The sequence below is a fragment of the Lingula anatina genome, chromosome 6, assembly GCF_051362555.1.
Source record: "Lingula anatina isolate TDL-2025a chromosome 6, LinAna3.0, whole genome shotgun sequence".
Lineage (NCBI taxonomy): Eukaryota > Metazoa > Brachiopoda > Lingulata > Lingulida > Lingulidae > Lingula > Lingula anatina.
Genome location: NC_141772.1, coordinates 17,349,954 through 17,638,311, shown reverse-complemented (window position 1 = coordinate 17,638,311; position 288,358 = coordinate 17,349,954). Strand labels below are relative to the sequence as shown.

Below are 288,358 nucleotides of genomic sequence, written 5' to 3'. Positions count from 1 at the left end.
CCACGGCCTTTTCTACGTCCCTGCCCCTCTCCACGACCTTATTCACGTCCCTGCCCCTCCCCACGGCCTTCTCTACGTCTGTACCCCTCCCCACGGCCTTCTCCACATCCCTGCCCCTCCCCACGGCCTTTTCTACGTCCCTGCCCCTCTCCACGACCTTCTCCACGTCCCTGCCCCTCCCCACGGCCTTCTCTACGTCCCTGCCCCTCTCCACGGCCTTCTGCACGTCCCTGCCCCTCTCCACGGCCTTCTCCACGTCCCTGCCCCTCCCCACGGCCTTCTCTACGTCTGTACCCCTCCCCACGGCCTTCTCCACATCCCTGCCCCTCCCCACGGCCTTTTCCACGTCCCTGCCCCTCCCCACGGCCTTTTCCACGTCCCTGCCCCTCCCCACGGCCTTCGTTGTTATTGATCTTTGTCCGCAGACAACGGAAACTAATGAGCGCCGATTGATCTCGTCTGCTGAACGTTATTACCTCCGCCAAGGAGGTTATGTTTTCACCCGTCTGTCTGTCTGTTTGTTTGTTTGTCATCAACATAACTCAAAAAGTTATGGACCGAATTTGATGAAATTTTCAGGTTAGGTCAGAAATGGGTTAACTTAGAAGTAGTTTTTGGTGGTGATCCGAATCAATAATCAATTTATAATTAAAAATCAATCATCAACATAACTCGAAAAGTTATGGACCGATTTTGATGAAATTTTCAGGGTAGGTCACTTAGAAGTGATTAGTTTTTGGTGGTGATCCAGATCAATAACCAATCAATAATCAATACAAATCAAAAATTGCAGCCATGGCGGAGGTCTGCGCTCTCAGAGTGCTTTTCTAGTTGATATTTGATTGCTTTGTTATAGCTCTCCAGGCTCCGCGCATAGTTCAGAAATGACCTAGAACATTGAGGGCCACATTCTGTCTTCCTTTTCTTATCTAACCAAATTTAATCAAGACAATATCTGAATGACAGGTAGAATGGGGTTTAATAATTCTGTAAAACTGCCGGTTGTGTGGGACAGTAGGTTTATTTCATTAAATATACCCTTAACAAAATAAGGCTGTTCCATCCCTTGCCCACGCATTAACGAGTTACGTAGAGAGGACAGTGCTGTTGCTATCAAAACTCAAACAAGACAGATAGGGCCTACATATAGGCCTACCGTCTGAGAAAATTGAAATAAAAAAGGAGTGTAAAAATAACTTCCTTCCTTTTAAATAATGAATAACAATGCTTATAAAATCAAATTCTTTTCAACCAATATATTATCAATTTATATTTGAACTAAAAATCAAAAGATCTAGACTCTTGGCCGAAATAGCTTGAACTGGGATGCGCTTGATGTGCCCCGATTCTCCTCCGATATAGTGTGTTAGTTGTGACAGATATGTTGATTGCGTTTTCACTGCGGGTCTTTTTTTTTTTCATCAACAGACTTGTTCTTTCGGATCGGAATACTATTTTCAAACATTACGCACGTTATGGAATATATCTAGGATTATTTACTACGTAACAAAATGCCGTCTTTCCCATTCAATTGCCACTGGCACCTCGCCTTACATATTCAAAGATTCAGTGAAGATTTTTCGGGATTGGAAAGCGCGGAATACATGTTAACACAATCGAAAAGGAGTGCATTTTAGTTTATTGGGTAAGTATAAAGACTATTTGCTTCCCTTCTGATAAATGCTCTAAGACTTATAGTTTTTGATAACAGATAAATCTTATCTACATTCGTGTCTTTCATTCTGTTTCTACAAAATCATAGATCTAATCAACACAGAACGGTGTTCATTCATCTAAGTTTTCTTGAAATCAAAGTCGTCTGGGAGACATTCATTTGGGCTTGTTGTATACATGTCGACTCTCCCAGATAATCTGGGAGTCTCCTGAATACAGAAGGAATCTCCCCGTCACCCGTACAGGTAACCAAATCTCCCGGATAAAAGCGACTTTGAAATTTTGCACCACTGCCAGCTAACGCCCTGTCGATTTATTTTCAGAATTGTTGGGTGATCTCTTGAAAACTTCTCTTCTAATTGTTTGAGATAGGGGTCCCCCCCCCCCCCCCCCGACTTTTACAAATTTTCACCACTGTCGGCAAACACCCTGTCGATTTATTTTCAGAATAGTTGGGTGATCTCTTGAAAACTTCTCTTCTAATTGTTTAAGATAGGGGCCGGTCCCCCCCCCCCGACTTTTACAAATTTTCACCACTGTCAGCTAATGCCGTGTCGATTTATTTTCAGAATTGTTGGGTGATCTTTTGAAAACTTCTCTTCTAATTGTTTGAGATAGGGGTTCCCCCCCCCCCCCCCCCACCCCCCCCCCCCCCCCACTGAGCACCTGAGCACAACCCCCCCTGGACACCTGGCGGGATCAGGTATACAATATATACATGTGTATATATATATGTGAGTGGAAAAGTAGGAAATCACGTGCCTAGAAAACTTTAATTATATCTTTCTTAGAATGTGTTTCCATAGTAACAAAACTTCCATACCCATCTGTTGCAGCATGATTGTCAAATATGGCCTTATGGGCTATTTTAAAATTTTTGAATGAAATTTTAAACATTTTGTAAAAATTGCTGCAATGTAAAACTTATAACACTGTTTTATCTCCCCAGGTGACTTTTGATCTAATTTTTTATTCAATATAACTGTTATATGATGATTCTAAAAAAAATGTGACAAAATCCGTGTCTTGTTATTACAAATAGTAATGCAATAGGTGAAAATGTGTAGTCTATTCAAAAATTTACTTGGACCTCAGTGAATCCAGTAGATTTCAGGAAACTGGTGGTGCAATTGGCCAGAAAGCTAAAAAGTTTATGGCAAAGATTGCAATAATAAAGGACCCTTTTTTCAAATTTAATGATCAATACAAAATTTACAAAAATGTAGCTTGGGCTATTTCTCTTTATGGTGTTTCATATACATGTATAAGATTTTCTTAAATACCTTTACCATCAGTTAAATTTACCTTTTTCATGTCACATAACATCTACATCGTGCCTTTAGGTGAAAAAAGGGGGATAAATGCTGCCCCTTCGTATTGTGGCCTTAATGTCAAATATATACTGACAGTCAATGAAAATGCATCAGAAAACTTTCTTGTACATGTGTACTCTTGTTCTTTTACAGAGAATCGATTCCGTACAAATGCACTTGTTTGGTCATAACAGAGTGGGCTGACCACTCAGATATTTAAAATTTCGACTTCAGTGATTTTGTGATCAGCTATTACAAAATCTTGTTTTTCCTGATTGGTGTGAATTAATCAGGTTCAATATATGGTGATTAATTAAGCCTATTTAAATCCTACTATATCAGTGACATCATATAAAATGTGGTGATTGAGTTGGAAAAAGCTAACCTCTTGGCCTGCAAAGAAAACCTAGAAAACATACAAGAAAATTACAATATACTGTACCTAGTCAAAAAAAGTTAAAATATACTGTACTGACAAATGAAGTGTCAACTGTAGCTTTAAGGGGCACCAAGCTATAGAAAAAGAGCTTTATTTATTTTTTATTTATTTATTTATTTATTTATTTATTTATTTTTTTGATTAGGAACACCAACTACACAAGCCCCAGTCACTTTCATCCCAGGGGTTCAGCCGCCAGGAGGTCCTGTTACTTTTATTCCCAGTGTACAGACACCTGTGACACCAGCACCCACAGGTAAATATCAGTACCACTATATATACAGTGTATGATGTCACTGATATATTAGAAGGTATTTATGTACAGACACCTGTGACACCAGCACCCACAGGTAAATATCAGTACCACTATATATACAGTGTATGATGTCACTGATATATTAGAAGGTATTTATGTACAGACACCTGTGACACCAGCACCCACAGGTAAATATCAGTACCACTATATATACAGTGTATGATGTCACTGATATAGTAAAAGATGTTTATGTACAGATACCTGTGACACCAGCACCCACAGGTAAATATATCTGGATCACTATATATACAGTTTATGATGTCACTGATATAGTAGAACATGTCTGTTTTATCTCAGTGTATAAAACAAACATCTCTCTTTGCACATGTAAGTTTTTTTAAGTGTAGTTGCATTTTATGTATGTAATCAAGTTGTCACTTTGAACTCCCATTAGGGACCTGAAGCACTATGCTACTGACACATTATGAATGTCCACATTAAATTGAACATATTAGTATACCATGTGTGTCCACCATTGGTCTCACACAGAGCAGTATACCAACAGCCCATGGACATGATCATGTCATTGTGACCTGAGGTAACAGTTGTTCTATTTCTCCTGGACTGACACAAGCAGTTAGTGAATGTTTTATGGAACTGAAACTCCTTGTCAATCACTGTGATTGGTAACATCCCTAATGTTGGACACACATGGAACTGACCTCTTTGAACTCAGAATTTGACATCCCTCTCTCTGCTCTTGATGCTATTACTCGGGCAAATAAATGCTTTGTTGTTTAGAAATATATGTTGTTATTGCTAGTCATACGTAATGCAGGTAAATACAAAATACTAATCACCTTTTTCTTCATTCAATAACTATATATTTTGATACAGTACATTACTAAAAAGTATTACTGATTATACTGCAGTGCCTTATATGTATTTTTTTGTTCACTGCCATTGTTTACTACTTCAAGTCTGTATATTTATCAGCTTTGCTGTCTCGTTTAACTGAATTGTCACATTTCAGTCCTCAACATGGATCCCTGTTATATTTATTAGGTTAGACAACTGTCAGTACATCATATTTTTTTTCCTTACACCTTGATTTGGTTGAGTTTCAGGCTTCTGTCTTTTATAAAATGATGTGACAATGTCCCTTCACAAATCCGTCCTTCTGTCTCCTTTTCCAGGTGACCCTTTCCATACAGCATGGTGGCTTGGTGAACTGACTCTACCTTTCTGCACGTTTAATTCCTATAGAAAAATAGATAGCATCTTTTATTGGTAGTAAGAAGTCTTGAATGGGTATATATTATTTTCCAAATGACAATAACATTTATAGGTAATTTGCCATCTCCTACATGAACAGAAAAAAAAAACACATCACCACATCACATCACATTTGATATTTTATTTTAGACTGAATAATTTATCACGATATTGAAATGATATCTGTTTTTGGTAATGCTCACTCTAGACATTAGAAAAGTGATAAGCTTATTTCTGATTTTTACAGCTGTTAAGCTTCATTTTTACGTATGTCATATATATTCTGATTGATCTGTCTGCATAGGTAGTTGCTGTCATCATGGCTGTTGCTGTCCGACACAAGACGTTCATCCCATAACTGGCAAACATTTTTTTGTTTTACTTTAAATTTACTGAGTGGCTTTGTTTGGTAAAGAAGCACATTGCTTTTAAAAATTGGCAAGATCAGTTTACATTAATGGTAATATTATTCTGGTTCTTTTCACGATTTTGATGACATTAGCCTCATAATAGCCAAACTGAATTTTTTTTTGTTTTACTTTAAATTTACTGAGTGGTTTTGTTTGGTTAAGAGGCAGTTTGCTTTTGAAGATCAGCAGAATTATTATTTTATGTCCTTTTTTGTGATGTTCACCCCATTTATAACAGCCATATTTTTGTTTTACTTTAAATTTATTAAGTGGCTTTGTTTTGTACTGAGGCAGATCAGTGCATATTTATGATAATTATACTACCAACATGGTGCTGTTGGTACAAATGGTTTTAGTTACGACCCAATCCGTCCGTCAGATCTGCCCGTCCACCAGGTCTGCTACCACGTCATAAGTGGAGATTTCAAAATATGCCATTGGATTTGACCTTTGTCTTAATTAGTGCCACCAGCGTATATGCTGGCGTTACTCATGGTGTTAGTCCTGACCCATCTTGTACGGCTCTGTTGGCTCCGCAGGGTGTCTTGGGATACAAGTCGCCACTACCGCTTCTCCTCCTATACTGCAAGGAGCTGCATGTGTCCACATCTCTTGGATTTAGATCACATATAATCTCAACTTGAACCCCCTGGTATTTTTTGTCTCAGTCGGTGCATTGGCCTGGGCGTGGTGCTCGTTGAAATGCACCCTTGTCAAATTTTTTGAAAATTCAATGCTAAATATCTCCCAAACCGAAGGAATATTTGGAAAAATTACTACAGAAGTCTGACCAAAAGTTATTTGTGGAAATTCCATATTTGCCCCTGGATTTGTCTTTCGACCTTCATTTCAAGGTCAAACAGGCCAAAATTTTCTAACGATGGGGATTTTCTGAAAAAAAAAATTGTTTGTACCAATTTTCAGAAACTACACAGACCTAATCTCTCATATTATGGTGAGGGGTTACAATCAGGGACTGGTTACAATCCTTTCATCTTTGGGAGTTTGGGGTCAATCAGTACATCTTCATGGGAGAAGCGGCCATTAGATACAGAAACTGAAAACTCTAATTCTGGAACCGTAAATGCTAGAGACCTTTTGTTTTTGCATTTGGTGGAACATGTCAAGTGCAATACTGGAGGTGGTGTCCTTTTTTTTTTTTTTTGTTTTTGACGTGTTTTTTTCATTGCGCTATATGAAAAAATATAATGTTGCAATATTCAGTGGTAAAAATAAAATGTGAATTACTCCAAAATTAGCAGAGATACGCCCATAGTTACTATTGAACTTGAATAGGAAGTCATATACTGGTAATCTAACTGTGACCTTAAAATTTACCTTTGACCTACTTTTCATTATGAACTGCACTTTGCAAGTTTTCCGATCTTCATATCTTCAAAACTGGCAAAGATACACCCATAATTAATACCTTTTGCATTATGCGCAATTGGCCTTATTTTTCAAGTGTGTTGCATTATTTGAGCCCAATATTCTGCGTGAAATGTGATTCAGGAACTTCTTTGTTCCACGTTTTTGGTATAAATTCATCAACATGATTCATGATTTACCCTTCCAAATCTACATGATTTGTGAAAACGTTTAGCATTACAGGAATTTGTTCTAGAAAGTCCCAAACTTTGTATCATGATTGTAGGGCGATCATTCACAGAGATAAATTCAACAAACTCTTCAAACAAGGCAGTTAGAAAAGTGGCAATGAGAGTAGTTCGCTAGGTTCTGGTTCTATTTGTATCACCTTAGTCTCTGTCACGGGAATCCTGACCAATGAGAATGGCTGAATAACTCGAGATCTAAGCAGACGATTCCTGTCATTCAACACACAAAATAAATTATTCTGGGAATGTTATGAATTCTTTGCATTCCTGCAAGTATAGCAATTTTCTATCTTGATGAATGGCGATAGCTTTTAATTCCTCGTGATTGGTGATTGACCTGAATATATCTTCGTGATTGGTGATTGACCTGTTTTAATTCTTCATGATTGGTGATTAAGGGGGAGTATTTCTTACCCTCATTGAACTTGAATAGGATGTCATATACTGCCAATCTAACTGTGATCCTGAAATTGACCTTTGACCTAATTTTCACCATGAACTAAGCTTTGCAAATTTTCTATCCCTTATATCTTGAAAACTGGCGATATTTTCACTTTTTTTCAAACTTACTGTTCTTTTTCCAGATGAGCCTTTCCATTAGACACAATCAACTTTTAAATCCAACTTTATCAAAATAAATAATGTTTAGCTATTTTAGTCTGATAAATTTATCACTTTTTAAAATTTAATTTCCATTTTATTTTTTTTTAAATACATTGTACATTTCTCTTCCAGGTGACCTTTTCCATACAGCGTGGGGGCTTTTTTGGTGAACTGATACTTCCTGTCTGGTCATGGCCAATTCCTATAGAAAAAACAGGCAGCAAAAGACAATAGCAAGAGCAATGGATTGTGTCATCCATGTTTACAATAGATGGTATATGGCAAGCTTTGGCACATTGTCAAATGGTGTGCTAAACCCCAATTCCAAAAACAAATTGTAAGGAGGAATCTGCATCTGGTATTGGTAGTAAGGAGAAGTCTTGAATGGGTATATATTGTTTTCCAGAGGACAATTATGGGTAATTTGTCACCTCTTACACAAACAAACTCAAATCATAACATTTGATGTTTAATATGAAGCTAATTAGATGTTGTGAAATTGAAAAAAAAAATGTTTTCGATAATTCTCAGTCTTCTCATACAAATTGTCAATAAGCTACACTTCTATTACACACAGTCAGCTGATAAGCTTATCACAGATTTTTATCATTGTAAATTATCATTTCTCCAAATTCCACAAATAATGGACAAGATTTGTCAAAATTATTAACGTTTAACTATTTTGTACCTTGGAATTTAGCAGTCTTTTCAGTGATATTTTCAGTTTTCTCAAATATATTGTCCAAAAAAAAAAATCTTTTTCATTGAACCCAGTCAACTGATGAGCTTATCACAGATTTTTATTGATCTAAGGAATTATTTGTACAAATTTCACAAATATTGGACTAGATTTGTGAAAATATTAACGTTTAACTATTTTAATCCATGGAATTTGGCAGTCTTTTCAATGTCATTTTCAGTTTTCTCACATTTATATGCTCTGAAAAAATCTTTTTCATTGGACATTGTCAACTGTTGTGCTTTTTACAGATTTTTATTGATGTTAAGCATGATATATACAAATTACACAAATATTGGACAAGATTTGTCAAAATTGTTAATATTTAACTATTTTATGCCATGGAATTTGCCGGTCTTTTTAATGTAAATTTTAGTTTTCTCCAAATTATATGCTCTGAAAAAATCTTTTCCATGAGACACAGTCAACTGATGAGCTTATCACAGATTTTTATTGCTGCAATGCATCATCTGTCCAAATTTCACAAATATTGGACTAGGTTTGTGAAAATTATTAACGTTTAACTATTTTAAGCCATGGAATTTGGCAGTCTTTTCAATGTAATTTTCAGTTTTCTCCAATTCATATGCTCTGAAAAATCTTTTTCATGAGACACAGTCAACTGATGAGCTTATCACAGATTTTTATTGCTGTTATGCATGACTTGTACAAATTTCACAAACATTGGACGAGGTTTGTTAAAATTATTAACGTTTAACTATTTTAAGCCATGGAATATGGAAGTCTTATTAATGTAATTTTCAGTTCTCTCAAATTTATATGTACCGAAAATATCCTTTTATTAGACAGTCAACTGTTAAGGTTAACTTTATAAAAATTCTTAATGTTTAACTATTTCAGTCTGTGAAATTTGTCAATTTTTAAAATTTTCACTTTTTTCAAATATATTGTTTTTTTTCCAGGTGACCTTTTTTGGTGAACTGATTCTTCCTGTCTAGTCATGGCTAATTCCTATAGAAAAAACAGGCAGCAAAAGACAACAGCAAGAGCAATGCTATGTCTCATGATGGTATGTGGGAAGCTTTAGGACATTGTCAAATGGTGTGCTAAACTCCGATTCCAGCAACTGATTGTAAGGAGGAATCCGCATCTGGTATTGGTTGTAAGGAGAAGTCTTGAATGGGTATATATTGTTTTCCAGAGGACAATTATGGGTAATTTGTCGTCTCTTACACAAACAAACTCAAATCATAACATTTGATGTTAAATAAGAGGCTAATTAGATGTTGTGAAATTGAAAAAAAAAATGTTTTTGATAATTCTCACTCTTCTCATACAAATTGTTAATGAGCTACACTTCTATTACACACAGTCAGCTGATAAGCTTAGAACAGATTTTTATTGATTTTAAGCATCATTTGTACAAATTTCACAAGTATTGGACTGGGTTTGTCAAAATCATTAATATTTAACTATTTTATGCCATGGAATTTGCAGGTCTTTTCAATGTAATTTTCAGTTTTCTCCAAATTATATACTCTGAAAAAATCTTTTCCATGAGACACAGTCAGCTGATAAGCTTATCACAGATTTTTATTGCTGTTATGCATTATCTGTCCCAATTTCACAAATATTGGACATGATTTGTGAAAATTATTAACGTTTAACTATTTTAAGGCATTGCATTTTGCAGTCTTTTCATTGTCATTTTCAGTTTTCTCAATTTTATTGTCCAAAAAAATCTTTTTTTTTGAGACACAGTCAACTGATGAGCTTATCACAGATTTTTGTTATTGTTATGCATCATCTTTCCAGATTTCACAATTATTAGACAAGATTTGTGAAAATTATTAACGTTTAACTATTTTTAGCCATGGAATTTGGCAGTCTTTTCAATGTCATTTTCAGTTTTCTCACATTTATTTGCTCTGAAAAATCTTTTTCATGAGACACAGTTAACTGATGAGCTTATCACAGATTTTTATTGTTGTTATGCATCATCTATCCAAATTTCACAAGTATTAGACAAGATTTGTGAAAGTTATTAACGTTTAACTATTTTAAGCCATGGAATTTTGCAGTCGTTTCAGTGTTATTTTCAGTTTTCTCAAATGTATTGTCCAAAAAAAATCTTTTTCATGAGACACAGTCAACTGATGAGCTTATCACAGATTTTAATTGTTGTTATGCATCATCTGTCCAAATTTCACAAATATTAGACAAGATTTGTGAAAATTATTAACGTTTAACTATTTTAAGCCATGGAATTTGGCAGTCTTTTCAATGTCATTTTCAGTTTTCTCACATTTATATGCTCTCAAAAATGTTTTTCATGGGACACAGTAAACTGATGAGCTTATCACAGATTTTTATTATTGTTAAGCATCATCTGTCCAAATTTCACAAATATTGGACAACATTTGTGAAAAATATTAACGTTTAAATAATTTAAGCCATGGAATTTGGCAGTCTTTTCAATGTCATTTTCAGTATTTCTCAAATTTATATGTTCTGAAAATATCATTTTTATTAGACATAGTCAACTGTTTAGGTTAAGTTTATCAAAATTATTGTTCAACTGTTTTAGTGTTGGAAATTTGTCCATTTTTAGAATTTAATTTTCACTTTTATCAAACATCTTGTTCTTTTTCCAGGTGACCTTTTCCATACAGCGTGATGGCTTTTTTGGTGAACTGATTCTTCCTCTCTGGTCAGGGCTAATTCCTATAGAAAAAACCAGACAGCAAAAGACAACAGCAAGAGCAATGCTATGTCTCATCCATGTGTACAATAGATGGTATATGGCAAGCTTTAGGACATTGTCAAATGGTGTGCTAAACCCTATTCCAGAAACCGATTGTAAGGAGGAATCTGCATCTGGTATTGGTAGTAAGGAGATGTCTTAAATGGGTATATATTCTTTTCCAGAGGAAAATTATGGGTAATTTGTCACCTCTTACACAAACAAACTCAAAACATAATATTTGATGTTTAATGTGAGTCTAATTAGATGTTGTGAAATTGAAAAAAAAATATTGTAGATAATTCTCACTCTTCGCATACAAAATGTCAAACAACTACAATTCTATCACACACTGTCAACTGTTAAGCTTATCACAGATTTTTGTTATTGTTAAGCATCATCTGTCCAAATTTCACAAATATTAGACAAGATTTGTGAAAATTATTAACGTTTAACTATTTTAAGGCACCGCAACTTGCAGTCTTTTCAATGTCTTTTTCAGTTTTCTCAATGTTATTGTCCAAAAAAATCTTTTTTATGAGACACAGTCAAGTGTTGAGCTTATCACAGATTTTTATTGTTGTTATGCATCATCTGTCCAAATTTCACAAATATTGAACAAGATTTGTGAAAATAATTAACGGTTAACTATTTTAAGCCATGGAATTTGGCAGTCGTTTCAGTGTTATTTTCAGTTTTCTCAAATTTATTGTCCAAAAAAAAATCTTTTTCATGAGACACAGTCAACTGATGAGCTTATCTCAGATTTTTATTGTTGTTATGCATCATCTATCCAAATTTGACAAATATTAGACAAGATTTGTGAAAATTATTAACGTTTAACTATTTTAAGCCATGAGATTTGGCAGTCTTTTCCATGTCATTTTCAGTTTTCTCACATTTATTTGCTCTGAAAAATGTTTTTCATGAGACACAGTCAACTGATGAGCTTATCACAGATTTTTATTGTTGTTATGCATCATCTCTCCAAATTTCACAAATATTAGACAAAATGTGTGAAAATTATTAACGTTTAACTATTTTAAGCTATGGAATTTGGTAGTCTTTTCAATGTCATTTTCAGTTTTCTCACATTTATATGCTCTGAAAAATGTTTTTCATGGGACACAGTCAACTGATGAGCTTATCACAGATTTTTATGTACAGACACAGATGTGTCTGTACATATTGCCATCACCTGCGTCTGTCGTCGCCGATGGCGATGCCGATGCCGTCGCCGTGCACTTTCCTTGTAAACACGATAAGTGGAAGGCAGTTTTACTTTTTGGCTTTATATTTACAGAGCTGATGAATATTCATAAAACGCAGGTCAAGTTCGAAAATCAGCATGATCGGGCCATTATTGTAGAAGATATGCTGTTTTTTCACTTTTCAGCATATATGCAACCTTGTAAACACATTTTAAGGAAAACCAGTAGGCCTGTTGTCATGAAACTCACAGGAGTAATCAATCTTACTAAAACGCAGGTCAAGTTCGAAAATCAGCATGATCGGGCCACTATTTTAGTAGTTATGCGGTTTTTTCATTGTTCAGCATATATGCAACACTGTAAACACAATATAAGAAAAACAGATAGGCCAATTGTCATTAAACTCACAGGAGTGGTCATTCCTGCTAAAACGCAGGTTGAGTTAAAAAATCAGCATAATCGGGCCATTATTTTAAAGAAATGCAGTTTTTTCACATTTCCTCAGATTTAATTCTTAGGCATGTAAACAGTTTCATTATTGAACTAATAAGATACGTAAAAGTGTTTGTTTGGCATTTCCTGCAATTTTACAACATTATTAGTTGATTATGTGAAAATGATGGTAAACTTGTTATCGTGTATTGTGTAATAAAGTTTCAAAAATGGAAATAAACTCATATCATTGCAGTTTGTCAGATTCAATCATTCACTATGTTCAGAATCTCAGAATGGAAGAGATTGGACATTTAACACTGCTCTGTTGATATTTTTCCCATCTCATCAATTTTCTTAGTTGATCATATAAAAACGGCAGAAAACTGTTAATTTTGTTTTATGTTAAAAATTGTTAAAAATGAAAAAGAACATTTCAGAACAGTGCTGTCTCGTTTACATTTTGGCATTTTCAAGTTGTGACTTTGAAGTTCCATGGGCCTGAAGACCCATGCTAGTCACATTTTCTGAAAATCCATGATACGTATATTTTATTATTAAAAATTGACGGTCATTATGCTGTTAACCATTATGTAATATTGCATCAGAATAGAAGAAAACACAATTTTGGGTGCTGCCGCCATGATGACCATTATGGGAAAACCATGTTACTTATGATTGCCAAACTTTCAAAAAAGAAATACAGGACTAAAATGCAGTCTGAGTTGGAAAAGCAGACTAAGTGACTTCTTTTTCTGGAAGTTATACATTTTCAAAGTGTAAACTTGTCACATATTTTAATTACATTGGTATTACCTGTTGAGGATAATTAAAATTTGATGTTGAATTTGCAGTTTAACATAATGTATTTTTGCATCAGAATTGACAGTAGCCTATTTTGATCATAGTTATTTCCTGTTTTTTGTCTGTACATTTGACAGCTTTGCTGCCTTGTTATTATTGTTATGCATCATCTTTCCAAATTTCACAAATATTGGACAAGATTTGTGAAAAATATTAACGTTTAACTATTTTAAAGCACCGCATTTGGCAGTCTTTTCAATGTCATTTTCAGTATTTCTCAAATTTATATGTTCTGAAAATATCCTTTTTATTATACATAGTCAATTGTTTAAGTTAAGTTTATCAAAATTATTGTTCAACTATTTTAGTGTGGGACATTTGTCAATTTTTAGAATTTAATTTTCACTTGTATCAAACATATTGTTCTTTTTCCAGGTGAACTTTTCCATACAGCGTGATGGCTTTTTTGGTGAACTGATTCTTCCTGTCTGGTCAGGGCTAATTCCTATAGAAAAACAGCAAAAGACAACAGCAAGAGCAATGCTATGTCTCATCCATGTGTACAATAGATGGTATATGGCAAGCTTTAGGACATTGTAAAATGGTGTGCTAAACCCTATTCCAGAAACCGATTGTAAGGAGGAATCTTTATCTGGTATTGGTAGAAAGGAGATGTCTTTAATGGGTATATGTTCTTTTCCAGAGGACAATTATGGGTAATTTGTCACCTCTTACACAAACAAACTCAAATCATAATATTTGATGTTTAATGTGAGTCTAATTAGATGTTGTGAAATTGAAAAAAAAATATTGTAGATAATTCTCACTCTTCGCATACAAAATGTCAAACAACTACAATTCTATCACACACTGTCAACTGTTGAGCTTATCACAGATTTTTGTTATTGTTAAGCATCATCTGTCCAAATTTCACAAATATTAGACAAGATTTGTGAAAATTATTAACGTTTAACTATTTTAAGGCACCGCAACTTGCAGTCTTTTCAATGTCTTTTTCAGTTTTCTCAATTTTATTGTCCAAAAAAATCTTTTTTATGAGACACAGTCAAGTGTTGAGCTTATCACAGATTTTTATTGTTGTTATGCATCATCTGTCCAAATTTCACAAATATTGAACAAGATTTGTGAAAATAATTAACGGTTAACTATTTTAAGCCATGGAATTTGGCAGTCGTTTCAGTGTTATTTTCAGTTTTCTCAAATTTATTGTCCAAAAAAAAATCTTTTTCATGAGACACAGTCAACTGATGAGCTTATCTCAGATTTTTATTGTTGTTATGCATCATCTATCCAAATTTCACAAATATTAGACAAGATTTGTGAAAATTATTAACGTTTAACTATTTTAAGCCATGAGATTTGGCAGTCTTTTCCATGTCATTTTCAGTTTTCTCACATTTATTTGCTCTGAAAAATGTTTTTCATGAGACACAGTCAACTGATGAGCTTATCACAGATTTTTATTGTTGTTATGCATCATCTCTCCAAATTTCACAAATATTAGACAAAATGTGTGAAAATTATTAACGTTTAACTATTTTAAGCTATGGAATTTGGCAGTCTTTTCAATGTCATTTTCAGTTTTCTCACATTTATATGCTCTGAAAAATGTTTTTCATGGGACACAGTCAACTGATGAGCTTATCACAGATTTTTATTATTGTTATGCATCATCTTTCCAAATTTCACAAATATTGGACAAGATTTGTGAAAAATATTAACGTTTAACTATTTTAAAGCACCGCATTTGGCAGTCTTTTCAATGTCATTTTCAGTATTTCTCAAATTTATATGTTCTGAAAATATCCTTTTTATTATACATAGTCAATTGTTTAAGTTAAGTTTATCAAAATTATTGTTCAACTATTTTAGTGTGGGACATTTGTCAATTTTTAGAATTTAATTTTCACTTTTATCAAACATATTGTTCTTTTTCCAGGTGAACTTTTCCATACAGCGTGATGGCTTTTTTGGTGAACTGATTCTTCCTGTCTGGTCAGGGCTAATTCCTATAGAAAAAACAGCAAAAGACAACAGCAAGAGCAATGCTATGTCTCATCCATGTGTACAATAGATGGTATATGGCAAGCTTTAGGACATTGTAAAATGGTGTGCTAAACCCTATTCCAGAAACCGATTGTAAGGAGGAATCTTTATCTGGTATTGGTAGAAAGGAGATGTCTTTAATGGGTATATGTTCTTTTCCAGAGGACAATTATGGGTAATTTGTCACCTCTTACACAAACAAACTCAAATCATAATATTTGATGTTTAATGTGAGTCTAATTAGATGTTGTGAAATTGAAAAAAAAATATTGTAGATAATTCTCACTCTTCGCATACAAAATGTCAATCAACTACAATTCTATCACACACTGTCAACTGTTAAGCTTATCACAGATTTTTGTTATTGTTAAGCATCATCTCTCCAACTTTCACAAATATTGAAAAAGTTTTGTGAAAATTATTAACGTTTAACTATTTTAAGGCACCGCATTTTGCAGTCTTCTCAGTGTCATTTTCAATTTTCTCAAATTTATTGTCCAAAAAAATCTTTTAAATGAGACACAGTCAACTGATGAGCTTATCACAGATTTTTATTGTTGTTATGCATCATCTCTCCAAATTTCACAAATATTAGAAAAGATTTGTAAAAATTTTTAACATTTAACTATTTTAAGGCACCGCATTTGGCAGTCTTTTCAATGTCATTTTCAGTTTTTTCACATTTATATGCTCTGAAAATATCCTTTTTATTAGACATAGTCAACTGTTTAGGTTAAGTTTATCAAAATTATTGTTCAACTATTTTAGTGTGGGAAATTTGTCAATTTTTAGAATTTAATTTTCACTTTTATCAAACATATTGTTCTTTTTCCAGGTGACCTTTTCCGTACAGCGTGATGGCTTTTTTAGTGAACTGATTCTTCCTGTCTGGTCAGGGCTAATTCCTATAGAAAAAACAGACAGCAAAAGAAAACAGCAAGAGCTATGCTATGTCTCATCCATGTGTACAATAGATGATATATGGCAAGCTTTAGGACATTGTAAAATGGTGTGCTAAACCCTATTCCAGAAACCGATTGTAAGGAGGAATCTGCATCTGGTATTGGTAGAAAGGAGATGTCTTAAATGGGTATATGTTCTTTTCCAGAGGAAAATTATGGGTAATTTGTCACCTCTTACACAAACAAACTCAAATCATAATATTTGATGTTTATTGTGAGTCTAATTAGATGTAGTGAAATTGGAAAAAAAATATTGTAGATAATTCTCACTCTTCGCATACAAAATGTCAATCAACTACAATTCTATCACACACTGTCAACTGTTAAGCTTATCACAAATTTTTGTTATTGTTAAGCATTATCTCTCCAAATTTCACAAATATTGAACAAGTTTTGTGAAAATTATTAACATTTAACTATTTTAAGGCACCGCATTTTGCAGTCTTCTCAGTGTCATTTTCAATTTTCTCAATTTTATTGTCCAAAAGAAATCTTTTTCATGAGACACAGTCAACTGATGAACTTATCACAGATTTTTAATATTGTTAACCATCATCTCTCCAAATTTCACAAATATTGAACAAGATTTGTGAAAATTATTAACGTTTAACTATTTTAAGCCATGGAATTTGGCAGTCTTTTCAATGTCATTTTCAGTTTTCTCACATTTATATGCTCTGAAAAATGTTTTTCATGGGACACAGTCAACTGATGACCTTATCACAGATTTTTATTATTGTTATGCATCATCTGTCCAAATTTCACAAATATTGGACAAGAATTGTGAAAATTTTTAACATTTAACTATTTTAAGGCGCCGCATTTGGCAGTCTTTTCAATGTCATTTTCAGTATTTCTCAAATTTATATGTTCTGAAAATATCCTTTTTATTAGACATAGTCAACTATTTAGGTTAAGTTTATCAAAATTATTGTTCAACTATTTTAGTGTGGGAAATTTGTCAATTTTTAGAATTTAATTTTCACTTTTATCAAACATATTGTTCTTTTTCCAGGTGACCTTTTCCATACAGCGTGATGGCTTTTTTGGTGAACTGATTCTTCCTGTCTGGTCAGGGCTAATTCCTATAGAAAAAACAGACAGCAAAAGAAAACAGCAAGAGCAATGCTATGTCTCATCCATGTGTACAATAGATGATATATGGCAAGCTTTAGGACATTGTAAAATGGTGTGCTAAACCCTATTCCAGAAACCGATTATAAGGAGGAATCTGCATCTGGTATTGGTAGAAAGGAGATGTCTTAAATGGGTATATGTTCTTTTCCAGAGGAAAATTATGGGTAATTTGTCACCTCTTACACAAACAAACTCAAATCATAATATTTGATGTTTAATGTGAGTCTAATTAGATGTTGTGAAATTGAAAAAAAATATTGTAGATAATTCTCACTCTTTGCATACAAAATGTCAATCAACTACAATTCTATCACACACTGTCAACTGTTAAGCTTATCACAGATTTTTGTTTTTGTTAAGCATCATCTCTCCAAATTTCACAAATATTGAACAAGTCTTTTGAAAATTATTAATGTTTAACTTTTTTAAGGCACCGCATTTTGCAGTCTTCTCAGTGTCATTTTCAATTTTCTTAATTTTATTGTCCAAAAAAATCTTTTTCATGTGACACAGTCAACTGATGAGCTTATCACAGATTTTTATTGTTGTTATGCATCATCTATCCAAATTTCACAAATATTAGACAAAATTTGTGAAAATAATTAACGGTTAACTATTTTAAGCCATGGAATTTGGCAGTCTTTTCAATGTCATTTTCAGTTTTCACACATTTATATGCTCTGAAAAATGTTTTTCATGAGTCACATTCAACTGATGAGCTTATCACAGATTTTTATTATTGTTATGTATCATCTGTCCAAATTTCACAAATATTGAACAAGTTTTGTGAAAATTATTAACGTTTAACTATTTTAAGGCACTGCATTTTGCAGTCTTTTCAGTGTCATTTTCAATTTTCTCAATTTTATTGTCCAAAAAAATCTTTTTTATGAGACACAGTCAACTGATGAGCTTATCACAGATTTTTGTTCTTGTTATGCATCATCTATCGAAATTTCACAAATATTAGACAAGATTTGTGAAAATTATTAACCTTTAACTATTTTAAGTCATGGAATTTGGCAGTGTTTTCAATGTCATTTTCAGTTTTCTCACAATTATATGCTTTGAAAAATGTTTTTCTGAGACACAGTCAACTGATGAGCTTATCACAGATTTTTATTATTGTTATGCATCATCTGTCCAAATTTCACAAATATTGGACAAGATTTGTAAAAATTATTAACATTTAACTATTTAAAGGCACTGCATTTGGCAGTCTTTTCAATGTCATTTTCAGTATTTCTCAAATTTATATGTTCTGAAAATATCCTTTTTATTAGACATAGTCAACTGTTTAGGTTAAGTTTATTAAAATTATTGTTCAACTATTTTAGTGTGGGAAATTTGTCAATTTTTAGAATTTAATTTTCACTTTTATCAAACACATTGTTCTTTTTCCAGGTGACCTTTTCCATACAGTGTGATGGCTTTTTTGGTGAACTGATTCTTCCTGTCTGGTCAGGGCTAATTCCTATAGAAAAAACAGACAGCAAAAGAAAACAGCAAGAGCTATGCTATGTCTCATCCATGTGTACAATAGATGATATATGGCAAGCTTTAGGACATTGTAAAATGGTGTGCTAAACCCTATTCCAGAAACCGATTATAAGGAGGAATCTGCATCTGGTATTGGTAGAAAGGAGATGTCTTAAATGGGTATATGTTCTTTTCCAGAGGAAAATTATGGGTAATTTGTCACCTCTTACACAAACAAACTCAAATCATAATATTTGATGTATAATGTGAGTCTAATTAGATGTTGTGAAATTGAAAAAAAAATATTGTAGATAATTCTCACTCTTCGCATACAAAATGTCAATCAACTACAATTCTATCACACACTGTCAACTGTTAAGCTTATCACAGATTTTTGTTATTGTTAAGCATCATCTCTCCAAATTTCACAAATATTGAACAAGTCTTTTGAAAATTATTAATGTTTAACTTTTTTAAGGCACCGCATTTTGCAGTCTTCTCAGTGTCATTTTCAATTTTCTTAATTTTATTGTCCAAAAAAATCTTTTTCATGAGACACAGTCAACTGATGAGCTTATCACAGATTTTTATTTTTGTTATGCATCATCTGTCCAAATTTCACAAATATTAGACAAGATTTGTGAAAATTATTAACGTTTAACTATTTTAAGCCATGGAATTTGGCAGTCTTTTCAATGTCATTTTCAGTTTTCTCACATTTACATGCTCTGAAAAATCTTTTTCATGAGTCACATTCAACTGATGAGCTTATCACAGATTTTTATTATTGTTATGTATCATCTGTCCAAATTTCACAAATATTGAACAAGTTTTGTGAAAATTATTAACGTTTAACTATTTTAAGGCACTGCATTTTGCAGTCTTTTCAGTGTCATTTTCAATTTTCTCAATTTTATTGTCCAAAAAAATCTTTTTTATGAGACACAGTCAACTGATGAGCTTATCACAGATTTTTGTTCTTGTTATGCATCATCTATCGAAATTTCACAAATATTAGACAAGATTTGTGAAAATTATTAACCTTTAACTATTTTAAGTCATGGAATTTGGCAGTGTTTTCAATGTCATTTTCAGTTTTCTCACAATTATATGCTTTGAAAAATGTTTTTCTGAGACACAGTCAACTGATGAGCTTATCACAGATTTTTATTATTGTTATGCATCATCTGTCCAAATTTCACAAATATTGGACAAGATTTGTAAAAATTTTTAACATTTAACTATTTTAAGGCGCTGCATTTGGCAGTCTTTTCAATGTCATTTTCAGTATTTCTCAAATTTATATGTTCTGAAAATATCCTTTTTATAAGACATAGTCAACTATTTAGGTTAAGTTTATCAAAATTATTGTTCAACTATTTTAGTGTGGGAAATTTGTCAATTTTTAGAATTTAATTTTCACTTTTATCAAACATATTGTTCTTTTTCCAGGTGACCTTTTCCATACAGCGTGATGGCTTTTTTGGTGAACTGATTCTTCCTGTCTGGTCAGGGCTAATTCCTATAGAAAAAACAGACAGCAAAAGAAAACAGCAAGAGCAATGCTATGTCTCATCTATGTGTACAATAGATGATATATGGCAAGCTTTAGGACATTGTAAAATGGTGTGCTAAACCCTATTCCAGAAACCGATTATAAGGAGGAATCTGCATCTGGTATTGGTAGAAAGGAGATGTCTTAAATGGGTATATGTTCTTTTCCAGAGGAAAATTATGGGTAATTTGTCACCTCTTACACAAACAAACTCAAATCATAATATTTGATGTATAATGTGAGTCTAATTAGATGTTGTGAAATTGAAAAAAAAATATTGTAGATAATTCTCACTCTTCGCATACAAAATGTCAATCAACTACAATTCTATCACACACTGTCAACTGTTAAGCTTATCACAGATTTTTGTTATTGTTAAGCATCATCTCTCCAAATTTCACAAATATTGAACAAGTCTTGTGAAAATTATTAATGTTTAACTATTTTAAGGCACCGCATTTTGCAGTCTTCTCAGTGTCATTTTCAATTTTCTTAATTTTATTGTCCAAAAAAATCTTTTTCATGAGACACAGTCAACTGATGAGCTTATCACAGATTTTTATTTTTGTTATGCATCATCTGTCCAAATTTCACAAATATTAGACAAGATTTGTGAAAATTATTAACGTTTAACTATTTTAAGCCATGGAATTTGGCAGTCTTTTCAATGTCATTTTCAGTTTTCTCACATTTATATGCTCTGAAAAATCTTTTTCATGAGTCACATTCAACTGATGAGCTTATCACAGATTTTTATTATTGTTATGTATCATCTGTCCAAATTTCACAAATATTGAACAAGTTTTGTGAAAATTATTAACGTTTAACTATTTTAAGGCACTGCATTTTGCAGTCTTTTCAGTGTCATTTTCAATTTTCTCAATTTTATTGTCCAAAAAAAATATTTTTCATGAGACACAGTCAACTGATGAGCTTATCACAGATTTTTAATATTGTTAAGCATCATCTCTCCAAATTTCACAAATATTGAACAAGATTTGTGAAAATTATTAACGTTTAACTATTTTAAGCCATGGAATTTGGCAGTCTTTTCAATGTCATTTTCAGTTTTCTCACATTTATATGCTCTGAAAAATGTTTTTCATGGGACACAGTGAACTGATGACCTTATCACAGATTTTTATTATTGTTATGCATCATCTGTCCAAATTTCACAAATATTGGACAAGAATTGTGAAAATTTTTAACATTTAACTATTTTAAGGCGCTGCATTTGGCAGTCTTTTCAATGTCATTTTCAGTATTTCTCAAATTTATATGTTCTGAAAATATCCTTTTTATAAGACATAGTCAACTATTTAGGTTAAGTTTATCAAAATTATTGTTCAACTATTTTAGTGTGGGAAATTTGTCAATTTTTAGAATTAAATTTTCACTTTTATCAAACATATTGTTCTTTTTCCAGGTGACCTTTTCCATACAGCGTGATGGCTTTTTTGGTGAACTGATTCTTCCTGTCTGGTCAGGGCTAATTCCTATAGAAAAAACAGACAGCAAAAGAAAACAGCAAGAGCAATGCTATGTCTCATCCATGTGTACAATAGATGATATATGGCAAGCTTTAGGACATTGTAAAATGGTGTGCTAAACCCTATTCCAGAAACCGATTATAAGGAGGAATCTGCATCTGGTATTGGTAGAAAGGAGATGTCTTAAATGGGTATACATGGTTTCGGTCCTGTCCGGATCGTTCCGCCGGCTACCGTTACCGCTTCTCCTCCTAGACGGGTAAGGGCCCCCTTACCCATCTCATGGATTTAGGTCATTTATAATCTCAACTCGTTCCACGTAAAATTTGGGCTTTGTCGGTATTGGGGTCTGGGTGTGGCACTCATTGCAATGCACCCTTGTCACAAAATGGCAAAATTAAATGCTTATTATCTACCCTACGGAAGGAGTTATGGGAAAAATTTCTTTTTCCAAAAGTCATATGTGTAGATTTCAAATATACCCTTGGATTTGACCTTTGACCTTTACTTCAAGGTCAAATGGGCCAAAATTTTCAAAAAAAAGGAAATTTTTTACGAAAAAAATTTTTTTTGCCCTGTTATTCAGACACCACACAGACTTAACCAATAATATTATTGGAAAGTGTTACCCTTCAGGTCATCTTTCATCTCCGTGAATTTGGGGTCAATCGGTGCATTTTCACGGGAGTAGCGGCCTTAAGATGCCGAAACTGAAAACTGTCTCTAATTCGGGAACCGTTAATGCTAGAGACCCATTCTTTTTTGCATTTTGTAGAGCATGTAAAGCCCAACACTGATAGTGGTCTCCGTTTTTTTGTATTCCATACAGTTTTCGAGTTACGCTGTATCAAAAAGTACATATTGGTGGTGAAAGCAAAATGTACAGTACGGTAATGGATAATAAATTTTGAACTTCGGAAAAATAAAACATAAGGCTTGGCAAAGCAGACAACTTGTGGTCAAAAATGACATTATTTCATAAAATTTGAACTTCTGAAACTTCAGAGCACCTCCTATTTCAAGAATTTTGACCAAACTGACCTTGTCTTTATTTTAATTAATTTTTTCTGTAGGAAATTTATGGCACATTATGGTTACTCCAAAATTATAACATTTAGTCCCTTATATCTCCAAAACTGGCAGAGATAGGTCCAGAGAAGTTGAATAGGAAGTCATATACTGGCAATCTTACTATGACCTTGAAATTGACCTTTGACCTACTTTTCACCATGAACTGAACTTTGCAAATTTTGATTCCCTTTTAGCTTTAAAACTGGCAGAGATAGGTCCATAGTTACTATTGAACTTGAATAGGAAGTCATGTACTGGCAATCTAAATGTGATCTTAAAATTGACCTTTGACCTACTTTTCACCATGAACTGAACTTTGCAAATTTTGCTTCCCTTTTATCTCCAAAAGTGGCAGAGATAAGACCAATATTGAACTTGAATAGGAAGTCATATACTGGCAATCTTAATGTGATCTTAAAATTAATCTTTGACCTACTTTTCACCATGAATTGAACTTTGTAAATTTTGCTTCCCTTTTATCTCCAAAACTGGCAGAGATAGGTCCATAGTTACTATTGAACTTGAATAGGAAGTCATATACTGGCAATGTAAATGTGACCTTGAAATTGACCTTTGACCTACTTTTCACCATGAACTGAACTTTGCAAATTTTGCTTCCCTTTTATCTCCAAAACTGGCAGAGATAGGTCTATAGTTTCTATTGAACTTGAATAGGAAGTCATATACTGGCAATCTAAATGTGACCTTAAAATTGACCTTTGACCTAATTTTCACCATGGACTGAACTTTGCAAATTTTGCTTCCCTTTTATCTCCAAAACTGGCAGAGATAGGTCCATAGTTACTATTGAACTTGAATAGGAAGTCATATACTGGCAATCTAAATGTGACCTTGAAATTGACTTTTGACCTACTTTTCACCATGAACTAAACTTTGCAAATTTTGCTTCCCTTTTATCTCCAAAACTGGCAGAGATAGGTCCATAGTTACTATTGAACTTGAATGGAAGTTATATACTGGCAATCTAAATGTGACCTTGAAATTGACCTTTGACCTACTATTCACCTTGAACTGAACTTTGCAAATTCTGCTTCCCTTTTATCTCCAAAACTGGCAGAGATAGGTCTATAGTTTCTACTGAACTTGAATAGGAAGTCATATACTGGCAATCCAAATGTGACCTTGAAATTGACCTTTGACCTACTTTTCACCATGAACTGAACTTTGCAAATTTTGCTTCCCTTTTATCTCGAAAGTTACGCTGTATCAAAAAGTACATATTGGTGGTGAAAGCAAAATGTGTAGTACGGTAATGGATAATAAATTTTGAACTCCAGAAAAATAAAACATAAAGCTTGGCAAAGCAGACAACTTGTGGTCAAAAATGACATTATTTCATAAAATTTGAACATCTGGAACTTCAGAGCACCTCCCATCTCAAGAATTTTGACCAAACTGACCTTGTCTTTATTTTAATTAATTTTTTCTGTAGGAAATTTATGGCACATTATGGTAACTCCAAAATTATAACATTTAGTCCCTTATATCTCCAAAACTGGCAGAGATAGGTTCATAGTTACTATTGAAGTTGAATAGGAAGTCATATACTTGCAATCTTACTATGACCTTGAAATTGACCTTTGACCTACTTTTCACCATGAACTGAACTTTGCAAATTTTGCTTCCCTTTTATCTCCAAAACTGGCAGAGATAGGTCCATAGTTACTTTTGAACTTGAATAGGAAGTCATACACTGACAATCTAAATGTGACCTTGAAATTGACCTTTGACCTACTTTTCACCATGAATTGAACTTTGCAAATTTTGCTTCCCTTTTATCTCCAAAACTGGCAGAGATAGGTCCATAGTTACTATTGAACTTGAATAGGAAGTCATATCCTGACTTGACCTTTGACCTACTGAACTCTGCTTATTTCTTTCTCTTTTAACTCCAAACCTGGCAGAGATAGGTCCATAGTTACTATTGAAGTTGAATAGGAAGTCATATACTGGCAATTTACTGTGACCTTGAAATTGACCTTTGACCTACCTTACGATGAACTAAACTTTGATTGTACCATTTTTAGTTATATATATTTTTTGCATATTTTGAAAATTCTTGTTGATTGCATTTTTACAGCTTGTCAAGCACAAGACTGGTGGCTGTGTCCCTTATTTTGTGTATGTGGGGGTCTATACGAATGCGCTTACTCCAGCTGGTGGTACAATATTCGGAGGCGGTATCGCCTCTCTGATCCTCTAGTTATTGTTATGCATCATCTGTCCAAATTTTTAACGTTTAACTATTTTTAGGCACCGCATTTTGCAGTCTTTTCAATGTCATTTTCTGTTTTCTCAATTTTATCGTCCCCAAAAAAATCTTTTTTATGAGACACAGTCAACTGATGAGCTTATCACAGATTTTTATTGTTGTTATGCATCATCTATCCAAATTTCACAAATATTAGACAAGATTTGTGAAAATTATTAACGTTTAACTATTTTAAGCCATGGAATTTGGCAGTCGTTTCAGTGTTATTTTCAGTTTTCTCAAATTTATTGTCCAAAAAAAATATTTTTCATGAGACACAGTCAACTGATGAGCTTATCACAGATTTTTATTGTTGTTATGCATCATCTATCCAAATTTCACAAATATTAGACAAGATTTGTGAAAATTATTAACATTTAACTATTTTAAGCCATGGAATTTGGCAGTCGTTTCAATGTCATTTTCAGTTTTCTCACATTTATATGCTCTGAAAAATGTTTTTCATGAGACGCAGTCAACTGATGAGCTTATCTCAAATTTTTATTGTTGTTATGCATCACCTATCCAAATTTCACAAATATTAGACAAGATTTGTGAAAATTATTAACGTTTAACTATTTTAAGCCATGGAATTTGGCAGTCTTTTCAATGTCATTTTCAGTTTTCTCAATTTTATCGTCCAAAAAAATCTTTTTTATGAGACACAGTCAACTGATGAGCTTATCCCAGATTTTAATTATTGTTATGCATCATCTAACCAAATTTCACAAATATTGTACAAGATTTGTGAAAATTATTAACGTTTTACTATTTTAAGCCATGGAATTTGGCAGTCGTTTCAGTGTTATTTTCAGTTTTCACAAATTAATTGTCCAAAAAAAAAATCTTTTTCATGAGACACAGTCAACTGATGAGCTTATCACAGATTTTGATTGTTGTTATGCATCATCTGTCCGAATTTCACAAATATTGGACAAGATTTGTGAAAATTATTAACGTTTAACTATTTCAAGCCATGGAATTTTGCAGTCTTTTCAATGTAATTTTCAGTTTTCTCACATTTATATGCTCTGAAAAATGTTTTTCATGAGACATAGTCAACTGATGAGCTTATTACAGATTTTTATTATTGTTATGCATCATCTGTCCAAATTTCACAAATCTTGAACAAGATTTGTGAAAAATTATTTACGTTTAACTATTTTAAGGCACGGCATTTTGCAGTCTTTTCAATGTCATTTTCTGTTTTCTCAATTTTATTGTCCAAAATAAAACAAACCATGGAATTTTGCAGTCTTTTCAATGTCATTTTCAGTTTTCTCACATTTATATGCTTTAAAAATGTTTTTCATTAGACGCAGTCAACTGATGAGCTTATCACAGATTTTTATTATTGTTATGCATCATCTGTCCGAATTTCACAAATATTGGACAAGATTTGTGAAAATTATTAACGTTTTACTATTTCAAGCCATGGAATTTGGCAGTCTTTTCAATGTCATTTTCAGTATTTCTCAAATTAATATGTTCTGAAAATGTCCTTTTTATTAGACATAGTCAACTGTTTAGGTTAAGTTTATCAAAATTATTGTTCAAATATTTAATTGTGGGAAAGTTGTCAATTTTTAGAATTTAATTTTCACTTTTATCAAACATATTGCTCTTTTTCCAGGTGACCTTTTCCATACAGCGTGATGGCTTTTTTGGTGATCTGATTCTTCCTGTCTGGTCAGGGCTAATTCCTATAGAAAAAACAGACAGCAAAAGACAACAGCAAGAGCAATGCTATGTCTCATCCATGTGTACAATAGATGGTATATGGCAAGCTTTAGGACATTGTCAAATGGTGTGCTAAACCCTATTCCAGAAACCGATTGTAAGGAGGAATCTGCATCTGGTATTGGTAGTAAGATGTCTTAAATGGGTATATATTCTTTTCCAGAGGACAATTATGGGTAATTTGTCACCTCTTACACAAACAAACTCAAATCATAATATTTGATGTTTAATGTGAGTCTAATTAGATGTTGTGAAATTGAAAAAAAAATATTGTAGATAATTCTCACTCTTCGCATACAAAATGTCAATCAACTACAATTCTATCACACACTGTCAACTGTTAAGCTTATCACAGATTTTTGTTATTGTTAAGCATCATCTCTCCAACTTTCACAAATATTGAAAAAGTTTTGTGAAAATTATTAACGTTTAACTATTTTAAGGCACCGCATTTTGCAGTCTTCTCAGTGTCATTTTCAATTTTCTCAAATTTATTGTCCAAAAAAATCTTTTAAATGAGACACAGTCAACTGATGAGCTTATCACAGATTTGTATTGTTGTTATACATCATCTATCCAAATTTCACAAAAATTAGACAAGATTTGTGAAAATTATTAACGTTTAACTATTTTAAGCCATGGAATTTGGCAGTCTTTTCAATGTCATTTTCAGTTTTCTCACATTTATATGCTCTGAAAAATGTTTTTCATGAGACATAGTCAACTGATGAGCTTATTACAGATTTTTATTATTGTTATGCATCATCTGTCCAAATTTCACAAATCTTGAACAAGATTTGTGAAAATTATTAACGTTTAACTATTTTAAGGCACCGCATTTTGCAGTCTTTTCAATGTCATTTTCTGTTTTCTCAATTTTATTGTCCAAAAAATATTTTTTATGAGACACAGTCATTTGATGAGCTTATCACAGATTTTTATTGTTGTTATGCATCATCTATCCAAATTTCACAAAAATTAGACAAGATTTGTGAAAATTATTAACGTTTAACTATTTTAAGGCACCGCATTTTGCAGTCTTTTCAATGTCATTTTCTGTTTTCTCAATTTTATTGTCCAAAAAAATATTTTTTTATGAGACACAGTCATTTGATGAGCTTATCACAGATTTTTATTGTTGTTATGCATCATCTATCCAAATTTCACAAATATAAGACAAGATTTGTGAAAATTATTAACGTTTAACTATTTTAAGGCACATTTTGCAGTCTTTTCAATGTCATTTTCTGTTTTCTCAATTTTATTGTCCAAAAAAATATTTTTTATGAGACACAGTCATTTGATGAGCTTATCACAGATTTTTATTGTTGTTATGCATCATCTATCCAAATTTCACAAATATAAGACAAGATTTGTGAAAATTATTAACGTTTAACTACTTTAAGCCATGGAATTTGGCAGTCGTTTCAGTGTTATTTTCAGTTTTCTCAAATTAATTGTCCATTAAAATCTTTTTCATGAGACACAGTCAACTGATGAGCTTATCACAGATTTTTATTGTTGTTATGCATCATCTATCAAAATTTCACAAATATTAGACAAGATTTGTGAAAATTATTAACGTTTAACTATTTTAAGCCATGGAATTTGGCAGTCGTTTCAGTGTTATTTTCAGTTTTCTCAAATTAATTGTCCATTAAAATCTTTTTCATGAGACACAGTCAACTGATGAGCTTATCACAGATTTTTATTATTGTTATGTATCATCAGTCCAAATTTCACAAATATTGGACAAGATTTGTGAAAATTATTAACGTTTAACTGTTTTAAGCCATGGAATTTTGCAGTCTTTTCAATGTCATTTTCAGTTTTCTCACATTTATATGCTTTAAAATAAAAATGTTTTTCATGAGACGCAGTCAACTGATGAGCTTATCACAGATTTTTATTATTGTTATGCATCATCTGTCCAAATTTCACAAATATTGGACAAGATTTGTGAAAATTATTAACGTTTAACTATTTCAAGCCATGGAATTTGGCAGTCTTTTCAATGTCATTTTCAGTATTTCTCAAATTAATATGTTCTGAAAATGTCTTTTTTATTAGACATAGTCAACTGTTTAGGTTAAGTTTATCAAAATTATTTTTCAAATATTTTAGTGTGGGAAAGTTGTCAATTTTTAGAATTTAATTTTCACTTTTATCAAACATATTGTTCTTTTTCCAGGTGACCTTTTCCATACAGCGTGATGGCTTTTTTGGTGAACTGATTCTTCCTGTCTGGTCAGGGCTAATTCCTATAGAAAAAACAGACAGCAAAAGACAACAGCAAGAGCAATGCTATGTCTCATCCATGTGTACAATAGATGGTATATGGCAAGCTTTAGGACATTGTCAAATGGTGTGCTAAACCCTATTCCAGAAACCGATTGTAAGGAGGAATCTGCATCTGGTATTGGTAGTAAGGAGATGTCTTAAATGGGTATATATTCTTTTCCAGAGGACAATTGTGGGTAATTTGTCACCTCTTACACAAACAAACTCAAATCATAATATTTGATGTTTAATGTGAGTCTAATTAGATGTTGTGAAATTGAAAAAAAAAAATTGTAGATAATTCTCACTCTTCGCATACAAAATGTCAATCAACTACAATTCTATCACACACTGTCAACTGTTAAGCTTATCACAGATTTTTGTTATTGTTAAGCATCATCTCTCCAACTTTCACAAATATTGAAAAAGTTTTGTGAAAATTATTAACGTTTAACTATTTTAAGGCACCGCATTTTGCAGTCTTCTCAGTGTCATTTTCAATTTTCTCAAATTTATTGTCCAAAAAAATCTTTTAAATGAGACACAGTCAACTGATGAGCTTATCACAGATTTGTATTGTTGTTATACATCATTTGTCCAAATTTCACAAAAATTAGACAAGATTTGTGAAAATTATTAACGTTTAACTATTTTAAGCCATGGAATTTGGCAGTCTTTTCAATGTCATTTTCAGTTTTCTCACATTTATATGCTCTGAAAAATGTTTTTCATGAGACATAGTCAACTGATGAGCTTATTACAGATTTTTATTATTGTTATGCATCATCTGTCCAAATTTCACAAATCTTGAACAAGATTTGTGAAAATTATTAACGTTTAACTATTTTAAGGCAGCGCATTTTGCAGTCTTTTCAATGTCATTTTCTGTTTTCTCAATTTTATTGTCCAAAAAAATATTTTTTATGAGACACAGTCATTTGACGAGCTTATCTCAGATTTTTATTGTTGTTATGCATCATCTATCCAAATTTCACAAATATAAGACAAGATTTGTGAAAATTATTAACGTTTAACTATTTTAAGCCATGGAATTTGGCAGTCGTTTCAGTGTTATTTTCAGTTTTCTCAAATTAATTGTCCAAAAAAAATCTTTTTCATGAGACACAGTCAACTGATGAGCTTATCACAGATTTTTATTGTTGTTATGCATCATCTATCCAAATTTCACAAAAATTAGACAAGATTTGTTAAAATTATTAACGTTTAACTATTTTAAGCCATGGAATTTGGCAGTCTTTTCAATGTCATTTTCAGTTTTCTCACATTTATATGCTTTAAAAAATGTTTTTCATGAGACACAGTCAACTGATGAGCTTATCACAGATTTTTATTATTGTTATGCATCATCTATCCAAATTTCACAAAAATTAGACAAGATTTGTGAAAATTATTAACGTTTAACTATTTTAAGGCACCGCATTTTGCAGTCTTTTCAATGTCATTTTCTGTTTTCTCAATTTTATTGTCCAAAAAAATATTTTTTATGAGACACAGTCATTTGACGAGCTTATCACAGATTTTTATTGTTGTTATGCATCATCTATCCAAATTTTACAAATATAAGACAAGATTTGTGAAAATTATTAACGTTTAACTATTTTAAGCCATGGAATTTGGCAGTCGTTTCAGTGTTATTTTCAGTTTTCTCAAAATAATTGTCCAAAAAAAAATCTTTTTCATGAGACACAGTCAACTGATGAGCTTATCACAGGTTTTTATTGTTGTTATGCATCATCTGTCCAAATTTCACAAATATTAGACAAGATTTGTGAAAATTATTAACGTTTAACTATTTTAAGCCATGGAATTTTGCAGGCTTTTCAATGTCATTTTCAGTTTTCTCACATTTATATGCTTTAAAAAATGTTTTTCATGAGACGCAGTCAACTGATGAGCTTATCACAGATTTTTATTATTGTTATGCATCATCTATCCAAATTTCACAAATATTAGACAAGATTTGTGAAAATTATTAACGTTTAACTATTTTAAGCCATGGAATTTGGCAGTCGTTTCAGTGTTATTTTCAGTTTTCTCAAATTAATTGTCCAAAAAAATCTTTTTCATGAGACACAGTCAACTGATGAGCTTATCACAGATTTTTATTGTTGTTATGCATCATCTGTCCAAATTTCACAAATATTAGACAAGATTTGTGAAAATTATTAACGTTTAACTATTTCAAGCCATGGAATTTGGCAGTCTTTTCAATGTCATTTTCAGTTTTCTCACATTTATATGCTTTAAAAAATGTTTTTCACGAGACGCAGTCAACTGATGAGCTTATCACAGATTTTTATTATTGTTATGTATCATCTGTCCAAATTTCACAAATATTGGACAAGATTTGTGAAAATTATTAACGTTTAACTATTTCAAGCCATGGAATTTGGCAGTCTTTTCAATGTCATTTTCAGTATTTCTCAAATTAATATGTTCTGAAAATGCCCTTTTTATTAGACATAGTCAACTGTTTAGGTTAAGTTTATCAAAATTATTGTTCAAATATTTAAGTGTGGGAAATTTGTCAATTTTTAGAATTTAATTTTCACTTTTATCAAACATATTGTTCTTTTTCCAGGTGACCTTTTCCATACAGCGTGATGGCTTTTTTGGTGAACTGATTCTTCCTGTCTGATCAGGGCTAATTCCTATAGAAAAAACAGACAGCAAAAGACAACAGCAAGAGCAATGCTATGTCTCATCCATGTGTACAATAGATGGTATATGGCAAGCTTTAGGACATTGTCAAATGGTGTGCTAAACCCTATTCCAGAAACCGATTGTAAGGAGGAATCTGCATCTGGTATCGGTATTAAGGAGATGTCTTAAATGGGTATATATTCTTTTCCAGAGGACAATTATGGGTAATTTGTCACCTCTTACACAAACAAACTCAAATCATAATATTTGATGTTTAATGTGAGTCTAATTAGATGTTGTGAAATTGAAAAAAAAATATTGTAGATAATTCTCACTCTTCGCATACAAAATGTCAATCAACTACAATTCTATCACACACTGTCAACTGTTAAGCTTATCACAGATTTTTGTTATTGTTAAGCATCATCTCTCCAACTTTCACAAATATTGAAAAAGTTTTGTTAAAATTATTAACGTTTAACTATTTTAAGGCACCGCATTTTGCGGTCTTCTCAGTGTCATTTTCAATTTTCTCAAATTTATTGTCCAAAAAATTCTTTTAAATGAGACACAGTCAACTGATGAGCTTATCACAGATTTGTATTGTTGTTATGCATCATCTGTCCAAATTTCACAAATATTGGACAAGATTTGTGAAAATTATTAACGTTTAACTATTTCAAGCCATGGAATTTGGCAGTCTTTTCAATGTCATTTTCAGTATTTCTCAAATTAATATGTTCTGAAAATGTCTTTTTTATTAGACATAGTCAACTGTTTAGGTTAAGTTTATCAAAATTATTGTTCGAATATTTAAGTGTGGGAAAGTTGTCAATTTTTAGAATTTAATTTTCACTTTTATCAAACATATTGCTCTTTTTCCAGGTGACCTTTTCCATACAGCGTGATGGCTTTTTTGGTGATCTGATTCTTCCTGTCTGGTCAGGGCTAATTCCTATAGAAAAAACAGACAGCAAAAGACAACAGCAAGAGAAATGCTATGTCTCATCCATGTGTACAATAGATGGTATATGGCAAGCTTTAGGACATTGTCAAATGGTGTGCTAAACCCTATTCCAGAAACCGATTGTAAGGAGGAATCTGCATCTGGTATTGGTAGTAAGGAGATGTCTTAAATGGGTATATATTCTTTTCCAGAGGACAATTATGGGTAATTTGTCACCTCTTACACAAACAAACTCAAATCATAATATTTGATGTTTAATGTGAGTCTAATTAGATGTTGTGAAATTGAAAAAAAAATATTGTAGATAATTCTCACTCTTCGTATACAAAATGTCAATCAACTACAATTCTATCACACACTGTCAACTGTTAAGCTTATCACAGATTTTTGTTATTGTTAAGCATCATCTCTCCAACTTTCACAAATATTGAAAAAGATCTGTGAAAATTATTAACGTTTAACTATTTTAAGGCACCGCATTTTGCAGTTTTCTCAGTGTCATTTTCAATTTTCTCAAATTTATTGTCCAAAAAAATCTTTTAAATGAGACACAGTCAACTGATGAGCTTATCACAGATTTGTATTGTAGTTATACATCATCTATCCAAATTTCACAAAAATTAGACAAGATTTGTGAAAATTATTAACGTTTAACTATTTTAAGGCACCGCATTTTGCAGTCTTTTCAATGTCATTTTCAGTTTTCTCACATTTATATGCTCTGAAAAATGTTTTTCATGAGACATAGTCAACTGATGAGCTTATTACAGATTTTTAACGTTGTTATGCATCATCTGTCCAAATTTCACAAATCTTGAACAAGATTTGTGAAAATTATTAACGTTTAACTATTTTAAGCCATGGAATTTGGCAGTCTTTTCAATGTCATTTTCTGTTTTCTCAATTTTATTGTCCAAAAAAATATTTTTTATGAGACACAGTCATTTGATGAGCTTATCACAGATTTTTATTGTTGTTATGCATCATCTATCCAAATTTCACAAATATAAGACAAGATTTGTGAAAATTATTAACGTTTAACTACTTTAAGCCATGGAATTTGGCAGTCGTTTCAGTGTTATTTTCAGTTTTCTCAAATTAATTGTCCAAAAAAATCTTTTTCATGAGACGCAGTCAACTGATGAGCTTATCACAGATTTTTATCGTTGTTATGCATCATCTGTCCAAATTTCACAAATATTGGACAAGATTTGTGAAAATTATTAACGTTTAACTATTTCAAGCCATGGAATTTGGCAGTCTTTTCAATGTCATTTTCAGTATTTCTCAAATTAATATGTTCTGAAAATGTCCTTTTTATTAGACATAGTCAACTGTTTAGGTTAAGTTAATCAAAATTATTGTTCAAATATTTAATTGTGGGAAATTTGTCAATTTTTAGAATTTAATTTTCACTTTTATCAAACATATTGTTCTTTTTCCAGGTGACCTTTTCCATACAGCGTGATGGCTTTTTTGGTGAACTGATTCTTCCTGTCTGATCAGGGCTAATTCCTATAGAAAAAACAGACAGCAAAAGACAACAGCAAGAGCAATGCTATGTCTCATCCATGTGTACAATAGATGGTATATGGCAAGCTTTAGGACATTGTCAAATGGTGTGCTAAACCCTATTCCAGAAACCGATTGTAAGGAGGAATCTGCATCTGGTATTGGTAGTAAGGAGATGTCTTAAATGGGTATATATTCTTTTCCAGAGGACAATTATGGGTAATTTGTCACCTCTTACACAAACAAACTCAAATCATAATATTTGATGTTTAATGTGAGTCTAATTAGATGTTGTGAAATTGAAAAAAAAATATTGTAGATAATTCTCACTCTTCGCATACAAAATGTCAATCAACTACAATTCTATCACACACTGTCAACTGTTAAGCTTATCACAGATTTTTGTTATTGTTAAGCATCATCTCTCCAACTTTCACAAATATTGAAAAAGTTTTGTGAAAATTATTAACGTTTAACTATTTTAAGGCACCGCATTTTGCGGTCTTCTCAGTGTCATTTTCAATTTTCTCAAATTTATTGTCGAAAAAAATCTTTTAAATGAGACACAGTCAACTGATGAGCTTATCACAGATTTGTATTGTTGTTATACATCATCTATCCAAATTTCACAAATATTAGACAAGATTTGTGAAAATTATTAACGTTTAACTATTTTAAGCCATGGAATTTGGCAGTCTTTTCAATGTCATTTTCAGTTTTCTCACATTTATATGCTCTGAAAAATGTTTTTCATGAGACATAGTCAACTGATGAGCTTATTACAGATTTTTATTATTGTTATGCATCATCTGTCCAAATTTCACAAATCTTGAACAAGATTTGTGAAAATTATTAACGTTTAACTATTTTAAGGCACCGCATTTTGCAGTCTTTTCAATGTCATTTTCTGTTTTCTCAATTTTATTGTCCAAAAAAATATTTTTTATGAGACACAGTCATTTGATGAGCTTATCACAGATTTTTATTGTTGTTATGCATCATCTATCCAAATTTCACAAATATAAGACAAGATTTGTGAAAATTATTAACGTTTAACTATTTTAAGCCATGGAATTTGGCAGTCGTTTCAGTGTTATTTTCAGTTTTCTCAAATTAATTGTCCAAAAAAAATCTTTTTCATGAGACACAGTCAACTGATGAGCTTATCACAGATTTTTATTGTTGTTATGCATCATCTATCCAAATTTCACAAATATTAGACAAGATTTGTGAAAATTATTAACGTTTAACTATTTTAAGCCATGGAATTTTGCAGTCTTTTCAATGTCATTTTCAGTTTTCTCACATTTATATGCTTTAAAAAATGTTTTTCATGAGACGCAGTCAACTGATGAGCTTATCACAGATTTTTATTATTGTTATGCATCATCTATCCAAATTTCACAAATATTAGACAAGATTTGTGAAAATTATTAACGTTTAACTATTTTAAGCCATGGAATTTGGCAGTCGTTTCAGTGTTATTTTCAGTTTTCTCAAATTAATTGTCCAAAAAAATCTTTTTCATGAGACACAGTCAACTGATGAGCTTATCACAGATTCTTATTGTTGTTATGCATCATCTGTCCAAATTTCACAAATATTAGACAAGATTTGTGAAAATTATTAACGTTTAACTATTTCAAGCCATGGAATTTGGCAGTCTTTTCAATGTCATTTTCAGTATTTCTCAAATTAATATGTTCTGAAAATGTCCTTTTTATTAGACATAGTCAACTGTTTAGGTTAAGTTTATCAAAAATATTGTTCGAATATTTAAGTGTGGGAAAGTTGTCAATTTTTAGAATTTAATTTTCACTTTTATCAAACATATTGCTCTTTTTCCAGGTGACCTTTTCCATACAGCGTGATGGCTTTTTTGGTGATCTGATTCTTCCTGTCTGGTCAGGGCTAATTCCTATAGAAAAAACAGACAGCAAAAGACAACAGCAAGAGAAATGCTATGTCTCATCCATGTGTACAATAGATGGTATATGGCAAGCTTTAGGACATTGTCAAATGGTGTGCTAAACCCTATTCCAGAAACCGATTGTAAGGAGGAATCTGCATCTGGTATTGGTAGTAAGGAGATGTCTTAAATGGGTATATATTCTTTTCCAGAGGACAATTATGGGTAATTTGTCACCTCTTACACAAACAAACTCAAATCATAATATTTGATGCGTTTAACTGTTTTAAGCCATGGAATTTTGCAGTCTTTTCAATGTCATTTTCAGTTTTCTCACATTTATATGCTTTAAAATAAAAATGTTTTTCATGAGACGCAGTCAACTGATGAGCTTATCACAGATTTTTATTATTGTTATGCATCATCTGTCCAAATTTCACAAATATTGGACAAGATTTGTGAAAATTATTAACGTTTAACTATTTCAAGCCATGGAATTTGGCAGTCTTTTCAATGTCATTTTCAGTATTTCTCAAATTAATATGTTCTGAAAATGTCTTTTTTATTAGACATAGTCAACTGTTTAGGTTAAGTTTATCAAAATTATTTTTCAAATATTTTAGTGTGGGAAAGTTGTCAATTTTTAGAATTTAATTTTCACTTTTATCAAACATATTGTTCTTTTTCCAGGTGACCTTTTCCATACAGCGTGATGGCTTTTTTGGTGAACTGATTCTTCCTGTCTGGTCAGGGCTAATTCCTATAGAAAAAACAGACAGCAAAAGACAACAGCAAGAGCAATGCTATGTCTCATCCATGTGTACAATAGATGGTATATGGCAAGCTTTAGGACATTGTCAAATGGTGTGCTAAACCCTATTCCAGAAACCGATTGTAAGGAGGAATCTGCATCTGGTATTGGTAGTAAGGAGATGTCTTAAATGGGTATATATTCTTTTCCAGAGGACAATTGTGGGTAATTTGTCACCTCTTACACAAACAAACTCAAATCATAATATTTGATGTTTAATGTGAGTCTAATTAGATGTTGTGAAATTGAAAAAAAAAAATTGTAGATAATTCTCACTCTTCGCATACAAAATGTCAATCAACTACAATTCTATCACACACTGTCAACTGTTAAGCTTATCACAGATTTTTGTTATTGTTAAGCATCATCTCTCCAACTTTCACAAATATTGAAAAAGTTTTGTGAAAATTATTAACGTTTAACTATTTTAAGGCACCGCATTTTGCAGTCTTCTCAGTGTCATTTTCAATTTTCTCAAATTTATTGTCCAAAAAAATCTTTTAAATGAGACACAGTCAACTGATGAGCTTATCACAGATTTGTATTGTTGTTATACATCATTTGTCCAAATTTCACAAAAATTAGACAAGATTTGTGAAAATTATTAACGTTTAACTATTTTAAGCCATGGAATTTGGCAGTCTTTTCAATGTCATTTTCAGTTTTCTCACATTTATATGCTCTGAAAAATGTTTTTCATGAGACATAGTCAACTGATGAGCTTATTACAGATTTTTATTATTGTTATGCATCATCTGTCCAAATTTCACAAATCTTGAACAAGATTTGTGAAAATTATTAACGTTTAACTATTTTAAGGCAGCGCATTTTGCAGTCTTTTCAATGTCATTTTCTGTTTTCTCAATTTTATTGTCCAAAAAAATATTTTTTATGAGACACAGTCATTTGACGAGCTTATCTCAGATTTTTATTGTTGTTATGCATCATCTATCCAAATTTCACAAATATAAGACAAGATTTGTGAAAATTATTAACGTTTAACTATTTTAAGCCATGGAATTTGGCAGTCGTTTCAGTGTTATTTTCAGTTTTCTCAAATTAATTGTCCAAAAAAAATCTTTTTCATGAGACACAGTCAACTGATGAGCTTATCACAGATTTTTATTGTTGTTATGCATCATCTATCCAAATTTCACAAAAATTAGACAAGATTTGTTAAAATTATTAACGTTTAACTATTTTAAGCCATGGAATTTGGCAGTCTTTTCAATGTCATTTTCAGTTTTCTCACATTTATATGCTTTAAAAAATGTTTTTCATGAGACACAGTCAACTGATGAGCTTATCACAGATTTTTATTATTGTTATGCATCATCTATCCAAATTTCACAAAAATTAGACAAGATTTGTGAAAATTATTAACGTTTAACTATTTTAAGGCACCGCATTTTGCAGTCTTTTCAATGTCATTTTCTGTTTTCTCAATTTTATTGTCCAAAAAAATATTTTTTATGAGACACAGTCATTTGACGAGCTTATCACAGATTTTTATTGTTGTTATGCATCATCTATCCAAATTTTACAAATATAAGACAAGATTTGTGAAAATTATTAACGTTTAACTATTTTAAGCCATGGAATTTGGCAGTCGTTTCAGTGTTATTTTCAGTTTTCTCAAAATAATTGTCCAAAAAAAAATCTTTTTCATGAGACACAGTCAACTGATGAGCTTATCACAGGTTTTTATTGTTGTTATGCATCATCTGTCCAAATTTCACAAATATTAGACAAGATTTGTGAAAATTATTAACGTTTAACTATTTTAAGCCATGGAATTTTGCAGGCTTTTCAATGTCATTTTCAGTTTTCTCACATTTATATGCTTTAAAAAATGTTTTTCATGAGACGCAGTCAACTGATGAGCTTATCACAGATTTTTATTATTGTTATGCATCATCTATCCAAATTTCACAAATATTAGACAAGATTTGTGAAAATTATTAACGTTTAACTATTTTAAGCCATGGAATTTGGCAGTCGTTTCAGTGTTATTTTCAGTTTTCTCAAATTAATTGTCCAAAAAAATCTTTTTCATGAGACACAGTCAACTGATGAGCTTATCACAGATTTTTATTGTTGTTATGCATCATCTGTCCAAATTTCACAAATATTAGACAAGATTTGTGAAAATTATTAACGTTTAACTATTTCAAGCCATGGAATTTGGCAGTCTTTTCAATGTCATTTTCAGTTTTCTCACATTTATATGCTTTAAAAAATGTTTTTCACGAGACGCAGTCAACTGATGAGCTTATCACAGATTTTTATTATTGTTATGTATCATCTGTCCAAATTTCACAAATATTGGACAAGATTTGTGAAAATTATTAACGTTTAACTATTTCAAGCCATGGAATTTGGCAGTCTTTTCAATGTCATTTTCAGTATTTCTCAAATTAATATGTTCTGAAAATGCCCTTTTTATTAGACATAGTCAACTGTTTAGGTTAAGTTTATCAAAATTATTGTTCAAATATTTAAGTGTGGGAAATTTGTCAATTTTTAGAATTTAATTTTCACTTTTATCAAACATATTGTTCTTTTTCCAGGTGACCTTTTCCATACAGCGTGATGGCTTTTTTGGTGAACTGATTCTTCCTGTCTGATCAGGGCTAATTCCTATAGAAAAAACAGACAGCAAAAGACAACAGCAAGAGCAATGCTATGTCTCATCCATGTGTACAATAGATGGTATATGGCAAGCTTTAGGACATTGTCAAATGGTGTGCTAAACCCTATTCCAGAAACCGATTGTAAGGAGGAATCTGCATCTGGTATCGGTATTAAGGAGATGTCTTAAATGGGTATATATTCTTTTCCAGAGGACAATTATGGGTAATTTGTCACCTCTTACACAAACAAACTCAAATCATAATATTTGATGTTTAATGTGAGTCTAATTAGATGTTGTGAAATTGAAAAAAAAATATTGTAGATAATTCTCACTCTTCGCATACAAAATGTCAATCAACTACAATTCTATCACACACTGTCAACTGTTAAGCTTATCACAGATTTTTGTTATTGTTAAGCATCATCTCTCCAACTTTCACAAATATTGAAAAAGTTTTGTTAAAATTATTAACGTTTAACTATTTTAAGGCACCGCATTTTGCGGTCTTCTCAGTGTCATTTTCAATTTTCTCAAATTTATTGTCCAAAAAATTCTTTTAAATGAGACACAGTCAACTGATGAGCTTATCACAGATTTGTATTGTTGTTATGCATCATCTGTCCAAATTTCACAAATATTGGACAAGATTTGTGAAAATTATTAACGTTTAACTATTTCAAGCCATGGAATTTGGCAGTCTTTTCAATGTCATTTTCAGTATTTCTCAAATTAATATGTTCTGAAAATGTCTTTTTTATTAGACATAGTCAACTGTTTAGGTTAAGTTTATCAAAATTATTGTTCGAATATTTAAGTGTGGGAAAGTTGTCAATTTTTAGAATTTAATTTTCACTTTTATCAAACATATTGCTCTTTTTCCAGGTGACCTTTTCCATACAGCGTGATGGCTTTTTTGGTGATCTGATTCTTCCTGTCTGGTCAGGGCTAATTCCTATAGAAAAAACAGACAGCAAAAGACAACAGCAAGAGAAATGCTATGTCTCATCCATGTGTACAATAGATGGTATATGGCAAGCTTTAGGACATTGTCAAATGGTGTGCTAAACCCTATTCCAGAAACCGATTGTAAGGAGGAATCTGCATCTGGTATTGGTAGTAAGGAGATGTCTTAAATGGGTATATATTCTTTTCCAGAGGACAATTATGGGTAATTTGTCACCTCTTACACAAACAAACTCAAATCATAATATTTGATGTTTAATGTGAGTCTAATTAGATGTTGTGAAATTGAAAAAAAAATATTGTAGATAATTCTCACTCTTCGTATACAAAATGTCAATCAACTACAATTCTATCACACACTGTCAACTGTTAAGCTTATCACAGATTTTTGTTATTGTTAAGCATCATCTCTCCAACTTTCACAAATATTGAAAAAGATCTGTGAAAATTATTAACGTTTAACTATTTTAAGGCACCGCATTTTGCAGTTTTCTCAGTGTCATTTTCAATTTTCTCAAATTTATTGTCCAAAAAAATCTTTTAAATGAGACACAGTCAACTGATGAGCTTATCACAGATTTGTATTGTAGTTATACATCATCTATCCAAATTTCACAAAAATTAGACAAGATTTGTGAAAATTATTAACGTTTAACTATTTTAAGGCACCGCATTTTGCAGTCTTTTCAATGTCATTTTCAGTTTTCTCACATTTATATGCTCTGAAAAATGTTTTTCATGAGACATAGTCAACTGATGAGCTTATTACAGATTTTTATCGTTGTTATGCATCATCTGTCCAAATTTCACAAATCTTGAACAAGATTTGTGAAAATTATTAACGTTTAACTATTTTAAGCCATGGAATTTGGCAGTCTTTTCAATGTCATTTTCTGTTTTCTCAATTTTATTGTCCAAAAAAATATTTTTTATGAGACACAGTCATTTGATGAGCTTATCACAGATTTTTATTGTTGTTATGCATCATCTATCCAAATTTCACAAATATAAGACAAGATTTGTGAAAATTATTAACGTTTAACTACTTTAAGCCATGGAATTTGGCAGTCGTTTCAGTGTTATTTTCAGTTTTCTCAAATTAATTGTCCAAAAAAATCTTTTTCATGAGACGCAGTCAACTGATGAGCTTATCACAGATTTTTATCGTTGTTATGCATCATCTGTCCAAATTTCACAAATATTGGACAAGATTTGTGAAAATTATTAACGTTTAACTATTTCAAGCCATGGAATTTGGCAGTCTTTTCAATGTCATTTTCAGTATTTCTCAAATTAATATGTTCTGAAAATGTCCTTTTTATTAGACATAGTCAACTGTTTAGGTTAAGTTAATCAAAATTATTGTTCAAATATTTAATTGTGGGAAATTTGTCAATTTTTAGAATTTAATTTTCACTTTTATCAAACATATTGTTCTTTTTCCAGGTGACCTTTTCCATACAGCGTGATGGCTTTTTTGGTGAACTGATTCTTCCTGTCTGATCAGGGCTAATTCCTATAGAAAAAACAGACAGCAAAAGACAACAGCAAGAGCAATGCTATGTCTCATCCATGTGTACAATAGATGGTATATGGCAAGCTTTAGGACATTGTCAAATGGTGTGCTAAACCCTATTCCAGAAACCGATTGTAAGGAGGAATCTGCATCTGGTATTGGTAGTAAGGAGATGTCTTAAATGGGTATATATTCTTTTCCAGAGGACAATTATGGGTAATTTGTCACCTCTTACACAAACAAACTCAAATCATAATATTTGATGTTTAATGTGAGTCTAATTAGATGTTGTGAAATTGAAAAAAAAATATTGTAGATAATTCTCACTCTTCGCATACAAAATGTCAATCAACTACAATTCTATCACACACTGTCAACTGTTAAGCTTATCACAGATTTTTGTTATTGTTAAGCATCATCTCTCCAACTTTCACAAATATTGAAAAAGTTTTGTGAAAATTATTAACGTTTAACTATTTTAAGGCACCGCATTTTGCGGTCTTCTCAGTGTCATTTTCAATTTTCTCAAATTTATTGTCGAAAAAAATCTTTTAAATTAGACACAGTCAACTGATGAGCTTATCACAGATTTGTATTGTTGTTATACATCATCTATCCAAATTTCACAAATATTAGACAAGATTTGTGAAAATTATTAACGTTTAACTATTTTAAGCCATGGAATTTGGCAGTCTTTTCAATGTCATTTTCAGTTTTCTCACATTTATATGCTCTGAAAAATGTTTTTCATGAGACATAGTCAACTGATGAGCTTATTACAGATTTTTATTATTGTTATGCATCATCTGTCCAAATTTCACAAATCTTGAACAAGATTTGTGAAAATTATTAACGTTTAACTATTTTAAGGCACCGCATTTTGCAGTCTTTTCAATGTCATTTTCTGTTTTCTCAATTTTATTGTCCAAAAAAATATTTTTTATGAGACACAGTCATTTGATGAGCTTATCACAGATTTTTATTGTTGTTATGCATCATCTATCCAAATTTCACAAATATAAGACAAGATTTGTGAAAATTATTAACGTTTAACTATTTTAAGCCATGGAATTTGGCAGTCGTTTCAGTGTTATTTTCAGTTTTCTCAAATTAATTGTCCAAAAAAAATCTTTTTCATGAGACACAGTCAACTGATGAGCTTATCACAGATTTTTATTGTTGTTATGCATCATCTATCCAAATTTCACAAATATTAGACAAGATTTGTGAAAATTATTAACGTTTAACTATTTTAAGCCATGGAATTTTGCAGTCTTTTCAATGTCATTTTCAGTTTTCTCACATTTATATGCTTTAAAAAATGTTTTTCATGAGACGCAGTCAACTGATGAGCTTATCACAGATTTTTATTATTGTTATGCATCATCTATCCAAATTTCACAAATATTAGACAAGATTTGTGAAAATTATTAACGTTTAACTATTTTAAGCCATGGAATTTGGCAGTCGTTTCAGTGTTATTTTCAGTTTTCTCAAATTAATTGTCCAAAAAAATCTTTTTCATGAGACACAGTCAACTGATGAGCTTATCACAGATTCTTATTGTTGTTATGCATCATCTGTCCAAATTTCACAAATATTAGACAAGATTTGTGAAAATTATTAACGTTTAACTATTTCAAGCCATGGAATTTGGCAGTCTTTTCAATGTCATTTTCAGTATTTCTCAAATTAATATGTTCTGAAAATGTCCTTTTTATTAGACATAGTCAACTGTTTAGGTTAAGTTTATCAAAAATATTGTTCGAATATTTAAGTGTGGGAAAGTTGTCAATTTTTAGAATTTAATTTTCACTTTTATCAAACATATTGCTCTTTTTCCAGGTGACCTTTTCCATACAGCGTGATGGCTTTTTTGGTGATCTGATTCTTCCTGTCTGGTCAGGGCTAATTCCTATAGAAAAAACAGACAGCAAAAGACAACAGCAAGAGAAATGCTATGTCTCATCCATGTGTACAATAGATGGTATATGGCAAGCTTTAGGACATTGTCAAATGGTGTGCTAAACCCTATTCCAGAAACCGATTGTAAGGAGGAATCTGCATCTGGTATTGGTAGTAAGGAGATGTCTTAAATGGGTATATATTCTTTTCCAGAGGACAATTGTGGGTAATTTGTCACCTCTTACACAAACAAACTCAAATCATAATATTTGATGTTTAATGTGAGTCTAATTAGATGTTGTGAAATTGAAAAAAAAAAATTGTAGATAATTCTCACTCTTCGCATACAAAATGTCAATCAACTACAATTCTATCACACACTGTCAACTGTTAAGCTTATCACAGATTTTTATTATTGTTATGCATCATCTGTCCAAATTTCACAAATCTTGAACAAGATTTGTGAAAATTATTAACGTTTAACTATTTTAAGGCACCGCATTTTGCAGTCTTTTCAATGTCATTTTCTGTTTTCTCAATTTTATTGTCCAAAAAAATATTTTTTTATGAGACACAGTCATTTGATGAGCTTATCACAGATTTTTATTGTTGTTATGCATCATCTATCCAAATTTCACAAATATAAGACAAGATTTGTGAAAATTATTAACGTTTAACTATTTTAAGGCACCGCATTTTGCAGTCTTTTCAATGTCATTTTCTGTTTTCTCAATTTTATTGTCCAAAAAAATATTTTTTATGAGACACAGTCATTTGATGAGCTTATCACAGATTTTTATTGTTGTTATGCATCATCTATCCAAATTTCACAAAAATTAGACAAGATTTGTGAAAATTATTAACGTTTAACTATTTTAAGCCATGGAATTTGGCAGTCTTTTCAATGTCATTTTCAGTTTTCTCACATTTATATGCTCTGAAAATGTTTTTCATGAGACACAGTCAACTGATGAGCTTATCACAGATTTTTATTGTTGTTATGCATCATCTGTCCAAATTTCACAAATATTGGACAAGATTTGTGAAAATTATTAACGTTTAACTATTTCAAGCCATGGAATTTGGCAGTCTTTTCAATGTCATTTTCAGTATTTCTCAAATTAATATGTTCTGAAAATGTCTTTTTTATTAGACATAGTCAACTGTTTAGGTTAAGTTTATCAAAATTATTTTTCAAATATTTTAGTGTGGGAAAGTTGTCAATTTTTAGAATTTAATTTTCACTTTTATCAAACATATTGTTCTTTTTCCAGGTGACCTTTTCCATACAGCGTGATGGCTTTTTTGGTGAACTGATTCTTCCTGTCTGGTCAGGGCTAATTCCTATAGAAAAAACAGACAGCAAAAGACAACAGCAAGAGCAATGCTATGTCTCATCCATGTGTACAATAGATGGTATATGGCAAGCTTTAGGACATTGTCAAATGGTGTGCTAAACCCTATTCCAGAAACCGATTGTAAGGAGGAATCTGCATCTGGTATTGGTAGTAAGGAGATGTCTTAAATGGGTATATATTCTTTTCCAGAGGACAATTATGGGTAATTTGTCACCTCTTACACAAACAAACTCAAATCATAATATTTGATGTTTAATGTGAGTCTAATTAGATGTTGTGAAATTGAAAAAAAAAAATTGTAGATAATTCTCACTCTTCGCATACAAAATGTCAATCAACTACAATTCTATCACACACTGTCAACTGTTAAGCTTATCACAGATTTTTATTATTGTTATGCATCATCTGTCCAAATTTCACAAATCTTGAACAAGATTTGTGAAAATTATTAACGTTTAACTATTTTAAGGCACCGCATTTTGCAGTCTTTTCAATGTCATTTTCTGTTTTCTCAATTTTATTGTCCAAAAAAATATTTTTTTATGAGACACAGTCATTTGATGAGCTTATCACAGATTTTTATTGTTGTTATGCATCATCTATCCAAATTTCACAAATATAAGACAAGATTTGTGAAAATTATTAACGTTTAACTATTTTAAGGCACCGCATTTTGCAGTCTTTTCAATGTCATTTTCTGTTTTCTCAATTTTATTGTCCAAAAAAATATTTTTTATGAGACACAGTCATTTGATGAGCTTATCACAGATTTTTATTGTTGTTATGCATCATCTATCCAAATTTCACAAAAATTAGACAAGATTTGTGAAAATTATTAACGTTTAACTATTTTAAGCCATGGAATTTGGCAGTCTTTTCAATGTCATTTTCAGTTTTCTCACATTTATATGCTCTGAAAAATGTTTTTCATGAGACACAGTCAACTGATGAGCTTATCACAGATTTTGATTGTTGTTATGCATCATCTGTCCAAATTTCACAAATATTAGACAAGATTTGTGAAAATTATTAACGTTTAACTATTTTAAGCCATGGAATTTGGTAGTCGTTTCAGTGTTATTTTCAGTTTTCTCAAATTAATTGTCCAAAAAAATCTTTTTCATGAGACACAGTCAACTGATGGGCTTATGACAGATTCTTATTGTTGTTATGCATCATCTGTCCAAATTTCACAAATATTGGACAAGATTTGTGAAAATTATTAACATTTAACTATTTCAAGCCATGGAATTAGGCAGTCTTTTCAATGTCATTTTCAGTATTTCTCAAATTAATATGTTCTGAAAATGTCTTTTTTATTAGACATAGTCAACTGTTTAGGTTAAGTTTATCAAAATTATTGTTCAAATATTTTAGTGTGGGAAAGTTGTCAATTTTTAGAATTTAATTTTCACTTTTATCAAACATATTGTTCTTTTTCCAGGTGACCTTTTCCATACAGCGTGATGGCTTTTTTGGTGAACTGATTCTTCCTGTCTGGTCAGGGCTAATTCCTATAGAAAAAACAGACAGCAAAAGACAACAGCAAGAGCAATGCTATGTCTCATCCATGTGTACAATAGATGGTATATGGCAAGCTTTAGGACATTGTCAAATGGTGTGCTAAACCCTATTCCAGAAACCGATTGTAAGGAGGAATCTGCATCTGGTATTGGTAGTAAGGAGATGTCTTAAATGGGTATATATTCTTTTCCAGAGGACAATTGTGGGTAATTTGTCACCTCTTACACAAACAAACTCAAATCATAATATTTGATGTTTAATGTGAGTCTAATTAGATGTTGTGAAATTGAAAAAAAAAAATTGTAGATAATTCTCACTCTTCGCATACAAAATGTCAATCAACTACAATTCTATCACACACTGTCAACTGTTAAGCTTATCACAGATTTTTATTATTGTTATGCATCATCTGTCCAAATTTCACAAATCTTGAACAAGATTTGTGAAAATTATTAACGTTTAACTATTTTAAGGCACCGCATTTTGCAGTCTTTTCAATGTCATTTTCTGTTTTCTCAATTTTATTGTCCAAAAAAATATTTTTTTATGAGACACAGTCATTTGATGAGCTTATCACAGATTTTTATTGTTGTTATGCATCATCTATCCAAATTTCACAAATATAAGACAAGATTTGTGAAAATTATTAACGTTTAACTATTTTAAGGCACCGCATTTTGCAGTCTTTTCAATGTCATTTTCTGTTTTCTCAATTTTATTGTCCAAAAAAATATTTTTTATGAGACACAGTCATTTGATGAGCTTATCACAGATTTTTATTGTTGTTATGCATCATCTATCCAAATTTCACAAAAATTAGACAAGATTTGTGAAAATTATTAACGTTTAACTATTTTAAGCCATGGAATTTGGCAGTCTTTTCAATGTCATTTTCAGTTTTCTCACATTTATATGCTCTGAAAAATGTTTTTCATGAGACACAGTCAACTGATGAGCTTATCACAGATTTTGATTGTTGTTATGCATCATCTGTCCAAATTTCACAAATATTAGACAAGATTTGTGAAAATTATTAACGTTTAACTATTTTAAGCCATGGAATTTGGTAGTCGTTTCAGTGTTATTTTCAGTTTTCTCAAATTAATTGTCCAAAAAAATCTTTTTCATGAGACACAGTCAACTGATGGGCTTATGACAGATTCTTATTGTTGTTATGCATCATCTGTCCAAATTTCACAAATATTGGACAAGATTTGTGAAAATTATTAACATTTAACTATTTCAAGCCATGGAATTTGGCAGTCTTTTCAATGTCATTTTCAGTATTTCTCAAATTAATATGTTCTGAAAATGTCTTTTTTATTAGACATAGTCAACTGTTTAGGTTAAGTTTATCAAAATTATTGTTCAAATATTTTAGTGTGGGAAAGTTGTCAATTTTTAGAATTTAATTTTCACTTTTATCAAACATATTGCTCTTTTTCCAGGTGACCTTTTCCATACAGCGTGATGGCTTTTTTGGTGAACTGATTCTTCCTGTCTGGTCAGGGCTAATTCCTATAGAAAAAACAGACAGCAAAAGACAACAGCAAGAGCAATGCTATGTCTCATCCATGTGTACAATAGATGGTATATGGCAAGCTTTAGGACATTGTCAAATGGTGTGCTAAACCCTATTCCAGAAACCGATTGTAAGGAGGAATCTGCATCTGGTATTGGTAGTAAGGAGATGTCTTAAATGGGTATATATTCTTTTCCAGAGGACAATTATGGGTAATTTGTCACCTCTTACACAAACAAACTCAAATCATAATATTTGATGTTTAATGTGAGTCTAATTAGATGTTGTGAAATTGAAAAAAAAATATTGTAGATAATTCTCACTCTTCACATACAAAATGTCAATCAACTACAATTCTATCACACACTGTCAACTGTTAAGCTTATCACAGATTTTTGTTATTGTTAAGCATCATCTCTCCAACTTTCACAAATATTGAAAAAGATCTGTGAAAATTATTAACGTTTAACTATTTTAAGGCACCGCATTTTGCAGTTTTCTCAGTGTCATTTTCAATTTTCTCAAATTTATTGTCCAAAAAAATCTTTTAAATGAGACACAGTCAACTGATGAGCTTATCACAGATTTGTATTGTTGTTATACATCATCTATCCAAATTCCACAAAAATTAGACAAGATTTGTGAAAATTATTAACGTTTAACTATTTTAAGGCACCGCATTTTGCAGTCTTTTCAATGTCATTTTCAGTTTTCTCACATTTATATGCTCTGAAAAATGTTTTTCATGAGACATAGTCAACTGATGAGCTTATTACAGATTTTTATTATTGTTATGCATCATCTGTCCAAATTTCACAAATCTTGAACAAGATTTGTGAAAATTATTAACGTTTAACTATTTTAAGGCACCGCATTTTGCAGTCTTTTCAATGTCATTTTCTGTTTTCTCAATTTTATTGTCCAAAAAAATATTTTTTATGAGACACAGTCATTTGATGAGCTTATCACAGATTTTTATTGTTGTTATGCATCATCTATCCAAATTTCACAAATATAAGACAAGATTTGTGAAAATTATTAACGTTTAACTATTTTAAGCCATGGAATTTTGCAGGCTTTTCAATGTCATTTTCAGTTTTCTCACATTTATATGCTTTAAAAAATGTTTTTCATGAGACGCAGTCAACTGATGAGCTTATCACAGATTTTTATTATTGTTATGCATCATCTATCCAAATTTCACAAATATTAGACAAGATTTGTGAAAATTATTAACGTTTAACTATTTTCAGCCATGGAATTTGGCAGTCGTTTCAGTGTTATTTTCAGTTTTCTCAAATTAATTGTCCAAAAAAATCTTTTTCATGAAACACAGTCAACTGATGAGCTTATCACAGATTTTTATTGTTGTTATGCATCATCTGTCCAAATTTCACAAATATTAGATAAGATTTGTGAAAATTATTAACGTTTAACTATTTCAAGCCATGGAATTTGGCAGTCTTTTCAATGTCATTTTCAGTTTTCTCACATTTATATGCTTTAAAAAATGTTTTTCATGAGACGCAGTCAACTGATGAGCTTATCACAGATTTTTATTATTGTTATGTATCATCTGTCCAAATTTCACAAATATTGGACAAGATTTGTGAAAATTATTAACGTTTAACTATTTCAAGCCATGGAATTTGGCAGTCTTTTCAATGTCATTTTCAGTATTTCTCAAATTAATATGTTCTGAAAATGTCCTTTTTATTAGACATAGTCAACTGTTTAGGTTAAGTTAATCAAAATTATTGTTCAAATATTTAAGTGTGGGAAATTTGTCAATTTTTAGAATTTAATTTTCACTTTTATCAAACATATTGTTCTTTTTCCAGGTGACCTTTTCCATACAGCGTGATGGCTTTTTTGGTGAACTGATTCTTCCTGTCTGATCAGGGCTAATTCCTATAGAAAAAACAGACAGCAAAAGACAACAGCAAGAGCAATGCTATGTCTCATCCATGTGTACAATAGATGGTATATGGCAAGCTTTAGGACATTGTCAAATGGTGTGCTAAACCCTATTCCAGAAACCGATTGTAAGGAGGAATCTGCATCTGGTATTGGTAGTAAGGAGATGTCTTAAATGGGTATATATTCTTTTCCAGAGGACAATTATGGGTAATTTGTCACCTCTTACACAAACAAACTCAAATCATAATATTTGATGTTTAATGTGAGTCTAATTAGATGTTGTGAAATTGAAAAAAAAATATTGTAGATAATTCTCACTCTTCGCATACAAAATGTCAATCAACTACAATTCTATCACACACTGTCAACTGTTAAGCTTATCACAGATTTTTGTTATTGTTAAGCATCATCTCTCCAACTTTCACAAATATTGAAAAAGTTTTGTGAAAATTATTAACGTTTAACTATTTTAAGGCACCGCATTTTGCAGTCTTCTCAGTGTCATTTTCAATTTTCTCAAATTTATTGTCCAAAAAAATCTTTTAAATGAGACACAGTCAACTGATGAGCTTATCACAGATTTGTATTGTTGTTATACATCATTTGTCCAAATTTCACAAAAATTAGACAAGATTTGTGAAAATTATTAATGTTTAACTATTTTAAGCCATGGAATTTGGCAGTCTTTTCAATGTCATTTTCAGTTTTCTCACATTTATATGCTCTGAAAAATGTTTTTCATGAGACATAGTCAACTGATGAGCTTATTACAGATTTTTATTATTGTTATGCATCATCTGTCCAAATTTCACAAATCTTGAACAAGATTTGTGAAAATTATTAACGTTTAACTATTTTAAGGCACCGCATTTTGCAGTCTTTTCAATGTCATTTTCTGTTTTCTCAATTTTATTGTCCAAAAAAATATTTTTTATGAGACACAGTCATTTGATGAGCTTATCACAGATTTTTATTGTTGTTATGCATCATCTATCCAAATTTTACAAATATAAGACAAGATTTGTGAAAATTATTAATGTTTAACTATTTTAAGCCATGGAATTTGGCAGTCGTTTCAGTGTTATTTTCAGTTTTCTCAAAATAATTGTCCAAAAAAAAATCTTTTTCATGAGACACAGTCAACTGATGAGCTTATCACAGATTTTTATTGTTGTTATGCATCATCTATCCAAATTTCACAAATATTAGACAAGATTTGTGAAAATTATTAACATTTAACTATTTTAAGCCATGGAATTTTGCAGGCTTTTCAATGTCATTTTCAGTTTTCTCACATTTATATGCTTTAAAAAATGTTTTTCATGAGACGCAGTCAACTGATGAGCTTATCACAGATTTTTATTATTGTTATGCATCATCTATCCAAATTTCACAAATATTAGACAAGATTTGTGAAAATTATTAACGTTTAACTATTTTCAGCCATGGAATTTGGCAGTCGTTTCAGTGTTATTTTCAGTTTTCTCAAATTAATTGTCCAAAAAAATCTTTTTCATGAGACACAGTCAACTGATGAGCTTATCACAGATTTTTATTGTTGTTATGCATCATCTGTCCAAATTTCACAAATATTAGACAAGATTTGTGAAAATTATTAACGTTTAACTATTTCAAGCCATGGAATTTGGCAGTCTTTTCAATGTCATTTTCAGTTTTCTCACATTTATATGCTTTAAAAAATGTTTTTCATGAGACGCAGTCAACTGATGAGCTTATCACAGATTTTTATTATTGTTATGTATCATCTGTCCAAATTTCACAAATATTGGACAAGATTTGTGAAAATTATTAACGTTTAACTATTTCAAGCCATGGAATTTGGCAGTCTTTTCAATGTCATTTTCAGTATTTCTCAAATTAATATGTTCTGAAAATGTCCTTTTTATTAGACATAGTCAACTGTTTAGGTTAAGTTAATCAAAATTATTGTTCAAATATTTAAGTGTGGGAAATTTGTCAATTTTTAGAATTTAATTTTCACTTTTATCAAACATATTGTTCTTTTTCCAGGTGACCTTTTCCATACAGCGTGATGGCTTTTTTGGTGAACTGATTCTTCCTGTCTGATCAGGGCTAATTCCTATAGAAAAAACAGACAGCAAAAGACAACAGCAAGAGCAATGCTATGTCTCATCCATGTGTACAATAGATGGTATATGGCAAGCTTTAGGACATTGTCAAATGGTGTGCTAAACCCTATTCCAGAAACCGATTGTAAGGAGGAATCTGCATCTGGTATTGGTAGTAAGGAGATGTCTTAAATGGGTATATATTCTTTTCCAGAGGACAATTATGGGTAATTTGTCACCTCTTACACAAACAAACTCAAATCATAATATTTGATGTTTAATGTGAGTCTAATTAGATGTTGTGAAATTGAAAAAAAAATATTGTAGATAATTCTCACTCTTCACATACAAAATGTCAATCAACTACAATTCTATCACACACTGTCAACTGTTAAGCTTATCACAGATTTTTGTTATTGTTAAGCATCATCTCTCCAACTTTCACAAATATTGAAAAAGATCTGTGAAAATTATTAACGTTTAACTATTTTAAGGCACCGCATTTTGCAGTTTTCTCAGTGTCATTTTCAATTTTCTCAAATTTATTGTCCAAAAAAATCTTTTAAATGAGACACAGTCAACTGATGAGCTTATCACAGATTTGTATTGTTGTTATACATCATCTATCCAAATTTCACAAAAATTAGACAAGATTTGTGAAAATTATTAACGTTTAACTATTTTAAGGCACCGCATTTTGCAGTCTTATCACAGTCAACTGATGAGCTTATCACAGATTTTTATCGTTGTTATGCATCATCTGTCCAAATTTCACAAATATTAGACAAGATTTGTGAAAATTATTAACGTTTAACTATTTCAAGCCATGGAATTTGGAAGTCTTTTCAATGTCATTTTCAGTTTTCTCACATTTATATGCTTTAAAAAATGTTTTTCATGAGACGCAGTCAACTGATGAGCTTATCACAGATTTTTATTGTTGTTATGCATCATCTATCCAAATTTCACAAATATAAGACAAGATTTGTGAAAATTATTAACGTTTAACTACTTTAAGCCATGGAATTTGGCAGTCGTTTCAGTGTTATTTTCAGTTTTCTCAAATTAATTGTCCAAAAAAATCTTTTTCATGAGACACAGTCAACTGATGAGCTTATCACAGATTTTTATCGTTGTTATGCATCATCTGTCCAAATTTCACAAATATTAGACTATTAGCTTATCACAGATTTTTATTGTTGTTATGCATCATCTATCCAAATTTCACAAAAATTAGACAAGATTTGTGAAAATTATTAACGTTTAACTATTTTAAGCCATGGAATTTGGCAGTCTTTTCAATGTCATTTTCAGTTTTCTCACATTTATATGCTCTGAAAAATGTTTTTCATGAGACACAGTCAACTGATGAGCTTATCACAGATTTTTATTATTGTTATGCATCATCTGTCCAAATTTCACAAATATTGGACAAGATTTGTGAAAATTATTAACGTTTAACTATTTCAAGCCATGGAATTTGGCAGTCTTTTCAATGTCATTTTCAGTATTTCTCAAATTAATATGTTCTGAAAATGTCTTTTTTATTAGACATAGTCAACTGTTTAGGTTAAGTTTATCAAAATTATTGTTCAAATATTTTAGTGTGGGAAAGTTGTCAATTTTTAGAATTTAATTTTCACTTTTATCAAACATATTGTTCTTTTTCCAGGTGACCTTTTCCATACAGCGTGATGGCTTTTTTGGTGAACTGATTCTTCCTGTCTGGTCAGGGCTAATTCCTATAGAAAAAACAGACAGCAAAAGACAACAGCAAGAGCAATGCTATGTCTCATCCATGTGTACAATAGATGGTATATGGCAAGCTTTAGGACATTGTCAAATGGTGTGCTAAACCCTATTCCAGAAACCGATTGTAAGGAGGAATCTGCATCTGGTATTGGTAGTAAGGAGATGTCTTAAATGGGTATATATTCTTTTCCAGAGGACAATTGTGGGTAATTTGTCACCTCTTACACAAACAAACTCAAATCATAATATTTGATGTTTAATGGGAGTCTAATTAGATGTTGTGAAATTGAAAAAAAAAATTGTAGATAATTCTCACTCTTCGCATACAAAATGTCAATCAACTACAATTCTATCACACACTGTCAACTGTTAAGCTTATCACAGATTTTTGTTATTGTTAAGCATCATCTCTCCAACTTTCACAAATATTGAAAAAGTTTTGTGAAAATTATTAACGTTTAACTATTTTAAGGCACCGCATTTTGCAGTCTTCTCAGTGTCATTTTCAATTTTCTCAAATTTATTGTCCAAAAAAATCTTTTAAATGAGACAGTCAACTGATGAGCTTATCACAGATTTGTATTGTTGTTATACATCATTTGTCCAATTTTCACAAAAATTAGACAAGTTTTGTGAAAATTATTAACGTTTAACTATTTTAAGGCACCGCATTTTGCAGTCTTCTCAGTGTCATTTTCAATTTTCTCAAATTTATTGTCCAAAAAAAACTTTTAAATGAGACACAGTCAACTGATGAGCTTATCACAGATTTGTATTGTTGTTATACATCATTTGTCCAAATTTCACAAAAATTAGACAAGATTTGTGAAAATTATTAACGTTTAACTATTTTAAGCCATGGAATTTGGCAGTCTTTTCAATGTCATTTTCAGTTTTCTCACATTTATATGCTCTGAAAAATGTTTTTCATGAGACATAGTCAACTGATGAGCTTATTACAGATTTTTATTATTGTTATGCATCATCTGTCCAAATTTCACAAATCTTGAACAAGATTTGTGAAAATTATTAACGTTTAACTATTTTAAGGCACCGCATTTTGCAGTCTTTTCAATGTCATTTTCTGTTTTCTCAATTTTATTGTCCAAAAAAATATTTTTTATGAGACACAGTCATTTGATGAGCTTATCACAGATTTTTATTGTTGTTATGCATCATCTATCCAAATTTCACAAATATAAGACAAGATTTGTGAAAATTATTAACGTTTAACTATTTTAAGCCATGGAATTTGGCAGTCGTTTCAGTGTTATTTTCAGTTTTCTCAAATTAATTGTCCAAAAAAAAATCTTTTTCATGAGACACAGTCAACTGATGAGCTTATCACAGATTTTTATTGTTGTTATGCATCATCTATCCAAATTTCACAAAAATTAGACAAGATTTGTGAAAATTATTAACGTTTAACTATTTTAAGCCATGGAATTTTGCAGTCTTTTCAATGTCATTTTCAGTTTTCTCACATTTATATGCTTTATAAAATGTTTTTCATGAGACGCAGTCAACTGATGAGCTTATCACAGATTTTTATTATTGTTATGCATCATCTATCAAAATTTCACAAATATTAGACAAGATTTGTGAAAATTATTAACGTTTAACTATTTTAAGCCATGGAATTTGGCAGTCGTTTCAGTGTTATTTTCAGTTTTCTCAAATTAATTGTCCAAAAAAAATCTTTTTCATGAGACACAGTCAACTGATGAGCTTATCACAGATTTTTATTGTTGTTATGCATCATCTGTCCAAATTTCACAAATATTAGACAAGATTTGTGAAAATTATTAACGTTTAACTATTTCAAGCCATGGAATTTGGCAGTCTTTTCAATGTCATTTTCAGTATTTCTCAAATTAATATGTTCTGAAAATGTCCTTTTTATTAGACATAGTCAACTGTTTAGGTTAAGGCCGGTGATAGGGTTAACTACGCTTAAAATCATGTTTTTGAGTTTTTTGTGTGTTTATATTAATCAAAAAAGTATCTAACTTTGGATGTAATAATTTTTATTAAATTGCATCGCAAAATGTGTCTTTTGATGAGTTTTTCAACCGGCACGCGCCCCAATCAGGCTGACAACTAAGCCACGCCTCTGTTACTAAGGGCCGTTGCCATGAGGGGGTTGGAGCACAGTTAATGAGTTATAAGCCGATTACGTGTGCGGTAATAGGTCATAAGTCTTACATCAGCTTAGCAGCGAAGAAGTCTAGCTAGTACACTATGGGGAAGAGAAAAGTTCGTGTTAAAAGTCCATTTCCAGAGGAAAGAAAGAAAATTTTGAAAGAGAGTAGGACCTATGCGTGGCGGTTGGGGAAACCGGCCCTATTTGTTCAGTCGGATGACTGATTTCTGTATACCTAATAAATGGGTGAAAGAGTTAATCGAATCGGCTAAATTAATTGACAAATGAAAGAAAAATCGATTAATAAAAAAAACGCTAAAAAGGATACTTTTAGCCTAGCTCTTAATTTTTGCGATGTATATCGGCGAGCGCATCTGCGACACGTTACGAAACCGGAAATGATTGTTGGTCGCCGTTTGCAAAAGGTAAATCTAATATTGACAAAATAAAATTTTATTCTCCAAGATATGATATCATGGAGCTTGAGAGACACGCGAAAAACTGTGATGTGAATGGCCAAACGAGAGAAATCCAAGCAAGGGTTGACAGCATGATTAAAACAATAAAAATAAAAACGCATGTTAGCGGCTTTGCATTTTGCGATGTTTGTAGAAAAACAATTTCAAAATCACTGATCAAGCGTGAAGAAAGAGTTCAAAATGTATCCAAAAATGAAAATCACAAAAAGACCCCGAGAATAGTCAAGACTAGCAGGTAAAACGCAAATATGATCTAAGTGTCGTGTGTAAAAATAAAATATTTATTCAAAAGCCTTCTCTCAGCCACTTTTACCGCTGAATCTTGTGCAGCTGAGTGTCTCCCCTTTATCTTAGCTGGCATTTTGAGAGATACCGCTCTGAAGTAATCACTGGATTTTTCCGTTGATCTGACGATTACCAAGTGCCGTGCAAAATAATCCTGCAGCGTTACCCGTCAAAAAACTCGTATTAACACAAGTGACGGCCACTTGCTCTCGACAGTTTTATCTGATCACTTTGCCGATAACAGAAAAGGAATCTCTCAGGTAAAATTACTCGATTGCCGAGGAAAAGCCATTAAAACGTTCAAATGCAACTTCACACCTCTTAATTGTGGTTAAACGTAATCGCCTTTGTTAGCACTTCCTACTACATATCCTTGACACCCTACTGGGCATCACTAGGCTAGGGCCGTCTCCAGAGCTGTCAATCAAAATGGCGGCACGCTTACAGGCCTAACGAGTGGTCGGAAAATGTAACAAAAGCACGATTTTCTGCCCTTTCAAAGCACCCAAACAAAATATTTTTAGATGACAATGAGCAATGGTTCCACCTGATCGTATAACCGATAACAGGTAAATTTGCCAGCTAAGCATTTGACTAATAAGCTCTGTTGACCAACCTGTGAACGTTTTTGGCTGTTTTAACAGCTTTCTATATTGACGAGATAAGTGAATCGCTGTCAAGTATATCTCACTATCTGAGCAACCGATCGTTACAAAAGTTGCACCTATTGTTGTTGGGAATGTGGACTACAGCATGATGTCAGGGGTTTAAGAGGAAATTGTTAGTTTGAAAGTTATCGTCTTTTGAAGTGAATAACCCATTGAAATATGGGGTAATTTAACGTAAAAGATGATAAAATCAAAAGTAAATAGTTTAAGACAATTCCCTGGTACCGCGCTGAAGTGCTTTCATCCAGCTTTATGAGGCCTTTTGAATCACTTGAATAGCTGTCTTGGTTATAGAGAAAATCCCAATTCCGAAAACGGCATTTTTCCCCTAAAATTGGCGCTATAGCGTCATCCTTTGGACACTGTACTTAATCCCCGTCTTTAATTGGCCTTTTGGGAAGTTTGTTTTAATTTTTTATAAAAACTTATAAGCCCAGGGCTTTGTTTCTATGACTTTGGTCCTTTTACTATTAGTCCCCTTAAGTTTATCAAAATTATTGTTCAAATATTTAAGTGTGGGAAATTTGTCAATTTTTAGAATTTAATTTTCACTTTTATCAAACATATTGTTCTTTTTCCAGCTGACCTTTTCCATACAGCGTGATGGCTTTTTTGGTGAACTGATTCTTCCTGTCTGGTCAGGGCTAATTCCTATAGAAAAAACAGACAGCAAAAGACAACAGCAAGAGCAATGCTATGTCTCATCCATGTGTACAATAGATGGTATATGGCAAGCTTTAGGACATTGTCAAATGGTGTGCTAAACCCTATTCCAGAAACCGATTGTAAGGAGGAATCTGCATCTGGTATTGGTAGTAAGGAGATGTCTTAAGTGGGTATATATTCTTTTCCAGAGGACAATTGTGGGTAATTTGTCACCTCTTACACAAACAAACTCAAATCATAATATTTGATGTTTAATGTGAGTCTAATTAGATGTTGTGAAATTGAAAAAAAAATATTGTAGATAATTCTCACTCTTCGCATACAAAATGTCAATCAACTACAATTCTATCACACACTGTCAACTGTTAAGCTTATCACAGATTTTTGTTATTGTTAAGCATCATCTCTCCAACTTTCACAAATATTAGACAAGATTTGTGAAAATTATTAACGTTTAACTATTTTAAGCCATGGAATTTTGCAGGCTTTTCAATGTCATTTTCAGTTTTCTCACATTTATATGCTTTAAAAAATGTTTTTCATGAGACGCAGTCAACTGATGAGCTTATCACAGATTTTTATTATTGTTATGCATCATCTATCCAAATTTCACAAATATTAGACAAGATTTGTGAAAATTATTAACGTTTAACTATTTTCAGCCATGGAATTTGGCAGTCGTTTCAGTGTTATTTTCAGTTTTCTCAAATTAATTGTCCAAAAAAATCTTTTTCATGAAACACAGTCAACTGATGAGCTTATCACAGATTTTTATTGTTGTTATGCATCATCTGTCCAAATTTCACAAATATTAGACAAGATTTGTGAAAATTATTAACGTTTAACTATTTCAAGCCATGGAATTTGGCAGTCTTTTCAATGTCATTTTCAGTTTTCTCACATTTATATGCTTTAAAAAATGTTTTTCATGAGACGCAGTCAACTGATGAGCTTATCACAGATTTTTATTATTGTTATGTATCATCTGTCCAAATTTCACAAATATTGGACAAGATTTGTGAAAATTATTAACGTTTAACTATTTCAAGCCATGGAATTTGGCAGTCTTTTCAATGTCATTTTCAGTATTTCTCAAATTTATATGTTCTGAAAATGTCCTTTTTATTAGACATAGTCAACTGTTTAGGTTAAGTTAATCAAAATTATTGTTCAAATATTTAAGTGTGGGAAATTTGTCAATTTTTAGAATTTAATTTTCACTTTTATCAAACATATTGTTCTTTTTCCAGGTGACCTTTTCCATACAGCGTGATGGCTTTTTTGGTGAACTGATTCTTCCTGTCTGATCAGGGCTAATTCCTATAGAAAAAACAGACAGCAAAAGACAACAGCAAGAGCAATGCTATGTCTCATCCATGTGTACAATAGATGGTATATGGCAAGCTTTAGGACATTGTCAAATGGTGTGCTAAACCCTATTCCAGAAACCGATTGTAAGGAGGAATCTGCATCTGGTATTGGTAGTAAGGAGATGTCTTAAATGGGTATATATTCTTTTCCAGAGGACAATTATGGGTAATTTGTCACCTCTTACACAAACAAACTCAAATCATAATATTTGATGTTTAATGTGAGTCTAATTAGATGTTGTGAAATTGAAAAAAAAATATTGTAGATAATTCTCACTCTTCGCATACAAAATGTCAATCAACTACAATTCTATCACACACTGTCAACTGTTAAGCTTATCACAGATTTTTGTTATTGTTAAGCATCATCTCTCCAACTTTCACAAATATTGAAAAAGTTTTGTGAAAATTATTAACGTTTAACTATTTTAAGGCACCGCATTTTGCGGTCTTCTCAGTGTCATTTTCAATTTTCTCAAATTTATTGTCCAAAAAAATCTTTTAAATGAGACACAGTCAACTGATGAGCTTATCACAGATTTGTATTGTTGTTATACATCATCTATCCAAATTTCACAAATATTAGACAAGATTTGTGAAAATTATTAACGTTTAACTATTTTAAGCCATGGAATTTGGCAGTCTTTTCAATGTCATTTTCAGTTTTCTCACATTTATATGCTCTGAAAAATGTTTTTCATGAGACATAGTCAACTGATGAGCTTATTACAGATTTTTATTATTGTTATGCATCATCTGTCCAAATTTCACAAATCTTGAACAAGATTTGTGAAAATTATTAACGTTTAACTATTTTAAGGCACCGCATTTTGCAGTCTTTTCAATGTCATTTTCTGTTTTCTCAATTTTATTGTCCAAAAAAATATTTTTTATGAGACACAGTCATTTGATGAGCTTATCACAGATTTTTATTGTTGTTATGCATCATCTATCCAAATTTTACAAATATAAGACAAGATTTGTGAAAATTATTAATGTTTAACTATTTTAAGCCATGGAATTTGGCAGTCGTTTCAGTGTTATTTTCAGTTTTCTCAAAATAATTGTCCAAAAAAAAATCTTTTTCATGAGACACAGTCAACTGATGAGCTTATCACAGATTTTTATTGTTGTTATGCATCATCTATCCAAATTTCACAAATATTAGACAAGATTTGTGAAAATTATTAACGTTTAACTATTTTAAGCCATGGAATTTTGCAGGCTTTTCAATGTCATTTTCAGTTTTCTCACATTTATATGCTTTAAAAAATGTTTTTCATGAGACGCAGTCAACTGATGAGCTTATCACAGATTTTTATTATTGTTATGCATCATCTATCCAAATTTCACAAATATTAGACAAGATTTGTGAAAATTATTAACGTTTAACTATTTTCAGCCATGGAATTTGGCAGTCGTTTCAGTGTTATTTTCAGTTTTCTCAAATTAATTGTCCAAAAAAATCTTTTTCATGAAACACAGTCAACTGATGAGCTTATCACAGATTTTTATTGTTGTTATGCATCATCTGTCCAAATTTCACAAATATTAGACAAGATTTGTGAAAATTATTAACGTTTAACTATTTCAAGCCATGGAATTTGGCAGTCTTTTCAATGTCATTTTCAGTTTTCTCACATTTATATGCTTTAAAAAATGTTTTTCATGAGACGCAGTCAACTGATGAGCTTATCACAGATTTTTATTATTGTTATGTATCATCTGTCCAAATTTCACAAATATTGGACAAGATTTGTGAAAATTATTAACGTTTAACTATTTCAAGCCATGGAATTTGGCAGTCTTTTCAATGTCATTTTCAGTATTTCTCAAATTAATATGTTCTGAAAATGTCCTTTTTATTAGACATAGTCAACTGTTTAGGTTAAGTTAATCAAAATTATTGTTCAAATATTTAAGTGTGGGAAATTTGTCAATTTTTAGAATTTAATTTTCACTTTTATCAAACATATTGTTCTTTTTCCAGGTGACCTTTTCCATACAGCGTGATGGCTTTTTTGGTGAACTGATTCTTCCTGTCTGATCAGGGCTAATTCCTATAGAAAAAACAGACAGCAAAAGACAACAGCAAGAGCAATGCTATGTCTCATCCATGTGTACAATAGATGGTATATGGCAAGCTTTAGGACATTGTCAAATGGTGTGCTAAACCCTATTCCAGAAACCGATTGTAAGGAGGAATCTGCATCTGGTATTGGTAGTAAGGAGATGTCTTAAATGGGTATATATTCTTTTCCAGAGGACAATTATGGGTAATTTGTCACCTCTTACACAAACAAACTCAAATCATAATATTTGATGTTTAATGTGAGTCTAATTAGATGTTGTGAAATTGAAAAAAAAATATTGTAGATAATTCTCACTCTTCGCATACAAAATGTCAATCAACTACAATTCTATCACACACTGTCAACTGTTAAGCTTATCACAGATTTTTGTTATTGTTAAGCATCATCTCTCCAACTTTCACAAATATTGAAAAAGTTTTGTGAAAATTATTAACGTTTAACTATTTTAAGGCACCGCATTTTGCAGTCTTCTCAGTGTCATTTTCAATTTTCTCAAATTTATTGTCCAAAAAAATCTTTTAAATGAGACACAGTCAACTGATGAGCTTATCACAGATTTGTATTGTTGTTATACATCATTTGTCCAAATTTCACAAAAATTAGACAAGATTTGTGAAAATTATTAATGTTTAACTATTTTAAGCCATGGAATTTGGCAGTCTTTTCAATGTCATTTTCAGTTTTCTCACATTTATATGCTCTGAAAAATGTTTTTCATGAGACATAGTCAACTGATGAGCTTATTACAGATTTTTATTATTGTTATGCATCATCTGTCCAAATTTCACAAATCTTGAACAAGATTTGTGAAAATTATTAACGTTTAACTATTTTAAGGCACCGCATTTTGCAGTCTTTTCAATGTCATTTTCTGTTTTCTCAATTTTATTGTCCAAAAAAATATTTTTTATGAGACACAGTCATTTGATGAGCTTATCACAGATTTTTATTGTTGTTATGCATCATCTATCCAAATTTTACAAATATAAGACAAGATTTGTGAAAATTATTAATGTTTAACTATTTTAAGCCATGGAATTTGGCAGTCGTTTCAGTGTTATTTTCAGTTTTCTCAAAATAATTGTCCAAAAAAAAATCTTTTTCATGAGACACAGTCAACTGATGAGCTTATCACAGATTTTTATTGTTGTTATGCATCATCTATCCAAATTTCACAAATATTAGACAAGATTTGTGAAAATTATTAACATTTAACTATTTTAAGCCATGGAATTTTGCAGGCTTTTCAATGTCATTTTCAGTTTTCTCACTTTTATATGCTTTAAAAAATGTTTTTCATGAGACGCAGTCAACTGATGAGCTTATCACAGATTTTTATTATTGTTATGCATCATCTATCCAAATTTCACAAATATTAGACAAGATTTGTGAAAATTATTAACGTTTAACTATTTTCAGCCATGGAATTTGGCAGTCGTTTCAGTGTTATTTTCAGTTTTCTCAAATTAATTGTCCAAAAAAATCTTTTTCATGAGACACAGTCAACTGATGAGCTTATCACAGATTTTTATTGTTGTTATGCATCATCTGTCCAAATTTCACAAATATTAGACAAGATTTGTGAAAATTATTAACGTTTAACTATTTCAAGCCATGGAATTTGGCAGTCTTTTCAATGTCATTTTCAGTTTTCTCACATTTATATGCTTTAAAAAATGTTTTTCATGAGACGCAGTCAACTGATGAGCTTATCACAGATTTTTATTATTGTTATGTATCATCTGTCCAAATTTCACAAATATTGGACAAGATTTGTGAAAATTATTAACGTTTAACTATTTCAAGCCATGGAATTTGGCAGTCTTTTCAATGTCATTTTCAGTATTTCTCAAATTAATATGTTCTGAAAATGTCCTTTTTATTAGACATAGTCAACTGTTTAGGTTAAGTTAATCAAAATTATTGTTCAAATATTTAAGTGTGGGAAATTTGTCAATTTTTAGAATTTAATTTTCACTTTTATCAAACATATTGTTCTTTTTCCAGGTGACCTTTTCCATACAGCGTGATGGCTTTTTTGGTGAACTGATTCTTCCTGTCTGATCAGGGCTAATTCCTATAGAAAAAACAGACAGCAAAAGACAACAGCAAGAGCAATGCTATGTCTCATCCATGTGTACAATAGATGGTATATGGCAAGCTTTAGGACATTGTCAAATGGTGTGCTAAACCCTATTCCAGAAACCGATTGTAAGGAGGAATCTGCATCTGGTATTGGTAGTAAGGAGATGTCTTAAATGGGTATATATTCTTTTCCAGAGGACAATTATGGGTAATTTGTCACCTCTTACACAAACAAACTCAAATCATAATATTTGATGTTTAATGTGAGTCTAATTAGATGTTGTGAAATTGAAAAAAAAATATTGTAGATAATTCTCACTCTTCGCATACAAAATGTCAATCAACTACAATTCTATCACACACTGTCAACTGTTAAGCTTATCACAGATTTTTGTTATTGTTAAGCATCATCTCTCCAACTTTCACAAATATTGAAAAAGATCTGTGAAAATTATTAACGTTTAACTATTTTAAGGCACCGCATTTTGCAGTTTTCTCAGTGTCATTTTCAATTTTCTCAAATTTATTGTCCAAAAAAATCTTTTAAATGAGACACAGTCAACTGATGAGCTTATCACAGATTTGTATTGTTGTTATACATCATTTGTCCAAATTTCACAAAAATTAGACAAGATTTGTGAAAATTATTAACGTTTAACTATTTTAAGCCATGGAATTTGGCAGTCTTTTCAATGTCATTTTCAGTTTTCTCACATTTATATGCTCTGAAAAATGTTTTTCATGAGACATAGTCAACTGATTAGCTTATTACAGATTTTTATTATTGTTATGCATCATCTGTCCAAATTTCACAAATCTTGAACAAGATTTGTGAAAATTATTAACGTTTAACTATTTTAAGGCACCGCATTTTGCAGTCTTTTCAATGTCATTTTCTGTTTTCTCAATTTTATTGTCCAAAAAAATATTTTTTATGAGACACAGTCATTTGATGAGCTTATCACAGATTTTTATTGTTGTTATGCATCATCTATCCAAATTTCACAAATATAAGACAAGATTTGTGAAAATTATTAACGTTTAACTACTTTAAGCCATGGAATTTGGCAGTCGTTTCAGTGTTATTTTCAGTTTTCTCAAATTAATTGTCCAAAAAAATCTTTTTCATGAGACACAGTCAACTGATGAGCTTATCACAGATTTTTATCGTTGTTATGCATCATCTGTCCAAATTTCACAAATATTAGACAAGATTTGTGAAAATTATTAACGTTTAACTATTTCAAGCCATGGAATTTGGCAGTCTTTTCAATGTCATTTTCAGTATTTCTCAAATTAATATGTTCTGAAAATGTCCTTTTGATTAGACATAGTCAACTGTTTAGGTTAAGTTTATCAAAATTATTGTTCAAATATTTAAGTATGGGAAATTTGTCAATTTTCAGAATTTAATTTTCACTTTTATCAAACATATTGTTCTTTTTCCAGGTGACCTTTTCCATACAGCGTGATGGCTTTTTTGGTGAACTGATTCTTCCTGTCTGGTCAGGGCTAATTCCTATAGAAAAAACAGACAGCAAAAGACAACAGCAAGAGCAATGCTATGTCTCATCCATGTGTACAATAGATGGTATATGGCAAGCTTTAGGACATTGTCAAATGGTGTGCTAAACCCTATTCCAGAAACCGATTGTAAGGAGGAATCTGCATCTGGTATTGGTAGTAAGGAGATGTCTTAAATGGGTATATATTCTTTTCCAGAGGACAATTATGGGTAATTTGTCACCTCTTACACAAACAAACTCAAATCATAATATTTGATGTTTAATGTGAGTCTAATTAGATGTTGTGAAATTGAAAAAAAAATATTGTAGATAATTCTCACTCTTCGCATACAAAATGTCAATCAACTACAATTCTATCACACACTGTCAACTGTTAAGCTTATCACAGATTTTTGTTATTGTTAAGCATCATCTCTCCAACTTTCACAAATATTGAAAAAGTTTTGTGAAAATTATTAACGTTTAACTATTTTAAGGCACCGCATTTTGCAGTCTTCTCAGTGTCATTTTCAATTTTCTCAAATTTATTGTCCAAAAAAATCTTTTAAATGAGACACAGTCAACTGATGAGCTTATCACAGATTTGTATTGTTGTTATACATCATCTATCCAAATTTTACAAAAATTAGACAAGATTTGTGAAAATTATTAACATTTAACTATTTTAAGCCATGGAATTGGCAGTCTTTTCAATGTCATTTTCAGTTTTCTCACATTTATATGCTCTGAAAAATGTTTTTCATGAGACATAGTCAACTGATGAGCTTATTACAGATTTTTATTATTGTTATGCATCATCTGTCCAAATTTCACAAATCTTGAACAAGATTTGTGAAAATTATTAACGTTTAACTATTTTAAGGCACCGCATTTTGCAGTCTTTTCAATGTCATTTTCTGTTTTCTCAATTTTATTGTCCAAAAAAATATTTTTTTATGAGACACAGTCATTTGATGAGCTTATCACAGATTTTTATTGTTGTTATGCATCATCTATCCAAATTTCACAAATATAAGACAAGATTTGTGAAAATTATTAACGTTTAACTATTTTAAGGCACCGCATTTTGCAGTCTTTTAAATGTCATTTTCTGTTTTCTCAATTTTATTGTCCAAAAAAATATTTTTTATGAGACACAGTCATTTGATGAGCTTATCACAGATTTTAATTGTTGTTATGCATCATCTATCCAAATTTCACAAAAATTAGACAAGATTTGTGAAAATTATTAACGTTTAACTATTTTAAGCCATGGAATTTGGCAGTCTTTTCAATGTCATTTTCAGTTTTCTCACATTTATATGCTCTGAAAAATGTTTTTCATGAGACGCAGTCAACTGATGAGCTTATCACAGATTTTTATTGTTGTTATGCATCATCTGTCCAAATTTCACAAATATTAGACAAGATTTGTGAAAATTATTAACGTTTAACTATTTTAAGCCATGGAATTTTGCAGTCTTTTCAATGTCATTTTCAGTTTTCTCACATTTATATGCTTTAAAATAAAAATGTTTTTCATGAGACGCAGTCAACTGATGAGCTTATCACAGATTTTTATTATTGTTATCCATCATCTGTCCAAATTTCACAAATATTGGACAAGATTTGTGAAAATTATTAACGTTTAACTATTTCAAGCCATGGAATTTGGCAGTCTTTTCAATGTCATTTTCAGTATTTCTCAAATTAATATGTTCTGAAAATGTCTTTTTTATTAGACATAGTCAACTGTTTAGGTTAAGTTTATCAAAATTATTGTTCAAATATTTTAGTGTGGGAAAGTTGTCAATTTTTAGAATTTAATTTTCACTTTTATCAAACATATTGTTCTTTTTCCAGGTGACCTTTTCCATACAGCGTGATGGCTTTTTTGGTGAACTGATTCTTCCTGTCTGGTCAGGGCTAATTCCTATAGAAAAAACAGACAGCAAAAGACAACAGCAAGAGCAATGCTATGTCTCATCCATGTGTACAATAGATGGTATATGGGAAGCTTTAGGACATTGTCAAATGGTGTGCTAAACCCTATTCCAGAAACCGATTGTAAGGAGGAATCTGCATCTGGAATTGGTAGTAAGGAGATGTCTTAAATGGGTATATATTCTTTTCCAGAGGACAATTGTGGGTAATTTGTCACCTCTTACACAAACAAACTCAAATCATAATATTTGATGTTTAATGTGAGTCTAATTAGATGTTGTGAAATTGAAAAAAAAATATTGTAGATAATTCTCACTCTTCGCATACAAAATGTCAATCAACTACAATTCTATCACACACTGTCAACTGTTAAGCTTATCACAGATTTTTGTTATTGTTAAGCATCATCTCTCCAACTTTCACAAATATTGAAAAAGTTTTGTGAAAATTATTAACGTTTAACTATTTTAAGGCACCGCATTTTGCAGTCTTCTCAGTGTCATTTTCAATTTTCTCAAATTTATTGTCCAAAAAAATCTTTTAAATGAGACAGTCAACTGATGAGCTTATCACAGATTTGTATTGTTGTTATATATCATTTGTCCAAATTTCACAAAAATTAGACAAGTTTTGTGAAAATTATTAACGTTTAACTATTTTAAGCCATGGAATTTGGCAGTCTTTTCAATGTCATTTTCAGTTTTCTCACATTTATATGCTCTGAAAAATGTTTTTCATGAGACATAGTCAACTGATGAGCTTATTACAGATTTTTATTATTGTTATGCATCATCTGTCCAAATTTCACAAATCTTGAACAAGATTTGTGAAAATTATTAACGTTTAACTATTTTAAGGCACCGCATTTTGCAGTCTTTTCAATGTCATTTTCTGTTTTCTCAATTTTATTGTCCAAAAAAATATTTTTTATGAGACACAGTCATTTGATGAGCTTATCACAGATTTTTATTGTTGTTATGCATCATCTATCCAAATTTCACAAATATAAGACAAGATTTGTGAAAATTATTAACGTTTAACTATTTTAAGCCATGGAATTTGGCAGTCGTTTCAGTGTTATTTTCAGTTTTCTCAAATTAATTGTCCAAAAAAAATCTTTTTCATGAGACACAGTCAACTGATGAGCTTATCACTGATTTTTATTGTTGTTATGCATCATCTGTCCAAATTTCACAAAAATTAGACAAGATTTGTGAAAATTATTAACGTTTAACTATTTTAAGCCATGGAATTTTGCAGTCTTTTCAATGTCATTTTCGGTTTTCTCACATTTATATGCTTTATAAAATGTTTTTCATGAGACGCAGTCAACTGATGAGCTTATCACAGATTTTTATTATTGTTATGCATCATCTATCAAAATTTCACAAATATTAGACAAGATTTGTGAAAATTATTAACGTTTAACTATTTTAAGCCATTGAATTTGGCAGTCGTTTCAGTGTTATTTTCAGTTTTCTCAAATTAATTGTCCAAAAAAAATCTTTTTCATGAGACACAGTCAACTGATGAGCTTATCACAGATTTTTATTGTTGTTATGCATCATCTGTCCAAATTTCACAAATATTAGACAAGATTTGTGAAAATTATTAACGTTTAACTATTTCAAGCCATGGAATTTGGCAGTCTTTTCAATGTCATTTTCAGTATTTCTCAAATTAATATGTTCTGAAAATGTCCTTTTTATTAGACATAGTCAACTGTTTAGGTTAAGGCCGGTGATAGGGTTAACTACGCTTAAAATCATGTTTTTGAGTTTTTTGTGTGTTTATATTAATCAAAAAAGTATCTAACGTTGGATGTAATAATTTTTATTAAATTGCATCGCAAAATGTGTCTTTTGATGAGTTTTTCAACCGGCACGCGCCCCAGTCAGGCTGACAACTAAGCCACGCCTCTGTTACTAAGGGCCGTTGCCATGAGGGGGTTGGAGCACAGTTAATGAGTTATAAGCCGATTACGTGTGCGGTAATAGGTCATAAGTCTTACATCAGCTTAGCAGCGAAGAAGTCTAGCTAGTACACTATGGGGAAGAGAAAAGTTCGTGTTAAAAGTCCATTTCCAGAGGAAAGAAAGAAAATTTTGAAAGAGAGTAGGACCTATGCGTGGCGGTTGGGGAAACCGGCCCTATTTGTTCAGTCGGATGACTGATTTCTGTATACCTAATAAATGGGTGAAAGAGTTAATCGAATCGGCTAAATTAATTGACAAATGAAAGAAAAATCGATTAATAAAAAAAACGCTAAAAAGGATACTTTTAGCCTAGCTCTTAATTTTTGCGATGTATATCGGCGAGCGCATCTGCGACACGTTACGAAACCGGAAATGATTGTTGGTCGCCGTTTGCAAAAGGTAAATCTAATATTGACAAAATAAAATTTTATTCTCCATGATATGATATCATGGAGCTTGAGAGACACGCGAAAAACTGTGATGTGAATGGCCAAACGAGAGAAATCCAAGCAAGGGTTGACAGCATGATTAAAACAATAAAAATAAAAACGCATGTTAGCGGCTTTGCATTTTGCGATGTTTGTAGAAAAACAATTTCAAAATCACTGATCAAGCGTGAAGAAAGAGTTCAAAATGTATCCAAAAATGAAAATCACAAAAAGACCCCGAGAATAGTCAAGACTAGCAGGTAAAACGCAAATATGATCTAAGTGTCGTGTGTAAAAATAAAATATTTATTCAAAAGCCTTCTCTCAGCCACTTTTACCGCTGAATCTTGTGCAGCTGAGTGTCTCCCCTTTATCTTAGCTGGCATTTTGAGAGATACCGCTCTGAAGTAATCACTGGATTTTTCCGTTGATCTGACGATTACCAAGTGCCGTGCAAAATAATCCTGCAGCGTTACCCGTCAAAAAACTCGTATTAACACAAGTGACGGCCACTTGCTCTCGACAGTTTTATCTGATCACTTTGCCGATAACAGAAAAGGAATCTCTCAGGTAAAATTACTCGATTGCCGAGGAAAAGCCATTAAAACGTTCAAATGCAACTTCACACCTCTTAATTGTGGTTAAACGTAATCGCCTTTGTTAGCACTTCCTACTACATATCCTTGACACCCTACTGGGCATCACTAGGCTAGGGCCGTCTCCAGAGCTGTCAATCAAAATGGCGGCACGCTTACAGGCCTAACGAGTGGTCGGAAAATGTAACAAAAGCACGATTTTCTGCCCTTTCAAAGCACCCAAACAAAATATTTTTAGATGACAATGAGCAATGGTTCCACCTGATCGTATAACCGATAACAGGTAAATTTGCCAGCTAAGCATTTGACTAATAAGCTCTGTTGACCAACCTGTGAACGTTTTTGGCTGTTTTAACAGCTTTCTATATTGACGAGATAAGTGAATCGCTGTCAAGTATATCTCACTATCTGAGCAACCGATCGTTACAAAAGTTGCACCTATTGTTGTTGGGAATGTGGACTACAGCATGATGTCAGGGGTTTAAGAGGAAATTGTTAGTTTGAAAGTTATCGTCTTTTGAAGTGAATAACCCATTGAAATATGGGGTAATTTAACGTAAAAGATGATAAAATCAAAAGTAAATAGTTTAAGACAATTCCCTGGTACCGCGCTGAAGTGCTTTCATCCAGCTTTATGAGGCCTTTTGAATCACTTGAATAGCTGTCTTGGTTATAGAGAAAATCCCAATTCCGAAAACGGCATTTTTCCCCTAAAATTGGCGCTATAGCGTCATCCTTTGGACACTGTACTTAATCCCCGTCTTTAATTGGCCTTTTGGGAAGTTTGTTTTAATTTTTTATAAAAACTTATAAGCCCAGGGCTTTGTTTCTATGACTTTGGTCCTTTTACTATTAGTCCCCTTAAGTTTATCAAAATTATTGTTCAAATATTTAAGTGTGGGAAATTTGTCAATTTTTATGTACAGACACAGATGTGTCTGTACATATTGCCATCACCTGCGTCTGTCGTCGCCGATGGCGATGGCGATGGCGATGGCGATGGCGATGCCGATGCCGATGCCGGCGCCGTGCACTTTCCTTGTAAACACGATAAGTGGAGGGCAGTTTTACTTTTTGGTTTTATATTTACAGAGCTGATGAATATTCATAAAATGCAGGTCAAGTTCGAAAATCAGCATGATCGGGCCATTATTGTAGAAGTAATGCTGTTTTTTCACTTTTCAGCATATTTTTCACATTTCCTCAGATTCAATTCTTAGGCATGTTAACAGTCTCATTATTAAATTAATAAGATACGTAAAAGTTTTTGTTTGACATTTCCTGCATCTTTACAACATTGTTAGTTGATTTTGTAAAAATGATGGTTAATTTGTTATCATGTATTGTGTAATAAAGTTTCAAAAATGGAAATAAACTCATATCATTGCAGTTTGTCAGATTCAATCATTCACTATGTTCAGAATCTCAGAATGGAAGAAATTGGACATTTAACACTGCTCTATTGATATTTTTCCCATCTCATCCATTTTCTTAGTTGATCATATAAAAACGGCAGTAAACTGTTAATTTTGTTTTATGTTAAAAATTATTAAAAATGGGAAAAAAACATTTCAGAACAGTGCTGTCTTGTTTACATTTTGGCATTTTCAAGTTGTGACTTTGAAGTTCCATGGGCCTGAAGACCTTTGCTAGTCACATTTTCTGAATATCCATGATACTAATATTTTATTCTTAAAAATTGATGGTCATTATGCTGTTAAACATTATGTAATATTGCATCAAAATTTGAGAAAAACCTATTTTGGGCACTGCTCCCATGATGACCATTTAAGAAAAACCATGTCACTTACTGTTCTCAAACAGTACAGTAAATATGCACAGATGTGTGTGTACATATTGCCATCACCTGCATCTGTCGTCGCCGGCATTGCCGTCACTGTCGCTGTCTCCGGCGCCGTGCACTTTCATTGTAAACACGATAAGTGGAAGGCAGTTTTACTTTTTGGCTGTATATTTACAGAGCTGATGAATATTCATAAAACGCAGGTCAAGTTCGAAAATCAGCATGATGGGGCCATTATTGTAGAAGTTATGCTGTTTTTTCACTTTTCAGCATATATGCAACACTGTAAACACATTTCAAGGAAAACCGATAGGCCTGATGTTATGAAATTCACAGGAGTAATTGATCTTACTATAACGCAGGTCAAGTTCGAAAATCGGCATGATCAGGCCACTATTTAAGTAGTTATGCTTTTTTTTCACTTTTCAGCATATATGCAACACTGTAAACACAAAATAAGAAAAACAGATAGGCCAATTGTCTTTAAACTCACAAGAGTGGTCATTCCTGCTAAAACGCAGGTTGAGTTCAAAAATCAGCATAATCGGGGCCATTATTTTGAAGAAATGCTGTTTTTTCACATTTCCTCAGATTCAATTCTTAGGCATGTTAACAGTCTCATTATTTAATTAATAAGATACGTAAAAGTGTTTGGTTGACATTTCCTGCATCTTTACAATATTATTAGTTGATTATGTAAAAATGATGGTAAACTTGTTATTGTGTATTGTGTAATAAAGTTTCAAAAATGGAAATAAACTCATATCATTGCAGTTTGTCAGATTCAATCATTCACTATGTTCAGAATCTCAGAATGGAGGAAATTGGACATTTAACACTGCTCTATTGATATTTTTCCCCATCTCATCAATTTTCTTAGTTGATCATATAAAAACGGCAGTAAACTGTTAATTTTGTTTTATGTTAAAAATTATTAAAAATGGGAAAAAAAACATTTCAGAACAGTGCTGTCTTGTTTACATTTTGGCATTTTCAAGTTGTGACTTTGAAGTTCCATGGGCCTGAAGACCTTTGCTAGTCACATTTTCTGAATATCCATGAAACTAATATTTTATTATCAAAAATTGATGGTCATTATGCTGTTAAACATTATGTAATATTGCATCAAAATTTGAAAAAAAAACAAAAAAAAAAAAAAATTAAGAAAAACCATGTCACTTACTGTTCTCAAACTTACAGGAAAGAAACATGGGACTAAAATATAGCTTCAGTAGGCAATGCAATCTGCCAGTTAAACAGTTTTTGTGTGGAATTTTAATTTTTCACATATAGGCTTTTTTAAGGTGTGACTTTGAAGTTCCACAGGCTTGAAGACCCGTGCTTGTCACATTTTCTGAAAATCCATGATACGTATATTTTATTATTAAAAATTGATTGTCATTATGCTGGTAACCATTATGTAATATTGCATCAGAATTGAAGAAAACACAATTTTGGGTGCTGCTGCCATGATGACCATTATGGGAAAACCATGTTACTTATGATTGCCAAACTTTCAAAAAAGAAATACAGGACTAAAATGCAGCCTGAGTTGGAAAAGCAGTGTAATTGACTACTTTTTCTGGAAGTTTAACATTTTGAAAGGGTGAACTTGAACTGCCATGGGCCTGAAGCCTTATGTTTGTTACACATTTTACTTACATTGGTATTACCTGTTGAGCATAATTAGAATTTCATGTTGAATTTGCAGTTAAACATAATGTACTTTTGCATCAGAATTAACAGTAGCCTATTTTGTTATTTCCTGCTTTTTGTCTGTACATTTGACAGCTTTGCTGCCTTGTTAGAATTTAATTTTCACTTTTATCAAACATATTGTTCTTTTTCCAGCTGACCTTTTCCATACAGCGTGATGGCTTTTTTGGTGAACTGATTCTTCCTGTCTGGTCAGGGCTAATTCCTATAGAAAAAACAGACAGCAAAAGACAACAGCAAGAGCAATGCTATGTCTCATCCATGTGTACAATAGATGGTATATGGCAAGCTTTAGGACATTGTCAAATGGTGTGCTAAACCCTATTCCAGAAACCGATTGTAAGGAGGAATCTGCATCTGGTATTGGTAGTAAGGAGATGTCTTAAGTGGGTATATATTCTTTTCCAGAGGACAGTTGTGGGTAATTTGTCACCTCTTACACAAACAAACTCAAATCATAATATTTGATGTTTAATGTGAGTCTAATTAGATGTTGTGAAATTGAAAAAAAAATATTGTAGATAATTCTCACTCTTCACATACAAAATGTCAATCAACTACAATTCTATCACACACTGTCAACTGTTAAGCTTATCACAGATTTTTGTTATTGTTAAGCATCATCTCTCCAACTTTCACAAATATTGAAAAAGTTTTTTGAAAATTATTAACGTTTAACTATTTTAAGGCACCGCATTTTGCAGTCTTCTCAGTGTCATTTTCAATTTTCTCAAATTTATTGTCCAAAAAAATCTTTTAAATGAGACACAGTCAACTGATGAGCTTATCACAGATTTGTATTGTTGTTATACATGATTTGTCCAAATTTCACAAAAATTAGACAAGATTTGTGAAAATTATTAACGTTTAACTATTTTAAGCCATGGAATTTGGCAGTCTTTTCAATGTCATTTTCAGTTTTCTCACATTTATATGCTCTGAAAAATGTTTTTCATGAGACATAGTCAACTGATGAGCTTATTACAGATTTTTATTATTGTTATGCATCATCTGTCCAAATTTCACAAATCTTGAACAAGATTTGTGAAAATTATTAACGTTTAACTATTTTAAGGCACCGCATTTTGCAGTCTTTTCAATGTCATTTTCTGTTTTCTCAATTTTATTGTCCAAAAAAATATTTTTTATGAGACACAGTCATTTGATGAGCTTATCACAGATTTTTATTGTTGTTATGCATCATCTATCCAAATTTTACAAATATAAGACAAGATTTGTGAAAATTATTAACGTTTAACTATTTTAAGCCATGGAATTTGGCAGTCGTTTCAGTGTTATTTTCAGTTTTCTCAAAATAATTGTCCAAAAAAAAATCTTTTTCATGAGACACAGTCAACTGATGAGCTTTTCACAGATTTTTATTGTTGTTATGCATCATCTATCCAAATTTCACAAATATTAGACAAGATTTGTGAAAATTATTAACGTTTAACTATTTTAAGCCATGGAATTTTGCAGGCTTTTCAATGTCATTTTCAGTTTTCTCACATTTATATGCTTTAAAAAATGTTTTTCATGAGACGCAGTCAACTGATGAGCTTATCACAGATTTTTATTATTGTTATGCATCATCTATCCAAATTTCACAAATATTAGACAAGATTTGTGAAAATTATTAACGTTTAACTATTTTCAGCCATGGAATTTGGCAGTCGTTTCAGTGTTATTTTCAGTTTTCTCAAATTAATTGTCCAAAAAAATCTTTTTCATGAGACACAGTCAACTGATGAGCTTATCACAGATTTTTATTGTTGTTATGCATCATCTGTCCAAATTTCACAAATATTAGACAAGATTTGTGAAAATTATTAACGTTTAACTATTTCAAGCCATGGAATTTGGCAGTCTTTTCAATGTCATTTTCAGTTTTCTCACATTTATATGCTTTAAAAAATGTTTTTCATGAGACGCAGTCAACTGATGAGCTTATCACAGATTTTTATTATTGTTATGTATCATCTGTCCAAATTTCACAAATATTGGACAAGATTTGTGAAAATTATTAACGTTTAACTATTTCAAGCCATGGAATTTGGCAGTCTTTTCAATGTCATTTTCAGTATTTCTCAAATTAATATGTTCTGAAAATGTCCTTTTTATTAGACATAGTCAACTGTTTAGGTTAAGTTAATCAAAATTATTGTTCAAATATTTAAGTGTGGGAAATTTGTCAATTTTTAGAATTTAATTTTCACTTTTATCAAACATATTGTTCTTTTTCCAGGTGACCTTTTCCATACAGCGTGATGGCTTTTTTGGTGAACTGATTCTTCCTGTCTGATCAGGGCTAATTCCTATAGAAAAAACAGACAGCAAAAGACAACAGCAAGAGCAATGCTATGTCTCATCCATGTGTACAATAGATGGTATATGGCAAGCTTTAGGACATTGTCAAATGGTGTGCTAAACCCTATTCCAGAAACCGATTGTAAGGAGGAATCTGCATCTGGTATTGGTAGTAAGGAGATGTCTTAAATGGGTATATATTCTTTTCCAGAGGACAATTATGGGTAATTTGTCACCTCTTACACAAACAAACTCAAATCATAATATTTGATGTTTAATGTGAGTCTAATTAGATGTTGTGAAATTGAAAAAAAAATATTGTAGATAATTCTCACTCTTCGCATACAAAATGTCAATCAACTACAATTCTATCACACACTGTCAACTGTTAAGCTTATCACAGATTTTTGTTATTGTTAAGCATCATCTCTCCAACTTTCACAAATATTGAAAAAGTTTTTTGAAAATTATTAACGTTTAACTATTTTAAGGCACCGCATTTTGCAGTCTTCTCAGTGTCATTTTCAATTTTCTCAAATTTATTGTCCAAAAAAAACTTTTAAATGAGACACAGTCAACTGATGAGCTTATCACAGATTTGTATTGTTGTTATACATCATTTGTCCAAATTTCACAAAAATTAGACAAGATTTGTGAAAATTATTAACGTTTAACTATTTTAAGCCATGGAATTTGGCAGTCTTTTCAATGTCATTTTCAGTTTTCTCACATTTATATGCTCTGAAAAATGTTTTTCATGAGACATAGTCAACTGATGAGCTTATTACAGATTTTTATTATTGTTATGCATCATCTGTCCAAATTTCACAAATCTTGAACAAGATTTGTGAAAATTATTAACGTTTAACTATTTTAAGGCACCGCATTTTGCAGTCTTTTCAATGTCATTTTCTGTTTTCTCAATTTTATTGTCCAAAAAAATATTTTTTATGAGACACAGTCATTTGATGAGCTTATCACAGATTTTTATTGTTGTTATGCATCATCTATCCAAATTTCACAAATATAAGACAAGATTTGTGAAAATTATTAACGTTTAACTATTTTAAGCCATGGAATTTGGCAGTCTTTTCAATGTCATTTTCAGTATTTCTCAAATTAATATGTTCTGAAAATGTCCTTTTTATTAGACATAGTCAACTGTTTAGGTTAAGGCCGGTGATAGGGTTAACTACGCTTAAAATCATGTTTTTGAGTTTTTTGTGTGTTTATATTAATCAAAAAAGTATCTAACGTTGGATGTAATAATTTTTATTAAATTGCATCGCAAAATGTGTCTTTTGATGAGTTTTTCAACCGGCACGCGCCCCAGTCAGGCTGACAACTAAGCCACGCCTCTGTTACTAAGGGCCGTTGCCATGAGGGGGTTGGAGCACAGTTAATGAGTTATAAGCCGATTACGTGTGCGGTAATAGGTCATAAGTCTTACATCAGCTTAGCAGCGAAGAAGTCTAGCTAGTACACTATGGGGAAGAGAAAAGTTCGTGTTAAAAGTCCATTTCCAGAGGAAAGAAAGAAAATTTTGAAAGAGAGTAGGACCTATGCGTGGCGGTTGGGGAAACCGGCCCTATTTGTTCAGTCGGATGACTGATTTCTGTATACCTAATAAATGGGTGAAAGAGTTAATCGAATCGGCTAAATTAATTGACAAATGAAAGAAAAATCGATTAATAAAAAAAACGCTAAAAAGGATACTTTTAGCCTAGCTCTTAATTTTTGCGATGTATATCGGCGAGCGCATCTGCGACACGTTACGAAACCGGAAATGATTTTTGGTCGCCGTTTGCAAAAGGTAAATCTAATATTGACAAAATAAAATTTTATTCTCCATGATATGATATCATGGAGCTTGAGAGACACGCGAAAAACTGTGATGTGAATGGCCAAACGAGAGAAATCCAAGCAAGGGTTGACAGCATGATTAAAACAATAAAAATAAAAACGCATGTTAGCGGCTTTGCATTTTGCGATGTTTGTAGAAAAACAATTTCAAAATCACTGATCAAGCGTGAAGAAAGAGTTCAAAATGTATCCAAAAATGAAAATCACAAAAAGACCCCGAGAATAGTCAAGACTAGCAGGTAAAACGCAAATATGATCTAAGTGTCGTGTGTAAAAATAAAATATTTATTCAAAAGCCTTCTCTCAGCCACTTTTACCGCTGAATCTTGTGCAGCTGAGTGTCTCCCCTTTATCTTAGCTGGCATTTTGAGAGATACCGCTCTGAAGTAATCACTGGATTTTTCCGTTGATCTGACGATTACCAAGTGCCGTGCAAAATAATCCTGCAGCGTTACCCGTCAAAAAACTCGTATTAACACAAGTGACGGCCACTTGCTCTCGACAGTTTTATCTGATCACTTTGCCGATAACAGAAAAGGAATCTCTCAGGTAAAATTACTCGATTGCCGAGGAAAAGCCATTAAAACGTTCAAATGCAACTTCACACCTCTTAATTGTGGTTAAACGTAATCGCCTTTGTTAGCACTTCCTACTACATATCCTTGACACCCTACTGGGCATCACTAGGCTAGGGCCGTCTCCAGAGCTGTCAATCAAAATGGCGGCACGCTTACAGGCCTAACGAGTGGTCGGAAAATGTAACAAAAGCACGATTTTCTGCCCTTTCAAAGCACCCAAACAAAATATTTTTAGATGACAATGAGCAATGGTTCCACCTGATCGTATAACCGATAACAGGTAAATTTGCCAGCTAAGCATTTGACTAATAAGCTCTGTTGACCAACCTGTGAACGTTTTTGGCTGTTTTAACAGCTTTCTATATTGACGAGATAAGTGAATCGCTGTCAAGTATATCTCACTATCTGAGCAACCGATCGTTACAAAAGTTGCACCTATTGTTGTTGGGAATGTGGACTACAGCATGATGTCAGGGGTTTAAGAGGAAATTGTTAGTTTGAAAGTTATCGTCTTTTGAAGTGAATAACCCATTGAAATATGGGGTAATTTAACGTAAAAGATGATAAAATCAAAAGTAAATAGTTTAAGACAATTCCCTGGTACCGCGCTGAAGTGCTTTCATCCAGCTTTATGAGGCCTTTTGAATCACTTGAATAGCTGTCTTGGTTATAGAGAAAATCCCAATTCCGAAAACGGCATTTTTCCCCTAAAATTGGCGCTATAGCGTCATCCTTTGGACACTGTACTTAATCCCCGTCTTTAATTGGCCTTTTGGGAAGTTTGTTTTAATTTTTTATAAAAACTTATAAGCCCAGGGCTTTGTTTCTATGACTTTGGTCCTTTTACTATTAGTCCCCTTAAGTTTATCAAAATTATTGTTCAAATATTTAAGTGTGGGGAAATTTGTCAATTTTTAGAATTTAATTTTCACTTTTATCAAACATATTGTTCTTTTTCCAGCTGACCTTTTCCATACAGCGTGATGGCTTTTTTGGTGAACTGATTCTTCCTGTCTGGTCAGGGCTAATTCCTATAGAAAAAACAGACAGCAAAAGACAACAGCAAGAGCAATGCTATGTCTCATCCATGTGTACAATAGATGGTATATGGCAAGCTTTAGGACATTGTCAAATGGTGTGCTAAACCCTATTCCAGAAACCGATTGTAAGGAGGAATCTGCATCTGGTATTGGTAGTAAGGAGATGTCTTAAATGGGTATATATTCTTTTCCAGAGGACAATTGTGGGTAATTTGTCACCTCTTACACAAACAAACTCAAATCATAATATTTGATGTTTAATGTGAGTCTAATTAGATGTTGTGAAATTGAAAAAAAATATTGTAGATAATTCTCACTCTTTGCATACCAAATGTCAATCAACTACAATTCTATCACACACTGTCAACTGTTAAGCTTATCACAGATTTTTGTTATTGTTAAGCATCATCTCTCCAACTTTCACAAATATTGAAAAAGTTTTGTGAAAATTATTAACGTTTAACTATTTTAAGGCACCGCATTTTGCAGTCTTCTCAGTGTCATTTTCAATTTTCTCAAATTTATTGTCCAAAAAAATCTTTTAAATGAGACACAGTCAACTGATGAGCTTATCACAGATTTGTATTGTTGTTATACATCATTTGTCCAAATTTCACAAAAATTAGACAAGATTTGTGAAAATTATTAACGTTTAACTATTTTAAGCCATGGAATTTGGCAGTCTTTTCAATGTCATTTTCAGTTTTCTCACATTTATATGCTCTGAAAAATGTTTTTCATGAGACATAGTCAACTGATGAGCTTATTACAGATTTTTATTATTGTTATGCATCATCTGTCCAAATTTCACAAATATTAGACAAGATTTGTGAAAATTATTAACGTTTAACTATTTTAAGCCATGGAATTTTGCAGGCTTTTCAATGTCATTTTCAGTTTTCTCACATTTATATGCTTTAAAAAATGTTTTTCATGAGACGCAGTCAACTGATGAGCTTATCACAGATTTTTATTATTGTTATGCATCATCTATCCAAATTTCACAAATATTAGACAAGATTTGTGAAAATTATTAACGTTTAACTATTTTAAGCCATGGAATTTGGCAGTCGTTTCAGTGTTATTTTCAGTTTTATCAAATTAATTGTCCAAAAAAATCTTTTTCATGAGACACAGTCAACTGATGAGCTTATCACAGATTTTTATTGTTGTTATGCATCATCTGTCCAAATTTCACAAATATTAGACAAGATTTGTGAAAATTATTAACGTTTAACTATTTCAAGCCATGGAATTTGGCAGTCTTTTCAATGTCATTTTCAGTTTTCTCACATTTATATGCTTTAAAAAATGTTTTTCATGAGACCCAAATTTCACAAATATTAGACAAGATTTGTGAAAATTATTAACGTTTAACTATTTCAAGCCATGGAATTTGGCAGTCTTTTCAATGTCATTTTCAGTTTTCTCACATTTATATGCTTTAAAAAATGTTTTTCATGAGACGCAGTCAACTGATGAGCTTATCACTGATTTTTATTATTGTTATGTATCATCTGTCCAAATTTCACAAATATTGGACAAGATTTGTGAAAATTATTAACGTTTAACTATTTCAAGCCATGGAATTTGGCAGTCTTTTCAATGTCATTTTCAGTATTTCTCAAATTAATATGTTCTGAAAATGTCCTTTTTATTAGACATAGTCAACTGTTTAGGTTAAGTTAATCAAAATTATTGTTCAAATATTTAAGTGTGGGAAATTTGTCAATTTTTAGAATTTAATTTTCACTTTTATCAAACATATTGTTCTTTTTCCAGGTGACCTTTTCCATACAGCGTGATGGCTTTTTTGGTGAACTGATTCTTCCTGTCTGATCAGGGCTAATTCCTATAGAAAAAACAGACAGCAAAAGACAACAGCAAGAGCAATGCTATGTCTCATCCATGTGTACAATAGATGGTATATGGCAAGCTTTAGGACATTGTCAAATGGTGTGCTAAACCCTATTCCAGAAACCGATTGTAAGGAGGAATCTGCATCTGGTATTGGTAGTAAGGAGATGTCTTAAATGGGTATATATTCTTTTCCAGAGGACAATTATGGGTAATTTGTCACCTCTTACACAAACAAACTCAAATCATAATATTTGATGTTTAATGTGAGTCTAATTAGATGTTGTGAAATTGAAAAAAAAATATTGTAGATAATTCTCACTCTTCGCATTCAAAATGTCAATCAACTACAATTCTATCACACACTGTCAACTGTTAAGCTTATCACAGATTTTTATGTACAGACACAGATGTGTCTGTACATATTGCCATCACCTGCGTCTGTCGTCGCCGTCGTCGCCGATGCCGATGGCGTCGCCGATGCCGGCGCCGTGCACTTTCCTTGTTAACACGATAAGTGGAGGGCAGTTTTACTTTTTGGCTTTATATTTACAGAGCTGATGAATATTCATAAAACACAGGTCAAGTTCGAAAATCAGCATGATCGGGCCATTATTGTAGAAGTTATGCTGTTTTTTCACTTTTCAGCATATATGCAACCCTGTTAACACATTTTAAGGAAAACCGATAGGCCTGTTGTCATGAAACTCACAGGAGTAATCAATCTTACTAAAACGCAGGTCAAGTTCGAAAATCGGCATGATCGGGCCACTATTTTAGTAGTTATGCTGTTTTTTCACTTTTTAGCATATATGCAACATTGTTAACACATTTCAAGGAAAACCCATAGGCCTGTTGTCATGAAACTCACATTAGTAATCAATCTTACTAAAACGCAGGTCAAGTTCGAAAATCAGCATAATGGGGCCATTATTTTAAAAGTTATGCTGTTTTTTCACATTTCCTCAGATTCAATTCTTAGGCATGTTAACAGTCTCATTATTTAACTAATAAGATATGTAAATGTGTTTGTTTGACATTTCCTGCAACTTTAAAACATTGTTAGTTGATTATGTAAAAATGATGGTAAACTTGTTATCATGTATTGTATAATAGAGTTTCAAAAATGGAAAAAAACTCATATCATTGCAGTTTGTCAGATTAATTCATTCACTATGTTCAGAAACTCGGAATGGAGGAAATTGGACATTAAACACTGTTCTATTGATATTTTTCCCATGTCATCAATTTTCTTAGTTGATCATATAAAAATGGCAGTAAACTGTTAATTTTGTCATATGTTAAACAATTGTTAAAAGTGGAAAAAAACACATTTCAGGACAGTGCTGTCTTGTTTACATTTTGGCATTTTCAAGGTGTGACTTTGAAGTTCCATGGGCCTGAAGACCTTTGCTTGTCACATTTTCTGAATATCCATGATACTAATATTTTATTATTAAAAATTGCTGGTTATTACCCTGTTAAACATTATGTAATATTGCATCAAAATTTGAAGAAACCCCTTTTTTGGACACTGCTCCCATGATGACCATTTAAGGAAAACCATGTCACTTACTGTTCTCAAACTTACAGGAAAGAAACATGGGACTAAGATACAGTTTAATTAGGCAATGCAGTCTGTTTGGTAATTCTTTCTGGCAGTTAAACAGTTTTTTGTGAAAATTAAATTTGTCACATATTGGCATTTTCAAGGTGTGACTTTGAAGTTCCATGGTCCTGAAGACCTTTTCTCGTCACATTTTCTGAATATCCATGATACTAATATTTTATTATTATGTACAGACACAGATGTGTCTGTACATATTGCCATCACCTGCGTCTGTCGTTGTCGTTTCCGTCGCCGGCGCCGTGCACTTTCCTTGTAAACATGATAAGTGGAAGGCAGTTTTAATTTTTGGCTTTATATTTACAGAGCTGATGAATATTCATAAAACGCAGGTCAAGTTCGAAAATCAGCATGATCGGGCCATTATTGTAGAAATTATGCTGTTTTTTTCACTTTTCAGCATATATGCAACATTGTAAACACATTTCAAGGAAAACCGATTGGCCTGTTGTCATGAAACTCACAGGAGTAATCGATCTTACTAAAACGCAGGTCAAGTTCGAAAACCGTCATCATCAGGCCACTATTTAAGTAGTTATGCTTTTTTTCACTTTTCAGCATATATGCAACATTGTAAACACAATATAAGAAAAACAGACAGGCCAATTGTCATTAACTCACAGGAGTGGTCAATCCTGCTAAAACACAGGTTGAGTTAAAAAAATCAGCATAATCGGGCCATTATTTTAGAAGTTATGCTGTTTTTTCACATTTCCTCAGATTCAATTCTTAGACATGTTAACAGTTTCATTATTTAATTAATAAGATACGTAAAAGTGTTTGTTTGACATTTCCTGCATCTTTACAACATTGTTAGTTGATTTTGTAAAAATGATGGTAAACTTGTTATCATGTATTGTGTAATAAAGTTTCAAAAATGGAAATAAACTCATATCATTGCAGTTTGTCAGGTTCAATCATTCACTATGTTCAGAATCTCAGAATGGAAGAAATTGGACATTTAACACTGCTCTATTGATATTTTTCCCATCTCATCAATTTTCTTAGTTGATCATATAAAAATGGCAGTAAACTGTTAATTTTGTTTTATGTTAAAAAATGTTAAAAATGGAAATAAAACATTTCAGAACAGTGCTGTCTTGTTTACATTTTGGCATTTTCAAGTTGTGACTTTGAAGTTCCATGGGCCTGAAGACCTTTGCTAGTCACAGTTTCTGAATATCCATGATACTAATATTTTATTATTAAAAATTGATGGTCATTATGCTGTTAAACATTATGTAATATTGCATCAAAATTTGAAAAAAACCTATTTTGGTCACTGCTCCCATGATGACCATTTAAGAAAAACCATGTCACTTACTGTTCTCAAACAGTACAGTAAATATGTACAGATGTGTCTGTACATATTGCCATCACCTACGGCTGTCGTCGCTGTCGCCGGCGCTGTGCACTTTCATTATAAACACGATAAGTGGAAGGCAGTTTTACTTTTTGGCTGCTTGGTAATTCTTACTGCCAGTTAAACAGTTTTTTTGTGAAAATTTAATTTTTCACATATTGGCATTTTCAAGGTGTGAGTTTGAAGTTCCACGGGCTTGAAGACCCATGCTAGTCACATTTTCTGAAAATCCATGATACGTATATTTTATTATTAAAAATTGACGGTCATTAGGCTATTAACCATTATGTAATATTGCATCAGAATAGAAGAAAACACAATTTTGGGTGCTGCTGCCATGATGACCATTATGGGAAAACCATGTTACTTATAATTGCCAAACTTTCAAAAAGAAATACAGGACTAAAATGCAGCCTGAGTTGGAAAAGTAGTCTAATTGGCTTCTTTTTCTGGAACTTATACATTTTCAAAGTGTGAACTTGAACTCCCATGGGCTTGAAGCCTTATGCTTGTTACACATTTTACTTACATTGGTATTACCTGTTGAGCATAATTAAAATTTGATGTTGAATTTGCAGTTTAACATAATGTACTTTTGCATCAGAATTGACAGTAGCCTATTTTGTGCATAGTTATTTCCTGTTTTTTGTCTGTACATTTGACAGCTTTGCTGCCTTGTTGTTATTGTTAAGCATCATCTCTCTAACTTTCACAAATATTGAAAAAGTTTTGTGAAAATTATTAACGTTTAACTATTTTAAGGCACCGCATTTTGCAGTCTTCTCAGTGTCATTTTCAATTTTCTCAAATTTATTGTCCAAAAAAATCTTTTAAATGAGACACAGTCAACTGATGAGCTTATCACAGATTTGTATTGTTGTTATACATCATCTATCCAAATGTCACAAAAATTAGACAAGATTTGTGAAAATTATTAACATTTAACTATTTTAAGCCATGGAATTTGGCAGTCTTTTCAATGTCATTTTCAGTTTTCTCACATTTATATGCTCTGAAAAATGTTTTTCATGAGACATAGTCAACTGATGAGCTTATTACAGATTTTTATTATTGTTATGCATCATCTGTCCAAATTTCACAAATCTTGAACAAGATTTGTGAAAATTATTAACGTTTAACTATTTTAAGGCACCGCATTTTGCAGTCTTTTCAATGTCATTTTCTGTTTTCTCAATTTTATTGTCCAAAAAATATTTTTTATGAGACACAGTCATTTGATGAGCTTATCACAGATTTTTATTGTTGTTATGCATCATCTATCCAAATTTCACAAAAATTAGACAAGATTTGTGAAAATTATTAACGTTTAACTATTTTAAGGCACCGCATTTTGCAGTCTTTTCAATGTCATTTTCTGTTTTCTCAATTTTATTGTCCAAAAAAATATTTTTTATGAGACACAGTCAACTGATGAGCTTATCACAGATTTTTATTGTTGTTATGCATCATCTATCCAAATTTCACAAATATAAGACAAGATTTGTGAAAATTATTAACGTTTAACTACTTTAAGCCATGGAATTTGGCAGTCGTTTCAGTGTTATTTTCAGTTTTCTCAAATTAATTGTCCAAAAAAATCTTTTTCATGAGACACAGTCAACTGATGAGCTTATCACAGATTTTTATCGTTGTTATGCATCATCTGTCCAAATTTCACAAATATTAGACAAGATTTGTGAAAATTATTAACGTTTAACTATTTCAAGCCATGGAATTTGGCAGTCTTTTCAATGTCATTTTCAGTTTTCTCACATTTATATGCTTTAAAAAATGTTTTTCATGAGACGCAGTCAACTGATGAGCTTATCACTGATTTTTATTATTGTTATGTATCATCTGTCCAAATTTCACAAATATTGGACAAGATTTGTGAAAATTATTAACGTTTAACTATTTCAAGCCATGGAATTTGGCAGTCTTTTCAATGTCATTTTCAGTATTTCTCAAATTAATATGTTCTGAAAATGTACTTTTTATTAGACATAGTCAACTGTTTAGGTTAAGTTAATCAAAATTATTGTTCAAATATTTAAGTGTGGGAAATTTGTCAATTTTTAGAATTTAATTTTCACTTTTATCAAACATATTGTTCTTTTTCCAGGTGACCTTTTCCATACAGCGTGATGGCTTTTTTGGTGAACTGATTCTTCCTGTCTGGTCAGGGCTAATTCCTATAGAAAAAACAGACAGCAAAAGACAACAGCAAGAGCAATGCTATGTCTCATCCATGTGTACAATAGATGGTATATGGCAAGCTTTAGGACATTGTCAAATGGTGTGCTAAACCCTATTCCAGAAACCGATTGTAAGGAGGAATCTGCATCTGGTATTGGTAGTAAGGAGATGTCTTAAATGGGTATATATTCTTTTCCAGAGGACAATTGTGGGTAATTTGTCACCTCTTACACAAACAAACTCAAATCATAATATTTGATGTTTAATGTGAGTCTAATTAGATGTTGTGAAATTGAAAAAAAAAAATTGTAGATAATTCTCACTCTTCACATACAAAATGTCAATCAACTACAATTCTATCACACACTGTCAACTGTTAAGCTTATCACAGATTTTTGTTATTGTTAAGCATCATCTCTCCAACTTTCACAAATATTGAAAAAGTTTTGTGAAAATTATTAACGTTTAACTATTTTAAGGCACCGCATTTTGCAGTTTTCTCAGTGTCATTTTCAATTTTCTCAAATTTATTGTCCAAAAAAATCTTTTAAATGAGACACAGTCAACTGATGAGCTTATCACAGATTTGTATTGTTGTTATACATCATCTATCCAAATTTCACAAAAATTAGACAAGATTTGTGAAAATTATTAACGTTTAACTATTTTAAGGCACCGCATTTTGCAGTCTTTTCAATGTCATTTTCTGTTTTCTCAATTTTATTGTCCAAAAAAATATTTTTTATGAGACACAGTCATTTGATGAGCTTATCACAGATTTTTATTGTTGTTATGCATCATCTATCCAAATTTCACAAATATAAGACAAGATTTGTGAAAATTATTAACGTTTAACTACTTTAAGCCATGGAATTTGGCAGTCGTTTCAGTGTTATTTTCAGTTTTCTCAAATTAATTGTCCAAAAAAATCTTTTTCATGAGACACAGTCAACTGATGAGCTTATCACAGATTTTTATCGTTGTTATGCATCATCTGTCCAAATTTCACAAATATTAGACAAGATTTGTGAAAATTATTGACGTTTAACTATTTCAAGCCATGGAATTTGGCAGTCTTTTCAATGTCATTTTCAGTTTTCTCACATTTATATGCTTTAAAAAATGTTTTTCATGAGACGCAGTCAACTGATGAGCTTATCACTGATTTTTATTATTGTTATGTATCATCTGTCCAAATTTCACAAATATTGGACAAGATTTGTGAAAATTATTAACGTTTAACTATTTCAAGCCATGGAATTTGGCAGTCTTTTCAATGTCATTTTCAGTATTTCTCAAATTAATATGTTCTGAAAATGTACTTTTTATTAGACATAGTCAACTGTTTAGGTTAAGTTAATCAAAATTATTGTTCAAATATTTAAGTGTGGGAAATTTGTCAATTTTTAGAATTTAATTTTCACTTTTATCAAACATATTGTTCTTTTTCCAGGTGACCTTTTCCATACAGCGTGATGGCTTTTTTGGTGAACTGATTCTTCCTGTCTGGTCAGGGCTAATTCCTATAGAAAAAACAGACAGCAAAAGACAACAGCAAGAGCAATGCTATGTCTCATCCATGTGTACAATAGATGGTATATGGCAAGCTTTAGGACATTGTCAAATGGTGTGCTAAACCCTATTCCAGAAACCGATTGTAAGGAGGAATCTGCATCTGGTATTGGTAGTAAGGAGATGTCTTAAATGGGTATATATTCTTTTCCAGAGGACAATTGTGGGTAATTTGTCACCTCTTACACAAACAAACTCAAATCATAATATTTGATGTTTAATGTGAGTCTAATTAGATGTTGTGAAATTGAAAAAAAAAAATTGTAGATAATTCTCACTCTTCACATACAAAATGTCAATCAACTACAATTCTATCACACACTGTCAACTGTTAAGCTTATCACAGATTTTTGTTATTGTTAAGCATCATCTCTCCAACTTTCACAAATATTGAAAAAGTTTTGTGAAAATTATTAACGTTTAACTATTTTAAGGCACCGCATTTTGCAGTTTTCTCAGTGTCATTTTCAATTTTCTCAAATTTATTGTCCAAAAAAATCTTTTAAATGAGACACAGTCAACTGATGAGCTTATCACAGATTTGTATTGTTGTTATACATCATCTATCCAAATTTCACAAAAATTAGACAAGATTTGTGAAAATTATTAACGTTTAACTATTTTAAGGCACCGCATTTTGCAGTCTTTTCAATGTCATTTTCTGTTTTCTCAATTTTATTGTCCAAAAAAATATTTTTTATGAGACACAGTCATTTGATGAGCTTATCACAGATTTTTATTGTTGTTATGCATCATCTATCCAAATTTCACAAATATAAGACAAGATTTGTGAAAATTATTAACGTTTAACTACTTTAAGCCAAGGAATTTGGCAGTCGTTTCAGTGTTATTTTCAGTTTTCTCAAATTAATTGTCCAAAAAAATCTTTTTCATGAGACACAGTCAACTGATGAGCTTATCACAGATTTTTATCGTTGTTATGCATCATCTGTCCAAATTTCACAAATATTAGACAAGATTTGTGAAAATTATTAACGTTTAACTATTTCAAGCCATGGAATTTGGCAGTCTTTTCAATGTCATTTTCAGTTTTCTCACATTTATATGCTTTAAAAAATGTTTTTCATGAGACGCAGTCAACTGATGAGCTTATCACTGATTTTTATTATTGTTATGTATCATCTGTCCAAATTTCACAAATATTGGACAAGATTTGTGAAAATTATTAACGTTTAACTATTTCAAGCCATGGAATTTGGCAGTCTTTTCAATGTCATTTTCAGTATTTCTCAAATTAATATGTTCTGAAAATGTCCTTTTTATTAGACATAGTCAACTGTTTAGGTTAAGTTAATCAAAATTATTGTTCAAATATTTAAGTGTGGGAAATTTGTCAATTTTTAGAATTTAATTTTCACTTTTATCAAACATATTGTTCTTTTTCCAGGTGACCTTTTCCATACAGCGTGATGGCTTTTTTGGTGAACTGATTCTTCCTGTCTGGTCAGGGCTAATTCCTATAGAAAAAACAGACAGCAAAAGACAACAGCAAGAGCAATGCTATGTCTCATCCATGTGTTCAATAGATGGTATATGGCAAGCTTTAGGACATTGTCAAATGGTGTGCTAAACCCTATTCCAGAAACCGATTGTAAGGAGGAATCTGCATCTGGTATTGGTAGTAAGGAGATGTCTTAAATGGGTATATATTCTTTTCCAGAGGACAATTATGGGTAATTTGTCACCTCTTACACAAACAAACTCAAATCATAATATTTGATGTTTAATGTGAGTCTAATTAGATGTTGTGAAATTGAAAAAGAAATATTGTAGATAATTCTCAATCTTCGCATACAAAATGTCAATCAACTACAATTCTATCACACACTGTCAACTGTTAAGCTTATCACAGATTTTTGTTATTGTTAAGCATCATCTCTCCAACTTTCACAAATATTGAAAAAGTTTTGTGAAAATTATTAACGTTTAACTATTTTAAGGCACCGCATTTTGCAGTCTTCTCAGTGTCATTTTCAATTTTCTCAAATTTATTGTCCAAAAAAATCTTTTAAATGAGACACAGTCAACTGATGAGCTTATCACATATTATCACAGATTTGTATTGTTGTTATACATCATTTGTCCAAATTTCACAAAAATTAGACAAGATTTGTGAAAATTATTAACGTTTAACTATTTTAAGCCATGGAATTTGGCAGTCTTTTCAATGTCATTTTTAGTTTTCTCACATTTATATGCTCTGAAAAATGTTTTTCATGAGACATAGTCAACTGATGAGCTTATTACAGATTTTTATTATTGTTATGCATCATCTGTCCAAATTTCACAAATCTTGAACAAGATTTGTGAAAATTATTAACGTTTAACTATTTTAAGCCATGGAATTTGGCAGTCGTTTCAGTGTTATTTTCAGTTTTCTCAAATTAATTGTCCAAAAAAAATCTTTTTCATGAGACACAGTCAACTGATGAGCTCATCACAGATTTTTATTGTTGTTATGCATCATCTATCCAAATTTCACAAATATTAGACAAGATTTGTGAAAATTATTAACATTTAACTATTTTAAGCCATGGAATTTTGCAGTCTTTTCAATGTCATTTTCAGTTTTCTCACATTTATATGTTTTAAAAAATGTTTTTCATGAGACGCAGTCAACTGATGAGCTTATCACAGATTTTTATTATTGTTATGCATCATCTATCCAAATTTCACAAATATAAGACAAGATTTGTGAAAATTATTAACGTTTAACTAATTTAAGCCATGGAATTTGGCAGTCTTTTCAATGTCATTTTCAGTTTTCTCACATTTATATGCTCTGAAAAATGTTTTTGATGAGACATAGTCAACTGATGAGCTTATTACAGATTTTTATTATTGTTATGCATCATCTGTCCAAATTTCCCAAATCTTGAACAAGATTTGTGAAAATTATTAACGTTTAACTATTTTAAGGCACCGCATTTTGCAGTCTTTTCAATGTCATTTTCTGTTTTCTCAATTTTATTGTCCAAAAAAATCTTTTTCATGAGACACAGTCAACTGATGAGCTTATCACAGATTTTTATCGTTGTTATGCATCATCTGTCCAAATTTCACAAATATTAGACAAGATTTGTGAAAATTATTGACGTTTAACTATTTCAAGCCATGGAATTTGGCAGTCTTTTCAATGTCATTTTCAGTTTTCTCACATTTATATGCTTTAAAAAATGTTTTTCATGAGACGCAGTCAACTGATGAGCTTATCACTGATTTTTATTATTGTTATGTATCATCTGTCCAAATTTCACAAATATTGGACAAGATTTGTGAAAATTATTAACGTTTAACTATTTCAAGCCATGGAATTTGGCAGTCTTTTCAATGTCATTTTCAGTATTTCTCAAATTAATATGTTCTGAAAATGTACTTTTTATTAGACATAGTCAACTGTTTAGGTTAAGTTAATCAAAATTATTGTTCAAATATTTAAGTGTGGGAAATTTGTCAATTTTTAGAATTTAATTTTCACTTTTATCAAACATATTGTTCTTTTTCCAGGTGACCTTTTCCATACAGCGTGATGGCTTTTTTGGTGAACTGATTCTTCCTGTCTGGTCAGGGCTAATTCCTATAGAAAAAACAGACAGCAAAAGACAACAGCAAGAGCAATGCTATGTCTCATCCATGTGTACAATAGATGGTATATGGCAAGCTTTAGGACATTGTCAAATGGTGTGCTAAACCCTATTCCAGAAACCGATTGTAAGGAGGAATCTGCATCTGGTATTGGTAGTAAGGAGATGTCTTAAATGGGTATATATTCTTTTCCAGAGGACAATTGTGGGTAATTTGTCACCTCTTACACAAACAAACTCAAATCATAATATTTGATGTTTAATGTGAGTCTAATTAGATGTTGTGAAATTGAAAAAAAAAATTGTAGATAATTCTCACTCTTCACATACAAAATGTCAATCAACTACAATTCTATCACACACTGTCAACTGTTAAGCTTATCACAGATTTTTGTTATTGTTAAGCATCATCTCTCCAACTTTCACAAATATTGAAAAAGTTTTGTGAAAATTATTAACGTTTAACTATTTTAAGGCACCGCATTTTGCAGTTTTCTCAGTGTCATTTTCAATTTTCTCAAATTTATTGTCCAAAAAAATCTTTTAAATGAGACACAGTCAACTGATGAGGTTATCACAGATTTGTATTGTTGTTATACATCATCTATCCAAATTTCACAAAAATTAGACAAGATTTGTGAAAATTATTAACGTTTAACTATTTTAAGGCACCGCATTTTGCAGTCTTTTCAATGTCATTTTCTGTTTTCTCAATTTTATTGTCCAAAAAAATATTTTTTATGAGACACAGTCATTTGATGAGCTTATCATAGATTTTTATTGTTGTTATGCATCATCTATCCAAATTTCACAAATATAAGACAAGATTTGTGAAAATTATTAACGTTTAACTACTTTAAGCCAAGGAATTTGGCAGTCGTTTCAGTGTTATTTTCAGTTTTCTCAAATTAATTGTCCAAAAAAATCTTTTTCATGAGACACAGTCAACTGATGAGCTTATCACAGATTTTTATCGTTGTTATGCATCATCTGTCCAAATTTCACAAATATTAGACAAGATTTGTGAAAATTATTAACGTTTAACTATTTCAAGCCATGGAATTTGGCAGTCTTTTCAATGTCATTTTCAGTTTTCTCACATTTATATGCTTTAAAAAATGTTTTTCATGAGACGCAGTCAACTGATGAGCTTATCACTGATTTTTATTATTGTTATGTATCATCTGTCCAAATTTCACAAATATTGGACAAGATTTGTGAAAATTATTAACATTTAACTATTTCAAGCCATGGAATTTGGCAGTCTTTTCAATGTCATTTTCAGTATTTCTCAAATTAATATGTTCTGAAAATGTACTTTTTATTAGACATAGTCAACTGTTTAGGTTAAGTTAATCAAAATTATTGTTCAAATATTTAAGTGTGGGAAATTTGTCAATTTTTAGAATTTAATTTTCACTTTTATCAAACATATTGTTCTTTTTCCAGGTGACCTTTTCCATACAGCGTGATGGCTTTTTTGGTGAACTGATTCTTCCTGTCTGGTCAGGGCTAATTCCTATAGAAAAAACAGACAGCAAAAGACAACAGCAAGAGCAATGCTATGTCTCATCCATGTGTACAATAGATGGTATATGGCAAGCTTTAGGACATTGTCAAATGGTGTGCTAAACCCTATTCCAGAAACCGATTGTAAGGAGGAATCTGCATCTGGTATTGGTAGTAAGGAGATGTCTTAAATGGGTATATATTCTTTTCCAGAGGACAATTGTGGGTAATTTGTCACCTCTTACACAAACAAACTCAAATCATAATATTTGATGTTTAATGTGAGTCTAATTAGATGTTGTGAAATTGAAAAAAAAAAATTGTAGATAATTCTTACTCTTCACATACAAAATGTCAATCAACTACAATTCTATCACACACTGTCAACTGTTAAGCTTATCACAGATTTTTGTTATTGTTAAGCATCATCTCTCCAACTTTCACAAATATTGAAAAAGTTTTGTGAAAATTATTAACGTTTAACTATTTTAAGGCACCGCATTTTGCAGTTTTCTCAGTGTCATTTTCAATTTTCTCAAATTTATTGTCAAAAAAAATCTTTTAAATGAGACACAGTCAACTGATGAGCTTATCACAGATTTGTATTGTTGTTATACATCATCTATCCAAATTTCACAAAAATTAGACAAGATTTGTGAAAATTATTAACGTTTAACTATTTTAAGGCACCGCATTTTGCAGTCTTTTCAATGTCATTTTCTGTTTTCTCAATTTTATTGTCCAAAAAAATATTTTTTATGAGACACAGTCATTTGATGAGCTTATCACAGATTTTTATTGTTGTTATGCATCATCTATCCAAATTTCACAAATATAAGACAAGATTTGTGAAAATTATTAACGTTTAACTACTTTAAGCCATGGAATTTGGCAGTCGTTTCAGTGTTATTTTCAGTTTTCTCAAATTAATTGTCCAAAAAAATCTTTTTCATGAGACACAGTCAACTGATGAGCTTATCACAGATTTTTATCGTTGTTATGCATCATCTGTCCAAATTTCACAAATATTAGACAAGATTTGTGAAAATTATTAACGTTTAACTATTTCAAGCCATGGAATTTGGCAGTCTTTTCAATGTCATTTTCAGTTTTCTCACATTTATATGCTTTAAAAATGTTTTTCATGAGACGCAGTCAACTGATGAGCTTATCACTGATTTTTATTATTGTTATGTATCATCTGTCCAAATTTCACAAATATTGGACAAGATTTGTGAAAATTATTAACGTTTAACTATTTCAAGCCATGGAATTTGGCAGTCTTTTCAATGTCATTTTCAGTATTTCTCAAATTAATATGTTCTGAAAATGTCCTTTTTATTAGACATAGTCAACTGTTTAGGTTAAGTTAATCAAAATTATTGTTCAAATATTTAAGTGTGGGAAATTTGTCAATTTTTAGAATTTAATTTTCACTTTTATCAAACATATTGTTCTTTTTCCAGGTGACCTTTTCCATACAGCGTGATGGCTTTTTTGGTGAACTGATTCTTCCTGTCTGGTCAGGGCTAATTCCTATAGAAAAAACAGACAGCAAAAGACAACAGCAAGAGCAATGCTATGTCTCATCCATGTGTACAATAGATGGTATATGGCAAGCTTTAGGACATTGTCAAATGGTGTGCTAAACCCTATTCCAGAAACCGATTGTAAGGAGGAATCTGCATCTGGTATTGGTAGTAAGGAGATGTCTTAAATGGGTATATATTCTTTTCCAGAGGACAATTGTGGGTAATTTGTCACCTCTTACACAAACAAACTCAAATCATAATATTTGATGTTTAATGTGAGTCTAATTAGATGTTGTGAAATTGAAAAAGAAATATTGTAGATAATTCTCAATCTTCGCATACAAAATGTCAATCAACTACAATTCTATCACACACTGTCAACTGTTAAGCTTATCACAGATTTTTGTTATTGTTAAGCATCATCTCTCCAACTTTCACAAATATTGAAAAAGTTTTGTGAAAATTATTAACGTTTAACTATTTTAAGGCACCGCATTTTGCAGTCTTCTCAGTGTCATTTTCAATTTTCTCAAATTTATTGTCCAAAAAAATCTTTTAAATGAGACACAGTCAACTGATGAGCTTATCACATATTATCACAGATTTGTATTGTTGTTATACATCATTTGTCCAAATTTCACAAAAATTAGACAAGATTTGTGAAAATTATTAACGTTTAACTATTTTAAGCCATGGAATTTGGCAGTCTTTTCAATGTCATTTTTAGTTTTCTCACATTTATATGCTCTGAAAAATGTTTTTCATGAGACATAGTCAACTGATGAGCTTATTACAGATTTTTATTATTGTTATGCATCATCTGTCCAAATTTCACAAATCTTGAACAAGATTTGTGAAAATTATTAACGTTTAACTATTTTAAGCCATGGAATTTGGCAGTCGTTTCAGTGTTATTTTCAGTTTTCTCAAATTAATTGTCCAAAAAAAATCTTTTTCATGAGACACAGTCAACTGATGAGCTCATCACAGATTTTTATTGTTGTTATGCATCATCTATCCAAATTTCACAAATATTAGACAAGATTTGTGAAAATTATTAACATTTAACTATTTTAAGCCATGGAATTTTGCAGTCTTTTCAATGTCATTTTCAGTTTTCTCACATTTATATGTTTTAAAAAATGTTTTTCATGAGACGCAGTCAACTGATGAGCTTATCACAGATTTTTATTATTGTTATGCATCATCTATCCAAATTTCACAAATATAAGACAAGATTTGTGAAAATTATTAACGTTTAACTAATTTAAGACATGGAATTTGGCAGTCTTTTCAATGTCATTTTCAGTTTTCTCACATTTATATGCTCTGAAAAATGCTTTTGATGAGACATAGTCAACTGATGAGCTTATTACAGATTTTTATTATTGTTATGCATCATCTGTCCAAATTTCCCAAATCTTGAACAAGATTTGTGAAAATTATTAACGTTTAACTATTTTAAGGCACCGCATTTTGCAGTCTTTTCAATGTCATTTTCTGTTTTCTCAATTTTATTGTCCAAAAAAATATTTTTTATGAGACACAGTCAACTGAAGAGCTTATCACAGATTTTTATTGTTGTTATGCATCATCTATCCAAATTTCACAAATATTAGACAAGATTTGTGAAAATTATTAACGTTTAACTATTTTAAGCCATGGAATTTTGTAGTCTTTGTAATGTCATTTTCAGTTTTTTCACATTTATATGCTCTGAAAAATGTTTTTCATGAGTCACATTCAACTGATGAGCTTATCATAGATTTTTATTCTTGTTATGCATCATCTATCCAAATTTCACAAATATTAGACAAGATTTGTGAAAATTATTAACGTTTAACTATTTTAAGCCATGGAATTTGGCAGTCTTTTAAATGTCATTTTCAGTTTTCTCACATTTATATGCTCTGAAAAATCTTTTTCATTAGACACAGTCAACTGATAGTTTTTCAGATTTTAAGCATCATTTGTACAAATTTCAAAAATATTGGACTAGATTTGTCAAAACTATTAACATTTAACTATTTTATACCATGAAAATTGCCAGTCTTTTTAATGTTATATTCATTTTTCTCAATTATATTGTCTTAAAAAATCTTCTGCATTGGACCCAGTCAACTGATGAGGTTATTATTGTTGTTATGCATCATTTGTTTAAATTTCACAAAGATTGGACCAGATTTGACAAAATTATTAATGTTTAACTATTTTAAGTCATGGAATTTGGCAGTCTTTTCAATGTCATTTTCAGTTTTCTCAAAAATATATGTTCTGAAAAAATCTTTTTCATTTGACATTGTCAACTGATGTGCTTTTCACAGATTTTTTAGATGTTAAGCATGATTTGTACAAATTTCACAAATATTGAAGTAGATTTGCCAACATTATTAATGTTTAACTATTTTAAGTTATCGAATTTGGCATTTTTTTCAATGTTGTCATCTATTTAGCTAAACTTTTTCAAAAGTATTTATGTTTAACTATTTTAATCTGGGAAATTTATCACTTTTTAATATTTAATTTACACTTTTTTCAAATATATTTTGTCAAATGGTGTGCTAAACCCTATTCCAGAAACTGATTGTAAGGAGGAATCTGCACCTGGTATTGGTAGTAAGAAGAAGTCTTGAATGGGTATATGTTGTTTTCTAGGTCACATTTCTGGACAATTTGTCACCTCTACACAAGCAAACAAATGATCACATTTGATGTTTCTTTGGAGACTGAATGATATATTGAATGATATATATGATATATTGGCGTATTAAAATATTTGTTTTCAATAATTCTCACTCTTCTCATATAAATTGCCAATAAGCTGCACTTCTGTTACACACAGTCAACTGATAAGCTTATCACAGATATCTGCAGTTGTCAAATGTCATTTTTTCAAAATTAAAAAGAAATAAAATATAATTGACAAAATTGTTAATATTTAATTATATTCATGATGGTAATTTTGATACATTTTAAGTCTTATTGCACATTGTTCTCTGCCACCACGTCACTGTTACTGCTTCTCCTCTTAAACTATAAGAGACCATGTATCCATCTCTTGTATGTAGGTCAGATATAATCTCAACTTGATCCATGTGAATTTTGGGTACGTGGTGCTGGGGTGTAGGTGTGGTGTTCGTCACATTGCACCCTTGTCCAAAATTTGCAAAATGAAATGCAAAATATCTCCCAAACTAAAGGCATTGCAGGAAAAGTTTCTATGGATGACTGAAAGTGGTGTGTGGGATTTGAAATATGCCCATTTAAGGTTAAATGGGCCAAAATTTTCTTTAAAATTTTTTTTCATTCATGCTGATTTTCTGAATCTACACAGACCTATCCTATAATATTATGGGCAGGTATTACCCTTAGGGTTATCTTTCATCTTCGTGAGTTTGGGGTCAGTTGGTGCATTTTTATGGGAGAAGCAGCCAGATTTCTTAACTGCAAACTCTAATCCTGGAACCATAAATGCTAGAAACCTTTTGTTTAGTGCATTTTATAGATCTTGTCAAGCACAACACTGCAGCCAGATTTCTTAACTGCAAACTCTAATCCTGGAACCATAAATGCTAGAAACCTTTTGTTTAGTGCATTTTATAGATCTTGTCAAGCACAACACTGGGGATGGTGTCTGTTTTTGTTTTCCATATGGTATACAAGTTGCACCATATCAGAAAGTACAATGTTGCAATATCCATTGGTGAAAATAAAATGTGAAATAACTCCAAAATTAGAGGTACCCCCCATAGTTACTATAGACCTTCAATAGGAAGTCATATACTTGCAATCTGTCACCTTGAGATTGTCCTTTGACCTAATTTTCAATTTGAACTGAACTTTACAACTCTCTGTCCCTTATATTTACAAAACTGCCAGATACATGCCCAAAGTTGCTATTAAACTTGAACACGAAGTAATATACTGGCAATATATGACCTTGAAATTTACTTTGCCCACTTTTCACCGTGAACTGAACTTTGCAAGTTTTCCATCAATATATATCCAAAACTGGCAGAGATATGCCCATAGTCATACATTGGCAATCTAACTGTGACCTTGAACTTGACCCTAGACCTCCTTTTTACTATGAACTGAACTTTGCAAATTTTCTGTCCCTTATGTCTCCAAAACTGGCATGCCCACAGATACTACCGAACTTGAATAAGAACTCGTACGTTGACAGTCTTCCTGTGGCCTTGAATTTGACCCTTGACCTACTTTTAGCCATGAAGCGCACTTTTCAAATTTCCAAGCTCTGATATATACAATTGAACTTGGATGGGAAGTCCTATATCCTCATTCTTTTTGCAACCTTGAATTTGAACATTAATTCTCCCCACAATTTGTTATGAATTGTAATATATGTATTCTTCAAAAAATTGAGAACTGTTGTTTACCGTATTTTGTCAAGCACAACACTTACAGTAAGGTGGTTTCCCTTTTTTGTTTCTATAAAAATGTGCTTACTCCAGCTGGTTTTCACCTTTCTCAAATGAATTGTGAAAAAAAAACACTTTAATTACACGTAGCAGATTAACTTGCTTTTTTTTTTTTCACCTAAGTGGTATACATTTCACAAACATTGGACTAGATTTTTAAAACTATTTTTATCCATGGAATTTGCCAGTTTTTTATAGATGTTATCAGTTTTCTCAAATATGTTGTCCTAAATATTACTTTCATTACATACAGTTAACTGATCAGCTTATTTTAGATTATTTCAGTTGCTAATTAAGCCACAGTTGTACAAGTTTTACAAACATGACAGTAGGGCCTACATCTCGCACAGTTATTAACGTTTACCTATTTTAATCTGTTGAATTTAGCAGTTTTTTAAATGTAAGTTTCACTCTTTTAAAATGTTTTAAAAATATGCCGTTACACAGTCATCAGTAATCACACAGTGTAACTGATGAGTTATCACATTTCTGTTGCTGTTAAGCAGCATTTGTACAAGTATCACAAATAATGGACTAGATTTGTCAAAATTATTAATGCTTAATTTTGACTTTGACTTGAATATTCATATATAATTGTATAACATAATTGTATAACTTCAACCTTCGGGTTGTGATTCTCCAATAAAGATTATTATTATTATTATTTTATATATTTTATTTATTTTTTTAACTATTGTAAGCCATGTGATTTGCCAGTTTTTAAATGTAATAATAAAATATGTTGTCCAAAAAATCTTTTTCGTGATACACAATCAACTGATAAGCTTATCTCAGATTTATACAGTCACAAACATTGGACTTGATATGTCATTATTATTAATGTTTAACTGTTTTTATCATCGGAAGTTGCCAGTCTTTTAAGTCTAGTTTTCACTTCTCAAAAATTCACTTCAATTACACACAGTCAACAGATAAGCTTACCTCAGTCATAATCAAGTTGCTCTTTCTAGACTGAAACACAGATGTAGGTCTAACGTTAAAAAACCAACCTTATTAGATTTTTGCTCACATACATCCGTTCATACATGTAGATTCATGTGTGGACATACAAAGACGTAGATGTCATATACAGCTACATGTAGTATGTTGATATCATAATGTGACAGGTCCTTATTGCAACAGACACGATCATATTTTCCTCCAGGTGGCGTTATAGTACTGCCCAGTTTGTCAAACATGGCGAAAACTGTTCAGATAAAAGCAGTGAACCATTTTAGAATCGCCATTGACCTCATTACATTATTTCATTTTGGCTGTTTTCTTCTGGTTTCTTTTTGGGAATATATTTAACACAAATGCACTATATATACATATATATGCATTTGATTTTAGTTAATTTTTAATCAAGTTTTGCTTGTCAGATAAGAGTGAGGGTTGGACAGAAAAGCTTTAGCCCCTCCCCCATAAAGCAAATTGAACCTACTCTCTGGGAAGAGTTGTTACACCTTACGTGATCAGGGAGTGGATGCGAGGCGGTGTGGAAACTAAGTATACGAATATTTATGTTTCAACCAATTCGGTATAACGTTTCAATGTATCAGTGTTAGGGATTTAATGTTCACATATTTGTAATTAATTTTATAAGAAGTATTGTGACGCCTGCATGCATAAAAATGGTTTGGCCATTCCCCAGTGTTTCCTCCACAACATTTTGCTTCCTCCATAACTTCACCTTATCACGTCCTATGGAAATGAAAACTATTTCGGACTTCGTTAGTAGAAAAAGTATCGTCAGTTGAAGACGTACCAGGAGTATATTTACTAGAAGCAGACAAAAAAGGGGAAATGCTGTGGAATCTCCCATTTAAATTCCTATTTTCCTGTAAATATTTGTAGTAAGCGGTTGGAGGTCGAAATAAAAGCATAACAGACAGTAGGTACACTGTATAAGACTTCCATTTCTAAAAACGATTTCACTAGTCCAGTTGTACTATTTCAGTCCGTTGAATATATAAGTTTAATTATAGCTACACGTACAGATCTTTGTGTGACGTGCTCTATTCTCGTAAGACCTTCAAGTTTGCCGTCGTGTCCTTTGTTAAATGTTAAATACAATAATGATTACCCTCTACCAGGGCCACAGATTGATTCTTCACTAGATACACGTTTTCACAGATATGTTTCTAGTTAAACGATGGGAATTTTCTGACCTGCATGCGTCAGAGAAAAGTGCACATGAAATCAGCGGCCCTGGGAGATTGTTGGTTATGATACACGCGACCAAGAAAGTTCGGAAACGTGAAATTGTTTTTCAATAATAATAAAAAAATGTAATGTGTTGGGAAAATTTCCTGTGCAAATAAAGATTAACAAATTGTGGTTCATTAACCAACAATATTTGGTTAAAATATTTACCGGGACTAAATATGGTTATTTTATAACTTTTCAAAGTAACAATGTTTCCGAACTTTTTAGGGCGAAAGTACCAGCAAGGTAACGAGTGGTGACTTGACGTTATAAATACCATAAATATGGAAACTTTTGATTGTCCAGAAAAGCTTAAAAAGCTCAATTTTACAATTTTTTCATATGGCAAAAGTGAGTGTTTAGAATGATCATTTGGAAGTTAAACAGTTTACTGATATATTTTTTCCGACAGCGATTTTCATGATATGTTCTTTTTTCCATGTTTTATGCTATGGTAATAATAAATCAAATACATCGTGTATTTATAGCAATAGTCACAAGTTATTGATCTTATTAGTCAGTGACGCACACATTTTGTTTAATAATTGATGAACTGCTTTATATCTTTTTAATTACTGTCAATTTCTCAAATTTGTTCTAATTTTTTAGAAATGCTTGTAGATATTGATAACACCAAACCATAAACGAGTAGTTAAGTTGACCGTTTATTGGTGAAATGTAATACATTTGTTATGTTACACATTTGAGATATAACTTTGTCTTACATGCATGTCTTACATTCAAAGTGACTAAGTAGTGATTTAAGTGTTCTTAAACTTGGTAGTTTTTCAATGAAATACTTAGATATAATTAATACATACATATTTGGCACTAAATAAAGACTTTCCAAATATACAAAATGTCTTAGTTATTTCTGTGACGGTTGCGATTCTCAGCGGCAACCTGGGGTTGGGCTTCAAACTTGGCTTACGTTTCTAAAATTTCTTTAATGTATTACGATTTTTTTAGAAGTTTACTTAAGTTACTATAATAATTTTATTGACTCAGTGGCACCCCTCGGGTTTGGGTTCGTTTCTTGGTTCGGGTACTTGTAAATCATTTAATACTTTTCAAGGGGCTTTACAGAAATTTCCCTTTGGTTACTATAAGAGGAAAGTCTTCCAGAGGAGGGTGGGTGGGAACAGTTAGAGGAGTAGGTAACGCGTTTGCCTCTGAGTCAAAAAGTCCCAAGTTCGAAACCTGGCGCTCCTGGGTCCCAGCAAATTACCTTTTGCAAAAATTATTCAAATAAACAAGGTAAACTAATACAAGAGGCTCTATAGGTAAGACGTGCACTGCAGAACGAGAGTTAAAGGGGAAAGAAGGTGAAAAATGAAAGGAAATTCAACATACAAATATCTGTACATTATTTTTATTATTTATTGTTTCAACAAATTCCAAGTAATTTCAACAAAGTTTTATACAAAACAAAATACGTGAAGTTACGTTTTTTCTACGTTGATAGCAACCCATTCAATAGCGTCAAATTTCTAAAAAATTCTATAAATTATGCTGTTACAAAAAATATACAAGAAGTCTACCTGATAGTAAACTAACTAACACATATGAAGGATTTTATGCACTTTGGAAATTGCAGCTCAAACAACAAATTCTATCTATGTATATAAAAGAGAATTTCGACATAACTCTTACTAAAACAAAATTCATATAAAAAAATTGACCAGGACTGGAAGATAAATTGAAATAATATCGTACTTGTCAAATTTTGTTCAAAGTTGACGATAATAATTGATTACTAATTCCATTGAGGAGCAAAGTGTCCAATTTCAGTGGTGTGAATGATATCGAAATTCCAAAATGCATATAATCTCACATAGGCGTCTCACGTGCTCTCGCACTCACGCACACCTTGTTCTATGCCGTCATGCTGATTCTCGCACAGAAAAAGGTAGACCAAAATAGTCATTTTAAGAATCGAGTGTTTAACGTTATTTTGTTTTCATTTCATTACATCCTTAATATTGGTAGGTTAATGGCACGAATTTGAGCGAAAACTTAAATTTGCACACGTGCGAATCAGGAACAGCTTAAAGACATGGTCAATTTCAAAGCTTATTCTAGTCATGACATTTAAGAAAAATATACAAACAAAACTGAAAAGATTACGCAGAAACAAAAACGGTGACTTAAAATTCATTAATCCATAAATGCTAACACCCTTACTCTGGTATCCGGTGCTCAGTGATCAAGAAACACTTAGCAAAAATACCCCAACAGGACGCGCGGGACTGGCATCTAATCAGACCTTTTTCTCTCAATCACCCCTCAATCACAACCAAAGAAATATCAATTAATAATAGATATTTTCATGCATATGAACAAAGAAGTTTTTCCAGGAGAGCACTTACATTTCTGCTTTGCGATATTGCCAAAAAGTCAAACAACACACAAAGGAGCTCATGCAATGCTGATAAATTTGGGTGGCCCCAAGAAGAGGCAATTTTTATCACGTTGGTAACATATATTCCCCCTACTGCGATAACGAATGCGGAGTAATTTCGTGAAAATCCCTATTTCTCTCCTGGTTTCATTTTGTTAACATTGTTTTAGACCCCTCCCAGCACAGTACATGTGTATCTGTTACTGATCAGACAAAATATCAAAACACCGAAACCAAAGTAAGTTCATTCTTAAAATGCTTCACAAACGCATGTCCGCAATTAAAAAAAGGATCGTTTCTTATACATGGGCAATTCTGCAATCACGTGGACAAATTTTATCATTTTCATAACGCTATAATTTCCAAAGCATTATAACTTGAAAGAACAGTGTTTGTAAGTTATTTTTAATTAACAACTTGTTCTTTTCTCAAACTTAACGGTCACTGTATGAAACCGTTTGTGTCTCAAAAGTTTCATGCAATGAAGTTGATAGTTTTCTTATCGGAATCTCAGAATTCAATTCAATTCAAAATAAATATTTAAAATATCTTCAAATGCACAGTTAAGTGACTAACTGAAGATTTGCCCACACGCAATTTTTACCTTCAACGAGAAAATCAATAGTGCTGGCGCAGTACTCTACCTAAAAATCGCATAATAATAATAATAATAATAATAATAATAAATAACTATCATTTTTGTTTTCATCCATCATTTCAGCAAAACACTTTTTGCATTAAAATTAATTTGTTAAAGGTGAAGTCCAAAAAGAACCGTATTTTTTTTGGAATTGATGGGTACTTCCTTCCGACACAATAATAAATATACATAATAAATAAAATACCTTGAAACGATATGAGCTGATAAAGTACTGTACTGCGATTTAGAAACAAATCTATAATATATAACCAGCGACATGCAGGGTCGACGCCATTCATTTCTTTTTTTTTTCTCTGATCAGAAGTTTCGTTGAAAATTCTTGCTGCGTACAACAATTATTTTATACAAATTTTATGCAGAATATTACTATCCAAGGCAAAGATTACATTTCATATCAAATGTCAACTCTGCAAATAAACTACAAGACAAACTTCAACAAGCGAGACAATCTTGGCATGGGCGCCGGCGATGTCCAACATGAATCTGATGTTTTTAATCGGCGACGCATCCAATCACCCGGTAAACAGAAGTTGGGAGCCACTGAAATAAACGAAGAAAATCACATTCACGACACAGTTTGATGAAACAGTATGTGTATATCTTTACAGCATGCTATTCTGGAACACATGAAATTATGTTAACAAAACACTGTTGTGCCATTCCTATTCTTTTCTACCCTATGGACACTGTTTAATGACAACATACTTCTTTGCATTAATACGTAAGATGCGATATGAAAGGACCAGGCGCCCGGATAACAGAAATATTCACGGAAATGAAAGTCAGTGAATGAAAACATTTGGGCCCAATTAGTATAAAATTAACAGGACCTAAAAAAGACATTAGGCACGTTTTCAATGACCAAGCCAGGGTTTTCAGGGTGAGGAAACGAATATACATTATCTGGATTTCGTCTAGTTTCGTTTCAGGTACATTTTTTTCGCTTTTCATTTGTTGTTTTTATTTTGATTTGTTAATTTGGAAGGGAGAAGGGATACCTCTTAAATTAAGGGAAGGACACTGTACCCCCGCCCACCCCCACCCACCCCTCACCTCCCCACCCTGGTCCCGTCCCCACCCCTCACCTCCCCACCCTGGTCCCGTCCCCACCCCTCACCTCCCCACCCTGGTCCCGTCCCCACCCCTCACCTCCCCAACCTGGTCCCGTCGTTTCCAGGAATGCAATGACACAATAGTTCAACATGTTGTTACTAAACGTGCATTTGTCTGTTTGAAGTTTACTTTTATAAACATGATATTTTTGATACTTTGAAAACAAGTCAATGACCTCGCCAATAAAACAATTAGGAGAATGTAGATACCTGTCCAGTCGTATTACTTGTTGAGGACTTGTTCAGACCTTTGGACAGCGGCAATAAGCCTCTCACTTCCTCATTGGCAAGTGCGCTCCTTCTCTGAAATTAAAGAAAATAAATCATTTAAAATTTGAGCTGATTTTGCAAATTCTAATGGAGAGTGTATTGGACATAAGTGTAATGTTCCCACAGTCATAAGGACTAAAATATCCCTGTTCGAAATGCATCATTTGGGCAAACATCGTCTACACAAAATACACAGCATTATCTTATATCACCTATACAATACTACGGCAGCTTCCTGTCATTTTCTGTGCTAAATTTTTGGCCTACATGTGGAAATTGCAGCAACGTACCAAGAACCTCTGTCTTCTCCATCTTCTACTGACCTTGGTCCAACCTGAACACCTCTCACCGAAATGCTCACCTGTATTACATAACAATGTACAGGGCACCCTCTTTTTGAACGCAAGTTTCGATTTAAACTTTTATTATTATTTGATATGGCACAAGGGGTCCTAATACCGGGATGGTGATTTTGGCTTTCTACCACCACAATGGCAAAAATAATAACATCTTATCAACCATTAAGTTTGATATCAAATTATTTGGCTATGTTTCACCCCCCCTCCCCCCAAAAAAAAGTAATCTGTACCGATTGTGTTAGAGAAGACAAGATGCGTTTTTTGTTTACCCGATTTGTATAGAACGTTAAAATAAGTGACAGCGTTCATTAGGACCTAGAGTGAGTACAGCTTAGTTAACTAAAGCTGTCACAGCTAGGATTGACTTAACAGATGTTCTTATAAAGTACATAAAAACAACTAATACTGACTCAGACTAGGTGTAAATGTTGTCACCTCCCTTGGGAGGATACAGCCCAGAGAGGGTACCATTGAAGGGGGGGGTGATCACAATTCACGGGAAATAAAATTATCAATTCACAAAACACAGTAAATAAAACTTTATTCAGATTTCACTGAAAATGCGCGTCAAAAATCACGTATCACGAATCACCGGGTATGACGACTTTCTTTCACGAATAACGGAGAGTAAAAAGCCGCATGTACGAGTCACAGGAATGGGGTGCTTCACGCTAAATAAAATGAACGTTTCACGCATCTTGGGAAGTGAACAATGGCTTTCAAGGGTAAGGAAAATACCCAATGGAAGCCTCGTATGGGGCTGTGAAAACTAGCATACGAACAATACTGCCAAATGTTTCAATTACCTTTGCATCGAAACTTCAGCTACAACTACATACTCTTAGAAAATCACTTTTACAAAGTTGAAGATATTACCCCCTCCCCCATGCACCAAATTAAACAACCAGTCCAGACGCCTGAAAAACGCATGTTCTCAGTCTTTACCAGTATTTCAGAGTAAGGACGTATTTTCTGAAAGGGAACTTTCAAAATTTATATGATCAAATTACATGTTTTTATGGAGCTTAGTATATATTTGGGCGCAAATGTCTCCGTATGTTTATTTTTCACACAGCACAAGTCTTACTGAAGAATGAAGTAACATTTGAGAGCTAGCAACGGTGTCAAGGTTTGTACGGTAATCCGTATCAAAATTCAAGGTCGCGGGGTAAATATAATGCTTTTTATAATAAATAACAAAGCTAAGTTTTTATTTATTTATTTATAAAAAATAGTTATTGAGGATAAATTAAATTTTTGTCTTCCCCATGGCCCTCAGGTAATGGTCATAGATGTTTAATTACAAGAAATAATTTTAATTGATTAAAAATGAATAAGGTGCCACCATTAGATAGGTGGTATTTCAAAAGCAGACTCTAGTCTAATTATTCTATCGGCACGTGCATTTATCGGTAAATGGGTTTATAGGTATGGCGACATAGAAGTATCGGGTCCCGTCATCTGTCAAGACGTATCTGTCAAGACGTACCTATCAGGACTGGTAGAGTTAATAGAGCTGCATGGAAAAATGTAGACTTAATAGAGCTGCATGGAAAAATGTACTTTGCTTTCTACTAACTAAAGGTAACAAAAGTGTTGTGATAGACAGGTGCCAATCAAACTCATACGGTTTAATTCAATTTTGACAGAAGCTGCCAAAAGCACACGACTTTGATTGACAGTTTTATTAACAAACGTCAATCACAATCATTACGTTGTTGATAACTACAGTTGTCGAACATGCAAAGTTTTAGCTTCCTTCACCATTTGATTGACAACGTGCCAATTAAATCATTGAGTTTTGGCAGATCCCATCAAGTAATAACTGCTTGATTGACAGGTTATATAAACAAACGTCAATTATGATAGGGACAAGCAGACGCAGAGACAAAAAAAAATCTGAGGTTTTGGTCGTCTTAATCCATCCCTTAAGGTGAAATTGTGAAAATTCCCATTTCTAAAGCTCAGTTTTTACCCATTATTTTATCTTACTTGTTATTTTTTCCATGTTGTTTGCTGTGCGTGGGAAGTTGCGTGCCTTCCTCACATCGCTCGACCGTTCAGCAATTTTTCTCCTGCAAAGATGCTTAGTTTTTTTCAGTCTTATCACTGGTGCATACATTCAAATTATCGGCATATATAAGAAATGGCAGTAAATAAAATGTACTTTATAAAGTTTTTAATCTTTTCAAACTTAGTAAGTACTGTTAAAATTAATTATTGAAAATTGTTCTTTATTACTTTCATTTACATGACTTTATTCTTTTTCCTGTCACTAGAGACTCAAGAATACATCTGTATCGGTCTAGTTTGTTCCTGTTATTTGAAAGCATTTCCTCCCTGGAAATATAATCTTTCTTCCTTTTTTTGGAAAATCTTAAAAAAATTAAAAGAAGTTTCACTATGCATTCATTCCGGAATTTCTTCAAGTAATGTTGTCTTGAAGATGCCACCTAGCTCCACCACCCCATATTTTCCTCCCTATTGTGTCTGTAAGAGCGTGTGTGTGTGTGTATTGTAAGAGCGGGAGTGGAGGGGTGATGTTTCCACATTCCTTTGTAGATGGTATTCAATACTGACAAAATTAATTCTTGAAAAGTGTTCTTATTATTTACACCTACATCTGTACATGGCTTCATTCTTTGTTTTTTTTTTCTGTCACAAGGGGCAGTCTTTCAAGAATATATCTGTAACAGTTTGTTCCTGTTATTTGCAAACATTATCCCCTAGGAAATATAATCGTTCTTCCTCTTTTTACAAAATCTGTAAATTTTTATGAAAGAAATTGTTGAGAACAGAGAATTCTGAGAAGTTCTTATGTACTGTAGCTGCTGTCATGGTACCCTCTACCAGTCGACAGATTGGTTTTTCACAGATACTCGCAGATGTCTCTAGATAAATAGTCATGTTATAGTGAGAAATGACGACAACAGTCTGGAGCTTTCTAATGTTTATTCACCGACTCTCTTTTTCACATAATCTACAAAAATTTATACTCTATTTTTCCAAAGAATTTTCCATTCTCATATTACAAAACGCTATTCATTATTTCCTAATTTAGTAATTTCATGAGACTTGTGTTTAATTTAAAATATTTAAAATATTTTCCGAATTACTCAAGCTTGGACCTTGTCCATATCGAGTATGCATGAGTTTTTAGAAACGTGCAAAGCTATAGAAAAATTAACCAATCAGATCCAACTATATGTGATTTTGAAATGTTCCATCCTTTCTTACTTCGAGAACAGTCTCTACACTTGTTGACACTTAAAGAATTTTAACTTGCACTCAATAACCTCCTACACATTTGATTCTGTTTTAATTGTTTTGTTATTATCGAAAGTGTATGTCATTTGCTTTACAACATACACCCCTTCTTCAAAAGAATTCGTCCTCGAATTCTAAAACTTTACAACAGTCATTTACGTCTGGGTTTTTGCGTTTTTCCCTATATAATCTGCCACCCTGGTAGAGGGTACTGTCATGGCAACGCTGTAAGGGACGCGGTGGCGCCCCGAACTTAAACAGTGGGAATAAAAGTGTTTGGAAATCCAAGACTCTTGTTGCTTACTTCTTGTCGATCGTTGAATATTAAATAGAACCTTACAACTCAACAATTTTGAATCTTGATTCTCTCTCTGTCTCTTATCTTCTATCTTTCTCTTATTAACCTATTTGGGGGCGAGGGATAATAATCTAACCAAACCGAAATGGTGCATACCGTAACCTGTTGTCTTAATACTTAATAAAAAGGCCACAATGTATATTCTTCAGGGGTGGATCCAGGGTTATTTTAAGGGGGGGGGGGGTGGGTTTTTAGGAGTGGCAGGACATGGATGCTTTGACCGCCCCCCTTGGCGTAGGGCTCGGGGCCCGCCGAATAATTTTGGTATTTTAGAGGGCGAACGGTGCCTTTCGGTACTGTTTAAGAACTATGATTCAGTAAGTCAAAATTCCAATTTTCAAGTGGGGACCATTGGTGTGATTTTTTCCCAGAAATTGAAGGGGGGTCAGGACCCCCCTAACCCCCCCTTAAATCCGTCACTGTTCTTAGACAGCATTTTTACTTGAAATCTATTATATTTTTCCATATTATTTCAGATATAATAATAATAATAGATATGTGCCTGGCACTTCAGATCAATCGAGTGTGACTCATTATATAAGATATTTTAATTAAAATTACATTAAGAAGAGTTCATTGCACGCAGCCACAAAAAGCTACATCCGGCTGAGTGGGCGACTGAGAGGGATTCAAATAAAGGGTATTAGTGAATTAATAGCGTTGTCTTCAGTTGTTCTCTGCACAGTACATATCAAGATAACCAATAGTTTTCCGTACCTAGGGTTATTGTTAAATCACAATGGAAAGTTCCTCACCACACAGAGAGCCGTAGTTGATCAGGGAAGTGAAGCAATGTTGACTGTAAAAAATATCAGTAGAGACGTACTCTCAAATCATGGACATAATAATCATGTCCATGCTCAAATGTAGACACTGAACTTTTTCTCTTGATACATATGTGTTACCGAACCTGGACCATGGAAGCGAAGTCTGGGGGTTGCAATATTGTAAATTGATCTTGGGAGTAAAACCCTCTTTACACTGGACGGCGACCATAAAACTTGCCAGGTTGTCGTTGGACGCTCAAAGCACACACGGTGATCGCTTAGATCGCACACAGGACGTTCATTCATCGTTTATCGGTCTAGCAGGAGGCAGAAAGATTTTAGAATGATAGCCACTGAACGTTGATGAAGGTACAGAGAACGTAACGAAGGGTTCGTAATGAACCCTTGAACCCGTAGGTTGTGCAGGGGACGCACAGGGGAGGCAGGCGGGTAGCTCAATGGACGCACAGGTCGCTCTCTGTTTTACCAGTAAAACCTATATTCGGTCGTTCAAAGAAGGCACAAGGGACGAAGAAGCATTTACACTGAGACATGATTGAATTGCTTTGGCGACAATTGAGCTACTTGACCACATAATTGATTGTAGAAGGGACGCAGAAAGGACGCCGTCCACTGTTTATAATAAATTAAGGCGAATCCCACTAAAATACTACAGAATGATTAGCATTGAGAAGTATTGTGTTATTTAGAACTTTATTTTAAGAGGAATCTATGACAATCTACCATTTTCATGCAATGAGTTTGCCACGCTGGGGTGTAGGGAATTAACACGGGGTTTTTAATTGTTATTCGAGGTTGAGCATTTTAATTCAAGCAAAGGACACATTTTGCCTGCACTAAGTTAACTATTTATTTGATTTTTTAATCAACAACCAATGACTTTCATTGTGTGACCTCACTGAACAAGCAGCAGGTTATATGATACAAAAACAGTACCAGTGGGTTTTACGCTTTTTGAAAATTTCAAAATTGGGAAAATTTCAATATTAATAAATTAAAATTATAAAATTTTTTAATGTCAGTTGGTCCCGTATGTAACTGATAATAACGCATGGAATTATTCTTGTTGTCCCGTGATCCAACCATATCACAATGCAGCAAGCAGTAAGTAAACTAGCAGCGTTTCTTCCTTAATATATTATGACCAATTAATAATTCCTAATTTTGACTACCATTAATTTCTCAGGATTTCTTTGTAAATTTAAGTTGATATTTGAAACTGTTCTGGTAATTTTAATCATTTGCTGTTCTTTTTTGTCACAAATTTATTATCTTGAAGCACCGGAATAATCAAAACATTCATTTCATTTCCAAATAATTTTGCTAGTTTTCTTGGATCTGCGCATCTAACATTCATATGTCAAAATCAAAGCCGGCACAGATCAGATATCGCATGTATCGTCATCAGCACTTAGTGTTTGCATCTAAAAGCATTGTTTATAATATCTGAGAAAATAAAACAATGTCTAAGTGAATGCCTGGTCGCTAAAAGCATGTCTCCCAGGTGGAAATGAAGCGAAGTCGGTCTCGTTCTCACTATCCGCCGAGGCATCAATGTCCTCAATGTTGCCGAAGTCTCCTTCCGTGACGTATTTGTTTGCCCCGATAGATGTCATCTGGTGTGTGTGTAGGCCATGGGGGGCGACCTACGGGGATGCTCTGGCATTGAGCTGACTTTATATTTCTGTCCCCAGACACAGCGATAGGCAATAACAGCAATAAGGCACAGTGCCACCACTCCACCCACTGCGCCTGCGCCGGCCTTGAAGCCCACCGTCTGGTACCATGGTTCTTGTGGGGACTTTACCACAGTGGCTGAAATAAAGGGAATATAATTTGTTTCATTTACTTGCGGTAATTTTTTTTCTGTACATCATCCTCGGTTTACCTTCTTTATTTCTTTCATTTCTTTTGGTCATTTCACTTTTTTCTCAGCTTGGCGTGTTCCCATGACAATTTTTTTGTAAATATACATGTATATGTTCAGAAAACATACAGGCATTGCACGTATAACTAATATAAGGAATTAGGGTCACTTGGAAAACGTATCATTATAAAATTACCCTATTAGCCTATAGGCTAATCACCGGGTGTGGAAATTACTTACTTTTTATCAGGTGTTTGTATTCGTTTAGATAAAAGCGGGATTCAATTCATACGTGTTAACTTGGTCATTGTTTTGAGCTACTGTAACATACCTTGTGTTGTCGTCGTCTTCGGCGTTGGTACTGTCTCACCACTTGTCACTTTACCCGCGGTGCCCGTAGTTGAAGAACTCCCAAGGGTCGTGGAAACCGGTGCTACGGTGTTAGTCGTAGGGTTCACAACGACTGTATTATTTCGTTCCTCAACAAGGTGTCCGTAGACAGAAATAACAACAGGCAAGATGGCGGACTTTGGTGGTTCTCCTCCATCCTCCGCCAAAATGGTAAGGTCATATCGATACTGGGCTGGGTAACGCACGACGATCAGCTCTCCGGTGTCTTCATTGACAGCAAATACAGCATCAGGGTTTCTCTCGTTGGTTATAGAGTGTCGAACCGTTCCGTACGACCCACTGTCTTTGTCTGTGGCCAGGAACCGCCCTACAGTTCGTCCTAGCTCGCCACTGGCATTCACTGGAATCTCTGGAAAACCAAACAACTGGAAAAGTGGAGCGTTGTCGTTGACGTCTTGGACAATGATGGCGACCTTGGTGGCAGCACTCTTGGGCGGTACGCCCTTGTCAGATGCAACTACTGTCATAATGAACTCCTGCGGAAGACTGTCGTAGTCCAGTCTGGCTACCACTGATAACTGTCCCTGACTGTCCATGTTGAAGAACCGCTCCGCTCCGTTGCCTCCAGAGAAAGTATACTCAAGTTTGCCATTTCGCCCTGTATCTAGGTCTGTCGCGTTAATCATGGTAATGTTCTCTTGAAACACGATAATAGTCCCTGGTGGGGCATTCTCCGGCACAGTGCCATTGTACCAGTCGTATGCAAACATTGGGCTGTGATAGTTCGAACCAATTCTAATAGAACAGTCGACGCCGTCGTATTCATCCAGACACTCGCACTGGTTAGGTGAGACGCAACTTCCATTACCAGAGCAGTTGGCCTCATCACTGCAGACGGGCTCGTCACAGCGTTCACCCACCCAGAACACAAGCACGTGTCCAATGATACGCACTGTCCATTGCCTGCATAGAGGAAAGGCAAACACAAGTATGTCACATAGCGTAATATAGGGAGAGCAACAAATGTAATCGTTGCGGAGCTAACACATAAGGCTTATGACTTTGTTTGAAACTAGTTTATTCCACAGTAAGGCAATGCAATCGTGTGCATACTCCCAATGAACGCATTACTGGCAGTTATCTTCTTGTCAAGTTGATGTTTTTAACCCTTTTTCTTTGAAAATAAACAGGTAAGTCGCACAGTTAAAAGAAGTATACAACCATATATTGTGACATTGTGGGTATGTATTGAGTTATACAGTTATTACCAGAGCAGTATCCAAGAGCTTCACATGAGAAATTAGAGCAGTCATTTCCCCCGAAGCCTGGGTCACAGTTACAGAGGTTGGGCTCCAAACACGCACCGTGTCCTGAACAGTTGTTTACAGTAGAACATGAGACGGTGTCACACGTGTCGCCACGGTAGCCTTCAAAACACCTGTTGCAAATACCATTTTAGAAGGGAGAAAAAAAATCATAAATACATGCACTGTTTTCCTCCCTCTGAAAGTCTCTAAATTTGTCATAACGCTAGTCGTAAAAATTATAATAACAATTTTAATATCATCTTATTTTAAGTGTCATAAATAGACCCAGCCCACGATTTAATCTTACATATATTTTAAAAACAGTAGTTACGCGTCAATTTAATAGACAATGGCTGTGGGATTTCTGTTATTATGGTATATATAACCATACCTTAAATGAAGTTAACGAAAAGTACCATACCTGCACATAACAGCCGTATCATTGCCTTCAAAGGCAGCGCATATACCGTGGTCATTACAGTCATTTAACGCTGTGCAATTCTTCACTGCGGTACAGTTTTCACCTTGGTAAACGTCATAACACGTGCACGTGTGAGGTGACGTACATACCCCGGGTAGGGAGCAGTCATTATTTGAAGAACAGTCTGGCAGAGCGCAGCTGTGGTCCTCAATACATACCCACAAATCCTGGTAGACAGCGACACCTGTTGGTCCTATAACACACACCGTAGTCCTCAATACATGCCCACAAACCCTGGTAGACAGCGACACCTGTTGGTCCTGTAACACACGCAGTGGTACTCGATACATGCCCACAAATCCTGGTAGACAGCGACACCTGTTGGTCCTGTAACACACGCCGTGGTACTCAATACATGCCCGCAAATCCTGATAGACAGTGACACCTGTTGGTCCTATAACACACACCGTAGTCCTCAATACATACCCACAAATCCTGGTAGACAGCGGCACCTGTTGGTCCTATAACACGCGCCGTGGTACTCAATACATACCCACAAATCCTGGTAGACAGCAACACCTGTTTGTCCTGTAACACACGCCGTGGTACTCAATACATACTCACAAATCCTGGTAGACAGCGACACCTGTTGGTCCTGTAACACACGCCGTGGTCCTCAATACATACCCACAAATCCTGGTAGACAGCGACACCTGTTGGTCCTGTAACACACGCCGTGGTCCTCAATACATACCCACATATCCTGCTAGACAACGACACCTGTGAGTCCTGTAACACACGCCGTGGTACTCAATACATGCCCACAAATCCTGGTAGACAGCGACTTTGGTCCTCAATACATACCCACAAATCCTGGTAGACAACGACTCCTGTTTGTCCTGTAACACACCGTGGTCCTCAATACATACCCACAAATCCTGGTAGACAGCGACACCTGTTGGTCCTGTAACACACGCCGTGGTCCTCAATACATACCCACAAATCCTGGTAGACAACGACTCCTGTTTGTCCTGTAACACACCGTGGTCCTCAATACATACCCACAAATCCTGGTAGACAGCGACACCTGTTGGTCCTGTAACACACGCCGTAGTCCTCAATACATACCCACAAATCCTGGTAGACAGCGACACCTGTTGGTCCTGTAACACACGCCGTGGTCCTCAATACATACTCACAAATCCTGGTAGACAGCGACACCTGTTGGTCCTGTAACACACGCCGTGGTCCTCAATACATACCCACATATCCTGCTAGACAACGACACCTGTGAGTCCTGTAACACACGCCGTGGTACTCAATACATGCCCACAAATCCTGGTAGACAGCGACTTTGGTCCTCAATACATACCCACAAATCCTGGTAGACAACGACTCCTGTTTGTCCTGTAACACACCGTGGTCCTCAATACATACCCACAAATCCTGGTAGACAGCGACACCTGTTGGTCCTGTAACACACGCCGTGGTCCTCAATACATACCCACAAATCCTGGTAGACAGCGACACCTGTTGGTCCTGTAACACACGCCGTGGTACTCAATACATACCCACAAATCCTGGTAGACAGCGACACCTGTTGGTCCTGTAACACACACCGTGGTCCTCGTAAGTGCAGTTATTCACATACAGACACGTAGCTGGAATAGTGAAGGGAAACTTATGTATTGTGAGGTATGGCACATTATGATATGCAGCACACCTATTCCTCTTCTATACACTTACTCATATTATAGCGTTACTCATGTGTTGTTGATGCGATGCTATGAAGTTTTCTATCAAACACAATATTATTAAAATAAAATACATCATGATTAAATTAATTCTACTCGACATAACTGCTTGTTTCTATATGCTTTTTTAATGTCTCTTCCTGACCAAAAATAATTATAATAATAATAATAAATAAAAAATAATAAAATAAATAAATAAATAAATAAAAGACTTGAAGTCGTGACTGCAAAACATTTGTTTATTAACAAAAATGATGCTGGTCAGGCCACAGCCGTCAGAGGAATGCTTGGTGGTGAGGCGTGGCGAGCGAAAGGAGAATAAATACTATACAGTCAAAACTGTGACTAACTGTGAGTTGTGAGTACCCTATAGTTACCTTTCTGGTAACAGGCTGTCCCTTTCCAGCCCACGTCACACACACAGAAACCGCTGTCACACACACAATTGACGCAGGCACCACAGGAACCTTAATTAACCGGAGTGATATTGGCGTGAGTATTGTAACGAATTGTATAATAATTCAAAACATATCTAAATTATTTAAAAACATTATTATTATTGTTGTTGTTGTTGCACAGAGCAGTGGATGTCGCAGTTTCATACATATTAAGAAACGTGATTTTGTCAAACGCTTTTTAGACACAAAGTGGAAAAGAAAAAGTGGAACAAAACATTTAAATACACATTAAATATATTTTTGCTAAGAGATGTCAAATCTACCTGAGACACAAAATGTCCGCCATTTGTTTCCATAATGTCGAAAATGGGTTCCCTTTTTCCTAATTTAGTCAGGTTTGATAATCTACACGTTTTTAGGCTAAAAAAGTGATGGCAATATGAAACATATTTTGGTACCTAATTTGCATAACTTATGCGTGTCTCTATGGATATTTTTTTATTTGGGCCAAGGAACATTCATGCCAAGTTAGACATTTGTACCATAAAATGCAGCATTTGACCCCTTTACAAGCCTACTATGTAGGAGAGCATTCACATCGAGCAGAGCCGCGACCTAAATATGGCGGACCTACATAAAAGTGAAACCGCTTAATCCTGTAATGGTCTCTTCGCCTCTAACACGGCTTCCCACGCGTCGTCCCTCGACCGGTTGAATTGAGCCGAGGTTTAATTAGTGTGCCCCTGCAAGGGCGACGAGCGGGGAGGCGTGTGAGAAGAACCGAACCGACTGCTCGATTTCTAAACATGCCAAAGAATATTACATACATTAACAAGCCCGATTTTCTACACCTACAAACCATATGGTATTTCATCGCCATACTCTGAATTTCGAAGAGAAGTCAAGAACAAATATGTTATCAAGCTAATCGGTATATTGATCATACTCTCTCATAGTTGTTGTATTATTTTTTTCCTTATGATTCACATGACTCGGCAAATTTCACTGCCTTGTCCTTGGTGACCACGGTGCCATTGGCCATGGTGAAATCGTTGTCCTGGTTGTCGTCCATCAGTCCAGACAGTCCAGACGTCTGCCCCTAAAAACTGGCAGTTAGACCAGAACGCACGTTAAGGAAGAGACGCCTTATCACCGGACTGAACCAGACGTCTACTGTGACAGATACACCTAGGGGGAAATAATGCGTTGACACAATCAGTGCCATTCACCACAGGCGTGAGGAAAGGAACGGGGTAACTATTAAATTTGTTTCAAAGAAGTGTACAGAGTCACTAAACCATTTGTTCTACACCTAGGACTACCATAATTAAAATACGTAGCTAAGCCCTCCAACCCCCTCTCCCCCCTCCCGTTGTAAAGTTAAAGAGAGTCCGCTTCCCATTCATTTGTACAGGTGAGCCTCGTCCAAGATTTTGACCCACATAGGTCAGGCTAACCTTTCCTTTGCTTTTCGAGACGGTATGATTAGATCAGAAAATAAAGATCGATGCATACTAAACCCCCGGAGAATTGTAATGAAAAATTATATTAATACTCTAAAATATACACCATTATAACTATACGGAGGACGGACTTTCTGTTACACGGACCCTCAGTTTTATGATTTTTTAAAGATATTATTAAAATGATAATGTAGAAAAACCTGTATATCTGGCATATAAAACGCATATACGTTAGATAATTCTTTTTTATTCAGAATTGACGGGCTAGTCCAGAGCATAACCAAAACAGCACAAGATTGACGGTTAATAACGACACCGTCATTGCAGACATTGCTAAAGACAGGAACAACGCCACTGGTGCCGTGATTATAATTGCAATCCAGTATGACACCGGTATATATACTGTTATATTTATGTTCTTTCACCTTAAGGCGCACAATTTGAAGAGAATATCTTCATATATACACCGGCGTCCAACGACTATGCCATACCATATACAGTGGAACACATACCAGTTATCAACTTAAAGCCCATATCACATCCAATGCTAATGGTGTACGAAGATATTCTCTTCAAATTATGCGCCTTTCCTTTGCTTTTCGAGACGGTATGATTAGATCAGGAAATAAATAACGATGCATACTAAACCCCCGGAGAATTGTAAAGAAAAATTATATCAATACTCTAAAATATACACGTATGTTACAAATGTGATTCAAAGTATGTTATACCTTTCCAAACATTTTGAAAAACTTGTCTAAAGATAAAGTTATTTAAATTCGATGAGAAATGTTGACGATGTTCACCCACCATCTGCTGTCTGTAAGTAAAGCTCATCTCGTATGTTTCTTGGTATTCTGACATTACAACAGACGCCGGCCCAGATTGGGAACACACGTACCTGGAGCTACAGTGGTACGACTGAGGGGTGCAAACACCATTGCCGAAACATTCCGAAATACTTCAGGCGTGTTTGTAATGTAAAGGTCCTACCAACGACTTTTTGTATGAATCCAATGTAATGTAAAGTCCTTTTTGTATTGTAGTTTAATAGAACATTTAGCTGACATAAGATGCAACCAAATAAATGTTGTTTGATATAATGATAATTAATTTAAAGGAAAAAAACATTTGTAAAAAATGAAAATAATTGTCTATTATGCTGTGTAAATTCATTCAACCGTGCCAGCCCACGGCACATTTACACTTAAATTTAGGACGATTTACCTATCAACCCGTTGTCTGTCTGTAAACTATAGGGTTCACAGTGCGGCTGGTCACACTGCTCTCCACGTCGACCTCGTACACAGGCAGGGCACAGTCCACACTGGGTCTTCTCACGGCAAACACAGCGACAGTCTTCCCACACGGGCTCGTAGGCAGAGTTACACACCGGGCAGCTGTAGAGGCGAAAAAAGACATTCAAATCAGATAACTTCTAGTAGTTCCGAAACTTAAAACACGTAATACTGCAAACAGTTCCCCCATTACAAACATTCGATAAATTACAGAATATAACAGGTGTCCACATTTATTAATATAAGCATATACCTGTCTGTGCTTCTACGTGGGGTGCAATATACGCACACATCATTCGAACAGTAACACGTTCCATCACTGGCTATAACCGTGTTCTGGCAGTTTTTACATTCACATGAACAATGACAGCCACCGTCAGGTTTAAAGGTACCATAACCGCCATTTGGACACTCACAGCCACACTACAAATATACACATTGATATAATGTGTATATCGATTGATATACGGATGTCAAAAGCATTAAAATTGTACACAAAATTTCACTAAAATATCAACTTTTTGCCTTGGTTCCATTATTTTTAATCAAAATTATAACAATGGTGTGTGGATTGTACTGCACATCGAAATGATTCGATTCAACCATAATCTTAACAAATTATTTACTTAAAACCTCATTGAAAATTAACATAAATTCGCCATTTTTATTTTATGAATATGTATATGTACTGTAACTCACACGTGCCGTCCGCGTTCATCTTGCGTGGCCAACCGTCCGCACAGTGACATGGACACGCAGACTGGGTGGGTCATCAGTGACCACCTTTTTAGTTTTACCATCCGGGCACATGTCACACTGGCAACTGTGGTTATGCTGTCAACCATAACCAAGTATAAACAACTGGTTCAATATCATAATATGACTTTCATATTTATATTTCAAAAATTGCCATCCACTTAAATTTGCAAATGTTTTCTTTGGTTGCGTTCGGCCACAAAATTTTGATGCTGAAAGACTAATTTTATGTCGAGAACGGACTTAGAAATGTATGAAGCAAGAGAAAATGTCCTGCAACATATAAAATTATTAGTACCGGGGTTGTTAAGACAATAAAAACACAAATCACATCAATACTACTGCTTCCATCCGGACAAAGGCAGGTACCCGTCCAACAGGACACGCGATGGCTACCGTAGCTAACCTAAAGTGCCTGCAATGAGTTAAAATGTATTCATTAATGATCACCATTCCATGCCCTTAATAAATACACCTAAATATCGTATAATAAAGACATACTTGATAAGCTGACGTTCTTGGTTAATATTTCTATAACTGTATGGTAATGCGCCTTGATATTGAAACACCTGACTGTTGGCGCTTGATCTGAAATACGTAATACACACATCGGATACGAAGATGTCAAACACAACGGTTCACACATACGCAGAAGCAGGAGCAAGCATTCTTCAAAACTTGTGAAAATCGAATATGCCGTTTCCAAACAAAGAAATCCAGCGTCTTTTCTGTACCCCGGTCCCGCTTTGTGGACCACAAGGTGCACGCCCTCACGCCCGGTGTAACGAAACTGAAGGTCCGTGTAACACTAAGTCCGCCCTCAATATAGTTATAATGTTTAGGGTTAGTTTGACCTAAGTGGGTCAAAATCTAGGGCGAGGCTCACCTGTACAAATGAATGGGAAGCGGACTCTCTGTTATGAGGGACTCTCTGTCACGTTACACCGGAACAGATATTAGAACAATTGGTAATGTCCAAACTCTCCGTGATAGGGGCCGTAGTCGTGTATGTGTCAGTCTCGGACTGGCTGACAACACCGAGGTCTGAAACGACAATGACATGTTTCCTGCACTCCAACCCAAATAAGCTCAGTGTATTCCCTTGCATTCACACACTCATGTACGTGAATGCACACCACCTACCTGTACATGTGTCTTCTACTATACTGCAATACTCTAATAAAGCAGCCATCGCTTTAGAGTCCCTAACGTGCGTACTCGTTTTTGAAAGGATAATGTTTACAAAATTTTCACAATACTACATACAGTTCCAGCAGCAAATTTAGAAAACAACGTAAACAAATGTGCCAATGCATAGGTGTACATACAAGTAGGCTCTGCTGGTGGTCTATGCCCTGTTTTCTGATGGCCTCATTTTGCGGTCCCACCATATGAACGACGAGGTATCTACGTTATGGCCCTGTCACACCTTAACGATTTCGCCAGCGTATGCCCGACGTGATCATTTTGATGGCATACGTTGAACTGTCGACGTTTTTTTTTCAATTTTTGGCGTATACATAGCGTATTCATAACGAGTTCGGCGTATACATGACGTATTAGTATCTTATATAGAACGTTTCTATTACTTGTAGACAACTTATACCAACGGATGCGTAGCGTGTTGCCGGCGTTCACAACTTGTGCCCAACGCCAGTCTAACGTATGCATACCGCACAGCAGCGTATGGCCGACGATCACGTGCCGTAGCCTATAAAAAGGCTGTCACTTGATGACTCAAATCATAGCCTCACTAGACATCGTAGTGTCAACATCACCATCATCACCTGCGAACCCCATTTTCATATTCTATATATTTTTATACCTATACCCCAATTCCCCTAAACGCTGCCAACATGCCATCATACGGTAGCTCAACGTAAGCAGCACGTTCAGTAAGTTCTGGGGTTGTTTCGGAACGCGTCAGATACGCCTAATATGTCAGTCACTTGATGACTCAAATCATAGCCTCACTAGAAATCGCAGTGTCAACATCACCATCATCACCTGCGAACCCCATTTTCATATTCTATATATTTTTAAACCTATACCCCAATTCCCCTAAACGCTGCCAACACGCCATCATACGGTAGCTCAACGTAAGCAGCACGTTCAGTAAGTTCTGGGGTTGTTTCGGAACGCGTCAGATACGCCTAATATGTCAGTGTGCGTTGGAGGTAAGTTCGATATAAGTTATACATGGGTTCAAGCCCGTTAACCATAGGTTGAACAAGCGTCTTGGGTACGCTTGATATTATCGTGACGTATTACGGCTTGTGAGTAACTTACACATTACGTGTGTGAACGGACGTCATCGATCCCATAACTTTTTGCACTCGTATGCGGGACGTATGGATCATACGTTGACTTACGTCGAAAAGTTTTGAGCATGCACAAAATTTTGGACTACCTGGACGCACTACGAGGTATGCCGATGTGGCGTGTACCGCTCGGACCGTGAACCATCCGTTCTGCTCATGCGCACAAAGCGGCGGCAAATCTGAGATACTTCCGGCGTGTACAGTCCGTCTCTATAGAGTCATCAATACATTCTTAACCTTTAATAAACAAACACTGTTGAGAACATACTGCAAATTCAAACGTAATCTTTAGAAGTATTCATATCTTATAGATGTTCACCTCTACTGCGATTTCCCTCAGGTGGTCATATCAACACACTAGCCTAGTAAAACCAATACAAAAATAGTAGCTAGCAGCTGAATAACGACGGCCCGTCCACAGTAGGTTCATCTATGCGTCGAACTGTAATTTGACGCTGATTCTCTATCAAAATTATCAATTAACACGTGAATTTTATCCCCATCATAGTAAATGTATAATGTGGTAGGAAATGAACTAGCCGCATATAACAGTACTAGTGAATAACAACGGATCATTCACGGAACGGCTCATACACGCGTCTGCTGCGTGTACAATCAGTCAGGACGGATGGTTCACGCAGAACGGACCGTACACGTGACACCGGTGTGCTTCAGCGTGCTCTTAACTTATACAAAACTTACCCATAACTCACTCGACGTACGCCAGCGTACTGGTCAAATTTTTCATACGTTGGCGTTCGCTGGCTAAATCGTCAAGGTGTGACAGGGCCATTACAGAGACCAATATTTCCAGGGGACGTATAATGATACGCAGAAACATGTGACAGCCGTATTGGAACTCTAGGACTCTGGAATAGGACTTACCTAAAAAGGAGAACGAGCGAAGGGTTGACAACGTCGCAAACTATGGTATCCGAGGCACTGGGAAAGTGCACGTGCAACGCAGGTTCTATGGCAACGTTTACATGAACGTTGCCCATGCCATCTGTGTGATCTACATATTCGTCAAGTGTTACGTCAGTCACCAGGAAAAACAGATGCCTCACTTTAATTGTAGCTATAGAGGCGCATAAGTCTCTTCAAACTAAAAACGCCATTACGTTATTTATCAAAATCAACTCAACAGGTAGTACATGTATATGACCAATGCAAACAGTAATTTCCAGAAGTCAATTTAATATCTGAAAGCCAGTATCACAACTACCGGTATATTCATAACTCGATTGGAATGTATTGTCTTATAAATATGTATTCCTAACATGTTAATTGTTTGATATTCTGTACTAATATCTACCACTGCATATGAATTTAATAATAAAGTACGTAAAAACCCATTTAAGTAAAATAAACACCATCTCAACGCTTAAATATTGCACTTCCTGGACCAATGAAAATACCAAAGGTACAACGGTTGAACTGAATAGACAAATAATAAAGTGAGTAGAGTGTCACTATAGTCTATAGAAATTTTAATTATGGGGGGGGGGGGACGTTATTCTCTCATTTTCGCAAAGAGAAACCCACATTGTTGTTTCGCTAAGAACAAATTCTGGTTGGAGTGCTGCAAATAATACATGTATAATAATGATATCAATACACAGAGAACTGAAACTTAGAGCAGCTCTGGGGAAATGCTCCCCACTGGCTCCATATCTCCAAGTTGCACCGAGAGTTTGCCGGACTCGTCCTCGGGGATGATGAATTTGGACGAGTGCCATGATTAAAAAACACACATACACACAGAGAGATGGGGATTGCAGGAACAACAGAACGTAATGGCTTCACTGTGGGTGGTCGTGTTACAAGTGTGTTATAAACTGTGAATCTAGGGCGAAGGACGCCCGTCCCCCTCTCAAACAGGCGACCTCAACAGACCACCAGTACAGATAAACCGTTTTTGATCAGTATTACTGTTTCCCACTTTCCTGGGATGCTGTCGTAAAACTGTACCTCATATTGAGGAGAGCGATATTAAAGGGATAATAACTCTTCGTTTCGGCCAAAAAATGAATTTTCCTGGATTAAACAACAATTTTCCCATACTTACCAATGGTTAACGAATCCATTTTTACATTCAAAGTTAGTCCCTGTTTTTTTTCTAAAAAGTTTGGTTTTTTGTTAAAATCTCTTAAGAGATTTTAACAGAGTATAGCCACCAATGGAGGTCACGTGGTCTAAAGACAAGCCCAGATATCAGAATAATAGCTATAACTTCCGTTTTTGTGGTAAAACAAAATATATTATATTTCTATGAGTTATTCACAATGTTTTTATTGTGAAATATAGATCTCATACGAAGAGTTAATATCCCTTTAAGGGGCAAGCAAACGTCTTGTGAGATAGCCAAGCAGTGCACGCCTAGAGATGTACGTTTAGATACAAGATAATGATCTTCGTTGACTTCGGTGTGTCTGAAATTAAAGAAACGCACTATTTTAAAACAACACACAGATTACCTAAGAATAGTTGTACATATACCGTATGTTGCAATTGAAAAATGACCAACCTGTGATATTTGCTTATTGGGCAGCCATTGCTTGTAGCAAATACGTATTCCTTATTTGTGGTTATTAAAATAAAGGTTGCAAACAATAAACTTACAAAAACAACAAGTCATGACTTTTATTCAACAATCTACAACTTCGTCGTGTGCACATTACGTTGTCTACGTAAAGAATGTGAATTACTGGGCCATTCACACCTGACCAATGCTTCATAACTGTTGTTCATATTGTAGTCAACGGTTGCATCCAGTCGGATCCCTATCTTCTGTGCTTTGGGAACTGTGGACTGTAGATGGAGCTGCAGTCCTGCTGTCACCACTATATTCATTTCAACGGAGAGATGCTTTCTTAACGCTGAGGCTGTCTATATACAGACTTGACATTTAATATGGAATATTTTTTCCCAAATCATTTTTCATCAGTTTTTCCTTTTTTGCTGACTGATAAATGAAAATAAGGATTAAAATCGTGTTTTAATTACTTTTAATTATCTCTTTGATGTCATTGTGACATCAGTTCATTAATGGAATTCGCCAGAGAAGCAAACAAAAACACATTGCGTATTAGACGTCATACGACAACCATTAAAAAGAGATATTTTAGATCTCCATATTTTCCAAACTATTGTCTGTAAAAGAGTTACAAGCTCCACAAAGAACCCTCATGTCAGTGTCTAGTCTTAGTAACGGTCGCTGTTACGCCTGACATCTTCTGGCTGCTACCGGCGCTCTCGAGTTTCAAGGCATTCCTTGGGATAGGTTCAATCCGGAAAAACATTCCAGGCATCCGTCGAAATCTGTCCAATTTGGTTCAGTTTTGTTGTAGGCCACGTAGGCCATGGATTCGACGAGTAACGGCCTACCCACATATTGTCTATGTGGTTCAAATATGGCGGTTTTGATGACCAAGGATCCCGCTCATTCCCTTGGTTTTGTAAGTAGTCTGCTATTAAAAGTGCTGTGTGTGAACCGGCAATCTCACCGTGCAACCTTAAATTGTTTCTAAGGTGCCCCCTATCAAATTATAGTCAAGTGGCTCCCAGATTTATTTGATCTGGTTCAGGTTTTCGTCGATGGCTACCATTGGTGTTTTGGCACCAATGTGGTATCCACTCCAAATAATGACGCTTTTAATTACCTACACTGAGAGAAAAAAAGCTTCAACCGATTGTCTGAGGCCTCCAGGGTGCTGTATTCCCTTAGAGACTCAATGTTAACCAAAACAGACTCACTCAAGTCCGTTAAAGGAATCCAACCTAACAATTTCATTGTTTCAAGATAGACTCAAGTTTTGAGTCCTTTTAAAGACTCACTTTGGCGGTTTTTTTGGTCACGTGATTGGTGATGACAGATCCGTCAGGTACCACGAGGAAGCCTTCACACACGTTTCTTATTTTGGTAAGTAAAACTTTTAAGTATTTAACGGTTTTAGACTTACTTTTTATTTAATTTCCTACAGTTTTATATCATTGAGTGCTTTAGACCATATTGAGACGATCAGATATAGACCCATAGCCCTTTTTGGGCCTGTTGCTGTGAATATTGAATACTGTGACTTTTTCCGTGGCAGTAATCAAAATCTTGGCCAGGGAATATTATTCTCACACATAGGATTTGTTCTGATTAACTTTAATAAAAAAATCACAAAACCCGGTAAGCTTTTAAAAAAACAATCATGTAGTATTTAGCATTTTTGAATCCACCGCTGTGCGGATATAGCAGTAGAAAATCAGGTCATTGCGTTTCTGAAATTGGACCACAGAGTTTCAGGAACCACGGTATAGAAAAAAGTGTAATTAGTACTTTTAAAATTTTCATACATGGTGTAGTATTAATTCAATCAGAGGAAGCCATTGTTTCATAAAATTGATACATGGGAAGCCATGTTGTATAGTATCTTCAGGTAATACCTCACACCTTGCAGTTCCAATTTTAATGTCCTTTGTTTCGAAGCCAGTAATCTGTGAGAGCTTGATTACAGGGAGTTATTAACGGTGACCACCAGGAAGAGGTGGCCTTGTGTATGAAGTAACCAATCAGTTTTTAAGTTATGTGATGGACAGTTTAACTGATAAAGTTTTGTATAAAAATCTGTAAACTTAAATCTAGAGGGGAGATTGGAGAGAGAAAAGAAGAGAGAAGTCATACTTGTATCATGTAACTGTTAGTGAAGCAAAATATATTCTGTTGAAGTTACAACATGGAGTCGTTTCATTCTTTTCCGTGTGCAGAATTTAAGACAAGGAACCTGGGAATCTCTGTAGCAGTATTACAGATAGCGTTATCCAAAGATGTGAGCCCATTGTGCACAAACCCTGGGGATTATAATTATAAAAAGGGTATTTTATGTAATGTGGGGCCCCGGGATGGTTTAAGGGGGTTCCCCACAAGAGGTCAGGCTAAACTTCCGCTTTTGCTGTCTTGTTTATCTGATATTATGTTACAGTATTGTTTTAAAAGATCAGCTCATGTAAAAAAGGCTTTTGGTGTTTGATCTGGCTAGCAATTGATATTGAATAACAAACTAGTTAGGAAAAATTACCTTTAATCTTGAAATATTATACCATAACAATTTTTAGAATAAATTCATATTTTTATCTGTTGAAGTTATCTATAAGTAAAATGTTTACTTATTTTCAGTTATTCAGTGAATTCACAAGGCTATCGGGGAAGGATATTAAGTCAGCAATGGCCAAAAACTTGGCTTTTTATGGACAAGCTCTTGTCAATTTGCCACAGCCCAAAGGAAAAGGAGCTTCCATGAGGGGACTTTCTAGTGAACTGCAAGAGGCTAAAGAAGCTATGGCGTCTGCACGCTCTGATGTTGACAGAAAGTGTATGTACCATTTAATTTTCAATATTTTTTTCAGTTCCTTTTGAAATGCTTCCCTCTAAAAAAACATTGAATACAATTTCGTGGTTTGCATCATTCTGTATTGTCTCAAAATAAAGGCAAAATTACCTTATAAAACGTCAGAAGTTTCCGCAAGCCAGGCTTAGGCTGCTTTCTTCTTCAGTGTGATATGGCTGCGCAGATTGTGGGTCTAATGATGATGTCAAAATTTTTTGGCAACTTATGCCCGCCCTCATCTGGGCTCACAACTCCAGGGGTTTTTTAATCCATATAGATTCCTTTTGGGATAATTGAGATGAAAACCTTGGAATTGAACGCTTTAGTATCCCAATAAAATTATCCTCGGTTGCATTGAACACAATCCTCTACTCATAAAATAATGTAACTGTTATGAACTTGCACATTACCTATGCAATGATTTATTTTTAGATCCTACACTTAATCATGAAACAATTCTTTCTTGCAACAGTGTAAACCTAGACAATAAAAGTGAGATTTACAAGAGGTTGATGTTACTCGTTACTTGGCACTTTTTTGAATTTAGCACATTTTTGTGACCCTACATGTATGCACAATTTCATCTTGTTAATTCTTTTGGATTTAATGTTTATTGCATCCTTTGACAACAGAAAATTTGGTAGAACACATCCAAAGCTAGTGTTATGACATTGAAGGCTACAGTTAATACATATTTCACTGCAAATGTAAAGTATATTCATCATTTGCTACATCTCATTAGTAGATGATAATGAGTATATATTTTTCTCTACATGTAGATGCTACCTGGTGTGCTGGCATTTTGTGTTTGCCGCCTCATTTGAAGGAAGAATGTGGATGCCTACTTCGAAAATTCAGATGTCTTGGAGATTCAGTTCAGCCTATAATTACTTACGCAGGAGACTTTATGTCAAGAGACACAAAATTTTACATCTATACAGAAAATGTGAAAATCGCCACAGTTGATTCATTTGTCGATGACTCTTGGTGGCCACATATTTTGCCTTTAACTTGGCATATTCGACCAACCTTCTTGGCACCTGACTTTCATTCAGAAAGTCCTGATTGGGCATACAGATAAGGTCAAGGTTTTGCCCAAGCTGACTACCTTATTGACAAGAATACATTCATAAACACTATGGAACCATTATTCATTGATAAGTATTCAAACTATTACAGGTTAGCCAATTTACCGGCTCTTTTAAATTCCTTACACTTAATTTTAGCCAATTTACCGGCTCTTTTAAATGCCTTACACTTAATTTATTGAGGACCAAAAATGGTGTCTCCGATTTTTACTGGCATATCTGGTTATAAGGCTGTAATGTTTTAGAAAAAGTTTCTTAAAGAAAAGATCTGCCACTGAGGTTCTGAGACACCACTTTGTTCTTCAAAAAATTGGTGTTCGAGTTTTCAAAAAAATGAGGAATTTAGTTCATGTGACCATGACAAAGACATTGAGTTGTTCGTGGATGGAAAAGTTTGTCATGACTTCTAGGAAGGAATTAAATTCATAGCTAGAGCCCCTTTAAAGAATCTTTCGAGTCCTTTACAAGACTCAATCGTCTTGAGTCCCTTGATTCCAGTTGATTTTCTAAGGGACCCTAGCTAGCTGGAGTCTCTTTTACATTAAAGGACTCGAAGAAATCCTCAAAGGGACTTGATTTAGGACCCGCTGCTGGAGTCCCTAAAAGACTCAGTATGAGTCCTTTTTAGCCGTCAGTGTAAGTCACTTTAGACGCGGCACACACTTCGTCATTGGCCTCTTCTGGATGTCTGTAAACTGTTTTGACTAGTTGAGCGGTACAGGTACAATCTGACCTCAATAAAGAAACCCACGAGGTTTCAGTGCTCCACCCAGAAACGGTCAAGGTCCCTAATTCATTAGAGAAACATACAACGCTGTTTTGCTGTTTACAGTGGGTTCCCCGGAGGTCGTCTGGTATTCTAACCTGCTAAAACCAGTTTGGTGTTCGCTAAGGGCCTTGAAAAATGCGTTTTAGTGACAATTTACCCCTCATTCTGAACGGACTGGGTGGTTTTTGTTTAGTTGCAACAGCATATCCTGAAAGACAGTGGGTCCTGTACCCTGGTGGAAAGATTTCAATACATCGGGTGTGGGTACATTAGTCTAGGCATTACTCTATAAAACTGTGCGGACCATTTCGTTTGGCGCGATTATCTGTTTGGCAATGTCTGTTTTTTTCGCGCCATTTTGCCACAGATTAACAAATTTGTAAAGCACTGCATAGCTCATTTTTCACACTGCAAAACCGACCACTTGCTTGCAAAAATTCAAAGTCTTCTTTGCAGTAGTTGCCGACATATTGATACTTTTTTGACAGAACCATGCTTTGCCAAAGCCAAGCTTTGACCTACCTAAAGGAGCACTACCCAATTAAATCACTGCATATTTCATAATGCAGCAGCGCAACAAACCTGGTATTCAGTTAATTGGAAGCGACACACCTGACTGCACATTTCTCCATTCCATATCTAATATGAGATCGGAGTTTTTTTAAAAAAGACCGCATTTTTACCTAGGCATACTCTCGAAACTGAAATATTACATATTAAATGTCAAGTCTGTACAATGGTAAATGTTCGTCTTATACACTGCATATACTATATACTAAAGGAAAAGAACTTGTACAAAGCGAAGGCGGATGGAGTACCGCGTGCATACATGTATTCCAGAATATGTGTTCATGTGTATTATAAATAGTTAGTGCGTAGCCTTAATACAACACATTATATAATTAAATAAATTCATTGTATTATTAGTTCGCTGCATCGGTAGCTTAAGTATTTACCAATATGTTTTCCATATCATTATTCAGTTTAACGGCAAGCTACAATATATATAATAACCACTGTACTCAATACATGCAGGAACAAAATTTAAGGTGGCACCGCAGGTGTAATTACCTCAAACACCGCCTCCTGTTTCAGTGATGTACTGTAAATATTCCATCAGTGGATATTTCGTTGTTCAGCCGTCTGTCGGGGTGGAAAGCAGTGTAAGGAGCAGAGGACAGCACTGTGTCTTTGATTAAATCCTGGATGGGGATACACTTTAGAAAAACGTACCCCCCTTTCTCTAACCTTGAAATAACCTGAATCGAAATATACAGACTTGACATTTAATATGGAGTATTTCAGTTTCAAAGGTATACCTTGGTAAAAATGCCTTCTTAAAAAAACCGATCACATATAAGATATTTGACTGGAGAGGTGTTAAGTCAGGTGTGTCGCTACCAATTAACTGAATACCGTATCTGTTGCACTGCTTCATTGTATAATATGCAGTGATTTAATTGGGTAGTGCACCTTTGGGCTGGACAATTAAAGCTTGGCTTTGGCGAAGCATGGTTCTGTCAAATAAGTATTCATATGTCGGCAACTACTGCACCAAAGAATTTAAAATTTTGCATGCAAGCGACCGGTTTTGTAGTGCGTAAAATGAGTTAAGCACTGGTATTACACAAAATTGTTAATCTGTGCCAAGATGGCACAAAAAAGAAGGACATTGCCAGACAGGTTAATGTGTCACACGGAATGGTCCGCACAGTTTTATACAGTTATGCCCAGACTGATGTAACAACACATAGACCACGCCCAATGTATCAAAATCTTACCATCAGGGTACAGGACTCGCTGACTTCCGCATATGCTGTTGCAACTAAACACAAACCACCCAGTCCGTTCAGAATAAGGAGCAAATTGTTGGCAAAACGCGTTTTTCAGTGCTCTTAACGAAGATGTTTTATAGTCTCCACGCCTTATGCACTACGTGCAAGCATCTGAAGGCAATCGATAAACTACAAAACAAACAAATCACACACATTTTTTGGACCTTAACCCTTAATCTCATACCGCTCACCACTTACATGCTACAGCTTTTCATAAGTGCAGTCATCGTGTCACTACACCAACAGTGTCGTTGTTCAAAAGAGTTTTAGCCACTGGCACTCCTTACCGCAATTTTGTACGTAATCAATTGGCAAGGTCAATTCTTACAGGTCATATTCATTGATTGGCTTTCTACATTTTGTGTAAGCCCTGTAAAGTCATTATACTCTACTCCTACCCGTCACACCTCGTCCTGACAAACAGTATTGGATTTTTAAAACCGTCCAGGATAGAATGCAAATACAACATGCTACAACTTTTATCTAAAACTTTTTAATTTCCATTAATTTCTGTCCAATATTGTATTGAGCAAATATGTATTAATATAATACGTGTTATTAAAAATTTAAAATTGACTAGCATCAGTTGTTTCGGCTTCTTTCGGTCTGTCCTTGATCGATCCTAGACAACTTCTCGACGTGCTTCTCCCTTAACCTCAAAAAGCAGCAGAAGAAGGAAAAGGAAAAAAATCAATCTCATGTAGAGGCTTCAAGCACAGTTATTACTGTTAAAGGTTTTTTAAATATATATATGAAATTCAAACTCTTTTGAACTAAGTGTATTTATTACAAACAGTTTTGCATTATATCTAAGATTATTATTTTCAGATAAGATATTTATTATCATTTATTATTATCAGACTCCTGAGGAATAACAAGAAAAAAGCAAATCACATTTAAGTACAGTAATTACTGCCACATAGTAACAATGCGGGGAAGGAACATTATTTTCTTCATATAAATGTAATTCAAACAAATTTTAATAAAAGTCGAACAAGTTTATAAAAACAATTATTGTGTTTTAAACAATAATTTATGCCTTGAATATTCACGTATATTTTAGCTGTGATATCAACATATTTTCTTTAATTCACTTCCTAAAAATCAAACCAACAATATTGTGCGAACTTTTAAACAGACTACACCCTCGCCTAACGAGTGCTGTAATAAAAACATAGATTTGAATATGTTTTAATCCTTATTAATCTTATAAAATCCTTTAATATTTTCTTGTTTAAATACTTCATCTCTTTGAGGTCGCAAGGCCTGTGCGGTTACGGTCACACTGAACAAAAAAACCTCTTTGCGACTTGCAACTGTCACTGGTTGCAAAAGGGTCGGCGACCGGTTGCAACAACTCGCAGTGGTTTCCAAATACACGTTTGGTTAATATCCGGTTGCGCCGGTTTTCAGTGCAGCACCTATAACCTCCTGGCAACCGAAAACCCTACTTGGGGCAAGGAGTTTCTCCTTGCTTGTGGCATCCAACAGGTACCTAACAGGTCGCCGACTGCTTTGCAACTGATTTGCAACCGAATGTGTGGTTTTCCTTTTGTCTTTTTAATCCCAGGCGTTTGACACTTACAATACAACGTAAGTAAAACGTGACAGGTCGTGCGTACTTTTTACACTCTCATCCTTGTAGTGAGGATACCAAGCACTGTATTATATGTATTAAAACTATTTTTATTTAAGATTATGGACACATTTAACGATCTGTTCAACCATTTGTTGATAATTTTAATGGTTAAAAATATGATTATAAATAGTAATTATACATTGCTGATTAAATTGTTTTTATTTTCCGTTTTCTCTGCATTCGTGTATTTGTTTCATTGTTTACTTATGTAATATGGATTTGCATATTTTAAATGACATACAGATATAAAACATTGAGGGTATCGGCATATTCACCCATGATTTTTGCAAAAATAAAATAAATAAATGTAGCGTCAAAAATCGCACATTGCTTCTTAGCCTCACATTCATTTTTTTGTGTTTCTGGGTTAGCTAAAAGATTAAGAGGTTAAAAACGCAAAACTGACGCAAAAGGGCACTACTTTCGCGAGCTACGTACACAGGAAGCGAGACAAACTCAAGAAATTAGTACAGTTTCTACGGCCATCGCTCCTTGCAATTAGCGTCCCTGCTTGAAAGGACATCTCATGTGGCCCTTGCGACTCGCAAGGCAGACTTTCCTCTATCTCTACGACCTCCACGGCCTCCGCAACACCCAAAAATCGCAGGGGACGTACGATCCTGAAATTCGTGCGTCCGGTTGTGACCGAGGCTTTCAAGTAAAACCCCCTTTACACTGGACGGCCTCCTTTCTGCGTCCTTTGTGCGACCATGAAACTGGCATCGTTGTGGTCGTAAAAAGGGGCACAAGCATCTCTTTTGTTGCAAAATGAATACTGTGTGGTCGGCCAGTTGTCGGCACGTAAAGTTTTATTGTTTTTTTACTATCAAACAGGGCCGAACAACGGGACGCAGAAAGGACGACGTTCAGTGCAAAGGGGGCTTTACAACGGACGCCGCACGAGTAGGGGCATAGGGCAATACACGTACACCGTACGGACATCGTATACGACAAAGTAAATCTAGGATTAGATATTTGGTAATTTTTTTATATATTTAGTCGGGAATTATGCGTGCAATTTTTGATTGTTTGCGGTCTTATGTTTTTTGTATTTATTATTTAAAAAAATGTATATGTATGTGTGCGTGTGAAATAGGTCTTTTACACATTATAAGTTAAATTCCAGGGGTAAATATACTCTGTGTTTACTTATACGTGCTACAACAAAGTCCGAAAATAATGAACGGTGTTTCCTGATTTTCAGGTTATCTGTTTCCTTGTCTGATATATCTATTTTAATAGATTTAAAAATAAGGGTACATCACAAGCCGGAGGTGCACCCATCCCCATCTAATGTTCAGTCTTTACTAACACAATTGGGTGATATTTGTGGAGATCGTCACAATCATGGTTGAGACAGCATCAAAATCAAAACAGGGTAGCCGATGGCACATTTGCTCATTAAAGGCGTTTGATTATTTGCAGTGGATAGTTAAAAGATTATGAGAAAAAAGCATCGGAAAGGGAGGGGAAGAGAAAGCTAAAATAGATTGATACACCAATAAAATCGAAAACCAAATGAATTCAATTTTAAGCAGGATGCCCTTCATCGACGATTAAATTACACACAATTGTCTAGAACCACCCCACCAGATCCCTCTCCATAATCTCCAATCACTGAGATGCACCTACATGCGGTTGCTGAATAGCGTATTCATGAGTGTGTCAGGGGGATTTTGGCCCCCCTTTTACTGTTGTACTCTCTACCAGGGTCACAGAGAGATGTTTGCACTAGATATTCACAGACGTTTACCTGGGTTATTCTGTAGATAACATGTAGCTTTTATGTTAATCTCTTATTACGTTATTAATAACAAATCCCCACCGTATGGTGTAAATCGAAAATTACAACAGAGAACGCGCTCACGCACGTACACACGCATGTATTCATGAGAGAATATGAAGATGTGTATTGTAACCATCTAATTTAATTTCATTGTGCAATTAAAACATTCAATCACTGTAATCCGCTGTACATCCCATGTCACTAAAATTGTAAATCTGAAACCAGCTGCCAGGTTTCCGATTGCAGTATTTTTGTATTTTCCTCCAGATGGCGCTATCGTACGGTCTAGTTGGTCAAACACGACAAAAAAACTGCTCAGATATTAAAATCAGAGGCCCACATTGCGTCATATCAAGATATCCGACGACCTACATAATGTCGTTTCAATTTGGGGTGGATTAGGATCTGAGATTAATTTTTTTGTGGCAAATTTTGAAATATGCTAAACACAAATTCTTCCTTTGTGTTTCTAATGTTGTGTATTACAAATGAAGTTATATAAAAGTTGAATATATATAAGAAAGGCGGTCACTTCACCCTGCCACCTCCCCCTACAATTAATGTAACGGGATGTACAGCCTGGAAGAAGACGCCACTTCCTCGGTGCTGTGCAATCCGGAAGTGGAGAGAAGACGGCCCAGATATTAAGTATACGAATACCGTAATTTCGACTGAATCAATATAACGTATCAACTAATCAGTATTAGGCATTTGGTGATTAGTTTGTTGTCATTTGTTTTTGAAAAGTATTTTGAAGCACGTTAATTTGCTGAACAAATACAGGTTCTAGGTAAAGATGAAGGGACTATTCGTGTGATTGAAAGTTGTAGTTTTTTCCCAATATGACTGTATTCGGCAATTCTCTCTTTCCAGCATTTTTTATTATATCGACCAGATCATGGATATTTTCTAGTATTTAGAACAATTTATGTTCAGAAGGTTGCAAAACATTTGTTACAAGATTTTTCGAATTGAAAACGGACGCAGGAAATATTAGAAATATCGTGATATGTCCCTGGGTTTTAGTCAAGCTTTCATAAGCGTCATGTTGTTTATATTTTTAATAAATTTTGTAATGGAATTTCTTCTATTTCATTATCCAGTGCAGTGATTATTATTGATTCTGTTTTGTCAATAGCGGGCTAAACGATGTAAACGTTTGTCACCCAAACCCAATACTGAGGTGCAAATAAGGTCACAGACATGCTCCTAAAATATTTAGTGCATAGATTGCAAATAATGTTTGATTATTTTAGGGTCCCACATGAAGAAGTTTGTATTAAAGTGTCACTTTCCTGGAACCACGGATAATAATAAAAAATCATCGTCTAACCCCAAAAAGGAATATACATTACTGTCACAAATGCACCAAGCACTTATTGCACCTATTGCACCAAGTACTTGGGTAAGGTGACACTATCTATCAATTTTTCTGGGGAACGTACGTTACATAGTATTAGCCGTGACGCAAGGCCCCTTGAGTTACAGTTTGAATATTTATTCAAACATTCTTACGTCATCTATAATTCATCATGACTGAATCACTACAAAATATATCGGAACGCGATATGAAAATTAGAATTAAATGGCCCAGAACATACGTTAACCGGAACATACGTTACAATTTAAGGCCCCTTATCTAATGTAAAGTCATGGAAAACTTCAATTAAAATTGAGACAGCTGTGAATTTTGTTCTATAAACAAGTATTTTTAAAGAATTGAAAACAACTTCTAATTTATTCAATTTTATTTTTTGACATTTGACACATGTTAAATGCACCTCTGTGTTGCTTTTGGGTGTTGTACGTTTTTGCCAAACAATAGAAGTATGTACGCTTTTACTTACCAGCTTTACGTATCGGACTTTCAAAAGCGGCAAAGTTTCAAAAGAGCAATTAATAAAAATTGCATAATTATTTATTGCTATATATAGGAAAACACTGACTGATCCAGAATTTTTAAGAGGTCAAATGTTGAAATTTAGGGCAAGCTGGAGTATTTTGGGGACCTGATCATGTGAATCCAAAATGGGTCACTTTCCTCAGGGGAAGGGGGTTTGGAGGTAAGATCCACCATTGTTTTTTTTTTTAATGAAGAAGTTGAAAATTTTGTTCTTCTTTTCATTTAGACCATACATTATACCAGTAGAGTAGTAGATAGTTTCTTTGTCAAGTCGAATAGACAAGAATATTACGTTTGTTACACCTTTGAATGAGGCTTTATGCGGAGATCAATAATTTTCTTTTACATCCTTGAACCCTTCAACCTTATGGTAATAAGAAGATTGAAGACAAAGAAGTTTTATAAGTATATGTTTAATGAATATATAGATACATTATAACAATATTACTTGCTCTTAATAAAAACTTATTGAATATACAAAATGTCTTAGTGTTTTTACTGAAGGCTACAAGGCTCAGTGGTAACCTGGGGTTGGGGTTCGATTCCTGGCTCAGGCACTTTGGAATTACAAAGGGGTGCTATAAAAATTTCCTTTGATTACTATAAGAAGAAAGTTTACCCGAGGAGGGTGGGTTGGAACACTTAGAGGAGTAGGTAATGCACTTGCCCAGGAGACAGAAGGTTGCCAGTTTTCGATACCTGGCGCTCCTAGGTCCCAGCAAATTACCTTTTGCAAAAATAAACCCAAATAAACAATTTACACTACTACAAGAGGATCATGCGAATTACTCGGTAAAGCAAACTGAGCCAGTGGCTGAATAGGTAAGACGACAGGCCAAGAAGCAGAAAAAAAAGGCTGACCAACAAACTGATAACCAAAGGTTCGTGTCGAGCTGAAGAAGAAAACGATAAGCAGGTAGCAATTTGCACATTTTGAAACTACATCTATTGCAACTTATATATGTACGTTTATTATAACAAATACAAGCAATTACACCTTACAGATGTACATGCAAAAACGAACATTATATTTTGGCTCTACATAAAACCAACTTTCGAGACAGATTTGACGTGATATGTTTTACAGCTATCGTTCAAAGTTGACATTGGTGTATTTGTCTCTTGACTGATCCAAAATTTCACCGATGGGCATTTTTATCAAAATTCAAAGGTTGTAACGATTTTGAAAATTCAAAATGCACATGATCTCATGTAAGCGTTACCCCCGCACACGGGTACACATTCATGACCCAACAACTTACTCTACCCTGTATGCCACCATCCTGATGATCGCACACAACACCAAACAGCAGTCAAACATTCAATTCTGTAAATTTGATGAGTGCTTTTTTCATAGATAAATGAATATGTACCTCATATTTTGCGTCATTTTTGCTTCTCTTTAAATCTCAAAATAGCATTTTGGAAGCAAAAGTTTGAGTGAACACTTAAATTTACGCGTCGTGTGAATCAAGAACAGCATGAAGACATGGTCAGTTTACAACAACCTTATCAGTCACAGCCATTTTAAGAATAATCTGTAAACAAAATTGAAAACGTTATGCAAGAAAACAGTTTACTTAAAATAACTGAGCTCATTTACTCAAAAAATGTTAATAAACTCAATAGTCTCCGGTGACCAAGAAACACTCAGCAAACCCAACAGCACGTGCAAGACTGGCATCTTATCCGGCCTTTTGTTTTCAATCACGACCGAAAAATAGAATTACGCACAAGAACAACATTAATGAAACAATGACCTTCCAATTTTTGGAAAAAAGGTTAGTGTAACCAATCAAAGTGTCATCTTTCTGATAAAATTTTGATTTTTCATATTTGATTAGACAAAATATCAAAAAAACAAAACGGATTTTTAGACGATAAGTTAGTAAATGGGCAATTAACTGACCAAACCATACACTTAACTACAGTGTACCAAATATAACAATAGGTACCTGTATTTATGTAGATTTTAGAAAATATTCCTTTTCGTATTATTTCAATAAATATCTAATTTCTTGTTTTTTTAGAGAATTAACAAAAGTTGGCGGTCTATAAAAGTTCGTTCAGTTACTACAGTAGGAAATACCCGTAACACCCAAAACAGAACTTTGAAATAACTGTAGTCATCGATACGAATTTGATAAAAATATTTCAACATGTAAAAGGATGCGATAAATGCCAGTCCTACATATACATTTTAATTGACAAAAATGTCAAAAGGGAACATTTTTTACAATTCACTGTTTCTCTTTGTGAATATTTAACACTTCCGCTTTTTAATGAAGGCAAAAAGTCAATTTTTCCTTCTTAAATAACAAAAACATATTAATTTCGAAAAAACCCTCCCAGCAATAAAACTATGGGTGTGTCACTGATCAGACACACCCGTACTAGTACATCAATCATAATAACGGGAACCAGAGGAAGTTTATTCTTACCATCCGTCATAACCGCATATTCACATTCGCAATTTTAGAAAGACCCGTTTCAATACGTGTGGGCAGTTCTGCAATAACTTGAGCACATTTTACAAATTCATACTACCGTTTATTCTTAAGTGTCATAATTTGGATTATTTATAGCGCTACAGTTTATCGTAACCTTACACCACGTTCATTTCTTCCAATGAACCCACAATAAAAGATTCCTGTAAGCATTTTACGTAATGGAGTCGCAAGGCATTTTTCTTTTCTAATGTTAACTTCATTAAAATACATATTTGTATCCAATTTAACATAAATAATGATGCATTTTCAAGTGCATAACGAAGCGTCTTATTACATATTTGCCCACCCATATAATTTTACAGTCAAACATTTAACTGGTCGTACCAGTGCTCTACCCGGACATCTCTTAGTGATAATTTTAAAACAATTTCATTCATTTTCATTCATCACTTAAGCAAGGCAAAGGCAAAGCAAGACAAAGGTGTCGTTTCAGGTTCGCGAACTGGTAGGTATAAACAAAAATATAAATTACAATAAAAACATCATGTGCGGACAGTGTGCTGTACAACAACTTGTTAACACATGTATAATGATAAACCAGCGACTTGCGGGATTGACGCTTGGATTTAGCCCATTTTATGAAGTTTCATGAACAAAACACTAGTTACACGCTGCATTTTATTTCATACACGTATTGATGCTGAATATTACAAATTCAAGCAAACTTTACATTTCAAATCAAACCAACTATCAACCCTGCAAGTTGACTGTAGGACAAACTTCGGCACGCAAGACAACGTTGACATGGGTGCTGGCGCTGGCGAACACGAATCTGATGTGTTTGCTGGGAGTGCGTCCAATCTCCTTATAAACGGTAGTTAAGAGGCACTGAAAGTAAATGAAAAATGGAATAAATTAAACAAAATCCACATACTAGAAACAATGCATTGGGAGATATAAAAATCACATTATAAGAATAGATATATATTCTTGTACTCGGTATATTGAACCTACACGTGCTATACAATGACACACTTAACAACGACACCAGTACTACTGTAAGCCCTGTACACACCGTTTCACGTAAACATACTAATCTTTAAATTGATCTATCTTTGCCAAGCCATACCTTTCCACGAGAAGTACTTTGATGGAGATTGCATATTTGCCCTCATAGATCATTTTACCATAAAACAAAAATCCGGTGTAACGTGACAGAGTTAGGTTATTTAAGCCACTGCACTTTTATAGACAGAAAAAGAAAGATTCTACCAATTATTTTATTCCAATTTACCCACTTAAATAATTCCGTTATCCAAACGCTAGCATTTTTAGTTCAGCTTTTTAAAATGAAGTAGGCCTACTTTATGTAAGTATTTTATTTCAGATTATAATATCAAGGATGGAATGTCAATGAAATCATGAAAATTAAAGTCAAGGGAGGTAGACATTACCAAACAAATATACGTTTTCTTTCCTGGTCGCGGCTAGTTCTCTAGAAAACCATTCGTTTATTGTCAGTTGACTTTAATAAACAGGATATATTTGTACAAGCCGCTGTCGTAAGATGAAAAAGGTTCCCATAAGGGGCTGTAAATGTACCAGTAATTACCTGCTTTGTTATCTTGCTTTGCTTACGACGGAATAACGCGTTCAGGACTTTGGACGATTGGAATAATCTTATGAGCAAATCCTTTATGAGCAAATGCTTTCCTCCTAGAAAAGTAACATAATTAATCATTTAAGTTTTCAAGCTGAATATACCCAAGAGCCATTACACTGGGAAATGCATACTTCTGATAAAATATCGTCAACATAAAGCGATCAATGTTGCCTTATATCAAGGAGTTATAACAGATTGTTATAACTCCTTGCTTATATCATCTATACAGTACTTACAACAAACTACATCAGTTCTCAGTACCAAAATTTCGGTCTGCGTGTGGATATTATGGCGATGTGGCATATGAGGCTTCCTCCTCTTCCTCTTGACCTTGGTCCTATCTGAATACCTCTCACCAAAATGCTCACCTGATTTTATATAATAATATCATGGGAATGTGTTAGAGAAGACACGATGCGGCTTTACGCAATTCAAAACGTTACCCTCAGCTTATTGTACGTGTACAAACAAGACATTTTGTTTTGTCTATAGACCTTCATCCCAAATGAATGGGGCTATTATTATTAACGCATCCCAATTAAAACATGCTGTCGCCTATTGCTCTAGCACTGTGAATATTTAACACTAGAGTTGTGGTGACTTACTAAGGCTCTGTTCTCACAACTTTTAGATCGATCTATCACCGCGGGGAGTCTCACTAGATTACTGTCAGATAATCCCCCTTAAGTGTCCGTCCCCGCCTACTACAAGCTTTAAGGGGTAATTAACTTTCGTGTCCGCCCGGCTGACAGCTATTTAGCGTGAACCCCCAGGGAGTTAGGTCGATCCAATGTAGGTCGATCTAATCTATGAGAATGGGGTGTAAGGTTTGAACATATATATCTAACATTTTTATTTCCATGCAGCAGTACATACATGTAAGGTGTCTCGATCCTAGGATATAAGCGGCGTGAGGAGCTTGTTTGACTAGATTTCATTGTGACACCAGTGAAGACACGTTTGTGTATCAACTTGAATCAAATTAAGATGAAGGTTATATGCGCGAAAGCAAAACGACAAAGTTTTTTTTTCTTCACCCATTATATTTTTCATCACCCACCCTTTTGAATACATTTTAATTAATTAAAGATTCTTAACTCAAACGTCTCCTCAAGTTCACTATGTCTGCTTTGTTTAAAGCAGCTGCTAATGCGTTCCTGGAAAGTGCTAACTTTTATACGATAAAACCATAAATCTCCAAATTCATTTTGAAATTAGATCTTCATGATTTCAGGTTATATAGGCTTTGAGTTGAAAGTATGAAAGCAATTTCTAATATTTTAAAGTTCAATCTAAATATGCGTATTTAAGAAAATTACTGTCTTTCAATATTTTAGGACAATTAATGTCTTTAATTGCATTTTTACCGTTCTATATAAAGAGGAGTTTTCCAGTTTTTCCTCTGACTTCGTGATTTGATGTTTTGGAATGAATACCTGAAAGATGTTCATAGAAGCTTCCCAATAGAGACTTTGTTTTTTCCTTTAAAAGACACATAACAAGCGAGACAACCGCTCTGTACATTCATTGTAACGCATTCAGATTGCTACTACCAGCTTCTTACAACTGACGCGAACGAATCCATTATTTAATCGCTCGATCAGCTGAAAAATGCTTTAAAATGAACTTTTTAAAATATATTTCTGGCCGTAAAATTGTTATATTTAACTATTTCATCACCAGTTAATAGGGCATTAAAACCCTGAATTATCAATATTGCAAAGTTCAATTTTGTTCATGTCTATTCACATCTGCCTCTACTACTAGTACTTTGTTTTGATTTTTATCTATAACGACTTTCCGATTCAAAAAACGATCAAAACGTTCAACCCAAGTATCAGAATCAATATTACTTTCCATCCTATAATTTTTGACATTGGCCTTCCAAAAACTTACACGTTTGTGTTAGATTTCAAACCCTCTACTTTGCAATTAACACTTTCCCTGTGACTTCCTTTAGTTTTTTTGCATTCTAGCCCAAAAAAGGATTTTGCATCTTTATATTTACGATAATGCTGGTCGGAAATCATTAAAAGCTTTGAAGTTTCTTTAAATTTTCTAAATCTTCATTCCACCATGGCGGTCGCTGCAAGAGTCAACATTTTTGAAATATCCCCAATTAAAAAAAAAAAAAAATCGTTAGTGATGGGGGTAGCAGGGGTGGATCCAGGATTATTTGAAAGGGGGGGCGAAGTTGCCCCCTCCCCGGGCGTGAAGGGCCCCGAAAATTTTGGTATTTTAGAGGACTAACGGTGCCATTTGGCACGATTTAGAACTACATGTATGATTCAGCTGCATGTAGTCAAAATTCTAATTTCAAGAGGGGACCAGTGGTGCGATTTTTTCAGAAATTGGTGGTAGGTAGATGTGGTTGCCTCCCCTTCCGCAACCTATGGTCCTGATATAACGGTATTAACAACACCCTGCTTGCTGTATTTTGACTTTTAGCATAGCCTACTATGCAGTATACCGGAGGGCGTACTTCTCTCAATTGGCTTCACTTATTATCTATGATATTTCCGATGCTATAATTTTGCAAAACCAGTTCCATAAACCGCATAAAACCCTTTTGGTAGTAAAGAATGATCTAGACTTAGAAACTACATGTATTACTGTCCTTTCTCTTTACTTTTTAAATCACTGCTGAGAGATACCATATGGTTAGAACATATTTTATTCCATCCGTTGTGGCACTAAAAGCACTCAATTTTTAATCATCTTAGTGTTGTCATTGACATACTGAGTATCCACTAGTACTTCAACCTAGGGTTCATTCCAAATGTAACTATTGGTCTACTGTATGTAATCTGATCCAACTCCACCGTGACTCTCAGCAAATGCAATCATTTGGCATGTCTCCTGTTTATAACATACTCCTTGTATAATGACCACATTTTCTGTTTTCTACTCAAACCCAGGGGGAGGTATGTCAGTCTCTTAATGTGATTGCATTCAGCGAGAGTCCACCTGGATTGATCTACCTAGGCAATTATTGTTTCATTGGGATTGAGCTCTTAGACCTAAATATTCTTACACAGTCATATAAAACAACAACAACAACAAGTCATAACAATATTTATTTATAATTAAAAGTAGGTTGGTATATTTATAATGTTGAAATGATAATTCTAAGAAAAAAAAAAGATCAAATACATTGTCAAGAAGTGCATTAAAATTGAAAGTTATGAATACTGTTGATAAAATAATAAAATTGCCTAAAATAATAGAAGTATGACAAATAATGACAAAAACTTCAATGAAGACTTTCATAAATATCTGGACGGTAATTTTTTGATTACATGCCTGCATTCAAAATATTCCCATATAAATTTATATGAACTTTGTACATATTTCATAAAGAAACAAAAGCCTGAAGTTCACTGCAAAGAGAGTCTACATGTAGTTAGCCACTTTTAAATGTTCTCTCCCTCATCACTGTATATCATGTCTATGTACAGTGTCTTCAGTTTTGTCCACAGACTACAGACACATTGATGAATAAGATAGACGCATCATATTATCTGGATGGGGTTATGTGCGTAAATGAAATATCTTAAATATGACAGAAAGTGTGAAAATAACTCTCAAGTGGTAAAAAAAACTGGAATGTATTTATTAATCAAGTATCCTTCATCAGTTTTTCATGCAGGTGTAACACCCTACCCAGGTACTCTATGATGTCACTGAGGCATGAGAGAGAAAATATAACAACAGCTATAGGAGTCTGATGTTTTCTTCATCCTTAATTTCTCTGTTTCACCTCTCCTTATCTATAACTAAACATTATTTGATTGCATGCAGTTCCAGAATTACCAAGTGGGAAATCACTAGGTACTTATAACAGGTATTAACACCATTCCGACTTTGTTTATCCAGTATTAGTTTAGAACTAAGTTAACTCAATAAATAAGTTTGGATATTTAAGATAAGAAAATGCCTTGTTTTTTATTCAATTTCGTATTTAAAAATTAACAACAACAACAACAACAAAAATAATAATAATAAAATAAAATTAACAAAGTAAGGAACAAAAAGCAAGTACTCATCTTTTAAAAACACTAAAATGAAAGTGTACTTACAAGTATAAAAGCTTCTATATTCTTACTGCAAAAAGTCAAGTTTTTTTTTAAAGAAATAATTATAAAATGATTTTCTGCATATTACTTATACAAAATTGCTGCAGACATCTCTTATACTTAATTATCTTTCAGCAAACCATAAGATGAGCACATAAGTCCAGAAGACTAGACAGCAAAGCTGGCAAAATATACAGACACAAAACATAAAAATGTTGCAACAAGAGAGTTTAGGCGATTTATTTATGTGACAGTACTGAATATATACATATGCATAATATATAAATATGAATATATAAGTATGGGTCCTGCACTATGGGTTAACAAAGTCACCATTTTTACCACTAGTTATAAAATAGCTTCTTTCAATATTTATAAAACTATACATTTGTATTTGAAAAAAAAATTCAAATCCTGATAATTTTGAATTATGGCAATTATGGCAGCATTTTTACTAAAAAGGCCACTCTGTAAATTTGATGTTAACCAAAATCATTGTTTGGTATTTATGGTTAGTAAGTCACCTAAATACATGCAAAAAAAAAAAAAAAAAAAAAAAAAAAAAATCTAAGAAAAAGATGCGGTGACATCTAGCTAAGATAGATGGTGAAAGAGTTTGAAAATTTTTTAAAATAATTTTTACCTCATCAACCAGATACCAGTGTCTGTGCAAATGAAGTAAATATTTTTACTCTTAAGCTTTTCTGATGAATGAAAATTAAAAACATTGTTTTATATTAATATTTCAAAAGATAAACATATAGAATACTTTTTGAATGCTGCATCCTGGGATTATGTTTAACCCAAACCCCACATTTAAAAATATAGGCAAAAAAAGAAAAAGGACATAGATGTTGTTCCATGTAGCAAGGTTTTGCGTAACCATTTCTCGGAATGTGCAAAGACCTGCAAGAAAATTCATGGAAAGCTCTTGAGTCTGGTACAGAAAAGTGCATCACTGATGAACCAATGTTGAGACTGCAGAATCTTTTGAATGGATAATGTTGCGGCAATGTTTTCATTGATATTTTTTGTTTCACATTTCTGGTGTGCTCAATAGATTCCGATTTTTTATTCCGTCAAAGTGTAGGGGGGGGGGGGGGGCATGCACCACGTTTAGAATAAACACCAGTGGATGTCCAGAGATGGGTACGGGTAGGCTCGATGTGAACATGGTCCCCTACTGCCAGACATCTACCAGTATCAGTACTCCTACAGCAAGTTCAAAGCCACTGCTCCCAATTAAGCTGAGGGACACGGAGTCAAGATCAGAATCAGAGTAAGTGTTTGATAACTACACAGCCATTTTATACAGTTAAAGTGGAGGGATGCAATGCATCATGTTGAGAATGAACAGTGTACATGTAATGTCTGGGCATGGCTACAGGAACATGGACCCTATCTCCTGAAGCAGAAAGGAAAAATAAAGCCTGGTTCACAAACCTTGATAGCATTGGGACAAATCATCATCAATAAAAGATTCCAGAAGTACATTATGTCAGGAATAAGTATTATCCCCCAAATAAAGGTAGGAAGATCATAGAAGATGCAACAAGACTGTACTAAATGGGGAAGGTTTCCACACAAAAAGGGGGAAAACAATGGATAACTTCACAAACTTATTTTTCTCTTTTAGATGCTTAAGAAACAATGTATCAACTCTCATATTTTAATGTACTTCATATTTCCAAAGGTTCAATGTAAGGATATAAGACTTGTAATTATCTGGCAGCTATTGACTATCAGAGCTATAAAGGCAGACCAGCTGCAGTTGACTTACAATCAGGTGAAATAAGGTAAATGAAGAAAAAATTAACATTCCTTTCAAGTAGTACTAGTGTAATTCTCTGTACACCCAAAAGAGCTACCTGATATGGTAAAAATTGTTTTAAACTTGCTTTTCACTATTACTTACCAAATCAGTATTACGATAATGCATTGAAGTCCTTCAAACATTTGCTTTTTAGGTATACTAAACAGAACAGTAAACAGGCAAAATCAGGGACAGTCAAATCCCAAGCTGATTTTAATTAATTTCATTAGCTAGAGAGATGGCACCTGGTGTTACTGGGTTATTATGAGCGTGAACAGGAATTGGCATCTGGAGTTCACTGCTTTAAGCTCCTTGAAAATTCTCTGTCCGGCAGCTTTGAAACTTCACTTTTGTCATAATTAATTTGCAGCACTGAATCTTGCGCTTTCTTTTAGGTACACGCTGTCGCACTTATACAGTTAATGTTTATATTCGGTCTCATTTTGCTATAAGCTCTTTGCTGCAAGCATACCGTTCAGGATTAATGATACCAATTGAGACTCACTGACAAATTTTTGTTCCATTTGTGACTGCTTACTCCTCTTTTGTTTCGATTTCGTTTGTGTGACTCTCAGATCCAACCAAGCTTTAGGGGACTTTTCATCATTACAAGTTACTAATTTGCACCTCCCTGACAATGTTTTCCATACGATTTGTGTCTGCCTGCTTTTCTTTTGTTACGACTTTGTCTGTGGGACTCGCGTATCCAGCCAAGCTTTAGGAGACTCGTATGTGAAGCAGATCATTCATTCTTACAAGTAAGATTTTATTTTCATCACATTTAAGTTACCTGTAAGTCTTGAACACAGTTGGCCATGGCAGTTCTCATCATTGGTCACTATTTTGTTCATAGGCTTGGTTCATATCTTGACCAATGCCGGGATGGGCATACGGGAAAAGATTTTGGATTTCCCAACGTTGTAAACTGGCACGGTGTGGGAGGCCGTATGGTCCCGAAACTACCAAGGTATGACTTGGGTATCCTTAACCAGGTCCCCCACACTGTATTTAACAGGGCAGACACCAGGTAGGTCCCTTAAAGTTGCCAGGCAACAAGATGAAACATACAATACAACTGAGAAGATATTGATGAGAACCCCTAATGTACATGTATCAAGTTCAAACAGTATACATGTCAGATTCAACAGGTTTATTAATCTTATCCATGCATACAAAGTAAGAGCTTGATAACATACATGGCAAGTTCATGAAGTGCCAGGTCTGACAATGTATTGTGTTTGTTGAGATTGTTTTGTATTGCTACCTCAATCTAGATGTACTCTATAAGTAAAGTACAGTCCGGCGTGCAAGTTTGAATCTCTCTTGTGATTGGTAACTTAAAAGTAAAACTGTTGATTGTATAATTGGTTGATTGGTAAATGTGTACTAGCTGAGCATGTACGTAAGGTGTGACTTAAAATAAGTCGGTCTCTTATGCCTCTGAACGGCTATGATCAGCCTCAGTTTGACATATACCAGGCAGTATTGTATTCTTTGTACATTTCCAGCAAGCAAACGACATTGATCCACTGTTGAATCAACGTTAATTTTGGTGGATCAACATTGAATCAACATAGAATCAATGTTGTTTGGCTGCTGGGATTCATAAAGCACTCTGCCACAAAGGCATAACAATTGGTGCAATTGCCTGGATTCGATTTCAAATTTTGTGTAGCTACATGTATATAATGTTGTTAATTTAGAGGTTAGAATTTGTAGAATTACTAGTTATTAGCGATATTGGAATTTCTGGAAAGGCTTTATGTATGACTGAGTGAGAGTTGGAAAGATAGTGACACATGTTAGATAGGACTTGTTGCAAGATGTGAACTAGACGGTAGTGATATTTTATTTTTAGTGTTGATTGGTGTGGCAGATTGGCAGAAATGGTTAGAGAAGGTTGGTTAAACCTAAAGAGTCAGAGTTGTATTTGTGTTATGTATTGTGGCTGTGAAAGAATTATGGAACTGCAAAGAGCAATTGATTCTATTGAATGATGTGCTATATTACAAATGGGAAAAGAAAGAAGATAGGCATTTGTGCTTAATTGTACCAAAAGATTTGGTCAATGAAGTTTTATTTTTTCTGTCATGATTCAAAAACAGCTGGTCATTTTGCTTATGAGAAAACTTTGCAAGAACTCAAACAATCATTCATGTGGCATGGAATGAATAGCGATTGTAAATTGTATGTAAGTTCATGTGAACTTTGCAATAAAAACATGCAAAGCACTGTTTGACCAAAAGCCAAATGAAATTACATCATTCAGAATTTCCTATGGAAAAGGTTCAGTTGAATATACATGTACTTGGACCGTTTACACAAAGTGAATTTGGGAATTCTTATATTTTGGTTATAATTATGATAGACCAGCTTATTAAGTGGATGGAATGTGTGGCTTTGCAAATGAGACAGCTGAATTAGTTAATTTTAGCAAAAGCATTTTCTGAAAAAATTCATAGTTACTTTTGGTTGTATACAAGAGATATATACAGATCAGGGGTCAAATATTCAAAGTACCCTATTTAGAAATTTGTGTAGTTTTTTTTTTTTTTTTGAAATCAAACAACTTAGATCAACTGGTTTTAGGGCGAGTTGAAAGATGCATGGGTATTATTACACAGATGATTAGATGATCATGTAATGTACATGTAACTTTCCGTCTTTGTAATTGTATTTTAAATACCTCAAGCTTGGGTCTCTTGAAAAGAAAAACAGGATCCCCAGATCCTTTGCCACCCAATTTTAAGTAAGTGTTCCCAACAGCAACACACTTTTTTAAACATAATAATCATATTTATTTGCAAACAAAAGTTGAATGAGACCTTAATAATACTAACAAGGCAGTATAGCTATACAGACAAAAAGCAGAAAATAAAGATGCACAAAATAGGTCATTTTGTCAATTTTGATGCAACAATAAATATTGCTTATAAAAGCATAGTCAATCAACACCAAATTTTAATCATGCACAACAGCTATCCATGGACGATAAGGATATAGCTTCAGCTTGAGAGTTCAAATTCACATACTGAAAATCCCAATGTGTGAATAATGATGACAGTGCACAAAATAATTATTATAATACTGTAACATAATGCCTAACAACATAAATACCAGTACTATTGCTTACATGGAAATATAGAATTCATTAGATTACCAGTACTCGTAAAGGGATTAAGGTAGATGGGAGCGAAAAGTCACATCTTGAAAATGTTAATGTTTCAAAAAAGTAAAAAATTAAAAAGTACATATATATATAAAATATATTTATTTTCCAATAAAGCTGCTACCCAAATATTTCATTTAGCTGTATTTACATACTAAGAATCACCACAGTAAACTTGAGGATAATTATGTTATTCATCTATGCCATTAATGTTGACAATACACAGATTTTTTAATTTATATGCAATATTATAAAATATTTACATGCATAATTGAAACAGTAACTGCAAAATTGTTTTCAGTTGACAACCCTTAGCAAAATGAAAACTAAGCAGCAAAATTTTTGTAATATGCAGCAAATTCTTAACTATGTAATACTGTAAATGAAACTGTATGTGGCACAAGGCTAAACCTATAGGAGTTCAAAATCACTCCCAATGTGTGTTTTATGTAATCTCATCTAATGGCCACTTGAGAGTGAGATGATTTAATAGCTATGTAACTACCAAAATGTACTGATCAACCCATGTCCATACGTCACAAACTACATTTATATATGTAGGAAAAGAAGAATTCTACAAGAAAAAAAACTTTAAGACAAATATTCCCAACAGGCAAATTTTTAATTAAAATGATATTTTCATGATATTAATCTCCCTATATAATTGAAGACAAAAAGCCAACTGATTCTCTGCTTCATACGTTATCTGCATTGAATACAGTACAATATATGCTTTATTTAGAAACAAAAACAAAAAAGTTTAAGTCTGATTTTGAAACCTGACCCATTTTTAGTAAATTATTATTAATAATTCATTTCAGTCCTGTTAGTTTGAAGACAAGAGGTCAAACAGTTATCCACGAAATGTGGTTTCTGTGTCACATATACTGGTACATGTAGTAACAAATATTCAGAAAAATCATGAAACAGCATAACATATGAAAAATAAATCCGGTAAAGCTGGTTTTCAAACTCAACCTGTATCTCAGTCACATTCTTAAGTTCTGTAGGTTTGAAAACAATGGGTCAAATGGTTTTCCATGAAATGGGTAACCTGTATTGTATATGGTATAAAACAACCAAAAAATGGCTAATCTTCAAGAAAAACAAGGCAGCAAAGCTGTCAAATGTACAGACAAAATAACAGAAAAAAGGATGCAAAAGAGGTCATTTTGCCAATTTTGATGCAATAATAAACAAGCCCGTGGAACTTCAAAGTCACACTTTGAAAATGCCAATATGTGAAACCGTTTAACTGGCAGTAAGAATTACCAAACAGACTGCATTGCCTACTGAAGCTGTATTTTAGTCCCATGTTTCTTTCCTGTAAGTTTGAGAACAGTAAGTGACATGGTTTTTCTTAAATGGTCATCATGGGAGCAGTGCCCAAAATAGTTTTTTTTTTTAAATTTAGATGCAATATTACATAATGTTTAACAGCATAATGACCATCAATTTTAATAATAAAATATTAGTATCATGGATATTCAGAAAATGTGACTAGCAAGGGTCTTCAGGCCCATGGAACTTCAAAGTCACAACTTGAAAATGCCAAAATGTAAACAAAGACAGCACTGTTCTGAAATGTTTTTTTTTTTTTTTTCATTTTTAACAATTTTTTAACATAAAACAAAATAAACAGTTTACTGCAATTTTTATATGATCAACTAAGAAAATTGATGAGATGGGAAAAATATCAATAGAATAGTGTTAAATGTCCAATTTCCTCCATTCTGAGATTCTGAACATATAGTGAATGATTGAATCTCACAAACTGCAATGATATGAGTTTATTTCCATTTTTGACACTTTATTACACAATACACGATAACAAGTTTACCATCATTTTTACATAATCAACTAATAATGTTGTAAAGATGCAGGAAATGTCAACCAAACACTTTTACATGTCTTATTAGTTAAATAATGAGACTGTTAACATGCCTAAGAATTTAATCTGAGGAAATGTGAAAAAACAGCATAACTTCTAAAATAATGGCCCGATTATGCTGATTTTCGAACTCAACCTGTGTTTTAGTAAGATTGACCACTCCTGTGAGTTTAATGACAATTGGCCTATCTGTTTTTCTTATATTGTGTTTACAGTGTTGCATGTATGCTGAAAAATGAAAAAACAGCATAACTACTAAAATAGTGGCCCCATCATGCCGATTTTCGAACTTGACCTGCGTTTTAGTAACATAGATTACTCCTGTGAGTTTCATGACAACAGGCCTATCGGTTTTCCTTGGAATGTGTTTACAGTGTTGCATATATGCTGAAAAGTGAAAAAAAAGCATAACTTCTACAATAATGGCCCGATCATGCTGATTTTCGAACTTGACCTGCGTTTTATGAATATTCATCAGCTCTGTAAATATAAAGCCCAAAAGTAAAACTGCCTTCCACTTATCGTGTTTACAATGAAAGTGCACGGCACCGGCGACGGCGATGACGGCGACGACAGACGCAGGTGATGGCAATATGTACAGACACACCTATATATATATTTACTGTACTGTTTGAGAACAGTAAGTGACATGGTTTTTCTTAAATGGTCATCATGGGAGCAGTGCCCAAAATAGGTTTTTTTCAAATTTTGATGCAATATTACATAATGTTTAACAGCATAATGACCATCAATTTTTAATAATAAAATATTAGTATCATGGATATTCAGAAAATGTGACTAGCAAAGGTCTTCAGGCCCATGGAACCTCTAAGTCACAACTTGAAAATGCCAAAATGTAAACAAGACAGCACTGTTCTGAAATGTTTTTTTTTCCCATTTTTAACAATTTTTAACATAAAACAAAATTAACAGTTTACTGCCATTTTTATATGATCAACTAAGAAAATTGATGAGATGGGAAAAATATCAATAAAGCAGTGTTAAATGTCCAATTTCTTCCATTCTGAGATTCTGAACATAGTGAATGATTGAATCTGACAAACTGCAATGATATGAGTTTATTTCCATTTTTGACACTTTATTACACAATACACGATAACAAGTTTACCATCATTTTTACAAAATCAACTAACAATGTTGTAAAGATGCAGGAAATGTCAAACAAAAACTTTTACGTATCTTATTAGTTTAATAATGAGACTGTTAACATGCCTAAGAATTGAATCTGAGGAAATGTGAAAAATATGCTGAAAAGTGAAAAAACAGCATAACTTCTACAATAATGGCCCGATCATGCTGATTTTCGAACTTGACCTGCGTTTTATGAATATTCATCAGCTCTGTTAATATAAAGCCAAAAAGTAAAACTGCCTTCCACTTATCATGTTTACAAGGAAAGTGCACGGCGACGGCATCGGCATCGGCATCGCCATCGGCATCGGCATCGGCGACGACAGACGCAGGTGATGGCAATATGTACAGACACATCTGTGTCTGTACATAAAAATGGTCCAATCAAGCTGATTTTTGAACAAGAGCTGCGTTTTAATAATACTGATCATTCCTGCAAAATTGAAGACAATAGGTTGATTGGCATCCCTTGAAATTTGTTATCTGTATTGTACGTTGTATATAATATATGCAGAATTGAAATTTTAAATGTATTTGACAAATCATAAAATTACGGTACTACTTTTAAGTTTAAGAATTTAAGAAAAATTAAAAAGCTGACAATGCCCAGAGAATAAAAGTCCTTGAAGCTCTCATTGTTCTCAGTTTTGGCACTTTAAATAGCTGCAGGGAACTTTGTAGCTATCTAATAAAGCTGTTCACTCTCGGTTGATAAAAGGTGATTGATTTTATGGTCACTATAGTATTTTTTTATACATTCTCTACACAACTCATCAACACAACATTAAAATGATTTGGTATTGGTAGTTTGGAATACTTCTTGATATAAATTTTCAGGATATAATGTATAAAAATCTCTGTCTTTAATGGATTATTATTTCTATTCAGCATTTACATTAAAATGCAATTTTTCTCCCTTTTGATTTGCATTTTTATAGTTTATTGAGTGGGTAATCCTTTTTACCACATCAATTCTATAGTATGTAGATCAAGTGTTTTTTAACTGAAGACTCAGTAACCATCTCTCGTCTCTTGTAACATCTTGGGCTCAGAGAACCAATTGAAATTGTGGCTGGTGGTACATGTAACAATTAAGGACAGAAAGTCTCATTTGTAACCATGGTTTTCTGGCCTCATGTTTCTAATGATGTTTATCTTGGTTTCAATGCAACCTTGATCTCTTTTGCTGACTTCAAAATCAATGCAACATTGAATTCTGCTTTTTCAGATTTGTCTGCCATGGAAATCTTAAACCTGCAATTTGATGAAAAAAGTACCTGTAAAAACTTGAAATCAAGCTTGACAACATGCACACACAAGGCAGCAAAGCTGTCAAATGTACAGACAAAATACAAAAATTAAAGATGCATAAAATAGGTTAATTACTGTCAATTCTAATGCAATAATAAATGACGCTTAACAGCAAAGTCAACACCAAATTTTAATTATGCACAACAGATAATAAGGATGTAAGTAAAATGTGTAAATGGCATAGGACTTCAGGTCCATGAGAGTTCAAGTTCACACATTGAAAATGCCAGCATGACAAAAATGAAAATTTCACAAAATATTGCATAAATTCAAGAAAAAATGATAATCCAATCAAGCTGGTTTTCCAATTTGAGCTGTATGTCAATCCTAAGAATCAATCTTGTAAGTTAAAAATAATTTAGTTACCATAATGTTTTTTTTTCATAATGGAGTTCTAACTCCCACACTGAAAATGCAAATATGTGAAAAATGAAAATTTCATAAAGAACTGCACTGCTTCCAGAAGAGAATGCAATCAGACTGGTTTTCTAACAAAATCTGCATTTCAGTCCTATGAATCTTTTCAGTAAGTTTGAGAATAATAATTAACATGGTTTTCCTTTAATGGTCATTATGGTGGCCATTCCAAAATACTTAAAAAAATTTGAATGCAATATTACATAATGCTTAACAGCTAGCATAGCAACCATAGATTTTTAAAAATGAAATTCATGTATTATGGATATTCAGAAATTGTGACTAGTAAAGGTCTTCAAGCCCATGGTTCAAAGACCTATAAAATGCCAATATGTAAAAAAGTTAAATTTCACACACAAAAAAAAAACAAAAAAACAAAAAAAAAAAAAAACTGGTTTTCCAACTTAATCTGCATTTTAGTCCTCTGTTTCTTTTCTGTAAGAATAGTAAGTGACATTTTTTCCCTAAATGGTCACTTTGGACTGAGGCAGTACCCAATATAGGTTTTTAAATTACTTTAATTTTGAAGCAAAATTACATTATATGTAATGCAGGGGCGTATTGAGGCCGTCTTCCGGGTCTTCCAGGAGACTAAAATTTCAAGCTTACATTGACGAGTATGTAATGTTTTCTGTCGGAAGACTGTCAAAAAAGGAGGATGGATAATTTGGAAGACTGGAAAAAATACCTGGATCAGCCCCTGTAATGCTTAACAGCATCATCACCACCAATCATTAATTATGTACTGCAGGTATTATGGATATTTAGAAAATTTGACTAGCAAAGGTCTTCAGGCCCATGGAACTTCAAAATGTAGATGAAAGATAACTGTACAGAATGAATTTATTTCGATTTTCAAGACTTTTCTTACATAAAACAAAATAACACATTTACTTACATTTTATGTGATCAACTAATAAAATTGTTGAGATGTAAGAAATATCAAAATAACAAATTTAAATGTCCAATTTGCTCCATTCTGAGATTCTGGGGCCGGTTTCACAAAGCAGTAGTTAGTTAGCGATCGGTAGTTAGCCTCTCGCTAGTTATAGTGCCGTTTCACGAAGCAGTCGCTAGTTCTCTCGCTCGTTATTGTCTCGTTGTTACCATGGATATTTAACGACTGGTCAGACCAGTCGCTAACTCTAGAGTTTCATCGTACGCATGCGTAATGAGTGAAATAAAAAGGTTGCTTAGTTACCGTTGTCTGTCTCTTTGTATCCAATATGGCGGCTACCTTTCTTGCTATCCGTACCGCCAGACGGCAACGTAGACTACGACGTTTTCATGAAAGGCAGAATCTATTATAATATACATACGATGATGCAATTTACGAGAGGTTGCGCCTAGCTGTGACAAAAAGAGCGGCAAAAAGGTGGTGGAGATCCTTTACGACGACCTCAAAGCAGACGTTCTTATGCATTTCCAGCCACCAAAAATTGGAGAGTTAGTGCTTTCGTGACACTTTTACGCAAGAGTTCCACTTCCGGCAGACGGTTTCGAGACTAAGGTGAGTAACGAGAGAACTAGCGACCGAACTTTACGACTGAACTTAGCGATAAGTTAACTACTGCTTCGTGAAACACCCCTCGAAAATCGCTAAGTTTGCTCGTTAGCGAGGTAGTTCAGTAGTTAGTTGTTCTAACTAACTACTGCTTTGTGAAACCGGCCCCTGAACAATGTGAAGAATTAAATCTACCAAACTGCAACAATATCAATTTATTTCCGACTCTTTATTACACAATACAAGATAACTATTTACCATCATTTTTATAAAATTAACTAACAATATTGTTAAGATGCAGAAAATGTCAAAATGACTTTTTCATGTATCTAACTAGAGGATCAGAGGGGCGAAACCACCTCAGGATATTGTACCACCAGCTGGAGTATGTGCATTCGTATAGTAAACAAAAAAAGGGACACAATCTCCAGTGTTATGCTTCACATCCATTGCAAAATGCAGCACACAAGAAATCTCATTTTATTTGTAGATTACAATTTATAACAAAACTGAAGGGAAAAGTAAAAGGTTTCAACCAAGGTTGTAGTAATATATTATGAATACATGACTTCCAATCCAAGTTCAATTGGAAATATCAGAGCTTGGAAATTTGCAAAACAGTTCATGAAAAGTAGATCAACGGTCAAATTCAAGGTCACTGTTAGATTACCAAAATAAAACTTCCTATTCAAATTCTGTAGTAGCTATTTCACATTTTACTTCACCACTGAATATGGCATCTTTGTATTTGTGATATAGCACAACTCTATTAGAATGCATTCCAATAGATTTAGATTGATCCATCTAGATTGACCTAACTCCCTGGGGGTTCACGCTAAATTGCTGTCAGCCGTGCATGCACGTTAGTTAATACCCCCTTACAGATTTTAGTAGGCGGGACAGACGCTTAAGCTGGCTAAGCTGACAGTAATCTAGTGAGACTCCCCATAGGGATAGATCGATCTAAAATCTGTGGGAATGGGGTCTTAAACTGTATTAAAAAAAAAAAAAAAACCATACCACCCCCAGTATTGCGCTTGACAAGCCCTACAAAATGCAACAAACAAGAGGTCTCTAGCACTTACAGTTCCAGAATTAGAGAGTTTTCAGTCTTGCCATTTAAGGACTGCTTTTCCCATGTAATACACCGATTGACCACAAACTAACGAAGATGAAAGAAGACCCTAAGTGTAACCCCTGCCCTTAATAATATAGGTTAAATCTGTGAAGTTTCTGAAAATCAACACAGATAATTTTTTGTAAAAAATTCCCATTTATAAAAAATTTTGGCCCGTTTGACCTTGAAATAAAGGTCAAAGGTCAAATCCAAGGGCATAGTTTAAATGCCCATGTATGACTTTAAGTCAGACATCTATAGCAATTTTTGTCATAATTCATTCAGGAAATATTTAGTATTTAATTTTGCAAATTTTGGATAAGGGTGCAGTGACTATATAGTGCTACCCTCTACTAGGGCGAAAGATTGATTTTCCACAGATATTCACAGACAGTAGATAAATAGACAGTCATTTTGGTCTGATGTCACCCTGTACTGAAATCTCAAGGCTGATTACATGGCTGGTAATTGTTTGCATAACTGCTCAGGGACTGCCATTTACTTTATTCCAGTCTATTATTTATTCCTGTCTAAGTCCACTTGACAGCAATCAAGACAGGTAACTGCTCTGGCCTACATCACTTGCCCTTTGGTGACAGATAAAAATAGCCCCCTATGAATAGCTTGTTGCTTCAGAGTGAGGCTAACCGAGGAACCCCCTGTAGTAGTTTCTAGAGGTATAAATACTGGTGCAGTAAATAATTTTAGAAGAAGTACACGGCCTGTGCACTGGGAACCCCTTCCAACCACTGACTAGTTTCAGCAGACAGCAGAGCCTTACACAGGTTGCGAAACGAGCAGTTATCACATCGACGCGACGTGAAGCTCCTGCAGAGCGAGTACAAAGCCTTCTGAGCGCGGGCAGAGTTAATTGTTTCCTCATGGTCAAACATAACAGGGTCGATTCTGCAAAAAATGTCCACAATAATAGCTGTGGCCCTGGTAGAGGGTAGACTAGTGCACATACAAAGCCCAAAACCCAGTGGATTGAGTTGAGATTGTGTGTCACCTAGTCTAAGATATGGGGACACATGCCCTTTTAGTTAAGCAGGAGCAGTAGTAACGGTGAAATGGCGGCAGATATTGAGGAGACTAGCAGATATGGCAGACCAGACTGGTCAGGACTAAAACCATGTGTACCTCCAGTGCTGCGCTGGTGGTACAATTAGTTCAATGGTGAGACTGTTGACATGCCTAAGAATTGAACCTGAGGAAAAACTACTTATATACAAAAAAAGGCATAACTTCATCAGAACTAAACCGATCAAGATAATTTTCGAATTTGATCTGTACGTAGGTCCTATGAATCAAGTATGAATCAAGTTTTAAGGCAAAACATGAGATAGTTTACTTGCTACCCATATAACAGTGGATAAAATATGCTTAAAAGCAGAAAAACAGCATTACTTTTGAAATAATGGTCCAATCAAGCTGATTTTCAAACTCAACCTGTATTTTTGCATGACTGATCACTCCTGTGAGTTTCAAGACAATAGGCCTATTGGTTTTCCTTGAATTGTGTTACCAGTATTACATATATGCTGAGAAAAAGTGAAAAAACAGCATAACTTTTGACAAAATGGCCCAATCATGCTGATTTTCAAACTTAACCAGCATTTAATGAATATTCATAAGTACAATAAGTTGGAAACAAAAGGTAAAACATATTTCCACTTATTTTGTAATCACTGAAAGTGCACGGCAATGCATGGCATCGGCGGCAGCAGATGGCGACGGCAGCAACAGACCTAGGTGGCATCTATATGTTTAGACACATCTGTGCCTGTACATAAAATAAAGATACAATATGACAGTATGTAAAATAAAATTACATAAAGCTTTACATAAATAATTTTAATATTGAATCATTTACATGTTTTATAATTGTTTACGAGGAAATACAGAAAATGTTACTAGGCCAGGTTTAAGTCTGCATTGGGAATGTTAAGGATATTGTCACCCTTTGCCCAAAACTCCTTATTTACTGCCTTACAAATATTCCTTTGGATAAGAAATAAATCTTTACTGTCCAGTGACTAAATAAAAAAACATTTACGTATATGTCTTCATATGGGTGGCATTATTTTCTTCCAATTTTGGGGTAAAAACTAAAAAATCGGTTTCTCAAATTTCTCTTTTACCGGAGCACCCAAGATCAACGTTTCTACGCTGATTTAATGACACCATTTAGTGCTCCAAAACCTTGTCATGATTTTTCTTTAAAGTCTTAGTTTAGGTTTTATCATTGATAAAGCAAAATAATGCCTTTGTTTCATGAAAATATGTAATTAGGTGTCGATAACAAAAACATTTAAACCAAAATGACAGCACGGGATTGTAGTCTATACTCTCCTGGAAACTCTGCCAATTTTTGTGAAAAAATCTTGTTCAGGGATGTAATTACGCACCAAACCGATTGCTATCTCACCTCAAAAAAAAAAAAAAAAGGGGTTAAATTGACGATTAAAGCTTTCGAGTTGCCCATGCCTATACATTGCAATGAAAAATATTAATGTTGATATTTAATATTTTCAGGGGATTTTTCATTGTTTTAAATGAGCAGAAAGAATGCATTACTGAATCATTAGATGCAGGAAAAAAAACTCTTTTTTGGTATTTGGATGATAATAAAGGGTTACAATAATCTTAAGACATATCTTCAAATGTCGATGTTTGAAAATACTGGTATGCATAACTAAATGTAATAACCAGCCATGGGGTTATCCAAGGTTCTTAGATTTCTTTTTTCACCAACGATTAAGACAACTGAGACAGGCAGGTATAGTATTCTTCTACATGCATGGTTAATTTATCTGACTGTAAAACTCAGGTCTCTGCTCTCTCTCTCCATTTCTCTCTCTCTGTATCTATTTCTATGTCTCTATCTATATTTCTCTCTATCTGTAAGTCTCCTCCTCTGTGGCCTCTTTTATACCTGATCCTAATTTGCATTCCAAACTATTTTCTATAACTAGCATGCAGCCTGCCATGCTAACACATTTGAATAAATTAAAATTTAACTGTAGATACATTTAAAGTAAACAAATATGCAAATCACATACATGGAAATCTATCTGTACTATTAATGGTTCACTACATGCAAGCTGCCATGCTAAAATACATCTGAATGAATTAAACAATTAAACAAATATGCAAATCACATACATGCAAATTAATACTTATCAGTATTATTAATGGTTCACTACATTAAGGAAAAATATCCCAGTTCAGCTGCTACTGTATTTAGTATTACTATGTCACTAAGCCCTCTAGTGAATTTGAGGATAAGAAACTTTAGGTGTCCATTAACAGCTCCATTTATTTTAAGTGTGCTCAAAACAGGATTTTTGTCAATTTTGATTTAATACATATAATTCCCAACAGTGACTTGCATAATTGCCATACATTTTGAATTATGTGATACTGTTAATGTGCACTTCTAGAAACTATATCTGGCATAAGGCTACAGACCTAAGGGAGTTCAAAGTTTCACACTTAATATTGTAATGAAATCTTTTTATATACTTATGTAATTATAACTTTTATTAAGGCTCAAAACGCAATCCGCAATTCAATGGTTCATGTCAGCTTTACGTAATGTCGCTCAAAGAAAACCCAAGGACACATAATGACCAGTTTAATGGTTTATTTGTTGATGCTCTCAAACTATCATCTACGTGAAGTCTACAACTTCGGGAATGACGAACAAATGAAGGAAAAGGAAAAAAGCATTTTGAAGAAATGGACATTGATAAGTCCAAACTGATTGAAAAGGAGTGTTACCATGAGGAATTGACGGAAATGATGACCAAGTGGAGGAAAAGAATGAGCTGCATACTGAGGAAAGGGACAATGACAAGGTGAATTTGCATACAATCTTTATTACAAGGATAAAGATAGAAATGAAAAACAAGAGAAGAAAACAAATGAGTTGCTTGATGTTTTAAAAAGAACTGAAAAACTTGAAAGGTATAGAGAAATGGAGGTATACCCACCTCATTGCAAAATAAGGCATTTTTTAGATGAGATAAGTAAGTTATCCATGAGTAGTTTTTAATAATTATTTTTTTATTTTAATCAATGTATAGAAAAATGGAGGTATCCACTTCACTGGAATTTTTTTTTTCAATAAGGTTAGTAAATTGTCCAAAGATTGTTTTTCATAAAATTTTCTGTTAATCATTGTATGTCACATTTTTCTTTATTTGCATCTGATTTTTTTAAATGCATATCATTTGTGAAAGATAAGTTCTTATGTTGTTAAATGTGTACTTTATATTGCTTTGATTTTAGTAAAATGTGTAAGGCAGTCTAATATTTTATTTTTATATGGGTGTGGATGTCTATGCAAAGCTAAAGTACATTAAAAAGTCCTTTAATGTTTATGTGAAACTAAAATTGTTTCATTTTTGTTGAAACCGTTAAATCTTGGTTAAATTTGATTAGAATGTGTTCATGTACTTTGTAGCTTAACATTTTATCAATTACAGTATATAAATAGGTGTCGGTGAAATAGGTTTTAAACAAGGCAGCAAAGCTGTCAAATGTACAGACAAAAAACAGAAAATAAAGATGCAAAATAGGTCATTTTGTCAATTTTGATGCAATAATAAATAATGCTTATAATAGCACTGTCAGTCAACACTGAATTTTAATCATGCACAACAGGTACCATGGTCAATAACAGGAGCGAACCCAGAGATATTTTCTGACAGTATTCCAAAGTATCTATGTTGATCCATCCTCCATTTTTATGGTCTTCCAACAGAAAAAAAATAGATACCAGTCAATATAAACTTAATAACCTGACCGTCTTCCGGAAGACCCAGAAGATGGTCTCAATCCATCCCTTCAGTAAGATTACAGTTTCAGGACCATGAGAGTTCAAATTCTCATGATGAAAGTCTCAATATTTGAAAAATGATGACAGTGCATAAAATAATATTACATAATGTTTAAAGACATAAAAAACAATACAACTGCTTATGTGGAAATATAGAAAATGTGCAGAGCCTCAGGCAGATGAGAGTTAAAAGTCACAAATGCCAGTGTTTGAGAAAAAATTAAAAAGGAAAACATAACAAAACTAGAAAAGCACTCCAAGAGTGCAGACCTCTGCCAAGACAGCAATTGTTGATTATTATTGATTGATTATTGATCCGGACCACGACCAAAAACTAATCATTGTCCTCCTTGCCCACTTCTGACAGTTCCTGAAAATTTCATCAAAATCGGTCCATAACTTTTTGAGTTATGTTGATGACAGACAAACAGGGGTGAAAACATAACCTCCTTGGCAGAGGTAAATATAATTCCAATGATGCTGCCATTCAAACTTTTAATCTTTTTTGATATATATATATATATATATATATATATATATATATATATATATATATATATATATATATATATATATATATATATATATATATATATATAAACTTATTTGCAATATTAAACAAAATTTACCTGCATAATTATCACTGCTTACTTATTATTAATCTAGCAGAGAGCTTAACCTTTGGGAGTTTACAGGGAAATATCAACAAGTGTGCTTTATGTAATCTCATTTAATGGCCTATTAATGACTTTATAACTCTGAACTTAGGTAAGTGATACCCAAGGGAAATTTACAGACTGACCCTCTCAAAGATCTTTCAGGCCCATAAGTCACATCTTAAGAAAAGCACATAACAATAATGCACAAAATAGGAGACTACCAATTCTGATGCAATACATTATGTTTAACTGCACAGTCAACATCAAATTTTAATTATGCACAACAGGTAACACCAAAGAAAGTAAAAGCATAAGGCTTCAGGCCCATCAGAGTTCAAGTTTATACTTTGAAAGTGCCAGAATGAGAAAAATGAAAATTTCACACAAAATTGCATGAATTCAATGATAAAAGATAACCCAATTGAGCTGGCTTTCTAATTTGAACTGCATGCCAATCCTAAAAATCATACTTGTATGTTAAAAATAATAATAAGTAACACAGTTTTCTTTTCATAATGTTTGCAGTAGCAGTGCAAAAAGATTTTTGTCAATTTTGATGTAACATTACATAATAAATTATATAATAATTATCACCAATTTTTGATTATTAACTATAAATAGCATGGGCATTTAGAAAATTTGATTACTATTCGGCTTCATGTCCATGGGAGCTCCGAGTCCCACAATGAATATGCCAACACGATAATAATGAATTTTTCACTAAAATGTATAACTTCCAGAAAAAGAAGCCAATTAGACTGCTTTTCCAACTCAGGCTGCATTTTAGTCCTGTGTTTCTTTTTTGAAAGTTTGACAGTCATAAGTAACACGGTTTTCCCATAATGGTTATCATGGCAGCAGCACCAAAAATTGTGTTTTCTTCTATTTAGATGCAACATTACATAATACTTAACAGCATAATGACCATCAATTTTTAATAATAATATGCACGTATCATGGATTTTCAGAAAATGTGACTACTAGTAGCATGGGTCTTCAAGCCCGTGGAGGTTCTAAGTCACACCTTGAAAATGCCAATATGTGAAAAATGAAATTTTCACAAAAAACTGTTTAACTGCCAGAAAAATTTACCAAACAGACTACATTTCCTACTGAAGCTGTATTTTAGTCCCATGTTTCTTTCCTGTAAGTTTGAGAACAGTAAGTGACATGATATTCCTTAAGTGCTCATCATGGGAGCAGTGCCCAAAATAGGGGTTTCTTCAAATTTTAATGTAACATTACATAATGTTTAACAGCATAATGACCATCAATTTTTAATAATAGAATATTAGTAACATGGATATTCAGAAAATGTGACTAGCAAAGGTCTTCAGGCCCATGGAACTTCAAAGTCACACCTTGAAAATGCCAAAATGTAAACAAGACAGCACTTTTCTGAAATGGGTTTATTTCCATTTTAACACTTTTTTAACATAAAACAAAATTAACAGTTTACTGCCATTTTTATATGACCAACTAAGAAAATTGATGAGATGGGAAAAATATCAATAGAATAGTATTAAATGTCCAATTTCCTCCATTCTGAGATTCTGAACATAGTGGATGATTGAATCTGACAAACTGCAATGATATGTGTTTATTTCCATTTTTGACACTTCATTACACAATACACGATAACAAGTTTACCATCATTTTTACATAATCAACTAACAATGTTGTAAAGATGCAGGAAATGTCAAAAAAAAAAAAAAACACTTTTACATATCTTATTAGTTCAATAATGAGACTATTAACATGCCTAAGAATTGAATCAGAGAAAATGTGAAAAAAAAGCATAACTTCCCTAAAAATGACCCAATCATGCTGATTTTCGAACTTGACCTGCGTTTTATACAAATTCATCAGTTCTGTAAGTTTCAAACCAAAAGGTAAAACGGTTTTCCACTTATCGTGTTTACGGTGTTGCATATATGCTGAAAAAAGTGAAAAAAAAGCAAAACTTCCCTAAAAATGACCCGATCATGCTGATTTTCGAACTTGACCTGTGTATTATACAAATTCATCAGTTCTGTAAGTTTCAAACCAAAAGGTAAAACGGTTTTCCACTTATCGTGTTTACGGTGTTGCATATATGCTGAAAAAAGTGAAAAAACAGCATAACTTCCCTAAAAATGACCCGATCATGCTGATTTTCGAACTTGACCTGTGTATTATACAAATTCATCAGTTCTGTAAGTTTCAAACCAAAAGGTAAAACGGTTTTCCACTTATCGTGTTTACGGTGTTGCATATATGCTGAAAAAAGTGAAAAAACAGCATAACTTCCCTAAAAATGACCCGATCATGCTGATTTTCGAACTTGACCTGTGTATTATACAAATTCATCAGTTCTGTAAGTTTCAAACCAAAAGGTAAAACGGTTTTCCACTTATCGTGTTTACGGTGTTGCACATATGCTGAAAAAAGTGAAAAAACAGCATAACTTCCCTAAAAATGGCCCGATCATGCTGATTTTCGAACTTGACCTGAATATTATGAATATTCATCAGTTCTGTAAGTTTCAAGTCAAAATGTAAAAACGTTTTCCACTTATCGTGTTTACGGTAAAAGTGCACGCCAACGGCAACAGCAACGGCGACGACAGACGCAGGTGACGGCTATATGTACAGACACATCTGTGTCTGTACATAAAAAAGCAGTTTGTGACCAAGCCACAGAGGGGGAGGAGACACATAGAGAGGCATAGGCATATAGATATAGACATATACAGTGAGAGAGAGAGATGGAGAGAGAGAGCAGAGACCTGCGTTAACACAGTCAGCCAATTATAACAAGTAGCAGAAACTACACCTGCTTGTCTCAGTTGTCTTACTGGTGCAAAGTGAATCAAAGAACCCAAATATAACCACAGGCAGGTTATTACAATATGTGAAAAGAAAAATGAAATTGCTTAGAAAGCAAAGAACCTTGTAAAATTGGTTTTTAAAACGCAGATATATATTTAAAAATATGGAGTGCACAAATAAGAGTCATTTGATATGTGATATGCCCTGTTTGAATGAAAATACATCTGCATTATAATTTAAAGTTTTATATTTATAGGCTATATCCAACAAAATTAATAAGCAAGACAAATAATTAACCATTAATTAATCAATCATCATTGATATCTAATCCTTTTTTTGCCCATTTATGTCTTATACCGAAAACTTCATCACAATCCATCCTTTTTGTGTAATGCTGTGCACAGACAAGGCAAAATATAATTAGAATCATCCCTTCCCCTCGGGACAGCACAACCCCAAGGGGCCCATGTACATCTATGACAATAGGTCACTCTGTCTCAAAGACTGAACTTCCTCATTATAATGGTCCAGGGGGGGTAAACAGAAATTACAACATGAAAAGAATCAAAAGTCAACCACCCCCAGAGACAGACCAACCACAAGATGCACAGTAAATAATAAGTGCCCATGCACATCCCTGAATATAATTCTATTTAATGCCTAAATTTCCTTGCAGTATAGGAGGAGATAGCAGAAATGACATTGTAAAAAGCATTAAGAAACAAAAAATTAAGAAACAACAACCCCAATGGACAGCTTCAACCTCCTGCTGCTCTAAAAATCAAATCAGTCCATTCTGGCCCTATCAGATCTGCCTACAAAAAATTTTAAAATGAAAAAAATATGTAAAATTGTGTTGGCTATCCCCAGACAAAAATTTACTACAGACAAATGCACTAATGTGCAGGGGCCGTATTCTCGAAAGGTTGCATGTAACTTACAAATTCAATAGACATATAATTTTTTTCACAGATAAGTGATAATCAGCCTTAAATCCTAGCAACATATAATTTACTGAAAATTCCTAATAGATTTTTTTGCAGAAAATTGCAATTTATAACAAAATAGTGGGGAAAAGTAAAAGGCCAAATCCAAGGTTGCAGTAAGATTGCAAAATTTAATGTAAGACTTCCCATCCAAGTTCAAAAGTATAAGAGCTTGGAAATTGAAGGATGGACAAAGAAGGTCAAAGGTCGAATTCAAGGTCACAGTAAGATAATCAATAAATGATTTCTTATTCAAGTTCAATAGTAACTATGGTTATATGGGGTATCTCTAAATTTGCTAAGTGCAGTTCATGGTGAAATGTAGGTTAAAGGTCCACTAATCAATTCTTGGTTTTAATATATCGGTCTACTACACTGTGCTAGTCTAGGAGATTGTTCATGACGGAAATCACCAGACTAACCCTTCAAAAATCACCACTTTATAATCTCGCTACCAACTTCAGCGGGTCAGTTTACTGTTTACCACTATACAGAACTGTTAAAATACATGTATGTACCCTAATGTACTATTGTTGCAATCTTGAAAACATTGTGTTATAGTTTTGTCCTAAATTTGTCGAAAATGACTCATAATCATTTATAAGAAGAAAGAATCAATTTCATTTATTTTTTGTAATTTTCTTCCAACTTTTAGATGGGATAGTGAAACCATTACTTTACACATGCTTTCAAAAGTCTGCGGTCACTTCTAACACTGATAAACAACAAATGCAATGGCAGAATTAGGTCATTGATGATACCCATAATTAAATACAAAATACTGTTAGCAAACTATAAAAGTTTTTCAAATATTACCAAGAGACCTTTATGCAATAACATAAAAATGCCAATACTGAACAAACTTACTTATGCAGAATCCTGGCCATCACAACCTTTTCTTCATTGTTTGCAAAATTCTGGCCAATGCAATTTCTACAATGAAATAAGTTTTTTATAATCTGTTGATGTACTAATGGTATTTTTCTGGCATGGTTGAGAACATGGAAAAGGCTTAATAGGCCTTATTAAGTCTTCTCTCCTCTAAGTGGAAATGCTGTCATACAATTTAAACTGTTTAGTTGAAAGACAACAGTGCAATAAACACTAAATTGTTTACATATATTTTTTATAAAAGGCTTACCTCGGTCCAGCGGAAAAAGGAATGTATCCAAATGGGTTGACATTCTTGAAATTTTCTGGAAGGAATCTTTCTGGTTTAAATTCCTGAAACATGTTAATAACCCATATGTCAGCATCTATATAACCTGTCACCATGCAGGCCGAATTTAAGCCACTAAATAAACCAATCACTGACTGTTATTTGTCGTTCAGTGAGAGAAAATTAGTGCTTTTTTCCTGGCATTTCTTGTGTGTTGCTGGGAATAATTTTGGTATCAACTAGCAGGCTAGGGTGTAAACTTCTGGCAATTTTTTTCAGGACCAGGCACAGGTGCTGTGCAGTCGTGAGACCTGTGGTGGAGGGGGCTACTGGCTCTGAGTGGTGCAGTGGTTTGTTTACAAACAGAGGGGTGCACATGTTCAAGTAATGCCGGTAAGAAATAATGTCTGATGACAGTATATTTTTGTGCCATTGGGAGTTATATCAGTGTGTCTGCTGTCCATGGGGATGGGAAATGTTTGACCCAGTAATTTTGTTCATGCAGTTTTGCAGGCATTTCTTAGTATGGTCATCAATGGGAAATTATTTCATGGTTTCTGCCCTGCAGACAAAAAGGAGTGTCAATTTTAAATGTACTAGTACACATTAGTGCATGTGATTGGTATAAAAATTGCTCAGAGGATGGAAAAAGCATGAAACTTGGTACAACCATTGCTAAGCCGGGAAGTGAATTACCTTAGTAACAAGCTACATGTAATAAGACCTGCGCTTTCTTGTCCAGTTTAAATGATTTAACAATGCTGGTAATAATGCTTCAGAACTTCAGAACTATCAGTAGACTATTTCAAGCCATTAAAAAATGAAATAAGCCTCAGCAACAGTTGTTAGACAGCATATATTACCTAAGCAACAAGTGTTTAAAGTTGTATTAGTTGCACTAGAGGATCAGAGATTTGATACCACCTCTGGGTATTGTGCCAAAATCTGGAGTAAGTGCATTAGTATGGAAAACAAAAAAAGGGCCACCACCTCCAGTGTTGTGCTTGACAAGCTCTACAAAATGCAGTAAACAAGAGTTCTCAATATTTTTGTTGAAAATTTCCATTTAAAACAAAATCATGGAGAAAAGTTAAAGTTTAAATCCAAATTCGTGAAGTGCAGTTAATAGCAAATAGTGGGACAAAGGTCAATTTTAAGCTCACAATAAGATTGCCAGTATATGACTTTTTGTTCAAGTTCAATGGTACTGTAACTATGGGAATATCCCTGCCAGTTTTGGAGATATAAGGGAAAGAAAAGTTGCAAAATTCAGTTCATGGTGAAAAGTAGGACAAAGTTTAATTTCAAGGTCAAAGTTAGATTACCAGTATATATCTACCTATCCAAGTTCAATGGTACCTGTGTGCGTATCTCTGCCAGTTTTGGAGATATAAGGGACAGAAACCTTGCAAAGTTAGATCACAGTTTGATTGTCAGTGTATGACTTCCTATTCAAGTTCAATAGTAATTATGGCCTATCACTGCCAGTTTTGGAGATATAAGGGACTAAAATGTTGGGAAAGGCAGCTGTAGGCAGGACAGAGCTGTGACTTACGAGACATCTAACTTCCAAATATGAAACTACCCCAGACAAAATTTTGCCAAACATGCCCCCAGTATGCCGGTAGTTGCTAGAGTCAGTATTGTTGATGTGGTTTATATCTGAAATCAAGATCGAGGTGGCAATACTTAAATCTAGAACCTAGGGTTGAGTTTCAGTAATGTATCATGAATTTCGTACAGAAGAAATAGATTGAAATATAGGAAAGATAATTCTGATTGAAATTCATGATATGGGTTGTGCTCAGAAATTCTGGATGTTCGCATTTCATGAAATTCTGTCATTTTTGACAGGAAGTTGTCTGTCCCTCACTAAGCCTTATGTTATATTTTCCTGACGTTTCAAAATTTAATGACAAATTCCTTTGTTTTGGGAGATATTTTAGACAAGGGTGCATTGCAACGAGCGCCACACCTAGACCCCAGCACCGACAAAGCCCAAAATTTACGTGGATGGAGTCGAGATTATATGTGACCTAAATCCAAGAGATGGGTACACAGGCTCTTGTAGTCTAGGAGTAACAGTAACTGGGCAGCAGATGGATTCGGCAGACAAGATGGGTCAGGACTAAAACCATGTGTATACCGCTAGTGCCTACGCTGCTATTACATAATAACAGAAATCCAAATCTATGTCTCTTTACCCTTAATAGAAATAATTCTACTGGTATACAAATTACTCAACATAAAAGGTAATTCAACATCTTACCATGACATCATCTCCCCAGACATGGCTGCTGTGGTGCAAAATCCAAATAGGCAGTTGGACATTGGTCCCTGCAGTTACCTTCTTCCCCATTATTTCAATATCTTTTTCTAGTTTCCTAGAAATCCCGGCAACTGGAGGATAATGGCGCATTGCCTCTTTCAGACAAAGACCCAAGTACTTCAACTTTGGCAGGTCTTCCCTGGAAAAAAGTCAGTAACTGGAAATTTTCTTATATACACTCTACTTTTAAAATTTAAGGTAAATATGGAGTTGAAAAATATGGCCTTACTCAAGACTAATTGCAAAAAATTGTTTGTTTTTAAAGGGATAACCAGTGTTAAAAATTAAGGCTGGACCGTCTGCCCGGGGCTGACAACTTTCAGAACGGGCTGAGAAGTTATCCCACCCAGCAGACATTTAGTCCAGCTACTTTTCAAGATGGCTGGACTTTCGGTCCAGCAACTAATTTTCCTAAGAGGCAAACACTGGGGATAACTGTTCATTTTGGCCAAAAAATGGACTTTTCTGTGATAAAGGACAATTTTCCCATACTTACCAATGGATAATGAATCTATTCCAACATCCAAAGTTAGTCCCTGTCTTTTTTATCTAAAAAGTTTGATTTTTTGCAATATTCTCTTAAGAGATTATTACTGAGTGTAGCCATCAGCTATTGAGGTCACGTGATGTATTGGCAAGCACAAATTCCAGAACAATTGTGTCAACTGCCATTTTGGTGGTAAAATGGATTTGTAATATTTCTGTGAGTTGTTTATAATGTATTTATTGTGAAATATGAATATCATATGAACAGTTGTCATCCCTAGAGGCTGTATATCTAATTTCAAAAATCAAGAAAAATGAAAGTCTTGGAATATGTTTTATGGCAGTTTTTTTCCAATATGGTCATCATTATAAAAATTTTTCATATAAAAGTTGTGTGCTTTATTTTTGACTATTTTCTGTTGAAGTTAATGGAGGCAGAATCTTGATGTCCTCAGTTGTTGCCCAAGGGGCCATTCCCAGTTGTAGACTGAGGACATAGTGAATAGAAGTGACTGGTACATTTCCCTTCAAGATAATATCTTAATTTTTTCATTGTGTCTACCTCATTTAGCACAGCCATCAAGGTGACGAACTTTTCAAAATTATAGAGAGGTCCACTTTCAAGTTCAATGAAATTTTAAAGGTTAAAAAATTTACGTTGGCGGAAAATAGTCTTCTGACAAATTTTCAAGACTGACGAAATTTTCACATTTTTACCTATAGCATACGGTGGCCTTCTTGTTTTTTTGAAAAAGTCCAAGGAAACACGTTTGCTACCTGACATATATGCATAAAATGGGTAACAAGGATGTGGAAAACACTGAGAAAATACTTAATGTGATAAAAATCAATATAGGTATTATATATTTCTATAGAATTCTATAAACAGGTGGCCATTTTGGGTTTTTGGACCAAATGATAAAACTTTTTGGAGGGCTACAGCTCTTATTTGATTTAGAATGTCAAAAAGTAACCACATGCCAAATTTGGTGCTTTTATCCACCGTGTCACGATTCGGCCATTTTTTTTAACCCTAAGCCACCCCACTATCAGGCTTATACATACTATATATTTTCCACACCTCACAAGAATATATTTAATTAATTATACATTTGTGAATTAAGTTGACTTTACTGCCAACTTTCCAACTCAAACATAATAAAAATAGGTCACATGAGATACTGACCTAATTCTACCATGTTTACTTTCCCAACAATCGTAATTAATGGAATATCTATGTATTTTAAAGATAATTATGTAAGGTGTTACTATCTCGGCCTGTTATGTGAAAACTTTTTGCACTTGTGCCATTTGAATGTGTCAGCTGTCATTATTTGGTGTTAAGTTTGCTCAGAACTACAGCTGCATTCAGATGTAATAGTAAAATGGCAGTAGTTGAGACTGATGTTTCAGATAGTGAAGGTAACAGCAATGGCAACATGGCGATCAGAAAATATATAAAATATTATCCATTATGTCTGTATATAAAAATTGAATAAACATGCAAAGGGATAATAAAGGGATAATAACTCTTCGTTTTGGCCAAAAAATGAATTTTCCTGGAGTAAACAACAATTTTCCTATACTTACCAATGGTTAATGAATCCATTTTTACATTCAAAGTTAGTCCCTGTTTTTTTTCTAAAAAGTTTGGTTTTTTGTTAAAATCTCTTAAGAGATTATAACAGCGTAAAGTCATCAATGGAGGTCACATGGTCTGAAGACAAGGTCAGATATCAGAATAATAGCTATAACTGCTGTTTTTGTCGTAAAACAGAATATATTATATTTCTGTGAGTTATTCACAATGTTTTTATTGTGAAATATAGACCTCATGCGAAGAGTTATTATCCCTTTAAAGGTAATTCTCACCCTGACTGAAAATAGGACACTTTAGCCTAACAGCTTCATCAATGGCTTATTTAATAAACATTAGACAGATACATTCTAATTTTAAAAAATGGACAAGTGTTGAGAAATTTGATTTCTCTCCCTGTGAAATCAAAAGTTACTTTGAATGAGTTTACTAGAATTACTAATCAAAAACTAACAAACACACCACTGGATTTCATCCCTGCCTTGCATGACTTCATCAATTTCTTCCTGGCATTTCTGTTGGTGCTCTGGATGATTGGCCAAGAGGTAAATTGTCCAGGATAATCCACTGGCTGTTGTGTCATGACCTAAATTTTAATTTTAAAAAACATCAATTTAAATTGTTACTAATAGCTGTACAGTAATAGAAAAATTCATAATTTAAAATGGATATTGCTGTTTACTACACTTACACCTGATTTTTCTACACTGTATACAATATGTAGTGATGAAGAACTATTTCCAATGGAGTGAATTACTATTTATGATAATAATAATAATATTTGAGTCTAAAATTCAAATTTGTTCTGTAAACTTTATAATACATGAAAAAACAATAAAAAGGCTAGTAAAACAAGGCAGCAAAGCTGTCAAATGTACAGACAAAAAACAGAAAATAAAGATGCAGAAAATAGGTAATTTTGTCAATTTTGATGCAAGAATAAATAATGCTTATAAAAGCACACTAAATCAACACTGAATTTTAATCATGCACAACAGGTAGCATGGTCAATAATAGGAGCGTATCCTATCAGTATTTCTGACAGTATTCCAAGTTATATTTGTTGGTCCATCCTCCATTTTTGATGGTTTTTCAACAGAAAAAAATAGATACCCATCTTCTGGAAGACCCAGAAGACAGTATCAATCCATCCCTGCAATAAGATTAGAGTTTCAGGACCATGAGGGTTCAAATTCACATAATGAAAATCCCAATATGTGAAAAAGATGACAGTGAAAAAAAAAGATATTACATAATGTTTAAAGACATAAAAACCAATACAATTGCTCATGGGGAAATGCAAAAAATGCACAGAGCTTCTGGTGGATGGGAGTTAAAAGTCACATCTTGAAGATGCTAGTGTTTGAAAAATAATTAAAAAAATTAAATAAAACATAACAAAAATTCCAATAAAGCTGCTATTCAAACTTTTAATCTAGCTGTATTAACATGATATGAATAACCCCATTGGGTTTGAGAATAATAAGGCACTGATATTCATCTCTAGCATTAATGTTGGCGTTACACAAAATTTTTTCTTTGTAAACCTATTTGCAAAATTAAACAACATTTACCTGCATAATTATCACTGATTCCTAATTATGTGACACAGTTAAGAGAGCTAAACCTATGGGACTTTATGAGGAAATCTCAAAGTGCTTTAAGTAATCTCATTTAATGGGCACTTGAAAGTTAATAAGGCAAGTGACTTAATAGCCCTGAATTTAGCAAGTGATTAACCAAAGGACAATTACATACTGACCACCATCAATATACAGTAGCACCATATAGCACTCTATAGAACTGAATTGCTTCCAAAACAGAAAACAATCACACTATTTTTCCAACACAAGCTGCACTTCAGTCCTATGAAACTTTTCAGTAAGGCCACACCTTTTTTATTTTTATGGATGACATCTTGCGCGCCCACCAATTTTCATCCGTTCTCTGGAGCAAGGCAGCAAAGCTGTCAAATGTACAGACAAAAAGCAGGAAATAACAATTCTGATGCAAAAGTACATTATGTTAAACTGCAAATTCAACATCAAATTTTAATTATGCTCAACAGGTAATACCAATGTAAGTAAAATGTGAAACAAGCATAAGGCTTCAGGCCCATGGGAGTTCAAGTTCACACTTTGAAAATGTAAAACTTCCAGAAAAAGAAGTCAATTAGACTGCTTTTCCAACTCAGGCTGCATTTTAGTCCTGTATTTCTTTTTTGAAAGTTTGGCAATCATAAGTAACATGGTTTTCCTATAATGGTCATCATGGCAGCAGCACCCAAAATTGTGTTTTCTTCTATTCTGATGCAATATTACATAATGGTTAGCAGCATAATGACCATAATGACAATCAATTTTTAATAACAAAATATATGTATCATGGATTTTCAGAAAATGTGACTAGCCTGGGTCTTCAAGCCTGTGGAACTTCAAAGTCACACCTTGAAAATGCCAATATGTGAAAAATTAAATTTTCACAAAAAAACTGTTTAACTGGCAGATTGCATTGCCTACTGAAGCTGTATTTTAGTCCCATGTTTCTCTCCTGTAAGTTTGAGAGCAGTAAGTGACATGGTTTTTCTTAAAAGGTAATCATGGGAGCAGTGCCCAAAATAGGTTTTTTTCAAATTTTGATACAATATTACATAATGTTTAACAGCATAATGACCATCAATTTTTAATAATAAAATATTGGTATCATGGATATTCAGAAAATGTGACTAGCAAAGGACTTCAGGCCCATGGAACTTCAAAGTCACAACTTGAAAATGCCAAAATGTAAACAAGACAGCACTGTTCTGAAATGTTTTTTTTCCCCATTTATAACAATTTTTAACATAAAACAAAATTAACAGTTTACTGCCATTTTTATATGATCAACTAAGAAAATTGATGAGATGAGAAAAATATCAATAGAGCAGTGTTAAATGTCCAATTTCTTCCATTCTGAGATTCTGAACATAGTGAATGATTGAATCTGACAAACTGCAATGATATGAGTTTATTTCCATATTTGAAACTTTATTACACAATACACGCTAACATGTTTACCATCATTTTTACAAAATCAACTAACAATGTTGTAAAGATGCAGGAAATGTCAAACAAACACTTTCACGTATCTCATTAGTTTAATAATGAGACTGTTAATATGCCTAAAAATTGAATCTGAGGAAATGTGAAAAAACAGCATACCTTCTAAAATAATGGCACGATTATGCCGATTTACGAACTCAACCTGCATTTTAGTCAAATTGACCACTCCTGTGACTTTCATGACAATTGGCCCATCTGTTTTTCTTATATTGTGTTTACAGTGTTGCATATATGCTGAAAAGTGTAAAAAACAGCATAACTAGTAAAATAGTGGCCCGATCATGCCGATTTTCGAACTTGACCTGCGTTTTAGTAAGATTGATTACTCCTGTGAGTTTCATGACAACAGGTCTATCCGTTTTCCTTGAAATGTGTTAACAGTGTTGCATATATGCTGAAAAGTGAAAAAACAGAATAACTACTAAAATAGTGGCCCGATCATGCCAATTTTCGAACTTGACCTGCGTTTTAGTAAGACTGATTACTCCTGTGAGTTTCATGACAACAGGCCTATCGGTTTTCCTTGAAATGTGTTAACAGTGTTGCATATATGCTAAAAAGTGAAAAAACCGCATAAATTCTACAATAATGGCCCGATCATGCTGATTTTCGAACTTGACCTGCCTTTTATGAAAATTAGTCAGCTCTGTAAATATAAAGCCAAAAAGTAAAACTGTCTTCTACTTATGGTGTTAACGCTGAAAGTGCACGGCGACGGCGACGGCGACATGATCGGCGACGACAGACGCAGGTGATGGCAATATGTACAGACACATCTGTATCTGTACATAAAAAACCCACCCCCAACGAAGTCGGTTGTCGCAAATGTCGTTATTGAATTTGCCGGAAAATAAGCTTTCTGCGCATTCTGCGTGATATCACCATGTAGAAATTCGGCGGCTTTGCCGTCAAATTCATCTCTAGGATTACTGTCAAATTACACGACAATTAAAGTCATAAAGAAGATGGTGGCTGTCTTTTTGGATTGGTATGCCATTGATATTGGGCATGGAGATATCACCTTTTTACAATTATACGTAAGCCTTTCGGCGACCAGCAATTATCGCCCGGAAAATTTCAGTGACATTCTGTCCAAAGCAGCACATACCAGGTTTTTTGTAGTGGAAACGGGGTCGACAAGGGCATCGAAGTTTTTGGTGGGCTGAGGGTCTGACAGGCCACCCGGCATCGACCGAAATGACCTTTTATAGATTTCGGCGGCCAGCAATTAACCAGTAAGTGTGTGGAGCAGCACTGTCATGAGCCTTCCCAAAACTTTCATTTACTGGCACAGATGGTAATTCAGCATTTACTGAGAACTACAGGTATTCCATTTCTTAATTACTCATTACATTTTCTGACATAATATGTACCTAGTACTGGTAGATGTTTCAGACACGGTATTTGGCAAAACATTGCATTTAACAGATTTTAACTTATCTTAAGTAAAATCCAAGGATATGTGACATGGTTTTTCCTGTACAATAAAGGGAACTGGAGGAGACAGGATTGTGTCCAAAAAATTCCACATGACAAGGATTTACAGCATCGCGGAAATTATTTTCCCTTGAAGCTTTTTGTCACGCTGTCGATCCATGCAGCATATATTTAAAAAAAAATTGACTACAAATTAAGCAAGATCTTGCACCTTCAAGTTTCCTAACACGTATTCAAATCATGTACCTAGCTATTATTTGTCATTGGAAAAACTGCTTTTTTCTCTGAGCCAATGTCTTCACTACTATTCACCTCCAACTAAAAATGACCACTCAGGTTCACATCTTTCACAACTTGACGTCAAATGATGTCAAACTTCCGGCACAATCCTGTCTCCTCCGGTACCCTCTATTGGCCATCTACATTGACAATGTGTTCATACTACTGAGCCAACTACCTTTTGTTTCAAACACTGTTTGGTTTCAACTGCAATCTAGCTGCTTGCCCTATTTGTAAGGGTGGTAATAATTTTCAATAAGAGACTTCTCATGTATCTCCCAATATTTGCATGACACAGGACCTTGATGCAAAATACAGTGCCACTTTATTGAAAACAAGGTCAGATCCAATCAAGACCATCCTTCTGTTTGACGGTACAGTCATTAAAAACTCATATGTAAGTATTATATTAAATTAAAGATGGAATAAGACATCAAACCTAAGTGCAGGAATGGGTCAAGAAATTATTTAATTGAGTAGGAAAAAAGTGTTCTTTACCCCAGAAAAATTCATTTTGGCAGGAAAATCCCATGGAGAGCAACATTTAGATGGTTAATTAAATTAAGGGACTACCTTCAAATAGGAATGTATCCACTTCAGCTCGGATGTCTTCATCTGATAATCCATTACCATCAGAATCCTAAATATGTAAAATAAAAAATATATAAAACAAGGCACAAAAATGTTAAATATACAGTTAGCAGACACAATAAGAAAATGTTAACAGTCACACATTTAAAACACCCTCAAGAATAAAAAGAAAATTTCAAAAACTGCATAATTTCAAGAAGAAGAATCTAATCAGGTTTAGTTTTCCACCTAAAACTATATTTTAGTCCTACTAAATATTGTGAGAATAGGTACATGTAAGTAACACAGTTTTCTCTCCCATGCTGTTTACAGTAGGAGTGCAGGAATGCACAAGTTTTTGTCTATTTTGATGCAATATTAAAAGCACACAATTACTACCAATTTACAATTAATATGCAAAACTGTTAATGCAGACTTTCTGAAAAAAAAAGGCTTTTGTCAATTTTGAGGCAATGTTAAAAACACATAATTACTACTAAATTTTAATAAATTTGTAAAACTGTTTGTGTGGACTTTCTGAGACTGTCACTGGCAGAGGGCTTTAGGCCTAGGAGTTGAATGTTACACCTTCAAGTTGATAATATCAATGCATGAAAATTGAAAAATTCACACAAAGACCAAACACATACATGTACATGTGCACATATTAATTTTAATTAAAAATTATGTAAGTTATAAAACCTAGCAAGATATAATAAACGGAAAATTCCAAAAATATATTGAAAAATATGTGATGAAAATTCTGTACAAACATGACATGTACTCTAGTCCAGATAGTAAGGCCAGCTTTAATGAAGAGAGCTCACTTGAAACTATAATTACAACGCTTACAAGCTGCATATGTTTCATTTCATTCAACTTTGTAATCTTCTGAACATTTTAATAGATTTCAGATTTTGACTTTGAAAATAATACATATTATCATAAAACAACAGTTACAAAGTTTTCAATCTGACCTTGAAGCATAAGTTTAAGGTCAGATGTGAATTTTTTGACATGGCTTTCCATTCAACTTTAGTGGTAACTATGAATCTTTCTGTTATGGTTTTACTGTAATCTAGCTTTAAAAACTGATAAAATGTTAGCAAGGATTTAAATGGCATAATGCTTGCTGAATTAAGACTGTTTTAGGAAGTGAAAAATGCATCATTTTCACATGGAAAGAAATAATGCTTTAGATAAATTAATATTTACTAGCCTAATGGGTCCTTTAGGGATTTGGCAAGCAACAATGCATACCACTCTAGAAGAGACCTATAGAAAGATTCCATTTCCCTGACAATGACACAGTTTGGTCAGTGCAAACATATAAGAACATTGTCTGAAAGTGTGATTTCTGAGTGGGGCAATAAATACCCTATTCCTATACTTAGATCGGTCTACCAGGATCAACCCATCTTCGAGGGGATTTTCGTTAAACTGCTAAAGTGGCTTAGATGTCTGGCATGCCTACTGAAGCTGCTAAACACTGAAGCTGCTAAACAATAGTTAATTACCCCCAAAAAAGCTTTAGCCAGACATCAGAGCCACTTATGCTGAACCAAGATAAAGAGCAGCAAAACTTGGTAGTCCAGAAGCATGGTTTAACCACTTCTACCATTTGTGTGGGATCCCTCCTGAAGGTGACCAGCACTTAGATAAAGAAATTAAAACTTATGAAAGCCTCTCAGGGAAGCAGTGCTTGACATACCTGAACATTTGAAAAACGCGGATCAAATGGTTTTCTACATAATGTGTCATCTGTATTGCATGAGTATAATAAAATAAAGTAAAACTTCACGAAAAATAATTCCATCAGGCTGGTTTTCTGTCTTGACCAGTATTTTATTAATATTCATGAGATCTGCAGGTTTGAAGACAGAAGGTCAAATGGTTTTCTGCTAATCTCTGAAGGTGCACAGTGACGATAGACAAAGGTGATGCCTATATGTACAGAAAGATTGTGTCTGTACATAAAAAAGAAAATTAGAATAAAAACTAAAAACTATGATGACATTAATATTCAATGACTTAAAAACACTTAATTTTACAAACATAAAGCCAATCAATTATCCTAACATAAGTATTCTCAAAATTGATACATGTGGCATAAACTGGCATAAAACACTGAAAACTGCTTAATTTGCATTACAAGCTACAACAAATAAAATTTGATGATCTGAATTTGAAAGACAAACCTTGGCAGTCAATAAAATATCCAAGAAATCCAAGCGTTTTTTATTAAGGAAAAGGCCACCACTGGCTTCCTAAAATAAAGTAGCACCTGGTGATAGTCTTAAATCACTTGTTGACACAAAAATAAACACTGTGGAATTTTGTACTAATAAATCAAAACATACAAGTACATTAAATGGGTGCAAGTGTTGAGATGCTTCAGTAACTGATTACTACTTAAATTCTCTATCACTGTTTTTTTCCTTTCTTTTTATTTTTCAATCAATAAAAGAAGGATTATCCTTGTACTGACCTTAATTTAGTCAATGTTTATTTAGAATTATGCCTATTATGATCTTACTAATTCTTTTTTTCTTTTTGCAATGACATGGTTTGCCTCCCTATGAACTATGTCACAGCTCTCTTGAAACCGCCTTCCTCTAGATGTAAGCATGTATAGCTTGGGATACAGGATAAACAGAGGATTTGTACTAAAAGTAATAAATAAAAAATATAAATAAAACCTGGTGTATGTTTTTCCATATTAAATAAGAATGGGGAGAGAGAATGCTGAAAATCCCTTCCCTAAAATTTCTTCCTTTTCATAAAAATAAACAAGGCAGCAAATGTCAATTGAAATGTACTGACGGAAAGCAGAAAATAATGTTACAGTAATCTTTTCAATGGGCAAAAATTATCAAACAATCAGATACCTAATTAATAATCATAAAAATATTATTTCTATATAGCATATTTTATGTGCTTTTGCCGAGTTGGAAAAAAGCTATAGAGAAGCCTGCTGTTTTATTTTGTTGCTGCCATTCATCAGGAATGTTCTCAATCTTAATTTAAAAATACAGCACATGTATCTGTAAAATTCACAATTTCCCCCCATTGAAGAGATCAAGTTATCACCATAACAATACAATAAATAAATCATTTTGTAAATTTGATGCATTATTACATAATGCGTAACAGCAAAACCAACATAAAATTTTAATTATGCAAAGCAGGTAATATGGATATTAAGAATATTAAGTAATCAGCATATGGCTTCAGGCCCATGAGAGTTAAAATCCATACACTGAAAAAGCCAGAATGACAAAAATGAAAATTTCACAAAACATACATATTTTCAAGAAAAATAATCCAACCGAGTTGGGTTTTTAATCTAGGCTGCATGTCACTCCTAGGAATCAGTTTTTAATAATTTTCTATAGATTATCTTCAATTTTCCATAGGTTATATGAGCATTCAGAAAATGTGTATAGCAGTGGGATTTAGTCCCATGGGGTTTTAAAGTCGCACATTCAAAATGCTAACATGTGAAAGATGAACACTTCACAAAAAAATAAAATAATTATAATAATAAACTGTATAACTTTGGGAACAATAATCTAATTTGGGTGTTTATTCCAACTAAAGCTACATTTCAATCCCAAGAATCATTCTTGAAGTTTGACAATAGTGAGATAGCATTCCTTTCAGACTGCTTACAGTGGCGGAAATAAATAAAGGGAAATTGTGAACTGTCGTCCATTTCAATCTCAGGTAATGTTAGCAAATGTTGTACACAGCAAGAGACCATTCCCACATTCCCCCTGGGGAGTCTCATTAGATTGCTGTCAGCTTAGCCGGCTTAAATGTCTGTCCCGCCTACTAAAAGCTGTAAGGGGGTAATTAACTTTTGTGCGCGCTCTGCTCCAGAGAGCTGACAGCAATTTAGTGTGAACCCCCAGGGAATTAGGTTGATCCAGATGGACCGATCTAAATCTGTGGGAACCCAGTCTAAGATTTAAAAAGGGAGATAAAACATGCTTGAAACACGTGTTTAGCATAAATTGCTGCTTATCTTAGGTGACACTTTGGGTGCCATATAGTCCAGGAAATTGGTGAAAAATTGTGCATTTTTTACCTACAAGCATGAAATTTGGCACACCTATGGACAATAAAATTCTAAGCAAATTTGGATATATGGGCATGTCCGAAAATTCCAAAATGGCCGTCAAATCCAATATGGCCACCAAAATACCTATTCAAATTAAAACTTCAAGTACATAGTCTTCTAATGACTTAAAATATCATATAAAGGTTAGAAAACACCATGGTATGAATCCTTCAGGTGTGTTAAATCCAAAATGGCCGCCAAAAGTAAAAAAAGCAGACCATTTATTCAAGATATCCATTTGAATGGGGAATTCATCAAGCACTTAAAACTACAAACATAAAATTTGGCAGGTTTGTGGAAAATGAAATTCTGAGCAAGTTTGGATGTATGGGCATATCCGAAAATTTAAAAATGGCCTTCAAATCCAATATGGCCTCCAAAAATATGGCTTCTAATTTAAACTTCAAGTACATAGTCTTTTAAGGGCGTAAATATCATACAAAGGTTAAAAAACACCACGGTATGAATTCAGAATCAATATTTGCTTTTTTAGGTGTATTAAATCCAAAATGGCCGCCAATAGTAAAAAGCAATCTACTAATCCAAGATATCCAGCAGAGTGGTTAATTCATCAAAAACTACAAGCATGGCATTTGGTACAGTTGTAAAACAGGATTCCAAGCACTTTTGGATGTATGAGCATGTCTAAAAATTTCAATATATGGCCCCCAAATCCAATATAGCTGACACAAATACCCGTTCAAATTAAAACTTCAAGTATATATAATCCTATAATAACTTAAGATAACATTTTATGGTTAGACAAGACTATGGTATGCATGAAGTATCAATATTTGATTCTTTAAGTGTATAGAAATCCAAAATGGCCTCCAAAAATAAGAAGAACAGGCCACTCACAGCAGCAGTATGGTGAATTCATCATGCACTTAAAACTACAAGCATGAAAATTGGCTCAATTGTACAGAACAGGATTCTAAGCAATTTGTTATATAGGGACATGTCTGAATATTCTAATATGGCCACTAAAACCCTTTTAAAGTAAAAAAAGACTACTATATAATCTGACTGACAACAGTCTTTACTCTTTTTTGGTTTTTCGCTCCTTTAGTTACATTTAGACCCAAATGACCATAAAAAAATGGAACAGGACTCCTTTTGGTCTAGTTGTGACACCACATGCAGCAATTCTATAAATGTCAAGGATATGAAAATGTCAAGGTATTTTCACAAATAAGTTTCAAATTAACAAAAGTTATTTTATCAAGTAAGTGTTTTATGGGCGGTCAACCTTTTACTTTAGAAAATGGACAATATCTCAACAGAGGATAACAGCTAGCTACACCGAAATTTCTACTTATTTGGTTAAATAATTTTCATTCATTAATGTGTGCCTAGCTTTACTAGTAGTTGTGTTTCCCTCAGCTTTCCCAGTATTTCCTTAAAGCTAAAGCTTCTACATGTAATCCACTTTCCCCAACAAAATACCAAGAGGCATTGGTCGTTTTTAACACCAGAAAGCATCAGTTTACATGCATGAGGGTCAATAGGAATATGAAAGTGTGGTAGGGCATAGTAGTAGATGTAGGTTACTAGTGTGAACCCTTATAGGACCAGTCTTCCAATGCTTCTGACTCAGTTTACATGCATGACGGTCCATAGGAACATGTAAGTGTGGAAGGGCATACTCTTAGATGTAGGTTACTAGTGTGAACCCTTATAGCACCAGTCTTCCAATGCTTCTGACTCCCCTCACCACAGTTAGCAACTGCACACATAACTACAAACAGATGTGTTAGGAGCTACCTGGTAGATTTGTAAGCTGGGTAAGTGAATACTCCTCATGGCTTCATTCTGGATTGTCCCACAGAGACAATGATGCCGGAAATCTCATGAATTTTTACCTTTCAAAGTCCATATTGCACTAATTTCTTGGTGTAATCCTCAGAATACATCGTTTTTTGAAGTTTTGTATGTATTAACTGTCTGGAGGATTCTTTTATTCTTTTATTTTCATGTTCAGTTTTTTGAAAGTGTAAGTTTGTAACTAAACAAGTTGCCAAATGATCAAATGAAAACCAAAGTTTGGCGCCTATAGATCAGTGCTTCTTTTTTTAGTGCACGAAGTGTGAAGTCTGCAATGCAACTCTTGGATACAGCACGTATCAACACCTGCCCTCTGTTTGGGGTACAGGTATTTCTTTGCTCATAAATTTTCACTAAATTCTCGGTAGCCATTACTGCGAATGTACTAAAGCCAATTTTTTAAATAAGAAGCTTTTCTAATTTATTTTTGAAGCACAAGATAACATCATAACATTATCGAGTGCAAATGTGCCCTGCTTTTAGTACTTTACCAATGAAAAACACCAAATTGTTGAGACCTGTATGTTTGATTAGCTGTCATTTTTGTTATATTTATGAGCATTTGATGAAGCGCCATGCACTGATCTAGCTGAAGAATCATAACCAACACAAAATTGGTACACCCCAAGTTTTTTATATTTGCCTCTTTAAGGCTAAGTTATTCTGGTGTTTCTTTCACATTTTATGGATTTTGCACGATACTTTTTTTCTTAGAAAGGGGGAGTCACTCATGAGTGCCATATAAGAAGATTGCTAACTGGGAATTGATCTAAATGAGAATCCAGAGCAAAAAGTCAAACTACTTATGTTGGTTTATCAAAAGAAGGACTTTTTTCAGTATATAATAAATGTATCATGCTTGATGGTTTTTTAAAAACTCTGTAGAATAGCTCCTGCACAGGTAGGAATATGCTGATTATACAGGTAGTTTGCAAAGCCAACATGCCTATTCCCGAGTGATTACAATTCAATAGTTGTGGTCTGCTGACTTTTGGAGGCCATTTTGGAATTTTAAAACCTTAAGTGGCAGATACTGATACTTCATACATACAATGGTATTTTCTAACCATTAAATGATATTTTTATAAAAGACTATACAAATAACTTTCACCTTGAAAGGGTATTTTGGGGGCAATATTGAAATTGGCTGCCATATTGGAATTTTCAGACATGCCCCTATATCCAACGTTGCTTAGAATCATGTTCTACATAACTGTGCCAATTTTTATGCTTGTAATTGTAAGTGCTTGTGATTTTACAAAACTGCTGCATATTTTGCGTAAGTAAACTGCTTATTTTACTTTTGGAGGCCATTTTGGAATTCTATACACCTGTAGAAGCGGATATTGATAATTCATTCATAGCATGATATTTTCCAGCTATAAAATGATATTCTAAACCATTTTAAGACTATATATTAGATGTTTTAATTTAAAAGAGTATTTGTGGCGGCCATATTGGATTTGGCGGCCATACTGGAATTTTCAGACATGCCCATATATCCAAAAAAGCGTAGAATTCCATTATCTACAACTGTGGCAAATTTCATGCTTGTAGGTAAAAAACGCACAATTCACCCTTTTTTCTGCACCAATTTCTTGGACTAATATATATATGCAAATAAAAAGCAAAACCAGCACAGTCATTGGAAAAATGTCTAAAGCAACCTTATTTTCGAAAATGACCTGTATTTTATAAATATTCGCCAGATCTGTAAAATTATAGACAATTACAGACAAAAGGTTGCACCATGATGACGGCAAGGACGGATGAAGGTAGGGCCTGTGTAGGTATAGACATCAAAAGAGGAAATCTGCCAAGAGGAAGATCCCTATTCCTGACAAAGGGGAAGAGTGTGCTCTGCTTTTGACAGAAAGTATGAATCAATGTATTTCTCTCTCTTGGTGTTCGCTAATTTTTCATATTATAATATCTAAAATAAAGCAATTCCTATCTAACTGAAAATGTAGTTTGTTATAAATCAAATCATCATGCACAACTGACAGGGCCAGATTGGATGCTGTCTTCTGGGCCTTCTGGAAAAGTGCGATAGTGTTACGAATATTCGTGGGATTTGGCTGGAATCATGAGATTTTGCCAATTTTCTGGTCTAATTAGACACGCTCTACGATTCAGTTATGATACAGGTGCGATAGTGTTACGAATATTGGGATTCGGCTGGAATTGCATGAATATTGTCCAGAAATTCACTACGATTTTTTGGAATCGGGAGTTTGTGGCCAAAATTTTGAACAGCTCAAATTTTTTGCCACGAATTCCCGATTGATCAAGAATTGCAAGAACTGACTACGATTATATACGAATCTGTTAAGAACTTCACGAACTGATTATGATTCAACCTTGAATCCTAAAATTTTCAATTCATGGCCATTCGTGGGATTCCTGGTCTGTGTGAAATAGGGGCATCAAAGTTTTTGCCACCAATTCCTGTTGGTCAAGAAGTGCAAGAACTGACTACGAATATATACGAATCTGTTAAGAACTTCACAAACTGATTACAATTCAACCAGGAATCCTGAAATTTGTCAATTCATGGCCATTCGTGGGATTCTTGGTCTATGTGAAATAGGGGCATTACAAACATATACATTTTTCTACAGTCACATGAAACAATAATATACTTACAATCTTCTTGGCACATCATGACACATATCGAACACAGCTTGAATGTATGGATGCCTTTTCCTAGAAGAGATATTAAAAGCATGACCTTAGTCATTGTACATCAACACATCACATGAACTTTAAGCCAAACAATTGGTTAAAAATATACCAGTAATTAAAAATCAGTTCAAAACTTCAATTCAAAAGTTGTGAACTGTTGAAGTCATTAAACTTTTTAAATAATACACACACACACACATCTCAAAAATTTGCTGCAATTTTTTCATTTGAAAGCTCCCTTTTCCTATATGTAGATCTGGATGGTTTATTACCATCAGGTCTTGCAGCAGCACTTGCAACTTCACCTGACTCAGCTTGGGCAACCTCTGGATTCAGAACATGCATAATTGATATGGCGTCAGGTAATTACTGTTTCCATACTCTTTCATCTTCTTTCCCCATATTTCTCAGCAACTAATACTTCAAATCTCAAATTCATATGGCTCCACTAAGTCTTTCCTTGTTGTTTTCGCTTTTGCTGATTTCAGAAATGAATGAAATGACACGTTGTCTGCAGAACTGCTTGTAAATCGGTATGCTGCACAGAAGTACCCTGTTTCCTTTTGGACTCCTCCTTTTTAGTGAAAACAAAGGAAAACCTGTTGCACACAAATGTACTCACATTCTGTAAAAGCTAGGTTGGACAGAGAGCATGGTCACGGGACAACCTTTCCTATATATGTCATTTCCACTTTTGCCTTGTATTCGAGGCCCAACGTATTTGTATTTGAAGTAAGGATAAGCATATAATGCTGTGGTTGGGCCAACGTTGGGCCAATGTAATACTGCCATATGCTAACAAGCCAACCATTCACCAACGTTGGCCCAAAGTGTGCAAGCTATCTGGGATACTACAAGCTTTGCTTCCAGTTACACCCCCATTGTTTGCCATCCTCCCCTTTCTATTGTCCAGAAGAGGGGTGGATGGCGAAACTCTGCGAGGGGGCAGCACACTACCTAGGCTGAGGCTGCACGACTGTGCAGGGACTTTCTATTTTGGGCTGTATAGCCATTTCTAAGCTCTCATCTTACCCAGTCGACTGCACATTGGCATCAAAAGAGAAGGCACACTTCAAAATGATATCCAAAGTCAACAAACTGATATGATGAAAGACATCCAAAGGTTCATTTCTCTCTGCCATTCCAGAAAGCTTGGTCTGCAACAACAAAAATTTATAAGAAGAGTGGTGATCAAAGAAACTATGCTTGTAATCAAATTCTTTGTGAAAAAATACATGTATATACTTTTTATGACAAAAAAAAAAAAAAAAATGCCACACAGAAATGCCACAAAAAATGGGCCAATACGTGAGAGAAAAAAAAAAGAGCCTCACCAGGAACATATCCGATGCCTCATTGTAAATAACCATGTATGTTCTGAGGATGTCAAAATGGAATGCAGGGGTGAGAAGCCGCCTTTGTCTCATCCATTTTTTCCCCTTGGCAAGAAGCAAGCCATCACCTATTAAAATGCAACAAAAATATGTTACTTCCAATGAATATTGACATGAATACAAAAGAGGACCAGGTTTTGTACCACCAATACAATTAAGTGTACTCAAGTTCAATAGTAATGAATAACTATAGGGGTGAATCTCTTCTGGATTAGGAAATGTGAGGGCTAGAAAATTTGAAAAATCCATGGTATAGTGGAAAGTAGATAAAAGGTCTAATTCGGCTTCATGAGCCTAACCCCTTTCATCTGGCCTATAAACTTGGAAATACTTAGACTGCGCTCCCATCCCTAGATTGATCCATTCTCTAACATCAGTTGACTGTTAAACCTTAGGCTTAAAGTGTGATTGAGCATGATTTATAATAAAATGTATCTTTAAAAATATTAATTTGTCCTCGTTTCCCACCCTTTATGAGGGACAGTACTATACCCTTTATGTTCACTTACTTTTACATTACATTATATATATTAGGCTGGATTGAAATTTCACTTTTTAAAACAGCCAAGGTCAAGTAAAATCTGACTATAAGCAAGATTAAAATCTGACTAGATAAGGTTGACTTTCAATATATGGAAGAAATATGAAGTTAGTAAATATCATCATAAAAATACTAAAAATACATTTACTGTGTTTTTATCTTTTTTTGTGAAAATTAACTAGCAAAGTCAAGATTATACTAGTAGGAGCCATGTTTAATTTACCACAACCCTAGATTTCATGACTGTTTTTGATACATCCTGATAATAATCTTTTTTAATGGCGGGCATAGCATTGCAAAAGTTGTGATTTAGTGAATGAGTTTAAAGGGTTGATTAGGCTTTTTTCTATTAGATGTTGTTAAACTTATTTTGCCCTTGACTTATTCTCATACTTTGAGAGAGATAAACACCATAGTTTGTTAGAACAATACAATTTATAACTAGCTTTACATAATGTTATTGATTTGTTTGTTGGACTAATTTGGCTGAATTTCTCTCTGGCCTGTGACATACCGGTAAATACCCACTATAGCTCACAATATTAATCATAGTGTACTTGCCACTTATATATCATAATAATTAAAATTTTATATAAGCACTGATTATTTCTAATTGATGGATATAAAGTAAAATGTGTATTGAAGTATTTTGTTTGTGTAATTGTCACTGGCTTTGCATATACATGTATCTTGTATTGGTACATATTAAATAATCAAATGATAAGGTTATTACTCTAAAATAGCATACTCGATAAAATTAAAAGCTTGTTGTATACTCAACTCACAGCTTAAAATTTCTAAGTTTCCTGTACACTTGTCGCACACTCCTGATGAAAAATTTGAGTTTTCTGCACACTTCTGGCAAACTCCTGATCAAATTGTAAGTTTATTGCAAGCTTTCTGCACACATCTGTTGAAAAACCAAGTCTCTCGCACATTTTCTGCACACACATGACAGAAAAATTACATTTTCTGCACACTTGTTGCGTACTCTTGATCAAATTTTAACATTATCGCACACTCTCCGCGTGCTTCTATTGAAATACCAAGTCTCTTGCATACTTTCTGCACACTATCTGTACTTATGGAAGTGTGCAGTAGGTGTGCAACAAGAAATCATTTTTATCGCACACTTCTGCACACTCCCCAAAGCTGTCTACTGCACACTCTAGAGTGTGCCGCACATGTGCAGTACATTTGCAGCACATGTGCTGCACACTTTTCATTTTGCTAAGGGTAGCCAGTGTATGACTTCCTATTCAAGTTCAACAGCAACTTTGGATGTATCTCTGCCGGTTTTTGAGATATTAGGGATAGAAAATTTGCAAAGTGCAGTTTATCATGCTGGTGGTACAATAATGCATTTCAGCAAAAAAAAAAAAAAAAGTTTACAGGAAAGAACATTGCATGGTTCAACTATTGGGCCTATGGGAGTGGCGACTCAACTACAATTAATAGTTGAACCAGTGTCACTAGCATGATTTTCACCAGGGTTTCCATTTGAAAAGAAAGACTTAATTTATCACTTACCTAACCATGGTCGCAGGGTCTCATATACTCTCCCTTTGGGTTCATAACCTTTAAGGACCACTTTTGCAGTGTCAGGATGGCATAATGTCAAAGCACCGAAGAATGGCCCATTCCACTGTACAAAAAAATACTTGTTTTTCTCAGCCTTGGCCAGTCTTCCCCTCATAAAATCTTCATTCAGCACACCTTTAAACTAGAAAGGTAAAACGATGAATATCAAGGTCTTCATACATCTAACCATTCTGACTTTACCTATGTCTGCAACAAATTCTTGGCAAAAGCTCTAGGCCTACAGTCATGAGATCTCTATTAGAGGAGAAACATAAACCATTGCCATTACCAATACATGCCTGACGTGTGTGTGTGTGTGTGTGTGTGGGGGGGGGGGGGGAGGGGGGAGAAAGCAGGTGCTGGTACATACTGTATGCCAACATTTAATGCAACAACTAACTGACCATTCTCTGACGTGTGTGTACAGTCTGATGACATAATTATAGGGCAAAACACAATGGCATGAGGTGACTTCAAGACAGTGCTATGTGCGCAAATATACAAATCAATCCCTGCTTGTCCATCAGAGACGGCTTCTCACCCTGTTCATGCTCGACGGGGAGTTAAAGGTTTATCATCAGACCGTCAGAATTAATGGCCTGAACAGAGCATATCCTTCAGCAAACATAACCAACTAATGATATCTTTATCAAAATACACAAATTAAGAAGTAATTTTGTAAATTTTGAGCTTCAAAAAACCTCTCTATTAGCTATATAGATCTGAGAATTAATGAGCTACGTGATCACGTGGTCTGGTGACGACATACGTGCTACTGGATGAGAAAGCCAGCTTGTTAAGTAAGCTGTCAGACTAAGCTACCATTATCTACCTGTAAGATCAGGGGCGGATCTAGAGCTATTTATTGACAGTCTTCCAAATTTTCTTTGTTGATTCATCCTTCAATTTTGGCAGTCTTCCAACAGAAAAAAATAGATACCCGTCAATGTAAACTTGAAAATATGAACGTCTTCTGGAAAACAATGAAGACGACCTAAATCAGCCCCAGAAGATGACTTTTCAAACTACTACTGATAATAATTCATACCCATTCATCTCTCTTACCCTAAGGGTTTATGCCCGTTATTTGCGAAATTCAATGCAATATATAATTAAACCCTTAAGCCCTACGGCTCATCGGAATGAAATGCAGTAAAAATATAAGGTCATAACAACAAAAACAATACCACTACTCTACAACTTCAACTGCTAGCACTGTAATAATAAAAACACATCAGACTGATGTTTATCTTAACTCCGTTGCACATTTTAAGTACTTTCCTAAGTTGTTTAATTTTGAAATATTTAGTGATAACTATTTAATTAGTTTGAAAACATTGCTTTGTATCTATAAAATGTTGATGTATTTCTGCCCAATCGTTCTGTAGCAAGGACATTTAAGAATAAAATGAAATTCATCCTGGATGTCATTTAAAATACATAGTTTACAGGTTCTTAATTTTCATTTGTGTCTGTTTACCTTCCAGTTTCGACAGTTAGATTATGTGATGAGTAGTAGGTGGGACACACATTTAAGCCAGATTATCTGACAGTAATCTAGTGAGACTCCCCACGGGGATAGATCAATCTAAAATCTATGGGAATACACCCTAAATTTGGCAATTAATTCCTTATATTTATGTAAAATTGGCTTTTTTAAATAGAATTCCACTGTAAAATTATTAACAAGATGTTGGTACTTTAGCCCTTTACTCCTTTTGGATATTTCCCCAGTCAATGTTTATCTAAAATTATCTTTCAATCTTTGCTCTTTCAAGGACAGTATATAATTATCTGATATATTTTCGAGAAAAATAAATGACAAGCCAAGTGTCTCCTGTCCATTCCATACTCACATTACCCAATCAAAATTGTTGTTAAGCACATATAGCATGTATACTAATAGGTAGTTTTTATTCTTTTTAAATGTTGGGGACCGATTAAAACATATGTCTAGTGTATAGATTGAGTGCTGAATCTTCAAAATTTGAGAAATGGATTTTTACGTGACTAGTGTCCTTAAATTACCACTCACTGGAAGTGGACGTAATATATCATAGTTTCTTACTGGTAAACCATCCAAAGAAAACTAGTGAAGCAGGTATAAGCATGTTCAAATTCACTTTTATAGATGTTTTAAAGTTATAAATTGGTCTGTGATCTAATTAGAACATGCAAAACAAAATACTATCTCTAGAATCAAATAGTCAAACTGAAACTATAAACATCAAAGATTTTTGCTCATATTCAACTCTAAAAGAAGATTTTGGCGGGGATGTGAGCTTCTCACATCTTTTTGCCATTGTTTTGTTCTTTGCAAACTTGTTGCTCTATTATATGGGGTATGTATGTGTGATCATTTAATTTTAAGTTGTTACTATACCCCATCTTGTACCTTCTTATCATGATATTACATTTCGTCATTTTAATAAATGACAACATCAGTCATATGGACTTATTCCTTATTTAATTTTGAGCAAAAACCATTAAACTTGTGAACATTTTGCTACATAAAACAACAATTATGGTGAATATGTTAAAAACTTTAAAATTCCATCACTTATCCCTGAAGTTACATGCACTTACCCCTTTTAGTGATCCATACCACCAATGAAAATCCTCGTAACTATCAAACTGTGATAAAGTCCTATGTTGTAGAGCCACATAAGCGATGAATTGGTAGACCTTATAAACCATAAAACACAGTACAAGCACAAAAATTGTTCTGAAGATTGTCGAAATGTTGATTGACCATGGCATGTCCAGGAGTAAGTAGGACGACAGTGCATCTATAACCATCTTGATCTGTAAAGATAATACTTGAAAAATTAAATGCTGATACAAAAAATTTTTGAGACAAATTCAACACCAGGATGGGGGGTAGTTGCATTTGCATTGGCAAATGGTTTAGGACTGGGTTCCCATGCCCTGATCGATCTAACTGGATCAACCCATCTCCAAGGGGTTTCTCGCTAAATTGCTTTTAGCTAAAACAGCTCAGATGTCTGGCATGCCTACTGAAGCCGCTAAAATATGATAGTTAATTAGACTCTAACAGCTGGGCGTGCTAGTCATCTAAGCTGCTTTAGAACTAGTTAGCAATTTAGCAAGAATCCCCTTGGAGATAGATCGATCCAAAGTTAGTACAATAGGCTCTGGGAATGGTCTCTAATTGCCTCAGTTTTCGGCCTTACAAGCTCACGGTACCCTTACCGCTGGTAAGGCCTCAGCAGTATGTACAAAAACCTTGAGACACTTAAGTGCCTTGAAATGTCAACATTCTGACAATCTCTGTGGGTCTTCCGTTGCACCTCGTAGTATGTAAATATTGCTATAAAATACTTTAATTTTAAAATTTCTCAAATATTTATTCATGTAGGTTTTAAGGCAAAGGTAGGCCAAATTCGACAGAAGCGCAAATGGATGGTCAAATGCTTGTAAAACATTATAAACTGGAGGTCGCCTACATGGATCAAACACCATTCTTCACAACTTGTCACCCAAGGGTTAGTACAATAGGCGAGGGCGCTAAAAGTTTACATTGGAAATATATGAAACAGGTCAACTCCATTTCGAGGTCAACCTTGAAAAACTGGTCGCCCTTTCCGCGAGTGTTCGACAATATGGCGTGCTGTTGTGTCACTGCAGTAGGAAGCTGAAATAAAAAGACCAAAACTTTATGAACATCGTGCCTGAAGGTACACGAAAACGCTTTTAATTGGATATACATACTACGAGGTGCAACGAAAGACCCACAGAGATTGTCAGAACGTGGACATTTCAAGGTACTTAAGTGTCTCAAGGTTTTTGTACATACTGCTATAAGGCCTTATTAGTGGTAAGGGTACCGTGAGCTTGTAAGGCCGAAAACTGAGGCAAGGTCTCTAAGGGAGATCAATACTAACAGGATCAATACTATAGGATCTACTTCCTAATCAACTTGGCATTTTCATGTGATGAGATAAATGTGGTCACATCAAAAATATGTCCTAGGCACAAAGACATTTTCTGGCAGCAAATAATAATATATTCATTAGTGCACCTCAGTTTTGTTATATCAACTTACCCCAAAGTAAGTTGTGAATAGTTTTCTGGTAAAGAAACATACCTCCAGATAGAAGAGAGGGGTCAAGATAAGCCTAATTGCAATTTTACATGATAAACTGGACGCAGCATATACTAGTACACACTTAATTAGCAACGTATGTTGCATGCAGGGCTTATCCCAGGATTGGGTGGTAGGCCGGCCGCCGTCCAAAATTATAATCTGTAACTTCCTACATATTCACAGGGAGTTCAACTTTGCCAAGTGCTATAAACAAAATAAAATGAAAAATATGTTTTAAAAATTCAAAGGGGGGAGGGGGTTTAAAATCATCGGTAACAACTCTGCTGACAATAAAGATATGAAAATTGCCTTCTCCATTTTGCTCAGATCTCCCGTTTATGATCCACCTCCAACATAGTCCCTTGAACAAATATGAAAATTGCCTTCTTGTCTTGCTCAGATCACGAAAACAATCTCCCTCTGAAGATATGAAAATTGCCTTCTTGTCTATCGGCGCTGTCAGGTGCCATATATATATATATATATATATATATATATATATATATATATATATATATATATATATATATATGAAGGATTGAAGGTCCTATTTTGACTTTCACTGATCAGTGACTGTTTATATGGCAAAAGCTGTTGGTAGACACAGCAAATATAGCAGAGGAGATGGGTGAGGACTAAAACCATGGTTACTGCCAGTGCCTAAATAAGCATATTGTATAATTTGCAATAATGGTGTTAATGACACTAGGATACAACCACTGTTGCTCATCCATGCTGACAAACAGTAGCAATAAGTACTTAAGTTACAACACAAGTCCTAAACTATATGTGATATACAACAGCATAATTATACCTAGCTGCATTGCTACAATACAATTTACTCTTGTATGTCGCATACAGTAGACGACAAGAAGTTTAAAAGGTGTCCAACCCATGTTAGCTCTAAGAACCCATTCCCAGAGATCAGATTGATCCAACTAGATCGTCCTAACTCCCCGGGGGTTCACGCTAAATAGCTGTCAGCCGAGCGGGCACGAAAGTTAATTACCACCTTACAGCTTGTAGTAGGCGGGACGGACATTTAAGCCGGATTATCTGACAGTAATCCAGTGAGACCCCCCATGGGGATAGAGCGATCTAAAATCTATGGGAATGCACCCTAAAACTTGTGGCCATCCAGCCCTCTTTGGAAATATGGGGTGTCTTTTGAGGAGCAAATGGCCTCCTAAATGACGGCTGGACGGCTCTCTGGGGAAATCTTTGCTCAACAGTAACACTTAGGCTTCGTTCACATGCAATGTCTATTTTCTAAATTCTATTTTCTATTTGCGGCATGTCTTATGATCACGGTCTGTGCACTGAATATCCCGCCGCGTAATTACTGGCAGCGCGAGCCAGTTACTTATAGTAACTTATAGTAACTGGCTCGCGCTGCCAGTAATTACGCGGCGGGATATTCAGTGCACAGACCGTGATCATAAGATAGCGCGAATAGAAAATAGAATTTAGAAAATAGACATTGCATGTGAACGAAGCCTTATAGATACAAAAAAGTAGGCATTTCTGTTAATATATAGGCTTGTTTCACTCTCTGTTGATGGTGCTGACCCAGACATATCAACAAGCTAGGATAATGCTGCAGACAAGGGTAATGCAAACTTTTCTCTCTTAGTTATCATATTCAATGTTATTGAGTGTATCTACTGCTTTTCACAAAATGGATCATTTTTATATAAACTTCACTACGGGTTAGCTTCTTTAGACACAATGTAAACATCATAATTACATACTGACCCACTTATCTCCAACCACTCCAAGGGTACCTACAGATCTGCCTAATTCTAAAGTCTGCTGGGTCAATATGTGGGACACATGTCCGGGTCAATATGTGGGACACATGTCCGGGTCAATATGTGGGACACATGTCAGCACACTTGGATCCATCATGAATGAGTCAAACTGTGTACAATGATTTCATGGAGTTCATTTTAAAAAAATGAATTAAATCATTGTTGATCTTTTCTTTTCTTTACTTTTTTTTGTCACAGCTTTAAGGTTATTATTGTAATCTATAAGTGTGTGTTGTCTTACAACTGCTTCAATTGCCATTTAATTTGTTTGTGTGCCTTTCAAATTGATAGCCAATCTGTGTACAAGGGAAAAACTTCAGAAATATTTGGCCAGTTAAAGACCAGATCAATTTTAAATGCAAAATGATAATTTCATACAGTTGAAAAATATGTATCTAGTATAAGAATTAGAAAATTTGATATTAAGAAACAGTTAGCACACACCCTCCCTGCCAGGAAAACATAAAATATCCTAATCAACTTCCAATTAAAATTAAAGAAATATACACTCCAGCATATTTCATGATTTTGGCTCAGATCTATTTCAGATCAGTTATGCACTGTACATTTGTCTATATGCATCCCCTTTACAAGACTGAGGTTGATCCAGGGTTGCATCTGGATTTTGAAAACTGGGGGATAGTGGGCCCCTTGTTTAGAAATTTGGGGGACAAAGAAACTTGAACCAGCCCCCCCCCCCTCCACACACACACACACACAGGAATCTGAGAGACAATACCATCTCTTGCGTATGTACCACCAGCTGGATTATCAACAGAGAAGGGATGATAACAAACAAAAATAAACCATAATTTCAGAACTATAAAGAGTTGTTAATTCTGCCATATTTTATATTGTAATGGCTGTTACGCCCATGAAAATGCATCCATTGACCAGTAACTCAGGCAGCACATGGGAAACACCAAGGTATAGACTCAATAATAAGTTAATGAAATACAAACCTTCTCTAAACTATCAATTGGAAAAACAAAAACTTCGCAAAAGAATGACAATTAATATACGTCCAAAGGTACTGCAATGTGAAGAACCACTGTATGTTAATTGTATGGTTCATTATCGTGGTCAGTCAACACAGAAAAAAACATAAATATATCCATCATAAATATTGGGTAAACGTAATGGAAGCCTTGGTCATAGGGGGCCTTGGTGATGTAGACACTTATAAAGAGAAGACATAACTAAGTCAAAGATAACATTCAAGCTAGGTCATATTTTATTTTATAGTATGTGCCTTCTTATTCAAGTTCATTAGTAACTATGGAAGAATCTCTACTAGTTAATTCAATATTTCACATTTAAATTTGAATTTTGACTATTGCATGAGCATTGCAACATTGCACTTTTTTCTCCACCATATCACAATTTACACCAGTGTGCCCAAGATGGTCTTACTCTGCAACCTCAGATCACAAATAATCTTACATGGTATTAATCATATTGGAAATGGTCTTAACATGGACTGACATTGATTAAAAGATTATTAATATTGATCTGCAAGAGCTCAGACTATTATTTGGCCAACTTCCAATAAAGTGATTACCAAATCATCTCTTTCACCTCCTCTCACATATATGTGCTATATGACCAAACATGGACCGACTTTCCTTGCATTAAGCCCAATGAAGATGGCAATCACGCATAGCTTTCACAATGCCAGAATGGTACAAATACATGTAGATTTCTGATACATGTAGTAATTTGGCACTAGTAAAATGATTTTCGACATTTTCTGTGTGTATTTTCCTGCATTGGTTAACAATATACCGGTGTGGCATGATAGACCCGTGCCGTGACGAAACCGTTCTGCACATGCGCATTGAGTGTAGATTGAAAGAACGGACTGCCGGTATGACGATATCGTCGTAGGTATTTTTGGAACTAGTGACCTTTCAATTCCTAATTCAGTGGTTTTTGCCATGAGAGAGTATGTATTTGTTAATCTTATAATAAACTCCACGGAGGAATGTTGAAAAAGTTTTATATAAACACCAAAGGAAGCGTGTGACACAGCCCTTATTACTGAGATTGTGATCGTGACTGAACTGTTTTGTTCTGTGATGAAGTTGTAGTAAGACTCGTAGTATAAATGTTTTCACACTACAACGTTCTTTCAGTTTAGAGTTCAGTAATTGTTGTCGAGAGAAAGTGTGTGTTTGACAATAATATAATTTCCTCTACGGCGAAATGTTGGAAATACATATGTAGCTACGTGCTGTAAGTCAACTTTGTCAGTGTCGTGAATGTGACTGCGTTTGCATAAAGTCGTCGTAAGACTCGTATGAATGCCCATTATATAATTTTAGATATGTTCACAGGTGTGTTACACGTCCAAAGTGAGAAGGTCGATGCATTCCCAACAGTCCACCTTCAAGTCAGTTTTTTTATATCATAAAGCTTTAACACATTTATTTTATTTCATTGTTCAGATTGATTGGCAGAAGAAAATAGCTTAAAATTATAGTGTGTGTTTGTGTGTATTGTGATGATTACTTGTTGTAATTGTTTTATATTTTCACATCACCAAATAAACATTTTGTATTTTGTATAATATACTGTGTTCTTTTTTAATTTTGCTAATCTTAAACATTAGCACATTTTAAAATTTCTAGAAAACCACATAGGAATGCCCTGAGGGTCAGGACACTATAAAGCTAGCTTTTTTAATAAACCTTTTCATGTGTTAGCTTTACGGTGTATCGCTGATGTGTGCTATATATGAAATCAAGATCGATTTGGCAAAACCTAAATCTAGAACCTAGGGTACATGGAAATAGCGCCATTAAAAACTTGGAAAAATATAAAAAAAATAAGAAATATTACAATTACATTTAAGGATGTTTTATCAACGTCTGGTGGGAACAAAAGTCTAAAACATTTTCTGAAATGTAAATTTATCCTTAACATATTGTTTCAAAAAGGTTGAAAACTGTACAAAATTGTGCGCAAAATTAAGAAAATTATGAAAACATTTGAATGATGGCTGAAAAGAAATTTTGGCCACATTTTGTCATGTTGTAATATGTGTCAAAAAGATGTTTGATATCTGTTTAGAAGTTATTATTATTATTATTATTATTATTGTTTTTTTTTTTTTTTTTTGAAAATATGTGAACATTTATCATTCATGTTGTGATAAAGCAATGAGAAATATAACAATAAATTGAGTTTGATTTTTATACAGTTTTTTTTTTTTTTTTTTTTTGCTGAGGATAATACTGGTTCTTTATATGTAAAACATGAAGACAACGAAGTTCATTTAATATTGCAATGATTACAAAACACATGACAAGTAATGGACACGAAATGACTAGTTTTAATTGGTGGACATATACCATACATGATCTCAAAAATTCATCCAAGTCTCATTTGGCACTAGAATTGAATGGAAAAAACATTAAATTACATTTAATTGCGATTTTTGTCTGTATCAATAAATAGGGCCTACTTCTTAACTTTAAATCTCTATTTTTCAAATATATTCCTGAAGTTGGCATGGAAGTCAACTGAAAATTCTTTAAGGGATTTCTTAAATATCAACAATCTGTGTACTCACAAGGCTACCCAGGTATGTTGGTTAAAAGTTCTCTCGTCTTAATTGTTTTAGGATCTGGTTGCTGTCTACGGTTACCGCAATAAACTACTTCGGCAAGACAGACCAAAATATTATTAACATAAAGTAAAAAAAAAATGCATAAATAGTAGCTAAACAAAATTATTTATACCTAACACTAACAGATAAACTTGACCCACAATACAAAGGACAAAATTTGAACGATCTCATCTAGGTTCTTACAACAGCTGTAGTAGGGCCTAATTGGTGTATCTTGAGAACAATAACCAGGTAAGGTGTGATATATATATATATGTGGGGATATATGTGCACTGTACAGTGCCTCCAAATTGCGTAATAAAACCGGAGAACAATGGCCAGGTAAGCAGCATGACCAGCGCGGCACGACGGTTTATTCACGACGACGGTTTATTCACGGACTGCTACCCCCGCGTGAATAATCCGTCAGAACGGTTTATTCACGACGACGGTTTCTTCACGTGACACCGGTACTAATGCACAGAGCAGATAAAGCTGTACGGCACAATACAACGCTGACTTCAACTTGGAAGGCAGTGCCAATAAAAGAACATAAAAATAGTATATAAAGATCTATACACTTACGATTGACGTCTGTGCAAAGCATATATTATAAATTTAACGCGCTGTTCCACGTTCTTGAGGAGTTAGTGTTCCTGCTGGCACAAATGTGATAAGTAGACAAGAGAGAAGTCACGTCCGCTGGATCACTTATATGCTTCTACTGCGATAGATTTATCAAATGGCCCTGACCCTGACCAACAACATCGGGCGCCTCGTTTTCAATATCCTTCTTGCGCCGTGTGACAGGAATGGACGTCCGGTGTACCATGAAAATCTGACTCCCCTAAAAAGTGACTCCCCAGTCAGATTTTCATTATGAAAATGTGACTCCCCAGTCAGATTTTCACCATGAAAATCAGACTCCCCCTATGAAATTTTGACTCCCCCCCCCCCAAAAAAAAACATCCATTTAATTTGAGTAAATGACTATGATCTTGTAGCATGCATAATGGAGGACACATTGGCCCTTTTTGTTAGTTGCAAATTTTCATGAAAAAATAAAAAAATTAAAGATTTGTATTTTACCACCCAAGGACTCCCCTATGAAAAAGCTATTTATTTGATATTTGATTATCATTCTGACATCTTTTCTTTGAGGATACTTTATGAAGAATATATTGAAAGTAGGCCCTATTTGAAAGTTTGATGGTAAAAAATTGGGTGAAAATAAATGAAAATAATTTATGAAATTCTTCATTTTCATATGCATGGGATTTGGACTCCTATGGACTCCCATTATATTTGCTGTTGTTTTTCCCATTTTTCCTAAAGCTGAATGAAAAATGGGGATTGATGATTTTTAATGGATAATAAATTTGCCGTAGGATTTTGACTCCCCTAGTCTTTCAAATATTTCCAATATAAGCTTCATAAAGTTAAAGTTAAGGAAAGGCGTTGAAATGATCATCAAATATTAAATAGATAGCTTTTTCATAGGGGAGTTATTGGGTGATAAAATGCACATTTTTAATTTTCTTATTTTTTCATTTTTTTTTTTTTTGTATTTTCACCCAATATTTTACCATCAAACTTTCAAATATTTCCAATATAATCTTCATAAAGTAAATTTAAAGGAAAGATGTAGAAATGATTATCCAATATCAAATAAATAGCTTTTTCATAAGGGAGACAAAGGGTGGTAAAGTGCACATTTTTAATTTTCTTATTTTTTCATGAAAATTTTCACCTGCAAACTAAAAAAAAGTGCCAATGTATCCTCCATTTTACATACTACAAGATCACAGTCATATACTCAAATAAAATAAGATTTATGAAGTTTTGTGGAGGGGGAGTCAAATTTTCATGGGGGGAGTCAGATTTTCATTATGAAAATCTGACTGGGGGAGTCAGATTTTCATGGGAGTCAGATTTTCATGTTACACCGGGTCCCATATAGTCCGGTTGCTTAGGGCAAAAAAATGGCCAAATCGTGACACGGCGGATAAAAGCACCAAATTTTGCATGTGGGTACCTTTTGACATACTAAATCAAATTAGAGCCGTAGCCCACGGAAAAAATTTACCGTTTGGCCAAAAAACCAAAATGGCCGCCAATTTGTGAAATTCTGTAGAAATACATACATACCTATGTTGATTTTTATCAAATTAAGTATTTTCTCAATGTTTTCCACATCCTTATTACCCATATTATGCATATGTGTCAGGTAACAAAGTAGTGTCCTTGGACTTTTTCAAAAAATCCAAGATGGCCGCCATATGGCATAGGAATACTAGATCATGTACACAGGTTTTCAACTAACTAATGCCAACTAGGAAGATGCATTGCCCACTATCTAATTGTTTCTTATTACACAAATAATATATTTGTGGTGAGTAATTAACCTTTATTCTCAGGCATTTCGAGGAAAATCCAAGATGGCCGCCATATCAAAGGAATACTAGTATACACATAGGGCTTCTTCTGCCATGGAGATATAATATTAATTGATAAATTAGGTTTGTTTCTGAGTATTTTCCACATCTTTTTAATTCACGTAATATATATATATGATGAGAATGTTATGTGTATCCTTTTTGAAAAGAAAACAAAACAAAATGGCTGCCATTAGCCATAGAAGGTGGGGTTCAGTTAATACCTGTGGGAGATAGGCTTACATATAAAATGAAGCTGAATTCAGTTGTTATTCTGTTTTTTTTAGTATTATTATCCCATGATACATATCTGTTAGGTAATTAATGTCCATATTTTATCATTTTGGGGAAATCCAAGATGGCCTTCTTTTCCCCATAGGAAAACTGGTGCATTAGATTTTATAGGCACTTCTAAGGCAAATGAGGGTAATCATGATATTTTGTCAAAATACTTAAGGGTATACACATGTTACCCACCAGATAGATATCTCAAAGTCCAAAAAGAATGTGGGAAATACCAAGAAACAAAATTAATTTTACATTGAACCCAATATCTCTCTGGCAGTAGTTGAATGTACTATTCCTATTGTGAATTGCAGCAATCTTGAATTTTCTCAAATGCGCAAGATGCACACTTGCTACACACCAGATTTATATAGAGTAAGGTTAATAAGGATGTCAACATGTTTGAACATCAAACGACTATTTCATGTTGGAATCAATGCCTGAACTGTTCCATTAATTGACACCTATTTGCATTTGAATGATATATTCCTATAACAACTGGCAGCTATCTTGGGTTTTCTCCGAATAATACTCAAGGATACATACACTTTCTACACACACGGAGTCTTTCATAAGGATAAATAGGATATGAAAAACATTTAAAAATGATCTAAAGTTAACTGCATTTAAATTGTATTCATTGTATCTCTGGCATTATTTGATTATGTGTTCGAATATTCTAATGATAAAAGGCAGACATCTTGAATTTTTTCCAGAATACCCAAAGATACACACATGCTACAGACCAGGTATACATCATAGGAGTAATAATAAATGGAATGAAAAACATATATTATTTTTAAAACAAACCCATGGTAATGTAATTGTATAATAAACCATATGCCTCTCTAGCACCATTTGAAACCCGCCCATTTGTATTCCTATGTCAAATTGTAGCTATCTTGGATTTTCTCAGAATATCCAAGGATGTACACTATTTACCCACCAGATATATATCATAGGACTAATAAAGATGGGCAAAACATGATAAGCAAACACAATTTCACCCTGGTAGTAGATGAAAAGCCATGGATGTGCAGTTGTAATTCCAGTAGTATTCCTATGGCCAATGACGTCCATCTTGGATTTTCTCAAAATGATCAAATATGCACATTTATTACCTGCTAGATATGTATCACAATGTAATAATTATCTGTAAAACACTAAAAATAAATAAACTGAATTTGATAGTGAATTAGCTGGCATTAGTTCCAACCCTTTGTAACACTAGAAGTACTAGTATTCCTATGACATATGGCGGCCATCTTGGATTTTCTCAAAATGCCCAGGAATACATGTTAGTTACTCACCACATACATATTGTGTGGGTGGAAAGGATGTGGAAAACATCCAGAAACAAACTTAATTTGATAGTGGAAAATTAATCTTTCCAGTTGCCATTAGTTGAATCCCCCGTATACTAGAATTCCTGTGGCACATGGCAGCCATCTTGGATTTTCCGAAATGCCCAAGAACACTTCGTAGTTACTCACCACAAACATATTATGTGGGTAACAAAAATCTGAGAAACAAACTTAATTTGATAGCGGACAACGTATCTGTCTAGCTGGTATTAGTTGTGCACTAGTATTCCTATGGCTGTTTCTATGGCATATGACAGCCATCTTGGATTTTTTCATAAGTCCAAGGGAACTTGTTTGCTATCTGACATATATGAATAAAATGGGTTATAAGGGTGTGGAAAACTCTGAGTAAATAATTTATTTGATAAAAATCAACATAGATACGTACACATTTCTATAGAATTCCATAAATTGGCGGCCATTTTGGATTTTTTGGCCAAACGGTAATTTTTTACCGTGTGCTACGGCTCTAATTTGATTAAGTATGTCAAAAGGTACCCACATGCAAATTTTAGTGCTTTTATCCGCCGTGTCACGATTTTTTCCTTAAGCCACCGGACTAATACGAATAGTTCATGTTAGGGTTAGACGTGATAGCTCGGAGTAAAGGGGGACAAATATCGCCTGTATGAAGTAATGAGAAACGGGCGGTTCCTAGCGGACTACCATTCCTGTCACACCGGTGCAGATTTACAAATTACAATATAATAAAAATCATGTTAGAAAGCTTATGAAGTTTGTAGTTTTAACGCAACTTGTAACATTTGGAACGGCTCTGGTAGAGACTCAAGGTACCATACTGGGGCTTAGATCCCATGTACGTATAACTCTCAGTGGCGGATTTAGAGGGGTGTAGGGGTCAGGGGGTCCTGACCCCCTCCCCCTTCGATTTCTGGTCGATCCCCTAGGCTCTTGTAGGCCTATAATAAGAATTTTGACTGGCTGAATCATAGTTCTAAACCGTGCCAAATGGCACCGTTCGCCCTCTAAAATACCAAAAAAAAAAAAAAAGTCGGGCCCTTCAGCGGGCCCAGAACCCCACGCCAATTAAGGGAGGGGGGAGGGTCGGCTTCGCATTTGCGCCCCTCCCACCCGCCCCCTTCAAGTAATCCTGGATCCGCCCCTGACATCCGTTGGTGATATGTTTTCCAGAGATCAACTTCAAACTGACTGCATGATCTCTACGTTTATTTCTCTGGCTGAGAGATCTGGAATCTCTTTTATAGCTACACGTAGCTGGCAGGTCGTACCTAGGCCTGCTCCCCCGCAGTATTGATGCGGGGATGCAATGATGTGGGGGAGTAACGGTGCGCCTACATCGGCAGTTTTACTGGGATGTATCAATGCGGGGACCTATCTGTGTGGGGTCGTATCGATGCGCATAATACACAAAAATTTACTAAGGGGGATTATTAGTGCCGGGGAGTATCGACATGACCCCTTGCTTTACAGGGATCTTATTCTATATGTATAAGCCTACACCATTCTATCATTGTAGGGCATTAGTGGAAGTTACATAGAACTTTATTTTTCAATAAAACATGTCTCTGTGGGACGGGTAACATCCTATATTATTTATATAAAACATGGGAAAACGCGATTGCAAAGATGTTTCTGTAATCCAAGCCTTCAACACAAAATACAACTTCAACACTAGTAGTAATTAATGAACTAAATGCATATATGTGCACAGAAAAAAGCAAGAACGTTGCATTCATTATATCAAAAATATTTACATTTTCATAACAGCTAGTTCTCTTATCACTGATTATAAATTATTAGTCACACTTTTAATAGTTATTTGCTAAGACAACACTGTGAAATAAATCTCAATTCATTTTCAACAAATCTTTTCTAAAAATGCAAATGTAGGCCTACTGGTTAAAAATCTTGACAATGAGAATATGCTACCCGTCCCAATGTCGGACATAAAGCAAATAATAACCCATTTTTACTCCGCTTTGTCCATCCAATAAAGAAAGTACCTCTCCCTCAAATCACTGAACAACGGACACAGTAGTAGGAAACGTAGCTCATTTTTATATTATGAACGTTCTGAGTCACACAATATGGGCAAAATCTATAGTCTTTGTCTATGTTAATGTGACGCCTATCTATCGTGAAACTGTTGTTTCTTCCTTCCTTCTTTTCTTTTGTCATCCTTCTTATAGGCCTACCCGTTAGGGTGTCGAGTGAGAAAGAGTTTGAGTTTTCTATCTCTGGCGAGCTGGAATGCTTGGTTGAGTGGGATGTTGTTCGATTGCAAGGTCTCTCGTACTCCATCTACCCACTTCTTTTTCGGCCTTCCTCTTGCCTTGAATCCGGAGTGTTTCTTAATGTACGCTTTGCTCCCCGGTAGATGTTTGGGCATGCGTGCGAGGTGACCGAACCATTTGATAGTCTGTTTTTTGAATAAGCTGATGGACAGGTGTTGACCGACTGTTTCCCGTACCACACTGTTCCTGATTTTATCCCTTCTCGTGATGTTCATCGCTTTTCTTAGGTGTCTCATTTCGCAGGCGGCTATCTTCCGTTCTAGGCTTTTTGCCAGAGTCCATGTTTGGCACTGATAGGTGAGGGTAGGTATCAATATCGATTGTATTAGTTTAACCTTGGTTTCCATGGGAATATTTTGATGTCTGAGGGGAGGGGAGAGCTGGTAACTGATGTTGTTCGCCTTCTGGATTCTGCTTTCGATCTCTCGGTTCATTCGTCCATCCTACGTGAAGACACTCCCTAGGTATTTGAACTCTTTCACTTGTTTCAAATGGTTATCATTGATTTTGATGTTTAATTTGTCTGGTACTCTGCTGACCTTCATTACTCCAGTCTTATATTGATACTCATTTTCATGCCCCGTGCTTCAAACTTCCTGTTTAGTCTGTCTGTGCACATGCTCTTGTAGATCCTCTTTGAACAACAGAAATTTGATATAGTGCGTTTCTGCATTTAAGTCAATATGGTAATGACAAATATCTTTCTAGATTAAAAACAGTTTTGTACAGTTTGTATGATTAACCCTTTGGCGATGACTTTATGTTAGCAAAACATGTTTCGTAATGCACAGTCTGTCACTCTTACCGTGAATTGGTCCATAAATACGGTAGCATCTCCTAACTTGCCCACAACCCAGGCATAACCGAAGCCATACTGGAAAAGGAGGCGTTTTACTTAGTATATGTCCCGCCGTAGTGAAGGCGAGCTTAGGTGGTCCACGTTGTCCATCCTGTCAGCTGAAGCAACAAATCATAGGTATACCTTGGGTATCTCCCCGTGGGCAATCGTGTCCAATACTTGATACACCTAGACATATAAGTTACACATAACCGTATTCTTCCAAATTCACTTGGCGCCATCAAGCTTGTAACGTTTTGGTTCAAACACGCTAGACCATACTCGTTTGCCGAACAGGACATGAGTAACCCCATATCTAAGCGACATACATAAGAATGGGTTCTACTGCTGAGTCGAACAGTTTAAAAGCTTCGTTGTGGTGGAAGTATCCAAATACTATTGGCATCTCAATATAGCATTCACAGCCTTCGTAGCTTGTTCAGTTTGGTCGTTTGAATCAACATGATTCTCCGTGATTCAGAGTGATGGTTCATGATTCTGGCATAAGTTGCTTGTTTTGCGGAAGGTAATCGATTCGTAAAGTCACACTATAGCAGTGAAAATATGTAGTATTGGTACTGGGGTATGAAATAAAACTACCGCTCAATCTCTGTGATGCTAACCACCTAGTTTTACTCAAAATACGCTACAGAATTTTTACCTGAAGACAGCAAAAAATACAGCCGTCACTGTATAACTCACGTCTCCCCCAGGCTTGTAACACTATGTTATACAACGGCTGAGCGAGAAACATCCTCTTGAAGAGGCTGGCAGGAACTACCTGGTGGGCAAACTTTCCCACCCTGAGAACTACCTCCCTTGCCCTGGCATACTTCACTGTTGCGCCCCTGTGTGGTGCAGGAGTAGCCATACAAAGACAATTGATACAGCCCTAAACAACAGCATGAGGCTTTTCACAGGATGTCTGAGATCAACACCCAAAACTCTATCTCCCGGTACTAAGCCAGGGCCGTAGCCTCCGGGGGGGCAGGGGGGGCAGCTGCCCCCCCTGGGATTTAGAAGTTTCCACACTGGTAGGGGGACACCCCCTCCCCCCTCGGGGGCTTCGCCCCCTCGTGTCCGCTTACTGCCCCCCCTGGCATTTTGCTCAGGCTACGGCCCTGTAAGCGGCATATTTTCCCCAGATATCAGACGGGATCAACGCTGTTTCCAACTGGCCAACAGAGTACATGAGCCAGGACATCTATTGTTCCAGTGACTCCGGCAAGATGAGGAATATACCAGGCTTTCCTCAAGGGCTCCGATGATTCCATACTTGCGAAAGTTAGAGGAGAACAAAAATGAAATGTCAACAGAGACATGGGGAATGGTGAAATATCAGGAGGAATGGGATGTTCTTTAAATTGGCAGACTGTGTGACTTCATTCCTGAAGTGAGCACTCGACCAACTGGCCATGATCTGGGTCGCCCATCATGGACTCGACTGAACCGCACCAGAGCAGGTCGTGGCCGTTTCCGTGCTAACATGTTTGAAAGGGGGCTCTGTCAATTTCCAGCATGCAAGTGTGGTGCCCCCCGACAAACAGTTAACTACATTGTTGTAGAGACTAGTCAGCTGCATCAGTGCCCAGGGTTGGACTCACTTGAGTCGTTAGACGAAAGAGCTAAAGACTAGCTTGAAAATGCCAATATAATCCTTTGACTTTTGATTCTTGAGTGTACATTACCTGGATGAAAACGGACACACACACACACACACACACACACACACACACACATATGCAACGGCTATATTGCGTGTCCTGAGTTCAACTACTGACTGACTGTTCTCCAAATTTATTTCTTTGACTGAGAGATCTGAGTCTTCTAATTACGAAAGCACGGGCAATCCAGCCAACGGTGCGACTTTCTTTGGTGACAATAAAGATCGACTGTTCTCTATATACACTATACATAAAATGAATCACAAAAATATTTCAAAATGATTTTTATAGTAAGAGGAAAGGAAGCCAATTAATGTACAATCACACCCACACATTCATCCCCTTTAACATGTACACTGTACCCCTTTGACTTCAGATTGCTTGAGCACTACGGAATGGTATGGTAACATATATTGAATTCCAAATAACTGAATGCACCTTATACTGGTCTTTGAATTATTTATCTTAAGCCTATATGCTGTCGTCTATATTGGCGACAGATGTTCTTCTTGAAATGAAGTCAGAAGTGACGCAGATTCAGGTAGTAATTTTCTGTGTAGAATAATATCACTGAAAGACACATCCATGGCAAAGAAACATACAAATCATGAAGCGTTGAGAGTAACTGAAATGGAGATTGTATTCGCAAGGTAGGTTGCCGTATTCACATTGATTTATTATTTTGTTTCACAGTTCAACACAATCGTAAGACTGGATAATTAAATAAGCATACAATGTTTTCCGAAATCATAATTTACATTACATTTCATGTGTTCCTTGGATTGAGAGGTAACGAGTTCTTACACATGATTATGAAATAAGTACCGATACACGTAAGGGTGATTTCTAGGATGAAAACAGCTAGGTTCAGTGAGCATTCTTAAATGTACAGGTAGAAAGTTAAAATTGGTTTTCGTAAGTAAGTAATGTGCCATATTAAATTTTTAAAATCTGAAAAATGTTACTAATTTATTCTCGATCTACGCATATGATCATACGCTCAGGTGGGCCAAACGGTTCGAAGATTTTTCAGTCCATCGTTTCATTAGTCGAAAGGGTAATTGGTCCAAAGAACACTTAAAAAAAAGATCCATTTCACACCAGTGCAGGTGAGAATTGTTCCTGTGTTTTGATAGCAGCTATTATTTGACTACAGATAAATAAAAAATTAAGAAACATTAATATAATTAACAGAGGACCAGTGAAACTTCGGACAAATGAACCTTCTTAGGTCGCACCCATCAGCTGGACAAAATATCCACAGTTGGCAACAGTCACATTACCCCTTTTGTCAAACAACTTCACTAGCTACGCATAAAAGCGCGGATTCTTTTTAAACTTTTAGTGTGTGCTGAAGCTGCTTTTTACAACTTGGCCCTACCATATTTATGCAAGCTTGCAAAAACTGACCTTAAGCTAAGCAACGTTTTTTCCCCCGAAATTTCTCTACTAAAATGTGTACAGTTACTCTTATGTCCCTTCTTGATATATTGAAGCACTGGCTCATGATCACACATCACTTTATAACAGAGCAACATGCGTACCTGAGGATACAAATAGTGGGTGTTGCATCTGAAGCACCATTAATGGATATTATATAGCCACTTTCGATGTACGTTGTTGCATGAAATAGGAAGAAGAGGGATAAATACACATGCTCTTTTTGAAATTTACAAACGACTATCATGAACCTGAATGAGATCAATTCCAGGGGGTTCTTAACTTCTGGCCGTCAGCGTAGATATAAATGTCACTTATGGCTATATTCTATTTTGTTTTTCTTTTCAGTCTTTCGCCTCCACGTATGATTCGCTACTCACTGCAGTATGCCATCTGCGTTGCAGGTATTCTTGTTGCAGCCTTTAGCCTCGGAGAAGCGGGTAGGTTGGACAGTTTGAGACAACAAGCTCAGACTTAACCATCCCGAATACTTTATTTCACTAGTATTTTTTAACTTAGCGGTCTGTGTAAAATGATGTTTACAAGTCCCTGATATACTCACTGAAAAACGTTCATGTTCATGAATACTATAATTTTTGTCAAACCTCTTTAAAATTAAAAAAAAAGAAAATATCCAGGTGATATTTCTGCATTAGAATCTCGTGCCCAGGCAATTCATACACATTCATACACCTTATAGACTAGAATGCCTGTGCGGGAACTGGGCAATGCCATCTTCTATTTCAAAATTTTGTCAAAGGTTTTAGCTAAACAAAATCGTAGAGGCTATGGAGTTCGTGAATCCATATGATTCCGTACGATAATGTACGGCCACCGTCTGTCTCCGCACAGAGGCTGCACAAAATATGACTCAAGGGCTGGATCGATCTCACTCCCTGGGGAGTCTCACTAAATAACCTTGCGCGCGTTATACGTCACAGGTCTTGCGTAACTACCCGCGTGCTACGATTTTTCCCTTGGGGGGCAGCAAGCGGCCATTTTGTACACGAGCAAAGCATAGATGGGTGAAAACGATACGTTGTTTTTAACCAAAAACGATGTCCCCAGGGCGAAACTGCCAACACCAAAAGTAAAGGAGCATACCAACGTTGTTTTGAAACGATGTGGTTAGCCTGTCAGTGGCGAGTTGGGGAGAAAAGAGCAGCACTGATAACAAGGTACTGTATACACGTGAACCGGCAAAGTTACTGATAATTTCATGTTGCAAAAGCATAATTAAATCAGTAAGTTATTTTCCAAAGGATATTATTTGAATAGCAGATACATAAATCAAACTAACAACAATAAAATTTTTTGATGACATTGAAAATCAAAACCTGCGGTGCACGATAGGTTGAGGAGGACACTGCCACAGCAAGTAATGCATGAATTTTGTTACACAACACCATATGCTTGTGTCATTGTTAACTCTGTGGTATTATTACTCAATTTACTGCTCAAATTAATACCTGATACTATTTCTCAGGCTACCAAGTACAAATCAATTTATTTTGTGGCAATTGACCTCCATGTTCCATCTTGTGTGCAGGTTGTTTATTTTTGTTATCATTATTATTATTATTTTTTCAAACACATTTTGATAAAGTGGCTATGCTTTAACAAGAGAAATTTATGCTGAAGTTTAAAAGATTAAATTATCAGTAGTATGTACAATTAAAGCTATTAATTTGATTATGCATATTTGATTTTCAATTATCTTGATTATGATATGAGGTTTCTGCATTTTTCTCTTGCCCTCAAATCAATATCTAACAAGTAAATTGATAGTGCTTTATTACAAATTTGCTTTATACTTTCAGATGTAACAACTGTGTAGCAGTTGGTAAAGCTGTAGAGATTGATGTGAGCATAGATCAGGGGAAATGGTATTAGAGAAACTAGGAGGACAAGACATAGATAATGTACTAGTAGATCCATCATCACAGCAAGGATAGATGGTGTGATCTTGTCCCTGAAGCTATGCCACAAGTTTTCAAACTGGTTGAGTCCTTACTAAGACAAGCTGCTGTGGTGTGAATCGTTGTACATTCAGGTTATACATGGCAGATTTATGACAAAAGAGACCTTCACAATATACTTCAAAGAAGTTATTCTTGCATCTATGCCTCAAAAGTACACAGTTACAGTGACTAGAGCATTGTCTGCAAATAGAGAGGCAGTGAAGGCTGCAAGGTGCCATTGTTTTTCAGTATTAAGAATGACAGTATCTGTTTTTTATTTGTTTATTTTTATTTTTCATTTTTAATGGGAGGGAGACTCACTTTGTTCTTTCAATGCCCATTCAGTTAAGGGTTGGTGGCAATATATGGTAAATCTGTCATGCCTGTATGTAGAATTTCTCTGTCTCAAATTTCTACATTTATTGGGTGCATTATGAAGTTTCCTGACTGATTAATGAGGTTACTTGCAGAAATATCTTGCTTACACACATTTTGTGATATTTTTACTACTTTATACATATGATTATTCACATCTCATCAGTGGTGTGTGAACGGTACTTGGTATTTGCATTTTAGAACTCTAGATCTGTGTACCAGCAGGGTTATATTTCATATATCTGCGAATGTTTCCAAAAATAAGCTTCATGTTTGATAATTAATTGGTTTGAAATAAATAAATAAATAACCCAAATAAAATCAATTCATTTTATATTTCACATAATTTGTTTTTATTATTCTTCTAAGCATTTAATCATAACATCTCCCATCATTATACTGTTATTGTGTAATAACATTGAAAGTTTCCAAGTTTTTATTAACAGGTTGATGCTAACGTATTACAAATGAACATAACTTCATAAGCATTAAAACATATTTCCTTACTCAAATGTATCAAACGTACCACTGGCATAATAGCGGTAAAGATACAGGTAAAGATGACAGCATTGATAACTGAGTTTACAGCGCTTTTAGTGCAGCTTGGCTAGTGTCAGATTGTTATCTGATAAAGTTTGCTACTAGTACCTGGGAAGAAAAGGTCTGGCACTTGGCAATCAAGTTGATAAAATCACAAAACGCCTGTAGAAAATAGAGCATACCTGTCCAACAGCGATTTGTTCAGATTCTTGACTAAGGGGTGCGTTACTGGTGTCAAGGGCCAAGACTTGAACTTTGGGGTTTGGCATGTCACTGGACATTCCTCTCGATTTCTGCCCAAATCTAATAAAGCCTCAGTTGCTTAACTTTCGCCAAATTTCCAATATCTACAGGTTGTGTTGTTTAATGCTTGGGGTCTCTTCTTTGGTGGCGGTTAATTGGGGACACCTGTGCGGCCTGTCAACGCACCAAGATTCACTTTTGCCGTTGCCACATTTTCAATTGCCGTAAATATCAAATTCATGAATAGAATGAGGAAAAATGACAGTTATGAAAAAATGTTTGGAAGTACCTGTCACCTTCGCCACAGTAACCATATGGGCTGTGCTGCCCCCCCCCCCACCACAGGCGCCACCTTGCGGAGCAAGCGTGCGTAATCCAGGGTGCAACTGAAAATAACCTTGTCGCGCGACCTTATTGCTGTCAACTAACCAGTTTAAATGTCTGTAACGCCTACCGAATCAGCTATTACCCCCTGACAGCGATACTAGGCGTGACAGGCATTTAAGCCGGTTACGTTGACAGCATTTTAGAGAGACTCCACAGGGAGATAGATCAATCCAAATATCTGTGGGAATGGTCCCTAAGATTTTATCTGTTCAAAAGTTTTGTATTTCGTTGATTTCCGACTATCAATTACTAATACCAATTATTTCTCGAGAACAAAATCCTCTGGACAAATATTCATTTTAATCTGTGACATCTTCAATATAAATATTCCATAAATACAGCAAACAGGAGAGGCTGTACATTGATGATCATTGCCATATATACATATATATTACATCAAATGCGTAAACACAAGGCTGCGTTGTCAATGCTGGTATAAGCTAAATGATTAACACTCTCACATATCATGAATAATTTAAATTCAGAGTATAGATTCTGCAGCTATGTAGAGCTGTTTTTCTTAGATTCGTATCGTTCGCTTGCTCCCTTGCGGTAAAGGAAAAATACGTGATTTGGTGTGCTTTTCCTTGCGCCTTAAATTGACGCAGAATAAGATCCATTCACTCGTAGGTGGCGTAGGAGGGTTGCGTTTTTGAAAATAAACAAGAAAGGGTCGAGCAATGATTTAGGCGACATCAGGTCACTAATTATAAAGACGTTTTTAACTTGCAAAACCGTTAAGAATAGTTATTTGTAAACTGTTTGTTGGGAAATTATATTATTTCAATGAATATATCAATTCAGAAAATAATCTATCCACAAAAGCCGTATAAATGCAAACACTTCGATAACATACCACAAACTGTTGTAAAAATCAATCCCCATCCATTGACACAGGTAAGAAACACTACATGAACGTTTATATACTAGAAGCAGGCCTAATCGAAACGGAAACTGTCAGATTTCTCAAGGTTCACAGGACAACTGGTGTTTACAGAATAATTTGCTACCAGTAATATCACTCCAGGTTATTTTACTGGTCGACCTTATGATATAAATGGTGACTGCGCCTTTTTAAACATTCTTGCAGTATAGACTCATATTTGACGTTCTCATGTTAGGGCACTGAAGCATATCATGGTGAACCACTTAATACTTGATGGTAATGGTCATTAAAAAACAATAGGACAAGAAAACCACAACAGGTCACCTTGGTCACCGGGCTAACAGTCTACGGTGATCAACTAAAACAACATGTTTAAGAATGAATCGAAATGCTTTTTGCCTATTAACTTGTTCGACCGTAAGAAAGTGTTGAACGAGAATGTTCCGGGCACCAGGTCAAGGTATGCTTCAGTTCCGTATCTAAGACTTCTTCAGCCCCTGTCCATTACTGCCATTTCGTGTGGTTTACTTACGTAGTAGCCTGTATTAATATTATGCTGCCTCGACCCTCTCAAATATTCAATCAGTCCACCTTAATCAACCCCAAGAAAAATGAAACCAATTATAAAGGTTAAACATGACATGATAGATTACGCTGTAAAAATTAAATACGTCTCCCCACGCGTCGTCCCTGCAGGGGCACAGTAATTAAATCTCGGCTCAATTAGACCGGTCGAGGGACGACGCGTGGGGAGGCGTGAAAGAGGCGAAGAGACCATTACAGGATTAAGCGGTCTTCATGTAGGTGCGCCATATTTAGGCCGTGGACCAACTAGCACTCGGCCGTTCTCATTCTGAATGGCCCCATAGAAAGCTAAGATTTAAGTTTCGTGTGTGTAAACGAGACAATGTCAGATTGCCAATCTACTCAGCCGACTTCCATCTTTGGAGTTTAACCCCTTTCACTATATAATCATATCTTTGAGGTATGAAAAAAGTTTATTCCCCAATGATTCGTCCAAAGGACTAAGAGGGTGACCTCTCAGTGCGATAAAAATAAGATAAAAAGAGGCCGACGTTTTTAAACGCCGAGTAGTCAAGTAACAGGGTTGTTTTGTAATAATTGTAAGCATGCCGGTTTGCCCTTAAAAATTTAAATATCAGAAGGTATTTGTTACATTTTGTGAATGATTGAACTAAAAAACCCTGTCATTTTACGTTTTGTTCAATTTTCGTTTTAGTGCCTTGTTCTCCTCTGAATGAAGTGACACCCGATGCCGAGACGGCCTGTGATTATTGGTTCTGTAGTGAGTTTGGCTTAGACAAGAGAGAATGCCCCATTGGAATGAACTTTGACCATGAGCAGCAAACATGTATTGTCACACACCGTGAATTTCATGACTTTGCCAACGCAAAAAGTCCGCGTTTCATTTCCGACCCGATGCAGCAGGTTGGTCTAATGAGTTTATGGCGAGAAACCTGTCGGTCTATACCACCCAAGCTTACGACCACGTCTCAACCGCCAACAGCACCTTCAGTGCCAGAACATGTGCCGGTATTCGTCCCGATTGAACAAGAAGTCCCGAAGCAATTGCAACTTATTGCCTCTAGCAGCGCTGACCAGTCCGATGTAGCAGTAGTAAGACAGGTCCATGAAGGTAGGACGAAAGTTTATTTTTTCGAACTGCCGTATTCTTTTTTTTTTTTTCAAATATTCGGTAAAATCTATCTAGATGTCATTGGTGCTTCATTAGACAGTTGAATATTTTATGGTATGTCTGTCATTTTTTTCTCCCTCTTCTTAATCTTTTTTCCTATAATGTTTATGTCTTCAGTTCTTGATGTCGCTCTAAATTGGCCGGTGCCTTTATGTTGCATTTTCTGATTTTGATGAAGGTGTTAGATTAACAAAAGCATAATTATATAGTATATTCTCAATGGAATTCCAAACAACACACATTCCATTTCTTTCTTTCTCTCTCACTTCCTTGCTATTCAAAACATACAGTTTAAACGAAATAGGCTTCCTTTCCCCTATAAAAAATTTAATATTTGTATTTTCGGCATTTCCTCCTTGTCGCACAATATCCACTCAAAACACTGTATTCAACACATTTTCAGAGCAGTTTTGATCTATATTTTTTTTCACTCCTAACGTATTCCATACAGACTGCTGTCATTATTAGCTCCTTTGGTCTGTCTGATTTTTATTTATACAAGTGTCAAAGGGAATAAATTATTTATTACTATCACAAAAGCAATATTTTCAAAAAATTTGCATAGTTCTTCATATTTAATCTTTATCTTGTAAATAGATATAGATTTTTAAAGGCACAGGAAGCTAATCATTTGGAACGTTTAATTTTACTTATGGATAAACATTGCTTTAATTTCAACACCGATATCCGAGATGAAGCACGCGGGCCTAAATGGCAAGAGGTCGTCATTTGTCGTCTTGCCCACAGTTTTAACATATGATCTAGATATAAAATGACGTAGGTGCAATGTTTTGTGTGAATGAATTAGGTATCTAGAGTGCGTAATAAACAGTTTCAGTAATATTTCCTGCCATTTATTTTCCCCCATGCCTTGAGATTTTAAAAAGCACATGAAGATGATCCTTTGAAAGGTCCATGTTGGTCTACATGCTGTAACAGTGTCATTATTAAAATATAATGCTCTCATACGTGAATCTTAACCCTTTTTTCAGATCAGAAACGTCAAATAAATTCAAGTTACTGTCAATGCTTTGCAAGAGGCGATCCTACCTATGAGACCTGTGACGGGGCTTCTATTAATTTCCAAGGGGAGTGTACCTATACCTTAGTTACCAACAGTACGGAACTTCCAGAAGGCGTGCTCCCGTTCCACATTGCGGTGAAAAATACCAAGTCCTCCTTTTCACCTATCAAGACTTACACCAAGACAGTGAGAATAACTGTGGCCGGACATACCATTGATATGTCCACTACCGAAGGAAAATCTGATGTGACGGTAAAGATCTGTTATTCTGCACTCTTGCTAAAATGATGAAATATTTCAACAGTATATAACATCTATGATTTTGATAAGGCGCAACTAAGAAAAAATGCATCATTCTACTTGATCATTAATGTTTCATTATAATTTCCTGTTCTAATCCCAAGGGACAGTACAGTCCTTCTGTTTGCGCCCCTCCGCACAACTGGGAATATAAAAATTTGAAATTTGAATTCTCACTGCAAACGCCAGTGACTGGGGCGTACATACATGTACTACATGGCAAGGACAGAGGGAAAGGCAGGACATGTAATGCTAGAAGCCGAGGGCAGTGTTTTAACAAATTAATTAAATTCATCCTGATAACTGATTTGCAAATATATATGCAAGTATTACAGATTATTTAGCTTTGAAAACCTAATGGTAGATTTGGCAAATTTACACCTCTGTCTTTGTTATCTAAGGTCACAATACATTGCCTTACAGGAAAGATTTTTACTTTCACAAATTGAAAACCCAAATTCTTACTTACACTTTGATTTACAGGTCGACGGAAGAAGAGAGCTCCTTCCTTATCAAACCGAACTATTCACTATCATTCAAATTAAAAACGGGCCGTCAGAAAATGTGCGTATGCGGTTCACTATGGCGGATACAGGATTAATGGTCTTCGCCACAAATAGCGGCAAACACCGAGTAGGCGTGGTAATTCCGAATGCCTACCGGGACAAACTCTGTGGCTTATGTGGGAACTTTAATGGGAACATGGATGATGATTTCACCACTGCAAACGGAACATTCGTCGGAGATCACTCAGATAAAAATAATCTGGTGGGAAATAGTCATAGAATCGCTGATCCGGACGATGATGATGAGTAAGTATAGCAGCTGCTTACATCGAAGACAGAACAACCCTTCTTTGTATTACCTACAGTGGGTAGTTCGTAAATACTAACGTAAAAACTAGTAGACACCACCGGGTGATTCCATGATTGCACCTCTCTTAGGCCCATTAAGATGCTTCCAAACCAATCGTACCATTACATGGGATTCTCCTAGAAATGAATTCCCTTTCATTTATTCGCCCTGGAATAATCCCCAGCGTAGGATCACACTAAATCTGTTGTGTTGTGCCTAGATGCAGACTACTTACTTTATTGTAATTAGCTGATAAGTGGAACAGTGAAGGATATACAAACAGCAAAACCTATACTTGCTGTAACAGTGTTGGGCACATGTTAAAAAAACATTTGTTTTGCAGTTAAGAAACGTTTACGAGACATGTTCGTTGACAAAGTCAAAACTTCAAACACACATACATATACCACTTCAAGTTGAACCTATTGGAAGGCAAGAAGTACATTTGATCATTTTAAACATAAAAATGCCATGAAATTATGTTGACAAAAGTAATCTATTTTTTTCACACCCCGACGAACCTCGCCGCCATATTCCATATTCATATCCACTTAGTTTTGAACTAAACGCAACCCGGAAGTCGGTGCACGTATAATGGCGGAAAAACGCACGCTTAATAAAGGTACACTTCATAGGGTTTACCCACAAAAATTAAATTTTCCCGGGGAAAATAAGCAATTTTCTCGCACTCGCGAATCATTTATCTATCCCTCTCTTCACTTAGATTCGGCTTTTGGTAAAATTTATAAAGGCTTTACAGGCCCGTAGCCAGGGGGGGGTTCGGGGGGTTCGAAAGAACCGCCCCTTTTGCTGAGAAAGGTCCACTCTGGGTTAAATTTGAACTAGGTACATGGAGTTTTTATGAGAAAAGGTCCACTTTTTCAGAAAAAGAACCGCCCTTTTGAAATTGCTGGCTACGGGCCTGCTTTAACTGAATAAATCTGAAAATATTTTGCTACTACTTTAAACCGCAGATTGAACATGGACAAATTTGGCTATGAGAAATTACACTGTTGCTTGCAACTTAAAAGTTTTGGTACGGGTTTATAGTGACCAAAGCGTTTCCTTTGAATCTGTGTGAAAACGTTACCTTACCGATGTGATAAATTATTATTATCATCGAAGAAATAATTGCCACCGCTGTGGTAAATAAATATTTCCACGAAAAATAATGTATCTACATTGGTGGTAAATAATTTTCAAACGGGATGGAAACTCCACAAAATTAAATTTGGATAGAAATAAAAAGCACCTGAGATGCAATCAAGAATGCCATCTGAACTGCATAGAACATAGAGGTGACTGTCCTTGCTTACTCAGAACCCAGCAAACACAGATTGTTATTATAAAGTTACCATAGCAACCAAAATAATATGGAAACGTTAAGGTAGCGTTGTAAAACGCTAGATGTTTGCTGGGACCTAAGATCTCTACAACCTGTATTTTTTTTTTATTTTAGGTGTCGAAGTCAGCCTTTGGTACCAGGCTGCCGTAATGATGAGAACGATGAAGAGGAAAGAGAAAATGGTAATATACAAATAATGGTACTAGTAAAGTTGATTGTGATAAGACGATACAATTTGTTATTGACTCGAGTACGCAGGAAAAATTTTGCTCTTGCGTTACGTATACTGCCTGTGGTTGGTGAGGGGTAAAATGCACACCACGAGGTCTGTTAAATGGTTTTCATCAATTTATATTTAATATGTGCTATGAAAGAACCTTGGCATAAGATTTAAGTGAACGAGAGGACGTTGCCCTTTTTCGAACACCCCTTCGAGAATTAGACACGCCGTCTCGTTTTGGAGGTTTCGTAATTGGCGATCAAGACATGGAAAGAGAATTTCAAAACGTCATGTATTTCCATTTTCCAACCATTCCCTTGCAATGTCTCCTGCTATCAACACTTCGTTTTTATTAAGCTTTGAATCATTCTGATAATAGAGTAGAACGTTTTTGTATAAAAGTGCAATGAGATATTTTGAATGGGAATCAGAGATAGCCCAAAATCTTGCAATAAACGTGAAATCAAGCAAAATTTCATGAAAGTTGGAGGAGAGTGGGGTCAGAAATAATACAGACTTGCGAGTGCGGTGCTGCAACGAATAAAGCTGAGAGAATTTATCTACAAATATTTTTCTTGTTGTTTACTAATAAGTAAAATAACTGTCTATGGCACAACAATACGGATTCGCCATGATTTTGGGTGTCACTTTTGTATTGCTTTCTAACATGAAATTCCCCGTAATTTCCATACATTTCATACTTTTCAACGTATTTAAGACATTAGAGAGTTTTGGCAAGGCCTTCCGTACGACGTATAACGTGCGACGTCATCACTTTGTGCGTAGTTTTTCTCAAGGACAAGTCATAAGTCATACGGCACTACGTATGAATCGGTGATTACACGTAGGTAAGAAACGTATCGAATTTAATAGATTTACGCTTATTTCTTTCAAGTTTAACATACTGCAGAGGAATATATAGGGTGTTAAGATTCCACTGAATCACTTTTAGACGCTGTCGGTAGAAATACTCTGTGAAAACAGCTGGAAAAACAGCCAGTCAATCAGTTGTCCGTAGTAGTATCAAATTCAATTTAAGTTGATTTTTTTTCATAAACAACGGGATCTGCGGTATCAATTGACGTAAATAACACATTCCATTCAACATCTTAATTATTCATCTATCTAAAAAGAATCCAAATATTATAATATTTATATATAATATAAATAAAAATAATATGAAAAAACCGCATACGGAGTGAGACCTGCCAAAACCACTGCTAGCTTTCTCGCGTACGTAAAACGTATTACGTATTGAACTACACGTTACACGTCATACGGAAGGCCTTGCCAAAACTCTCTAGTTAAAAAAATCCGTACTTTAATACTGAGCATATTTGTATTACTTTACAAATACATTGTTAGATAACTTTTATTATCCAATTTGTCTTCATCATACATGTACTTTGCACGTGTAGCTTACAGAAAGGCTTTTCTGCATTTTCTAAATAACAATAGCCCCCCCCCCCCCAATATGACCCATAAATTTTCCAGTTTACTTGTCGTTGAGTTCAGAAATACATAACTTTTCATTTTGCCGATGACGCGTTCAACAACGGTTCATCTTGGATTAGTTTTCTTATCTGATCGTAACCTCTGATTTTTGTTTTGCAAATTTGAATGAACTTTGATATCTCTTCATAGAATTTTCCAATTCGAAAGAACATAATAAAAAAAAGAACAATTTAGTAAAAAAACCACCCCTTTTCCCATTGATTTGAATGGGCATTAGTGCGTCAAGCAGGGTGTTGCACACTTCAAATTCTCTTATTTGATCGGGAACCTCCAATTTTTAAAAAGAATTATTAATGTACTTGGATGTTTCTTCATACGAATTTTTAAATTTCGTACGTTAGAACATTATAAAAATAATGATTTATTAAAAAAAACAACAACACCAATTTACCCATTGATTTGAATTGGCACAAGTCTGATACTTAATGGGTAACTACTTGGACCTAGTTCACCTATTTGGTCGGTGACCTTCAATTTTTTTTGGTCAAAATTTTAATGTATTTGGGTGTCTCTTTAAACTAAAAAACTGAAAAAAAACGAACGATTGAACATGTAGATCTAGCTACCGTTCTATCTTAATCAGTCGCTAAGTTCTCTCGTCAAGTTCGTTCGCTCATTACTGACCGTACTCTAGAAACAATCTACGGGAAGTTGCCTAATATGTGTCATGAATATATGCCCTATTGCTGGATGCGGGAACTGCACAAAAACGTCTGCTTCGGGTGAAAACGTGGGTTGTGTGCGGAAATTTTATGTGCGTGTTTTACGTTTGATATTTCTGACAGCAAGTAAAATAATTAAAACATGGATGTATTATTATCAACGGGGAAGGTTAATTTAATCTTTTGGATATTTCTGTTTATGTGTCTAAAGTAACAGTTTAAATAAAAGATAATACGTTTCTGTCGATCCCTTATTTTTTTTATTTATTTATTATTTTTTTGAGTGTCCGAATTTTCAGTTGAGGGGAAAAGTGATCTTTTTGAAAGAAAATGGCTTTATTATTACTTTTGAACATGGCAATGTCTTTTTTCACATTTTTCTAATACAGAACAGTACATCCCGATGGTATATTTTTCATTTTTCCTACGGTTTCTCACTTGATGAAAGTGTGCATATTGACTGTCTGGTAATGTAATGGTTGATTTAAATTTACTGAGCTCTAAGATTCTGCTAAACCTATATTATATTTATTTGTTTACAAGTTCCTTATCTTTTTGCTAAGCCCATGTACATTCCTAACACCTATCCTTAAACTGTTACAGTACATCTTTACCGCATCTTGTTGTTACACCTTCACTGCATCTATAATCTTTATTGGTAGCAGATTTCTGTTTAGATATAATTTGTCATCATTTTGACCTGATTTATCAACGATTTTGCCTTTACATGTATTACTAGTATGTCTGCTCCATATGATACTCTGTGACATAACCAAGGAGGTTATGTTTTCACCCCTGTTTGTTTGTTTGTCTGTCTGTCTGTCTGTCATCAACATAACTCAAAAAGTTATGGACCGATTTTGATGCAACTTTTGAGAACTGTCAGAAGTGGGCCAATGAACAGATGAATAGTTTTTGGTGGTGATCCGGATCAATAATCAATCAATAACCAATAATAATCAAAAATCGCCGCCTTGGCGGAGGTCTGCGCTCTCGTACATAATATTAAGTAGTAACCCTGTATTTCTAACACGTTCTTTTTTTTCAGATTGGGGTCGCTGCACAGCACGTGGGGATCCAATATATCAAACCTACGACGGATACACATTGAAATTTCATGGAGACTGCACTTATTTATTAACGGGAACCTGTTACTATAGTCAGGATGACCTCCCACAATTTGAGGTCCTGGTGACCAATGCCCATCCTACTACAAACAATGACGTCACGTTCACTAAAAAGGTGTCTACGACGTTTAATATCAACGGTGTAGAGACTACAGTTGATATGTATACGTTACAAGGAGTAGACTATGCTGATGTAAGTTCATATTTAGTCAGAGGATTTGGTGGCTTTGAATCATTTTCCTAAATTGAATATTACCACTTATTATCACACGCTCGCGTGCGCGCACCAACACACATGTGCACACACACGCATAAAAACATCCACACTGGCCATTGGAACCCAGGGGCAAGGGACAAAAATATTCCATTCCATGTTTGGATCTGCCATTCTCTCCCTCTCTCTCTCTCTCTCTCTGTGTGTGTATGCGCGTGCGCCCACGCGTGTGTGTTTACAGTGTGTGTGTGTGTATCTAATTTCTCCAGATTGGCATTCGAGACTCATGTCCAAATCTAAGTGAATTTAAACAATATAAGTGTATTACACTCATCATTGAGGGTACAAAAAATCAAAAACTGTATTTTTATTTATTTTAGAGAAAAAGAGAGAAGAAGAGCAGCATCAAAATCTATAGTAATCGCTTAGTAGCCCGGGGATAGGGGAACTAAGTCGCCTCCCCCCTCCCCGTCCCCACTCACTTTTTTTTTCAAACGACTCAGGCCCAAGCACAGTAAATAATGGTTCAGGGCAAATTCCCTTTACCTTTTAAGTGTAAAATAAACTTAATGGAAGGCATTAGGAAATGCTGAGTGGTTTGTGTATCTATTCAGAAGTGATCTGGTACTTTGTATCTTTCAGGTCGACGGTGTTCGAGTATACTTGACGGTGCCCCATAGACGAGGACACTTCACACTTCTTGAACAAAACGGTCGCATAGCTCTCGTTACGGCCTTTGGTCTTATAGTCAGAGCCTACAACACAGGGAAACATCGAATCAGCGTTGATGTTCCTAGTGAATATCAGAGGATGCTTTGTGGTCTGTGTGGTGATTTCAACAGGGACCCGAATGATGAACTGAGGCTTCAAAGCGGGGAACTGCTTCACGTGGACGAGAGCGACCCCTGGCCGGCACATAAAGCGTTTGGAGAATCCTGGCAGGTACATGTCGAGGGTGAAAAAGCAAGGTGAGTATTATGAGAAAAGGATAGATTTATGGCATTTAGTTTCAGTGTGAATATTGTTGCATGGTGACTATGCGTAAGAATATTCAAATGTTAGGGGTGCCAAACTGAATTTCCTGTTTCTTAACATGAAGACGCTAAATTAAAAACCCGCCACACTGCCGAGGAGCTTGGGCCATCTTACAAGCTCTCCGACTTCTGTGATGGTTGCCGTTTAGATTTTTTTCTTAAAAAACAATATCTTAAATAACGGAAACTTCTATTTGCTCTTAATTTTTGGGTCTGAGACAGGTCATGCGTGATCCTCCGCCTCATTAAATAATTATTTTTATATGAAAAATATTCTTGGTGTTGTCTTCTCTCAACTTTGCTACTGCGTCATATGCATATGGAAACCAATTTGAAGTATCATTTCTTTTAATGAAGTCAGGACTCAATCGTAGGTCTATTGCATATAGATTTAGTTTGAGTGAGTGCGATACCAGGTAATATACGAGCTAGTTACTTGAAAAAAGTTATATGGAAGTATATTCTCATTATAACTTAAACATGCTGTAGCCATCCGACATGATATAACTCGATATAAATAAAAAGCTACTTTCGTTACATTTTTATCTAGCTTTTTCCTTGTTTTACAATACTGCAATTTTAAGTTTAATGATAACAATAAAAGGTTTTGCTATGACGAATTATGCCGTATAACCTGATATATTTTTGTGATGTTCAGCATGTTTACCTTGCAGTCTTACTCTGAGTTAAATTGTCTACATTGCAAGGTGGTTTATTCATTAGAGGTAAAACTAATATATATGTTATAACACATTCAGTCTTTTAACCTTGAGACACATTCCATTGCAGTTGTGCAACCCAAGCTTCCCGGCGTAGCCTATGGAGTTTCGGCGACGGCGTTGGTCCAACAGCGTCGGTGGATAAAAGGACCGCTGGCACTGGACGATCTTTGGGGTCGTTCTCAAATCAGCCCGTCTTTCAGCAGAATAATCCATGGTCCATTTGTTCCGACGTTATTAGGAATCTCTTATCCGATTGTCTGATGGCGCAGGGTGGGCTGGCAGAGGCAAACCGGTTTACAGCCCTTTGTGCGTATGCTGCGGCCCAAGCCCCAAGTAACTGGTACAGCATCCAGTTAGCGATATGTGAAGTCATCGCCAAACTAGTGGACCGTTGTAGCTTAAGGAGAGCTACGGTAGAGGGCTGGGTTGGAAAGACCGGCTGCGGCCAGTTTCAGGAGATGGAGGAAGGGAGGGTTGAAGTTGAAAGGGATGACAAACACGTCATGTCAGCAAATATGCAGCCAGCGAAAGAGGTGATTGGCGACACGCGTGCTGGTCCCGCGGAAAGGAGCAAAAACGAGCTTGATCGACTACCGGCGAAGATTCAGTCAAGAGACGTTGTACTTGAGCGTATCAAGAAGATGTCCCCGGCGTCGCCTGAACACAATACACTTGATGATCTTGTCAAACAAATAAATAACGGACAGGCCTAACCTACCGGTGCAGGAATGTTCGTAACATGCTTGATATCAATAGGCGATATCTTTTCTCGGTTCATTTTTTGGTGCTTTGACGAAAAATTTATTTCTAAATTTGTGTTTTTTTCCTTTTTGTTACCATAAGGTAAAGACAATGGGACAACTCAAGAATTCTATTTTGATAAAAAGAATTCTATTTTAATAAAACTACCATTTCAAAGGAAAAATTCATACGTGCACAATTCTTTGGCTTACACAGTGTTACAACAATCAATAAAGGATTACACGAGGGAAATGTTTGTTGCGTCTTCTTTTTGCCAAATACTAAGACGGCCTATTCGTTACTTTTTTCCAAAGAGTGAAAAGAACCGGGGGTACCATGTAAGTCATTTATGTGAACCCCTATACTGGTATAAGAATACGATTAATGTCTTTACCGTGTGAATTCCCACTCACTTCTTGTTATAGGTATCATTCTCTGCAGAGTTACAGATGAATGTAGGCTTGGGATATAGAAACTTTAACTTAAATTAGTATTAAATGGCCTTTTACAGCCGAATACTACTGACGCCCCAATTTTTTTATTTTTATTTATTTATTTTTTATTATTATTGTTTTTTTTTTTTTTTTTTTTTTTTTTTGGGGGGGGGGGGGGGTAAAGAGTATACTGTGCGCGTTTCAAAGTTTTCCCAAATCATATTTAACATGTCCTGAAATCTAATTACATTTCCCATCCAGACCTTAAAATGATAAACCCCCTCGTGTAAAAGTACCTGACGCAATTGGAAATGTACCGTCATTTATAATAATAATAATAATAATAATTTATTGAGCATTAAAATGTGTACAGTTACATTTTACAAGCTCTCTAAACTACAGTTTTACATAAATTGTGCACATAAGCTTAAATAAGTATAACTACTTTAGATCATTCAATTACCAAAATACATATAATTAGCTAACTACTTCATACATATAGTTCACAATAGTAAGACACAATATAATAATACTGGATATAGTATTTTGTACAATATGCATTTGCTACTTAGGCATAACTGACTGTATATACTTGGCCAATGCTGATGCACTTGCACGACACTGTGGATTGAGAATTTGTATTATTTTGCTATCATCATCAGTGCCTGATAGACCAAAGAATCGTGACAGGGAATCAAACATTTTTTATCGCTCACGTTGATGCTGAGTGCAGATCATTTAGAATAAATCATTTCAATTGAAATTATATACAACATCAAATACAACTATATAGGGACAGATCGACCAATGATTCTTGAGTAGTAGGCAATTATTATTTGTTCAGGGGAAATCGATTTGACGATTAAATTCTTTTATCAAAAGATAAAAATCAAGTTAAGTCAGCTCTGAAAAGTTCGTTCAGATGAAGATTCCTATCACGAGGATTCATATGTATATCTTTTCTTACCGCTCTACCCCATATCCCACTTAAGTGACAGCATATACAGTATGTTAGGACAAAATTGCATTAAGAATATGACAATCGCGTGCTGTTACCCCCTGCATTGCAACCCTTGACATGTAACATGCAGGGATTAATCATCAATCAGATGGATTCATTTCCATTATTGGTTTATTTTAGTCGTCTTGGGTCTTGCTACTGGCTATTTACTGTTAATTAAACTAAACTCATTTGCTGTAATTTGCCTGCAGCTTTTAGTACGCTAAAGGTGTAAGGCACTCCAGGGCATAAAACTTGTAATTCAGTGGTGGTAATAACCGACAGGCCTTGGTATTTTGTACGCTTTCTTCTTTCTTTTTCATTGCGAGCGTTTTTGCAAGTCATCTTTGCGAACTTCAAATATCGACTTGACAATTTTCCCATACGTTCCACTAGTTAACTAGAAAAGCACTCAGAGAGCGCAGACCTCCGCCAAGGCAGCAAGGTCTCCATCCAATGTCGTTTCACCCCTAAATTTTCGATATTTTTTATTATTGATTGATTTTTGATCCGGATCACCACCAAAAACTTATCATCTGTTCCTTGGCCCACTTCTGACAGTTCATGAAAAAATTTCATCAAAATCGGTCCATAACTTAATTTTTTTTATTATTGATTATTGATTTTGTATTCCGGATCACCACCAAAAACTAATCATCTCTTCCTTGGCCCACTTCTGACAGTTCCTGAAAATTTCATCAAAATCGGTCCATAACTTTTTGAGTTATATTGATGACAGACGGACAAACAAACAGGGGTGAAAACATAACCTCCTTGGCGGAGGTGATAAATCCGTTCCGACAATCAAAATAAGTACCTATTTTTTAAGTTTATTTAGTTTTTTGAAAAATAACTCAAGACATTATTACAGACTCGAGAGGGTAGCCATCTAATAGGTGACGTGGTCCGATGACAAGTGCAGATTTCTGAATAATTGCGATAATCGCCGCTTTGATGATAAAATAAAATAGATTACATTTCTATGAATTGTTTACGATGGAGAGTTGTTTTCCCTTTAATTTACAGTCATGACTCATTTTCTCAATCATTACCGTAATCATTCTTACGCTGGCCAAAATACTGGTAAAAACGGTCCCACCTTTTTACCTGTATTATTATTATTATTATTATTATTATTATTGCAAATATAAGGCTTACCTGAAAAAATAAAATCAGGTGTAGTTTCTAAATTACTGCAACAACAGAACAGTGATAGATAGTGAACAGGCACTGTGATTTTCTTATTTCGATTTCCTGTCTCCATGGCTCCGTGTGGTATTCAGCTACGAGAGACAGTCATCTTATAGCCTATTATGTGTCTGCGATAAATTATAGCTGGAAAGGATGCAGCTAGTCGGCGCATGCGTGTTATGGTTATCTAGTTAAAGGATGCACGACAGGCATTCTTTGACCTGTGTCTGTTGACGTATTCAGTTTTGTAATAAGACTGCCTGGCCAAAGAATGTCGATTGCTCTGTCTTTAGAAGCAGACCGACAGTGACCTGCGGAGAGTAAGAATGCATGTGTATCACACACTGATGTAGTAGTGTACAGGTGAGACTGACGAGGCACAGTGAAAGCAGTATATATCTACTATTATCCTTCCACTTGGTGACAGTACATGTAGTTCTCGGAAATATGTGTAGCAAAAGCTCTGTCACAAATTCAAATTGTTTGCTGTACTCTTGTTGAATCGGTCCTGCAAATCGGATTTACTGGGCCATATAAGTTTACTGCAGATGTGTCATATGGACACATGTTTGTTTAGCAAATTACTTGCCAAAACGTTATTTTTATCTGTGCCAGACGAGGGGAAATATACTCGTACCGCAGACAGGGTTCTTAACATGACACGCAACAACTGACTTGTTTGGCCTAAAGGTGGGATTTTAACAGTAATTTTCATGGCAAAACAAAGCATTGAGTATGTATAGTATCAAATAATCCCATAGATCTTAGCTTTCATATTGAATCACTAATGTCAGCTTTCAAAATACATGCCAGCATAGCGTTATTATGCTTCTATCCAGGGCCGTAGCCTGAGCAAAATGCCAGGGGGGGCAGTAAGCGGACACGAGGGGGCGAAGCCCCCGGTGGGGGAGGGTGTGGGAGGTGGATGATTGTCTAGTGGCCATGAGTGCATTTTCTCACAGAATTGATATCAACTTTGCAATTTTTTTTTCCACCTTTGGGATTATTTTTTTTGCACCTCAAATCCCAGGGGGGGCAGCTGCCCCCCCTGCCCCCCCGGAGGCTACAGCCCTGCTATCGTTATATTTTTAGTATCAGTTATAACACGCATATAGACTTCCATATTCAACAGTGTGCTCTTAACCTTTGTTTGGGGTCGCACCGTGTAGATAGACTACATGATGACTGATATAAGAAAATGCACCAAGCACATCAAAAGTCAATTAATGTCAGATTGCCCAAATAGATTTTTGGGTTTAAAAGAATAAGTACGGGGGAATGGTGAGTTTGTCCGAGCAGTAAACTTACTCAATTAATACTCAAACATCTAATGAAAACAACCCAATCAAAATAGTTTTTTTAATAACGGTGTTATTTTTTCCTCCCTCCCAAATGGGTGACGAGAAATCTGGTAAATATGGGTTTTCTCTAAATTAAATAAAGCATTTAAAAAAAAAGTCTTATTGTTAACGACCCTGTCTAACCGCTATAGCGAGTATTTGAATAAACAGTGTTGTAGGGCCTACATGTACCAATGCCGGCGTGAGAGGAGTGGTAGTCCGCTAGGAACCGTTGACCGCACCCCGTTACTTTGTGCAGACATTCAAACCATATACATGCACTTGTACACCATTCCTAGAACTACCATTCCTGTCACATTTCATAGGTTGTGCACTGGATAGTTTTTCTGTTCTTTTCTGTTTTCTGATACTGAGAGGATCTGAATACGAGTGAAGAATCCGATCCATCAGCTGTAGGCCTATAACACACAAGACATCCACTGGTCATACCATGTCAGAAAGATCTGGAGATTCAGAATCCGACCAGATACCTAATCCTAAGGGGCATATGTTTGAACATGCCGTCTCTCCTTCTCCGTCAGAAACACCTGCTCAAGGTAACTTCGGCGCTACCTGTCCCTCCAGTGGTCAGGTAGAAGACACACTCAAGCACTTCAGTTGCTATGCCTACAGTGCACAACAGCCCCTTCCGGTTACGACTCATAGCTCAGGCTTCACGACAGCAGAGACACGGAGGGTGACAAGCATGCAAAAACTGGGAATTTCTGCTGCAAGGTAGGCAAATGTGATAATTTAGTTTTCTGCTATCTTATACTATCTTATACATGTATGCCTTCTCTGCATTTGTCTTAATTCATGCTAATGGATAAAGTAGAACCGTCACTCAAATTTAGATCCTACATTCCTTTAGTAGAGCCTGTCAGAAGAGGTTGCGTTCGGTACGCTAAGAAGTTACGTTATACTGGAAAGCGAGGCGTGCGTGTTGACACCTAACACGAAATAATTATGGTTTTTCAACGAAGAAAGTGTGTCGTCTCTCTCTCTTTCTCTATCATATTGGAAGCCGTTTTTACTCAGTTTGAATGGTCTGGATAACTTGAGACAAATCAAAGTAATCCTTCCGTACTTTAAACCACCGAGAAAAAGGTCGTAAATGGAATTTGATAGTAGATCTATATTAGGCGGGGAATCCCCTGCAGGTGAGTCATACTGACCTCATTTCACCATGAGGCTGGCCGCCATGTTGGAAAACAACAAAAGCGTGATCGCAGACAGGTGTTCTTTGTGATATTTTATTTGAACATTTTTTTCTTTTCAGTATGGCTGATTATTTGATTACCGGAGGGACAGGATATGTCCCCGACGATGGGCTTACTGGGGCTCAGCTTTTTGCGAACGGGGAGGGGCTTACTTACAAGTAAGTTATAAAATTCATTTCTACCACGCTGTTTATGCCTGACCTATCCTAGTTTGGTGTACTTAGTAACCTCATATTTTTTTAAGAATACCAAAAGTCTTCTCTTTAAACTCAGAGAAGAAATTTTAGAATTAAATCAATCCATGTCTTCAATTAAAGCTTACAGGGTAAACTAATTGGTATTCACCGCACTAAGGACACGACACGGACAAAGTTGTTGATCGTAGGTATATGTACGTCTATTTACTATTATGGAGCACTATATAGACGATAATAGGTGACCCTGACCCAGGTTGTTTACTAAAACTTGCATAAAAAGCGTCCCAAGCGTATCAGAAAATCTTTTTCCATCTTTACATTGCATGCCACTCAGTAACTCCTTCACTGGGAACTGATTGACCTCTGTTGGGACATATATGCCCAAATATATCAGTACCACCACTTAGGCTTCGTTCACATGCAATGTCTATTTTCTATTTTCTATTTTCGGTATGTCTTATGATCACGGTCTGTGCACTGAATATCCCGCCGCGTAATTACTGGCAGCGCGAGCCAGTTACTATAAGTTACTATAAGTAACTGGCTCGCGCTGCCAGTAATTACGCGGCGGGATATTCAGTGCACAGACCGTGATCATAAGACATACCGAAAATAGAAAATAGAAAATAGACATTGCATGTGAACGAAGCCTTATAGACAAGGTTTTGTACGATCTGGGAAAGGCTGAAAGTGAAAATTTAAAGGACCAACCTTTGATTTGAATCTTTTACATGGTCAGCAAAATTTATGCTATGTATTCAAACAATGACTTACTAGTACTAGTAAGTTTTTCACTAGCATGTCAGATTTTTTTGGGTTTTTTTTTATGGTTACGCCCCCCCTTCTTCCTTATATATTCAGCCAATGTATTAACTTTCAGATTATCTTCAGAGGCATTTTCATTTATTTTTCAATATTACTCTTTTATATTCTAATGTTAATCATAATAGTTTAATATATGTAAGGCAACTTTAAATGAAACATGAACAGTTAACTGTGTACCTAGGGATGTCAGGTCATACCACTCACATGGTCCAAAACAGGAAAAAACGTCTCGCTGTTTGTTTTCCATCATAACTTCCAAGATTTGGGCCCAGTGATAAATATGAAAATATATTTAAAAAGTACATTGAATGGGCTTTCTAACAACATGTGTAACAATGTATCATTTCTCCATTTAATAGACCCGTGCCGGGTAATAATATAGTGTCAGGTGGAAAATTTCCGGAAAAAAATAATCGTGCCAGCACTATTTTTCGGCACTTCAGAGTACTTCTTTCGGACTCCTGGTAAAACGTCTACTGCAGTTATGATATGCTAAAGATAGGTGTTCGCGGGTAGTAGGACTACAAAGAGCAGCTTCGACGTTCTACGTACGGTCATGGTACAACATCAGTTTGATTTCATAATATCATTATCAGTGATGCATTGACTCTTCCATTTGTTTACTTTAAAAGTACTTATTATAAAATTATTTACTGCACCAGTATTACCTCTACAACTACTACAGGGGGTTCCTCAGTTAACCTCACTCTGTAGCAACAAGCTATTTATAGGGGGCTATTTTTATCTGTCACAGAAGAGCAAGTAATTAAGGTCAGAGCAATTAACTCTCTTGATTGCTGTCAAGCAGACCATGGTACTCATAGTTTAAGTCCCGACCCGTCTCATACGACTCGGCCGGCTCCGTTGACCTTGCCAGCGCCCTTGGCTTCACAGGGTGTTGTGGGATACAAGTCGCCGTTACTGCTTCTCCTAGACCACAAGGACCTGTGTCCCCTTCTCTTGGAATTAGGTCACATATAATATCAACTTGAACCCCCTGGTATTTTTCTCTCAATCCGTGCATTAGCCTGGGTGTGACATTTGTTGAAATGCACCCTTGTCAAAATTTTTGAAAATTCAATGCTAAATATCTCCCAAACTGAAGGAATAATAGGAAAAATTACTGCAGAAGTCTGACCGAAAGTCATATGTTGAGATTCCAAATATGCCCTTAGATTTGACTTTCAACCTTTATTTCAAGGTCAAACAGGCCAAAATTTCCTAAAAATGGGAATTTTCTACAAAAAAAAATATTTTTACCAATTTTCAGAAACTACACAGACCTAAGCCTTCATATTATGGCGAGGGGTAACAGTCATGGACTCCTTTCATCTTTGGGAGTTTGGGGTCAATCGGTGCTTTTTCATGGGAGAAGCAGCCATTAGACGTACCGAAACTGAAAACTCTCTCTAATTCTGTAATTGTAAATGCTAGAAACCTTATAATTTTTGCATTTTGTAGAACTTGTCAAGCACAATACTGGAGGTGGTGTCCACTTTTTTGGTTTCGATACGGTTTAAAAAAAAAAACAAAAGATAAAAAAAGTGCAATGTCGCAATATTCAGTGGTATAAATAAAATGTGAATTACTCCAAAATTAGCAGAGATATGCCCATAGTTACTATTGAACTTGAATAGGAAGTCATATACTGGTAATCTAACTGTGACCTTGAAATTGACCTTTGGCCTACTTTTCATAATGAACTGCACTTTGCAAGTTTTCTGATCTTTATATCTCCAAAATTGGCAAAGACACGTCCATAGTTACTATTGAACTTGAATAGGAAGTCATATACTGGCAATCTAACTATGTTCGGTAAATTGACCTTTGACCTAATTTTCACCATGAACTGAACTTTGCAAATTTTCTATCCCTTATATTTCGAAAACTGGCAGAGATATGCCCAGTGTTGTCCCTAGTTGCATCAAGCACAATAATGTAGGTGCTGTCCCTTTTTTTTTTTGTTTTCCATGCTGACTCCAGCTGGTGGTACAATATCAGGAGGCGGTGATCCTCTATTTTTTTTTTCTTAACAAAAAAAAGAAATGGAAATTCCTAAAACTGCCATTTTGTTATGGCAGTCTCTCCAAAAAATCTCACTGGTTTTGTATTACTTAGCTGTTGTGATGTCCAATATCAATTCAAATTTATTTGGCAAAATGATAACTTACCAAAATCAGATATTACTTATTTTCATCGTGTATTCTGGCATTTTATACTAGTTAAACCTTAAAATCGTACAGTAATAATATTGGTTACAATGGCAACAGTAACATTGTATTTGTTTACTATTCAACTTAAATTCATATATTGAACACCAAGATTGTTTCCCACCTCATATTCAGTTTAAAAATTCATGATAATGTGTAAAAAATAATTCAAACTGTTACCATAGCAACAACTTTCATAGTGACAGTTTCCGTAGCAACAGATATATTAGAAACCATTTTTGTTTTTAGTGATGGCGCATCTTTTAGAATCATTTTCATTGTAAAGCAGCCTTTGGGCACTGATTCTGAAGCCTTAAGGTTGAAAAAAAAAAAAAACATTGAGCACTATTGACATTTTGACCAGTTTGGCTGATATTAATGTTGCTTCAAAGTTGACCTGGCCTCCCTAGTGTACCACCCAGTTTTCTTTTGTGCATGAGGTTCTAGCCATCTCGTGTTTAGTTTAGGGCTTAACATAAACACTTTTCCTTTTACCGTTTGTATTCAGTACAACTAATATTGATGTTTTGGATGATGTTCTAGATTATTTTTTGAGGGGTGGGGGGGGGGGGGGGGGGGTGAAATAAAATCCAAAATCATGTGCAATCATATATTTGTTATTTTTTAAGTGATATTTATGATTTATTCAAATATAAAAGTAGTGTGCTGCATCTGCATAATGAATGGAAAGTTATTCCAGATTCATTGTCTTTTACAAAAACATGTTAAATAATTTCTTTCTTTCTTATCAACACAAAAAACTTACCATGCATACATAGATATAATTTCCAAGAGAAAGAAGAAAACATGACACTGTAATTAACCAGCAAAATATTAAAGGGATAATAACTCTTTATATGAAATCTATATTTCACAATAAAAACATTGTGAACAACTCATAGAAATATAATATATTCTGTTTTACCACAAAAACTGCAGTTATAGCTATTATTCTGATATCTGAGCTCGTCTTCAGACCACATGACCTCCATTGATGGCTATACTCTGTTATAATCTCCAAGCTTTTCAGAAAAAAAACAGGGACTTACTTTGAATGTAAAAATAGATTCATTAACCATTGGTAAGTATGGGAAAATTGTTGTTTCCTCCAGGAAAATTCATTTCTTGGCCAAAACGAAAAGTTACTATCCCTTTAACAGTCTTGACCATGATTTAGTGTTAACTGCTATAGACCCATATTTGTCTGGACTGCAGTAGGGGGTATGTAGTCTGTTCACATAAGAAAAGTTAACCATGATAGGACGGCAATCGGGCATTAACAGCATTCAAAAGCCAACACATCTGTTGTCCACCCTAATGAAAATAACCGCAAAATCATTTGTTTTAATTTACTTAATAATTTAGTCATATTTGTTGATTTTTAATGTTGAGCAATTATGCAAGTTTAATGAAAGTTTGTTCATGGTTTATTCCTACAGATTATTATCAGTGTTAAATGAACTGTTGTGTTCAGTGGACAGAAATTAAAATTATGAAAGCAGCTGGCATAGTAGTGTGTATTGTTGATCAGTCAGAAAACCAAAAGAGCTTGTGAAAAGTGAAAAAATTTACTTCTTTTAGACGAATCATGCCTGTTGCTGAACTGGAAATTTTTTTCATAAGATTTTAAGAATGTTGTTGATGATGAAATTGAATCTGTTTAGAACTTAGCATATATTATTTTGCATAATTTTAGTCAGTATTGTTTTAGTATCTTTTGTTGTTTGGTATCTGTTGACTTTGCTGTCTAGTTGTTTTATCTTTTCAGTGATTTTATCATTCTGCCAGGCTTCATAGACTTCACTTCAGATGATGTGGTGAGTTTTGTTGACAATTATTTATTTATTTATTTATTTATTTATTTATTTATTTATTTATTTATTTGTTTGTTTTATTGGCTGGTTTAATTTTTGTAACTTTTGACACCCTAGGTGGTGTCACTAGCATTAAAAAAGAAAAATATATATATCTGCACATCGGAGAATAAGCCAGGAATGGACTGACAGGGGTCGAAATGTTTAGAAAATCATACTTTCCCTGCCGGGAAAGTGATTTTGTACATTACTTTCCCTGCAAGAAAGTAGCTTTCCCTGACAACAAAATCATGAAAACCGATTTCCCTGATATTAAATTAGATTATTTTAATAAGATGATGAATTATAAAGGTAAGAACATATCTTTGAGAAATGAATGTTTATTGATATGAAATAAACTAACATGGCATCCATATATAGTGTTTTTCATAACAACTAGGTATATTTGTTAACATTAATGTGACTGAAATCTTAGTACCAAATACATATGCTGCATCTGTAGTGCTAACTGAAAGGACCATCACAATGGCCAAGAGAGCACGGATATTAGGGTAAATGTCTTTAAGTACAGTCAGCATTCTACTTAAAAAGGCAACTATGTCCTGGCCCTTTTCATGAAGTTCCAGCATGGATTTTTTTTTAATGAGGCCATTCAGCCTGGCACGTTTGTTTTAAAGCCAGCATTATCCAGTGTCCTAAAATGTTTACTACGTAACAGAAAAGTAAAAACGTCTTGTTTATCATTAAATTTACAGTTCGTTAGATATGAAACTTGTTAGACATTATTATTTACGACGTACCTGTATCGTCGCCATGTGCACCTGCTTCACCCTCATTTTTTATCGTGTCTTGAAGTTTACATGTGTCTTGTTTAGCGAGTTTGCTTGGTTTTCCCTTGCTTTCGTCATTAATTTACCACTTGAGGAACTTCATTTTCTGACCATCAACCTCCGTTAGACTTGAGCCCGACTTATGCGCGCAACCTGAATCTTGCATCAGCTGATCGTGCATAAATGGCTGACCGATATTCGTTCCCCGTACTACGCTGTCTGGTGCCCGTTATTTGTGTAGGCTTGGACGCTGCGTTAACTTTGTTCCCGCACATTAATTTGTTTCCGTGAGCTGCGTAGGTTTGTTCTTCTCTGTGTTATACCTGCTAGCTGCGCAGCCTTGATCCTTTCTATGTTTAACATTGTGTAAATGGGATAGGGAACGAGTCGGATGTACCACTGTAAATGCCTCGAGACGATTTTGATTGACAACTCTCTTGAAATTCAAATGGAGGCCCCGTAACAAATTCTAGCTAGTCACGTGCATGCGTCCTTAGTTTCAGAGTGAGTACTTACGTCGAGCTTACTTGCGTTCTGGAAAATGGTTAAATAATTGACGGCTTGGTGCCAGGAAATAAATTTCATTATAGGTAACAGTTCTTCGGGAAAGCGACTTCTAAGTGCGGTTTCCCGAGAGGTTTTTGCATTTCCCGGGCATTTCCATTGATTTACCGGACGGGAAAGTAAGATTTGACATAGATTTCCCGAGCTCGCAATAGCTTTCCCACGGGAAAGCGGGAAAGCAACATTTCGACCCCTGACTGACTGGGAGTGTAATTAGAAAATCTGGGAGTATAGAAGCAATGAGGTCCAATGGACGGAGACGTAGCCAGAGGGGGAGGGACTGGGATGGGGGATATGCCCCGCTTCTGTGGGTGGGGGTTTGGGGGTCCTCCCCCAAGAAAATTTGTATTTTTAGGGGCCATTTGGTGCATTCTGGTGACATTTGGATATTAAATTTAACAAAATTTGGCCCTTGAATTGTGCCCCCCCCCCCCAGAAAATTTAATCAAATTTAATAAATTCAATGAATAATTGTAATGGCAGAAGCTTTTTGTCTGTACATTTGACAGCTTCACTGCCTTGTGTTATTATTATTATTATTATTATTATTATTATTATTATTATTATCTATTTATTTATTTTTCATTTGAAACTTTAATTTAATTTAAGTGTGAAAAATGAGAAGTGTACTTTTTAAAAAGAATAAGTATTTAATTCTTTAAATGACAAGAAATTCAGAGTGCTGCTACTATTTCAGGATTTGACATCTGCCTTGACCCGGAAGATCACCCTGAAGACCCCCCTAGTGTCTTCTCCTATGGACACTGTCACTGAGGCCAGGATGGCCATTGCTATGGCAGTAAGTTGCATTGAGCTCATATCATAAGCTATGGTTTAAGACATAAAGAGGGATTGTTAGCACAAAATACTCTGTGTGACAGATTGGTATTGTGGTCTTTTTTTCCTGCATATGCAAGAAAGCCAGCAGGTAGTTGTGATCAAATTATCAAATGCTAATTATTTCTTATAATTTAAAGTGTTTCACTCCCAAGGTTTCAAATTACTGTGATAAGAAAGGTTATCTGTTAATACCACTAATAGCATGTATTATTAACAGTTTAAGTAAGTGGCTATTATAAACAAAAACAGGAACTTGGATTATTTATCACCAATAATCAGGGCTAGACACTAACTTTTATGAGCACCTGTCCTTCGGACAGGTGCTCATAAATTTGACCTGTCCGATTTTCAATCCAACCTGTCCACAAAACCAATAATTTTTTTCTATTCATACGTTTGAACTTTGTCAATTTATATTGGTGGTCACACATTTAAATTAATGTATATATTACCAAAACATTCAATCATATGAGCCCCGAAAATGCACCTTAAAGTGAATCTATGTTCAGATTAAAATTTGTTTTTTTCATACTTGTGAACTCCTGAAGATTTAATCTTGCATTTAAGTCTGATAATTCACATCAGGGCTTCTCCTAGGATTTGGGGTACAGGGTCTACTAATTGTAAGTCTGCAATTTGATAACAGATTCACATGAAGTTAAACCAAAGCTAAAAAAAAACCCTGAGTGGGAAGTGGGGAGGGGGTACAGTACTGTTAAATTAATTTTATTAAAATATTCAAAATTTATAATATTTGAATAAATTTCAATGAAAATTAAAGAAATTTTATAATACTTTTCTTATATTTATGTTAACAATTTAACTTTTTAAGGGGTTATCACGTGTTTGATTTTTTAAACATATATGAACTAAATAAAATCAGTATAAAAAAGTTCCCCTTCTTTTTATTAAAATTCTCATATTTGTTATTACTAATTTCTTCCTTACATCAATATCACACTGGTATATGAGAGCAATGTTAATTTATCATATTCCAGCACTAAATTTTAAACTGTAAATAACAGAGGTGATGCTAGAGTCATTAAAAAAAACATCATACAAAATTTCAGGTTATATTTTGGCAAATAAACAACATTTCAACAAGATATTCAGTCCCAAAGATTTCACTTTCTATAGTGAGCAGATAGCATACAACGTGTTTGATTGACAGGCAGTTTGTTGCCTTGACAACGAACTAGATATAGCCAGTTCATCCAGTCCAATCTGGCTCCAGCACAGTACTTGCACGCTCGGCTGTCACCTTGATTGGATAGTAAACGATTGTCGTAAAATCGCTAAATGATATTAAAACCGGGTGCATAAACTTGAAAACCACCTACAACAACCTTGGACTGCCACATTAATCCAATACAATGCAAACATAAACTATAACAAGTGGTTAAAGCCTTTAAACCGAATGTCGTAAAGTCCCCATATACCTCCATAGAGACAATAAAATAGAATGAGCTTCTGAAACAAACCTGATCCAGTTCCAACAGAATAATCGAAATAAAATACTGCCGGGCATCGGAGCGGCCTAAAACTTGGCACGCTTACCGCTAATACTGCAGGCTACATCATTCCGTCGCTCGTTTGTAAATTCCGTGCATGGCATACGCACAATCAAACCGTAAAAAACAAATTCTCGGGGTGTCGTTGGCCAGGTCCACTCTAACCTACCATTACGAAAAAGAAGCCATGCCATTGGACAATGCGACCTCTGCGGTTACGTCATTTCCTGAATTGGATTGTTGCGTGGACCTAGCCAACGACACCCCGAGAATTTGTTTTTTACGGTTTGATTGTGCGTATGCCATGCACGGAATTTACAAACGAGCGACGGGATGATGTAGCCTGCAGTATTAGCGGTAAGCGTGGCAAGTTTTAGGCCGCTCCGATGCCCGGCAGTATTTTATTTCGATTATTCTGTTGGAACTGGATCAGGTTTGTTTCAGAAGCTCATTCTATTTTATTGTCTCTATGGAGGTATATGAGGACTTTACGACATTCGGTTTAAAGGCTTTAACCACTTGTTATAGTTTATGTTTGCATTGTATTGGATTAATGTGGTAGTCCAAGGTTGTTGTAGGTGGTTTTCAAGTTTATGCACCCGGTTTTAATATCATTTAGCGATTTTACGACAATCGTTTACTATCCAATCAAGGTGACAGCCGAGCGTGAGTACTTGTGTAGATTCTGTTTATGGAAGTGTCTTTATTACTAAACCACGTAAATTTTTAACTAAATAAATGTTCAGTAGTGAACCTGATATGTGAATAAATTTTGTCTGCTGAAGTTCTGGAGGGTGTTCACTTTCATAATTTGGCGGTAAGTTTGCTCAGACTTCGTTTTGCGACTGCATGTGTTTTGTGCCAAAAGTAGGTCACTCTTTTTCAATGTCGTCTAGGAAGAGGCAAAAAGACGTTAGTATGCAACAAAAAATGATTTTTAAAAGATTTTTGCTCCAAATTTCTCATAAAGCATGACCTGTCCGTCGGACAGCCAACCCTGCAACTTCACCTGTCCGAACTGAATTTTTACCTGTCCCGGACAGGCGGACAGGCGCTAATGTCGAGCCCTGCAATAAACAGGTTTCTATCTTGAGGTGAGATAGAATTCGGCATAAGATATAACTTCTTACCTATGCAAGATTTTACCAAAATATTGGCATGGGAGTGGAGAAGGGTACAATCTACAAACCTGTGCCCTCATTAAGGATTAAATGTTTTTCTGAGGGAGATTGGTACTCCTAATTACAGATGAATTGTTTTTTATTGAACAAGGCATTATTTTGCTTTTTAATAATGAAATATGAACTAAGGCTTACTTGAAGTTCTTACTTACTTGATTATTTAGAACTTCAGAGTATAAGTATAATGGCTGGCATGGATTTAAAGGCACTCAGTAGTGTCATTACATTTGCATTTTTGCCTGTGGGTGCTCAGATAAAGGAGATATTTAAGAAACCAGTTCTGCATTTTTACCCCCAAATCATAATTGTCATGTCAGCAGTAAAATGACATTGTGTAAATGAAAAGTAATCAAGTCAGTGGACATCAAAACATGTATTTTAAGGCAATAATGTGGGAGTTTTTGTCTAACCTTGTAGTATCTTTGGCTTTTTTCAGAATATAAGTTATCATACTAGCAGGATCGATCTATCCTGTGGCATATCACCAAGACCGAGTCACTGTAATCAGCTTTATTGTGTAGCACGCCCTCTCTAAAGCACTTGGAGAAAGGCGGGTAGACTTTGTGGTACATCATGTTGTTCATGTTGCTTTGTAAGGCGACATACCAGACAATAAAGCTATGCCTTAGTGAGAATCTCTGCTGAGATAGATCGATCCTGCTAGTACAGTAACTTCTATTCTGAACACAGCCCTTAAAAATTTCATTTATCTGACGTGTGTAACTTTGTTACATCTGATCAAAAAGTGAAAGTGAGATTAAAAGAAAAAAAAATAGTTAAAAGGTACCTTCACAGACTTGTTACCCGAAGTTTAACAAGAATGGATTTAAAAAGTTCTCAGCTGACATATACCATCACTGACACAGTTGTGAGACCTGGACAAAAATTGACTATGAATAGAATTAAAGCAATGAAGATGTGTTTTTTCTTAAAAGAAGAATGCTAAAATCAGCTGGATTAGCCACTTATAAATTAATATAGATATTCTGTTAAAATATGGGGTTCAAGCTGCATTTATTTTAATATTTTAAATTTTTAATACAAATAATCAGAAAACAGTGGTTTCAGTTTTTAGCACAGATCCTGTTCCAGTTCAAAGGTCTGAATGTCCACAATAACAGATACTGTAGTGTATGATGTGTAGTGTGTTGTCATTGCAGTTTTATTGGGTTACGTATTTCCTTTGTAGCTTACTGGAGGCGTAGGGATCATTCACCACAATTGCACTCCAGAATTTCAGGCAAATGAAGTTAGACTAGTGAAGGTAAGTAAAATGGGAACATGCTTTTTATAACTTTTGGTAGATACTGTTACAGAAGTGAAATAATGCATGGACACAAAGTGTCCTTTTTCTTGTCATAAGTGATAAGTAGGAACAGTGAAGCATACTTCTTTGGGACTGCGTCTTTCAGCTTCTCAACCTTGTTTGAAACTTTTCCTATATGTCTTGTTCCTGTTGTACTCTTTAAAGCAATACTGGCCCAAAATTGAGAAAAAAAGTTTAGATCTTCAAAGATGTTCCTACCATGGGCACTGCATGCTTTTGAAAATTAATGGACATTTCGTATGATTTTAAAGTTAGACTCCTATTTTAATTCATTTCAACAAGTCAATTTTTCATTTTATTTAATACATTTAACAACTTGTATTCATTTATATGACTAGTTGTATAATCAACCTTTTGAAGTTGCCAGTGAGCATTGTTGTTATTATTATTATTATTATTATTATTATTATTATTTAACATTTTTAAAGTAAAATTGATAAAATTATTTAGATTTTTCACCCCCATCATACCTGGAAAATGTTGCTTTTAATGTTTTTTATTTTTGTCTGTGTTTGAGCAATATTTGATGTCTAATTTTGATTTTAAAATATAGGCCACGTTAAAATAGATTCTTTATGATAAAATTGAGGATTGTCAGATGTTCAAAGTCTGTTGATTATTATATTTTTTTGGGTCGGACATACATGAAAGTACATATGCTGATGTCAAATGACTGTAATTGTGCTATATATATTTTTAGTGTTATATATTTTGAGAAATCAATTTACTGAAAATTTGTGCCCAGTTGAATGGTGAAACCTGCAGAATTGATTCTATGATTTGGTCACATTTCAGAAATACAAGCAGGGATTTATAGTAGACCCAGTAGTGATGGGCCCAGACAACACAGTGGCTGATGTGTGGAAAGAGAAGGAAAAATATGGCTTCTCTGGCTTCCCTATTACAGAAAACGGCAGAATGGGTGGGCGGCTGGTAGGACTGGTGACACAGAGAGATATTGACTTCCTCCCCCCAGAAAAGTATGACAGACCTGTTAAAGAGGTATGAAAGTGGGATAAGAAAAATATTTCAAGAAAATGATTTTTATGATCTGCTTGTGTTACTTAACCTTTTTTATTCGAATTATCTTTGAGAAGTCAGAATTTGTATATAGGCCTTCATTTATGTTGTAATTGTGACCTTCATTCTTAGCCCCATCAATATGGAAATAAACACCATGATTATAGTGTGAAATTATTTTAGAAAAATTATTAAAGAAAAAGAGAATGTACATCCTGTCATAATGTCAGTCGAAAATTTGTAGGAAATTGTGACCTTTTTTTTTTAAATTCATGATTATACTAGCATTTGAATGGTTTATTTAATCATACAGTATGAGTGACCTTTAACCTTTCACCCACAGGTCATGACCTCCCTAGAGAACCTGGTGACAGCCACAGCGGGGGTCACTTTGTCAGAGGCCAACAAAATACTGCAAGAAAGCAGAAAAGGTAAGTTTGATAATAATAGTAATCATTAATAACAAATAAGCATTTGCTTGTAGACTGTGATGTCATGAAAAACTTGTGGAAACAAATCAAAAACTGGATTAGGGAAGAAAAGGGAGCCAATGTTCATATTTGATTTTATTCTCGTAGACAATGAAAAAAATATTATTTCTCAGATAAAATACTACTTGAGAAAAAAATGGAGTTCATCTGTCCTTCAGGGACATTGAATGCTTTCTTTACTGGAAAATAATACTGTACTTTTCTATGTGTGCATTTTTTTCATACATGAAAATACTGAATATACAGTAGTTTTATGGCAGTGTGTGTGTGTGTGTGAGAGAGAGAGAGAGAGAGAGAGAGAAAGAGAGAGAGAAGTGAATTGACATTGTATTGTACATTGTAATTATTATTTCTTAAGTTTAATAAATAATAATAATAATAATAATAATAACTGGTATAGATTGAGTACTCATGTTAACATTTCCACTTGTACAGAATATTTATTTCATTCAAGGCAAGCTCCCCATTGTAAATGAGAATGGTGAACTGGTTGCTCTGATGGCCAGGACAGATTTAAAAAAGAGGAGAGAATTCCCTGTAGCATCCATGGATGACAAGTAAGTAGTTTGCACAGATGTTTTGTAAATGCAGATTCTCATTGCAGTGGTCACATTTAGAGTAACAGATTTAGATATGGCCCCTGTTTCCAAAAAAAAAAAAAAAATCTCAAGTCAGTTTTGTGGCTTAAATCTTTGTCATCTATGTTACAAAGACTGTGTGTGACTAAGTTGTTTCACAAATAATATAAAAGGCAGCTTACCTCATTTTATCTTAGCAATCATATCTAAGTCTCTACTGGAGCTGCCTACACTCTGAGTTAGTGAGCAAAGCTCAACTAAAATTTAGTAAATAAGAGCAAAATCAGTAGAAGTTTTGATAGTACAAAATTGACTAAGGTAATTCTGGATGCTCTGTTTGAACATCCTGATAACACCTCAGATCAGGTTTAAACTATCTTCAGACAAACAAACCTGTGAGCCATCTGCATTGATGAAAATAAAATTTTTCAATAAAATAATGTTAAACAGTGTTTATAATCTGCCATAAAACATTGATAGATTTATTTGATAAGAAGGTAATATTTTCATCTATAGATAATGTGCAGTTTTTTTTAATTTTTCTATTATAGATGTAAAGTGAATATGTTAAAGTCATAATAACTCTTTGTATGAGACCTATATTTCACAATAAAAACATTGTGAATAACTCATAGAAATATAATATATTCTGTTTTACCACAAAAACAGCAGTTATAGCTTTTATTCTGATATTTGAACTTGTCTTTAGACCACGTGACCTCCATTGATGTCTATACTCTGTTAAAATCTCTTAAGAGATTTTAACAAAAAACCAAACTTTTTAGAAAAAAACCAGGGACTAACTTTGAATGTAAAAATGGATTCATTAACCATTGGTAAGCATGGGAAAATTGTTGTTTACTCCAGGAAAATTCATTTTTTGGCCGAAACGAAGAGTTATTATTGCTTTAAGTATATTAAGTCAAAAATCACTAATTTTGGCATAACCATGTCATTCCGTCACCATAACCTTGGTTGTAGTTACACATCATACAGAGTTTTGATATCATATTGTAACCAAAATTGAATTTCAATAAAAGTAATCTGTTATGAAGACCACATTTTTTTCTTTTTTGTCTTTCCCCAGAAAGCAGTTGTTGGTCGGTGCAGCTATCAGTACTCATGAAGAGGACAGGACACGACTGGACCTCCTTGTCCAGGCTGGAGTTGACGTAGTTGTGCTGGTTAGTGGATTCATTTCCATCAGAAATTATTTTGTTTAAAGTCAACTAGATTTCCAATTACATTTAATGAAAAACCTTTTTATAGAATGTTCAAGTGAAATCTGAACCATGATAGGCAAAACATAAAATTAAGCACGGCTATCACATTGACATTTTGACAAATAATTGTACCACTGGGGGATCTTTGGATTGGTCTGGAACTGCCCTGTTCAGCCCCCTCAAGACCTGGATGTTGGGAACTAGTCTCCTGTATCACTCTTCTTCAAATACTACAAAGACCCATGCCTTCATGTTATGGAATTAGGACACCTGTTAGATTGTGGGATTGGATATGTTGTTAGAATGCTTCAAAATTAAATGTGAAATATCTCCCAAACTGAGGAAAATGTGGAAACAGTTTGTATAGTAGTGTTAATGTAACTGCTTCTATCAGATTTGACATTTTTATGTGTGTTCATTTGAAATGGTTTGAAGAAGGCATATTACATTTGAAGTCAATCTGCAATGATCTACAAAGGATATTGCTCTTAAAATCCTGGGTCCAGTTTCATCAACACTGGATAGCGCTATCCTATGGACAACATTATCCATTGGATAAAATTGTTAGCCTCTGGACTGCTATCCTGTGTTTAAAGTAATATTTCCTTAATGCTAGACAAATATTTTTGTTTCTAATGTTGCTATCCAGTGGTTAAAAATGACTGCTTTCTTCAGGACAACTGCCCATAGCATAGCAGATTTATACAGTGGACATTATTATCCATAAGATAGCGCTATCCAGTGTTGATGAAACTGGGCCCAGGTTGATGTTTACTTACGTCATGTTATGTGTATATATAGATAAAGTACAATATGAATATTTTTTTAAAGAAAGACATAACCATAAAAGCCACTATATTGGTATGGTACGGTCATCAATAAGTATTTGGGTTTCCAATGATTACATTAAATTTGCTTTGTGTTCTAGGATTCTTCACAGGGCAACTCCATATTCCAGATCAACATGATAAGATACATAAAAGGCAACTATCCAGAGCTACAGATCATTGGAGGAAATGGTATGATGCTTTGATACACAGGATTTTATTGTTTCCTGTTTAATTGTGCTTGGGTTGTTTATAGATTATTTGTACCAGCTGCATGTGTGCTGGAGATACCTGGGTTTTAGCCTGTTTTAGCCTGCACTTACTGCTACTCCTTAAAAATGATGGACTTCTTCCTTGTTCTTTAAGACCACAAAATGTCAATTTGCCCTGAGAGGTTTAAGGGTCTGTCAGTGCATTTTCAGATGCCTTAGGCATTGTGCAAGACAACTTCGTCAAATAAAAATTCAAATTTGGATGTGAAATGTCTCAGGAATCATATACTATAGATTGAACTTGAAATCAGTGTCATCATAGAGATGTTCAATTCAGACCTCAGGTTTAGTATTTGAACTACTTCTCTGGACTGGTCAGAGTGTTTTTTATTTTCATTCTGGTAATTTATGTAAATTTTGGTAGAAATTGTTTCTGCCGGTTTTTTATGTACAGACACAGATGTGTCTGTACATATAGCCATCATCTGCGTCTGTCGTCGCCGTCGTCGCCGTGCACTTTTACCGATAACACGATAAGTGGAAAACCATTTTACCTTTTGACTTGAAACTTGCAGAACTGATGAATATTCATAATACGCAGGTCAAGTTCGAAAATCAGCATGATCGGGTCACTTTTAGGGAATTTATGCTGTTTTTTCACTTTTTTCAGCATATATGCAGCACCGATAACACGATAAGTGGAAAACCATTTTACCTTTTGCCTTGAAACTTACAGAACTGATGAATATTCATAATACGCAGGTTAAGTTCGAAAATCAGCATGATCGGGTCACTTTTAGGGAATTTATGCTGTTTTTTCACTTTTTTCAGCATATATGCAGCACCGATAACACGATAAGTGGAAAACCATTTTACCTTTTGACTTGAAACTTACAGAACTGATGAATATTCATAATACGCAGGTCAAGTTCGAAAATCAGCATGATTGGGCCATTTTTAGGGAATTTATGCTGTTTTTTCACTATTTTCAATATAAATACAACACTGATAACACAATATAAGAAAAATGGATTGGCCAATTGTAATCATACTCACAGGAGTGGTCAATCTTACTAAAACGCAGGTTGAGTTCCAAAAAAAGCATAATCAGGCCATTATTTTAGAAGTTATACTGTTTTTCACATTTCCTCAGATTCAATTATTAGGCATGTTAACAGTCTCATTATTTAACTAATAAGATGCCTAAAAGTGTTTGTTTGATATTTCCTGCATCTTTACAACATTGTTAGTTGATTATGTAAAAAACATGGTAAACTTGTTATCATGTATTGTGTAATAAAGTGTCAAAAATGGGAATAATCTCATATCATTGCAGTTTGTCAGATTCAATCATCCACTATGTTCAGAATCTCAGAATGGAGGAAATTGGACATTTAACACTGTTCTATTGATACTTTTCCCATCTCATCAATTTTCTTAGTTGGTCATATAAAATGGCAGTAAAATGTTTATTTTGTTTTATGTTAAAAAAGTGTTAAAAATGGAAATAAACCCATTTCAGAACAGTGCTGTCTTGTTTACATTTTGGCATTTTCAAGGCGTGACTTTGAAGTTCCATGGGCCTGAAGACCTTTGCTAGTCACATTTTCTGAATATCTGTGAAACAAATATTTTATAATTAAAAATTGATGGTCATTAAGCTGTTAAACATTATGTAATATTGCATCAAAATTTGAAGAAACCCCTATTTTGGGCACTGCTTCCATGATGACCATTTAAGGAAAATCATGTCACTTACTGTTCTCAAACTTACAGGAAAGAAACATGGGACTAAAATACAGCTTCAGTAGGCAATGCAGTCTGTTTGGTATTTTTATTTATTTATTTATTTATTTTGGCAGTTAAACAGTTTTTTGTGAAAATTTAATTTTTCACATATTGGCATTTTCAAGGTGTGACTTTAAAGTTCCATGATCTTGAAGACTTTTGCTTGTCACATTTTCTGAATGTCCATGTTACTAATATTTTATTAATAACATTTGATTGTCATTATGCTGTTAAACATTATGTAATGTTGCATCAAAATTGAAGAAACCCCTATTTTGGGCACTGCTCCTATGATGACCATTTAAGGGAAATCATGTCACTTACTGTTCTCAAACTTACAAGAAAGAAACATGGGTCTAACATACAGCTTCAATAGGCAATGCAGTCAGTTTGGTAAATTTTTCTGGCAATTTAACAGTTTTTTGTGAAAATTTAATTTTTCACTTATTTGCATCTTTATTTTCTGTTCTTTGTCTGTACATTTGACAGCTTTGCTGCCTTGTTAGGAACTATTTTTTTGTTTGTTTGTGTTATGTTTAATATACTGGGAGCTTTATTTCCTAGAAATCTAGGTTCAGTTTATCCATGGATATTCTCATTGTTTAACTTCTGTCAGGTTAGTCTTTTGCACAACAGTGTTAATTCAACATGTATTGTGTGTCACTTTTGTATTACTCTCTTTGGGGACATTTCCTGTGCATTGAGATTCACACTGATAGCTGGATAACCTCATAGGGATTCTAGCACATTTTCTATAAATTAATGATATCACACTGCCCACAGCCTCATTTTAGACTACCTCTGATGATTTCTATTTAATGTTGATCTAAAAATGCATCTGCTTGGTCAAAATGTTTGTACAGACCCAGGAGGCAGGTACACCTTGCTGACACTCTGGTTTTAAGATAAAACAGTTTGGTTTATATTGTGTGAAATGATAGATTAAGTATGGTGGTGTGATTTTTGTTTGTCATGGAACAGAAGTGTGGGAAAACTGCTCAACCTACTTTCCAGCGGTGAAGGTCGAGTTAGCAGGCGTACCACGTGACTGTCCCAATTTAACAAGTCACTGCATCGGAAGATGCAAAGAAAAACTTTTTAGCACATAAGAGGGATAAAAAGCAGAAGGAAGTATGACACAAAACTAGCATGAATAAAAGTAGGATCATAATAGAGAGGGCAGTGGCATTTCAACAGAGGTAAATAAGACGTTTAACATTTGGAAACCTTGCACTTACACAACGTCAAATGATGCAATGGCCATGCTGGTTAGGAAACCCTAATAGTATTTGTAGTGAAAAGTGCGCGCGTTTTCGAAGACAGCAGAGCATAAAACTGAATGCGAAGAACGCACAAAAAACGAAGTTAAAATCGCATTTTGACGAATAATATACACATCTAATGGTGATGATTATTTAAGATAAACAATTTTAGACACCACTCTTATATCATTTTAAGAGCTTGTCCACGAGAGAACCAGCCCAGGGTGGCAAGGTGGGGGTCAGCGGATTTCAACCACATTTGTTGTATGGAGACATATTGGGAAGTTATTCATGATTTAAGAAGGAATCCCAAATATATCCTTTCTTAGGAGAATTACAGCCTATTATAGGTTGTGGCTTATGTAGCCTCTTTGAGACTCCATTTTTACCTTGGAAAAATAATGATATATTTTGTGTAAATTAAACAAAAATGGAGAAAACTAAAAAATATTAGACCTTACAAACATTGAAAACAATTATTTGGCTTGCCACAGATATATGTAGAATTCAGATAAGACCCTGCTTGGGGGAGCCACACCCATTTATAACACCCCTCCCCCCTAAGTCCAATTTTGACACTACCATCTTTAATTGCATATATCTCCATCTTCACAGGGTTTACAGCTTTAAAACTGCATGAATATTTTAGGCAGATATGGATCATTTCAAATCAAGTTTCAAAAGTTACTGCTGTATTAAAACAGGTACTGAAAAATACCCCCAAAGTTGGCCATTTTTAAGGCAAAAAATCGTGGTGAATTCATTCAAGTCTATGTAGACAATGGGTTTGATTAATTTATTATATACCATTTTGCTCTACAATGATGTTACTAAATTAATAGGGCTGGTGAGCATGGAAAGAGGATGTATTCTAATGAATATCAGGTCAGTGGGTCATAGGTCAAGGTCACTGGGCTTCAGTTTTGTAAATTGCCATATATGGACTTTTTAATTTCTGAGGAGAAAAAGTTTAGAGGAAATAAATCTTAGATTCTATTACCTTGGATATGCACTGGCAATTAACTTAAGAGTTTACATGATAATTTTCATAGTCTTTAAAAATATCATCAATCTGGTGAATACAAATTAAAATCATAGTTTAATAACGAATTTCTTTTTGGTCCAATATTTATCATAGATTTATCATGTAGCAGATCAGAATATGCCATAGTATTTATGAGAGCAAAGCCAGATGGGATCTTTTTAATTTTCAAGAGTTTTTTTTCATCCACACTATTTATAAGCATACAGTAACTAAAATTATTCAAATTAGTTTATTTTTGTCTCAGATGAACAATTACAAAAAATACCACAAAATTATGATACAGCAATACATGCAAAGCAGTGCAACATTAGTTGTGATCATTACAAACTATATCATAATGTAGCAAAAGAAGATAAGTTTCTATTCAAAAAGCAAAACTAACACAACTGCAAAATATATCCTGGTGTTATGAAACATCTTTGCAGTTTTATATCAAACATTGCAGCCCAGATGGCCTGTTTCTTGTGCCTTTCTAAACTCCTTCAGTAAAAACTCCTTTACTTTATTTGAATATAGTTTCAAAGGTTTAGATGACTCAACCATTGTGTAACTCAGTGAGATATTCAAGAGGTTGTGAGTTTTCTCAGAGCTGATGTGCTTGTTTGTCTTTAGTCAGATTGTTGGCTCACTTGTTGGCCCCTTTATTTGATCAAAAGCTGTTTTTTGGCACATTTCATTACTGTGGTCTAAAAAAAAAAAAGGACCTGTTAATTACTCTTCAGACTTCAGGGACAAGAAAAAATTTTGTTTGTGATCTTGCTCGGTATATACCCAGTTGGCACAGTGGCCTCAGGAAAACCCAAATTAACTTTAACATCAGTATCACTTATATTAAAACTGCTCAAGGAAGAGAGACACCTTTTCTCATGTTGTAGGAATTAAGAAAGCCAAATTGTTGTAATTGGACACTCCAGTCCACGCAGGTTTGGAAGATGTCTGTCTAGCTGGATGGAGAAAAATGGCAGAAAAAGAGCACCCCTTCACTCCATCTGCAGAAACTAGGGCCTCATGCATCTCCTCAGCATTTGTTATATTGTGGCTTTCATTTCCATATACATGCCTTTCTACATCATCCGTCATTTCCACACTAGTCAGTTGGTCAGTGACATTTTCAGTTTCTGCAAGGCTTTGGACTCTTTTGCTGACCATAAGATTACTTTGTATCAAATAACACTTCTCAAATATGCCTGAAATATAAATATAGCTTACTACAGACACATGAAAACACTTAATTATCTCAAAGTTAATTGATGCATTGATGAAACATAATTTATTATCCCATTTGTCCATGTTTAATAAATAAGACATGGTTTCGAATATAAATTATGATGAGCCTAGCAATTTTGCCAAGACCAGCCCTAGCTTCAATCCAATTTCAATTGTTACTCTTAAATTTATTTTACCCAAATACCCTTAAACCTACATAAATGCCCACACAAATATAGCTTAAAAGATAGAATTATCACAGGTCCTTAGGCTGCAATTTCATTACAAGTATTTGAAAGGGTTCATTTTTCTTTAAAAAAAGGACCGTTTACCATAAAAAACTGCACCTAGATCACTTTCCTGAGTTAACTTTTTTCTGGCTTTGGGCCTGTATTAAAATATAAACAAAAACTCGTTGCTTACCTGAACCAAGTGGCACCAGTAAATGGCTTTTTGTCTCCACTGACATCTGCGAGTTAATCCCATGACATATTTCGTAATAGGCTCGTTTTTTCCTGTGTGGATGGTTTCCAGCACAAACCAAGCCCATATCTCTGTGCTGGTCACATGGTGTAACTCATTAATTTCTTCCAAAGATACTTGAAAATGTCCAACTCGGTCATCGGAGACAAAATAATCCACATCTGATAAGAATCAGTTTGCTTTCGTAACTCACGCTGTTTTGCTTCACGTAAACGCGACAAAGAAGACTGCTGATATCTCTGTTGCAATTTTTCAATACACTACATGTTTTTTCATATCTGTAGGCAGAGTATAAACCACATGATACGGTAATGTGCCAAGCATTTCGACGGGCCCAGTCAATCCGACCACAAAAATTATTTTATAAAATTAATTTTTCTGGGCTCAAACATTTAGTCAAAATCATGCGACAGGATTTTTTTCTTGTTCCGATTGTTCGACCACATCGTCGGCAAGACTCGGTACATTTTCAAGCTAGTGAAATAGATGCTGCATGCCTCGGCCCTTTGTCAATTGTTGTTCTTTCAATAGCTCTCGTCAATGAGGAAGAAACAATTAATTGAAGATCTAATCTGGAAGCATGACGTACCTGTCATTTCTTTTGTCCCCGATGACAACAATAGTGCTTATAGACATACAAATTGTGCTAATTAAGCAGACTTGCCCTCGCTGACTGATTCATCACGCCCGTAACTGGGGAGGGGGGGGGGGTTAAAAAAAAAGGTCTATTATGGATGAAACCAAGTATCGACAGTGGGTAGAATACGTGGTAAACACCTTCATAAAGACCATATACTAGTATTATAATAGCGTTTGCTGGCAATAAAAAAGTTTGGGAAGAATAAGCAATTTATTTTCAAGTTCGATTGAAATATATATGCAGATGGGGAAACGTTCTTGAAGTCAACACCGCAAGATCTCACATTTACTACAATCGACCGAAAGATCAGCGGGATCGACCGCCCAGACTTCTTGGCGCCAAATACCACGCGCTGTCAAAATCTGACGAACACGTGTAGCTGTTCACCTACATGGATAACTGATTTGTCAACAATAAAAATGACGTCTTCCTTAACTCCATGGGAGCTTCATAGAGAGTTCCACTGGGTATTTACGTTACCTGTGAGTCACTTTCTATTTCCCCAGGTGCATGAAATGTTGATAATATTTAGCGTAATCCACGAAAAACTCCATTCCTGTGACCCCCCCTCCCCCAAAATGGAACCGTCTTCATTAACATGTGGTTTGCGCTATGCTAGATCAGACCGGACAAGACCAGTCTTTCTTTTCTGCATGTTCTCAATTCTCACGTCAAATTATAAAAGCACCTGTTTTGTGAAAATTATGGCAATTAAATGCTTTTTTACGTTCGGGTTGTATCAGTGGGGTTTTCAATATGCACCGTGGTTTGTGCACAGCGAGAGCATATAAGTAAGAAAATCGGAAGAGTGCCAGCAAGATACTGTATGTCTATCGGCACAGGTAGGCTTCGTATTTTGCCTTTTCCCAATATGTTTTAATATGACATGCTTTTTAAATAAAATACTTAAAAGTAATTTGAAGTTACACTGATTTTCGTTTGAGCACCAGTTGGTATTCTTTGATACGGGTGATTGAATTTTCTTCGGAAGTACTAGTACGTACGTCTACGCCTCGACGCTGAGCAAGCCTTGCGGGTTGAAAACAACTGATCTCAGACTGGTAAAAAAAAATTCAATTCGGTTGATTTCAGTTGTCATATTAAAATTCAAATAGGACGTACGTAGATCACATAACTAGTTTAAGTCCACTAAAGCTACCGGTTTCAAATATAAATGACCGGCCTTTGTTTACAACACCTGTCTCCGGGGAAATACTCGTCCCACTTGTGAAGCGCATCATGAAAATGATCGTAGGTGAGGGAAATATATAATCAGAAATTATAATTGTCGTCTTTTTTAATGTTAAGTAATGTTAGCACATACATTGTATTGTACACAGCAAAATAAGATTTCAGAAGAAGGATAAAACATGCCTGAAATACGTGTTAGGCGAAAATTGCGGCTTATCTTGCGTAACACTTCCGGTAAAATGCAATGCTTCCGGAAAGATGGACGTTTTGGCAGATGCCCCTAACAATCCGACGATATCAAAGGTTTCCAATTGCTGTATTTTAATCAATTCGACCAAACTGACATTTCCATGAAATTAATTAATTAATCTTGGTCGAATTGTTTGGCATATTACCGTATACGACTTCCTTGAGGAAGATTTGCAAAGAAACAGTCTGCGATTTCTGCCATGTTAGATAATGACGTTGTGTTGTTCTGACGTTAGTACATTAGTTTCACATGATTTTAAAATGCGTTAGATGCTTGTTTTAACCAGAAAAAAAGAGAAAATAGGTTAAATGACACTAAAAAAGGTCAACTTACAGTGTTTTAGACCATTTGTTGACTTGAAAGAGATAGCTGAAGTTGAGTGCACCGATATATGTGTCCGGATATAATATGAAAAATTGAGAAATTAGGTCATGTTCTATCTGTTACAACGGACAAGTTGTAGAACAGCAGTAAGTTTTGATTTCATGTATAATTAGATTAATGAGTTATCTGTTAGTCCTGAACACTCTTTACCCCAAAGACCTGTGAAGATGAAGATATTGTCAAAATTAGAAGGGGGGTGTTCAAAGCATGTGGTTCGTAGCCCTGAGAAAAACGTTTGGTTTGTTACCATGGAAACAAAGAGAGTGAAAAAGTGTATGTCATTTTAATCCCCATATCTTTAGGTTATAATATATCACCAAACTAAATCATTTAGTGACACCTGTATAAACTGTAAGGCCAATCAATATAACCCTGTTTTTCAGATGAATTTTTGGTTGATAAACCCCCCAAATTTTCACTGGCCATATCTCTGTAAGTAGGGATTTGTTTCAGGAAATATTGCAGCCTCAGATATTGTTCATATAAAGGTTCAAACCCACCAAATATGGTGTAAATCCGTTCACCCCCGCCTTGCCGCATTTTCTACATTTGGTCTGGTTTTCTCGTGGACACACACTTAACAACTATGATAGCACCCTCCCTCAGATTGTATGCCGCTGTAAAGGAAAAGATGACTTGCTTTTTCAGTATTAATGAAATTTCCACATTACCTAATACATACTCATTAAACTGTGGTGTTTCTAGTTGTGACAGCAGCCCAGGCCAAGAACTTGATTGATGCTGGTGTTGATGCTCTCAGAGTTGGAATGGGAAGCGGCTCCATATGTATCACGCAAGAAGGTAGATATCTTACAGATGCTTCAATGTCAGCTTAAGTTTTGACAGTAAACAATCTGTTTCTTTCAATTAATTCATCTTGAGGCTGTGAAACAAAATAAGCCATTTAGGTGTTTTAAATTCCACTTAAATTCCAAATATATATTATGATCCAGGGAATGCATTAACCCTGACTATTTCAGTGATGGCTGTGGGCCGTCCCCAAGGTACTGCTGTTTACAAGGTTGCAGAGTATGCACGAAGGTTTGGCATTCCAGTGATAGCAGATGGTGGAATACAGTCTGTGGGCCATATTCTAAAGGCTTTAGCTTTAGGAGCATCTACAGGTAAGCTTGTCTTAATACACATAATACTGAACAAACTTAAAAGGACACAAAAGAGGATTTTCGCGCCAAAATTGATTTATCCCGATTTATCCTGAGGTTAACAGTACTTTTCCGCGATTTACCAACCTTTAATCTATCATTCCCGGCACTCGCCATCGCTCTGTAACATTTTTGGAAAATACAATAAAAAGAAAACCTCCGCTTAAGCGGAGGTTTACCAACAACCACCTCCATTTTCATTATTGAGCTCTCTAGACTTCCGGATATCGCGAGATTCTCGTATTGCGACCTAGTTAAAACTAGTTCAAGCTGCCGGGAAAGCACATGGAACAGGAGGCTGAATTAGTTGAGACTCCATCGAAGAAGGGAAGAAAGATAACAAAAAGAAAAATCAAACACTCTTTACAAAGGTCAACACCAGAAAAATAAAATGCGCGTAAAACAGGGTATCAGCAAATGTACGACAGGCAAAGAATAAACACCGGCGAGGAAGAAGGCAGATGAAAATTAACCTGCTTGCATGGATGACCATGGATACGAAGGATCGCCTGGCCGCGAAGTATTTACTGGATTTGTGAGTACCATTTACAATTATGTTTGAGATAAGACACCAGTAAAAATATTTATTAAGCACAGATATTAATGTTTATTTACGTGTGTTCGTTGTATTTCTTAACGATTGTCAGGCTCGTCTGTCAAAATATGCCATGAAATTGTAACTAATCGATATGAGTGGTATCGATAACAGGAATTACAAGTGTTGCTCATATGTCGACTCTGACAGGGTTTGGGTAAGTTTATACAGCAAAGAAAGTTTAAATGGAAATGGACATGGTGGGAGATACTGGTTTCATTACATGTACATTACCATGGCCGGGGCGAATTGTTGACTTACCGAGGGCACATTTCTTGTGCCTCTTACATCTGGGCATACAAAACACAGTAATTTAGACGTATGACCAAGATGCTATTTCTTTAGGCATCTTAATCCCAAAATGAATGTGCAGAAGTTGTTATTGTATATAAGTTTAACTCAGTTTTAAATGGCATGTCAACTATAATTGAAAATGTCTTTGAATAGTATTTTGATTTTATATTCTAAAGGCAATTAAGTTTCCTTTTTACATTAAAAATAAATAAATAAATAAATAAATCAGAAAGGGGATATTGCATGTTTATGTTATCATATATTAGGCATTATAGGTGCATGATTTCTCTTTTATCAATTTTTTTTTCCAAATTGGCAACACATAATGTAAACATAATGCAAGACTCTATTTCTTCCATCAACTGAAACGAGCTAAGCTTTACCAAAGTATTGTGCACTCAATTCTAGAATATGCCTGCCCTGTGTGGCATCCAGGACTAACTATAGAGCAATGCAAACTCTTAGAGACTGACCAAACTCGTGCTTTGAAGATTATTTTCCCTGACCTACACTATGATGAAACCCTGAACTTGGCAAATATGTGTACTTTAGATAAATGAAGAGATCTGTTCAAAACTTTCTTTTACAAAATAACTGAATCCTCTGACAAACTGAATCACATCTTTATTGAGCAATCCAATCGTCTTTTAAGATCAAACAATAGTAACAAATTGCCACAATTTAAGACCGACAGATTCCGATGCTCTTTTATTCCATATGCACTTTTAAATTTCCAATAGTATTATGTTGTCTTTCATCCTAAGTACAATAATTTTAAAGTTCAATTAGCAGTCTTTTAACTCAGTTTTATTCAAGCAAATATTCACTTTATTTTCATTATAATTTTCTTAACACTATGTACAACTTCAACCCACTGGGTTGCAATCTTAATAAATTATTATTATTATTATTATTTTGATTTGCTTTTTTAGACCTTAAGGTTATGAACAACTGCCAGTATGATGTCCTGAAGAAGAGTTTTTTACATGGAAGAGGAACTCCATGGCTCTCCACCAAAAAAAGAGGAACTTTTCTTGAGGGTCCAAAGCGGGGACGAGGTGGATAGTGAGAGACTTTTCCTGACTTTCGAGCGCTGCTTACAGGATATATTCAGTGAACTCATCTTGCCAATGTGACAAAGCATAATCTGCTGACTTCAAACCATCTAGCACTGACATGTATGCTATAATGCAGACAGATTGGAAATCAAGGTGGTCTTTCCTCCCAAAACTAAGTCATATGCCTGATATTGAGAATAAACCATTTTGGTCCAGCATTTACTTCTAAAATATAGATGACATCAAATGTATTATGGAATATGGTACTGGTGGCATATTGTGACTTCAACTTGATTTTAAACCAGTGTGTTGTCAGATTTTGTAAGATCACCAGTTGCAGTTTTGTGACTTTGTTCCAGCATAAAATTCTGTATTTGCAAGTGACTTTATGTCATTTCTTTTAAGACCTACAAAAATGGTTTGAGTGAACACTTGTGCCTGTATTCAATTCTCCACAAAGCCATTATTTAGAATTCATGCAGGGAAGCCATGCCTGTATTTTTTAAAGAAATATTTATACCTTTCTATTTATTCCCTGCACATCTTGGAAAAGTATGTGTGAATATCTTCTGATGAAACAATTTATGTTTGTGTAAGTGGGGTTAGTCCTTTCTCATGACACATCCCTTTGAATGGAGATTTTTGTGTCAGCTCACATGAGTCAATACACTGACAGAGAGGGGGATAATTTGTTGATCTGCAATCCTCATGGGTCTGCATGTACATCAGACTCTTAACATGATAGCCCGGCTGTTAATAAGTCTCTCTCAAAAATGTTACCATACTATAGTGTACTGCACAATGTGAAAGTTTGTGAATGCTTGAATGGAAGGCTTATTTATGAAGAAAGCATTAATAAGTACGAAAATAATTATGCATTCTAGCTTACAAAATCTGTGTATGTCTTATTACATGTGACAGGTAATAATAAAGATGATTTGGCCAAATTCCAAACTTATGTAGCAAACTTTATTCTTGTATTTTTGCCAAATATTTGAAATATAAATAAAAGATGTTTCAATATTTAAACTTTTATTTCATTCATAATCTCTACCCAGTTAATGTTACATTGATACTGCAGCTTATGCTTTGTACATAACATTATGTTAATAATAATAACAGTTGGATAGTACATGTTGTTAATTTACTAAAGGCCTAGTTCTTAGAAAAACATGTTCGACATTAAAATATATTCTAAAAAAGTTTTCAAGAATTGCATGAGAATTGAATCTTTGGATGTATTTGGCAAAATTCTTAAATTATTGAAGAGTTGACAATGCCCAGAAAATAAAAGTCCTTGAGGCTCTCTGTGATCTCAGTCTTGGCACTTAAAATATGTGGGCATTATAATATAAAACTGTTCACTCAGTTTTGGTAAAAGGTGGTGGATTATGTGGTCATTAGTGCACATTTTTTGTAGCAGTCTTTTGCACAACTTGTCACGCCGACATTGAAGTGAAGCAGTATTGTAAGATTGGAGTGCTTCCTGGTGTGAGTTTTCCAGATATAACTTGAGGCACTGTAATAGTAAAATTACATAAAATGGTTACAAAGAAAAAATGTATTGATATTATCATAACAGCACTATTCTTTAACAAAAATTAACAAATTAGAGGGCATGATCACTACATGATAACCAGCTTTTGATAAAGAAGATAGTCTGATTATGGCACAAAATAATTAAATTTAAATAGCTATAGCTGCATTAGATCATAAAGGCCACAAGAAGAAATAACATAATCACACGTGGTTTTAAAGAACTGATGTAAAAAAAAAAATCACACTAATATTCCCCATTTGCAATTAGAATTTTGACAAGCTAATCGATAGTACTAAACCATACCAAATGGCACTGTTCGCCCTCTAAAATAGCAAAAATTTTAAGCGGACCCAGAACCCCACAGCAACTAGAGGGTCGGCTTTGCATCCGCGGACCCCCCCCTCCCCCCCCCCCCACTTCAAATAATCCTGGATCCGCCCCTGTTACCTGGTGTATTGCTAAAATTATTAACATACCTGTTCTCTCCTTTGTGCTTGAAGGGTTGTATCAACCAGTTCCTCCTCTGAAAGGCTAAAAAAAAATTCAGTCCTTGTATATTATAATCATATTCATTCCTTATAATCATATTCATATTTATTTATTTATTGTATTATTCTATTATTTTACTCTTTATATTGCTCCAAAATTAAAATGATTTCCGATTTTTAAAATTGGCTAAATAAACTCTTATCTTATCTTATCTGACAATATTAATACATTTACAAATGAGTTACGTGTTGTACAAAGAACACCCTCTAATGGCTCTATCCCAACTAGTATGTAGTACTCGAGTTACATTGTATATCTCATGGGATTCCCCTGCGGGAATATGGTGTGAGGTTCGTCTGCAAGTACTGGTAGATTACCACATTGAGCAGAAAACGGTATTCCTCCTGGTTTACAGAACTATATACCTCAGGGTCAAAGTGCACTACCACGCTTCATGTAACTACGAAGTACGCAGTGCGAGTGGTTTGGGGACTGCGAGTGCGTTATCCGAGGAAATGTAGCAGTTATTTACGCGTTTAAACTTCCACTGCTAGATATTTTTATTTCCTGCCACCTTCCCATTTTAAAGCACATATAGTGACTATAACCCGCTTACCTGCAAAGATTCTGTGAACAATTCCTCTTCTACTCGCCCACGCTCACCTTCGCAGTCGAGTGAGACATGCTGTCTGCATTGTTTACATCTCGTATCTGAGTCGAGATGCCGCGTTATTTCAAACTGTGTCAAGATGGCTGACGCCCGGGGTTCGAAAGTGGACGGTGAATATGATTCTTTTTTTCGATATTGATTAAGGCCATTTACCTGCCATTTTATGCTTTACCCATAGCAATTGTTCTCAGATAAGTTAAATAAGAAGCAATCCATGCACTAAAAAGGCGTTTTTAATCCTATTTTTTGTCCCTTTAAGTTAAATTGGTATTCTATGTGGAACATAAAAATGTTAGATTACCATTTTTTATGGACAGACACTGTGTATTCAGACATGAATAGCCGTGATCACCTGTGTCTGCCGTCACTGTTGCCGTACACTTTCCTGGAATTTATTGAAACAATAATAACGAAAACAAGATGAGCCAAGCATTATATGTCAAAATTGAGATCATTTTATGGTAGTTCTTTTGAGCTATTTATGTGTGTTATTATTAGCCCTTTTTTTGTGTGTGTCAAGTCCAGCTGGTGGTACATGCCCAGGAGCAAATATTTCCTTTCTGATGAAAGTTTTTGCAAGGAATTAAAACTATTATAATGGAAAATATTTTACTTTATTTGTTGAATATCATAGTTTAAAGAAAATGTTCTAACTTCTTTATTTCAGTTATGATGGGATCACTGCTTGCGGGAACTTCAGAAGCTCCAGGGGAATACTTCTTTGCTGATGGAGTTCGACTTAAGAAATATCGAGGCATGGGCTCCCTGGATGCAATGGAATCACACCGGGGAAGCATGCAGAGATATTATACTAGGTCAGGCACAATAGAGTTTGGACACTGTAACCACAGTCCTGGAAAAAGTTTTTTTGTTTTTTTTTTGAAAAATGAATATTAATATCATTTACCTGCTTGTGTCAGTTTTAACTTGTTTCGAGTCAAAACTATGAAGATAGTAGATAATGCATTAGATATATTACACATATTAGTGCTGGACAGATGAAAGACTCAGACTGGTTTTCGAAAAAGGATGATATACTGTTATTTTAGACAAAAAAGGAGAAAAAAAACTTAACTATTTTTCTTCCACATTATCAACGTGTTTATTGTTTTTCAGTGAAAGTGAGAAATTGAAGGTTGCTCAAGGTGTCACAGGGACTATAGTGGACAAGGGGACTGTCCATAAATTTATGCCATATTTGGTCGCAGGAATCCAGCATGGCTGCCAAGACATAGGTGCTAAAAGTCTGTCTCATCTCAGGTATGGTTTGAAAAATTTGAATTGTTCTCTAATTCATTTTCTGCAATAATAATCTGCTTTTTGAAGTAAAACAACAGAAAATTCCTCCTGATTTTTTTAGAATCCAATCAGGATGTGTAGTTTTTTGTGTGAGGGTTCAAATGTTCAGTTTGCAGTTATTTCATTCCTCATATTTATGTCCCTCTTTTAATTAAAAAAATTAAAAATGTTTAGTTCATTAAACCAGCATATTAAGTTGCTTAAGTTCAATGCCTCGGTCAAGTATATTCTGAATTTGCACTTTATCAGTCAAGCTAGTCTATTTAGAGCTTTTATCATAAATGCTAGGGCAGTTTTATCCATAAGAACTTCAGTATGGTCTTTGCATTGGCTTCAAAGCTGAACAACATTTGTATTAAGAAGCAATTATAGAAAAACAGTACATTTTTTGTATTTTGATTATTTCACTGATCAGTGATTAATTATTTTTCTAGCTTGAGTCCATTGGCATTGGTGACAATTTGAACATTGTATACATATTTTTGCAAAGTCAACTATTTTCTCATCTCCTGGGATCTGTTTCATAAGAAGTCATAGTTTTGGGACTAAGCTTAGACTGCTTAAATTGAATAGATTTATCTAGTAATATGATTTTGAACCAGTGGTCTTAGAGTCTTTTACGTAAAATTCTCCCACAATAGATATAATTGACACATGAGCTTAGTTAAAAGGCATAAAAAATAAAGCAAGAGGCGAGTCTCAAAACTTGGCAATGCCCCACTTATCAGGCTACAAATTTTGGAAGTCTTTAACGTATGACTTGAGAGGATAACAGCTCTTTATATTAAATTCAAAATCCACAATAAATACATTGTAAACATTGTACAGAAGTATAATTAATTCCATTTTACCAAAACCAGGCCTACCCAACTACCACTGGATGATCCTGAATCCACCGGTAGATCAGACCACACTACCCGTTTTTTAGGTGTGTATCAGTACACGCCTCGAAGTATCAGACGCAGCATCACTCTTGCCTAGTTTGTGCTGAGATAGTGGTGATTCTCAGTGAGGCAAGAAAGTAGTGCATCTCATCTCAAAATTTGTTCCGGGGTATGATACTGCGAAAGGTGTACTGACGCACACCTTGAAAATGGGTATTGTGGTCCTATCTACTGGTGAATTCAGGATCATTCGGTGCCGAGTCTGGTAGTTGGGTAGGCCTGAAAACATTGTATAGAAGTATAATTAATTCCATTTTACCACCAAGACAATGGTTATTGCAATTATTCTGAAATCTGTGCTTGCCACCAGACCATGTGGATCTCCACAGACAGCTACACTTCATAATTATCTCTTAAAAACTTATTACACACTTTAATTAAAAAAAACAAAAAAACAATCGGCATACTTTGAATGTTGGAACAGATTCATTAACATTTGGTAAGAGTGTAATTTACCCTAGAAAATTCATTTCGTAGCACTATTCCCACCAAAATGAAGTGTTGTTATCCCTTCAAGTCATTTTGAGAAACATCCCACATTATACATTATTGATTTTTATTTAATATAAATACAGTTTTGATTTCAGTGGTTTATTTCATATCCTAATCTATATTGATTCTCCGTTTGCTTAGATCTATGATGTACTCAGGAGAGTTGAAATTAGAAAAGCGTACAGTGTCTTCACAAGTTGAAGGGGGTGTTCATGGCCTTCATTCGTAAGTAAAAGAATGTGTAAGAAACCTTTGATGTGTCTGTACATTTCTTTTCATTTTACTGTTTATATCCCAATTCAGAGCAAAGCTGTATTCTGGTGAAATTAAGTTTGAAAGGCGCACCCCTGCCTCCCAAAGAGAAGGGGGTGTACACGGGCTGTATTCGTAAGTAAAAGCTGGAGTGCTGACCCATATGTTTGCAGTGTTGCCAGTTACACAATACCACCAATACTACCACATAACTACCATTACTACTATTACTACTTTTACTACTTTACTTCTACTACCATAAGAAGAACTAACAGCTTTGTTGTGTAACAAGCAACAGTTGTTATTTCCATAAATCTAACATGTTCACATTGTTTCCGTGTCCAAATTATTTGAATATACACTGGCCTCTTAGACCAATTATTTATTTATTTATTTACTTATTTATTTATTTATTTAAAATTTCAGTCTTTCTTTGTATTCTGATTTTCTGTACAGACAAAGAAGTGTCTTTCCAGAATGCCATTAGCTGTTTGTCCACTTCACTGGGGCCGAAACCAGAGCTATGTGTATTACTTGTCACCATAGTAACTGGGAATGATCCAATCATTTCTTGGAATTTTTTTATGGACAGACACTATGTGTCTGGATATATATAGCCATCACCTGTGTCTGTCATTGCTGTTGCTGTGCACTGGATTTTTTACTTCTTAACACCAAAGGATAAACACTACCTGAGTGAATCATAGTACTAAAATATCATATCACTTGCTCTGTTGTTGTTGCTGTGCACTTAACTTTACCTCAAATTTACTGGAGAGATTTGTATCACTAAAACACAGATCAAGTTGGAATAGGACCATTTTTGAACCATTTTTGCTTAAATTACCCTTTAAATTTTTTTTCAGCCCATGTTTCCTTTTTAACACAATAAATGGAAACGGTGTAAATTATTGTCCTAAAACCTACAAGTGCATTTCATAGCATTTAAACACAGACCAAATTTAAATATCAACTTTATGAGACCAGTATGAAAAGGTTATCCTGAGTGTATTGAAATAATTCAGCATGACATTGTGTTATTTTCTATGTAAGCATTGTTAACACAGTGAATGGAAAACTATCATGTGACTTTAACCTCAAACTTACCATTTCATATTAAAGTTCAGGCTGAAATCAAATATTAGTGTTTTCTTTTGCCCATTTTTCTGGAGTTATCCTTTTTTCCAGCATATTATGGTGATAAAAGTTGTTGACAATATTATGCTTCAACTTCAAATTCAACCACTATAATTTAATACATTAAGTGCACATTAAGTTTGAAAATCACCTTTATCTAACCATTTTGTTTTTAAGCTATTCAAATTTGTCTTCTCCCAATGTACAAATATAACGTATAATATCCTCAATCCAGAAAAAAAACCCAACTTACTGGGCTGACTCATCATGAAATAAAGGTAAATTTTGATAAAAAAGCTTGCTTGACCTACCGTCCCCCCCCCCCCCAACTCAAGCTCTTTGAAAGACAAGTGCTTTTGGTCTTACTATGTATTTCATTTAGATTTATATGGGGTAGGGTTGTCATATGATTTAAGTGCATAATTATGATGCTATATTATTTTCACAGTCTTCATGTTTAAAATGATATTGGTTGTCTGTTCACATCAGCTTTAGCTGACTTTTTTGCCTGAATTTCATTTGAGTTATATAATAACTGTTTTATTTTTTATTTTTTGAGTGTATTCACCTCTTTTTTCCTTTTACTTGATATTAATCGTCCTGTCGTTGAAAATTTGAAAGAATTATATCAGTTTGTTATAATTCCACTGTTTTGTTCCTAAATGCTCCCTGTCTGCAGTGTCTGGTTAGCCAGAGCTATATTTTGCCTGTTATATGAATGGTTGCTATGCTGGTCAGTTTTTCTGTTTTCTTGCACTGCAGAGTTCAAATTTTGTTTAAAAAAAGGCCCCATGTGCTTATTCACTGCTTTCATGCTCTATTTTTACTTTGTTATTTGTTAATATGTAGCATAATAAATTAACTGAAAATAAATGTTTACTAAAAGTTTGACATTTGTGAGAAAGGAAGAAATCGCAAAATTAATTTGATGCTTCCTACAGTCTAAATTAAATCTTATAAATTCAAAGGATGCTTTACTTTCTGTTGTTGTTTGTTCTTGTTCTTGTTCATTTATCTGGTTTGTTAATAGTGCATTAATCATGATAAAGCCTGCTTTTGAAGTTCCTCATATTTTCTTCTTCCAATATTAAGATACCTTCAAGATGGAACAATCCCTGCCTCATGATGGGTTAGTTGGGTTTGTTGGTTGTCTCTTAATCCTACCTTTTCATTGTAATGTTGGGTAAGCATCTTGAAATCTAAATTAACTCACGGTTGCCACCTTACTTGATAAGTCAGAGAAATTATTTTTTAGGTCAGTGAATTGTCAGGGAAATTGGCATTTTGGTTAGGAATAATTTAATTTAAGAACAGTCTTCTAGGAAGATTTTTATATTTTTAGTGACTATGGCAGTCTTCCAGAAGTATCTGACAATGTGTTAAATTTTGATATTTGAATGTATGTTATCTAGTAAATAAAAAAAATTAGTTTGGTGAAAAAAAATTGGTGGATTGGACAGCTGTAGGGGAGTTGGGAGGCTGAGAAAAAAGGTGGTATTGTTTAGTGAAAAACGGGATTTGGTCAGTGAAAGGACAGGAAATATTTTCCTAACTAAGTGGCATCCATGTTAATTGATGTATAATTTATGCAATTCTCAATAATCTTTCATATTGCGTTTTAATAGCCTTTCATATTAAATTTTAATAGCCTTTCATAATAAATTTTAATAGCCCTTTTAAAATTTGTGCATTAGTATCATTTCTGTATTATTTAAGATCTGAAGATTTTTTTCTTGAAAATTTATATTGAAATGAGTCAGATGCAAAGTTGACTTTTTGGCAGTACATTACTGAACAATACAGATAATGAGAACCAGTGATGATAAGAAAGTGATGTTACATCAAACTTTTAAGTTATAAAGGGCCACTTTGAGGTTCTCTCCACATGTTTGAAAATCCCCCACAGTCATATGTATGTCCTGTAAAGCTTCTTATGTTTCCCAATCCAGACTCTAATGACAATAAAACCCTTTAAATAAAAGTTTGTGTGGCCCTTGTGTCATCTTTTCAGCCTCAGGTAGCCATTACTAACTTGCATTGCCTTTATGACAATAATTACTCAATCCATTCAAGGGGGGGGGGGGGATTTTACAAATACTGTATTTTTTAAGTCATAATTTCCTAAAATTATAGCACTTCTCGAGTGGTAGCAAAAAAAAAAAAAAAAAAAAAAAAATTAAAAAGCAGGCTACTCTGTAATTTGTGGTCATTGAAAGGATCAAGTCATTGCTGTATTTACAGTACAGTGCTGCATAACAAATCAACCTGCCATTTTCTTGTTATGTGGGAAAATGACTTAATGCACATGACTTCAGATGTTGTTTATAATAATTAGCTAGTCGTTTAAAGTCTTCAATTAATATGGAATAAAACATTGATCCCAAGTGTAAGGACGGGTCAACCAATTATTCGTGAGCCGCAGAAAATTGCTCCTTACCCCAGTAAAATTAATTTTGGCTGGAAAATCCTAAGGAATGACCCTTAAAGTGGAAGTCTGTTTTAACACGTAACATTAAGGAATTGAATCTAAATACTTTTCCAATACATAACCATTCTTAATTTTTAATTGGTTACTATATTAGTTTCTCTCAAATGCACAAATGAAAACTGCAATTTATTTTGATGTCTTTGTCCAGCCAAACACTGTAGTTATGATAGCTGCATTTAGGCATTTAATGAAGTGTTGTGAACAGGGCATACACTTTGGTCTGAAGCCCTAGGACATCTGTACTGTCTCTGTGTTCGCTTGTCATTATTTGTTAGGCATCAGCTTGATTCGATCTTCCAAATATTTTGCAGTTTTACTATTATTACATACCATGGGTATGTTCAAATTACAAGATGCTTGCCACAGTTTCTTTTATGTTGTTGACATTTTATGTACAGTCTCAGCATGTCTGTATATATAGCCATCACCTGCGTCTGTCATTGTAACCTTCTTACTTGCTGTCCCTTTTATCGCAATATATGGATAACACACACTATCTTCAAACTTACTGGTACAGTAGTTATTCATATCACTTAAATACAGGTCAAGTTTGAAAAAACAGCTATACTCTCTTTCTTCCTGGAGTGTTTTTAGTGTGTGTGTGTGTAAATGTGAATTTTTCATTTTTCACTCTTGGGCATTTTTCAAGTTTGTGACTTTTCAGTAGGTGTAAGGACCTGTGAATGTCCACATAAACAATAGTACATAATAAAAAATGGTGATCAGCATTATCAAAAACTATAATTGATGCAGTGTCCTCTTAATTTTCTGCTTTATATCTGTACGTTTGGAAGCTTTTCTGCCTTGTATCACTTTTGGCTCTGTGAAATCCTCCCATCAATGCCATTAATTAATTTCTACCTAGTAACCTTTCTGATTTGCAATGTCAATAGATATTTTACACAGTTTTGGTTTAAAAAACTGATGTGGGTGCCCGATTCTGTAAGTAAAAAATTATGATAAAACTTCTTTAAATGATTGTTGCTTAAATTCTTACTTTGAAGTGGTAAAATACACAAACTGTCTAGGTATCATTTACCTATAAAGGCTTTCCAAAGCCAGCTTTGATTCTTTATGTATCACCTTTCATGGTTGTAGCTATCTTTGCACTGCTGACTTTTTTCTCTCCTTTTTTATTGACTTTTTCCTTTATATTCCTACCCTTGAAAAATGATGTATGCATGCGATTTGGAATGTTAACTAGAAGGGAATGGGTGTTCGATTGGTCTTTCAAAAGCTTAAATTTGTTTAAAGTTTCCACAAAGCATGCATATCACTACAGTGGCCAATGCAGAATCTTTGTATTTTGCACATGCATAAAATTATGATGAATGCCATTTTTATATACAGCCATGCACAATGTCAGCATAATATTGTTGAACTTTGTCTGACCATTCTTGTATATTGCAGTCCTGTTGTTTATTGTCTTTTCCATCATAATATATCCAATTCTGATAAAATCTAACTAATGGTTTTCTTAAACCCAGTGAATGGAGCTGTGCAGGTGGCTGTAGTATTTTGGAGTGGAATCTTATTTTGTTTAACTTCTGTTATTGGAAGTAATTTTCTTTCTAATATGACTTTCGATTGTAAGGCGCATTACATCTCCCAAGGTCACTGGTAGGAGAGGACACCCTGTTGGTCACTCCTTTGTTCTGTCACTTGTTCCCAAATTTGAATTTGCTTGATCTTTAAGACTTATTGTTCTAGGATCTTGATATTCAGCATGAAATATGGATTATTACAGGAAATTAAATTATTCACAGGGATAAAATTAAATTTATGAAATTAGTAAAATCAAATAAGCCTTTTTTAACGGAATCCCAGGGAAACAGGTGTTAACCTGGTGGTCATGACATCACACCAGTTCCACAGCCCTCATTACATTTTAAGAATTAAGCCATAAATAACAAATACCATACCTGTATGATACCTTAGCAAACCACCACCATCTATATCTGGATTGGAGGGGGATTTTCTTAGGTACCAAAACAATTACCGAGCATTGTATAATTTGCTATATTGAATATATTTCATAACTTCTGTTGTCATGATTCTTAAGAAACTTCTTTAAAGTGTCTGTATGCTTGCTAAATTTGTTTGACAGCTGCTTAAATTTCTAAATAATGATCAGTATTTTTAAAAAGGCTCAGTGTTTTGCATTAAGATTCAATTGTGTGAGCCTCTACTTTACAGCTTTACATTTTATGTTATTTTATAGAAGTGTTAGCTGATTGGTTTGAATTCTAAGATGATCTATTGCTGACTAAGAAGTTTCTACAAAATATGTCCACTGCTGTTAATTGAGTGCAATTCTGCAAGAATGTATTGTTTTCCCCATAACTGCCTACCTTTAGAAGGTTTTGTTAAGTTTTGCAGTTTTTCACTCTTTAATTCCAAACTACATTCTTTAAGTTATTTTCTTATATTTTGCATGTTAGATGTATTGTTTGTATTATGAACAAAACTCATCCAATGTCTTCTCTAACAAAGTTCTGTTTGATCTATCTCCATAAACACTATGGATTGCTTCATGTGATGTTCAGTTGATAACTTTGATTTGGTTATATTGTATGCAGACACTGGGTTACACTGTTAGAGGCACTCTGTATGCAGTTGAAAATTCCCCACAGTCATATTCTTATTCTGGAATATTCTGATACTTCATATTCAAACCTTGAAGGCATAAAACCTCTTATAATAGGGAAGTTTATTTGAGGCATTCCTGGTATCATTATTATCTTTTCAGTCTTGTCAGGTAGCCACGATAGCTTGCAATGACTTTATCTGTATCAAAGATGTGAAAATTGCTGAAAGATTTCTTAAAAATTTTAAAATAAAATGAAAGCATTCATGTACTCTATGCACCATTTTATCTGTGACTTTTAATGTTTTGTTTAATGTCTGTATGTATGCCACCTTGCTGGGTTAATATTGAATTGCAAATAACTATTTTCCTAATTTCATTTGGTGACATTTATTAATTTTTCATTTGTGGAGATGATTGAACTGCAAACAATATACAAGTTAATTGAGATTTCTAAAGAAATGTTGATGAGTTTTTGTTTGCATTGTTGCAGGTATGAGAAGAGACTCTTTTAGCATTAAAAGAAGATGAAAGCAGAAGTAACTTGATAGACAATATACAGTGCATAATTATATGTATGATGCTACACCTGAATGTGAACAAGAAGATGGATTTCTAAGAATGAGAAATGATTCAAATATATCAAGCAATTAATTGATGATATTGACCACTGAAGTGATTGCCTGTGACCTGTGTTTTATGGACTTTGAAACAATGAAAAAATGGAATGAATAGAAATATAGCAAACACAAAGATATTTGGTATGGGAATTAAACATGTTTTTCCTGTGGTTTAGAGGATCAAGGTTTCCCAATAAGGGCAGGTGATGTGAATTGTTTCCATTATTATTATTTTTTTTTTTTGCCTAGTGTAATGTTTCTCACTGTAACGAACTCAGACACTAGCATGTGCACAAACCTAAATCTCAATAATAAGTCGTAGAAATGTTGCCTTGCACTAATATTCTGCAATCTAATAGTTTGTCACTTTTTAAAAAGAATAACACACGTTTACATGGTTACATATTTGGCTGTTTGGATGTTATATCAATGGATGTAATACAATCTATTTCTGTGCACAGAGCGTAATTTGTTAATGTTTTTAATGACCCATTCTTTCTGAACTGTAAGTTTCATTATTTTGTAAGATTGTATCAGGTGCACAGAAGTGCTAAATAATATTTCATGTCCAAGTGAAGAATCTCAGTGTAAGAACACAAAGCTTTATCATTTATTTTTGTCTTAGGACCTAAGGTAGGACATACCTTCTAATAATGAAGCATCCTTTTAGTTGAAAATTGACATCTGTATAGTGATGTCTAACATGTGCAAATGTAGAATATACAGCAGTTGCCAGTTTTAATCAGTTTCAGTAAGTTGGGTACTGTTATAGAGAAAAAATAATGGGCTGAAAATGTCCAGTATATTGGCTGAAACAAAACTTCTAGATTGAGCGCAGATGCAATATTTCAGCAAGGTAGTCATTTAGATATGATAAGGATATAAAGCAGTCTGCATCAGTTTCCAGCACACGTGTATCTCTGCTGTACATATTTGATAAAATGAAGAACAGATATATTAAAAAAAAAAGAAATGCACCCCATGAATTTAGACATTGTTTGTCCAATGTCAGTATGTCAAAGGTAGTGTATTGTTTGCCAATAAATACCAGTATACATTTGAAAATATACTTGCCTGCTATATTTTAAAATGTTTTAAGAATTTTTCTTTTATTGACTGCACAAGTACTATGTGTCTAGACACTAACCAATCATTGCCGCTAGCGTCACCGTCACCGAATAGTGTCCTCATAAATGTTACAAAAACATACAGGTCTGGAATGATTCAGTTTAAAATCCTGATGGATTGGAATGTTTTTCTGAAGGTAAAGGTTTTTGTCAATTTTTCACATATTTTCATTTTGAATGCGTGACTTAGAATTGCAAAGGGTTTGATAGTAGCACAATATTAAAAAAATTTTTTGCATGTATACTGTTAAGCATTCCGGATAAAAACAAAAAAATGACAAAATACATTTTGTGGACTTTCATCACTTTCAAATTGCTTGTTTTTTATTCTCAGATAATATTTTGATAATGTCACTTCCTCTGTCAGTTTTGCCATTTATGCACATGCCCATTTGACAGCTTCACTGCCTTGTCACTTTATTGCATTGACTTAGGTTTCAAATATTTACTTAATAATCGTGACAGTCATTAATGAGATTTGGCAGAAACCACTGTGGGCTAGAGGAAAATATTTTGAACAATGTTTTGTGTATTTATCTTTGTAATAGGCAAGCAATAATTGTAATCTCAGAAATTTGTTTCTGCATTATAAGATCATTGAAACGGTGATGGATCACCACTTGACCCTTGTCAAACAATATACAAGTAAATTGCAATCTCTAAAGAAATGCTAATGAGTTGTTTTTTATTTGGTTTTGTTTTGTCAATGCCAATCAAACGACCGAAGGTTGCCTAACTGTGAAAAGATAATGTTGGTCAACTGGAGCCAACTGAAAGGAAAAAAATGAGGTGAATTTCTGTAATCATTTAGAAAAAGAATTTGAAGTGACAAAGTACAATGAAACAAAGATTGATGGGAAGGGACATTAGGATACAGGAGATATAAAAATGACTGATGGTATTTGCAGAAGGGAGGAACCTTCTACTGGTAGTCTTATGAAAATGGCGTACAGCTAGGATATCCTACGGAATCATTTGATCCCATTTCCACGTGCAATGTTCGAGGTCAACTTTCGCTTGCAGCATGACAATGTCACCCCACACTGTTCACGGACCAACCCGCCAAAAGCCCTGATATTAACTCGGTTGAGCATCTTTGGGACGAATTTGAGAGAGCTGAAACCCACGCCCAGCAAAAACAACCGTGGAGATGAGTTTTGACCCAAGAGTGGAACAATATTACCCTCTACCAGGGTCACGGATTGATTTTCACTTCATGTTCACAAATGTGCCCATGGCTAATTCATGACGCAATTATAGCGCTGGAGGAAAGTGCACATTGTATAATTCAGGATAGAAACCACCAAATAATTTCCCATTGACGGCCATACTAAGAAATGCCTGCAAAACTGCATGAACCAAATAAATGGGTGAAACATTTCCCATCCCCATGGACAGCAGACACACTGACATAACTCCTTATGGCACAAAAATATAGGCCTACTGTCATCAAGTAAACTTTCCGACCAACATTACTTGAACATGTGCGCCACTCTGTTTGTAAACAAACCATTGCACCGCTCAGTCAGTAGCTCCCTCCGCCAGGTCTCACGCCTGCACGACACCTGTGCCTGGTCCTGAAAAAAAAAAAACTGGCAGTAGTTTACACCCTAGTCTGCTTGTTGACACCAAAATTAACTCTAGCAACACACAAGAAATGCCAGGAAAAAAATGGAAAAAACCCCCCACTAATTTTCTCTCACTGAACTATAACAGTCGGTGATTGGCTGATTTAGGGTAGAACAGAATCGACCAACAAAGACGTCCTAGTGAAGACTCCGTGAACAGCATGCCCCGTCTCGTAATGGCCCTTAATCGTGCACGTGGGGGACACACACACCCTTGATATGAGTAACTGTATACAATTCTTGATAAGGAAATGTATGCGATATTTTGAAATTGATTGTTACCTTCCGTGGAGAATAATAAGCGTTTTTGTTTTATTAAAATCCGAATTCAAAAGTGCTCACTCACAACACCATATTGAAAAACCCATCAAATCCACTGGAAGTGTTGAATATAATAGTGTTTGTTCTTTATTTTGCGTGTTTAGCTACTGAAAACAATTTGCATCTGCAATGATACAGTTGTGCATTATTTTTTTTTAATATTTGTAACAAAATCCATGAATTTTATTAGGTGTGACAGCCATTTTTTTATATTTAAAGTTGTTTTTGGAAAGCGACGACTGGAATTAGCGGTAGACCATCCGAACAGCCGAAACCTGCCGACCTGGCAGCCTTTCTACCTCTTACTTTTACCTGGCACAGTTTATTTATTCTTACTATCGTGTGCTGTTTGAAGAATAATTTAAAATTAAAATTTTCATACACTTTTTCAGATCAGATGCAATTATGATAAATGTCATTACGATCATAACGGTTCGCGCTTAATACCATTATCTTATTGAACTCGACGTTAATATAGCTCTAAAAATGAAATGAAATTGTGCCTGGCTACATGATTTTAGTCTTTAAAAATGGAATGATCTGCTATTATTAATATTAATTCATTCGAATAGAGTAACAAGCGTAATGTACGACATCTTCCCCATGTACGACATCTGCTCAAACGAATAGAATTCTATTAATCCCAGGCTGGCAGGTCCTCGCATGGGTCCCTCTTATGATAATCGATTTATGTAGGTCTAGAGACATTATAAAATTAATTTTTAAAAGTTCGATAGAATACCCCTACCCCAAGAGATACGGTTAATGAATCCCCTCTAATTTGTTCGTTTCTTTTCGCTAACCGTTCTTTTTTTTTTTTTTTTTTTTTTTGAATTTTTAATTTAAGACTCCATCTTTTAGAAAACCTATGTACGTCAGTGACGTTGTTATATAAAAGGTATTGAAGTACATCAAATCATATTCAATTACATCCCACTTGGGTTTAGACTGACTGCATAGACTTACAGCGTTAGCACCGAATGCTACAAGTATATACAGGGTGGATCTTAAAAACGACCTATTTTAAATGATTTTTGGTGCACAACTAGGCTCTACTCTCACACAGGTAAACGTACGTCCGCGACCCAGCCAACAACCCCTATCAATAACAAAAGGCTAAATCTTAAATCGAGGCTTCTACACGGAAGGTGGTCAACTGCACATTATTATGTAATCCAGGTGAGCATTTTGGTGACAGGTGTTTAGAAAGGACCAAGGTCGGTAGAAGACAGAGAAAAGGGAACCGTCTATGTCACACTGCTACAAATTCCGCACGAAGAACGAAGTTTTTTCTCACTGAAAGCTGCAGAAGTCTGTTGTAAGTACAGTATTGATGTATAAGATAACTTTGCGTATTTTGTGTTGACGACGCCTTCCCAAAATGGTGCATTTCCCACTTCAGGCATTATGGCCATTGGGTACATTTTAATGGCGTGAATGCTTCGAAGTCCAAAGTGAGCTTGAAGTTTTAAGAAATTATTTTCTGTTATTTTTCCAGAGGGAGCACACTTGACAATAAAGAAGGGAGGGGATTGTTCCAGCTGTTCAAAGGTCTGAACACGTAAATCTGTCTGAAATACGACAGGGCAGGTAACTGCATTCACAGCTCCTAAATAGATTCCTTTTCATTCTTTACGACAGCAATTTGTTTTAAAATTTTCAAATATATTCTGTTATTACAGTAAACTGACAACATAGAACTAGCCGCGATATATACGTCCTTCAGTGTGTATGTTTTCAAGTACATTTCGTCCCTATAATCTTCTAATCTGTATTAAAACATTTGTAGGAATACTTTGGGTTATAAATTTGATCTGAACTTGCCAGCGCCCAGTTTACGTAATTGTTTATGTATTATCAGAATATGAAGATTATCGACTTTTATCATAGAACATTCATGGTAACGATCCGCGTTTTTCATGTACAGTAACTGGGTGGGGGTAGGTGGGGGTACCCTCTACCAGAGTCACAGATTGATTTTTTACTAGATATTCACAGATATGTCTACTGTGTTAGAGAAAAGTGTCCATAATTAATTTTCGGTCCCGGGGAGCACAGCGGACGAGTACCCCATCCTTGGATTCGAAGCTGAACCCCCTCTCCCCTTACGCCTGCAAAATTGCAGTATTAAGAACAGGAGATAAAACCAGTTTCTCCGTTCCTGCGCCCTACATATAAATTCTTGCAGTTAAATTATCCCCGTCTGCTGTTGAATATTTTCTTTGTAAGTGAGGCGATTTTTGTTTTTGCTATCCTCGCCTTTTGCAAAGTTCAAAATTATCATTTTGTTTTTCTAGATCCTGTAAAATGAATGTAAACTAGAGCTGTTTTGCCAAATGCATTTATTTATTAAATTTTACTGCCCCCTAATGTTTCCATGTGTCAAATTTTACTGAACACATTTGCGCAATCTGGGCACCGGTAAATTTTTGTAATTTCCTTCAGTGTAAAGCACACTGCTTAGTACGACCGGTTTCTATTTATTGTTTTAACAATGGTATGTGTGGTTACATTGAAAACATCACGAGATTCTTCACGAAGGGATACGCTTTAATAGTCTAATTAATTTGCCTTAAGACTAGTATGTCGTCGTGTATAAAGAACTGAAGTGGATTTCTACAACAGTTATTTGTATATCACTTTACCAAAGTCTTAGGCGTCTTCCTGTTAATGTAAATTTCTTCGTTTAATTTCAGTAACTCGTAACTACGGCTTAGGCGGTAACTGGAAGTAACGCCCATCAAAGGCATCAGATTTGTGTGCGCCAGCACCCGCACCCCTGTCAAGATTGTCTCGCTTGTCGAAGTTTGTCTTCTACTTAATTTGCAGGGTTGACGTTTGTTATGAAATGTAGTATTTGAATTGGATTGAAATATCTTGTATCAAAACGTGAATCGGCTAAAGAACACCACGTAACAAACCTTTTATTCGTAGAATCTTTGATCTGAAAATATGAACCAAGTCCAAGCGTCAACCCTGTATGTTGCTGGTTTTATACTATATATATGTGTGTGTTTCTGAGTTGTAGCATAAGAACTCTATCAACCCACTATGTTTTTCATTGTAATTTGTTTTATATTTCTTTGTTTCATCAATTCTCGAATTGGAAACAACACTTTTGGAGTACCCTTTAAACAGAATTGATATCGATGAAAAAGGTGCTTTAGTTGAGTGATGTATGGAAACGAAAATGATTAAGTGATTGTTATAAAATTATCACTAATTTATGTCCAGGTAGAGCACTGTGCTTGTACGACTGGTTCTTTGTTTGCTTGTAAAATTATGTGTGGACAAATCTGCAATAAGACGACGGCAGTTGAAAATGGTTGATTGCTCATCTTTATTAAAATGTAAATTTTACTATAGTTAACTTTTGGAAAGAGAATTAAATTTTGTCGCGGCTCCATCTCGTAAATTGCACCCAGGGAACTCTTTGGAAATACATTTGAAGAAGAGAACGAAATATTAATATACTATTTAATAACTGAAAATACTGTGTCAAAGTATACTACTTCAAAAATGACAGCATTATAAAACTGCAAAATTTGCACTCGTTATTGCAAAATTGCCCACATGTATTGGAATGATCTTTCTAAAAGTGTGAATTTGCGACGTGACGAATGCTAAGAATAAACTAACTTTGGATCTCGGTATTTTGCCACTGTGTGTCTGATCAGTGACAGTCCCATAGTGTCAGCACTGGGAAGGCGTCAGTATGTTTGTTTTACGAAAATCAAATCAAGGGCAGCAGGCCCGTAGCCAGGGGGGGTTCGGGGGGGGGGGGGTATAAAGAACCGCCCCTTTTGCTGGGAAAAGGTCCACTCTGGGTAAAATTTGATCTAGGTATTTGATCTGATCTAGGTTTTTATGGGCAAAGGTCCACTTTTTCAGAAAAAGAACCCCCCTTTTGAAATTGCCTGGACAGGATAGAGATTTTTCAAAGTTAATATGCGTTTGTTATTACAGTAGGAAAAGTGTTTCTAATTGGACTATCATAATTTCTCAGTAGAGTCCAGTTGTGTATTGTTCACGACATTTTGTCAATATCACAAAGGCCAAATTTTACATCTTCACCAAGAAAAAAATCGCAGAAGGTATAATTATTATTATTACGTCTTTTGTCAATTGAAAGGTATGATTGGCTTTTACCATTACTTTTTACTTTCTGAAATTGCGAAAAATTCTCATCAAAGTGTCAAAAAGTGTAATGGTTGTTCTCAATTATCTAGATGGAATTTTGTAGACAGTCCTCTCCAGCTAGTTAAAAGGAAAAAATTCACCTGGAGATAAGCAGAATAATGATGATGATGATGATAAATACGAATAACTCTTAAATTAAGCAACTGGGCGACGTTTTTGCCTGAACCATATTCTACAGGATGACTAAAACATTCACTCAATAATGATGATTATGTTAATGTTAAAAAATTCATAACAAATATTTTGCTTATCTATTTAGGGTTGATTTTGTTGTCATTCTTTCCTTTATTCCATATATTGGGTCGGGGTCAAGGGGTCATTAAGATCAAATGTCCTGATGAGATGCGAGTCCTGCACGTCCTGTAGGGTTATTTTTGCTGAGCGCTGACTGATCACTTAACACCGGAGACCAGAATTTAGTTTATTAGCATTTGCTGAATGAATGTTTGTTCACTTAAAAACTTTTTTGAGTAAACTTATTTTTGTGTAACCTTTTCATATATCTTTATATTATCCATAAAGATGGCTATTACTAGGATAAAGTTGTAAACTGATCATGTCTTCATGCTGTTTTTAATTCACACGACGCAGAAAACTAATTGTTCACAGTCACCCAATTACGTCTTTTAAGATTTGATGCGAAAAAAAAAGGCTAGATAAGGGCTATATATACATTTATTCACCAGCAAAAACAACCATGAATCTTTCCAGAATCAATAATACTTTTTAGGTATTGTGTGAGGTAATCAGCATGACGACATGGAATAACGTTGGCAGTCATGAGTGTGTGCGTAATTTAGGGTGTAACATTTATATTAGGTCTTATGCATTTTGAATTTTCGATATCGCTAATACCACTGGATTTGGGTAAATGTTCCTCCATGAAATTTGTGATCAATTCTAAGATAAACAAAGTAGTGTCTTTTTCAACGAATTTTAATATAGTCATGCGGCCAATCATTAATTTGTTTATTCATTCTGGGCTAAAGTCCGTGCGTTTTATGTTCTGGTCAGTATTCTGTATGAAGATTAATTAATCGAGCAGCGATTTACAATATGAAACACGTTTTCGTTGGCGAAAGTGGCACTTTTTGTATTTAAGGTCGATTTATATTTAGGAATTCCATGTTTCAGAATATGCTATTTTGTAGGGAAAAAGTTATTTTCAGTTCTCTTTTCCGCTGCAAGGGCAACGATAACGTGTTTGTTGTACTTTTCAAAAATTTGCAAAATGTCTCTTCGGACATCTAGTGATGTGTTTTGAGCTGATATCGAACCCACAGGTTCTCAATCGCCTCTTACCTTCTGCCCAACATTGCGCCGCCTTACCCACTGAGCTACCGCCTCAGCTTACGCTGTCTCAGTCGTATGGTCGTCTTATAATCATTGAGACTGCTTATTTTGATTATTTTTATTTGCAAAAGGTAATTTGCTGGGACCCAGCAGCGCCAGTAATTGAACCCGAGACCTTCTGACTCGGAGGCAAGCGCGTTACCTACTCCTCTAAGTGTTCCCACCCACCCTCCCCGGGTAGACTTTCTTCTTATAGTAACAAAACGAAAACAAGATCAAGTCCCACTTCCTTATTTCCAAGTACCCTTGCCAGGAATCGAACCCTGAACCCAGACTACACCACTAAGCCGCAAAAAGACATTTTGCATATATTTGAAAGTTTTTTTTATTAAGAACAAAACAAATTTGCATTAAGTATTCGATCATTTATTTCAAAAACATCTTCCAGTAGAATTACATTGTCTTTTAAGAATATTGGCATCATTACAAGGATTGACTTTGTAAAACAGAATCATTGCTATCTGTATTACTTGATGCATATTTTGTCAAATAAATTTGAAACATTAATTATGAACTAAACCATTTGTTTTATATTTGATAATATAATACTAAATAAAGCATTAAAATTATTTTCAATTTCTCAAAAACAATGGCGGAACTAGTACTCCATTCCCGGAGGAAGAGAAACCCATTCTGGACTCGCAAAATCAAGTCCCAAAAATAATTCAAATTGCTTAAAATTTCAACATCTGACCCCTTAAAATATCCTTAATCCGCCAGTGTTTTTTAAACATGAAGAAATGTATTAAGTCTTAGGTCTTCTCAAATATTCTCCGTCTCTCTGTCTGTCTGTAACGTTTTTGGAGTGCTCACCTTATACGGCGCGTGTGTGTGTGTATATATATAATTCCAAAAACATATGCAACATGTTCAGTTATCAAATGTACGTTTTAAGAAATCCAAAGTAGATCACACAGATCACAATATTCCCTACATCAATATACAAGAAGGAAAATAAACATTTAAATAAACTTGTGCATCAACTGGTCGATAAAATGAAACATGTTGATAAAAGAACAGCAAAAGCTAGAAAAGAAAAATATATCAATCACATGTCCCTTCATTTCTTAGCAAAACCGAGATTTGTTCAACAAATTAACGTTACATATTTAAATTTTATTCTAGCATTAAATTATTTATATTTGGTCATTCTGCGAACCCAGACGTCACACGTTCAATCATACTGATTTTCGAAAGGATTCTTTTTTGTAACCAAACAAAGCTACTAGGCAAATCTTAAGTAAAACAAAAATGCGGTTTGGCAGTTACAGGGACTGATGTTTTGGGCAACGACTGACAGTGATATATACAGACATAATCAGCGCCCAAATTTAAAAATAAACAATCTTTTTTTTTTCGTTATCATATAACTATTATGGTGAAAAAATAGATTAATACTAATACAAGAAAGAAGTTTATTTTCCGTTTTATGCACGGCACTCATATTCAGCAAATCGGCTTCTCGTGAAGTAAATTTTGCAATTAAAAACTGGAGTTTTTATTCACTAGAAAAATAGGCTGGTTGAGATCCGTTTGTACAATTTTCAATTTCCAAGAGATTATTTACCGTTTTTTTTTCTTACATGAGCATCGCAAGAACAACAAACGTTATATGTACAGTATTAGCATTATACCATTACATAGTAAACATTTAATACTCTTAGACATTTCCATTTATCAACACGGTATGCAATATGTGCTTCTTACAATTAAAGTAATGAAATGGAGATAAGCAGGACATATCAGTAGAATCAGAGATGACAGATGGACAATGCTGACAGAATTGACATCAAGTTATGGATATACACACATTGGACAATAGAAGTGTCACCCCTACTGAACCAATACTTTGGGGGAGATAAATGACTGTGGAATGATATGCTCTTGGTATCATTTCATTAACATCAAATTTCACAAAAAGACCAACAGTACAATTCCATATACTCATTAGTCACGTTATAAGTAGACCAGGCATTATAACTACTCAAGATCTACCTACTTTGATTACTCTGATTCAGGGGGTGACACTTCTATCGTCCAGTGTGTGTAAGAAACAAGGGAAGCCTCGTAAGAAATGAAAAGATGAATTAGAAGAGTACTGAAAAAACAAACAAAGCCCTAGACAGAATACACTGGAAGAAGCATGCTGAGGCCTTCGTCCAACAGTAAAACACTTAAGGCTAGCTCTGAATGATGATGATGGTGATGATGATGATACAAAATCCAAAACAAAACCACTTACAGAAACGGAAATCATATTCCAGCTGAGAGTTTTAAGTTTTTAAGTTGCTCTCGTCAAGGAATTAGAGGCTGGTGATTTCCACACGTGCCGGTTAGAATAAGTTATTCTTATCATTAATATAATTTTTAAAAAATCACAATTTTCTCAACAGTTTTGGATAAGTTTTATCTTGGCTATTAAAGAGTATTGCTGGAAAATTCTTACTTGGAGCTTTAAATTGTCAGAATATTTTAATTATTTATCTATAAAGATATGTCAAGTCACCACCAGCCTTAAATCCACTAAGAACCCTTTTACAAATGTCACTGTGCCAAACGTGAAATTATAACTGTAAAGAATCTGTTTCAAGGCAGTTACTGAAATTAAGAAAGCTATGTAAATGATATATGTACACGTAACCACGCCTTCAAATTTCAAATATTCAGTATTTTATCTGTAAAAGACTTCAAAATCCGTCATGCTATATTAATTTAAACACCACATGCAAAGATCTTTGAACACAGCCTTTTTAATGAGCAGCGTAGTATTAACAATGGTCATCAATGGTAAGTAGAATAAAAATTAGTTCCGATTGTTTGGCCTTGTAGGCTCTTAAGGTTTGATCTTTAACACCATACATTCGATTACCTCGCACATTTTAACGGCTTGAATTCCCCTGCGAAAATTATCTCATTTAAACGCTAACTTCACGGATTTCAATCTGTCCTAATACATAAGGTTTTTCTCTTTTAATGAAAAATGTTCTTAATCTGTTCTAGGACATTTTGAAGGACTTCCCAAAAACAGTTGTCGAACTGTTACATTCATTACAGAACAACATTAGAACTGTAAAAAAATACACCAAATGTTCTAGACTAGATTGAGAACCGCAAAGTGAACGTTAAAGAGACAAATTTTCGCAGGGGAATTGTTACTAAATTGCTTTCTTTGAGATCATGACATCTAATGTGAACATATAATAGAGATAGAAGTTAAGCATAGTTTTGGATATATATTCATTTTTACCTCCGCCAAGGAGGTTATGTTTTCACCCGTTTGTCTGTTTGTTTGTTTGTCATCAACATAACTCAAAAAGTTATGGACCGATTTTGATGAAATTTTCAGGAACTGTCAGAAGTGGGCCAAGGAACAGATGATTAGTTTTTGGTGGTGATCCGGATCAATAATCAATCAATAATCAATAATAATAAAAAAATCGCTGCCTTGGCGGAGGTCTGCGCTCTTGGAGTGCTTTTCTAGTTGGATATATATCTGTATTATGTAACAAGCAGACAACCCAAGTGCTCAATATTTGGTGCATGGATGGTCGGATATTTCATGTCATGTCCAAGAATGTCAAACGCTGTAATGGTGTTTCGACATATGGAAACCAACCCAGGTGAAAATATTCCCTATTACAAAAAATAAACAAGTGAATTGAAATAAAAAAAAAATAAAGCAAAGCAAGGCAAAGCAAAGTAAAGTAAAGTAAAGTAAAGTAAAGTAAAGTAAAGTAAAGTAAAATGGATTGGTGCTTGTTAAAGACGTCTCCTGCTACCCTCTGATATCAGGGACCTCTAAAATACTGTAAAAAAACTAAATATAGACCAGTGGGAATCACTCAATCAACTCGTCTGCAATTTTCAAATTACCCCCCCCCCCCTTAAACGGTGGCCTAGTAGTAGAGGAGGATAAAAGTGGGGTTGGGAAGCAGGAGTAAGTCTTAGGCCATGCTGGACTTGAATTATGTGACATAGACAGGGGTGTGCACTACTCAGCACCAAGGTGTAAAATCACTACCACTGACAAACAAAGTTATATGTCTGGCGAGGAACGCGTTCCCGTTCATCAGCTCAGAATTCCCCCTAGGGTGTAATACAATAATTTATGAACAGACTACTAGCGGACCTGTGTTGAGATAGTATTTTTTCGCTGTCATTCAAACTTTTTAACATGATTGCAAAATGTTAAAATATTGATATGCTTAGCTTCCGTCTCTATCTTTACATTGAAAACAGAGGTGAACGGGGCACAATTTTTCATGGGTTACAGCATTTCCCCCATCTTGACTTTTCTCAAGTACAAATGTTGATTGTCATTATTTCTACAAACGAAATTTAACATGTTCAAAAAAGTGCAGTTGCATTTTTCATTTTCCTTGGACATGCATGGATGAAGTTATGGTACAAGCAATGTGTTACGTGGGGAATATATTAGGGAATGGTTAAAACTTATTTAACGCATGCAGGTGTTAAAAACACTTCAAAGATGAATCACAAATAATAACTTATCAAATGCCAAAATTAAATTTCTAAACAGTTGCACTGCATTGGTTGAAATTTAGATATTGGTATACTTAGTCTCAGGGATTTCTTCATATCCACTCCCTGGTCACTCAGAACTGAAGAAGTGACTTCTCTTTATAGAGTGTACGGCCCATTAGATTCATAGGGGGAGGAGGTAGGACGAAGTGGAAGCTTTTTCCCATTCAATACACATCAATAGCTGACAGGCAAATCTTCATTTACTATTCATCAATGAAAAAAAACACACGACACAATGATGCCCAAAATATTTTGAAATATACCAAAAGAACAAAATCCTGTCGAGACTCTTGCACTCCCCAAAATGTCACGCTATTATGTAGGTCACTGCCTGTCCTTCCATGGTCCAGTGAGCAGTTTTTGACACGTTTGACTAGGAGACTCTACTGTAACATATTTGATAATATATTTATTCAAAGTCTAAGATCCATTCAAATGTTCAGTAGACTTGATGTTAATAAAAAAGGAAGTACTGAAGAACATCGAGGTATATAAAACCCCAACAACGATAGCGCTATCTAGGGGGGAGGGGGATCATTTCTGCTGTCGGAGTCTTAGCAAAATGCTTATATTCAATTCTTTCATTTTTATAAGCATTTAATTTCAGAAATAAACAATATAAACATATATACCAATAAAACACGTGAGGTCTATTCCAATTGAGACTTGGTGTCCATAGATTGATTTAACTTTGCGGGGACTCTCGCTGTATGCACTCAGTTTTACAGATTAACACGCCTCGTCTTGTTTCCTACGTACTCGTAAAATCCCCACCTTTGCTGTATTCAACGTAACGCCAAGAGGAGACATGTTCATCTGCGAAACTGAATTTTGATCTTTTTGATTTTGAATCAGCGATCATGAAATTGACCAGGAAAATGGGTACGGAAAAAATTGACTGATGAAGATGCTGCAGAATTGCAAAATTAATATGCAAAATTAAAACGGAATATGAACACCACTAGAAAAAACTAACAGCGATGTCCCAACTTAACACATTGCCTGAAGGGAAATAGGTCACATATGATTAAAACGCTGTCAGATCTGAATGAGAATGGACAGGTCACTTGCTGTTGTCGTTTTCCATGCAAATAAATAAGGTAAAGGCGAAAACTACAAGCCGGAATATTTAGGTACGTATAGCTTAATAAATAAATTGACCAATTTCTGAAAGAAAATGGTAGTAAAATTTATATTTTGACCTTTCTCTGACTCAATGATTAATCCTATAACTAAGCAGAAAGAGCTTAAACAACCAGAGAAATACAACAAAGCTAAGTAAAAATGCTTACTGATTCAGGAGATAAAGTACTGTATGAAAAAAATCATCGGAGCACACGACCCGAAAAACTTTTTGATGCCAGAGAATCTATTCACTCGACGGGTGCACTGACTGACCCTAAATTATGACAAATTTATTCGTTTCTCATTGAAAATGCAGGGAATATGAGTTGAAAATCACGGATCACCGAGGATAATGACGAAGAATAAAAAGCCACATTAACGAGTTACGGGAATGGTGTTCTTCACGGTTCAGGCTAAGTAATATGAACGCTTCACTATTCCCGGGAAATAAATAGTGGCTTTCACGGGTAACGAAAAATCTCAATGGAGCCCTCTGAGAAGAGGCGCGCACACACACACACACTATTATATATATATATATATATATATATATATTTTTTTTTTTTTTTCTGGGTAACAACAATGGGGGTGCTTTTTTGTGAAAGGGTATGGACTTGTCTTATTATAACAAACAATTTCCAAACATTTTAAACTTTTTAATTAGCGCTTAAAGTTGGGACACAGACCAGTCTGTCTTGCGGCTGTTTATTATTGAAAAGGAAGCTCTCAGAATAGTATTGTCAAGTTTTTTGGTCATCTTAGGGATCATTTACGGCACACACTAGAGAAAAACAAAAATTGCTTTTGTCGCAAATTTTGATGCGTGGAATAAAAGGGTTGTTGTGTTTTACTATCTTTTACGTTTTCAATTTCGGTATTTTCTCTCATACAGCTGAACTATACAAATCGTTCAATTTCGGGATTTAAATACCCGAAATAAGCAATTGCTTTTCATAAAACAACAGTGTGTAAGGAAATCCTGTCATCTGAGCGTGTAATCACAGATGTAATGACCCTATCCTGTTTCGTTTCCTTCAGACCCGCATGCAAGACAACCAAACCACAGTTAGCGTGTAATTTCGTTTCCTCATTCAGATTCGGCCCTGGGACTACGCGTAAATAGTGGAGATTTCCACTGATGACATAATGAATTTAAAATGAGACTAATTAAATTAGCTATATCCGGTCCCCACTTTTTGGCGTGTATCTCATGAAAACCGACTACATGGCATCGCTGTTTAACCGCCGATTCAGGATCGCAGCGTGCTTTCCAAAGTCTGTGAAGTTAACTGTACTCTTTCCTAATAATTTTTGTATGTGTTTAATCTTATATTTTCCAAAATTTATTAACATAAAGCAAATTACGATGCATATTCTAAGCGGAAAGCGTGCTCACAAGATCGGCGCCACGTTGAAATTTTGATGCACATGTTCCAATGTTGTAACCCATTGGGATATGTGCATCAAAATTTTCATATATATATTGCAATGCGTAAAGTGATACAGAAAATACAGAAAATCATGTCATAAACCAACGTTTTTATCCAACCTCTTAAAGAATTGTTTTTACAAAATTGTCATGATAGTTCAACCAATGAATAACTTAACCATATAAAAACCGGAGTCGCATTTTATATTTTGTACAGTCGTCTGTGCGTGCAGTCCAAATTTTCTATAACGTTTGCGGAGTTTTGGCTTCCCACATACATGTACGGTACAAAGATACCGGGTAGTAGACATATGTGACCATTCGAATTTGCAGGGTTATCCCTCAGTTAAGCCTACCCAGGGTTCCTCAGTGTCCTCGAATTTGTAGTCATCTACCATTTTTTTACCAGTTTTGCAGTTTTCAGACTTTTTTCTTGATGACCATCAGAAAAAAAACAAAATCAAACTTAATACATGTATTTACTTCTGTTAAAAAGGCACGAAGTGGTTGTTTTTCGACTTAGATCCAGCAATCTGTTCTTGTGTTGCTTCATTGATGAATTCAATTCAAGAACTTCTGTCTTACCGAAGCGATTCTTAAAAGGCATTAAAACGTGATTTCATTCTTTGTTTTCATTAATCAGCCAGAAAAATAAGAAAAGCATCGAAGGAAATTAATTTGGGGAAAAGTTCACATAGATACAAAGTTTGTATTTATTGATTCAATAGTCGTTACTTTTAAAGCATTTCTTTCTGAATTAATTATATGTCAAATATATGGATTGTTATAGATATACAGGTAAAAGACGTTAATCTTCAAGGATCTTTCTAGAGAGATCATATTGTAAAAGCCGCATTAACGCATTAAAGCATTTCTTTCTGAATTAATTATATGTCAAATATATGGATTGTTATAGATATACAGGTAAAAGACGTTAATGTTCAAGGATCTTTCTAGAGAGATCATATTGTAAAAGTTTGCATTAACGAGTTATGGGAATGGTGTTCTTCACGGTTCAGGCTAAGTAATATGAACGTTACACTATTCCCGGGAAATAAATAATGGCTTTCACGGGTAACGAAAAATCTCAATGGAGCCCTCTGAGAAGGGTTCACTAAAGCGCACGCATACACACACACACACTATAAAAGACGTTAATCTTCAAGGATCTTTCTAGAGAGATCATATTGTAAAAGTTTGCATAACCTAATTTTTTAATAATTATCAGAGATTTAGGTTCCCGAACCTCAACTACCCCGACTCTCCTGGACCATTGTCGCCCATCATCTAAGTTATCCCTCCCCCCCCAAAAAAATAAACACACACACACACACACACTCCACTCCTCCATAATTCATAATTCTGTTTTCCAAATGATCTTTTTGTCTTTTTATTTTAACATATTTCCTTTGTGTGCCCTAATTGCTGTAAAGCTTGGTTTGGCGACATGTACTTTTGCAGAAAGCATGCTATGACTACCCATGACGTATTACGTCATTTCTTTAAGAACATATTTATCCCCCAGTCCCACCTTACTTTCTGTCTTCACTAACACAATTGGGTGATATTTGTGGTGACCGTCACAATCTTGGTTGAGACAGCATCAAAATCGAGATACCGCAGCCTTTAGAAGGTCCGTCTAGCCAGCAATTATACCTTCGTTTACCTAGAT

At 34.6% G+C, this 288,358-nt stretch overlaps 7 protein-coding genes and 6 long non-coding RNA genes across 22 annotated transcripts in view; 5 read left to right on the top strand and 8 right to left on the bottom strand.

Moving 5' to 3' along the window:
* Window positions 1–888, top strand: part of LOC147761274 (uncharacterized) — a 3,957-nt gene extending 3,069 nt beyond the window's left edge. Inside the window, exon 5 of the mRNA XM_087015073.1 lies at window positions 857–888. Within this exon, the coding sequence (XP_086871199.1) occupies window positions 857–888 (32 nt within the window). The remainder of the gene's footprint in view (window positions 1–856) is intronic.
* The window catches only part of LOC147761273 (uncharacterized), a 12,032-nt gene extending 4,026 nt beyond the window's left edge, over window positions 1–8,006 (top strand). The window contains exons 2-3 of the long non-coding RNA XR_015335210.1: window positions 3,572–3,682; window positions 7,719–8,006. This is a non-coding gene — a long non-coding RNA (uncharacterized LOC147761273). The remainder of the gene's footprint in view (window positions 1–3,571; window positions 3,683–7,718) is intronic.
* Window positions 4,533–100,998, bottom strand: LOC147761272 (uncharacterized). Its single transcript, XR_015335209.1, has 2 exons — window positions 100,836–100,998; window positions 4,533–4,942 (listed from the first exon to the last, which is right to left on the bottom strand). It is a non-coding gene; the product is annotated as an uncharacterized LOC147761272 (long non-coding RNA).
* A 2,405-nt stretch (window positions 100,999–103,403) lies between these two features.
* Window positions 103,404–106,907, bottom strand: LOC147761271 (uncharacterized). Of its 3 annotated transcripts, none has more exons than XR_015335312.1 (3): window positions 106,745–106,900; window positions 106,418–106,510; window positions 103,404–105,635 (listed from the first exon to the last, which is right to left on the bottom strand). It is a non-coding gene; the product is annotated as an uncharacterized LOC147761271 (long non-coding RNA). The 3 variants fall into 3 exon arrangements; XR_015335314.1 differs by having other exon boundaries at window positions 106,690–106,893; XR_015335313.1 differs by having other exon boundaries at window positions 103,405–105,635; window positions 106,768–106,907.
* A 2,864-nt stretch (window positions 106,908–109,771) lies between these two features.
* LOC106178002 (protocadherin gamma-C3-like) lies at window positions 109,772–115,932 on the bottom strand. Its single transcript, XM_087016103.1, has 4 exons — window positions 115,196–115,932; window positions 114,736–114,905; window positions 113,448–114,430; window positions 109,772–113,064 (listed from the first exon to the last, which is right to left on the bottom strand). The coding sequence occupies exons 3-4, from the start codon at window positions 114,235–114,237 to the stop codon at window positions 112,862–112,864; spliced, it is 993 nt and encodes a 330-aa protein (XP_086872229.1). The 5' UTR covers window positions 114,238–114,430; window positions 114,736–114,905; window positions 115,196–115,932; the 3' UTR covers window positions 109,772–112,861.
* Window positions 115,933–126,940: 11,008 nt separating this feature from the next.
* On the top strand, window positions 126,941–133,927 carry LOC147761270 (uncharacterized). Of its 2 annotated transcripts, none has more exons than XM_087016277.1 (3): window positions 126,941–127,107; window positions 128,350–128,545; window positions 129,340–133,927. In XM_087016277.1, the coding sequence occupies exons 1-3, from the start codon at window positions 127,054–127,056 to the stop codon at window positions 129,639–129,641; spliced, it is 552 nt and encodes a 183-aa protein (XP_086872403.1). In that variant the 5' UTR covers window positions 126,941–127,053; the 3' UTR covers window positions 129,642–133,927. The 2 variants fall into 2 exon arrangements, with proteins under 2 accessions (XP_086872403.1, XP_086872402.1); XM_087016276.1 differs by lacking the exon at window positions 126,941–127,107 and adding an exon at window positions 127,775–128,002 and having other exon boundaries at window positions 129,340–133,926.
* Window positions 133,928–138,528: 4,601 nt separating this feature from the next.
* LOC106178003 (uncharacterized) lies at window positions 138,529–142,281 on the bottom strand. The gene is made up of 3 exons (XR_001239909.2): window positions 141,930–142,281; window positions 141,643–141,746; window positions 138,529–140,918 (listed from the first exon to the last, which is right to left on the bottom strand). It is a non-coding gene; the product is annotated as an uncharacterized LOC106178003 (long non-coding RNA).
* An 8,075-nt stretch (window positions 142,282–150,356) lies between these two features.
* Window positions 150,357–200,857, bottom strand: LOC106178004 (ultra-long-chain fatty acid omega-hydroxylase). 5 transcript variants are annotated; one of them, XM_087014746.1, is made up of 14 exons: window positions 200,662–200,856; window positions 193,134–193,352; window positions 190,497–190,689; window positions 188,366–188,493; window positions 188,064–188,188; window positions 186,993–187,052; window positions 180,936–181,065; window positions 180,598–180,666; window positions 178,403–178,469; window positions 173,475–173,598; window positions 170,870–171,068; window positions 168,583–168,665; window positions 168,309–168,374; window positions 150,357–155,048 (listed from the first exon to the last, which is right to left on the bottom strand). In XM_087014746.1, exons 2-14 carry the CDS (start codon window positions 193,344–193,346, stop codon window positions 154,946–154,948), a joined length of 1,560 nt encoding a protein of 519 aa, XP_086870872.1. In that variant the 5' UTR covers window positions 193,347–193,352; window positions 200,662–200,856; the 3' UTR covers window positions 150,357–154,945. The 5 variants fall into 5 exon arrangements, with proteins under 5 accessions (XP_086870872.1, XP_086870873.1, XP_086870871.1 ...); XM_087014747.1 differs by lacking the exon at window positions 200,662–200,856 and adding an exon at window positions 196,411–196,573; XM_087014745.1 differs by lacking the exon at window positions 200,662–200,856 and adding an exon at window positions 194,614–194,775.
* Window positions 200,858–205,652: 4,795 nt separating this feature from the next.
* LOC147761269 (uncharacterized) lies at window positions 205,653–208,236 on the bottom strand. Its single transcript, XR_015335301.1, has 2 exons — window positions 207,242–208,236; window positions 205,653–207,070 (listed from the first exon to the last, which is right to left on the bottom strand). It is a non-coding gene; the product is annotated as an uncharacterized LOC147761269 (long non-coding RNA).
* A 1,160-nt stretch (window positions 208,237–209,396) lies between these two features.
* LOC106182066 (uncharacterized) lies at window positions 209,397–226,498 on the top strand. Its single transcript, XM_013566695.3, has 9 exons — window positions 209,397–209,588; window positions 210,727–210,818; window positions 216,011–216,427; window positions 217,480–217,763; window positions 218,295–218,623; window positions 220,126–220,193; window positions 223,457–223,728; window positions 224,392–224,717; window positions 225,573–226,498. The coding sequence occupies exons 1-9, from the start codon at window positions 209,524–209,526 to the stop codon at window positions 226,216–226,218; spliced, it is 2,499 nt and encodes an 832-aa protein (XP_013422149.2). The 5' UTR covers window positions 209,397–209,523; the 3' UTR covers window positions 226,219–226,498.
* Window positions 226,499–229,048: 2,550 nt separating this feature from the next.
* On the top strand, window positions 229,049–272,753 carry LOC106182068 (inosine-5'-monophosphate dehydrogenase 2). Of its 3 annotated transcripts, XM_087016310.1 has the most exons (18): window positions 229,049–229,234; window positions 230,587–230,946; window positions 231,491–231,589; window positions 236,432–236,480; window positions 238,569–238,670; window positions 242,593–242,667; window positions 243,526–243,732; window positions 244,094–244,181; window positions 244,696–244,798; window positions 245,907–246,003; window positions 246,971–247,061; window positions 256,036–256,131; window positions 256,311–256,454; window positions 261,807–261,954; window positions 262,256–262,399; window positions 264,178–264,261; window positions 266,356–266,392; window positions 270,832–272,753. In XM_087016310.1, the coding sequence occupies exons 2-17, from the start codon at window positions 230,663–230,665 to the stop codon at window positions 266,387–266,389; spliced, it is 1,845 nt and encodes a 614-aa protein (XP_086872436.1). In that variant the 5' UTR covers window positions 229,049–229,234; window positions 230,587–230,662; the 3' UTR covers window positions 266,390–266,392; window positions 270,832–272,753. The 3 variants fall into 3 exon arrangements, with proteins under 3 accessions (XP_086872436.1, XP_013422152.2, XP_086872437.1); XM_013566698.2 differs by lacking the exon at window positions 266,356–266,392; XM_087016311.1 differs by lacking the exons at window positions 264,178–264,261; window positions 266,356–266,392 and adding an exon at window positions 264,016–264,099 and having other exon boundaries at window positions 229,050–229,234.
* On the bottom strand, window positions 251,892–253,248 carry LOC106161141 (uncharacterized). The gene is made up of 2 exons (XM_087016312.1): window positions 252,806–253,248; window positions 251,892–252,363 (listed from the first exon to the last, which is right to left on the bottom strand). The coding sequence occupies exons 1-2, from the start codon at window positions 252,930–252,932 to the stop codon at window positions 252,041–252,043; spliced, it is 450 nt and encodes a 149-aa protein (XP_086872438.1). The 5' UTR covers window positions 252,933–253,248; the 3' UTR covers window positions 251,892–252,040.
* LOC147761268 (uncharacterized) lies at window positions 259,456–261,403 on the bottom strand. The gene is made up of 3 exons (XR_015335300.1): window positions 261,086–261,403; window positions 260,457–260,511; window positions 259,456–259,959 (listed from the first exon to the last, which is right to left on the bottom strand). It is a non-coding gene; the product is annotated as an uncharacterized LOC147761268 (long non-coding RNA).
* Window positions 272,754–288,358: the final 15,605 nt, after the last annotated feature.

What these genes read in the sequence shown, in the direction of transcription:
- LOC106178002 (XM_087016103.1), bottom strand. Translation starts at nt 114,237, where the DNA reads ATGTTTGCATACGACTGGTACAATGGCACTGTGCCGGAGAATGCCCCA. An exon ending in GAAGACGACGACAACACAAG is followed by an intron (nt 113,065 to 113,447) that starts GTATGTTACAGT and finishes CCTTTATTTCAG; the next exon opens with CCACTGTGGTAAAGTCCCCA.
- LOC147761270 (XM_087016276.1), top strand. Translation starts at nt 127,910, where the DNA reads ATGGAGTCGTTTCATTCTTTTCCGTGTGCAGAATTTAAGACAAGGAAC. An exon ending in AGATAGCGTTATCCAAAGAT is followed by an intron (nt 128,003 to 128,349) that starts GTGAGCCCATTG and finishes ACTTATTTTCAG; the next exon opens with TTATTCAGTGAATTCACAAG. An exon ending in CTCTGATGTTGACAGAAAGT is followed by an intron (nt 128,546 to 129,339) that starts GTATGTACCATT and finishes CTCTACATGTAG; the next exon opens with ATGCTACCTGGTGTGCTGGC.
- LOC106178004 (XM_087014745.1), bottom strand. Translation starts at nt 194,760, where the DNA reads ATGCAACATACGTTGCTAATTAAGTGTGTACTAGTATATGCTGCGTCC. An exon ending in GGATACATTCCTATTTGAAG is followed by an intron (nt 173,599 to 178,402) that starts GTAGTCCCTTAA and finishes ATTAAAATTTAG; the next exon opens with GTCATGACACAACAGCCAGT. An exon ending in GGCAGGGATGAAATCCAGTG is followed by an intron (nt 171,069 to 173,474) that starts GTGTGTTTGTTA and finishes ACTTTTTTCCAG; the next exon opens with GGAAGACCTGCCAAAGTTGA.
- LOC106182066 (XM_013566695.3), top strand. Translation starts at nt 209,524, where the DNA reads ATGGCAAAGAAACATACAAATCATGAAGCGTTGAGAGTAACTGAAATG. An exon ending in ATGGAGATTGTATTCGCAAG is followed by an intron (nt 209,589 to 210,726) that starts GTAGGTTGCCGT and finishes TTTTCTTTTCAG; the next exon opens with TCTTTCGCCTCCACGTATGA. An exon ending in GATCCGGACGATGATGATGA is followed by an intron (nt 218,624 to 220,125) that starts GTAAGTATAGCA and finishes TTTTTATTTTAG; the next exon opens with GTGTCGAAGTCAGCCTTTGG.
- LOC106182068 (XM_087016310.1), top strand. Translation starts at nt 230,663, where the DNA reads ATGTCAGAAAGATCTGGAGATTCAGAATCCGACCAGATACCTAATCCT. An exon ending in GGATGGCCATTGCTATGGCA is followed by an intron (nt 238,671 to 242,592) that starts GTAAGTTGCATT and finishes TTTCCTTTGTAG; the next exon opens with CTTACTGGAGGCGTAGGGAT. An exon ending in ACAGATCATTGGAGGAAATG is followed by an intron (nt 247,062 to 256,035) that starts GTATGATGCTTT and finishes TGGTGTTTCTAG; the next exon opens with TTGTGACAGCAGCCCAGGCC.
- LOC106161141 (XM_087016312.1), bottom strand. Translation starts at nt 252,932, where the DNA reads ATGGGCTTGGTTTGTGCTGGAAACCATCCACACAGGAAAAAACGAGCC. An exon ending in ACTGGTGCCACTTGGTTCAG is followed by an intron (nt 252,364 to 252,805) that starts GTAAGCAACGAG and finishes TTTATATTTCAG; the next exon opens with GCATATTTGAGAAGTGTTAT.